Source organism: Canis lupus, chromosome 25, assembly GCF_011100685.1.
Source record: "Canis lupus familiaris isolate Mischka breed German Shepherd chromosome 25, alternate assembly UU_Cfam_GSD_1.0, whole genome shotgun sequence".
Taxonomy (NCBI): domain Eukaryota; kingdom Metazoa; phylum Chordata; class Mammalia; order Carnivora; family Canidae; genus Canis; species Canis lupus.
The window spans coordinates 37,845,515-38,133,872 of record NC_049246.1 but is presented as its reverse complement, the minus strand read 5'-3'; the positions used below and the strand labels follow the sequence as shown (position 1 = coordinate 38,133,872).

Sequence of the window (288,358 nt, the reverse complement as noted above, 5' to 3'; positions counted from 1 at the left end):
TATTCTACAGTATGAGCCCATGGAATGTGACCCTTTGGGAGAAAGAATGAACATCTTTTCAAAGGTAAGTGGGCCTTGATGCAGACATTTTAGTCTGTTTAATGCTGTTAGAATAAATGAGGTCAAAGCAGAAATATCATGCTATGCAAGACTCTTAAGTGAAATCGGAAATTTTTCAAAGTCCCATCTCATTAATAATTAATAGTAACCAAGGTTCAGCAAAGCCACAAGACACAGATTTCTTTTTTTTTAATTTATTTTTTATTGGTGTTCAATTTACTGACATACAGAATAACCCCCAGTGCCCGTCACCCATTCACTCCCACCCCCCCGCCCTTCTCCCCTTCCACCACCCCTAGTTCGTTTCCCAGAGTTAGCAGTCTTTACGTTCTGTCTCTCTTTCTGATATTTCCCACACATTTCTTCTCCCTTCCCTTATATTCCCTTTCACTATTATTTATATTCCCCAAATGAATGAGAACATATAATGTTTGTCCTTCTCCGACTGACTTACTTCACTCAGCATAATACCCTCCAGGTCCATCCACGTTGAAGCAAATGGTGGGTATTTGTCATTTCTAATAGCTGAGTAATATTCCATTGTATACATAGACCACATCTTCTTTATCCATTCATCTTTCGATGGACACCGAGGCTCCTTCCACAGTTTGGCTATCGTGGCCATTGCTGCTATAAACATCGGGGTGCAGGTGTCCCGGCGTTTCATTGCATTTGTATCTTTGGGGTAAATCCCCAACAGTGCAGTTGCTGGGTCGTAGGGCAGGTATATTTTTAACTCTTTGAGGAACCTCCACACAGTTTTCCAGAGTGGCTGCACCAGTTCACATTCCCACCAACAGTGTAAGAGGGTTCCCTTTTCTCCGCATCCTCTCCAACATTTGTTGTTTCCTGCCTTGTTAATTTTCCCCATTCTCCCTGGTGTGAGGTGGTATCTCATTGTGGTTTTGATTTGTATTTCCCTGATGGCAAGTGATGCGGAGCATTTTCTCATATGCATGTTGGCCATGTCTATGTCTTCCTCGGTGAGATTTCTCTTCATGTCTTTTGCCCATTTCATGATGGGATTGTTTGTTTCTTTGGTGTTGAGTTTGATAAGTTCTTTATAGATCTTGGAAACTAGCCCTTTATCTGATATGTCATTTGCAAATATCTTCTCCCATTCTGTAGGTTGTCTTTGAGTTTTGTTGACTGTATCCTTTGCTGTGCAAAAGCTTCTTATCTTGATGAAGTCCCAATAGTTCATTTTTGCTTTTGTTTCTTTTGCCTTCGTGGATGTATCTTGCAAGAAGTTACTGTGGCCGAGTTCAAAAAGGGTGTTGCCTGTGTTCTTCTCTAGGATTTTGATGGAATCTTGTCTCACATTTAGATCTTTCATCCATTTTGAGTTTATCTTTGTGTGTGGTGAAAGAGAGTGGTCTAGTTTCATTCTTCTGCATGTGGATGTCCAATTTTCCCAGCACTATTTATTGAAGAGACTGTCTTTCTTCCAATGGATAGTCTTTCCTCCTTTATCGAATATTAGTTGACCATAAAGTTCAGGGTCCACTTCTGGATTCTCTATTCTGTTCCATTGATCTATGTGTCTGTTTTTGTGCCAGTACCACACTGTCTTGATGACCACAGCTTTGTAGTACAACCAAGACACAGATTTCTCTTCATCTGTAAAATAAGATAGGCAATATAACACCAGACACATTTCTGGCAAATTGGCTTCCCAAAGCAGATGTGTTTCTAAACGGGTCACTTTTTTGTTATTTGCATAACTATATTCCTCTCAGGGATAGAAGTTATGAGTAATGGCCTCCTGGAAAGACAGAGCTTTCTGCTGTGTGAATCATCTGACAGAGCTGTACATGATGTTCATATAATCATCATCATGTGACCTTAAGGAAGCATACCAATGCTCACAGACTGTTTTCAGGATTTTTCTAGCCCAACATACCTGAAAGACCAAATGAGACAGTCCCCATGGGTCACATCAACTCCTTGTGACAACAACTTTTAGAAAAGAGAGTTTGAATATGCAAGCTCACAGAAGCACAGAGGTGGCCTACGCTGAGAATCACTGTCTAAAGAATGTTCTCTTCAAAAATAAAAGACATTGAAATCAGTCAGGGAATTCAAGAGTTAGCAAGAGATATGTCTTTCTTTATTGAACTGTTTGATCTTCCCACAGGATTTTGAGGGAGTAGAAGAGGTGAGAGAAAGGAAGAAAGGAAAGGAAGAAAGCCGAACAGGTTGGGAGAGAAAGGACATGCCTGCAGAGAGACGAGCCTAGCCGGGCCTGTGCTGAGGACTGCTGCTGGGTGCAGTAATTTTACATTTTCAGATATTCCTTCAGTAAGATTTTAGGTGTTGTGTTCCTATGAGGGTGTAAATACACATACACGCACATACACACACACACACACACACACACACTTACATATCACATTGCCTGGTATAAACAACATGATCAAGAGCAGCAGCGGTGAAAGATATTCAGGACGATGGAAATGTTCTGGGTCTTCACTGTCCAGTCTCATGAAGCTGTTGATCTCATCTCAAGATCCTATGTGTCTTAATTATATCAGCAAAGACCCTTTCTCCACAGAAGGTCACATTCACAGGGTCTAAGCATTGAGATAAAGACATTTATTTGGGGAGCCACCATTCAATCCATTCCAGACCACACCAGCCTCGAGTCCATTGAAAGACCCAGAACTCCCTCAAGAGAACTTTTGTGGGGAGCAGTGCTGCCTGGCATGCCCAGATAAAGTGCCACAGCTCAGATCTGCTGTAGCAACATGTCCAAGCCCCACTTCTCTGGACTGTTCCAGGTCAATGCTGAGCCCAGCGGGGCAGGTGACAGGAGGGCGGTGACCAGTGCAGGAGATTCTTGCCCAACACAGGATTTCTCTAAAGAGCAACTTCTGCTTGGGGACCCCACACTGACCTGGCCAAGATTTTCTCAAAATTGTACTACAGGCTGACTTCCTCTTCAACCCTTCCTTCCCCCTCTCCCTGACTCTCCCTACCCATTTCTGCCTACCCCTCTCCTCTTTCTCCTTCATAGCATTTCACCTAAGGAATCTCTTGCATGTCTAACCCTGTCTTGAGATCCACACAAGAATGGCACAGTCAGGCACTGGGGATGCTGGGCCTAACCCTTGTCTCCATGGAGTTTCAAATATAGAGGCAGATATGTGAGGAATTATTTTTTCTTACTATTTTGAGAAAAGCTACGAGTGAAGTATATGGGGTTCCCTGAGAAAATGTGCTGTGGTCTCTAAGCTGGTCAGGGGGTTCAGAGTAGACATCCCCAAGGAAGGGCTACTTAAGATGGGACCTGAAGGATAAATAGGAGGTTTCAGGGGAAGATGTAGAAGGGTTTTCAGGCCCAAAGCAATAAGGTGTGTCAAGACCCTAAGACAGGAGGCCCTTTGGACATCTAAGAAAGGTGGTGACTAAGGGAATGGTGACATGATGATAGACAGTGAGAGGTAAGCAAGGGTCTGGTTATTTTATTTACTCCTAACAACAGATCATAAGTCATTATAAATAATGAGGATAGGATAAATAGTGGCCAAATCATATCTGAATGAAACATAGAAAATCAAGAATTACAAAGACCACCTAAACATTGTCAGAGAAAATGGAAAAATTACTTACAGAGGAATTAGAATTAAATTTACAGAGTATCTAACTAGCAACAGAGGTCAAAAGGCAATCAAACAATGTAGTAGAGATCCTATTTTTTCTTATAAACAAATAAATTCCTTTTATTCAGAGTCCATACAAATATAGGTTATCTTCAAATGTGCGATATTACCTGAGAAATAAAAGTTGAATAAATACAGAGTCAATACTGCCCATATCCCTTCATAGGATGAGGGTGTTATCCAAGTTACACTGTTTACACTACCTGATTCCATCAACAACAACCAAGATAGAAATGAAGTGGAAGCAAACTGAGAGAAATCCAGGGTATTGAAATATTTATGTCTACCTCTCTCCATTTTGTAGTGCTCAAAACCATTTTGTGATCTTGTAGTTGATAGATAGCATTTTAGAAAAAAGTCAGTGATGTCCAGTGAGGACTGGGAACTTCCAGGAAGCCTTATAGATATTATAGAATTTTATATCCTACTGAACCCTTATTCGCAAGTTAGAACAAAATGAAAGCCTCTCTAGTTATAAAAGCATAGTTCAGACGTCCAAAGACCCTAATTAAAAAAAAAAAAAAAAAAAACTGGGCAGCCCCGGTGGCTCAGCGGTTTAACACCACCTTCAGCTTGGGGTGTGATCCTGGAGACCCGGGATCGAGTCCCACATCGGGCTCCCTGCATGGGGCCTGCTTCTCCCTCTGCCTGTGTCTCTGCCTCTCTCTCTCTCTCTCTGTCATGAATAGATAAATAAAATTTAAAAAAATAAAAATAATAAATAAATAAATAAATACTGATTAAAAAATGCACTAAAGCAAGAAGAAAGATGAACCCAGGAAAAAAAAAGACAGGGAAAGTCCAGAAAGAGTCACAATATATTCTTTCTTTTTTTTTTTTATTTTACAATATATTCTTAAGCTTAGTCATCTGATGATGGCAAAAAAAAAAAAAAGCATGTTTTTTAAAAAGCAAATTCTAAATAATAATCACAAATAAAAATGGTTAAGGGAAAGGTAAAGAATGTTAGATTTTGTAGTGGTCAAGAGGAGGAAGAAATATTGAATAACTTCTCATTAAAAAATGCATTTAAAATTTTAAAAAAATATATATATATACATATATATATATTTGTTAAAGGAATAGAAATACAATCAATACACAGCTTTAAAACCAGCAGAAGAATAACAAGCACGTTTTGAGGACTTTCTGTATGCTAGCCACTATTGAAGTGCTCCATGCCACCCTTAGAACCATCTCATGAAAGAACTGCTTCTAGTCACTATTTCTCACAGGTGGGCAGCGAGGGTACAGACAAGTGAATGATCCAAGGTCACATTGCTAAAAAGTGGAAGCCAGAACTCAAAGCCAGAGAGAGTGCTTTCAGAGGCTATGTTCTTTTTTTATCTGTGCTATACAAAGGCAATTTTATTAAGCCATCTGATGACAGAGGTAAGGGAAGAAAAGGAAGTCGAGAGAAAAAGAATTGCAGATAGAGAATTATGTGGAAATAAGTCCAAATATATCCATAAGGAGCGTAAATGGGTTTCATAAATTCATTATTTGGGAAAATAATCTGAAGTCCACACAGTAGCTTGCAGAGCCCACCTGCTCTGTCTGCCCCTATACCTGCCTGACTCTTTCTCGTACTTTCTCCCATTTCCCATCCTGTTCAGATGGCTCTGGCCTCTGTGATGCCAGCACACATGACCAGAATACAGTTGCCTGTGTTCTTTCCATTCACTATGCCAGACATGTTGTGTTCCCATCGGTTTTCTCCCTCCCTTCCCCGGGTCACCTTCACAGTGACACCTTTCCTTGCTGCCCTGTTTTTAAAATGAATTTAAAATCGAACTCTCACTGCCCTCACCTGGCATTCTCTGTGTCTTCTCCCTGCCTTATTTTTCTCCATAGCCATATCCCTTCTAGTGTGCTTTACATTTTGCTTATTTATTGTGTTTCTTTGCTGTCTTCCTGACTAGACTATAAATTCCCCCAGGTAGGGAGTTCTGTGCGTCTTGCTTTTCAGTGAACATCCAGTGCTTGGCACATGATGAGGAGTAAATAAATATTTCTAGAGTGAGTGCATGTGATGATAACAATAGAAATGACAAAATATTTAGGGCTACATGATAAGACAAGTATTGCATAATAAAATACATGCAAGACTCTACTGGATAGAACTACGAAACCCCATGAAAGTACTTAAAAGTAGACCTGAATAAATGTCCTAATAAAGACTTAATACAGTAAAGATGTTGACTCTTCCCAGTTGACCCATAAATTACAAGAGGGATTTTTCAGAAAGTAAAAATATCGTGGCTCAGCAGAAAGGAATAACTTGCTTACAAAGACACAGCTAGTAAGTGCCAAAGCTTGCATTGGACCAAGCTCTCTTCCCCTTCGATCCTCTGCCTTCCTGTCCCCCTCCTGGCCTCCAAAGCCCCCCTCCCTGCAGGGCTGAGGCTGGGTGGCAGAAAGAACCATCAACCAGCAATCTTCAATTTTAACATTTGATGTTATTCGACTAACACTTACTGAAAACTGACTCATTTCAACGTACTTATGGTAAAGTCATTTACTCTTCACCGTTATCCGTGGAGATAACTATCCTTCTGTTTTATATACAGGCTCAGGAAAAAAAGAAAAAGAAAAAAAAAAAAAGGAATGGCTTGGTCTTACAGTGTAGGTTTATCCAGTAAAGGTTCTTCACAGGTTGTCTTGCCTGGAGGCTTAAACCTGGTGCTCAGTAAACGTTCATTAAAGCAGGTTGATCTTGGAGAACTATATTACTTTTCTGGTCCATGGGACCAGAGAAACTTCTCTGGTTTCTCATGGGAAAAAGGAAGGACTCTGTTTCCTAGAACCCACACACATTGGAGACCGAGAGAATCTATTCATTCCTTCTAATATGTTTTGTTGGGTCTGCACAGTATATCTGAATGGTTGAATTAGTTGCCCAGCTTTAAAAATGTGGAGTTCTCATATAAAATCTGGATTCCCAGCTTTTGGGGGAAGAATCTAAAGGACTAGAGCCTGCATTCCATCATGGCAACAAATGTCGGGAGGTGAGTAGTTGCTGAACTTGGCATCATCGTTCATTTACTGTACCTGCCTCTCTGTGTAAGACATTTGATGTATAATTTCCGCAATGCCCAGATTCTCTGAAGATTTAATTATGAGTTAGGGTCAGAACAGAAGTTAGAACCCATGATTTGGCCCTGTCGATCCTATCAGTGCAAATTCTTTGTACACATGCCAGTCTCAAGAAGGCCTTGAAATTCTTGGACTCATTAGAGACCCACCACAGGTCAGCAGTAGCCTATCAGATGGGGGACATTCCTTCCCATCTGTGTCTCCATGGAAGTCTCCTCATGCTCACACAGTCAGCCAAGGCAAGATCATCTCGCATCAGGCTGCAAAGGGAAGCAGCTAATCTCTTTCATGTGAGTTGACCCAGGGCATCCTTAAACATCCCTCTCACAGACTTATCAGCATTTCGTGGATGCTGCGCCCATCAGAAACTTCTCATCTCCTCCTTCCTTTCCACATGGCTGCTCTGCCACTGTGTGGTACTCAAATGTCAAAACAACAGCGAGATGGCACACTGTCAAATCTGCTCCAGAGTCTGGGCTCATTGCAGAGCCAGATGCTTCCAGTCACCTGGGAAATCACTCTGACAATAGCTACATATCGAGTTCAAGGTCAAAGTGAATTCTCAGCAGATCCTGCAAAAGTAGAATTTCTCAGCAGCTGTTTAAATAATTCATAACAGCAGAATGTATGCCTGCCTGAAAAGTGAGACATAAGATTTCACGTAAATGACATTTTTCTCTTATGTCTTAGAGGGGAAGGCAATTGGGTATCTCCACACAGGGCATGTGGTCTAGTGGTAATGATGCACTTAAATCCCCGAGTTCTAATCTGACCTGGTTCATCCTCTGTCACCGAATAAAACTGAAGTTTCTGACAGATTAAGGAAACCACATCAGACCTACACACCATAGTCTAGCAAGGCAAGATTTTATGTCCAGAAAAAAGACGTGCTGTGTCATCATTTAAAGGTAGATCGAAGGAAGGTACTTGAGTGACAAGTCTGTTTTCTGGAAAGCAGACATTCTAATGCAGCTCATCTCCTTTCTTAAACTTTGTCCTTGGATGTGGGAAAAAGCCAAAAATCTACTGCATTCCCACCAAGCAGGCTCATTCATGCTGGAGGCTTGAGGGGAGTGGTTGATTAGCTGATGTAGCAGATGAGGGAATTAGCTAAGTAGATGCCTAGGGAGAAGCACTCACAGTCACAGGGACGGCTGAGACCAGGGTCCTCAGGCAGGAATGTGTCTGGAGTGTTTATGAAACCAAGAAAGCCAACGCGACTGGGGTGGAGTAGAGTGTTGAGGGAGGGGAGGGGCAGATGACATCAGCGGAGCCAAAGAGCAGACGGCTAAGACCTGAGGAGTCACTGTGGGAACCTGCCTTTTACTCCCACTGCACTGGAAAGATCAGTAGAGGCTACTATGCAGAGGGCAGACTGATCCAAGTGCATTTAAGTATGTTTGGACCTACTCGGGTGTGCAAATCCACTTTGTCAAATGTCAATTTTATAAACCTGAATGCAGATCAATTCTTTCCAATGAAAATGTAGTGTCTGAATTACGATGGGCTGTAAGTGTAAAATACACATTGCATTTGAAAGACTTAGTGAGAGAAAAGCCCTGTAAAGTATCTCAGAGGCAATTTTAATATTTATTTGCATGTTGAAATGGTAATATTCTGGATCTATTGTGTTAAATAAAACATGCTAGAATTAATTCAACTTTTTTTTTTCACTTTTTAAATATGGCTACCAGAAAACTTATAATTGCTCCCAGGAAGCTTCTTCTTATAACACAATTTACCAAATCTGCTGCAGGAGAATCTACAACACATGTAGGGTTGGACCTATAGACAAGCATTTTAAGCAAGCGCTCCCAAGTGATGCTGATGCCCAAGTAAGGGCTCCTGCTCTAGAAACAAGCCCCAGAGTCTTTATTTTGCTAGTTCAAGATAAAGTTCCAAAGCTCCATCCAGTCATGGTGGCAGTGACCATAGCTCTTTTTCTCTTTTCTTTTTAAGATTTTATTTATTTATTTATTTATTTATTTATTTATTTATTTATTTGAGAAAGAGAGTGAGCAGAGGGGAGCCACAGAGGCAGAGGGAGAAGCAGACTCCCAGCTGAGCAGGGAGCCCAATGTGAGAGGGCAAGGGGGCTCGATCCCAGGACCCAAGATCAGGATCTGAGCTGAAGGCAGATACTTAACTGACCGAGCTACCCAGGCACCCTGGCCATAGAGCTCTTCTACATGTCAATAATCACCTGCTCTGCCATTCATCAGACTGGATCCCCATGCCAGTTTATTGCCTGGAATATTCGTTGAAAATACATCACAAATAATTATAGAACCACCAGTCCTAGCATTTATATAAGATTTTACCAATTCTAAATAGCTTTCACTCAAATGTAAATTTCAAAATTACTATGACAACTATTAAAGACCAAAACTAGTTTCATAAGGAAAAACTCCAGTTCTCACAGCCATCTGACTTAATCACCAGCTGACTTAATCAAAAGTAAAAAAAAAATCCAGGAAAATTAATACTGATTCATTTTATTAAATTTCTTTTCAATTATCTATTTTCATTACTTAATTTTTTCCTTATGGAAGTCTTTCATGTAACTATGTATTTTTAATTCAGATAGCATAGAGAGATAAATAAAAATTATCCCAAATCTTACCAGAAATAGGAATTGTTTTCTTTTTGGGGTGTTTCCAATCCATTTTACATGCTTTTAATCTTACTCCATTTACAGTTGGATATATTGTATTTTCACTTAACATTTTCAGGTTCAGAATACTATTTGTTTTATAACTATTCCATATTTTATTTATTTATTCTCCTTTTTTGAACATTTAGATATTTCCAAGATTTTGCTATTAATGTGCAATGAGCATACTTTTGCAAAAATCTTTTTTTTTTTTTGCAAAAATCTTTTTTTTTTTTTACAAAAATCTTTAAATGTAATTATTGTCTTAGGTAGAGTGAGTCTAGAAAGTAGAATGTAAAAGGCGAGAGTTAAAAACTTTTTAAATATCATTAATACTTACTGTTAAATTGCTTCTCAAAAAATCCTATCAATCAATAAGTATTGTCAGTTGATGTGTCAATAAACAATTATTAATAGTTTTGTATTAACTTTATTCACTTTTCAAAATCTTTGCTAACTTGTTAGGCCCGTCCAAAAAGAAAAAAGTATTTCATTTTTTTAATTTTCAGAATTAATTAGTGATGTTGGGCCTTTTTCATGTTTTTTATCTTTTGAGTTTCTTCTAGGAATTGTCTGTAACTTCTTATCTACAAATTCACTAATGTTTGCAGTTTTCACTTTTAGAGCTACACATTATATTGAAAATTTTAATAAAGTGAAAACCCAACAAATACTCTTTATTTTCACATACTTCAAACTGTTGTCTCCAGATGATCCCTAGAATGGGTTCATCAATTTTTTTTAAATCCCATAGAGATTTCGATTGGGGTTCCATTAAATCTATATCTTAAAAATAAATTGACTTCTTTAAAATATATAATCCCCTCACTATGGATTTTTTAAATAAATAAATGATTACTATCTTGTCATTTCCAGCAGTTTCACAAGTTATTTTTATTTCCTGCTCTGTTGTGCTGGACATAATTTCAAAAATGATTCTTACTGCCCACCTTCTTGGAATATTTTCTTAAAAATATTCTGATATTCTATTCCACTCTATAGAAGTTAGAACAGTGTCCTCTAGGTTATTCTAATCCTTTGGGAGAATCCATTTAGGCCTGACATCCTAATTCAAGAGGCTTATAAATAAACGGAAACATGTTTGAGGGAGAGTGTCCATGATGGACTTAAGACCTTTGATCCCACATTAGATCGCAAACAATTGAAAGAATTGAGGATGTTCATTCTGGAAAACAGACACTCATTAGAACATGATGGAACAAGAATTTTCATTAAAACAAGGATTGGTTGTGTTATGTAACCTCTCCAAAGAGAAGAATGAGAAATAAACTACATAGAGGCCAGTTTGTGGTCATTGTGGATAATCTTAATTAAAAAGTAAAGAGCATACCTTGGTAGGAAGGAGATCCTCCTACATGGGAAATACCCAAATATAGGGTCAATAATGAATTACAGAGATGCTTTGAAAAGATTTGAACATCTGATAAGCGGTTTGATTAATAACCTTTAAAATCTAAATTCCAGGGACCCCTGGGTGGCTCAGTGGTTGAGCATCTGCCTTGGGCTCAGGGCGTGATCCTGGGGTCCTGGGATGGAGTCCCGCATCAGACTCCTGGCAGGGAGCCTGCTTCTCCCTCGCCTGTGTCTCTGCCTCTCTGTGTGTGTCTCTCATGAATAAACACATACAAATCTTTATTAAAAAATAAAATAAACCCAAATTCCATATTTCCACAACCCACTTCTATGGCCTATAGAGTGCCTTGCACAGAAATGTTTACTGAAATTCATTTAAACACAAATAGAAGTAGTATAAACAGCCATATTATTTTTAGACTTATTTTTAAAATAAGCACATCTTAGATTTAAATATATATAAAAATGTGTATGCATAAAAAAGGAGGGGCAGAGCCTGTGGTTCAGTGGTTTAGTGCCACCTTCGGCTGGGGGCCTGATCCTGGAGACTCAGGATCGAGTCCCACGTCAGGCTCCCTGCATGGAGCCTGCTTCTCCCTCTGCCTGTGTCTCTGCCTCTCTCTCTCTCTCTCTCTCTGTGTGTGTGTGTCTCTCATGAATAAGTAAATAAATAAAATCTTTAGAAAAAAAAAAGGAGTAAGACTTTCTCCAATCACTCCTTCAAACTGCAGCCTTGGATCAATCAACAAATATTTATTAAGGTAGGCCAAAAAAAAATCAATATATACAGAAAACAAGGAAATGAATGTGCAAGGAAAACTATCACCATGAAAAATTTTCCAATCATTTTTACCCTATTGCAGAAGTGCATATGTTTAAACATTAATTGAATTTCCAAATAGATACTGCTATCAGAGCATATGCTATTTAAGATTCATACTTTGCATTCCCAACAAAGAAACCTTGTCAGGAAATAGGTAACAAAAGCTGTCAATCGTTGCATGTCCTTCTCATTCAAGATTAATGTTCAACCTATATCTTCTTACATTTCCAAAATATCCCTCGGCAACCTTTGCCCAAGCAAATATTCTAAAACCAAATAATAGCAAAAATGCTTACAAGATAGAAACCTACTAAAAGTGATTGTCTGGGTCCTTGACCTTATCTTGAGAGATTTAGGTACAATTAACTTTTATAGTAATCTCACTGCAATCATATGTCCCCTATGATTAATTTTATCCTCAATCAACAAGTGTCAAAATTAACAATTTACCCCCAAAGTACAGAATTATGACATATTTTATAGAAAAGACAAGGCATAATTCTTATGCACCAGTTTTCATGTCCTAATGACAGTTGATGATTCTATAAAACATTTGATACCAGAAGTAGTAACAGAGAGAAACTGAGTAGCTGGTAGGATGGTGAGTTCATGACAGAAATAAGAAACTACATTCCTCCCTGGAAATTTTTGGCATGCTCTCTTCTCTTCGGGCACAAAGCAATATTCTAGAACTGTGGATTGATATGAAATTAAAGATACAAAGGAAAGCTCTATCTGAAAAGCAAAACCCAGAATGAATAAGTCATGGAGATCCTTTTCCTCCCTGACAGTCTAACTCCCCAGGTGCTGAAAGACGGTCCAGAGAAGAGTGACATCTATTGTCCAGGAAGGTTTACTGGTGGGATCAACCAGTCCCACTGAGTAGACTGTGCATTTGGTTCATGAGCAAAAGGTGACCAGAGCCACCCAAGAAGGGGCAAATGGAAGCTAACATCCAGTTTGTGAGAATTATCCAGGAAATGCGAGCAGAGATCAACAAGCTGGAGAAAGAGAATCATGTCCTTCGGATGAAGCTGACTTCAAGTAGTCAGAGAACCCCGGGCCCCAGCAGAGAATCAGGAGATGAAAGGGAAGAGGAAGTCACATACCTTGGTAACCTTGAAAAAGCATCTGAAAAATCTCCTGCAACTCTTCACGGTGGTGCTTCCACTGGGGCAGCTCCAGCTGTGCACGAACACCAAGGTACCAAATGTCCATAGCTCTTCTGGGCTGTGCCCGTCTTTGCAAAGCTCTCCTAAATTCAGGTTTATTGTGCCTCTCACATAACTGCATAAGTTGGTATTTGCAACAGTGAGTTCCATCCTTTTTCTCCTGGTCGATTACCTTTAAATCCCTAGGGGAATAAATCGTTAGCATCTTCAAGCAACATATTTTAGCAACATCAAAACTATTTCTAGATATTCCTGGAAAGGTAAGAATGACAGGTTGATGAAAACCAGTCACATTATAACAACAACGTGGGGGTTTTTTTTCCCCCTTCTTGACCTCAAGTATTTAAATGTCACATAATAGCACACTAAATGGGTATATGTCAAATGCCATGTTCACTTATTAAGCCACAATATTGCACAGTAGTTAAGTGTATGGATATTACAGTCAGATAAATATGGTTGCAAGTGATTTGTCATTCATTATCCACTTGACTCAGAGATACTTACGAGAAATCTCTAACCTTTGTTTTCTACATTAGGAAGCCTTAGAGTACTTACCTCACATGGTTGCAGTACCTATCTCACAGCAATAATAGACTAAGTGCTTAACATAGCATCTAGCCAACACACAACAAATGGCAGATGTTGTTTCTTATCCATGTTTTACAAAAAACCTTACTGCCCTATAAGAATGTGTGTTGCATGTAAGTCAACCTCTTATACAGGTTGAAGATTTCAAGATGCAGGGTCAGTGTCTGATATATTTTGAAAATCAAATCTCCCTCACTTTTTATGGGAAAGTATTTTGACTGCGAAGACTACACACACGAAGTCGGAAATCAGCAGAGTGAAAAATACATTCTACATTTAAATTATCAGTGCTTGCCTACACACAGCATATTCAAATAAAATTGATGTACATAATTAAATAGTCAAATCTTTTAATATTATCTGTCAAAGGCTTCAGGCAATGCCATTTAGAGGTTCTAAACAGCTTGGCAAGGGAACACGTCATGTTTGCCAGCTGGTTTTCTCTGTTGGAGAGGTCTCTCTCTCTAGCATGGGGCCCTACATTTCAAAACTGGAACAGATTCCAATCAGGGCCTTTTCCCTTTTTGCCAAGTGCAACTCTGGATCTGAGTAGTTCTGTCTGCTGGTTATTTAATAAAATTAAAGAATAACTGATAAAGAGGTTAGACTTCTTCCTGGTTAAAGAAAAGAAAAAAAGAAGAGAAAGATAGGGATATTTATAATACACACTTACCCCATAGTTCCTCAACCTCTGCAATCTTGGACATTTTGTACTAAATAGCTCTGTGTTTAATGGATCTGTCTTGGATACTGTACACTGTCTAGCAGCTTTTCTGGCTTCTAAATACTAGATGCCAGTAGTACCTGCCTCTTACCCTCCAGTCGTAACCAACAAAAATGTCTTCAGACATTCCAGATGTTGCCTGAAGAACAAAATTCCCTCCATTTGAAAACCACGGCCTTACTCCAAAGGTAGATGACATTCCTTGAAATCTATTCTCTATAAGCTTATCATTAGCTTAACCTAATGAAAAAGTATGTTGAATCTTAGTACATCTGTGGCTATTTTACAACAAGAATTACACCATTCAAAGGACAAAGAGTATTACCCTTTAAACTCTCAGGGCCTGAATGCTATCAAGCTTTGGGGAGTTTAGACTATTAATTAGAGCTAAACACACAATTGATATCATACTTCTTCAGCATATGGATGGTAACTGCCAACAAGAATGCTAGCATTAAGTTTAAAAGGACTGGTGAAAAACTGGTAACATTTGGGGAACCCTCGTCAGTTGCATTAACAAAACAAAGAAAGAAATATGATTTAAATTTGTGCTTGGAAGCCCCGTTGAGCTACTCTGCATGTCTTTATCTGTGTCTTATATTTTATGTGCTATTACAAAAGTAAGTGACATAAGCAGGAAGAACATTGGTCTGAGCATGAGGACACTGTATTGTAGTCTCAATTTTGTAATAGTAGGACACATAAAACTCCTGACCTCAGCATCCTCATGTAAAAATGAATGGAATAGATTAAACGCCTTCCCAAGCCTCTCCTAACTGTAAAGTTCTGTGATCCTATGAATGTAACATGCTTTTATGATCACTCACCTCATCTGTGAAATGGACATAGTGATCGAATCTATCTCTTATGGCTGCTGAGAACATTAAAAGAGATAGCACAGGTAAGATTCAACATGAGTTACTTGGTGGTAGTTATCTTCATATCATTGGATATGCCAAATAAAATGCTATTTGACTTTGGCATAAGTTTTTTATCAGCAATTTTACTTTTAAGACATTGCCAGTATCTTAACTTCAAACTGAAGTTGCATTCATACTTAAAACTGAATCATAGACCTTTGCTACTAGAAAGGAATTTTCAAGATCATCCCCTTATTTTACAGTTGAGGATATAAGACCTAGAGGTTAAGCAACCTGTCCAATTCTTTAAAAACAGAATAATATAAACCTATTCTTTGAGAAGGAACAATATGAAATCAGAAATGTGAATCTCTTTAAGAAAGGGAATAATTAAAGAGAACCTGGAAGAGAATCACTTGGAACTAAAAGTTCTTTTGTTGGTTGTGCAATATGTGTAGTGAGACAAAAATGAGATTTTATGAATAGAGAAGCCTACTTCCCCATCATTCACCTGAGGGCACAGAGCTATGCTACATCCCAGGGACACAGCTGCTTGGGAATATATATAATATATATATATAATGAAGAAGAATGCAGAAGAGCACCTGATTAGAATGAATCTTTGTTGAATAAACTCTCATGGAAGCATCTGTAATAGGGGATAAGCATTTGGTAGATATGAAATGCAACCAGCACTTTCCGGGATGCTGCCCTTACCCTCCAGCTCTGCGCAATGTCACCTTGGGACCATCAGGAGAGAAATACTTTGCTGCAAGGAAGATAAAAGAAATGATTCTTTATAGGGATCCCCCAGCATTGCTGGACCTTTGATTCTCTGCAATGTATTCATATCCTTTGCTGGCAAATACACTGCATTTGGCAGCGATCTCTGAAATTGTGCTAATGACCCCATGATGTTGTGTTGAATATCCTTTCCCTTTTATTGATAAGAAGTGAAAGGATAACAGACTATTTGTGACCCAGAGAGATGAAAAAAGAGCAAAGTTGATAATCGGTCAAGTTGGAGAAGTTGGAGCATAGGTTTCCAAATAAGAATAAACTTCCCCTGGCCATCATCAGCACAATTTCCTCTATTGTGATTTCCTACCATTCACTATAAAAAGATTGTTTCATAATCCTTTCAAACAAAAATTTTTATGATTGTCAATAGCCATAAACTTGTTTTTAGACAATTATAGAAGTTATAGATCATGGCCAAAGTAGTGTTTAGAAATAATTTAGAAAACAGTATTTGCATACAATTATTAACTTCAGATAGATTTGAACTTAAACCACCTCCCCCCACCCCAAACTCTTGCTTAAAAGTTAATCTTCTGCTCTTCCAAACCGTAAAAGCCAGGGCAGCCTCCACTTTTTGCAATGGCCTTAATAATCATCTGCATTCTGCCAATGTAGGCAGCAAACCTAAGTAAGAAACAATTGTGCTTCTAGCACTCTTAAAACTGAAACACGATGCAGGCCTTTCTTAACTATCCATGCTAGTTCATGCCAGAACTGTAACAAGAAAGAAAAAAGATTTGACAAACATTCCTTAAGTGCTCCAGAAAATGAAAACCAACCCATGAGGTCAGAGTTCTTAGCCCCCTGGGTAATAACTGGATGTCTGGTCAGCATTAGTACAGTGTCATGAGGATTCAGACGAACTAAACTCCCTAAAATAAAGCTCTTTTAATCAAGTGCCTAAGTTACAAGGAACAGAGAACCTTGATTCACATCAAGAAAAGAACTTATTGAAAGTCCTTGGAAACTAAGGCCATAAATCTCTCCATCTCTCTCTCAGGAACACTCCAGTTTTCTATGCAAGGCACCTCTGCTTCTTTCCATATATGGTCCTGTGCTTTTATCTCTCAATCAACAGGCTTCCTCATAATGACAATCCCAACTAAAGTCAAGACACACCAAGTATAGGCCAGTTAACAGCAACCAGCTCAATTATTTGTGGCCGTTCAGGTGGTGAGGGTCTATGATGAACAAGTTCTTCTACAATCTTCTAGAAGGAGAGAAAAAAGCTGTCCAGAGTTGGCGTCTCCAGAATATCCATGGTCATCCCATTGTAAAGTCTTGTTTTATTATTTCTACACGTCCAGGTCTCTTTTCTAATGCATCTTCACAAAGGTCTTCCTGACCACACTATTTATACAGTTGTCAGAGCCCCTACCTCATCTGTCTCTATCCTTTTGCCTTTATCAGCCTAACTTGACTTCTTAGGACCTATCACTACCTGAATTTTATCACATGATGTTTGTTTATCATCTGCCTGCATGCAAGAAGGTAAGCTCGTGTGGGCAAGAGTTTTGTGTGAGTCACTACCATATCCCCATCTCTATCTCATAAAAAAGTGCCTGGCATGTGACTGGCACTCAATTATTTGTGAAATAAATCAGGGAACAGATGTAGTTTATGTGAGGAAAAAATGAATCAAAAGCAATAGATATATTTAGTTCATTTTGATGAAGTACTATTAATATAATTTGCCATTTGTGGATGTCATTCAAGGTAAAATTTTCATGAACTTAAATTTTGTGTCTCCTACACAGACAATGTCATGATTGTTAGACGCTATTCCATTTCTTCACCTATTCATTCATTTACTGCAAAGGATCCTCGGAAAGGTGGGGAAAGACACCCCAAGAGTGGGATTCTAGAAGCTCAGAGAAGAGTTAAATCACTGGCATGTTCTTCAGTTAAGAAGCAAGACAATGAAGAAGAGATGTTTGTAGCAGATTCTTTGACCAGCACGAGTTCCAACCAAAGAGCTTCTCCTGAGCATGTTTTTGGTCAGGTAACCAGGTAAGATACAATCTGCTTCAATCCAGGTGATTGGCACATGCTGTGATGGGTGCTGAGACATTCCTCTGGATAAACAAGGTCTTAATCTAGTGGAAGAAACAAAACCAAGTAGGCTCTTAGGCCTAAATAATTTCCATCTCACTTATGTGCATTTAGGGATCAAAAGAAAGAAAAAACTTTTTTGAGGTCAAATGGCACTCTAACAAACTCCTCTGTGAGCAGAACACCTAATCAGTGTGCTGTTCCTCATCGAACACCAATGACTGTACTCTGAGCTGGCCGCTGTTGATAAAATATTCAGCAAAAGCAAAATGTTATGTTTGAAACTTTCATTCAGTGGCAAAGATACACAAGTGAACAATCACTCTAATAAAGTGCTTCTCAGGGAAAAGACACACTTCTTTTAGGAACACAAAATTCCTCTCTGAGAGAGGACTGTTCTTGTGCAGGAAGTGACCCAATGGGTTTTGAGGGGTATAAAAAAGGCATAACTGAAAAGGGCCAAGAGACAAAGACAAAAGGAATTTGTTCTGCCAACTAGAGGAGCTGGTGTGTAGGGAGGTAGGCGCAGCCTGAGGAAAAAAGAGATTTGAGGAAATATTTGAGAGATAGGCAGGGAGTCTTTAAGAGGAACGTTGGACAGTGACACCAGAAGTGTGTAGAGCCAATGGCCTTTTCAGAACAAAATTGTCACTATCAAGTCTAATTTATTCCCTCTGCAAGGCTAGAGCATGATCTCCCCTCCCCCACCCCTGCCTTCTGATTCCCAGTTAGGCCTTGACTCTCTACTGAGAGTCTCTATACATTTGTCTCCCTCAAGGAGAAAAAGAGGCCTGGGTTCACATGGAGAAGAGAAATTGGAACAAATGTGGTTGTGGGAAGAATAAAAGAGTCATCAAACTCAGCAGTGGCAAGAAACCAAATCGAGGGGTAATACCAGTGATAGGCCTGCTAGGACTCTCATCAATATTGGAAAGAGCATGGACCTCCCACAGGATGCAGGACGCAAAGGCTGAGCCAGTTTCATTTGAATTTTACAAGACACGATGAAAATCGTGTTTCACTTATAGAAAGTTCTATTATAGGAATAGAGTAGCCTGAGTCATGAAAGACAGCTGCATGTAGCCAGGCAAAGGAAAATGGAAAGATCACCCCAGGTAGAGCAGAAAAGGCAAGGAGATAGAAGAAAACATGACTGTGGGGAAAACTAGAGTAGTCAAGTGAATGAGGGTGAAGGAGGGAGCAAGATCCATATGAGAGGCCTTGCGTGCAATGCTCACAAGGGTGTGCTTTGTCCTGTAATTATTGGAAAGCTAGTAAAAGATGTCTTTCTGAAAAGTTTTAAAAGGCAAAAATTTAAAAGGCTAATGTTACAAATACCACTGTTTTCATCTGCAACAATTTTGTCACATTTTCTTCAGATGTTTTTTATATATAAAAGGAAAAAAATGTTACTAACAGAGAGAAAGATCCTATATCTCTCTTCTCTGGTCCTGTCAATGGGCATGTGTTATCCTAAGTTTCATTTCTATCCTATTGATCTATTTTTTTCATACCTTCATTACATTCATTTATTCATTCATTCATTCAATAAATAATCCTGGAGGCATGTCACATGCTGGACAGGATTCTACACCATGAGGATACAGTAAAAAATGACATTGTCCAAAGTCCCTGCCCATGGGGAGCATGTTCCTTTGTAACACTGATCATCCATAAACAAGAAAATACATAAAAGTGTATAATTTGTGTTAGATGGTGATACATATGAAAGATAACATTAAACCAATTAAAAGGAGGAAAAGAAGGGTTGAAGGAGCAAGCATTGTTGAAATTGTACATATCATGGCTAGAAAATACCTCGCCATCTGAGTAAAAAGGGAAAGTGTCCTGATGATTGCTGGGTGGGAAAAACTTTCCAAGAATGGAGGACAACAAATACAAGAGATGCTGGGGGGCGCATGACCAGTGTTTGAGGAAAGGAAAGGAGGCTGGTGTGACTGGAACAGAGTGAGCAAGCAAGAGAGAGGGAGGAGATGAAAGCAAAGCATGAGGGGATGACCTGCTACTCCCCTGCAATGATTCTGGATTTATTCCAAGTGAACTAGGTGCATAACATACTCCTTTCATTAAAATAAATAAATAAATAAATAAATAAATAAATAAATAAATAAATAAATAAATATAAAAGACCATGTTGGGAGTTCTGCTTGAAAAAAGACTGTAGGAAAATGATACAGAAAATAAAAAGACCAGGTTTAAGGCTAAAAAAATAATAATAATTGAGGTTAAGACACCTGGGTGGCTCAGCGGTTGAGCCTCTGCTTTCGGCTCAGGGCATGATCCCAGAATCCGGGATCGAGTCCCACATCAGGGTCCTAGAAGGGAGCCTGCTTCTCCCTCCACCTATGTCTCTGCCTCTCTTTCTGTGTTTCTCATAAATAAATCTTTTTAAAAAATATTCGAGGCAAAAGATGATTATTTCTTGGCCAAGGGCAGTAATAGAGGATGTGGTTTCTGGATATACCTTGAAGATGAATCTCATAAGATTCATTGGCAGAGCAGATGTGGGATACAGAAGCAAGAAGTGGACACCCAATCGTTGTGTTCCAATGGCCATGTGTTTTCCAAGAGGAGAGAAGGAAGAAAGGCAGAGAGGTGCCTTTTGCTTAAAAAAATCGTGTGTGTTTATGTATATAAAAGCACTAAATGTTCATCGTAAAAAAGAATGTCCATTGTTTTAAAAAATTATATATATACACATATACTTACATATATATACATATGTATGCATGCATATATATATATATACAGTTTATAAAGGCACTAAATATTAATTATAAAATGAAAATTACAAAATATAAATGCATTCAAAGTAAAAAAGTATAAAAAGGAAAATCTTCTATAACTTCAGTCTATGACCACCATTTAGATTTTGATGGACATCTATCTTTCCAGTCTGTGTCTGCATATTTTGAAATTGTGCCGTGCACATATCATAATGTTTTATTTTTTGCACTTAAACCATTACATTCTCGCAGACCTATAATGCTGAGAAATATGGTATTATTAATTTTCCCACTTCAATTCATGTTATTTTCTGTGATCATTTGGCAGCCTAACCAACATTTATAGTGTATTATTTTTCTGAAGTAAAATGTTTTCCAAATTCCAAGCTGCCAAAGAATAAACTATTTAGAACACAATCCATTGGTAATTTAGAATCTACTTTAATGGGAAAGACTGAGCCAATTGCAGGTTTGTGTTAAAACAAGAAAATCAGTAATGGCTTGAAATCAACAGCTGGGTTGGCATAAAATCCAATTGATGCAGATAACTGTTGAGAAGAATAAAGCATGTATTTTTTTGTTATAGTGCTTTTTAATTTTGTCTTTTACTTCCTCAGTAATTAACTAGTAAAGTAATGTGTCATCACATTAGTCCTCTAATTTTTTTTTTTGTAAATCCATTTACTTTCTAATAGCTCTCAAAGAATTTACAAAGATTTATCAAGAACCAATTTGCTTGGCTTTTGAAGCAGGCAGACATCATACCTAATTTGCTTGTGAGCTTTTTCATTATTATACCAAGAAAGTGTTTTACAAAATAATGCCAATGTCAATATTTCTAATAACAAACACTCTCCAAAAACCAGATAGAGAACTTTAATTTTTCCTTAGTTTTCATAGAAACTACAAACCTAGAAATCTAATGTTCTCTTGTGTTTAAGAAAAAAAAAATCTCTGGCTGTCAAAAAAATTAGGGGGAAAGGTCCATATAGAACATAGCATGAAGCATAGAAATGTGTAATCACTATGTTGTAGACCTGAAACTAATCTAACATTGTGTGTCAACTGTACTCAAATTAATATTTTTTTATTTTAAAGATTTTTATTTATTTATTCACAAGAGACACACAGAGAGAGAGAGAGAGAGAGAGAGAGGCAGAGACATAGGCAGAGGAAGGAGAAGCAGATTCCATGCAGAGAGCCGGATGTGGGACTCGACCCCTGGATTCCAGGATCACGCCCTGAGCCAAAGGCAGACGCTCAACCACTGAGCCACCCAGGCGTTCCTCAAATTAATATTTTTAATAAAAGTTAATTAATTAATTATGAATTTAATTAGAAATACTATATTATTCATTTTGCTGGTAAGAGAAACCAGACACATTAAATAAATACACAGTTGACTCTTGAACAACCCAGGTCTGAACTGCACCTCTCCCCTTATACGTAGAATCTTTTCAGTAAGTACAATACCTTCTGATTTTCTTAAGGAACATTTTCTTAACAATTGCCTTTATTTTCTCTAGTTTGCTTTATTATAAGAATACTGTATATAATACATACAATATGCTAAATATGTACTAATAGAGTATTCATGTTATTGGTAAGGCTCCCAGTCAACAGTAGCCTAGTAGTAGTCAAGTTTGGGGAGGAATCAAAAGTTATGTGCAGATTTTCCACTGCCCCAGGGCTGAGAGCCCCTAACCCCTGTGTTGCTCAAGAGTCCACTGTATCCTTTCCTTTTCTTATAGCAAAATGGTTAAGAAAGCAGCCTCTGGAATCAGATGGATAAAATCTCAACTCCATCATTGGCCTTAGAAAAGTTATAACTCTATTTTATACCATAGTTTATTCTTTTTAAAAAAAATGAGAGAGAATCATAATAGCAGTTATCTCATAGTTTTTGTAAAGAACAAATGAGATAGTCAAGTGAGTGCTTATAAGTGGCAGAGCAGTTATTATTTTTATTGATCCCAACATATGGAACCACTAGCCTTCCTCCCAAGGGAGGGAGCAGATGTGTTCCCCTGGATACAGGCCACTATATGCCACTCAGTGAAATGATAGCCTTATCTACTACAAAGAGAGAGAGAGAGAGACAGAGAGAGGATGAAATTGGAGAAAAGACAGTGATTTCATACACCATTCTTTTGACTTTTTCCTGAGAGTTGCATATCCTAATTTATGTCAAAATTCTATATAACACTGTTGGAGGTGAAAGGAGTGAGCACAATGGAACGATTTAATCCTTCAGATGACAGGTGTCCCTGACATCTCTCCTTTCTTCCCTTTGTTGTTCAGGTGTGATGGATATTCCGTTAATTCGAAGTCTATAATTGCAGGTTGATCTGGATTATAAAATAATGGTCTCAAATTTCTGCTTCATTTCACCTGAAGAGCTTCAATGTGAAAGACTCTTCGCCTGAGACAATATGATATTCTTTAACTTTAAACATTAAGAAAATAATCTTCCCTCAATTGTTTAAAGTTTAGTTTTATCAGCACTCTACATTGGGCTTAATGAAAAGTCCAATTCCAATACATTTTTGGCATTATTGTTAAATAACTAAACAAAATATATTATGATGTATTTCAAATGAGCTTTAATGCTTTAGGTAGTATTTGGTGGCTTAGAAAAATAATTAATATTCTATATAAAGGCTCACTAAGAAGTCTTATTTACCTTCTCTTTATTCTGCTTTCTTTAGGGACAACATAAAGACAGTCAGTTTCCTGTTACCCATGGATGTGTCTTCATATTCCAGAAATTCAAGTTCTGTGAAATGTTCACCAAATCAAACCACAAACCAGCTAAGTACCATCGCAGAATAGGCTGTGTGAGGTGATGAAATTTAAGAAACAGCTAATTCTCAAGACATGGAAACACTGAGGCCACTCTGGGTCAGTGTTCTCTCCTATAAAGAGCTCTGGAAAGATGCCCAGTAAGACATACAAAATGCTTGGAATCAGGTCAATGGACTTGTCAATGGACTTGGCCAAGAAATAGAAGTGATTACTTTCTGTTGTTGTTGAATACTAATGTTGATGGCTGTACAGTGACTATTGTAGTCTCTCTATGCAGCATGTGAGCAATTAAATGTAATTAAATTAAATTGCATGGTAGTGTTCAGTAGCTGCCTTATGCCATCAGGAAATGCTGCTGTTTACGTTATAAGTGTCACTTCCCAGATGAACCTGTAACAAATTTAGGGGGGAAAAAAAGTACTATTTTTGATTAATGTTATAGAAGCAATAGTGATTATCCTTATAGTTAATTGTTTGTTGATATTTCACTGATACTAACTCATTTGGTCTTTTAATATTCTGTGTCACAGGCATGGGAGCACAAATACAGCAGACTCCCATATGGTGGGCTCAGAGCAATTGTGGGCTGGCTAATGACAAAGCCACTAAACTTGCTTAGAAGGAAAGAAAAAAAAGATTCAGACGATCATTACTTAGGGATTGGAAATGTCAGAATTCCATCAATTCCTGAACTTCTTTTCAGGAAAACATCTCCCCCTCCTGGTTTACAGCAATCACGTTCAAATACCAACACCCTTTTAAAACTAATATATTAAAATATTCAGAGCTGGCAGCCCAGGTGGCTCAGCAGTTTAGCGGCTCCTTCAGCCCAGGGCCTGATCCTGGAGACCCGGGATCAAGTCCCACGTCGGGCTCCCTGCATGGAGCCTACTTTTCCCTCTGCCTCTCTCTCCTCTCTCTCTCTCTCCTCTCTCTCTCTCTGTCTTAAATAAATAACAATCTTAAAAAATAAAATACTCAGAGTATTAAAATGCAGATTCCTGGTGCATCTGAGTAGCTTAGCTGAGTAAGCATCCAACTCTTGATTTCTGCTTAGGTCGTGATCTCAGAGTCATGAGATCGAGCCCCCTGTTTGGCTCTGAGCCCAGCAGGGAATCTGCATGAGATTCTCTCTCTCCCTCTCTCTCTGCCCTTCCCCTTCATGTTCTCTCTCTCTCTCTCTCTCTCTCTAATAAATAATAAAGATCTAATAAGTAGATCTTTAAAAAAATGCAGATTCCTTGTTTCCGCCCCAATACCAACACTCTTTTTAAACAAATATTTTAAAGTCATCAGAATGTTAAAATACAAATTCTTTGGTCTCACCCCAGACAAATTGAATTGGCTAAAGAAGTAGGGGGACAGACAGGGAACAAACAAGAAATTCTCATTTTAAATAAACTTTCTCAGCTGATTTCTGCTAGTGTCAGCTATGCTTACAAATCACTGTTGTAAATACTAAAAAGCATAGTCCAGGGCTTTCAAATCTGATGCCAAGTTGAAGTGGAAGCAGTGAAGCAAGGAAAGGATAAGAATGGTCCAATCTGTTTCTAAGAAAGGATTTTAATAGTCACACACAAGCTCTTAGAAGGGAGATGGATGAATCAATGAAAACCCTGAGGTAAAAGCTACATAATGGGTCAAATGCTTCTTTTATTTATGATATTCATTTAAGATTAACAATATTCTCAACATTATAAAAGATGTACAATAGGGTAAACTTACAACCAGAGGGGAAAGATACAAATGAGATTTAAAAACACATTCAGCTGGGAATAAAGACACAATTCAGTGGATAATTAGATAGTAACCTATGAGATTCTTGGTATTTTTAGTCATGCACAATTATATTTTCTGCCTACTTACAAAATAAAGACTTTTGTGTTAACATCAGTTAAAAGAAACATTTCCTAAACAGTAAAAAAAAAAAAAAAAGCAATAACTGACAACCACCCAAATTACAATGTTATAACTGGCAGAGATATAATGACAAATTATCCCCAATACCAAGTTTGATGACTAGTATGTGATTGGCATTTCACACATGTTCTGTGAGCTGAACTGAATTAATATTAACAACTACATCATTCTAACACTGCCCGGTAAAAAACACGGCACCATCAAATGTTAAACTTTAATATTAAAGCATTTAATATTATGATTAAAGAAACAAAGCCTCATTTCTGGTCCCTGACTCACTATACTGTTTTTTTTAATAATATATTTATTTTTTATTGGTGTTCAATTTGCCAACATACAGAATAACACCCAGTGCTCATCCCATCAAGTGCCCCCCTCAGTGCCCAACACCCATTCACCCCAACCCCCTCCCTCCTCCCCTTTTACCACCCCTAGTTTGTTTCCCAGAGTTAGGAGTCTTCATGTTCTGTCTCCCTTTCTGATATTTCCTACCCATTTCTTCTCTCTTCCCTTCAATTCCCTTTCACTATTATTTATATTCCCCAAATGAAAGAGACCATATAATGTTTGTCCTTCTCCGATTGACTTATTTCACTCAGCATAATACCTTCCAGTTCCATCCACGTTGAAGCAAATGGTGGGTATTTGTCATTTCTAATGGCTGAGGAATATTCCATTGTATACATAAACCACATCTTCTTTATCCATTCATCTTTCGATGGACACCGAGGCTCCTTCCACAGTTTGGCTATTGTGGCCATTGCTGCTAGAAACATCGGGGTGCAGGTGTCCCGGCGTTTTACTGCATCTGTATCTTTGGGGTAAATCCCCAACAGTGCAATTGCTGGGTCGTAGGGCAGGTCTATTTTTAACTCTTTGAGGAACCTGCACACAGTTTTCCAGAGTGGCTGCACCAGTTCACATTCCCACCAACAGTGTAAGAGGGTTCCCTTTTCTCTGCATCCTCTCCAACATTTGTGGTTTCCTGCCTTGTTAATTTTTCCCATTCTCACTGGTGTGAGGTGGTATCTCATTGTGGTTTTGATTTGTATTTCCCTGATGGCAAGTGATGCAGAGCATTTTCTCATGTGCATGTTGGCCATGTCTATGTCTTCCTCTGTGAGATTTCTCTTCATGTCTTTTGCCCATTTCATGATTGGATTGTTTGTTTCTTTGCTGTTGAGTTTGATAAGTTCTTTATAGATCTTGGAAACTAGCCCTTTATCTGATATGTCCTTTGCAAATATCTTCTCCCATTCTGTAGGTTGTCTTTGAGTTTTGTTGACTGTATCCTTTGCTGTGCAAAAGCTTCTTATCTTGATGAAGTCCCAATAGTTCATTTTTGCTTTTGTTTCTTTTGCCTTCATGGATGTATCTTGCAAGAAGTTACTGTGGCTGAGTTCAAAAAGGGTGTTGCCTGTATTCTCCTCTAGGATTTTGATGGAATCTTGTCTCACATTTAGATCTTTCATCCATTTTGAGTTTATCTTTGTGTATGGTGAAAGAGAGTGGTCTAGTTTCATTCTTCTGCATGTTGATGTCCAATTTTCCCAGCACCATTTATTGAAGAGACTGTCTTTCTTCCAGTGGATAGTCTTTCCTCCTTTATCGAATATTAGTTGACCATAAAGTTGAGAGTCCACCTCTGGATTCTCTATTCTGTTCCATTGATCAATGTGTCTGTTTTTGTGCCAGTACCACACTGTTTTGATGACCACAGCTTTGTAGTACAGCCTGAAATCCGGCATTGTGATGCCCCCAGCTATGGTTTTCTTTTTTAAAATTCCCCTGCCTATTCGGAGTCTTTTCTGATTCCACACAAATCTTAAAATAATTTGTTCTAACTCTCTGAAGAAAGTTCATGGTATATACTGTTTGATAGTAAATCTCCTGAGAAGATTTTTAAATATAACGAGCTACAAAGAATATGAAGTGTATTTCAGTCATGCTCTGACCAATATATTTGTCTTCTTCTATGCCCCAAACTTAGTCAGGAACTCAAATGGCTACTAGGAACTGCAAGAAACAGAAATGAGTAGAGGCTCTGGGGAAAAGACCTGTGCATGCCCCATCCAAAAAGAGCTGCAGTCAACATTTGGATTCAAGATGACGACATAGGAAGACACTGAACTCACCTCATCCATGGAACACACCAAATTATAGCTATTGATAGAATAATTCCTCCTGAAGAAGAATTGAGGGCTGACTGAATAGATACTGAACAGGCAAAGACAGAGAGAATGGCAAGAGAACAATGAGAGAGATGGAGAAACAGTAACAGAGGGAACTCCCAACACAATGGGAGCAGATCCTTCTGTCCTTAGGCACAGAAATACAAACAAACAAACAAAAAAAAAAAACCCACAAAGCTAGTATGTTAAACACACACACACACACACACACACACACACACACACACCAGAACTCTGTCAAACAGTGAAGGAGCTACAGAAAAGCTCTCAAGTCAAACGGACTGGGGAACATCACAGTTGACATTCCCAACCCCACCCTAAAAGCCTAGACTGAATCAGGGTCTGCACACCATAATAGCCCAGTCCAAGAGTCTTAGGGAGCTCATGACTTCCAAGAGCCCAGAGTCCAGAATCACACACCAGCTGCTCTGCAGTGCTAGGGCTCAGAAAACAAGCTGTAGTTTGGGGGCAGAGAGGGTGTGGGTTGTTTTTTTTTTTTTTTTTTTTTTTTACTATTTTATCCTGTTTTATTTACTTTTGAATATTTGTTGTCTTGCTTTGTTTTCATTTTTGGTTTTGTTCTTTTCTTTCATGTTCTCTTCATTTCTTTATTTCTTCTTTTTTCTTTTCTTTTTTCTTTCCTTTTATAATGTTCTTTTATTATTTTTTTCATTACTCACTATGTAAAAAGCCATGATCTAAAAGAGCAACTAGCACATACAAAGATCCACCAAAAGGCACCAAGCTCATACAGTCTGCATAGGGGTCACCATGCAGACCACTCCTTCAACTTTAGAAGTAACCATTTAACCTAATCCATAGAAACAAACACAGAAGGTCAAGGAAAATGGGGAGACAGAAGAATATGCTCTAAAAAAAGAGGAAGAAAAAAAAAACCTCAGTAAAAGAATGAAATGAAAGAGACTTAAGCAATATGTCTGATAAAGAATTTAAAGTTATAATCACAATGATATTCATCAGGCTGGAGAAAAGAGTGGAAGAAATCAGTGAGATCTTCAATAAAGAGATGGAAAATATTAAAAAGAACCAATCAGGGTTGAAGAATACAATAACTGAAATTTTAAAAAACACTCAAGAGAGAATCAGCATGCATTAGAGGACACAGAAGAACATACCAACAATCTGGAAGATGGTGTAATAGAAAGCACATGAGCTTAATAGCTAAAAGAGAAAAGAATTTTTTTAATGAGGGTAGATTAAGAGATATCTTGGACAACATCAAGAGATTGTTGTTAAGGCTCCCAGAAGAAGAAGAGAGAGAGAAAGGTAGAAAACTTACTTGAAGATATAATAATTACAGACTTCCCTAACCTGAGGAGAATAGATATTCAAGTCCATGAAGCACAGAGAATTCCAAATAAAATGAACCCAAACAGGACCATATGACAGAACATAATAATTAAAATGTCAAAGATTAAAGATAAAGAGAGAATCCTAAAAGCAATAAGAGAGAAACAAAAAGTTACCTACAAGAGAAACCCTATACTGATTTCTCAGTAGAAACTTTGCAAGCCAGAAGAAAGAAGCATGATATATTCAAAGTGCTGAAAGGAAAAGAACCTATAACCAAGAATATTCTACCCAGCAAAGTTATCACTCAGATTTGAAGGAGAGATAAGAGTTTCCCAGATAAACAAAAAATAAAGAAGTTTATCACCACTAAACCAGCATTACAAGAAATGTGAAAGAGGGATCACTGGGTGGCGCAGCGGTTTGGCACCTGCCTTTGGCCCAGGGCGCTATCCTGGAGACCCGGGATCGAATCCCATGTCGGGCTCCCGGTGCATGGAGCCTGCTTCTCCCTCTGCCTGTGTCTCTGCCTCTCTCTCTCTCTCTCTCTCTCTCTCTGTGAGACTATCATAATAAATAAAAATAAAAAAAAAAAGAAATGTGAAAGAGACTAAGTGGAAAAGAAATGGCCATAATTAGACATAAGAAAAATATGAATAAAAAGATGTAAAATGCAACAACATATATATAAACTGTGGAGAAGGGAGTAAAAAGGGAATAGAAGGGGAAAAAGAAGAAGAAAAAAGATTTTTTTTCATTCTGTTTTTCTTTTTTTTAAGAATGTGTTTGAATTTAAATGACCATCATATTAATATGGATTGTTATTTACTTAGGATGTTATATATGAACCTTGTGGTAACCACAAACCCAAAACCTATGATAGATACACAAAAAATAAAGAGAAAAAAGCCAAACAAAACACTAACAGTATTCATTGTTCAAAAAGAAAGAGAGCAAGAGAAAAAAAAAAACACAGAAGAGCTACAAAACAAGAAAACAAATGTTTGAAATGACAATAAATACATACCTACGAATAATTACTTTACTTGTAAGTGGCCTAAATTCTCCAATCAAAAATACAGAGTGGCAGAATGGAAAACAAGCAAAGAAACATGGAGAGGCTACACATCATACTAAATAGTCAGTGGGTTGATAAAGTAATCTAAGAGGAGCTCAAAAAAAAAAAAACATGGAAACAAATGAAAATGAAAACACAATGTTTCAAAACCTCTTGGAAATAACAAAAGCAGTTCTAACTGGGATGTTTATAGCAGTACAGCCTTACTTCAAGAAACTAAAAAACTCAAATAAACCATCTAACCTTATTCCTGAAGGAACTAGAAAAAGAAGAACAAACAAACCCAAAGTGAGTAGAATAAAGGAAACATAAAGATCACAGCAGAAATAAATGATGTAGAAACTTAAAAAAGTAATAGAAAAAAAATCAATTAAACCAAGAGCTGGTTCTTTAAAAAGATAAACAAAATTGCAAACCCTTAGCCAGACTCAGCAAGAAAGAAAAGAACAGACCCAAATAAAATGAGAAAACAGAAATAACTACTGATACCACAGAAATATAAAGGATTACAAAAGAATACTATGAAAAATTATATGCCAACAAACTGTACAACCCAGAAAAAAAGGATAAATTCCTTGAAACATGCAGTCTTCTAGAACTGAACCAAGAAGAAATAGAAAATCTGAATAGATTGATTACAAGTAACTAAATTGATTGGTAATAAAAAAAAAAAAACTACCAAAAAATAAAAGTCCAGAACTAGATGGATTTGCAAGTGAATTCTTTCAGCCATTTTTTTTTAATTTTTATTTATTTATGATAGTCACAGAGAGAGAAAGAGAGAGAGGCAGAGACATAGGCAGAAGGAGAGGGAGAAGCAGGCTCCATGCACCGGAAGCCCGATGTGGGATTCGATCCCGGGTCTCCAGGATCGTGCCCTGGGCCAAAGGCAGGCGCCAAACCGCTGCGCCACCCAGGGATCCCTCTTTCAGACATTTAAAGAAGAGTTGATACCTATTCTCAAACTGTTTCAAAAAATAGAAGAAGGAAGGCTTACAAATAGATTCTATCAGGCTAACTTTACCTTGATACCAAAATCAGACAAAGACATCACAAAAAAGAAAACTACAGGTCACTATCCTTGATTAACATAGATGCAAAAATTCTCAGCAAAATATCAGCAAACCTCATAAAGCAACACATTAGAAAGATCATTCATCGCAATCAAGTGGGATTTATTCCTGGGATGCAAGGATGGTTCAATATTCACAAATCAATAAGCATGATACACCACATCAACAGAATGAAGGATAAAAATGATATGATTTTCCCAAAAGATGCAGAAAAAGCATTTGACAAGAATCAACATCCATTCATGATAAAAATTCTCAATAAAGTGGTGTTAGAGGGAACATACCTCAACATAATAAAGGCTATATATGAAAAACCCACAGCTAACATCATCCTGGTGAGAACTTTTCTTCTTTAAAAAAAAATTATTTATTTGAGAGAGAGAGAGAGAGCACATGAGCAGGGGGAGGGACAGAGGAGAGGGAGAGAGAAAATCTCAAGCAGACTTCATCTGAGTGCAGAGCCGGATATTGGGCTCAATCTCACGACCCTGAGATCACAACCTGAGCCAAAATCAAGAGTCAGACTCTCAATGGCTGAGCCACTCAGGCCCCCTGAGAGCTCTTCTTCTAAGGTCAGGAACAAGACACCCTTGCTATTTGTATTCAACATAGTACTAGAAGTCCTAGCCACAATAATTGGACAAGAAAAAGAAAAAGAAGCATCCATATTGGCAAATAAATTAATCTGTCACTATTTGCAGATGACATGATACTATACATAGAAACTCCTAAAGATTCCACCAAAAACTACTAGAAGTAACAAGTTCAGTAAAGTAGCATGATACAAAATTAATACCCAGAAATCAATAGTGTATCTATGTACTAATAATAAAGTCACAGAAAGAAATTTTTTTAGAACACCATTTACAATTGCACCAAAAAGGATAAAATAGTAGGAATAATCTTAACAAAGAGATGAAAACCTATACTCTGAAAACTATAAAATACTGATGAAAGGAACTGAAGAGGACACAAACAAATGGAAAGATATTCCATGCTCATAGATCGGAAGAATTAATACTGTTGAGGGGGGAGGAGCAAGATGGCGGAAGAGCAGGGTCTCCAAATCACCTGTCTCCACCAAACTACCTAGAAAACCTTCAAATTATCCTGAAAATCTATGAATTCGGCCTGAGATTTAAAGAGAGACCAGCTGGAATGCAACAGTGAGGAGAGTTCGCGCTTCTATCAAGGTAGGAAGACGGGGAAAAAGAAATAAAGACACAAAGGCCTCCGAGGGGGAGGGGCCCCGCGAGGAGCCGGGCTGAGGCCGGGGCGAGTGTCCCCAGGACAGGAGAGCCCCGTCCCGGAGGAGCAGGAGCTGCACCGACCTTCCCGGGCGGAAAGGGGCTCGCGGGGAGTTGGAGCAGGACCCAGGAGGGCGGGGATGCCCTCGGGTTCCCTGGGACAGTAACAGACACCTGCGCGCCCAGGAGAGTGCGCCGAGCTCCCTAAGGGCTGCAGCGCGCACGGCGGGACCCGGCGGGACCCGGAGCAGCTGAAGGGGCTCGGGCGGCGGCTCCGCGGAGGGGGCTGCGCGGCCCCGGGAGCAGCTCGGAGGGGCTCGGGCAGAGGAAGAGGCTCCGTGCGGAGGGGGCTGCGCGGTTCCAGGAGCAGCTCGGGGGGGCTCGGGCGGCGGCTCCACGGAGGGGGCTGCGCGGCCCGGGAGCGCGAATCCACCAGCGCAGGCTCCGGAGCACAGGGCGCCGGGACACAGCCCAGGATCCCGCCTCCCCCGGGACAGGCAGAGGCCGGGAGGGCCCAGGACAGCAAGGACGCTCCTGCCCCAGCTGAGCACATCAGCGGCCCCACCCCGGAGCCTCCAGGCCCTGCAGACGGAGTTCCTGCCGGAGCTGAATCCAGGTTTCCAGAGCTGCCCCGCCACTGGGGCTGTTCCTCCTGCGGCCTCACGGGGTAAACAACCCCCACCGAGCCCTGCACCAGGCAGGGGCACAGCAGCTCCCCCAACTGCTAACACCTGAAAATCACAACAGGCCCCTCCCCCAGAACACCAGCTAGACGGACAACTTCCAGGAGAAGCCAAGGGACTTAAAGAACACAGAATCAGAAGATACACCCCGGTGGTTCTTTTTTTGTTTGTTTGTTTTTGTTTTTGTTTTGTTTTGCTTTTTGATTTGTTTCCTTCCCCCACCCCCTTTTTTTCTCCTTTCTTTTTCTTTCTCTTTTTCTTCTTTTTTTTTTTTTTTTTCGTTTTTTTTTTCTTTTTCTTCCCTTTTTTTTTCTCTTTCTCTTTTCTTTCCTTCTTTCTCTCCTCTCTTTTTCTCTTTTTCCCAATACAACTTGCTTTTGGCCACTCTGCACTGAGCAAAATGACTAGAAGGAAAACCTCACCTCAAAAGAAAGAATCAGAAACAGTCCTCTCTCCCACAGAGTTACAAAATCTGGATTACAATTCAATGTCAGAAAGCCAATTCAGAAGCACTATTATACAGCTACTGGTGGCTCTAGAAAAAAGTATAAAGGACTCAAGAGACTTCATGACTGCAGAATTTAGAGCTAATCAGGCAGAAATTAAAAACCAATTGAATGAGATGCAATCCAAACTAGAAGTCCTAACGACGAGGGTTAACGAGGTGGAAGAACGAGTGAGTGACCTAGAAGACAAGTTGACAGCAAAGAGGGAAACTGAGGAAAAAAGAGACAAACAATTAAAAGACCATGAAGATAGATTAAGGGAAATAAACGACAGCCTGAGGAAGAAAAACCTACGTTTAATTGGGGTTCCCGAGGGCGCCGAAAGGGACAGAGGGCCAGAATATGTATTTGAACAAATTCTAGCTGAAAACTTTCCTAATCTGGGAAGGGAAACAGGCATTCAGATCCAGGAAATAGAGAGATCCCCCCCTAAAATCAATAAAAACCGTTCAACACCTCGACATTTAATTGTGAAGCTTGCAAATTCCAAAGATAAAGAGAAGATCCTTAAAGCAGCAAGAGACAAGAAATCCCTGACTTTTATGGGGAGGAGTATTAGGGTAACAGCAGACCTCTCCACAGAGACCTGGCAGGCCAGAAAGGGCTGGCAGGATATATTCAGGGTCCTAAATGAAAAGAACATGCAACCAAGAATACTTTATCCAGCAAGGCTCTCATTCAAAATGGAAGGAGAGATAAAGAGCTTCCAAGACAGGCAGCAACTAAAAGAATATGTGACCTCCAAACCAGCTCTGCAAGAAATTTTAAGGGGGCCTCTTAAAATTCCCCTTTAAGAAGAAGTTCAGTGGAACAGTCCACAAAAACAAAGACTGAATAGATATCATGATGACACTAAACTCATATCTCTCAATAGTAACTCTGAATGTGAACGGGCTTAATGACCCCATCAAAAGGCGCAGGGTTTCAGACTGGATAAAAAAGCAGGACCCATCTATTTGCTGTCTACAAGAGACTCATTTTAGACAGAAGGACACCTACAGCCTGAAAATAAAAGGTTGGAGAACCATTTACCATTCGAATGGTCCTCAAAAGAAAGCAGGGGTAGCCATCCTTATATCAGATAAACTAAAATTTACCCCAAAGACTGTAGTGAGAGATGAAGAGGGACACTATATCATACTTAAAGGATCTATTCAACAAGAGGACTTAACAATCCTCAATATATATGCTCCAAATGTGGGAGCTGCCAAATATATAAATCAATTATTAACCAAAGTGAAGAAATACTTAGATAATAATACACTTATACTTGGTGACTTCAATCTAGCTCTTTCTATACTCGATAGGTCTTCTAAGCAAAACATCTCCAAAGAAACGAGAGCTTTAAATGATACACTGGACCAGATGGATTTCACAGATATCTACAGAACTTTACATCCAAACTCAACTGAATACACATTCTTCTCAAGCGCACATGGAACTTTCTCCAGAATAGACCACATATTGGGTCACAAATCGGGTCTGAACCGATACCAAAAGATTGGGATTGTCCCCTGCATATTCTCGGACCATAATGCCTTGAAATTAGAACTAAATCACAACAAGAAGTTTGGAAGGACCTCAAACACATGGAGGTTAAGGACCATCCTGCTAAAAGATAAAAGGGTCAACCAGGAAATTAAGGAAGAATTAAAAAGATTCATGGAAACTAATGAGAATGAAGATACAACCGTTCAAAATCTTTGGGATGCAGCAAAAGCAGTCCTAAGGGGGAAATACATCGCAATACAAGCATCCATTCAAAAACTGGAAAGAACTCAAATACAAAAGCTAACCTTACACATAAAGGAGCTAGAGAAAAAACAGCAAATAGATCCTACACCCAAGAGAAGAAGGGAGCTAATAAAGATTCGAGCAGAACTCAACGAAATCGAGACCAGAAGAACTGTGGAACAGATCAACAGAACCAGGAGTTGGTTCTTTGAAAGAATTAATAAGATAGATAAACCATTAGCCAGCCTTATTAAAAAGAAGAGAGAGAAGACTCAAATTAATAAAATCATGAATGAGAAAGGAGAGATCACTACCAACACCAAGGAAATACAAACGATTTTAAAAACCTATTATGAACAGCTATACGCCAATAAATTAGGCAATCTAGAAGAAATGGACGCATTCCTGGAAAGCCACAAACTACCAAAACTGGAACAGGAAGAAATAGAAAACCTGAACAGGCCAATAACCAGGGAGGAAATTGAAGCAGTCATCAAAAACCTCCCAAGACACAAGAGTCCAGGGCCAGATGGCTTCCCAGGAGAATTTTATCAAACATTTAAAGAAGAAATCATACCTATTCTCCTAAAGCTGTTTGGAAAGATAGAAAGAGATGGAGTACTTCCAAATTCGTTCTATGAAGCCAGCATCACCTTAATTCCAAAGCCAGACAAAGACCCCGCCAAAAAGGAGAATTACAGACCAATATCCCTGATGAACATGGATGCAAAAATTCTCAACAAGATACTGGCCAATAGGATCCAACAGTACATTAAGAAAATTATTCACCATGACCAAGTAGGATTTATCCCTGGGACACAAGGCTGGTTCAACACCCGTAAAACAATCAATGTGATTCATCATATCAGCAAGAGAAAAACCAAGAACCATATGATCCTCTCATTGGATGCAGAGAAAGCATTCGACAAAATACAGCATCCATTCCTGATCAAAACTCTTCAGAGTGTAGGGATAGAGGGAACATTCCTCGACATCTTAAAAGCCATCTATGAAAAGCCCACAGCAAATATCATTCTCAATGGGGAAGCACTGGGAGCCTTTCCCCTAAGATCAGGAACAAGACAGGGATGTCCACTCTCACCACTGCTATTCAACATAGTACTGGAAGTCCTAGCCTCAGCAATCAGACAACAAAAAGACATTAAAGGCATTCAAATTGGCAAAGAAGAAGTCAAACTTTCCCTCTTCGCCGATGACATGATACTCTACATAGAAAACCCAAAAGTCTCCACCCCAAGATTGCTAGAACTCATACAGCAATTCGGTAGCGTGGCAGGATACAAAATCAATGCCCAGAAGTCAGTGGCATTTCTATACACTAACAATGAGACTGAAGAAAGAGAAATTAAGGAGTCAATCCCATTTACAATTGCACCCAAAAGCATAAGATACCTAGGAATAAACCTCACCAAAGATGTAAAGGATCTATACCCTCAAAACTATAGAACACTTCTGAAAGAAATTGAGGAAGACACAAAGAGATGGAAAAATATTCCATGCTCATGGATTGGCAGAATTAATATTGTGAAAATGTCAATGTTACCCAGGGCAATATACACGTTTAATGCAATCCCTATCAAAATACCATGGACTTTCTTCAGAGAGTTAGAACAAATTATTTTAAGATTTGTGTGGAATCAGAAAAGACCCCGAATAGCCAGGGGAATTTTAAAAAAGAAAACCATAGCTGGGGGCATCACAATGCCAGATTTCAGGTTGTACTACAAAGCTGTGGTCATCAAGACAGTGTGGTACTGGCACAAAAACAGACACATAGATCAGTGGAACAGAACAGAGAATCCAGAAGTGGACCCTGAACTTTATGGGCAACTAATATTCGATAAAGGAGGAAAGACTATCCATTGGAAGAAAGACAGTCTCTTCAATAAATGGTGCTGGGAAAATTGGACATCCACATGCAGAAGAATGAAACTAGACCACTCTCTTTCACCATACACAAAGATAAACTCAAAATGGATGAAAGATCTAAATGTGAGACAAGATTCCATCAAAATCCTAGAGAAGAACACAGGCAACACCCTTTTTGAACTCGGCCACAGTAACTTCTTGCAAGATACATCCACGAAGGCAAAAGAAACAAAAGCAAAAATGAACTATTGGGACTTCATCAAGATAAGAAGCTTTTGCACAGCAAAGGATACAGTCAACAAAACTCAAAGACAACCTACAGAATGGGAGAAGATATTTGCAAATGACATATCAGATAAAGGGCTAGTTTCCAAGATCTATAAAGAACTTCTTAAACTCAACACCAAAGAAACAAACAATCCAATCATGAAATGGGCAAAAGAGATGAACAGAAATCTCACAGAAGAAGACATAGACATGGCCAACATGCACATGAGAAAATGCTCTGCATCACTTGCCATCAGGGAAATACAAATCAAAACCACAATGAGATACCACCTCACACCAGTGAGAATGGGAAAAATTAACAAGGCAGGAAACAACAAATGTTGGAGAGGATGTGGAGAAAAGGGAACCCTCTTACACTGTTGGTGGGAATGTGAACTGGTGCAGCCACTCTGGAAAACTGTGTGGAGGTTCCTCAAACAGTTAAAAATATACCTGCCCTACGACCCAGCAATTGCACTGTTGGGGATTTACCCCAAAGATACAAATGCAATGAAACGCCGGGACACCTGCACCCCGATGTTTCTAACAGCAATGGCCACGATAGCCAAACTGTGGAAGGAGCCTCGGTGTCCAACGAAAGATGAATGGATAAAGAAGATGTGGTTTATGTATACAATGGAATATTACTCAGCTATTAGAAATGACAAATACCCACCATTTGCTTCAACGTGGATGGAACTGGAGGGTATTATGCTGAGTGAAGTAAGTCAGTCGGAGAAGGACAAACATTATATGTTCTCATTCATTTGGGGAATATAAATAATAGTGAAAGGGAAAATAAGGGAAGGGAGAAGAAATGTGTGGGAAATATCAGAAAGGGAGACAGAACATAAAGACTGCTAACTCTGGGAAACGAACTAGGGGTGGTAGAAGGGGAGGAGGGCGGGGGGTGGGAGTGAATGGGTGACGGGCACTGGGTGTTATTCTGTATGTTAGTAAATTGAACACCAATAAAAAAAATAAAAAAAAAATAAAAAAATAAAAAATAAAAAATAAAAAAATAAAAAAAAAAAAAAGAATTAATACTGTTGAAATGTCCATACTACTCAAAGCAAACTACCAATTCAATGCAAACCCCATCAAAATACCAACAGCATTTTTCACAAAACTAGAACAAATAATATTAAAATATGTATAGAAGCATAGAAGAGTCCAAGTAGCCAAAGCCATCCTAAGAAAGAACAAAGCCAGGGATATCATAGTTCCAAATTTCAAGACATACTACAAAGTTGTAGTAATCAAAACAGTCTGGCACTAGCACAAAAATAGAAACAGAAATCAATAGAACAGGAAAGAGACCCCAGAAATAAATGCACACTTATAGGGTCAATTAATCTATGACAAATGAGGCAATAATAGTCAATAGGAAAAAGACAGTCTTTTCAATAAATGGTGCTGTCTGGGAAAACTGGATAGCTACATGCAAAAAAATGAAATGGACTACTTTCTAATACTTTACATAAAAATAAACCTAAAATGGATTAGAAACCTAAATATGAGACCTGAAACCATAAAAAATCCTAGAAGAGAGCACAGGCAGTAATTTCTCTGACACCAATCATAGCAACATTTTTCTAGATATGTCTTTCTAAAGCAAGGGAAACAAAAGCAAGAATAAACTATTGAGACTATTTCAAAATAAAAATTGTTTGCACAGCAAAAGGGGCATGTGGCTGACTCAGAGCAGTATGTGACTCTTGATGTCAGGGTCATGAGTTAGAGCTCCATGTTGGGTAGAGAGATTACTTAAATTTAAAAAAATTAAGATTTGGGGGGTACCTAGGTGGCTCAGGTGGTTAAGCATCTGACTCTTGGTTTCAGCTTAGGTCATGACCTCATGATGGTGAGATTGAGCTCTTTGTCAGGCTCTATGCTGAGCATGGAGTCTGCTTAATATTCTCTCTCTCCTCTCTCTCTCTCTCTCTACCCCTCCCTGCCCTCTAAAAAAAATGATTTAAAAAAAGCTTTGCCAAGCAAGGCAAAACAAAACACAAAGGTAAGTCATTGAATGGGGGAAGATATTTGCAAATGATACATCCAGTGAGGGATTAGTATAGAAAATACATAAAGAATTCATACTACTTAACACCAAAAGCACAATCCAAGTTTTAAAATGGGCAGAAAAATAAATAAATAAATAATAAAAATGGGCAGAAGGGGCACCAGGTGGCTCAGAGTTTAAATGTCTGCCTTTGGCTCAGGTTGTGATCTCAGGGTCCTGGGATCGGGTCCTGCATCAGGCTCCCCACAGGGAGCCTGTTTTTCTTTCTGCCTATGTCTCTGCCTCTGTCTGTGTCTCTCATGAATAAATAAATAAAATCTTTAAAAAATGGGCAGAAGAGCTGAATATCCATTTTTCCAAAAAAGACATCCAGATGGCCAAAAGACACACAAGATGAAACTCAAATCACTCATCATTAGGTTAATGTAAATCAAAATCACGAGATAACATGTCTAATCTGATAAAATGGCTAGAAGAAAGAAACAACAAATGTTGGTGAGAATGTGGAGAAGGAATCCTCGTGTACTGTTGGTGGGAATGTAAACAGGTGCAGTTACTGTGAAAGGCAATATGTAATTTCCTTAAAAAATTAAAAATGGTAATAACATATGATCCAATAATTCCACTCTTGGATATTTACCCAAGGAAAGTGAAAAACTAATTCAAAAAAAAATAGGGCAGCCTGGGTGACTCAGTGGTTTAGCACCACCTTCAGCCCAGGACCTGATTCTGGAGACCTGGGATCGAGTCCCACATTGGGCTCCCTGCATGGAGCCTGCTTCTCCCTCTACCTGTGTCTCTGCCTCTCTCTCTCTCTGTGTCTCTCATGAGTAAATAAATAAAATCTTTAAAGAATGCATATATATATATATATATATATGAATGTGTATATATATATATACATTCCTATGTTTATTGCAGCATTATTTACGACAGCCAAAACATAAAAGTAGTCTAAGTGTTCATCAATAGATGAATGAATAAGGAAAATGTGATGTATATATACACAGTGGAATATTACACAGCCACAAAGAAGGATGAAATCACACCTTTTGAGACAACATGGATGGGCCTAGAGGGTAATATACTAAATGAAATAAATCAGACTGAGAAAGACAAATGCTATATGATCTCACTCATATAGCAACAAACTGTTGTTGTTTAAATAAACAACAACAAAAAAGCAGAATAAGAACTATAAATACAGAGAACAAACTGATGATGGCCAGAAGGGAGAGGAGTAAGAGGTTGGGGAAAATGGGTGAAGGGGAGAAGGAGATACAGGCCTCCAGTTATGGAATGAAAAAGTCATGGGAATAAAAGGCATAAAGACACATGAACACAGTTGATGATATTAATAGCAATGTGCTGAGATATATGGCAGCTCCACCTATGATCAGTATAGCATGATGTATAAACTTGTCAAATCACTAAGTTGTACACCTGAAACTAATGTAACATTGTATATTAACAATACTCAAATTAAAAAAAAAATACTTACAAATACTTACAAAAAAAAAAAAGCCAAAGGAACTGCAGCTACACACCTTCAGGAAGCTCTGTGGAAAAGCAGACACTGTACTGCCACATGCCCTATATTCCAAAGATGTTAAAAATCTGGATTTTTATGCAAAATCTCTTGGTTCATAAATACTAGCAATTTGTTCTATTTTTAAAACATTGTGAAAATAGGGGCACCTGTGTGGCTCAGTCAGTTGGGCAGCCAACTCTTGATTTCAGTTTGGGTCATAGTCTTGGGATCCACATGGGGCTCCACATTCAACAGGCAGTTTCTTGAATATTCTCTTTCTCCCTCTCCCTCCATCCCTCCCCTTGTTTGTGTGCTCGCTCGCTCTCTCTCTTTCTCTCTGTCTCTCTCATAAATAAATAAATTTAACAAAAAACAAAAAAATAAAAATAAATACACAAAACATTGTGAAAACCAAACACAAAATATCTAGGGACCATCAAGGATGCCAGATTTCAACATCTGACTTAAATTCAATTTCTTAAACGTAGAGATCTAAACCAAGAAAGTGGATGTACAAGGGAAAAAAAAGAGAGAGAGAGAGACAAACCAAGAAACAGACTTTTAGCTCTGGAGAACAAACTGATATGTGTACCAGAGGGGAAGTGGGCAGGGGAATAGGAGAAACAGGTGATGAGCACTGGGTGATGCATGGAAGTGTTCAATCACTATGCTGTACACCTGAAACTAATCTTATAGTCTATGTTAACTCTACTAAAATTAAAATAAAAGCTTAAGAAACAAAAATCAAGAAAGTGGACCTGGAAAGCTACAGTTGAAAAACAGAAAGGGGAAAGAAGTTTAAGGTTGGGAAAAGAAGGTAAGATGGTATGAGTAAAATCTACTTAGATAAAAAGGCCAAAGTTCTGTTTCATCACAAAAATGTATCCTAATCCAGAGTCAATACATACTTGTTCACAGAACCAAAACACAATGCGAAATAGCATAAGCTGTGTTTTGTTTTGAAACTTTCTTCATTGTATATTTTTATTTTATATCTTTCACCTACATAGAACTCTTGGGGAATGGGGAATAATATATAAGCAAAAGCAAACGACCTGGTTGGTTTTTCTTCTTTTTGGTAAAGAAAGAAGCTTCTGAAGTCACAGGATCACAGAATTTTCCAGCACAATTGTAGTTTCAGGCCAGAATTTTGAAGAGTAAGTATATAGCTCAGGGAAGTTACTCCACCAATCTGAAAAGACAGAGTTTGTAGCAAAACCCGAACCAGACCTGGCATCCGATGATGCCTCCTGTAAGAATCCCATGCTGCAAGACATCCTGAATGTGTTGAGGTATTTTCAACAAGTGAAGATGACCTCCCTGTTGTCAACGTCCAGGGTACTGAAAGACCAAACAAGATCATGTATGGGGATATGTTGCATAAAGCACTAAACAAATAAAAGACACTGTTACTTTGTTCCCTTCAAAACATAGACTCCCAACATATGTCTAATTTTAATTTTAAATAGAAGGTATTAAATTGGTGAAAATTTATATGTGACATTTCTAGCCTTTGTGTTTTCTAGCTTTTGATTTGCTCTTGATTAAGTTGATGAGTCATCAGCGAATATGTGGACAGCAAGCCCCTACCTACAGTCATGTACTTTAACCTGTAAAGAAGAGGAAGAACAAGAGAAAGAAGAAGAAGGAAGAAGAAACTGCCCCATGATGGTCACCAACCTGCCAATAATGGCAAATTAATAACTGGCTGAGCAAAGCCAAAGGTTAACAACTGCATCAATCTGTCATCAGTGTATACCAGCCTCTGCCAGAGTTATTTGCCTTCATAAATGTGACCTTCTGCAAACTTCCTTTAAAAAATAAGCATGTTGAAGCAAAGGAAGACTTCAACAATGTTTTCAGAATCAAATGGAAAGCCCCAGACCCTGCATCTGCTGACAATTTTTCTAGCATCTCAGTTCAGTCTGCTCCCAATTTGTTGAGCTGCTTCTCCTTCCTAAGCTGTGAATCGGAAATAAACTTCATCAGAAAGATGGCTGTGTATGGGGACAATATGACCTTCATCTCATTCCTTGGTCCAAATTCTGATTTATCCTCCAGAAAACAGATCTTAGAAATCTCTAAGAATCTTGGCAGGTACAGCCATTGAGCCTGATGTTTTTGACACCAAAATAAGTTGCTTAAAGAGACTGAGTTCCGCCACTTGCAGCAATACTTAATTTTTAAATATGATGCTGGGAAATAGTCATTCATTCCAACTGTGTCTGAGAAAGCATGTGCATAGTTGGGGAATACTCTTTCTCACATAGGAACGAATAAAAGACCTGTTGGAGCTTTAGTTCTTTTTTCACTTCTGCCTTTATCGTTAGTGCCATGAGACAGTCAAAATATTTCATGACTTCTATAATCGGCTCACAGAGAGTTTTTGAAAAGGTAAGAAATGAAAGACTGAATTTATCCAATCTCATACATACATACTTAAATGTTTGACATTATTAAAACTACTTTGAAAGTTGAACTTGACACTCAATTCACCCTGAACGGAGACAGAGATTAAGCGTGTTTCCGGCCAGTTTTCACTAAAAGATAATTCTCTGTAGCACTCAGGTTTCCATTCGGGAAAAAGCTCATTTTTATTTTTCCTTTCACTAGAATTTCTCCTCCTGCAATGACCTCAAAATTCTTACACTTGAGATGTCTGAATCTGAGGACCGACACTAAAACCCTATTCTTACCAATGATTTAAAAAAAAAAACCCTCTTTCTGCTCTCTGCTCAATATCAATTTATGAAGATCATATATACACCCAACTTTTTAAAAAGCAGTCTAAGAAATACAACACCTCTCTTATCTGTCTTTATCCATTCATGAAAATTGTCCCTAATTCCATCCAACATTAACTCCCAAGCCTGTACCCTCTCTCCTCCCTTTCCCCCTTAGTCTGGAGGATGTATTAATTCATGCTAGGAATTCCCCTCTAACGGAAAGACAGGGGTGCAAGCAAGATTTTCCAAGCAGGGGAAAAATCTCACTCTCTAAAACACCCAGATTTTTTATTTTGAAATACCATGTCGTCCAACAAACCCCATTCTTTAAAACAAGAGAAGGATTTCTAGACCTGCAATGAAGCTAACCCCAGCCACAGGAATCTAGCATTTATAGATTATAGCCCAGCAGAACGAAGCATAGTCCCTCAAGAGGCCATTGCAAGAAAAGCCAGGTCTCTCAGAAAACAGGAACTCCAAAAATCAGAAAGTGCCTCAGTCTTTCCAGCCTTCTCTCCCCAATCCCTGCGATTTCATATCAAGCAATGTTTATCAAGCAGAGTTTCTCAATCCTGGCCGCAAAATGAAATAAATCCAGGGGCATTAAAAATCCCATTGCCCCGGCTGCATGCTAAATGGGTGACGTCAACATCCCTGGGGAGGACGTGGGCATCAGTATTTTTAGGGCTTTCCCAGCAATTCCAGGGAGCAAGCAAGATGGAGATGCACTTGCAAAGATGAGGGATTGCTCAGACCAACACTGCTTGCCATAGTTCTGGAAGAAGGAAGTGCACAGGTCTTGATATCAGACAGCCCTGAGCACACGACTAAGATCTGAGGCCTCCTTAAGCCTCAGTTCCCCCATCTGTAAAAGTAGAGATATACTAACATTCTCTGGCAGGTGGAGATTCAATGAGCTCAATCATGGAAAGTACCTACGACAGTACCTAGTACCCGGTTAGCACTCACAAGTAATAGTCATAGTAGTGGCAGTGGCCGTCGTATGTACGAGCCATGGTGTTTGCCTGCATGGAAGACTTAGGGGGAGAGTCATTCCCACCTCCTGCCTGCACAAGGAGCTAGGGGCACACCGAGAAACCCCGTGTGGCGAGTCATGGGCCAGTGGTACCTTTTCCTCCACAGCTCACTTTTGTCCTTGACGGGCTCAACCCTCCTGTAGAGGATTTTTGCGCCAAGACTGAAAGTGATCCCTATGTTCTTACCCATAAGAAATACTATGTTAAAAAAAAAAAGAAAAAGAAATACTATGTTTTGTTTTGCTTTTTTTTACCCTACTTCTTGAATGTATCCTTAGGGTTCCTGTCTTGTTTGAATGCTGGAGCAACTTCAAAAGGTTTCAATTAACTCTGAGCCACTTCTCATGAGTTGCAGTCCTTCTTCAAGGGACCTGCTCCCCACAGGGATGGTCATTTACAGAGCTGCTGAGCTGAGCTGCCGTAGAAACCTGATGAAGTTGCAACTACCCTGGTGAAGGTTCCCAACCACGTGTCTAGGCAGAAGACAGTATACCAATGAACCACAACATCATTCCCCTGCTCGGCAGGACCTCAGAACAAAACGGGGTGTATAATTAACTGAACAAGCTCCTAAATAGAATAGGTCAGTGAAATCTACTTATGGAGCAAAAATCACTTTGAGAGAGTATTAGTTAGAGGCAGATAAGTACATCTTGGTCGTTTTAAAAATAAGTTTGCATTCAGAGCTTTCAAAAGAAGATTACAAGCCTTTAAGGTAATGGGCACTTCCACAGCTACTCACTGAGAAGTGCTTACACTGAATTAAATTTTCTTTGATATCCCATGACACTCTATGCATGGTATTATATTAACGGTGTTTCCAAATATTCAGTAAACGCACATCTTCTTCACCTGGGTCAGAGTGCCCTGCGTGCCAACTCTCACTCTTTTCAAACATGACAAGAGCATGCAGAGATTCAAAGGTCACTCACCTACTCAGCAGCATATCTCAATATCCACACAATTCCTTGCAATGTTTCCTTTAGCTATCCCAACTTGAAGGTTATTACATAGAGTGGACAGATGGGTCAAAAACCATTCTGCTGGTATGAGAAGAAATAGGAAACCAAAAAACTAAGAAAGAAACACAAGATCATTTTCCCTTCTTGACTAGAGTGAGGTGGGGGATGAGATGCTTGGAATCAAAACAGCAATCTTGTCACCCAGAGGCTTTAGGCTCCATGAAGAGAGGAGCCTAAAATCAAAAGGGAAAACCACACTGAAGATGTCAAAGAGAAATTTCAGAAAGAATTTCGGTCCTTGAATATGTCATTAAGCTGCTAAATTCAGCAACCCCTGAAACCATTCTACTTCCTACCATCACTCTGGGAAATCCTTATTGATTTCCTGTTGTTGCCATAACAAATTACCACAAACTTAGTGACTTCAACTACACAAATAGAAGTCAGATGTGCTAAAAGGGCTGTGTTGCTCCTGGAGGCTCAAGGGGAGAATCCACTTCCTTGCCTTTTCTAGTTTCTGCTGCATTCCTTAGCACATGACCTCTAGCTCAGAGCTTCATGGCCAACAGAGCAGCATCTTCAAATTTCTGTCTTTTTCCACCTCTCTCCCACTCTTCTCCTCCTCCTTCCCTCCCTCCCATGTTTCTACCATTACATTGCCTTCTCTGACTCTGACTCTCCTGCTCCTTCGTGCTCTTATAGGACCCTTGTGATTACTTTTCCCTTTCACTCAAATAATCCAGGATAATTCTCCAATCTCATATCTTTCACTTAATCAGACCTGTGAAGTCCCATTTGCCATCTACTGTAACATATTCACAGATCTGGGGAGCAAGACACGGACATCTGGCAAAAGAGGGGCGTTATCCAGCTAACCACAGACGCAAGGAAAGGCAGATTTCTTCTGGCTATATTATGACAGAGAAAAAGAGGGTTGACATTGCCCTGGGGTAAAACTATAAGTGTGTTCTAATCTCTTCCATGTGAATGAAAATTGTTTCTCATCGTCTTTTCCAGTCGGCTTCCAAAAGAATGTGTTTGCAAAATCAATGGCCATACATCATATATCTGAGGTTGTATTAATCTGTTCTAGCAAAGATACCTTAACTTGCTTGCTTAAGTTTTGGGGGGCCTGTACTGGTGAATTAAATGGAGAGATGGTGAGGATCACCAATCCAGCATTCTTCACAATCTCTCTGGCACTGATCTCTCCAGGACCCTTTGATGCAATATTGTTTTTTATGTACTGTCTTGTCCTGGGATAGGTAGTTTCAAATAGTTTCAGAGGCTTCTGCTTGAATTTCCTCACCCTATAAAGATCTTACTCCATAAGCCAATGACTGAGTGTGAGGGGATAAAGAAAAGAAGAAAGGAATATGTGGGTAATACTAGCCTTCTCTTTGAGAAGAGGAAAAAAATATATAAAATCTTGATGATAAATGACTGTTTATATAATATATAGAAATCTCTCAAGGGAAAATAAGCAATCTCAATAGAGGTATTATTTTTAATCCTACAAGAGATAGTTCATATCTTAAAAAGTAGAACATAAGTGATTTTCAGAAGAAAAAAATAAGGTGGGGTAAGTTTATCATAACAAAGAAAACAATAGCTATTTTTAAATGCAAGTAAGTATAAAAAGAAAAAGGGGGGAGAAAAGCCACAAGTCTGGGGTATAAGAAGATAAAAAAATACCTTTTTTCCCGTCCTTTTATTTACCATGTTCTTTAATGTGTTCTGTTATTCTCCAGATTAAATAAAGCACCTGAGTTTTTATTGTCTGAGGTGTATTTTGAATCGCTCATGTTGATGAATGATAGCATCCATTATCTATCTGCCAAGCAGACACAATGAGAGTTATCTCAGAAAGGAAATAGAATGAGGAAGGAGATTCACTCAGCAATTTTCAACCCTATCTGTCCACAGAATCACAGGAAGAACATTTAGGAAATACATTCTGGAGGAAATCCTGAAAACAAGGAAGTACCTAGAGGTACCCAAGTGATGAACTGAGCCCCACACTTATTCCTTCCTGTCCCCACTTTCCCACAGCAACCTTGGTCCCCCTGAAGATCAGGGTCAGTTCCCTGCCATGTTGTGGACTCTTCTCAGCTGCTGATCCCTGGATGTAAGGAGCTCCAACTGCCGGGCTACAGCAATGGCTTTTAATCCAATGGAACTTTTGCTGCATTGCCTGGAAAGAGAGCACCCACTCTGAGAATCAGGACCTCTAACCCTATAGCCCAGAGGTGCAGGCATCCAAAGTGCCCCAGTCAGGGATCAACCTGGAGGCCACAGTACACCCCTCATACCTTAAGGAAGAGGCTCTCTGGAGAAGCAAGTTTAGAGCCTCTCTTGCTGGGGGAGAGAGTAAGTGGAGCTTAGTGGGATGAACTACAGCCTGAGTCACCCAGCCCTTCCTCCACTATCCATTCTTATTTATTTTTTTAAATTTTTTTATTATTATTTATGATAGTCATACAGAGAGAGAGAGAGAGAGGCAGAGACATAGGCAGAGGGAGAAGCAGGCTCCATGTACCGGAGACGTGGGATTCGATCCCGGGTCTCCAGGATCGCGCCCTGGGCCAAAGGCAGGCGCCAAACCACTGCACCACCCAGGGATCCCCACTATCCATTCTTAATCACTTGCTCTAAGGTATCAGCACTGCCAGTCCTGGTGGCCCCTGGTGGTGTGACCCAGCCCCTTCCTAAAGGTTCTCTGGCTCTGATAACTGACCCTGCTCAGCCCAGGAAGATGGCACTCACTATCCCCAGGCACAGGAGAGGGAGGAACAAACAGCCCACACCCCCAGTGCCCCTCAGTCACCATTCCTACCAGCTAGTTCCATCTCCTCTGATCCTTAGCAACTTTGTCCAGGCCACTGTTTGGCGTTTTTACTGCCCTGGTGGCAGGAATCATTTTTATACCATTATTACTACTTTGAAGCTTCTACCCCAACCAGCACCATGTTTTTCATAGAGCAGATGTTCAGTCAATAGTTGTTGATTGACAAGTTCACAATATGTAACCTAAGGATATTTTACAATCTATGAGTCCTTCATATGATTTATTGACTGATGATATTTATCATAAAACAACGTGTGTATTTTTGCTTCTAACAGAAACAAAAACCATTTGGCTACCTATAAATGACACATCACCTTTCTGAGAACATTCAAACTTGAATGAGTTGTAGGAGGGTGTGTGATGATACACAAGTGTGTGTGAGAACATGCAAGAATGCACTTGACTATGAGACCGTATTAGAGAAAGAGTTGGAAATTAGCAGAGGTAAACCTCAAGGTCACTAGCCCCACTGCTGAGGTCAGATACTCCGTAAGAGTTCACCACCCTTCTTTCCCATGCCTAACACAGTGCACTGTCCTGTGCATCTCCATGCCTTACCCCAAAGCCACAAAGATAGGGGCTATTTGGTCATTCTTCTATCCCTAGCGGCTTCAGGCACTTGCTCAATATGTGTGGATTGAATTAGTAAATTAATGACTAGAATAGCGTTGGGGATGCACAGAAATGACTTGATGTGATCTAAGCACCATGTTTGGAACCACAGGGAAAGGAGAGTATGATAGTAAATATAGACTTTGAAGAGATCTAGCTTTTCACATAATGTCAGATTTGAGGAAAGTCCTTTCTCTGAGGCTCCATTTCTTCATCTGTTAAATAAATACTGAATTAGGGGAGAAAAACTGTTTTGAAAAATAAAAAAGATATATAAAGAGCCTAGGGTGATACCCGGATCAAAGGTGATTTCCCACATTTGGTAATTGCTATTATTCTGTGGGCAGTGTGGGTATTTTAAAGCTTAAGACTATGGTTAGAAACATATGAAAGTTTTATGTGCTCCTTGCTCAGTGAGGAGCCTGCTTCTCCCTCTGCCTGTGTCTCTGCCCCTCTCTCTCTCTCTATGTCTATCACAAAAAACAGGTACCTTCTCTGATATAAGCCAAGTTATGGTGTCTACATAGGCAACTGCTGTAAGTGTAAGAAGGTACTAGATGGCTTACAGGAAAGTAAGAGTGGTTTTCCTTGGATAGGACAGTCCAAATTTATTTACCAGTCCCTTTTATTTTATTTTTTAAAAAGAGTTTATTTATTTATTCATGACACACACACACACACACACACACACACACACAGGCAGAGACACGGGCAGAGGGAGAAGCGGGCTCCATGCAGGGAACCCGCGATGTGGGACTCGATCCCCTGTCTCCAGGAACGGCCCTGGGCTGAAGGCGGTGCTGAACCCCTGAGCTACCTGGGCTGCCCTTACCAGTCCCTTTTAGAGTCTGTAAAAAATAAATAAATAAATAAATAAATAAATAAATAAATAAATAAATAAATAAATAAATAAAATAAAATTAAAAAAACACATGCAAAGAAAGAAATTCCAGATCTTTTCTTTACACAATGCTTATATGTATTCAGGGTTTCAGGTGGGAAGGGTTACCATGCTTAAAGGTCTTCCAAGGCCACTGTGCCCGACCTTGTAAATGTTGTTAAGAATGTCCTAACAGAAAAAAAAAAAGAATGTCCTAACAGGAGGGCCACCTGGGTGACTCAGTGAGTTAAGTGTCTAATTCTTGATTTCGACTCAGGTCATGATTTCAGAGTTGTGAGACTGTGCCACATGTGGGACTCTGCCCTGAACTTAGAGTCTGCTTAAGATTCTCTCATTCTAATTAAAAAAAAAAAAAAAAGATTCTCTTGTTCTCCTTCTTCTGCACCTCATCCCTCTTCTAAAAACAAAACAAAACAAAACAAAATATCCTAATAGGAAACTGTGTCAGGTCCTCTACAGACTGAGATTTTCTGGCTGCAAGAAAAATTCAAAAGAGGAACAACCTCAAATATGTATATTCTCCTTTCAGATTTTCAAACAGTTTTGGGGTCCACATTACCTTTTTTTCATCAACTTACCAGCCTTAGTCATAAAAAGTCATTCTTTGCAGGTTCAAATTAAACAGCGAAATTTTTAACCACAAGTACTCCCCTTCCAGGAAAATGGTTAAAAGAGAAGCTATTCTATCAAAACAGAATATTAGGCTGAAGCCCAGAAATATATTCAGAGGGGTAGCTCCCCACCCCTAACAAGGAGGACAACCACCTTCCCCTCTAATCATCTGCATCAAAAGGCCCTACCACTGGAATGTGGCCAGAAAACACTGAGCCAATATGAGGAAAATTTCCAGATTGCTTGACCCAGTAACTATGGGTCTAGGAATTTACCCTGAGGAAGCACTCAAAACAATGCGAAATATATGCAAAGACACTCATTGTGATGTTATTTTAAAGAGCAAAAAATAGCTTTCATATCCAAAAATTGAGGATTGCTTGAATAAATTGAGGGACATAGGGATTTTATAGTTTCGGGAGAATATTTCCCGACATAGGAATATACACATGATAAATGTTACAAAATAGAGCATATAATCCCATTTTGTTATTTTAAAAAGGAATATTACACAGGATAAAATACACCTCAACCCTAATGTGCTCATCTCTGAGTGACAGAATGATGAGTAAATAGTTTGCTTCTTCACTCTTTTATTTTCCAATTTTCTACAGCGAAATTTTATGGTGTGGGGAAATGTTATTGATCACACAGAAAAACAAGTCAGATCTATCATGTGGACAGGGTGAGCTGATAGCATCACCTTCATGCATGAATAACAGCATAGTTGAAACATTCTGGAACCTTGCATTTTTGGCATGGTTGCTTCTCTCCAGATTGTAGCACCATCCTTTTCCTGGTACAAAAAAAATTATACATAATTTTACTATATATGTATATATATACACACATATATAATAATAATAATACACAATTAAAATTTAATATTAGCTAGCAATAGACATCGAAATAAGATATTTTGAAAATTACTTGAGGTTGTACAATGTAAAATTAACGGTCAAATTGAATGTCTGTGTTCTGAAGATCCGGAACAACTTTTCGAAGTTCATGCCAGTCTGCATCCCTCTGAACAGGTGAAAAAAGAATGCTTTATGTTCATGAAGTCAATAAACCAGGCTTCTCCCAAGTGTAACTTTAGCTAACCTGTTTCCCACAACCCATCAAAAATGCAGAACATTCCTTCACACTGAGACAGAGTAAGTTGGCGATTTCTAGTCAAAAGATGTCCCCGCAGTGCAACCTGTCAGTTGAAAACTGGACTTAGAATGATGGAATTCTACATTATCTGAGAAACTAATACCTTTCTTTGTGCTATTGCCCAAGTCCACATGATGCTAATAATACAGAATTTGCTCTTACTATATTGGTTTTTTAAGATATATTTATTTATTTGAGACAGAGAGAAAGAGCAGAGCGGGGGCAGGAGCGGTGCAGAGGGAAAAAATCCCAAGCAGACTCCCCACTGAGTGGGGAGCCCCACATAGGGCTTCATCTCATGACCCTGAGATCATGACCCAAGCTGAAACCAAGAATCAGAGGCTCAACCGACTATACCACCCAGGCGCCCAACTATACTGATTTTTTTTAACATGAGTTTCATATATTGCTCTTGTCATGTGCTCTTCCCAATTTGATTCATATTTATTTATTAAATAAGCAGTGAAATGAATGGAATTCTAGATCATGGCAATCCCTCTGCCTAGCTAGACCTCAAATTTCTTATCTGTAAAAAAGGACGTTGGATGGATAGATTTAGTGTCTTGCCACTACTATCATTCTATGATTTTATGACCACTGCCACAAGCTTATCTATTTTAACAAGGAATCATAGACCTGAGCACATATGAAGCCATGTGCCCAGCACCTAAAGGAGATCAAGAGGGGCTCCTATGAGATTTGGCTATGAACCCAAATAAATCCCATCAGTAGGTCAACACAAACTGAATGCATCCCCTTATTGCTCTGTTAGTTTGATATGTTTTATCATTGGGAGTTTTTCAGGGCTATCTCACTGGGCTAAAATCAAAGTATTGGCGGGTTTGTACTGCTTTCTGGAGGCTTTAGGGGAGAATATATTTTCTTGTCCACTGCTGCTTCTAGACACCACACACATTTTTTAGCTCATGATCCCCATCCTCCATCTTCAAAGCCAGTAATGGGGGTAGAGTGGAGTCCTTCTCACAGTGCACTGTTCTGACCTCCAGTTCTGTCTTCCTCTTCTGCTGTTAAGAATTCTTCTGATTTCATTGTCCCCACCCAGATAATCTAGAGTATCTCAAGTTTTATGAAGTAATTCATCAGATTTAGGACAGATGCCAACAGAATCCAAACTACTAAAAGTTAATTCATATTTCACTATTCTAACATAAATAATCAGTCCAATTTAGCAGTAAATCAACTATCCAAGCTTATGCTTTGATTTAGCTGAAGGACATATGCAAAATCTACATAAAATATAACAGAGCATGCAAAAATGTTATGCAGCTTAAAAATCAATTCATCTGTTTGTCTCGTGCCCCCCAAACTAACTCACTCAAGAGATTATTAACTGTTATTTGATATTATGGATCATTTAATTTGCAGTTAACTTTGGCTTTTAACTGGATAAACAAGCCAAGAGCTAAATCATTATCCCGATCTTGAAGGTTTTTATTCTGAGCTTCCTACTTAAATTTGCAATTGACTGAGAAGTTGAATAAAACTGAAAAAACTTTCAGTTTTATTCAATTGCACAAACATTAGCTGGTGGCAAAATGATAAAAATAGATGCAAAAGAATGGTACCAGCCTTATTTTAAAAGGTATTTTAGCTATTGCTTTGTTCTCCTTAAAAAAAATATATTCACAACAGATACTTGCTATTTAAATTAAAGTATTTGTCTAAATACTCCACCATATGGTCTCAGTTACATTTGCACTATTTTGCCAATATGTATTATCACATTCGCTTGAGGAAAAAGAACTCGGTGAATTAAGTAAGAAAATAACATAAAATGAAAAGCCATACTTCTGTGCCAGCCTAATCCTGCTTACCTGTGCACCTGCTGCTCTGTTAGAGATCTGGGCCATCTTGCTTCTAGTATACCCTCTAAGCCTGGATATTGTGCCAAATATATTTCACTAGAAGCTGTATTGCTTCTCCACTGAATATAAATAATACTGTACCTGAACACTGGAGTTTTCCAGGTAATGAGGATAGTCATGTATTTATTTGCCAAGTGACTTCTCACCACATGTGAGATTGGAAGTGCCTTTTGGTCTCAAGAGTTCCAGGGGAAAGGAACTTTAAATTGGGAATTTAGCCCTCAAAGGGAAAAATCCAGGCATCAACACTGATAGGCAGTGGTTCAGATAATACAAGTCACTCTCCCGAAGCCATACTGCCACTAAGTGATTAATGCCTACTCATACCATTCATTGCACTGTTCTGTGGCCTCCCAAGCCACAGAAATCATGGTCATGTGTTCATACACCCTAAAAGAAGTCCACCTCTATTCTCTATGCACTAGCTGGTCAGAGAGGAAGAACACAGTGTTCCCTGTTTTTGATGATATTTTGAAATGCCATGGAGAGTCCAATTCCAGACTGACTCCAGCTCAAAGGATCTCAAAGAGTTGCATATGTCCCCAGAATTTCCAAGCCACACTTAGGTATACTGGCCAGGGAGGCAGCTCCAGAGGCATCTCAGATTCATTAGGATGATCTAGGAAATGAAAGCAAGATGCCACTTCAGATGCCACTTCAGATGCCTGAGTGTGAACTCACTCAGGAAAATATCCTAGATGCTGAGCACATCAGGATAGCCAATATCGTTTTGTACTGGGCAGTCTTCAAGGAGGCCACAATAAGAGACTCAAGATGGGTCATCTTCTGCAGCTTTTCTCACCTTCCAAGCTGAGGGGCTGTAAACACACAGTTAGCGTTACCAGGAATACTCACACTTGCTCGTAGAAACATGGCTTTCAAATTCCTAAAGATATAGTATAGCTTTATATCAACAGCGATGTGCCTCCATGAAAGCCTGCCATTCAAGGACACATGGTTGCCACATAGTCCTTCCCAGAAAGTCCATTCCTTTTGTCTTCAAGCAATCTTAATTTAGCACCCACTAAATAGTGTGTCCATGCTGGGATTGCTGCCATGAACTGTACAGGCTGGTCCCTGCTGGGCTAGCATTTACATTATGGTTGGGGAAGTAGACAAAGAGATTTACCAAGCAAGCAAGCAATGAAAAAACTACATAGAATAAATACTTATTTTTAAAAGATTTCATTTATTCATGAGAGGCAGACAGAGAGAGGCAGAGACACAGGCAGAGGGAGAAGCAGGCTCCCTGTGGGGAACCTGATGTGGGACTCGATCCCAGGACCCCAGGATCACAACCTGAGCCAAAGCAGATGCTCAACCACTGAGCCACCCAGATGCCCCAATAAATACTTATTTTAATTAGTGTTGAGAAGAAAATCCACTGAATGCTGAATAGAGAATAATTAGGTCCCACTTTTATGAACTAAGGTTGAAGGGTGAGGTAGAGCCAGCTTTTGAAGAAATGGGAAAAGAGCATCCAGGGAGAGGGAAGAATAAATTATATTCCTAGCTCAAGTGGGTGCAGTCACCCCCAGTCGCAAACTCCCAGGAACCACTTTCCACTACCAGTGTCTCCATGGTCTTTCATGAGGGAAGAATGAACATTATGCAAAATGGCCCTTGAATATGATCTTTTTGAGATCTCAGACCACAATCTTCATATATACATCTCAACCCTGTGAGGAAGACAGCTCAGTAGAGTGTGAAGACTTGAATGTCTTCAAAACTCAGGCCCTGGCCCCAGCACTGCCCTTCTCCAGGTGTGCCCTAGTTAACTGTGCTTCCAATCATTTAACCAGTCTGGGCTTCTATAAACTGGAGGCGTCAGATCATAAAGTCCCTTTCATCGCTCATGCAGCTTATAATTAACTGGCAATTGCAAAGTTGTACCATCCCTTAATCTTTTTTATTATATCACATAAAACATACTATATTATATAGTTTTATTCCATATTATTGGCTTTTAGAAGCTTACCCTTGTGGTTTTTCAAATGGATACAATACGGGGCCATTCCAAATGTCCTCTCACCCCAAACATCCGAACGAAGAAAATGAATTTTCCATAAATGTCCTACCTTACACTTGCCCGTTATAATTTGTCCTTAATAGTGAGTTGACCTCCCATTTCCCACATTTTTAATTCCATGTGGCGTTTTGTATCTTTTATCTTTAGTTCTGTTTGTGCGTGCTCAAAATGTCTCCTTTAGAATTTCCTTTTTACATAATTTTCCTTTCTCTCCAGGTAGACCGCACCACCTGTTACTAGAGGACTCCGGGAAAGTTGATTCCAAACCTGGCCCAGCAGCACACTGCATGGGCACAGGGGTTTCTCCGCAAAATTTAAAGGCAAATTCCACTAAGATATCATAATTCCCACTGAATGACTCAAGCATTCCAAACTAGGGCAGATTTTTGTCCTAAAAAAAAAAAAACCAATCCTGTAATTCCATTTATATTAAGTCCAAAACAAGCAAAATATAGCTGTAGCGTTGGAAGTCAAGAGAGCAATTACCTCTGTGGAGGCAGACAGGGTAGCGATTGGGATGGGGGACATGCTGGGCTTCTGGGCACCAGTAATGGTCCACTGCTTAACCTGAGGGGTGTTTACTGGCATGTCTGTTTTGATAACTCACCCAGTGCACATTGGTGATTTTTATACTTTCTTGTCTGTGTGTTATATTTTAATTTAAGGTTCATTAACAAAGAAGCCCAAACCGCTGGCTTAGCATCATATCCTAGGGTAGGTAATTTAGTGGTTAAGCGTGTAACTTATGGAGCTCTGGGTTCCCTCATTTTATTGCTACACACCTTTCCTTGTCTGTAAAATGGTAACGATGATTGGACCTACCTTGTTGCCCTAAGTACAGGAAGTGCCCTTAAATAATGCCAGGGCCATTGAGGGCCGTATTTTTTTTTTTTAATTTTGAAAAGCACTTGATAGCATTTACCATGTAATCAACCTCCTTCCAGGTGGCTTCCAGCCACCAGGACACAGCACCCCCACCCCCAATATACAAACACACACCCCAATCTTCTCCTCAGCTCTTGTACTGGAGAAGTTGGCCTTCAAGATGACAGCCTGTTCCGGAAGCTTTCCTTTTCCCAAAACTTTGTAGTAGACCGACTGCACCACATCGATGACAGGAGCAGCTCCTGTCTCGTTTCTGGGAACATTTGCCCATGTCTGCTCCCTGGCCAAAGGCCACAGTTTATCAAAGTTTAACAATCAGACAGAGGCTCTGATTCCTCTCTAAGTGGTGTTGCCTCATACCAGCCTTTCCAAAGTACCCTGGGTAATATTTGTTGAAGTGGACCCTGTGGTGATGCATGCCACCAGCATTACCTGGGCCTCCTGGGTGCTTTTGATGCCTGCCCGTGAGGCCATGGCCATGGCTCACGTGGCCCAGAAATTTCCAGGTTCCTCCATCTGGATGGCATGTTGGCAGCCCAGACAAAAGAGAGGGAGGGCAGTATTTACATATTATTTCTCCTATAAACAAAATATGACTAGAGTCCTGAATAGACTTTCAGAATGCAACCTTCCCAAAGCTCAGAGCCTAAGATATCCTGAGGGCCCAGATCCAGCCTACATGGCCCTGTGATCCCCAACCCAGGTAAATCTCACCATTATTCACCCAGTCACTAAAGCCCAAAACCTAAGGCTCATTTGGGAAGCCTCATTGTGCTTTGATGGAAGAGGAAGGAATCCCCAAATCCCTTGCCTTGCCCTACAAAGTCCTGTGTGTGCTATCACCTTGGTCTGCTCTCAACTTCTTGGAGCCCCAAATTTTACAGATAAAGACAGCAGGGCACAAAGGGGCTGAGAAACTCGCTGCCAGGGCTACAGGGCTAGTGAGCAGCAGAGGCAGGATTGGAACAGACTCCAGGCAGCACTCTTCATCCTCAAGCTAAGAACCCCCTGTTCTTCCTGCCCCACCCCCGCCCTGCCCCTGGTCTTCCCCTGGACTTCTTGTGTAGTTCCTTTATTCTTTTTTTTTTTAGTTCCTTTATTCTTACCCCTAAGATCCCAGTTGAAATGTCATTCTGTCAGCCAGGTTTGCCCCCGGACCTCCCACCATTATTCTCAGCCCTTTCTTCGTTTCCTTTGCGATCTTTATGCTGATATGCAATCATTTGGTCAGTCCAGTTGTTTTTCCCTGTTTTCCTCATTAGTTCCTAAGCCCCATGAGGGCAGGCAGTGTGTCTGCCTTGTTCTCTACCATTTCTCTGTTTCCTGGGACAGAGTGGTGTTCAAAAAAGACTAGATAAATAAAGGGTGAGCGATTTCCACACTGGATGATTGTTACTCTCTACAAGGGGGGGTTAGCCCAATATTTAACTCATTGGTTTTTATATACTTTGAGGTATTACTAGTTAATGTTCAGGATGCCTGGGTGGCTCAGAGGTTGAGCGCCTCCCTTCAGCCCAGGGTGTGATCCTAGAGTCCCAGGATCGAGTCCCATGTCAGGCTCCCTGCATGGAGCCTGCTTCTCCCTCTGCCTCTGTCTCTGCCTCTCTGCGTGTGTGTGTCTCTCATGAATAAATAAATAAAATCTTTTAAAAAAAATAGTAAGAGTTCTAAGTGGTGAGCGGATTTTTTTCATTCCTATTTTATAATCTTTTTGAATGTGCACTCATTCAAAACACTCAAGAAAACGAAGTTCCATGGCCTCATGAAATTTACATTCTAATGAAGAGAATCAGACAACGGACATTTTCTTAACAGCAGGAGTCTTCTTTACAATCTGCCTTCAAAGATGAAATCATTTGAGGTCAAAGATATTTGAAAACATTATAGGTTTTCCTCCATTAGCTCCCAGGAAGGGAGTTGAATCTCACCAGAATTAACACAGGATACCAGATGAAAACTTAAGAGAACTAGGCTGAAGGAAAGGAGAGAAAGCAGAAATCATTATTCAAGGAAGGAATGAACGAACCATCATAAATTAATCCAACCAGAGCCATTGTAATCCCGTTCAAAATTCCTTTTGAACTCCACATCCAGTGAGAATCTGATGGTAAGACATAAAGGAAGTGAGACTTGAGAAGTGTCTCCAGGATAGGTCATTCAGGGGAGATGGGGGGAGTGCTACTGGGAAACTGGATGGGAAATGAGAAATGCAGAGTCCTGAGAAAGGTGAAGAAATGCCAGCTGGGATAACAAATAGTGTTGTCTGCTCTCAGGCATGTTTGGGTAGGAAGGAGAGTGGAGAGGTGATAGTAGCATCCAAGATTCTGTCTAAGTCAGCTATGGCTGAATAATAAGTCATCCCAAAATTGTGTGGCTTGAAATAGCAGTAATGTGTTACTTTTTACAATACTGTGAGATGGCTGGGTTGTTCTTTTTTTTTAAGATTTATTTATTTGAAAGAGAAAGAGAGCACACGAGCTGAGGATAGGGACAGAGAGAGAGAGAGAATCCCAAGCAGACTCCCCACTGCACATGGAGCCCTACACAAGGCTCAATTCCACGACCCTGAGATCATAACCTGAGCTGAAATCAAGAGTCAGACATTTAACCAACTGAGCCACCCAGGCATCCCAAAGCTGGGCAATTCTTCTGATGTCTTGCCAGGGCTTTCTCATGCTCTGCACTCGGCTGAAAGGCATTCTGGGCTAGAAGGTCCAAGATGACTTTACTCAAATGCCAGGCAGTTGGTATAGCTGTCCAGTAGGGTGCCTTACTTTCCCTCTCTGTGGCATCTTGTCCTCCAACACGGAGACAACTGCTTCCCTAGCTGGTGGTCTTAGGGTGTATCCTGAAAGAACACAGAGGAAGCTAAGATTTAGGCAATAGAACTCTCACTGTGTCATTTCTGCCACATTCCTTTGGTCAAGGCAAGTCTCAAGGCCAGCCTAGAATCAAGGGGAGGGCAGATCAATCTCACCTCTTGAGAGGAGCTACAAATCTGGAGACTAGGCTTTTCAGTTTATCATACCATTTGTCAAAATTAACAATTATCTTCAAACTCTACTAGATTGCTGAGTGAAAGTTAACTCTGCACTACTTGGTACAATCTTCCATGATTCCAAGTTTGAGTAGAGGCAGCCTGCGAATAGTTGGACAATCGGTGAACAATAACGAGGTCATGGTAATGTTGGGGCTGAAACTTATGAACATCAGAGGAACTTACCATGATTCCTGAGAAACTAAGCATACATCTGAGAAAACTGCCTCATTTAAAATAGGGATACTCATCCCTTAATTAACAAAAATCCTTTCAAGAATGCTCTGGTTTTTTTTAATTCTCTAACTATGTACGGCGATAAATGTTAACTAGACTTACTGTGGTGATCATTTTGCAACAAATACAAATATCAAATTACTGTATCATACACCTGAAGCTAATATAATGTTGTAGGTCAATCATACTTCAAGGACATCTGGGTGGCTCAGTGGTTGAGCATCTGCCTTTGGCTCAGGGTGTGATCCCAATCTCGGAATCGAGTCCCACACTGGGCTCCTTGCGAGAGGCCTGCTCCTCCCTCTGCTGTGTCTCTGCCTCTTTCTGTGTGTCTCTCATGAATAAATAAATAAAATCTTTTTTAAAAATCATACTTCAATGAAAAAATAAAAATAAATGTTTTAAAAAGAATGTAACAGTAGCTATTGTTATTAATGCTATGTATAATCACCTTTCTTTAAAGTGATTTTTCTAGAAACATTATTGGCTGTGATGTGCTTCTCCTACTTCAATAACTGAACTCTTCATAACTTAAAAGAAAAAGCAAAGACTCTGAATAATAATATCATGTTTACTTTTGTGAGTAAGCCTAAATCCCTCCTTTATAAAATGAATACAAACAGCTGTCTGCCATTTAAGTTCCTTTCGAAAGCATAATGCTATTTGGTTGGGCCTTGCCAGGTTATATTTGTTTTGCCTTTAAGCAAAATGAGCTCTGCATATGTTCCCAAAGCTCAATGTGCTCAGTTGTTTATAAAGTGCCCTCTTGGAACAATCCTGTGCAATGCCTCTCATCCCGAATCAGTACAAACAATATGCCATCTCTGATTACTGATTTCTCAAATATATATATAGAAGCAGAAAAATATTAATTAAGAATCATTTCCAATGGTTCCTTGGATTCAAACCTTTCGAGAGACTAGATGATTTTGTTAAATTAATTCATTCCTATAGGTCACTGGATTAACTCTGAATCTATGGAAAAGGGAACAGATTTGAGAAAAGTATCACTAATCTAGTGCTTTTATCTAAGAAGAGGTCTGATCTTAGATCTGTACTTCTCAATTTTAGCGAGCATCAGAATCACCGAAGAGTTTGTTAAAAGTCCAGATTCCTGGGCCCCACCCTAGAGATTCTAATTCAGTAGGTCTTGGGTAGAGCCTAAAAATGTACACTTCTAGCAATTTCTCAAGTGACACTGATGCTTCTAGTACATAGGCCACATATTGAGTAGGACTTTCCTAAATTACATCAGGTATGAAGAGTCTGCAAAAGAAAGTACACCTTTTTTTTAAGATTTTATTTTTATTCGAGAGAGAGAAAGAGCACAAGCAGGGGAGAGGAACAGAGGGAGAGGGAGAAGCAGACACCCTGCTGAGCAGGGAGCTGGACCCGGGACTCCATTCCAGGAGCCTGAGACCATGACCTGAGCCGAAGGCCGATGTTTAACTGAAAGTACACTTTTATCTTTCACCTCTGCCTAAAGGTGATACGCAACATGTTCTTTCAATCCAATAATCTGTGAATGCTCTTTAACTTGCTCTATGAAGAAGCTTAACTAGTTATTGCTAAAAGTAGATTCCACTGAAATTTGAATTTTGTTGTTGTTGTTACAAGTAGACCTTTCACACAGTTCTAGCAATGGTCTTTGGAATTGAAGTACCCAAATCACCTAAACAATAAAGGCAACCTCTTATATTGTCATTGTGGTAGACCGTTTAAAGGCCAGAAATTCCTCCCATCCCACACTGATTCTCACCCAGAACTGGAGTCTATCTTTCCACCTCCTGAGCTGAAGCTGGTCTTGTGATTTGCTTTAACCAATGGAATTTGCTGACGGTGACTTTATGCAAGTCCCAGCCCCTAGACGTCGAAAGGCTTTGCAGTTTCCACATTTGGCCTTTTGGAAAACTCTCCTGAAATTGCCACATGAGGAAGCTAGTGTAGCTTTAGTGGAGGATGAGAGACCATGGAGGAGAATCAAGGCACCGCAGCCCATGGCCAGATCCAAATGCCAGGTATGTGAGTAAGGCCATCTTGGACTTTGAGCCCAGTTCCCTTCTAGCTGAATGCCATCGCATGAATGAGCTCAGACAAAACCAACAGAGGATCTGCACAGCCAGCCCCTAGAAACCTAAAAAAAATAAGAGGTCATTGCTTTTAAGCAACTAAATTTTGTTGTTTTTTTTTTAATTTTTATTTATTTATGATAGTCACAGACAGAGAGAGAGAGAGGCAGAGACACAGGCAGAGGGAGAAGCAGGCTCCATGCACCAGGAGCCCGACGTGGGGTTCGATCCCGGGTCTCCAGGATCGCACCCTGGGCCAAAGGCAGGCGCTAAACCGCTGCACCACCCAGGGATCCCTTGTTGTGTTTTGTTAAGCAGCAATAATGAACTGACACAACCAACGTACATGTGTCAGTGAATCTGGGTAAGGAAGGATCCTGAGACTCTCTAGGACAGAAATAATAATATAATAATATAACCTCACCATCTACAGTGCCTGCAACAATATGAGAGTCCACATCAATGACTGGCAGCCCCCCACTCCTGGAGGCCTTGGCCTACCCTCATTCTTCTCTACGCAAAGAGAAAGTGCATTCATCTAAAAAAAAAAAAAAAAAAAAAAAGAAGCATTAATTATTCTATGTATGAAGGAGTAAATAACAATATAATCAAGCAAATGACCCTCTGCTTTTCCAGGTTCACCTTAAACTCAGACAATCTGAACAACTTGCTGAGAAGCACAGTACCTGATGGTGTGCAAAGAGAAGAGGAATTTCTCACCATGCAGTGAGGCAAAGCATTGACTTTGATAAAACAGAACCAAATTGTTCTGAAGTATAACCACTGATAACTCAGCTTTAACTCTTTCGAGACAAATGAGGAGGATTTGCACTGAAGTAACATCGTCCTCCATGTCCCTCACTCAGATGACCTGAATGAAGACACCCTGTAACATTAGCTTACCTTTCTAAAAACCCTTTACGATTCTTTAACTTTCCTTTTCAAGGGACTTTGTATTGTCCTCATTAAAAAAAAAAAAAAAAACTGAATCTTACGTCCAGGTAAAAACTTGCCCAACATTTAATTGACAAACAAATCAGCATCCCTCAGGACTTCCATCACCCCAATTCAGTAGATCATAGCGAAGAGGTTGGAGGATTCTAATTGCAGAAGCAAAATCAGTAAGAAGGGTGTTTATTTAGATTTCATATTGCCCCATTTCCTCCAGTTTCATATCAGTGAGTCTGGGGTAAAAACCCCCAATCTGCACTTTTAACAACCATCGCAAGTGGCCCTTGAACCAGTTTTTGGAAAACACTGGAGGAGTTTAAAAACACAGTATTGGAACAGCCTAGATCCAGCCCCTGCTCTGCCACTCGCTGGCTGTTGGACTTTGGGCACATTTATTCCTCTGAGCCCCAGAATCTTCATCTATAAAACGGGGAGCATAATTTACTGACTTAGTTTGTTGGGGCTGCTATAACAAAACACCACACACAGGGTGGCTTAGTGATAGGGATTTATTGTCTCACAGATCTGGGGGCCTCAAGTCCCTGATCGAGGTGTCAGCAGCATTGGTTCCTTCTGAGGCCTGTGAGGGACAGTCAGTTCCATGCCTGTCTCCTAGCTCCTGGTGGTTTGCCGTCAATCTTTGACATTCCTTGGCTTGTGGATCTCTGCCTTCATCTCCATCTCCCTCCACAGATGTCTGCATTTAAATTTTCCCCTTTTTATAAGCACACTAGTCATATTGGATTAGGGACCCACCCTACTCCAGCATGACCTCATCTTAACTAATGACATCTGCAATGACTTATTTCCGAATACAATCACAATCTTGGGCACTGCGTGTTAGGACTTCCACATAGGAATTTTAGAAGGACACAAATACCCATCTCTCAAGGTTGTACAGATTTTAAAGAGGAAAATGCAGGAAATGTCCTTAGCACACTGTCTGGCACTTATAAGCCCTAATAAATGATAGCCATTAACTCTGATTATATTCCACTGTCTCCCACAGCACTAGGAGTGTGTGTCTCCTTTCTACCTTCACTCTAGGTTGAGACATATAAATATCATTTTAAGAAAAGAATTGGCCTTTTCAAAATGTTTTTATATGTTAGAAAGAGAAATGATCTGCTATGTTTTCTGAATTTTACGGAGTGTAAGAAATAGAACAATTATGCAAATCCTGCTAATGCACTCAGGGTCTGAAAGTTTTGAGGAAACCAGGCCACTGCCTTGGTGCTTTCTTCTGCTGTAGAAGACAACTGCTTTTTTTTAAATGCTGCATTTAATTATATTACTTATGCTCCAGGGTACTAAGTCTTTTCTAATCTTTGCCTTTGTAGAAGTCTTTTCCAATTGTTCCAAGGTTTTATTTACTCATTTATACCTCGACTAATAGAATTGTTGAATCTCTTGGAAATTAAAAGTAATTTAAAGAGTTTATTGTTTAACTTAATTAAATTCTCCATGTCCTCCCATAATGTGGCGCTCCGTAGAAAGAAAAGACCCACTATTAAAAAGTAAGTCAATTCGTGCAAGAGCAATTCTCCAAGTAACAGTGTCTACTCTCATTATCTCCCAGCAAATTATCCACTCTGCAGATTATCTGCTGAAAATTAAACTCTTATCAAAGAGAGTAAGTGAGAGCTAAGGTACTTGCTCTGCCATGAACTCTTTGGTAACTTTTTGCCAAAGTCTGAAAGCTCTCAGATGCGGCATTCCTTGGCTGGTATGGTAGGGACTGATAACTGTCTAAAGCACTCAAGTTTTTCAAGAAGTTATAGAAACTTCCAGCGAGGGTCATCAGCATATGGTCAGAGCCTGACCTTTTGCAAGACTCAAAAAAATAGTCTCCAAACTCCTTGAAAATCATATTGGAGTTAATATCTGGTACGATAAAGAAAATTGGGTATGATTTATCTCCCTCCATAGTCCCTTAGTCACAGACCTGAGAAAGACAACTTAGAATCTTACCCCACCTTTGCAAATCCTTTATAGCTTTTAATGTTTATTCTAGGGATTGAATTGAATCCTGTATAGTAAAGTAAGGCACATTTTATTGTTCCCTCTTCCAAAAAAAACAGGTTCAAAAGCCCATTAGATTTTATCAGGTGGTAGGAGACATCTATTGTTTTAGCCTGGCTGACATCCAGCCCCATTTTGGAAGTCAGCACCTGGTCTTCTTTCAGGAACCTGTCCCTTCCCAACTCCTAGGCCACATGATTCGATGAGTTGATCCCATCCTCAACCATCCCCCAGGCTCTAGAAATGAACATGTGATTCAAATTAGCCAAAAGGTGCATTCCATTTTCTAGGCCACAACTACAGGTTCAGGGATGGGCCAGTGACCCAAGAAATTGCAAAGAACATCTTTATTAGAATGGTAGATTAGAACTGGGAAAGATGAAGTGTTTTCCCAGAAGGTGCTAAGCTGGCGTGATGCCATCTTTGTCACTACAAGGGAGAACCTGCCCAAGAATAAAGCAAACATGGAGAACCAGGAACTGAGACAAACATAATTAATGATGTTTAGCATCTGGATTTCACTGTCCCTAAAATGCCACTGCTTGACTTCTCAGATATGTGGGCAGATAATATATTCTCTTTTTGGCCAGGTTAAATAATATTTCTTTCATTTGACACTAAAATAGCCAAATTTCTCCACTATGTTTATTAACAATCATATATGTAAAGTTCCTAGTGATAACAAGCAGAGCCATAGATAGGAAACAGAGCCACTAAACTGTGATTTCCTTTTGAAACAATTTCCCTTGCTGCAGTCACATGATGACTTAATAAAATGTTAACAAATGTCCAAAACAAGCACACTCCGAGAAACCATGCAATTTTGTAAATCCGTTCATCTCTTTCCCTTTGTTCCTTCATGGTCTCAGCTCTGGTTCCCAGAAGCTGACCTTGAAACAAGGATTCATGTGCAAGGAATTGATTGAGGATGTGGGGAATGTGGTTAAGAGAAAGGAGGAAGCCCAGCCAGGTACAATCCCAGGCAGAGTCCAGAGACATGGGATCAGCCTGACCCTGCTGGCTTGCTCTGGAGGGTCATCTGCACCTCAGAGTGGTTCCCATTTGAAGCGGGAGTTGGGACCTCCGTACTCCTGCACCTGTCAGTCAGAGAGTAGAAATTCTGTGCACAGGCAAAGGCATCCGGTAGCCCAAGGGCAGACCTCTGAAAGAATCATAGACTGTTGGAGAACAAGCAGAGTGACAAAGAAGTGGATTCAAAGCAGTAAAAAGGAATGCAAAAATGTCTCAGCAGACCCCCAGTATGATCTATTATATTCACCCTACTTTTCTGCTACCAGTGGCTTTGGGCAGGTTTTTATACATTCCTACTTAAAATAACAGGGAGAAAGAATATGATGCAGGTTTTTCAATCACTGTTTTTAATTTTCTGTAATCAGTGTAATATCTAATCGTCATCAGGACTAAAAAGTCTGTCCCTAAACTAACTACAATAACCATTGTCAGTTGGGATTCAGAAATTCTATAGAACTCTCACAGCAAAAAGCCTGACTCTTCCATTCTCTGCTCCTCTGTCTAGGAACTTTAAACGCTATTTAAAAGTCCTTTAAATTCCTTGATTTTGATTCACAAAATGCTTTGGTGGCCTTAGAAGACTCAGACCTAATTTATGAACAGAGAATAGTTTTATGTTCTATTCTACTTTAACCTTTAATCCCTTTGCAGATTTGAAAAAGCATGTATTTTCATTCATCATAATACATTGTGCAGCCATGTATCAAAAAATATTAGCATATTTTATATCTACAGATATGCTTCACAATGGTCTGGAGGTAGACTATATAAACATGTATACAGAACTCCTGAACTTACGATGAGGTTAAGTCCAGATAAACCCATCATAAATGGAAACTGTCCTAAGTGGAAAATGCGTTTATACGCCTAACCTACCAAACATCATAACTTAGTGTAGATGATCTTAACGTGCGCAGAACACTCACATTAGCCTACACTTGGGCAAAATCATCTAACACAAAGGCTACTTTATAACAAAGGGTTGAATATCTCATGTAATTTATTGAACAAGTATTGAAAGTGAAAAACAGACTGGTGGTAGGGGTACAGAATGGCTGGAAGTGTTTTAGTTGCTGACCTTTGTGGTCATATGGCTGAGTGGGACCAGCAACTGGTAGCAACACAAGAATCATCACATATCAAAGATCAAAATTCAAAATATAAACTACACTTTCTAGTGAATGTGTACGGTTTCTATCATTGTAACTTTGAAAAAATTGTAAATCTGACCATCATAAGTCATGGAATGTCTACATATATATGTATATATTTATTCATACCCAAGCTTATCTTCTAAGAATAGCAGATAAGCACTAAAATCATATAACTGCCATGTTATATCCTTTTGTATCTATTGTTCATGGCATCTATTTATCAGTTCTTAACGTCATCCACATTCAATGAATTTGTGTTTACTGACTTAACTAATTCACTCTCAAAATACAAAGTTTGAAAGATTAGCCAATCTTTGCTAATTGCATCCTTGATTTACCAAAAAAATGTTCTGCGTATTTTCAGCCACTGAAATAATGCCTGAGTTCTTCCACCTTCTTTAAACGTGTTATAGAGCCTATGAATCATTTTGCTCTCAAGTTATAAATATCTGAAAATATGAGATAGTTGATAGGAATGCTAATAGATTTCTAGGAACATCTCTGACCACATCAGTAACCATTTCTTGCTGCTTTGCACTTCAGTTAGAAGGCAGCTTCCAATCATTATACTCTATTGCAAAAGGAGCCAGGCACAACCATGGGGGTCAGGATAACAAGAGAGTAAAGAGAGGGATTCATGTCTTCTTTTGAAAAGCTTCTCTCTAGATAAATCTTGCCCGAATGAAAAGAAGCAAGTAGACTTTGTTGATCTCTGATTCCTGAAAGCGGAGAGAGGGAGGAAAGACCTTTGCAAGGGTGTGAGATGGGTATCAAATTAGAGTCTCATTCTTTCGCCAAGTGATTAGCCTTAATACTCATGGAATACTGAAGTTAGGGTCTGAGTCTCACGTTGCCAACAGAAATGAACTCTTTTATAACCAACTAGAAGTTTTTTGAGAGAAAGCACGTGTGAGGGGTGGGGGATAGAGGGAGACATAGAGAGAACCTTAAGTAGGCTCTACACCTAGCACAGAGTCTGACACAGGGCTCAATCTCATGACTCATATCATGACCTGAGCCGAAATCAAGAGTCAGACTCTTAACCGACCAAGTCACCCAGGTGCCCATTAATGAACTAGAACCTATATAAAAACTTGAAACAAACAAAAGAATGAACTCTTTACTTGAAAACAAACAATTCACAATCAACTGACCATCTTTTCTAAAACTTACAGAGGATTTCTAAGGGGACTCTTTTCCAGAAAAAAAGAAAATTATGTCATTCTCCGAATACTAATACACTTTTTCTCTTTGTTACTTTCTTTTGTGCATGCACATTCACACTTGTTTATGTCAATATCATAGTACTATTAAAAGACAAATGTGCTGGCATAACACTTTAGCTTCAGGGCAATCAGTGGGCAATCCTCTTTTACTGGACCAATAAAAAAGTTTCTATAAAAAAAAGTCAGTACACTAGAAAACATTCATGCCAATTCTCCTCACTTCCATACAAAAGTTGAAGTTTTCCAGACTTCTTGATTCCTTAAGCCCACAATAACTGCTCCTTCTTAACCTTCTACCCTCACCCCACTGCCACTGAGCAAATACCAATAGGCTGTTAAGCACTCAGGAGAAATATAAAATGCTTTCCTCATTTCTCCGTTTTGCCAAAACTAAAATAAAGTAAAATAGAATTATATATACTGAATTATACATACCTATATAGCTATATATTTTTCTCTAGTTGCCGGTCAGGGCCAAATGCCATTGGGTTTCCACGTGTGTTCTTAGTCCGGCCTACCAAGTGACTATCAATTTGTGATCGGACCACCACATTTGACGAGCTGTTCTGGGCAAAGTTAACCCATTAACCCATACTGAGGCACCTGCATTCATTCCTCAGATCCTGAAGACAACCCCAGGTGCTTCTCAAGTCAAAACTGTCAGGTTATTCTTGTGGGCATCCTCCAAAAACACAGTCACAAGAAAATAATTTGCCAGCCAAATTGCAGTAGAAGGCAAATCTCAGGAAAATATGCAGCTAGTTGACAACTACATCGGATGCTAGAAGCCAGGAACTCAAACTTGATCAGACTGGGGTATGGCCCTGGTCTGCCCTGTGACATAAAGGTCTTTGCAACATGAAACATTCTGGATTGATGCAGATGCTACTGTCCATTAGGAGAGAGAATTACCTTAGTCATAAGAATGTACTCCACTCTAATTGAGTTCTGAACCTTACACTTCTGTGGGTAGAGCCTATATAATAAAATAAAAGATATTTTTTAAGTTTGGGGGTTGCATGTGTATGACATCATGCATTTTTTGTCTTAAACCATTATTTGATTGGTCAAGCGATGTTACCATGCTACCTAGGTTAGTTGAGTAGTCTTAGAGCAAAAATAGTGCCATGTGTCACATGCAGGGTGATGTGTATGTATGTATGTATTTGCTTGTTAGGCTCAATTTGTCAGTCCTTTCATAAGTACTAAATACTAAATTTATAACTATTTTCCTTTTTCTAAAAGACAACATCACAACACAACCAACCCATCATGTTTTTCATAACTTCAAATGCCTAGCAAATCCTAAGCGATTTCATCCCCAAAGGATAATGTTTGAAATTTCAGGTTGATAATCGTTCCATTCAACATTCTTTAAGATCAACAGAGACAAAAAAAAAAAAAAAAGATCAACAGAGACAATTTCAGATTATTTTTGAACGATACTTTCCTTTGTTTACCTGGCCTTATAAGGAATATAATGAGGGGGAAATATATGTCAACATGTTACTTCAGTTGCAATAATAATTAGTTCCTTAAAACTACACACAGTTCAGATCCTTGATGCAAAAAGTACTTCTCTGTGCATCTTGTTCAATGTAAGTCAGTGGTCCAGTATTTCTGTGTTTAGCCAGAGAATATTCTTTTCTTCCTGGTTATCTACATCTGTATCCTGAGTTTTAAAAGCTGTATCTTTCAAGTCAACCTCACATCCTGCTTTTAGAGTTTCAGAGTTGTACTTCACTCATGCTCTAACTCTTGCTTACTAATTTTATGCCTGACTCCTAAAATTGATGGTCTGGAAAGAGCAGCCAACTAAGATCCAATCAGCTTTCAGCTCACTTTCAATGAGGAACCAAAAAGCTATTCCAAAACATAACATCTTAAAAAGAAAGGTAATTTTTTTTCCTTTTCTTGAATCCATTTGTTTTCCATTCATTTCTTGAATGGCACTATTTTTTGCAGTTTTCTAAACATATTGACAGTAAATAGTAGAGAAGTGACACTAACTACAAAGCTTCATTACATATCTATTACAAATTTATTAAAGGTTCACATATATTAAAAGATTAAATGACTTCAACATTTGATTATTGGCTTGTTCACTAGATGTAAATTGTACTGCTCTGACTTTCCAGCTCTTAAAAGTTATTAATATTGAAATGAATGCATTGGATCGTCAGTGATCCAAGTGGATCGATTCAAGCATCTTCAGTGAGTGAGTGCCATCTTCACAAGGAAGCAAATTTTGAATGAAAATATTCTGCTTAAATTTGGATGCCAGTTTTAACTCCGTTCAAACATTCATAAATATATTTTATTAATTGTCACTGCAATTGTATTTTCAAAAGGATTCTTCCTGCGCTCCACCCAAGCACCCACAGCTGTGACCATGTTCTTCTCACCCTTAACTCTTTGCACTTCATTCATTTATTTCAGGACATTCATAAACTGACAATATTAAGAAGAGCACAAGCCAAAGTTAGTGGACCTGGCATTTTAATACCTTTTGTCCAGTCTTGACAAACTAACCAAATTATGAATCCATAGTTAAAGCAATCACTCTTGTGGGGGCAAATGAAGGGAAATGCGCCACCTGTTCGTTGCTGGTGAGCTGTCTGGGTTTTTATTAACTGCACTTGAACTTGCTGCTATAAGAGGGATTTGTCATTAAATATTTGTTGTTTTATTTAATTACTATAATGGGGAAGCATCAGAAGGGAAGTGAGCTGGATTACCTAATTACCTGCACCATGCTAATTAGTCCCATCGGTAAAATCCCTTGCCCTCTGCAAAATTTAAAAACATCTCCTCTCCTCCCAAATGAAGACTTCTTTTCAGTTCTCAAGTCCTCACCTGCAGAAATCAAATCCACTTTGCAGTCTGTCTTCAGTTTGACCTCTAGGGGGCGATCCTTCCTAATTTTAAAAGGATCTTATTCCGCGGGAAAGAGTGAGACTCCAACCAAATCCCAGAATTGGAAAGGACCCTAATCATCTTCTGTGAAGACTTTGCAAGGAGAAAACTATCACTGCTTTCAAGTTACCTGAGACACACCTTGCCACCCTAGTCTTCAGTTTTCACGCCATGCCTCATGCGTGAAATTTTGAACCACCTTTAACTATGTTGGTGTAAGAAGTAATCCCCCAAAGCCTCTTCCAGCTTTATAAATCCCATCATCTTCCTTGTGTAATTCTGTTTCTTGGCACCAAGATACCAAAAGCTGTTTGCCACCTATTGAAATATTGACACATTGGGTGTTTTACCTTTAGCTGATTCTTCCTGGGTTTTGTTTTGGCTAGTATTTTTTTTTTTTAAAGATTTATTTATTTATTTTAGAGAAAGAGGGCACGTGAGCAGGGGGAGGGGCAGAGAAAGAGAGAGAGAAGCAGACTCCCTGCTGAGGGCGAGCCCAATCTGGGGCTCCATCTCATGACCTGAGCCAAGATCAAAGGGGTGGCTTAACCAGCTGAGCCACCCAGGTGCCCCTCCCTTGACTAGTACTGTTTTTGTTTTTGTTTTTGTTTTTAAGTAGAAATGTGCCATCTAGTAAGTGGTAGAGATAGCCATATATTGTGGGTTCATACAATACTCAATACCTGTCCTTTATAAATTAAGGTTTCCAAAAAGTCAAATAATCATCCAAGGGTCATTGTATTTTTGGTAGTAGAGCCAGAATTTAATCTGACAGTTTTAAAATGTTCATCTGAGGTTTGCTTGCTAATCCACTCACATTCTATAATTCCGCCATTAGGCTCCCTGCAAAAACAAGAACTAACATTTATTAGGCGCTTTCTAGGTGCCAAGCACTGCCTTAGGCATTTACCTGAATTATATCATTTCATCCTTAGGACTCAAGTGTATCTTATTATCTACTTTACTAATGAGGAACCCAAGGCTCAGAGAAGGTAAGTAACTTATCCAGTGTCATTCAGCTTAAATAGAATTCAAACCATTCCTGTCTAACATAGTCTGTTTTCTTATCTATGGCCACCTAAAAAGCCTCTAAATCTGGAAACTATTAAGGACTCCATTCCTCCATGGACAGTAAAGAGAATTCAAAGACATCTCAGAAAAAAACAAGTTATCAATTTTCTCAAAAGTTCCCTGGCAAAACTGACTCCTGTGGCTTAGAAAAATTCTAAATCCTAATTTCAGACAAGTAACATTTATGTTCCAAATTCTGAAGCCAGACAACCTAGATTGAAATGTCAGTTTCTCATTATTAGCTAAATTATTTTTAACAAATTATTTAACTTCCCTGAGCCTCAGTTTCCTTATTTGGAAACTAGATAATAATATGTACTTCACAAGCGAGAGGTAAATCAGTAGTTCCTCATGAAGTGCTTTTAACAATATCTGGTAAATACTCAGTAAATGTAAACTCTGTATATTTTTGTCTAAGGCCAAAGGAAAGAGAAGCCTAACAATGGGAACTAGGAGAAAGGTTCATCAACCTGAAAAAATAAATAAATAAAAGGATGTGTACATCACTTAAGCGTAATTAATAAGACTTTTTAATGACCCCATGTAAACATGCCAGTTTGGTTTTGGTTTCTGTTTGGTTTGTCTGGGCGATAGGACTTCCAGGTTGCATAATGAGGTTGTTTCTAAAAGTCTACCTAGTTTAACAGGTCATGTGCACATTTCATTCCAAATGCCAGACCCCACCCCTGCCTCTGCGGTGAAACTGAGATGCTTTATTTCTTCAAGAATATTGCAGAAACCAAAGCTATCCTTGCAGAAGAAGAAAGAAATCAAACACACCAATCTCGATTCCAGTCTGTAGCAGACATTTCACAAAACTCAGCATTTCCTCTCAATGCCCCAGCCCTCCCTGGCCACCCTATGTTGCCCTCTGTCTTCAACAGCTCAGTCTGAACTTCAGGGTAGGGCCTCTCCTTTGGAAATGATAATTTGCATCTTTGATCCAGGGGTGCCACCTAGTAAACACTGTGCTTGACGTGGGTGATGAGTCCATGGCATGTTCATTGTGTAAACGTCTCAGCCTCTATTTACCTGCCTTTGAGTCTCCTTTACATTGAAAGCATCTGTCAGTAGAGCAAGATGTCAAAGTGGATCGGGAGCCCCTGGGTGGCTCAGCGGTTTAGCGCCTGCCTTTGGCTTTAGCGCCTGCCTTTGGCCCAAGGCAAGATCCTGGAGTCCCAGGATCGAGTCCTGAGTCGGGCTTCCTGCATGGAGCTTGCTTCTCCCTCCTCCTATCTCACTCTCTCTCTCTCTCATGAATAAATAAATAAATCTTTAAAAAAAAAAAAAAAGTGGATCAACTCTATCACCTCCTGGGAGCAGTTGGTGGAGAAGACACAACCAGTACGTCCATTTGGAAGGATGAAGGACCCTAGATTTTGTTCTTCAGGCTGCACCTTCAGGCTGTTTGTATGGTTATTGCCCTGGATATCATCACATCTGTCTATGGGGAGCTTCCATGTACAGATTTAAATTCCTTTATAGTGAAAAGTTTCTTGTTACAAGAGAAGGCAGGTTGCTTCATATATATACGTACATAATCAGTTTGATTGATCTAGCTAAGAGTTCAGGAAGAAAGCAATGTGCTGTGATCACACATATGCATGCCTATAACCCAGTGCATGGCAGCCTTTAATTCAGGCTCCTAATTTCATGTCTAGAGTTACTTTCTTACATTAATACTCCTATGAACTGTTTTCGTTCGAACTATTGCAGATTTCTCAGCCTGGACACTATTGACATGTTGGGCTCTACAATTCTTTGGTGTGGGTGGACTATTCTGCGCACAGTAGGATGTTCTGAAGCATCCCTAGCCTCAATCCACTAGATACTAGCAAATGCCACCCTCACTTGTGACAACCAAAAATGTTTCCAGTGGGATGCCTGGGTGGCTCAGTCGATTGAGCTTCTGACTCTTGGTTTCGGCCCAGGTCATGATCTCATGGGTCATTATAGATCGAGCCCCGGGTCAGGCTCCATGCTTAGCAAGGAGTCTACTTGATGATTCTCTCTCTGTGTCCCTCCCCAGCCCTGCTGTCTCTTGCTCTCATTCTTGTGCGAGAAAAAAAAAAAATGTCTCCAGCTATTGTTAAATGTTCTTTGGGGAGCAAAGTTGCCCCTGTTAGGAACCACTGGTGAACCAATATTGTCCTGTAACCTTTAAATGACATTAAGTGCTGGAGTCTCATTTTGTAAATGAGTAGTAATTATTAAGGTTTTATTTTTCCCCCCAATTATGTCCTTTGCTTTTCTCTGCCTGTGGATGGAAAAGCATTCCTTACATACCATAAAGCCTCAGGACACCTGGGTGGTTCAGTAGGTTGAGCGTCTGCCTTCAGCTCAGAGCATGGTCTCCGGGTCCCGGGATTGAGTCCCCCATCAGGCTTCCCACAGGAAGCCTGCTTCTCCTTCTGCCTGTGTCTCTGCCTCTCTCTCTCTTTCTTTCATAAATAAATAAAATCTTTAAAAAATATATCATAAACCCTTAAGTCAGCATTTTTGAATTATAAAAACAATAACCAACTGTGTGATCGTCCCAGTCCCTGAAACTAAGCTCCACACCATCTCTGCACCTGTTCTATAGCTCAGTTGAGAATGCTGGCATACGTGACCTAAGGCTAGCAGTCTTCCTGTTCATGCTTTCCCCAAAATGCCAGCATCACAGAAGGTCCACAGGAGCCTCAAGACAAAGGCAAGCAGTTGCCTAACTGTGGATGATGCCATATCCAAGCACAGCAGGTGCAGCTCGGGTCCAGGAAACAGTGGGAATTGAACAATACCACCTCTGTGTAACCTGACTGCCAAGGAAGTAAAAACAACCTGTATATTCAAAGCACAGACATCTGTGGCATTGAGACCAGCCCTACCTTAGGTTCTGGAGTATGCCCAGGTCACCTTGGGTCACGTGCTTCATCTCTTCAGCATCCTCTTCCATCACTCACCCAACCTGTCTCCTAGGCCCACGGGAGCTTCTGAGCATCGTTCACCTGGCTGACCCTGGCCTCTCATGCTTCCAACGTCCCCTCATAAATGTACCTTTCCTGGATCCCATTTGTAGCTGAGATCACAACTAATCTGCAGTAACCTGGATCAAAGTCTCTAAACTCGTGGCCCATGGGCCAAATCTACTCCCCCCCTCCCACCCCCCCCCCCACACACACACACAAAACATGTATTCTTTTAGCCGGCAAGGCAGTTGGAAAATCTTCAGTTTCACTGCCAATATTTATAAGCCCAGAAATATTATCTAAGAAGTCCGGCTTTCCAGCTTCGCTTGAAGAATTTGCATGTGACACCACTGGCATGGAAGTAGTCGCTGTGGCCAAGCCGTGGCAACCTGTTTGGGCAGATCAGACTGCATGCTCTCTGGCTCCTCCCCGGCCCGCTCCCCTCATCTGTGTTACCTGCCTCACCCCTGTGGGCATCTGAGTAGGTGATCCTCTCATCTGAATCCCAGAGAGTCACATGCTAACACTGTAATTACTTTGGAAAACAGAATCAACAAGGCTAATGGAAGATGCAATAAAATTAGAAACAATAGCTAACTTTTTAATGCTCTTAATGCACTTTTCCTAGACATCATTTTTTCACCATCAAGTGCCTCTTATCAAGTGCTATTTTTAGGTCCCGTCATCAAATGCCAGTCACACTTGGAAGCACTTTTCATGCAATATTTCATCGACTTCTCACCATAACCATTTGAAATAAGCACCATCACTATCCTCTTCCTGGAGATAAGGAAACTGAGGCACAGAGAAGTGAGGAAACTTGTTCCAATGTCAGAATCCAGGTGGGAAAGAACTTGGGTGGCTGGACTCTAGATTCCAGGTCGAGTTTGCCTTGGCTCTTTGCTGCCTCTCACATGAAGTCAGTTCTGACAATCGCGCAGGAAGCAAGAAGCCAGGAAGGCATTTTCAATTCACCCAGCCAGGAGGCCACGCGTGAAGGGCGGGACCCATCCAGCAGGGTCCAAGCCAAGTCTGCTAAGCTTGCCCTGCCCTGAATGGGGGTCCCTGTTCTGCCCAGGGACACAGGAAGTCACAAAGTGGGAGCCAGGGAGGTGGGGGCATAGCTGCAGGATAACTGAGGCAAAAGATACCAAGTAACCCACCACCTGTACACAGAAAGGACACCACCTAAAGGATTCAGGAAGTGATCAACGTGTCTTTCTAGTTCTGCATGTACCAAATCTACAGCCCAGCCTCGTTCCTCATTGAAAATCCCATGTCCAGACCCAAATGAGCTCAGCTTATGCGAGACAAGAGGCTACTCCCTCCCGAAACACACTGGGGAGCAGTGGAGAGAGCCCTGGACGTCCCACAAAACAGACGAAAGCCTAGGAGTCATCCCTGATTCATCCCTTCTTTCACTGTCCATGCTCTGGACAAGTCAGTCTTACCAGCTCTTCTCCAAAACCTATCCCAACTCCCTCCTCTTTTCTCTGTCTCAACCACGAAAACCCTCGGCCTCTCTCACCAGGACTCCTGTAACAGACTCTTCACTCACTCCTCCGTGTGCACCCCTCTGAGCCACTTTGCAAACACCAGAATACATAGTCCTTATGAAGTATAAATCAGCTTACGCCATTGCAACATTCAAAACCCTTCCATCACATTTAGGATGAAGTCCCAACTTCCTGACTGGTCCTAGGAAGCCCAGTCTATTCGTCTTCATCTCCTGCACTCCACTTGCTCAATGCTGGGAATCCTGACCTTCTTTGCTCCTCAGGCACATCCCATTCATTGCACTTATATACACTCTGCCCCCAACTCTTTTCCCACATTTTGCCATTGCTACTTCCTTCATGTTTCTCCCCATCCCCTTTGTGGCTATCTCTGTGTCTCTATACTGCCTCGTTGTTGTTATTCTTACTATTTTATTATTTTAATTTTTACTTCAAACCATCTGAAATTATCTAATAAATGTATTTGCCTACCTGTGTCTTCTTAGCGTCCCTTCACTAGAATGTAATCTCCATGAGAACATAGATTTTGTCTTGTTCAGGGTTGTGTCTTCAGAACCTAGAACCATGCCTGGCACGTGGTAGCTACTCAATACTTACTGGATGAAAGAATGAAGTTATAGGCTCATCATAATATTTCCAGCTTTGGAGAGAAAAAAACGGTAGAGTGGGGAGTAAGAAGACAAAGAGAAATTAGAAAGAGGCAGGGGAACACAGTTGTGTTTCTTTCTTTTTTAAAAAAAAAAAATTTATTTATTCATGAGAAACACAGAGAGGAGAGAGAGAGAGGCAGAGACACAGGCAGAGGGAGAAGCAGGCTCCATGCAGGGAGCCCGACGTGGGACTCGATCCCGGGGTCCCAGGATCAAGCCCTGGGCCGAAGGCGGCACTAAACTGTTGAGCCACCTGGGCTGCCCCACAGTCGAGTTTCTTAAGCACCTACAAGGACTAAGTACAGTGCCTCAAATTTAATAAATTCCCCCCCTGAATGGTAGCTGTGTTTGGTGGGACTTTATGCCCACTGATTTACCTGCACAATTGCACTTAATATTTTCATGGATCCTATGAGGTAGACATTAGTGTGGCCATTATATAGAGAAGAAAGCTGAGGCTGAGAGGTGTCAAGTAACATGGGCCAGTTAAACAGCTAAAAAGTGATGGAACTGACCTGAAACCAGAAATCTTTTCCATCCCATCACTTTGTGACTTTGACTGCTGTCTTTGAGGTTCATTGCCGTGACCTTGCATCCTTGTACTTTCTCCTTCAAAAAACTGGCTGAAAGAACCTGCCTCCTACATCTTAGGGATGTGGCCGAAGCAAGAAGATAAAACTCAAAAATTGTTTCAGCATCTTGAAAGAACACCCGTTGATGGCCAAGTGCCTCTTGATTATCTGGAATGCCAGCACAAATTGTGTCCACGTTGACAGAGTGAGATCAGCAACTGAGGTCAGCTTTGCCCACTTCTGCCCAGTCCATCCAACTTAGCCTCTGTCTGCTGGTCTTCAGTAAGACATATACTAGGATTCCAGTTTTCCCCATCAATTATGAAGTCTTACCTCGCAAGAAGAACATAATTTGGTGAGACAGAATGATCACAAACCTATTGACATACTAGCTTTTCTCGTTTGAAGAATCTTTATCAAGAATCAGTTTCCTAAAGAATCGATGCTCTATTTTTTTCCTAGCATGTTGTTAGGAGAGCAAACTGGCACAGCCGCTCAGCAAAACAGTTGGGTGGTTTCTCTAAAAAAAAAAAAACTAAACATATACTTAGCATATGACCCAGCAATTGCATTTATCCCAAAGAAATTAGGATATATGTGCACACAAACCTGTACAGGATTGTTCCTAGCAACTTTAATTGAAATGGCCAATAAACATGGTGCATTCATAGGTGGGATACTACTCAGTGAGTGATACAAAGTAATGAGCTATCGATACACCAACAGCTTGGCCCCAGCTCAAGGGCATTTTGATGAGTCCCAGAAGCCAATCTCAAAAGTTCACACTTATCTAAGTCTTCAAAATGGCAAAATGATAGAAACAGAAAACCGATTAATGGTTGCAGGGTTTATTATGGTGGGAGGAGGAACAGGTAGCCAGAGGGAAATCTCTGTGGTTTTGGAATACTTCTGCCTCTGAACCCCAATGGTGATTTCACAAACCTACACATGAAAGGACATAAAAATATACACACACACTGTACTAGCTATGTACTATATGTACTATAATTGCATAAAATGTAACATGAAGGGAAAGCAGATGATCCCATACAAAGGAATTCTCTGTACTGTCTTTGCAACTTCCTATGAATCTATAATAATTTAAAAACAAATTTTAAGTGCATATTTAAGTCGCTCTGAATAGCTAACATGTCATATATGTATAAGGATTTGTGATATATCTCTTAAAATGTTCTATCTTCGCAAATAACCTGAATGAAGTTTCCCTTAAATCACTGACTTACCATAACTGTTCTCATTTTTCAGAGCTTCTCATGCAAAGTTAGCTTCCATCTGTTAGGCAAGGGTTGTTGGTAGACCCTGGTTCCGGGAGTGCCCAGTACATAGTAGTTGCTCAACAAACGTTGGTTGAGTGGATGCATAAATATAATATAGATAGTAGGAATAGATGTGGAGGACTATTAGAAGGCAAATCAGTAGAGCAACCCACATGGAAAATATGGAAAGAAAATTAATAATTGAAACAACTTACAATTGAGCAAAGGGGCTGCTTCTTACACTTCATGCCATGGTGCTTTGTGCACATAAAGAAAACACTATTCTTCTCTTCCAAATTAAGCCATCTAATAGAAACTATTAAGATGAAACAGTTTTATGGGGCGCCTGGGTGGCACAGTTGGTTAAGCATGTGACTCTTGGTTTCAGCTATTGTGATCTCTGGGTCATGAGATCAAGCCCCACGTCAGGCTCCACATGCAGTGTGAAGTCTGCTTGAGATTCCCTCTCCCTCTCCCTCTGCTTCTCCCCTCCCCACCATGCTCACTCGCTCTCTCTTTTTCTCTAAAATTAATAAATATTTTTTTTAAAAAGATGAACCATGGCTTTAGAGAAGTTCTAGGAAACTCCTTGGAGTTCCAAGTCAATCCAAAGTCACAGTTCTTTCTAGATGGGTAAAGGATAACCAAGCTCTGAAGGTCGTTCCAATCCTGGTTTCAAGCTGGTTCTGGAATGAACCAGAATGTGATAATTGAAAATGGTAAAGATCATATTTATTCTTGGGTGATGGAAAGTCTCTGTTTTTCTTTGTGTTTTTGCTACTCAACCTGAATAAACTTAGCCTCTATGTCTATTTCCTTCTGGGGCTTAGTTTGGGGTGGCAAAGTCAATGCTTACAGGGGCCCAAGCAGGTAATGTAAATGCATGAAGTCAAATAGGAGGTGATGAGGATTATAGTGAACAAAAGAACCTGCCTCACCTAAAGTCATTCAACTCTAAATATTATAAAAAGAAAGAAAACCACACAGCTTGTGCCAGCTCAACAAATTTGCAACCTCTGGGCTCAGCTCAGAAGGGTGGCTCAATCGGTAAACAATCTTGCAGGTGTGCAGTCCCTGAGGTGGAGGCCAGGCTTGTTTGTTTTCTTTTGAATCTGGATGAAGAAGTAGCCATAATGAGGAAGTGCTCACTTTGTTACCATGGACCGCCCAGGGCTCCTCCCACAGACACCCACCTGTTGAATTGTTTACTTTTTAAGAGTTTGGCATGAGATTTCAAGGTATCCCCAATGCCCTGACAGAGGCTATAACCCTAAAAAACAGCAGTTGGGTGGACATATTAGGGACCAAAAGGTTGTTACAAAGCATGGGTGGAGAGCCTGTGCCCTGTCACTCCCAGTTCTCCAACTCTGGGAATTTGTAACATTTTATTGTTCTGGGTAAACTGCTAGGGAAGCAGAAGAAAATTCACATCAACAGAGAAGTTCCCAAAAGCTGGTGCCAGTTGTTCTCTGCTGAACTTCTGTTGAGCACTATAGCTGTAAGTCCCAGCAATCACAAAATCTGTTAGCAATACCTGCAAATTGCCAACCCATGAGTCCATCCCTCCTCATCTTCAAGCAAAATAATTCTAACTCTATTAATGCAGCCTAGAGGTCTGGAAGCTTCCATTGCGTGAAATTCAGAAGCTAATTTGATTCAGGACACAAACCGTTCATTAAAAGAAAATGTAACACTTAACGTCTGTTTACAGCTAAATGTCATTCAAATGGTTGACATCTGGTCTACTATAAAATCCTATGCAATTTGAGTCCTGGTTTATGATTGTGTCTTCCTCTGTCCCCTCCAAATGGAATGTTCCTACAAAAACCTTAGCTTTTAATTTCAGAAAACCAGGGATTATTTAGACTTTATTTTTTTAACTACCAGACAAAAATAGTACCTTCTAGGTACTAATTTGATTTACTTATTCAATGGCATCTATTGAACTGCTACTATTTACTAGCCACTATAATAGATGCCAGAAATAAAGAATGGGTAAAATATGGTACTCACCCTCAGCAAAATTCAACAGATAAAAATTGAGTTGGTGGACATTGGCAATTGTCTATCTAGCATGCCTTCCAAATAGAGCTTAGGCCTTCCAAACAGAGCTCCGGCTGGAGGGTAAATCCATTCCTCTTGTCAGTGATAAGGCAAATGAAAATTCTTGCCTATGAATCATGAGAATAGATATCCCCACGCTCTTCAGAATGAGCTTCTGGAAGCATTTTATTGTCATCCAATGGTGATGTTCTTCGTGGATCGTATGTCTGGCACTTCTGCATCCAGTTCACTACCGGCCCGATGGTGCCACTGACCCATGGGGAGATCCAGAGCTAAGAAAGGAAATGAAGCAAAAGTCAATGGATTAAGACCACAAAATATGTCATATGTCTTGGCTTCCAGTTAATGGGAGTCAATGAATTTCTTTGTCAGTAAGCCAATTTGAGCTGGATTTCCTTGTACTTTACTTGTAAACAAGATTGTTTGATAAGTTTTCTAATTTGTTATAGAGGACGAGAGAAAAAGAAAGAGAATCTTAAGCAGGCTCCATGCTCAGTGTGGAGCCTGATTCATGCTCAAGTTCACAACCCTGAGATCATGATCTGAGCCCAAATCAAGAATCAAACATGTAACCGACTCAGCCATGCAGGCGCCCCAGTTTGATAAGCTTCTACAAACAGCTCATCCCATTAGATGATCCATGGTTTGTACCATTTTTTCTCAATGGTGAGAGTGACACTTCATGGCATATTTAACTGTGCCTCTGCTTCTTAGTTAAGACACTTGGGGTTATTGGACACTTTATCCTTTTTCTTTGCCCTTATATTTGCAGCATCCCTTCCCTTATTTCCTGCTAATTTAACCTAAAGGAGAACATGAGAAATAGAATATAGGCATTGGAAAGTTTCTCAAAATATGCTTGTTTCTGTAGCTATATACTAAGTCATAAACATTTTTCCCAGTGAAAATGTATTTAAAATTAGAGCTCAGTTGCCTTCATCTGGCATGGCTTAAGGATAATTCAACTGAAACAAGGCCCTAAAGAGTGGATGCAGATAGAGTAGACAATCTCTCAAGAGTGGTTCCAGATGGTAACTACACTTACTGTGGGGAGCATTGTGTAATGCATAGAATAGTCAAATCACTCTGTTGTACACCTGAAACTAATATAATCTTGTATGTCAACTATACTTCAATAAAATAAAGAAAAGGAGAACGACTGGTTCCAGCCCCAGGAACCTATGCATCATGGCACTTTGTGCAGCAGGCGGAATAGAAATGTTAAGTGAAACCACTTTTTTCTATCCTCTGTTGAAAAGAGCCACAAGTGAGAAAAGCAGCATATTTGGGGGGCTCAACTGTAGAACAGGGGCCCATCACCTATATGGTTAATTCTAACTCTGTATATCTGCTCATCTTGAATTAGTTGTGGCTTTGGGTTCTTCACCTATCAGTATTTTTATCTCAAATGTAAAGGATACCATTCTGTGCTTAAATTATAATAGATTCAAAACTGGGAGAGACTGGTAACAGGGAGAATATTCCAGAACTGACTTTGAGAAAATTGTGTTTGATTGCTGGCCCATACGGGGATTAACTGGGGATTATAGTCAGATCCCATCCTACCCACCATCTGTAGCCTCGCTTGCCCTTCATTCTGAGCAGCCAAATAAGTTCCTGTACTAAAAAACAGAATAGAACCCCTGGGTGCTCACTGCCACATCCACCATCCGTTTGGAGTAGTGACTGCAGGTGATCATTTATTTAATGACCAAATCCTATCATTTAACATTAGGGAAGAAGAGCAGTATATAAAGGGGAACAACAAAATGTTAAAATTTAAAAAAAAAAAAAGAACCAACCTTTTTATATCAGAAGTGCTTAACTAAAATACATTAAGAATAAAATCTTGTAATGTTTATCATTTTCCTTTGAGAAGAAAATACATCACAGTAATTTCTAATGTATACAAAAATATTAAAATTGTCTCACTGTATAGTCTACATTGCTAAATAAAGCAAATGATGACAATTCTATTTTGAATATTTTTTTCTTTTTCTTTATTCTATTAAATCCAAGAAGAGATCACCATTTTCAAAGTACCATTGCTGGTTCCTCAAGCTCCTGGATGGGGCGCAGGGTCTGCTGAGTATTTTAAAGTGTGTTTTCAGGCAGCTCTGGTGGCTCAGCGGTTTAGCGCCGCTTTCAGCCAGGGCATGATCCTGGAGACTTGGGATCAAGTCCCACATCAGGCTCCTTGCATGGAGCCTGCTTCTCCCTCTGCCTATGTCTCTGCCTCTCTCTCTGTGTCTCTCATGGGTAAATAAATAAAATCTTTTAAAAAAATTAAAAAAATAAAAAAATAAAGTGTGCTTTCGAGGCTCTCCTGGCGCTCACAGATTAAATATACAGAAAAACATTAAACATTTCTCACCATGATAATAACACTTTATATGTCCATGTACCTTTGGGTTCTTTGTAACACTTCTTTACATGCAATTATTATATTTTATTTTTCATTTGTCTGTGAGGAAGATTTCATTATGCCACTACCAACAGATATTAAAAGTGAATATATAAAGAGCATGAAATTCACAATTAGTAAACTAAAAAGGGAAACTTCAACTTGAGGGACACCTTGGTGGCTCAGTCGGTTAAGTGTCTTTCTTTGGCTCAGGTCATGATGCCAGGGTTTTAAGATAGAGCCCCACATCAGGCTCCCTGCTCAGTGGGGAGCTGCTTCTCTCTCTCTCTCTTCCTCCACTACTCCCCCTGTTTATGCTCTCTCTGTCAAATAAATAAATAAATAAATAAATAAATAAATAAATAAATAAATAAAATCTTTAAAAAAAAAAAAAACTTGAACTTGAATTTTCTGACTGCCAATTAGTGCCTTTAAAAATAATGTTCTGGGGCACCTGAGTGGCTCAGTGGTTGAGTGTCTGCCTTTGGCTCAAGGCATGATCCCGGGGTCCTGGGATCAAGTCCCACATCAGGCTCCCCACAGGGAGCCTGCTTCTCCCTCTGCCTATGTCTCTGCCTCTCTCTGTGTCTCTCATGAATAAACAAATAGTTTTTTAAAAATTAAAATAAAAATAATGTTCTCATAAGAACACTAGCCATTTTGAAGACTATCACGGGACAAAATGCCCTCTCCGAGGGATTCTTCCGAGATATATGAGAGTGACACAGACTGCTACTATGCTAGACTATGATGAAACTATTATTTCAATTTTAATATAATCATCACAAATAGTTTAAGGGCAACACCCACATGACTTCTCTGTGCCCCACATTGCTTAGCCTAGTGCTTTAAATGTAATACCATCTCAAATATCCCATGCCTTCTACCTACATAAACAGGACTCAATAGAGGGCACCTGCCAGGGCAACTTCTATCTTCCCCAGAGGCTCTTAAACACATCAGCCAGGTCAGAGGAAAGCATCTTGCTTTGATCACCTCTAACAGGGTCAAAAGAAAGCCCTGGATACCCGCCTTTGGCCAGCCCCTGACATTCAAAGCCTCAGCACCACTGCCTTGAATCCGCCAGGACAAATCTCATTATGTCCCATATACTTGTGCCTGTCAATCATCTTAATAAGGCCCAGACTTTCAGGTCATCTGGAATCTTCCTCACTGTACCCCCCAAGGCTTGGCTTGGCCCCTATCTGACCCCATCTTCCATTCCCCCTCAACTCTCTGAAACCTTCCCACACTGCCCTCTGTGAGGCACAGTTCATCCTTTGTACAATCCCAACATGCACAAGCCTCTCTGAATGGTCCCTCCTTTTTCTCACTAGAACTGTAACTCAGCTCTTCCCTGAGGACACTGTGTCCCCTGCAGCCTCTCGCCAATGGACTTTCCTTCTCTCATACTGTTTACATCACCTGGATGTCTGAAAGGCATCTCAGGCTGGCATACAAAACAACTCCTCTGTAGAACTCCTCTTCTCCAGAGTCCCCTGTTTCACTGATGGCAACTTCACCCTTCCGGTCCTTCGGGTCAAAAACCTTTCAGTCATCCTGATTCCCTTTTCTGTCATACCCTACATTCAATCTATAGGGAAATCCTGTTGGCTGTCCTCTCAAAATATATCCAGAATCCACCATCTTCTTGTCTAGGTTACTATAATAGCATCTTTAAAAGTGTCCCTGCTTCCACCTGAATATATTCCACCTTCCTAGAGTCTCTTCTCAACCCAGCAGCCAGAGCAATCCCCTAGGTCAGATCATGCCACCGCTCTGTAGGAAAGCCACTAAAGATTCCTTGTTTGGACTGTAGTAGTACAAACCAAAGTCCTGACAACAATCCATCAGGCCCTACGGGACAACAATCCATCAGGCCCTGCCCCTTAGCCCATCAGTTTCTCCTCCTCTCCTAGAGCTACTCTGTTCTACACACTTCATGCCGCTGTGTTGCCAGGAGGAGCAAGCAGGCACTGTGTGTCTTGTGCCCTTGAGCTATTTCTTCTGCTTGAAATGCTCTTCCTCCAGATACCTTCCCCCATCCCCACACCAACACCCTTGATCCCCATTCCTTGCTTTATACTTTCTCCTATCTCTCATCCCTTCTAACATCTATAGAATTTTCTTATGGATCATGTTTCTGTCCCTTATCCTCCATGAGAATGTCATGGCAGATGCTGGGATCTTGCTTCTTTTGTTCACTGAGATGTGCCCACTGCCTGCCTAGAGCATAGGACTGATTCCTGGTCATCTCTCACAAACCTGCTCCACCACAGAACCACCACCACCACCCCCATTCTCAATTGATGGCAACTCCATCCTCATGTGGCCCAGGTCAGAAACATTGTCTTGAAACATCCTTGACTGTTTTATCTGTTATACCCACATCCAATCAGTCTCGGAGGACTTTAGACTCCACCTTCAAAATGATTGCTCAAGAGTTTCATGTTGAAAGAAGACCTATCGACCCTTACAAAATGAGCTAATAATATGATCCAGTCCCACTAAAAGACCATGAGCTAATCCCAATATCTAAACTTTTTACATATCCCACACACTTTTACCCTACCAATTACCTGCATGGAGATGGGTAGTCATTCTAAATGTTAATTTTGATTCTACTTCTATCTGGCTTAACTTCTACTTTGTATCCACTTCACTAACTGCCTAAATGTTGGTAATGTGTGCAGGATGTGTTATAAATCTTATAGGTCCAGCTCAGTCCTTCTAGCTCTGACTGTAATGCAGATAGTGATTTCACACACCGCACTCAAAGTCAGAACTCAGATTTCTTAAGAGTCTATTAAAAAGTCAATCCAATTCGACAAACCTTTATTGCATGGCTGTGCTAGGAATTCTACTGGATGTGGAAGAGAACAAAATTCACAACTCTCAAGACACACATTGTCTGATATAGAACAGAGTCATTTAAACCAATAAGGTCAATAGAGTGCGATAAACCGAATACAAGTTTCGATGCAAGGTAAGAGAAATTAACCCCCAGCAAGCCAGAGAAAGACAAGAGCAAGTCAAAGTTCAGAAGGAATACTGGGGAGCGGGAGATGGAAACAACCCAAGCAAGAAAAATTGAACAGAATTTTTTGTTGTTAAGCTCCTGTTCTTTATCATTAGTGATGCTGCTTTTGGCCCTAAGAGGGCAGATTGGGAAGCAGAACTGAATTCATAGACCAGAATATGTGCATTGGGTAAAAAATTGGAATTAAACTGTTTGTAAAGTCCCTTGCAAAACTTCAATATTTGATGACCCAAATGATCAAAAAGGACAGCATTAATCTAGTCAAGTTTTGACTCATAGAATGCTTTTGGCAAGGTTTGCATGAATAATACTATCTCATGGGTCTGATGCCAAATCTGAAATATTAATAGACTGTGTTAAGATTTAAATCGAGTCATAAACATGTCTCCAAGAGAAGATGCATGACAATTAGGAGAAAAAATAATCTGGAGCTGTTTCTTTCCGCGAACCATTAGAACTGCGAACAGCTACAATCTGTCTTTGAAATTTTCCTTGAAAGTAAAATCACGAAATAACAAAGGACAAAACTGCAAAACTGCTTGTACCTATAAGCAGCCTGAGTATAATTTTGTTTTAATTCTGTTTTAAGAAATTTTGACCACTTGTTAGGGAAACATTTTCTTCTGGAATCTGTAAATTAGTCTTGGCATTGCTTTTCCAACAGGCAGGGGTAAACACATTCCCATCTTCATCAGACTAAAAACAGACAACAAATTTCATCTTTCTTTGGAATAGTGTGCTTCTTTTGACATTCTTTCAGTGATTCTTAAAAATAGAACTAGATTTGGGACGCCTGGGTGGCTCAGCAGTTGAGCATGTGCCTTCGACTCAGGGTGTGATCCTGGAGTCACGGAATCAAATCCCACATGGGGCTCCCTGTGAGGAGCCTGCCTCTCACTCTGCCTATGTCTCTTCCTCTCTCTCTGTCTCTCATGAATAAATAAATAAAATCTTTTAAAAAAATTAGAACTGGATTTGAATGCTGACTCCAGCTTGTATAAGGCAGTTTTATCTAGGATCCTTTGTCTTCCCTATGACATTGAAATAGCAAGACCTGCCTTATCTCATAAAGCATTTATGAGGTCCACATCAGATCTGAAAACACAGCAGAGGTATAAAACATCACATACAAATGAAACCTTGTGCGTGAATATTCATAGTAGAGCTATTCATAAAAGCCAAAAAGTGAAAATAACTAATTCAAAGATCCAATGACTGATGAATGGATAAACAAAAATAGCATAGGTATATGATGGAATATTATTTGGTCATATAAAGGAAGGAAATACTGAAGCATGTTACAACATAGATGAATCTTCAAAACATTATACTAAATGATAGAAGTCAAACATAAGGGGCCCCTGGGTGGCTCAGTGGTTGAGCATCTATCTGCCTGTGGCTCGGGTCATGATCCCAGGGTCCTGGAATCAAGTCCCACATCGAGCTCCCAGCAGGGAGCCTGCTTCTCCCTTTGCCTATGTCTCTCTCTCACTCTCTGTGTGTGTGTCTCATGAATAAATAAACAAAATCTTAAAAAAAAAAGAAGTCAGACACAAAAAGCTACATGATATGACTCCACTTAAATGAAATGTCCAGAGTAAGTGTATCCACAAAGAAAGTAGATTAGTGTTTGCAAAGTGGGGGGAGGGGAGGTAGGGATGACTATGGAGTCACTGCTAATGGGGACTGATGAAAATGTTTTGAAATTAAGATCATGGCGATGGCTACATGATTCTATGAATTTACCAGAAACCATTGAATTTGTACACTTTCAAGGGGTCAATTTATGGTACATGAACTATATTTTAATTTTATAAATTATATAATAAAACTACAGTATACAAATATTTCATTATTTAGGAGTCCCTTTATTTCCAAATTAGGGATGCTTCCTATCCTGTAGCTCCTATTTCCCCCTCCCTCAAAATCTCTCTCTAAAGTACCAAAGCTACCCTACTAGGCTTCTGAACAATAACTAGTAAGCAATTGGTAATTTAAAAAAAGCAGCTGGGCAGCCCGGGTGGCTCAGCGGTTTAGTGCCGCTTTCAGCCCAGGGATTGAGTCCCACGTCAGGCTCCCTGCATGGAGCCTGCTTCTCCCTCTGCCTATGTCTGTGCCTCTCTCTTTCTGTGTCTCTCATGAATAAATAAATAAAATCTTTTTTAAAAAAGAAAGGAAGAAGAAAGAAAGAAAGAAAGAAAGAAAGAAAGAAAGAAAGAAAGAAAGAGAAAGAAAGCAAGCAGCTGTGGAGGGGCACCTGGCTGACTCAGAACAGCACACAACTCTGGATCTAGGGTCATGGATTTGAGCCCCATGTTGGGTGTAGAGATTACTAGAAATAAATAAATAAACTTTAAACGTATTTTTAAAATAAATAAATAACTTTAAAAAGCAGGTGTGGGGCAGCTCAGGTGGCTCAGCAGTTTAGCGCGGCCTTCAGCCCAGGGCTTAACCCTGGGGACCCAGGATCGAGTCCCACGTCAGGCTCCCTGCATGGAGCCTGCTTCTCCTTCTGCCCGTGTCTCTGCCTGTCTCTCTCTCTCTGTCTCTCATGAATAAATAAATAAATAAAATCTTTTTAAAAAAAGAATAAAAAGCAGGTGTGGAGAAAGAGTTGGTATTTATAAGCATGATCGCATAACAAGAACTCCTTTTTCCTCGTAAGTTGAACATCATGAAGAAAAGAGTTAGAATCTTCTTTTACTTATACAGTGCCCTCTGGGGATACATGTGTTGTGACATCATTTTTTTACTCCATCACTTAGGGCTTCTTTTGCGCTTATAATTTCATCTGAGTAAAAACGTGTGCATGAGTGCACACATGCACGTTTGTGTGTATGAGGAGAAAATGTAAAGGCACAGCACAATTTGACCAGTTCACCTAATTCTTACCATTTCACACATTTCTGAAGAATGTTTTCTTACTTCCTACAAATTCTGAATAACTGGTTTAAAAAACGGTCAATAGCAAATGAATGATCAAAAATATGACATTAAAACTTTTTCTAAAATCATATAACATCATTACCCCAAATGTGGCATATTTATTTCCTATCCACAAGCTATTTTCAAACAAAAAGAAATGCAATTGTACTTAGTTTGGTCATTTTGTAAGAACGACTAAGGACTATACAACATGAGTTTTCACAAAGAATTAACTTGTAATTGTACTGATTATTATTTTTACCACCCAAAGAAATAGCATGGAGCAATAAACGCAAAGAGACTTTTTAAATTAATTTCTTTAACAGTATAGATATGACACAAAAGTGAACACCTTAAAAAGTAGCAGAGTAATATGCTCCCATCTTCACTGTTGTTACTGTATAAACTTGAAAAGAGGAGGTTGTGGAGGGATATTAATAGCCATTGTCTCTGAGCGGTGGATGGTGCATGGTCTTAGCTTCTTCGTGCTCATCTATATTCGCTTTTCTGCAGTAAAGACATAAAAAAAAAAAGGTGGAGAATCATTATAACAAAAGAGAAGAAGGTATTTATGAGTAGAAACACTGTCATTGTTTTAGCTTTATTTTACCAAAAGATGCCCTCCAAAATAAGGCCAGCTTCTCTATGATTTTAGGAAGATTGATTTAAAACTCCAAATAAAACAAAGGAAATTTGCTCAAGACTGAGCAAGGTACATACAAAGCAAGTCCTTTTAAGGAGGGAAACTTGTTAAGTCATTTATATTGTTTTACTAGATTTTTTCCTTTTTCAGCTTTTTGGTAGTTGCTGGGGTCTCAGCCTAAATTATAGAATGCTTTCAGAGAAATGCCTTTTTTTCTCATTTTAAAAAGATATTTTAAGAATAATTTGAAACTAAAACACAGTATGCAAACAGATGATCCTAAGTTTATTCTTAAGTAGGTAGAGTATTTTTGTTTATGTAATTTTTTGCATCAGTAAAATCTATCTTCATAGAAAGCACAAAAGCAAGGTCCAGTCCATCATGTATATAACTATAGGACTTTCACCTGATTCTTTTTTTTCTTTTTTTTTTTTTTTACTTTCACCTGATTCTTAACATGATCATTAATGCATAAAGAAGTCCATCCAATACACATAGACTTAGAGTTCTGTCTTCCCTGACATCACTCACTCGCCAGAAATTCATCTTTTAAAAATTTGGGACTTATTATGCCTGTATAATAAAGTTCCTATTTATTTGTCATCAGACGAAAAAAAAATTTAAACAACCAAATATTTTTCTCAGATAAATAACAACCAAATAAAACTGATATGGAGAATTTATTCAGAAATTTATCCTATTTACACACTTACACAGGTACATACACTTATATTTATAATTGTGTTAATTGCAGCATTACTGGAAACAACCAATATATTAATCAATTCTCAACTGGTTAAGTTAAATCAAGGTGCAACCAAATGATAGAGTATTGTGCTTTCCTTAAAAAGACACAAGTACATCTCCAAGATATATCATTAAGTGAAAAGTATAAAGTATAACCCAGTAGGTATTATAGGATCCCATCTATGTAAAACACAAAAGGGTATACCTATAGGTGTATCTATGCATAAAAAATATCTGTAAAAATACCTCCTGGGATAGCTCAGCCCTTTTGTTTCATCAGGCCTTCAACTAATTGGATGAGGTCCACTTATATTAGGAAGTGTAATCTTTCTCATCTTCTACTCAGGCTACTGATTTAAATGTTAATCTCAGCCCCAAATACCCTCACAGAAATACCCAGAATGTTTGATTAAATATCTGGACACCTGAGTAAAAGAGATTTTCTCCTGTCTGACTGCCTTCAAATTGGGCCACTGTTTTATTGAAACTCAAACATCGGTTCTTTCTGGGTCCAGACTTCAGATTGGAACTCCATCACCAGCCCTCCTAGGTCTCCAGCTTGCTGACCACAGAGCTTAGGACTTGTCAGCCTCCATAACCACATTAGCCAATTCTTTCGAAAAATCTTTTATTATTTATTTATTATTTACAATAAGTCCTCTTTTGAGAATCTATCTGTATATATATATATAGAGAGAGAGAGAGAGAGAGAGAGAGAGAGAGAGAGAGACATTTTTAAGGAGATACATAGATATATAGACATGTTGGTGCCATTTCTTCAGAGAACTCTAACACATACCAGATTCAAAGAAACATAATCCCAGAGAAACTGAGAACCCCAACTCGTGCAATTTCTCAACTCTTAGAAGTGGCCCCTCCTGATAGAAAAGTATAGCAAGGTTTGGAAAAGGGTTTGGACACATGCTCCTAGCACTTTTACTAGAAATATTACTAAGAAATCTGTTTATATGCTAGCTTCTTTTTTTCTAATTTGTTTCACATATTCTTAAAACAAACCTCAAATTTGTCCTATAAAATAGCAGCTACTGTTTGCTCCCGCTCACCCAGTGTCTATGGGCATAAGCGAATTGTGTATAAAGGATTGCTTATAAATAAACGGATTTGCTAAACCCTGAGAAGACGCTGATTTTCAACACTCATTCTTCCAGGCATTGCATGTAACTGCAACCGCAACAGACAACACATGCATTTTTGCAGGTGAGTTGTAGATCAACAAAGTAGCCAAGCAGCAGTTGGGATAGATATGCCAGGACTGGGAATTGTCTTTGTTCAATCCAATTGCAATCGACAGAGGAAGGTTTTTTTAATAAAATCTCAGAATTTATGGATACTCCTGACATTAGAATTGTGGAACATAAGGATATTTTCAAAAGGAATATATTTTATCACTCACAAGGGAAGCCAAAGACAAATGAAAATATCAAGGAAACATACAATTTTTAAGGGGAGATTAAGAGCTGAACTCAAACTTTCAGAAAAAGGAACAATTGGATGATAAAGTCCAGTGGAAATATATGCAGACAGTAAGAACATATGCAAGTAAATGGGCAGTGGAAATTGTAACATAGCAATGCTTTCCTAAGGCTTAATTTGACACGTCTGTCTCCATGAAGTAATAGTAGGATCCTGTTTCACAAATAAGAACTGTGAGGCTTGGAGGCTCTGGTAATTTCAGAATCCTAGACTCTGAATCAGGGTAACGCACCTCTTTCCACCCATGTCTCCCCACTGTGCTGCTTTTCCTGACAGTTTCATTGTGCTCATTACTTTCCCTGCAGTTCCAAGCCAATACTAATTGTATTCTTCCCAAAGTGCACTGTTACATAACCCATGGGGTAGACTTTTCCTCTCTCTTTGTCCCTTTGTAGTATTCACTGTCTGGAAGACGATTCTTCTGGACCTAGAAGGCCCTGGTGACGGCTCTGGGAAACAAGGGAGTGACTGGGGAGAGAAAAGAGAGCCATACCTCTCCCTCTTACAGATGCTGCTTCATGAACCTTTGTCCAAAGCCACCTTGCTCAGGACTACTTGAAGAGTTAAGTAAATCTCAGAAAGACCAAAGACATGCAGAGCCATTTGGTACAGAGGGCGATTTTTGTTTTAAATATTTGAATCTGAAGGTCTTTAAGTGAGACATACACTCACCACAATCCCCAGCTGTCTTACACTTGGCTGCCTCAGACATTCGAGACACATCTGTGGCCCCTAAAGGCATATGAATTTGTAGTTTCTGAGGCAGTTCTTTCATGCCAAGTCACTGGTGTTTATTCCAAAGCTGCACTGAATAAGGAGTGTAGAGAATGGGTGTGGGATCAAAGATTGCACCCCTGGTCTAGATGCTCAGTTCTCTTAAGCTTCACTGCAGTTAAGATTTCATGTCTCACCTCCTGGGCAGGGGGATGAACCCCATGAGGAAGCATCTCAAAGCTTTCAGAGAGTACCATACCTGGGTCTCCTTGCTTCCACCTACAAGCTTTCACTCTAACACCATCCCCTCTAATATCCTCTCCCTTATCTTTTCCCAGTTCTTTTCACCCCTTCCTAGAGAAATAACCGGGTAAATCATAAACCCAGGCACTGAGTGCCAATGATAACAATCACGATAAGAGGCAACGTGCATGGAATTTATACTATATGCCAGGCACTATGCACTTTAGTATTTTAATATAATGCTCAAGGGAATTACCTTTTTAAAAGATTTTTATCTCATGAGAGACAAAGAGAGGAGAGGCAGAGACATAGGCAAAGGGAGAAGCAGGCTACCCACAGGGAATCTGATGTGGGACTCAATCCCAGGACCCAAGATCATGCCCTGAGCTGAAGACAGACGCTCAACCACTGAGCCACCCAGGCACCCTTGCTCAGTGGAATTATTAACTCTATTTTACATATGAAGAAGGTGAAGCTCCAGGCATAGAACGACATTCTGATTGGCTATGGGATTCCAATCCAGATGGTCAGTCCTGGGCGCTCTTCTGCTTTCTACCCTAGCCATCCAGTGTCTTCTGGCTTTAAAGAGGAAAGAACTGTGTTCCAACTCAGGCTACGAATGTCTGCCCCAATAAGGAGAAGCAACTGGGGGTTGGGGCCGGGCAGAAGGGAGGGAAAGTGGGAGTTTTCTTGGCCCCCACCTACCCCCTCTCTACAGAGAAGCGAAACCAAACATCTACCAACACAAAGATTCATTTAGTTTTGAACATTGGCCTGGGAATATAGAATAAAAATTTATATTCTTCCCATTAATGTAACTTTGACTTTATTTCCCACAAATTAATATCCTCATCTTACTAGGACTAGAATGCATTCTCTCTTTTCTCTAGACAGATCACATCATAGAGCATCCCACACTGAATCAGACAGTAACACAAGGCCCGAATACCCTTTCCAAGAGAGGAGGCAGGGGACAGGAAGGGAGAAGAAGGTAAGAAAGAGTCTCAATGAACCTTTTCATAGTTTAATATATGGTACATTCTCATTGAACGTTGATACCTCTTTAATATTAGGTCTTTAAAACTCTACATAGAAGAAGAAACAAGACACCCAGAAAATGTATCCTATTAGAAGGCTCCAGGGATCCAGGAACACCTACAGATCTCAAACCTGGCTCTTTTCCCTGGATGTCGCAAGAGGCTAGCTTCCTTTATTGAGGCAGGGGCTTTGTGAGCCCCTGAGAGAGGCTGCTAAGTGACCAGAGCCTACTGTGATCTAGGACTCACCCCTGATGGTCAACTACAGAGGTTTATAGAAGTTAAATAAATGACTAAGAAAAATAAATAAGGCATAGATGCGTTCCTACATTTGTGATGTACTCAGAGTAGAAAGCCATTCAGAGCTAATTGCAAAGCAAATTAACAGACGAACCGAATTGCCCAGAAATTGTCATTTGGTTTGGGTAACATAATGCAGTGTATTAAGCACAAACTATCATTGACCCTAGAGGGACTTTTATTTAAGAAGGGGGAGAGATTATGCCTTAGAGCATTCATTTTTTAAGCTCTTTACCATCTGTTTGGGTGAAAGACTATAAAGGCCGGTAATCACCATTATCACCAATTATCTGTCACTAGAAATTTTTTTTCAGTTTATCATTAGCATTGAATTTGAAGCAAGAAGCAGGCTTATTAAATCCTAGAATAGATTTTTATTCTCTTTGGAGACATGTAGTTCACAAAACACTTTTGATATTCTAACTCTAAGTCCTAAAATAATAGGATCTAAGCCTCACCAGTCCTCATAGTCAGAGGTATAGCCTGAGCTGAACTAAGGTGGGTTCCGGCTGGATATTACCAGGTAGACTCTGACAAGGCAGGAGTAACAGGTAAGTATCAGAGGAGACCACCTCTGGCATGGATTTCGAAGGCCCTCTAAGATTCGGTGAGTCTAGGCCCTGAAAGAGGAAGGTAGTGTGTGTTTACTAGACAGTGAATAAAACTCTTATTTCCTTACCCTCTTGCATTAACATAAATGCTTAACACAATGTCAGTCCATAGAGGAAGCTTGATAAACATTAATTGTTGTCAGTAGTTGTAGGAGAATGGCTCTTGGTTTCTTCGCTTGACTTAATCAAATTACATCTAATAATCTAACTCTATTTTAAGAGTTGGGGTATCAGGTAGTCTATCTTTCTCACAAGATTACTATGCAAACTCCTATTCCAGTTGCCTTATATCTAGATTGTTTCATTTCATGGCTTGATTTCCCTCTCAACACACAGTAAAATCAAATTACTCTGCTCCTTGACTCCAGAGTCAAGGATTTACCCAAGAATGAAAAAATATTTTCTGGAAGAAACGTGGCAGTCTCTCTCCACAATGTGTCTTCAGAGGTGATGAACACCCTGAAAAATCTAAATGCTTCAGCCAAATACTGCTTAATGCCCTTGACAACCTGATACCATCTGATATTTCCATCCTCATTACCTGATTGCTCCCTTCATGAACCTTGGGCTACAGTGAATCCAGACCACACAATGATCCCAGAACCTCAGAGTTTAATTAATCATTGAGTTTTGCTTTTAAAAAGCATCCTTGGGATACCAGGGTGGTCAGTTAAGTGTCCGACTCTTGGTTTTGGCTCAGATGGTGATCTCAGGATCACAAGGTAGAGCGCCACTGCTCTCTCTCTTTTATCCAGTCATCTCATCCCTCTGACCCTCCCTGCTAATGCTCTCTCTCTGTAAAATAAATTTAAAAAAAATTTAAAACAAAACACCCTCCCTCAGAGGACAACTCTTCCACAATACTTTTCTAAATTGTCCGAACTGGAACGATTTTCGCCTTTCTATGCTACCTTGTCGTGACCTGCCTGCTTGTCTATTCTCACTGCCTCCTAGTCACTGTATCTCCAGCTGGAGGCTTAACGATCATTAAAACCAGAGTGTGGATCGTGTTTATTATCTGAAGAAACTGTCCTAGTTCAATCTCCTAGTCCTTCTCTGATGGGAGTAAGAGTGGTCAGACTTGAGCTTGTTTCTATGACCAACCTTCTATCTTTGTCCTCATTTAGATAATTCAGTGTATGAGAGGCTATCAAATTGACCTTATCTTGCCCTGATCAGCCATTTTCTGAAACCACCATTCTAAGGCACGCGCTCAGCCAGACCTCCCTAACCTTGATGACCTTGTGGTGTTAGAGCAGTGGTTTCTAACTGGACATGTTTGGCAATGTCTGTTATCACAACCTGATAGGAGAGGGGTGCCACTATTATCTAGTGGGTAGAGCCCAGAGATGCTGGTAAACATCCTACCATGGACAGGACAGCCCCCCTCAACAAAGAATCATTTAACCCAAAATGTGAATGATGTTGAAGCTGAGAAACCCTACTTTAGACTACTGGGCAAATGGCCTTGAACAAATTACTGAATACCTCAATGCTTCAGAATTTTCCTCCATAAACATACAGATATATTTCCTGTATGATTATCACATTACCTAACGCATTTCCTTTGGAACCTTTAGTACTTTGTCATAATTTGTGCAATGGAAAAAAACGTAAATAATTATGCAATTATCTAACTATTCCTTCTTTATTCTATCTATATACCTTGAGGTTGGAAAAATTCTTGACAGTAGTGAATTCCATGTGTATTCATCAAAACTTGGGGGATTCTAAAGGCTTTGATCACATTTTTCTCTTGATTTTTTAATTTTAATTTTTATTTATTTATTTGTTTATTTATTTTTTGCTCTCTTGATTTTTTAAATAAGATTTTTCAATAAAACTTTGTTTTATGGTGGTAAACTAAAATTAACATAAAATTAACCACCTTAACCATTTTTAAGTGTGCACTTTAGTCATATTAAGTACTTCCACATTCTTGTGCAACCATTCTTGCTATCCATCTCCAGAACTCTTTTCATCTTGCAAAATTGAAAAATCTAGATATACTGATTAAACCAAAACTCTTCAATTTCTTCTCCCCCTAAGCGCTGGCAATCAGCATTTTACTTTGTATGTCTATGAATTTAACTACTCTAGGTACTCATATAAGTGGAATCATACAGTATTTGTCTTTTTGTGACTAGCTTATTACACTTAGCATAATATCCTCAAGGTTCATCCATGTTCAGTTCATCCATGCATCAGAATTCCATTTTTTTAAGACTAAATAATGTATTACATTTTATCCAGTCATCTGTCAATAGATACTTGAGTTGCTTCCACCTTTTAGCTACTGTGAATAATGTTGCTGTGAATATGGTGGTACAAACATCTCTTTAAGGCCCTGCTCTCAATTCTTTGGTGCATACACCCAGAAGTGGAATTGCTGAATCATATGGTAATCGAATTTTTAATTTTTTAAGGAACAGCCATATTGTTTTCCTCAAGGCTATCCTATTTTACATTCCTACCAACAGTGCACCAAAGTTCCAGTTTCTCCACATCCTCACTAACCCTTGTTATTTTCTGGTGGTTTTTTTTTTTTTTATAGTAGCCATTCTTGCAGGTATGAGGGAGCATCTCACTGCAACTTTGATCTGTATTTACCACATGATTAGTGATGTTGAGCATCTTTGCATGTGTTTATCAGCCATTTGAATACCTTCTTTAGAGAAATGTCTATTCAAGCTCATTTTTTAATTAGGGTGTTTGGTTTTGTTGTTGAGTTTTAGGTGCTCTTTATATAATATTAATATTAATCCCTTAGGGTGCCTGGCTGGTTCAGTCAGCTGATTCTGCTTTTGGCTCAGGTCATGATCTCAGGGTCCTGGGATTGAGCCCCACATCCGGCTCCCTGCTCAGAGGGGAGTCTGCTCCTCCATCTCTCTCTGCCTCCCGCCCCTCCTTGTGCTCTGTCTCTGTCTCTCTCTCAAATAAATAAAATCTTTAAAAAATATATTAATCCCTCATCAGATATATAATTTGCCAATATTCTCTCCCATTCTGTGCATTACCTTTTGATTCTGTTAATACGGTCTATTGGTGCATATAAGTTTTTATTTTATGAAGTATGATTTGTCAATTTTTTTCTTTTATTGCCTGTGCCTTTGGTGTCACATCTAAAAAATCATTGCCAAATCCAACATGAAGCTTTTGTCTTATGTTTTCTTCTGAGAGTTTTATAACTTATCCATGTCCTCCTCTCGTCTGTTTTCAGTGCTTTATTTTTCCAGATAAAGTCTGCAAACTAAAAATGTCCTGGATAAAATACACACAGACGAATCACTTATCTCCAAAGCCTTGCCTACCCAAATATTCACATACATGTGTTAGGGTGTCACTTGCTGCAAGAAATAGAAAAACAATTTCACAAAAGTATAGGAAAATGTGGGTATATTATATAGGCTACATTAATAGCTAAACAAATAAATCTCAAAATGTGAAGCCATTCAAATGAACAAACAAGTTTATGCTTTGCTTATTCAACATCCAAAACAAATATTTCCAATTGCTGGCAGGCTCTCTTCAAAGTAATGATTTAAAGACCAAAACTTCATCATTGTGCCATCTTTAATAGGCTCCATGGCCATTTGCAATCAGCTGTGAGAGGGGACAGAAAGAAAGGACAAACCACATTTTCTTCTTAACCCCTGTGGTTTATAAGTGACATACATAACTTCTATTTCCAAGCCTTTGGCAATACCTAGTTACTTGGCCCTTCCTAGATGCCGATAGCCAGGAAATGAAATCTCTGATAGCAGAGCTGCTTGCCAGTCACTGCTCTATCCCTGCACTGTCCAATATGGTGGCCACCTGCCACAGGAAGCTCTTGAGCACTTGGAATGTGGCTCATTCAAGTCGAGCTGTGCTCAAGTATAAAGTGCATGACAGATTTTGCTATGACTTAGTACGAAAAGAAGGATGTAAATATCCTATTGATAATTTTTATATTGATTATGTATTGAAATGGCAATACCAGGGATACATTGGGTTAAATAAAATAAAAGATTAAAATCAATTTCATCAATTTCTTTTTATTCTTTTACCATAGTTCCTAGAAAATTTTAAATCACATACATGGTTGACATTCTATTTTTATTGGATAGTGCTGCTATGGAAATTAGCCTCTTCTGTTACACAGATTATCTCATAGCATCAAGATACAGAGTAAATCTGGACTGCCCACAGAACTGGAAGAAGAAATCTAAAGCTCTGTGGAATTAGGATGTGTGCTCCCTTTTTTCCTTTCTACCTCGTTTTCCCTCACTGTAGCCACAAGGTCATTGGCTTCTGTCTGGATACCTTCTGATTTTACTCTTTTTTCTCTCTGCCTCTCTCTGTCTTTGTCTCTCTTTCTCTAGCTGTCTCTTTCATCTCTGCTCCAATCAGCTGCTGTCAGGAGGGTGAGGCCAAATGGCTTGCATCCCATTTGCTAGAAGCAATAGGAACAGGTTCTCAGGAAGGGGGCACAGGTAGGTCAGACAAACAGATTGACTTGTTTGCTCACATCATTTACAATGTGTAAATGCTACATGAGCTTGGCAGCTGTCAACATTCCCCAATTTTTACACTTAATAGACTATATTTGCTTGAAGGCCTTTTGTAAGAATTCCGTGTTGAATAGATGACAAATTTAATCTGAGTATATGCTATTTAACTCATGTCATCAACAACAACAACAAAAAAGTAACTAATCTTTCTTTCTGGGGCTTGTCCCAGTGCCCAGAAAGTCAACCCCTCTGACAAGCCTTGAATTTTCAACAGTGTACCTTGGACTCCAGGTATATTCACATAACATCAGATTCACCTCATAGGATTAAGTTTGTCAAACCATAAGCAGAAATTATCTGAGGGTACACAGTTAATAAATGGAGAATATACCCCTAAATATAATCTCCTAGAGGGCTACAACTTTTAAATTTTAGTGCCATTCTCTGGAGTTTAAGAAATGTCTCCAAGGAGCCCCTGTTAGAATATATATACATACAGATGACCTAGAGAGATTATCATATATTTTTATATTCTTGGGAAGCATCTTATGCCAGATATTGCCCTAACGTTATTATCACTTAGTAATTTATCAGAAATGGATGTTTCAGATTACTGACTTCCACCCTGCAAAACAAAAATAAAAACAAAACAAAACAAAAATGGGTCTGGAGGCAATAAAATACAGGGTAGTAACAATTGTTCACAAGAGATTTGGTTAGCTTCAGAGTGTGTCCAGGAAAGACAAACTTCAGTGGGGCTCCTGTAGAGGAATAAGGGACAGTCAAAGGGCAGGCTAGGATTCTGTACATCTGGGAAGGCAGGGAAAGAGGGAAAGAAGGAGATGTTGCAGAAACAGGAGGCAACTGTGTCACAGACACATATTTGCCTCTATCTTCCTGATGAAACTTGAGCTTAGACAATGATATTCTTCTTGCTAAAGGCTATGGGCTTCAAAGTTAGTAGGACTCTCCAAGTCCCTGGGGTTCTTTTGGATTCACCTCAATAAGCAGATGACCTACCAGCAATGAGCTGATGCTTCCTGGGGCATTTTTAGGATATTGGACAGGGCTGACTGTAAGGTGATTTGTTGAGGATGCATGCTTTGCTTTTCTGCCTCCTACAAAACCAGCTCAGAATCCAATGGGTGCAGAGGTCTGCCAGGAGAGATGACCTCCCCTCCAGTACATTTTGTCCGGCCTACCATTTCCCACTAAAATGGAAGATCTACCTCCAAAGAAGTCTAGCCTTTTCCCGAGGGGCATTCTCTTTCCCTGTTCCTGGGTAGAGATGGGGTGAGCAAGCTTCTGCTAGCTATACTTCTCTCTCGGCTTGGAATCCAGACAAATGCCAGAGGGGCATTTGCCAGGGATGGGGAATGAAGTAATATAATCAGCTTAGGTATCTTCCACAATTCATCAATGACTTTGAGGTCTATGCATAAATCTTTACTGAATCATTGGCTTTGTAATTTCTGTAACAAATAGTACTTCTTGGCTCATGTTCCTTCTAGTACATGTTTTAGAAATTAAACGTGTATCTTGCACATATTCACAACATTTGATTAAAACCAGATTATTGGCATTATGAGGAGAGCGATCACTTTTTAGTGTCTTGTATTTGCTAGGATCCTTAGAGCTAAAAACTGAATGAATGAATAAATGAACAAATGAATTTACCTATCTTCTTGGTGTTGTGTTGTTTATGTTGATTGCGCATCTTTGTTACAGTCATTCTTTCAAGGAAGAATAAAGTCTGTTTTACTTCATTCTGTCTAGTAGAAAGCTGTATCAGGGAACCATTTACTAAAAATTATTTGTTAATAAGCAACCGGGTAAAACCACTTAGAAATTTTAGTTGTAGGTGACAAATAACCATTTCCTCTAAAGCACCAACTCCTTTTGTTCTCCTGCTTTATGAAAATAAGTAAAAGGGAGATCACATAGAGATAATAAGTAGTGTTTGCACATAATTATGCCATGTTAAAAAAAAAGAACCCTTTCTCATAACCTATTCATTTTATTTTTAGAGGAACTTCTGAGAAAGAGCTAGCATTATCAGTTGTCTTATTACTAAAAGAGTAACATGGGTCAGAGAGTTGTAGTGTAGTCAAGGGAGCATATCTCTGATGAAACCAGTGGGGTAGGGCTCACTAATTATGATGCGCTACTTCCTTTAACTGTGAAATCTGAATAGAGAATTCTGCATATTGACTCTCAAGTTACAGACTTCAGATTGCAGCCAAAACCACATTTGTCTGACTCCTACACATCCCTCAGATCTCAGTTCAAATGTCTCTTCCTCAAAAAAGCCCTCCCTTTATTCAACAGGCTGGGTCAGTCTTCTTAGGACATGTCCTCATAGCGTTAGACAGCTTTCCTACGCAGTACTTACCACAGTTGCCTCTCATGAGCTTTGCTTGTGGCACTCTTTGATTATTGTCCTGTCTTCTTGGCTAGAGAGCTTGCTGTTTACCAAGGTATTCCTGGAGCTTAGCACACAGTAAGCACTTAATAAATACCATAGCATTAGTGAATAAAGGAACAAATAAGTGTTGAATTTTCAAAATGGAGTCTTAGGAGGTATTCAAAGAAAAGTCCAAACTCTCTGAAAACAAATTTCTATTTTTACTTTTTCTTTGAATTAATGAAATTCAGCATTTAACCTGTGACTTTATAAAGGAAGCATAAAATTAAGTTTTTGGAAAATAAGCTTGAATTATATTATTGATTTATGGTTGTTAAGAAGTGTTTTAACCATCTTTATTTTTATTTATTTTTTAAAAGAGCTATTTATTTTAGAGAGAAAGAGGGAGCATGAGTGGGGGGAAGGGCAAATATAGATGGAGAGAGAGAATCCTCAAGTGGATTCCTCGCTGAGCGAGGAGCCCAACAGAGGACACAGTCCCAGGACTCTGAGATCATGACCTGAGCCGAATTCAAGAGTCAGCCACTTATTGACTGAGCCACCCAGGTGTCCCTTAAATGTTTTTAAATATTTTAAGTAGTCTTTTTGTGTACCTGTATAATTATAGAAATAATGTTACTTAGATTTAACTGAATTCTACTTCTTTGCTACCTTTATTTAAATTTTAAAAATTCTTTATACTTTCTTTATAAAGGCACAGGTTAGGTGCTGAATTTCATTAATGTCTCCTCCTTAATAGCCTGAGTATCCTATGCTTAAGAAAAAAATATTTCACTCATATTATCTATAGCAATTTATTTTATTAAACTGATACTGAGCAAGGAAGAAAGTGGCTGGGAAATTTCAAGAAATAAAAACTCTGTCCTAGAATATATGGATTAAATTTACTGGAAACTTTATCCTACCTCCTACTTGAAAAAGTTTTATAAGGCCAGTAAGACATCTACAATTAAAAAAGAAAAAAAACAGTTGACCAATGAAAGAAAGAAAGCCTACAGGTTTTTCTTACTCTGCTTGGTCCATAATAAAAACTAAACATAGAAGTGAAGTATAAGTCATTTAGGTGTGGAGAAAAACAGAAGCTAAAAACAAAACGTGTCTTATTAAAACTCAACATTTTAATGTGGAAGATTATGGTTCATTTTCTTTCATCTTAAATGCTGATAAAATATTTATAGAAAAATGATCATTTTCTTAATTTTTTCATATGCATATGTGTGTTGCTAAGATATCCTTAGACAAAAGAATACCTACATGACCAAGTGCAAAAATTAAAATAAAAAGGATTCTTTTTTTTCAAAGGGAAATTCTTGAGACAATTTTCTTAATATAAAGACTCTGGTAATAGGTAAAAAGTGGCTGGGATCTTTAAATAAGAGATTCAGAGCAAGCCCAGCAGATTGTTTGGGGAGAATAAAAAAGGATGGAGACCAGGAATGTAACTAGACTAAGAAATAAGCAAATCTATGGATTTATAGACAGAAGAATTGGCTTCCCTAAATAGGAGTCTCTTCCCTGGTAAGCTGTAATTTCCTACTCGTGTTATTTAGCTTAACAGTAGAATTTTACCTTAATCAAAATTTAAGTAGGCTTACTAAAATTCTTGAGTGCTTTGTTTTGGTGAATTCCACAGTTACTATGATGCTGATTCACAGGAGTATGACATAAATGATACATAATGCTAGAAAATTGAGTTTAAAACACACACTTCTCTTTTATATTCTCATTCCCATAATAGAATAGAAAATCCAGTCTGATGCTGCTGTGTTACTGACACTTCAAATAAGATTTAATTAGTTTCTCTGACAAAGCAGTAAATCTTTAAATTAAAGAGTTCAGGAATGCTTAGCCCCATAAATTCTCTAAGGAAATTTAAATAGGAATAATAAGTTTTAAACACATCTTTCTTGGTGCTTTCCATGAGGCAGCCGATGTTGGTCCTTGACAAATGGTGAGCATAAATATACCTTGAATCTGTAAGAATCCAATTTCAGGCACTCAGTAAAATAAAGCTCCAGTGTTAAGGAATTAGAAGTCAACTTACAAAAAATGATATAGATAAAATACCGATGAATAAATGTCATAGTCTTCTCTAACAATAGCCAATATTTACTAAGTGCTTACAAAACACTGTGGCCTGTTTTAAGTGCTTTACATAGATTATTTCTTTAATCCTTCTATAAACACTATGTAGTTGGTGCTATTATAATTTCCATTTTGGAGATGAGGAAACAGCAGCATAACCAGGTTGAGTGACTCCCCAAAAATACAGTGCTAGAGGATGTCTATAGCAAAGGCTGTGGATATGCCAACTATATCCCCTTGGGCCTTATCAATGTAATGTACACTGAGGCCTCACTTCTGCCAGGGCCTGCTGCAGCCCACTCTGTGCTATACGCAAGACAGGCCAGAAAATCCAGAGGTAGAATTTGCACTGACCTCCACCCAGGAGCTCTCAATCAATGATGGGTTGGTGTTTGGTATATGATATCCCAGGCAGGTCCCTCACTCCTCAGGCAGGATAACTCAGAAACAAAAGTACTCTATTGGCTACAGGAGTTCCCAAGGAAAAGTAACTTTTTTGCTATACACAGCCATAACTTGCTTGAAAAATTCATTACTTACTGGCTGTTTCTCCTTCCCTTTCTTATTTCCTCAATCCTTACTAATGATTACTGGGATTACCTCCCAAATATACTATTTTTACTCATATCCTTATCAGAGAGTCTGTTTCTGGGGAATTCAAAATAAAAGAGAGGATTTGAAGCCAGACACTCTGCCACAGTGTGTGTTTAATCACTATAATACACTACTCATTCTCCCCCCAAATGGCATATGTTTTGTAAAAAATGGTCTCAAGACATGATAGGAGGAAAAATCTTTGTTTCCATTTTGCATCTCAACTTCTTGTCAAGAACTGTGAAGGGTCTGAGATTTTACTTTCCTTGCCAGCAAACAAACTGGCATGCTGTTGTTTGATGAAGGCTGGGAGAAAACACAAGACTCCTGGGTCAGAGACAAGAGACTGTGCTACACATAGCAAGAGCCAGAGAATTCACATTTGCACCTCAGGTTCCTGAGGTTCACTTCCCACAGGCAACATGGACAAGACCGTATAGATAATTGTACGTGCAATGGACTATGTTATGGGAGAAAACCACTGGGGTTAGAAACCCAAATTTTTTATGGTAGACAATAGGCAGGCCTGCTCTTTGCTCCAGAGACACTGTCTGTCTTTCAAGGCTGTTAACTGTACAAAAATCTTTTGAAAAGATAGTCCATAGTAAAGGTAATCAATACCTCACTTGAAAGGTATGCCAGTATACAAGAGACCCATGGAGAATTGTCTTCTATGTTTTGAAAATAAAAGTTCATGGTTTCATCATACAATGGAAACATAATTATGCCTTACAGAAAATGGCAAAACCAAACAAATGACAAAAGTTTAAAAATTGTTTACTATCTTGTTCTTAGTTTTTATGTCTTTGTTGTTTTGCTGTCAAGTCCTAAATACATTTTCCTTTGATGCCCACAATAATCCTGTCAGATAAGTATTTTATAGCTGGTGAGGAAATGGCTCAGAAGATCAGGAGCTTCACTGACACTCATCTAGTTACACACGCAAAAAGAGATAAACCGGGCAGCCTGGGTGGCTCAGTGGTTTAGTGCCGCCTTCGGCCCAGGGTGTAATCCTAGAGACCCAGGATCGAGTCCCACGTCAGGCTCCCTGCATGGAGCCTGTTTCTCTCTCTCTCTCTCTCATGAATAAATAGATAAAATCTTAAAAAAAAAAAGATAAACCGAAGACTTCTAACTCCAAAGTTGCCAAATATTAGACTAGTAGCACTAGGGTAGATGGACAGCTGCCTGGAACTTAAAACCTAAAAGATTTTGTGGATCCCTTCATTTTTTTTCATGCCACACATGTCCTTGCCAGAATTTTGGGAAATAGTGTTAGAGATGAGTTCGGGTAAAGAGAGAGATGCAAGCAGAGGAAAGGATGTACACATGTCTTTTTTCTTGTTTAATGGTCAAGTTCCCTCATCTATGTTCATTTTTTTTTTCAAGTGGTTTGCATGGTGTAAATCAGTCACTGCTTAAACTAAAATAAAAATAAAAAGGTTTCAGAAAAGTCGTGGGTTTGGAATTGAGCTATGAAAAACAAAATTCCAGAATTATCAGAAGGGGTAGCACTTTCACTCAAATGGATGCAATCCATATGATTTCAGAATTTCATGCATTTTTTCCACCAGGGGGACATGCATAATTTAAGTACATTCAAAAGCCCAAGATGCATTGTTGGACATACTGTTTACAGCATCAGGGTGCCATTGATTATGACACATATGATACTCACAAAAAGCATATAGATGAAATTCTACTACCAATTATATTAAAGTGCATTATGGAAATTTGTTACTTAAAGGAATCCTATAGTAAATCCATTTTGTAAAAAAAAACAAAAAACAAAACCCAACAGCCCTTAGAGACACATTATGATTAGTGACAAAAGCCTTGGCCAAAGAGTAGAAATTCTGGGATTTTAGCACTACTGATTCTTTGTGTCTTGCACATGGGGTAGGAAACTAAACTGGATAATCTCTAAATGTCCCCAAATCAGATTTCCCTTTCCTGGAGCTCAGTGATTCAGACAGATGTGGTTTGACTCTCAGTTGTGGTTGTTTACCAGATACACAGTCTCCAAAGTTAGGGAAACTTCTACACTTTTTCTTAACCTGTAAAATAAAGATAGCAATACATACTCTAAACAATACTAATTAAATTAGATAACACTTACTAAACACTTTGTCCACTGCCAGGCACATACTAAGCACTTAATAATTTGCAATCAATATCATCGTTAATTCTATATTTTCACGTATCGAATTCATTTCCTGTGAGACCATTCTTTTCAATAAAGTCTGACTATAAGTAATTTAATCCAACGTATTCATGTTTTTCCAAAACTTTATTGAAATTTTTCAAAGCTGCGATAAAGTTGAAAAAACTATGCAGTGAATATCTGTATACCTACCACCTAGATCCTAGAATTAACATTGCACTAAGAGTGTTCTCACATATCTGTCTACCTGTTCCTGTAGCCATCCAACAAACTTGTTTTTTTAAGATTTTATTTATTTATTCATGAGAGACACAAAGAGAGAGAGAGAGGCAGAGACACAGGCAGAGGGAGAAGCAGGCTCCATGCAGCGAGCCCGACATGGGAATCGATCCTGGGTCTCCAGGATCACGCCATGGGCTGAAGGCGGCGCTAAACCACTGAGCCACCTGGGCTGCCCCCGACAAACTTTTTTTAATGCATTTCAAATGCAGTGGGAAATATCAGTGCACCTCTTTCCTAAATATATCAGCCTGCATATGTTAAACAGAGTCCAGGATTTGTTTGTGGCTCTTTTTTTTTTTTTTTTTTTTTTCTGTTTGAGGTAAAACTCAACATATAATGAAAATATACATTTATTTTTTATATTTTAGGGTGATTTAAATATTCCAAATTCAGATGAATAGATAAAGATATTATACACACACACACATACACACACACACAATGGAATATTACTCAGCCATCAGAAGAGACAAATACCCACCATTTGCTTTTATGTGGATGGAACTGAAGGTTATTATGCTGAGTGAAATAAGTCAATCGGAGAAAGACAATTATCATATGACTTCACTCATACGTGGAATATAAGAAATAGTGAAAGGGATGATAAGGGAAAGGAGAGGAACTGAGTGGGAAAAATTAGAAAGGGTGACAAACCACGAGAGACTCCCTAACTCTGGAAAACAAATAAAGGGTTGCGGAAGGGGAGGTGGGTAGGGAAATGGAGTAACTGGGTGACAGGCAATGAGGAGGCACTTGATGGGATGAGTATTGTGTGATATACTATATGTTGGCAAATTGAATTTAAATTTTTAAAAATGTAAAATAATAATAATAAATATTCCAAATTGACTCTTGTGATGACTTCAATATTCAAAATCAAATCACCAATTATATTTGCTATAACCTGTAACATGCATTGGAATGCCTTACAGAGAGCAATCTTACCTTCTAGGCACCCTGAACCATAACAAGTTTCCCTTTGATGTGGGTGGGCATCACCCAATTGATGAGGGCCAGAATAAGCAAAGATAGAGGAAGAATGAATTTATTCTCTTTTTCTGCTGGGACGTTCATTTGCTCCTGTTCTTGGACATCAGCACTCCTGGTTCTTGGGCCTTTGGACTCAAAATGAATTATACCACTGGCTTTCCTGGTTCTCTAGCTTACAGATGGCACATCAAGGGACTTCTCGGCCTCCATTAATAATGAGCCAACTGCTTATAATAAATCTATCTACCTACCAACTAACCTACCTACTTTTCTCCTATTGGTCCTGTTTCTCTGGAGAACCCTGATTAATATCACCTCATTCCCAAGTTCTATTTATTTATGCATTCATTCATTCATTCATTCATTTTTATTAATGAGAGACACAGAGAGGCAGAGGGAGAAGCAGGCTCTCCTGTGGGGAGCCTGATGTGGGACTCATCCCAGGACCCCAGGATCATGACCTGAGCCAAAGGCAGACACTCAGCCACTGGGCCATGCAGATGGCCCAGGTTCTTGTCATTTAGAGTTTAATTGTATATTGTACTAAACACATTAGCACACATTGAGAGCTTTTTCAAAGCAGAAGGTGGTCCAGCAGGTGGTCAGGAGCATGGGTAATGCAGCCACACACACTTCCCACCAGGGTTCTGTTGCCTACTAGTTACATACATGACCCTGGGCAAACCACATTACACCCACCCCTACCCCACTCCCCGCCCCATGCACCAGAGTGTTGGGCCTAGACATGTGTTGGTCTCTCCAAGTGCAGAGAACTCAGAGTAATACCAAAAAAGTACTACTTTTTAATTCTTCAACTTTTAGGAGCTTTGTCCTGCTCCCCCATGTGGAATAGAGCATGTGAAATAGGCGATTCAACAGAAAAATAACAGAGTTGTGAAATGTGCAGACCCTAGAACTAGACAAACTTGGAACTAAGGGCTTGAATCCCTCTCTCATGATTTACATATGTGGCACCCTTAGGCAAATTACTTAATTTTTCTCAGATATGACAAGTTACTTTGGTTCACTCAGATAGGACTCTGATCTGTAAGATGAGAAAAACAGTGAAATGAGAGCAGACATTTACTAAGTGCTTGTTATTTGCAAGGTGCTAAGGGCAAGTGATAATTTTCTTTTAAGATTGTATTTATTTATTAGAGAGAGCACAAGCAGGGAGAGCCAGAGGGAGAATCAGGCTCCCCGCTGGGCAGAGTCTGTGGGATTCTGTTCTGGGACCCTGGGATCATGACCTGAGCCAAAGGCAGATACTAACCAACTGAGCCACCCAGGCGGCCAACAACTAAGGCTTCTTACTTCATTTAATTCTGCCAACAGTCTAATGAGGTAGGTACTGTTATTATACCCTCTTCATATAGGAGTACCCAGATCATTCAGCTAATTAGTATGGAGCCTGGGGTCAAATCCAGAGCTCTTTGTCTCTGCATGGGACAAGATTGCCAGGAAAACAAAGTGAGAAAAATTGAGTAGTGAAACAGGCATACATGTAGTAAATGTTTAGCATTAGCCCTCCTTTCCTCTGCAAAAGTGTAATCAAATAAGAACTCCCAGAAAATGTACTTTAGAATTTTTTTTACTTGTAGGAACTTAGTGAATGTAAAAAAAGGGGTGGAGGGTAATAAATTAAGAATAGATCTGACCTAAAGTATGAACTCCTGTTCCCAAGGAGAAGTCTCCTTGTTAAACCAGCTCTTTACATCTTTGGGAGACACATACACCTTTACTATCAATCAGTGAAGATGGGATCATGAGTTTGAAATATTCCAGAATGATCAACAAACATTTCCACATCAAGTAGTAACATTTGAGCTAAAAATCCCAATACAAAGTTCTCACATATCCACTCATTTCCTTGAGGAGGGGCTAAAATGAACCCAAGGTTATAGTTCATTCTTAAGAGATGTCTTTATTAACTTCCATTGGAATGTGGAGAGGAGCCAATCTCTTGTTCACAAAAAGGCAGTGAAAAAAAGAATCTCAGGATCCCCCTCACAAAGTAGACTGGCAGAAGAGGAGCTCCCAGGAGGACACAGACTCTTCTCCTGAGAGTTTTAATTTGATGCCCATCAATTGGCTCAAATAGGGCCCGTATGTGATTCCATTGATCACATTATCTTCCCATGTGCTTTACATAGAAACCCATGTATTGCTGGGAATACAGGCAAAATGGTAAAGAAGTTGCTTTCCCCTTTTTAAAGATCCTATCTAGGGAATTTGCTGGTCTCCAGGTACACTTAGTGTCTATGATGTAATAATTAATGCTAAGGTGTTGGAGGCTTACTGTAGTCTTCTTCCCACAGCATTTACATCTGAAAAGACATAATGCTTTATCTGGTAGTGCAACTGTTGACTTTGGGCCTAAAAGTGGAGTGTTACTTGGTTGAGACAGCACAGTGCTTTTCACAACCTATCTCATATCTTACTATCTTGCTCACTTAAGCAGATGGCTAGTTTAATCTCTGTTTTCGTGCATTTGGCTTGTTTCATTTTGTTTTTAGAGGGGAGAATTTGGAGGGTCAAGGGGCCTCTTCAGCACCTGTCACATTGCCTTATATGAGCAACCACCTGTCCTCATCTGCTATGGCTACCCTTGTCTCGAGATCTCATGAAAGCAGGGAGCAAAGAATAAGTTATCTCCAGCACCTCTGAAAGAGAAGCTAACACTACCAGAAAGGAGGGTGTAGGTGTCTATGTAAATGTGCATGTCTATGCTACCTTTTTGAAACAAACTGTACCTTTCTGTGGGTCCTTCATTCTTCTCTTTGATCTCCTTATTACGTTTAAGAAATATTCTTTCAGTGTGTTTTGGGGACTGAGATCATGCTCCCTTTATTAACAAAACACCCTATTATTCACACAGACACACACACACTTCCCACCATACTTCTCAAACTCATTAATTCCCATATAAAGTCTCTTCAGAGATAAATGAAAGTGCGCTGTACTAACAGTGGTAGTAGTAGACTCTCAAGATCTATTCTACCCCAGTGATTAGTATAAACTCCGCCCATTTGCCCTTGCCACTGTGTGGGTTAAAAAAGACATATAACTTAGTCTTGGCCAGCGAGCCATGAGAGAGTCTCCTGAGTTGCTTCTGGGAATAGTTTCCTAGCTGGTAACACAAAGCCCTAAAGAAGAGATAGTCAGTCTCTCTTGTCTTCTAGTCTGGACTTTGCTGTGTCTGGTGAAGCAATACCCATAATGGGCTACCGCTGCTTTCGCCTGTCCTAGGGCAGGGCCGTGAGAATTGCCACAGAGCTGGGCCAGAGCCCTGGTGGACCATGCCTGGAACCCATACTAATTCTGGACTGCTTTCACATGAGATAATAGATTCGATTACTGCGTATGCCAATGAGTTAGGTTTTCTGTTACTGGAAGCAAAAAATAATTTAGCTAATTCAGATGCACTATTTTTATGAATAATTTTAGTTGTTAATAGTCATCTAATTTCATAGATTTCCTCAGATGCTCATCTACTTGATTGCTTTGATATAACCATCTGATAACTGCTAATCTTCTTTGAGTTCAAACTACATGCCAGGTATTGATATAGAGGACGGTCTGCTGGCTTGTTTTAAAAAGTGATGTTGTTATATTCAGTTAATGTGTAATCCTTCCCTCTTCCTTCCCACAGTCACTTGCTGTCGTATATCACTGGTTAGTGTCACTTTAGGTGCTATTTGTGTTAATTCACCAAAAGCTGAGGGTGAATGAGTTGATCCAATAAGAGACACGTGGACCATTTCTTTGGCTTCTAAAAGTCTGGATACAATTATGGAAAGAACTGCCTTCTTATCAGTAGACAAAAATTTTTCAGCTAATATAGCATCATACATTGATCAAAATCTTAATGATGAATTTAATTTGCCATGTGTTTATTTTTCAGTCACCGTCATGATGTAAGGCCCAACTTAGCTGTCCTCTTGTATATGACAAAAGCAACATGGCAGTGGGAAAGGGAATGCAGAGGCAAAATGAAAAATTGAACCATATGTTATTTATACATTCAAAGTTTATCATTTGTGTATTTTAGTAAGAAAGAAGGCGGTGTAAGAAAGATCATGAGAAATGATAGGATCCATTGCTTTGTGTGTTTATTTTTAAAAGTCCCTTATTAAACCTTAAAATAAGCATAATAGATTGAAAGTTTTCATTCTAGAGTTGTGGTGAAATCAAATATCAAAGTACAGAGAGGGTGTCTGAGTAATTTAAAGCTTGTTAGAGATGTTGACCTAATTTGAAAGCCAAAGCAGAATTCCCATCATTGCTGCTTCATTTCATTTGGTTTTAGGGGGCTTGCTGCTCCTCAGTCTATGAGGATAGATGACTCAGGAACTTCCTCCACAGAGAAGAGAAATCTAGTGAATTGGCCCTATAGAAGCAAAAGTTGCAGGTAAGATGAATGGGATTGGAAAATGACATAATTGAGAGGATGGAAGTCCCTGTACCAGGTACAGATGATAGGGAAGTAGCCATATAGGGGGCATGGGTCTGGGCACTGGAAATTAGATGGAGCAAACTGAGTGTTGTGGTGACTGCATGAATGCAGAAACTAGTAAACACTTGTTTGACATTTATCAAACCTAAGGAGTCAAAATGGTATTAGCGGGGTGCCTGGATGGCACAGTCGGCTGAGCGTCAACCCTTGGTTTGAGCTCAGGTCATGATCTAGGGGTCATGAGATCAAGCCCCATATCGGGATCCGTGCTCAGCCCTATGTCTGCTTGGTATTCTTTCTCCCTCTGCTCCTCCACTCATGCTCTATCTCAAATAAATAAATATTTTTTGAAAATGGTATTAGCAATTAACCATAAAATAATCACTAATATTTCTTGGATTCAAACTATGTGGCTGGAGTTATACAAAGTACTTTATCTACATTATTTAATTTGATTCTCACACTAGCCTCATGAAGTTGGCACTACTATTCACCTAATTTTACTGATGAGAATAAATGATTCACTCTAGAACTCGAATTAGAATCCAGGTAGTTTGATTTCAGAGCTGGCACTGGAATCAGCTACCTATGGAGCTGTATTATTTCACAGTTTAAAATATTGGCAATGCACAGACACTGCTAGTGTATATGATGGTTTTCATGTGAATTAGAAAAGGCCCAAAGAGCCTTGGCTACCACCCAGAGAAATCCAACCCCATTCCTTCACAACTTAGAGGGCAGTTGGCAACTTTGATCAAGGAAACAGGTGCGCTTTCCATCAGGTAATGACAGCACTTGCCAGGACACCTGCTTTGGATATCAGCCTCCATTTATTTCCTCAACCAGTAAACTTCCTACATTGCACAGATTCTACAACTATATGAGGGGATTTCAAAAAATTAATGTACAGGTCTACTTTACTTCATCAACCAAAAGTCTGCTTGCAAGCACTCTACATGGACATTCCTTGTTTGTCTCTCCAGATCTATTCTCCACCCTTCTTTATTCAGTTTTGTGTCTGGGAAGATTGACCTTTATGGGCTCCATCAATGGGCTCCCTTGCCTTCTGGCTTCTGGTTAAGTTCATCCAATGGAAGCCACCAGCCAGAAGTCCAGGGGAAAGAGGGGAGTGAGGCTAGGGTATTTTCTCTCTTGGCTGTCTCCCTACTTTGCCTAGCTTGGGTTCTCCCCTAAGCCTCAGCCTGTTAGGCAGTCCCAAACCACAACTACAGAGAGAATTCTCTCTCCAAATCTGATGGCCACTTCTCTTAGCCCTTTTAGCCTAGAAGTGCTGCAAGGTTCTTGACTGCTACTAGTCCTGAGGTGCTTCATCATCCCTTGATCACGCCCTAACTCTGCCTGCACTTCTGTAAATAGTCCCTGAATTAAACTCGCCTCAATTTCCCTGTTTGAGGGAGCCATCTGTTTCCTGTCAGGACCCTGACTGATACACAACGGAAACAAATTTTGACTATTTTAAGAAAAAATGGAATTTGGGGAAGGCATGTTTGCACAGAAATGAGGGAAGGTGGTAAAAAAAAAAAAAAAAACAAATGAATAAACAAACAAAAAACAGAAACAGACCCACGAATACAGAGAACAAACTGATGGTAGCCAGAGGGGAGGATGGTAAGGGATGGGCAAAGTGGGTGAAGGGGTGTGGGAAATACAGGCTTCCAGGTGTGGAATAAGTAAGTCATGGGGATAAAAGGCACAGCTTATGGAATATGGTCAATGATATTGAAATTGCATTGTATAGTGACAGATGATAGCACACTTGTATGGAGCACAGCATAATGTGTAGACTTGTTGAATCACTACATTGTACACTCGGAACTAACGTAATGTTGTGTGTCAACTATACTTACATTAAAAAAATGCATAATAATGATAATAAAGAAATGAGAGAAGATGGGAAGACCAGGGTTGGAGAACAAACAGGAACCATGGCCCGCTGGAAAGCTGAAGAGCAGGTCATGCTGAATGATAGCTAGTCATTCAGGAAGAGGAGGCTACACCACCCACTGCCACTGTCCACATGCTCACAAACTGTCCGTGTCCTAAGGTCACCTACTAAGAGTTGCTGGGAGAGAGGGTCTCATTGCCTGGGGTCTACGTTACACATTCACAGGCTAAGCTAGGAAGTAGGGAGGAGTGGCTACTGTAGTATGAAGTGAACACCACCACCCACTAAGTCCATCCCCAATGGATGAATCCTTTAAAGCAAGAAATCAGGGTGGTAATAAAAGTGCATCCCCCCCTCGAAAAAGGACAAATGCAATTAATAATAATTTTTATTATTATTATTATTTATTTATATAATTATTATTTATTATAATAATAATAAATATATATAAAATTTTATATAATAAATTATATTAATCATTAATATAATTAATTATAATAATTAATTATAATAATTAATTTATATAGTAAATTATAATAATAATTTATTGTTATTATTTATATAATTATTTATTATTATTATTATTATTATTATTATAAAATGCGAAAGTGTCTTAACAATCCAAGTACCTAAAGCAACTTTTTCCCAAAAGATAAAGGTTCATGGAAAGACAGGCACTCCTCAACAAGGATTTCAGTAGTAGAGAAGTACTATTTCTAAAGGTCTCATAAATGAAAATGCTTTAAAAGATTTTCAACCAGGGATGCCTGGGTGGCTCAGTGGTTGAGCGTCTTCCTTCGGCTCAGGGCCTGATCCTGGGGTCCTGGGATCGAGTTCCACATCAGGTTCCCTGCAAGGAGCCTGCTTCTCCCTCTGTCTATGTCTGCGCTTTCTCTCTCTGTGTCTCTCATGAATAAATACAATCTTAAAAAAAAAAAAAGTTTTCAACTGGATTAGATTTAAGTTGCTGGTTTCATTTTAAAAAGGTGTCCATGTTGCCCCTTTCTCAAAACTACCCATTCAATGGGTCTTCTGCCCAATAACCAGCCATTCAAAAACTAGAAGATTCAGAAATCAACCTCTCTTTAGGACTTAATTAATTATATTAATATACAGCTAGAAATTGGCCCAAATAATTTTTTTCTTGTTTTTTAGTCTCTTAAAGTTTATTCTTCACCTCTGCCAGATTTTGATTTTTACTAGTTCAAGATACAGTAAAGAATACCATTTAACTATGAACTAAAGATAAATAGCTTATTGAGCAAGTTTGAAGATAATGCTATTTTATTACATTTGGTGACTGTTAACTGTTGTATTTATAATTCACACAATTACTATATCTAGCATAAAATTTAAACTATTTACTTTCATAGCTTTTTGGAACCGTGCTTTATCTCAACTCCAAAATTAACTTACTTCACAAAGAAGAGCTGATGAGTTATAAAATTCAACATATACTTCATTCATCATGAAGGAAAGCAATACATATTCATAATTGTCCCCTAGAGGTTTCTTGACACAGTTACTGCTATCGGTAAGAGGAAATTCTTTTTCCTCAAAATAAATTCTTTTTCCTCAAAATAAAATTACAAAATTGCATGAAATACCTATAATTTTAGAGAATTTATATTCTGTTAAATTCAGTTAGCTGTATAGATATTTTTATTCCAAAATATTAACTTTCGTGATAAATGTAGAAGACAGAACACTGTCCAGGCTAACTACAAAGCTTCCAAAGCTGCCAGTGAGATGACTTTATTTAGCATGACAATGTGATGAAAAATGGAGATGAGTTTTTATGATATAACAGACATTTAAGATTTTTCTTTAGGGATGCCTGGGTGGCTCAGCGGTTTGGTGCCTGCCTTCAGCCCGGGGCATGATCCTGGAGTCCTGGGATCAAGTCCCGCATCAGACTCCCTGCATGGAGCCTGCTTCTTCCTCTGCCTATGTCTCTGCCTCTCTTTGTGTGTGTCTCTCATGAATAAATAAATAAAATCTTAAAAATTTTTTTTCTTTAATACAAGACGTAACTTTTCTCATATGCTCTCACATCTTATATACTTCCTGCTTTGATAATGGATATATATGTGTGCATATATATGTATGGAAAATAGTAAGGACACAGTAGAAAAAGTACATGGAAATCTACAGTTTTCATATATGTAAGTGTACATGAAAATCTACAGTTTTCATATATGTAAGTGTCTGTGGTTATACTCTCAATGGGATAGTCCTATAACATGTCCTCTTATAAGACACATATGAATGCTACTACTCTAAACACATGCAAATCTAATAACCTACAATACTTACTGGTCACCTACTGGAAACAAGAAAGAAAGTAGAAGACCTAGCCTTTATTTTCAAAGAAGTGATAATATCTATAAATCTTCTCCTTCCAATCTGAAGAACATACGTTTCCCTAACAGTTTTTGTCCAGTCAAAACCATCGAACGGGTCTTTCTAATTGAATTGGTAGGCTGTCAGCTGTTTTAATAACCAGTATCTACACAATCAAATCAGGTCTGAAACAGTGATTAAAGTGGGTTGGTATCCTGGATACCTAGAAACTCATGGTCAAGAAGAAGCTATTCTCTTTCGCTGGCTTCTCACAGCCTGTGCTGTCCATTTCAGATTGGGATGTAGAGAAGGTACTGGCCTACCCAGCCTCCTGGCTTCTCTGACTGCACGTGTTCCATACAAATAAATGGAAATGGGGCCACTGTTCTCCTGTGTCAGGACATGGTCAGCATAAGTAAGAATACCAACCGGCAGGCACGCAGCGTCTAGTGAGTTCCTATTTCAGCACTGCTTTCTTTGCTAGATCAGGTGGCAGTTGGCAGAAAAACTAGTATTTTGAAAATTCACTTGCTACTTTGCTTCCTTGCAAGTCAAGGAATACCACCCAGTACAGAAGGATAGCTCATGCTTATGAGAATATTTCATATATGTTTTGAGATTGCTGATTTTCTAGGAAGGAAAATCTCTGATTTCTGGACTGCAGTGTATAGGAAGTTGTTGCCAAATCCAACTTGGGTCTGTGGTTTCCAAATTTTGAGATGTGAAAAGGACTATATACTCAGTGATGGCAGGTCTCGTCTGTCTTATTCACCCTAGTGAATGACATATAGCAGCCGTAAATAAACAGATCTTGAATAAATGAATTCATAAATGAACAAATAAGTTGGTAGATTTCTTGATGTCAGTGGCAAATTCATTTTGAAGAGTTTTTCTTGGTCTGTTGTGGTTAAAAGCCTAACAAAAGATGCAACTGACGGTGATTCTTTGAAGATGCAGCCAAATTTTGCTTGAGCAAAACAGGCGTGTGAAAAAAGTCTGGGTTCACAAAACAAATACTGTAAATTTAAAAAGTTATTATATGATTCACAATTACGTGGAAATATGCTTTAATTCAGAAGGTTCCTAAATGCTGGCCCATGATATTTTCTCAGGTTCACGATGAAATAAGAAAAATAAACTAACTGTATTATTCTTCGTAAGGCAAAATTAATGAATTTAAAGAACTGGCCTTTATTCAAAAATTACCTTCTCTTGTTTCTATAGTAAAAATATATATATAAGATAATGAGGCTAGTCTATGCTAGTTATTCCTTTCTAATGCCCTCACTTGTCAAACTAAAGTCATCAACCCTATATTAGTTCCCCAGCTTTTTGAGGAGTATTTTATTGGCTTGTGAAATCCAAGTGTTGGAGACCAGCTTCGTTTTAAAACAAGATTCATTTTAAAAGCATACAAGTATTTTTCAAAAAAAAAAATTGAATGAAGGAAGATAGCACGCCCTTGGTCTTAATTACCCATGATAACAATAGCTAAGAGGTATTGAGTGGCTTACTCTGTGCTGAGCGCTGCTCTCAGGGCTTTTAAAAATCTGTTAATCATCTAAATTTCATAGTAGCCCAAGAAGGAAATACTACTTTTCCCCCCATTTTACAGATGAAGACTCTTTCCCACAAAGACGCAAAATACAGCTAGTAAACTGACAGAGCTGGCTCTAGAACTTATGGTCTTCTATCCAAAGAAATTGGGCCACAGGCAGTGCAACCAATAGAAAAACATCCGTTGTTATTATATCCTAATGATTATGGAAATGAAGGTCCAATCTGCATATAGATTATACCCTCCTATCCAAGACTCCTACCATCTTATATTAAATCAGCGCCCTTCCCAATCTTATCAACCCAGTTCTTGATGACCTATTTTTAGCTTCAGTATTTACAGGGGTATTGCTTCAAGCAATATCCTTATTTCTTAAACTCAAGTTTCCACTAGCAAATACCAGAAAACAAAGCAAGAAAATACATTTACAAAGGGGCATTCCACAAAATAGGGGATGAAAGCACAACATTCCTAAATTTAGTCATCATGATTAAGTTAACTTAGGGCAAATCACACAACAAAGTAGATTTCTGTTGACTTAAAGAGTATAAAACCGCAGCTTTCAAATGCTATAAAAAAAGTATTAACATCCTTGCTTTAAGAAAGGTATTGAAAAAAATTAAAAAATAAAAAATAAAGAGGTATTGAAAAGTATCACAATAAGTAAGCAAACTATCAAAACCTCAGTTTCCACATGTAGGTGCCCATCCCAACAGTAGGTTCTCACCTAAAAGGACATTATAAATTTTAGTGGGAACTCCCATAATTCTTTGCAGTGTCAGAAGTCCAGATAGAATACCAATTGGGCAAAGAGGTAAATCAGGAAGTAAAATTCACAATCAATAAAAAGATAAAGAGCAAAACGGATGAATCCAACTAGACCCCTTGACCACAGTGACAAAAACAACTTCCAAAATCACAACAACCTGGGATCAAAGACAGTAATTTCGGCTTCCAAAATCGACAATACTCTTGGTTAATGGCAGAAATGATTCGGCAGGTCAAGGGCAGGTTCCTATCATCCTACCGCTCTATTCTTCACCACCTGCCAAAATACTACATGAAGGGAGTTGTCATTTTATTTCAAGGATGAGAAAGAGGTTTTAACGCTCTGGAGTCCCGGGTTCCCCCAGGAAGGGGCCTGGATGAGCGGCACCCCTCAATCCCGAGGGCGGGGGCGCGCACCCCGTTGGAGCCCCTCGTAGGGCACACAGCACTCACGGCCGCAGGTGACTCCTGCACAAACTCTTCCTTGGACTTTCTGGCTTCCACTCAAACACCCCCCCCAACCCCCCCAGCTCACATGCCCTAGAAACTCGCACAGGAACCAGTTCTAAGACTGCAGCCAACCACCTGGCACCCCTACGCCCCCGCCCCCCCCCGACCCCGGCCCAACCCCGCCCAGCCCACTACCGTCCGGCTCCGGCTCTCAGGACTCGCCCCGCCCCCTCCGCCCACGTGACCGGGACCCCTCCCACCCCGCGCCGCGCTCCACCAATCAGCAACCACCTCCGCGCCGCCGTCGCTCCCCTTTCAAAAAGGCAGCTTTCTCCTCCCGCCTTCAGCCCCGCCCCTCACCCAACCTCCCCGCCCCGCTGGCCACGCCCACTCCCCCAACTCCCCGCTCCCCTCCTCCCCTCCCGCGGACCCCGCCCGCTCTCAGGCTTCGCCCCGCCCCACCCGGGGCAGCGCGCTCGCCCTCGTCTCGCGAGATCTCGGCGTCCCCGCCCCGCCCCGCCGCCGCGGCCGCCCGCCTCCCCCTCCCGTCCTCCCACCCCCTCCCCCCGATCTCTCCACTCTCCGGCTCTCCTCCCTCCCTCCTCCCCCCTCCACCCTCTGGGCCGGATCTCGTCTCGTCGAGGCGGAGGAGGAGAAGGAGGAGGAGGACGTTCGGCCTGCGCAGTGAGATGTTTGTCCGTCGCCGCCGCCGCCGCCATCGCGGAGGAGCGCGATAAAGGGAGCCGAGCCGGGCGTGAGGGGGACCCCGCGGAGGCGCCGCGCCAGCGCAGCCCCCCCAGCCCAGCCCCGCCGCAGCCCGAGCCCGAGCCCGAGCCCGAGCCCGAGCCCGAGCCCGAGCCGCCGGAGCCCGAGCCGCCGCGGCCGCCCAGGGGCCGGCCCGCTCCCCAGCCCAGCCCGGGGGCCGCGCCGCCGCCGCCGCCGCCGCCGCCGCCCCCCAGCGCAGCCCCTCGCCGGCCCGCCCGCCTTAAATGTGACACCGGCGCCTCGGAGTGCGACCCGAAGCCGCCGCCGGGGAGGGGACGAGCACCATGTCGAATCTGAGCAAAGGCACGGGCAGCCGGAAGGACACCAAGATGCGGATCCGGGCCTTTCCGGTGAGTCTCTCCTCGGCGCCTGGGACCCCGGGGCCGGGGGGCCCGGCGGAGAGCCGCACGCGAGGCCCGGGCTGAACTCCCCCAACAGGCCGCAGGCCCGGCCTCCCCTCCCCCACGCCGCCGGCCGCGGGGCGCGAGCCTTCCCGGCCACGGGGCGGGCGGCTCGGGGGCCCCGGCGCCTCAGGCCGGCGCCGCGCACCCGCCCGGGAGCCTCGGGCCGGCGGCGGCGGGCGGGCGGGCGGCGGCTGCTGCGGCTGCGGCGGGGGCCCCTGGGCCGGCCCCTTCCCACGTTCCCGGGGGGTAGGCCCGGCCCCCGGTGCTCCCCTCCCTGCCGGCGCCCCGGGACCACCACACCCGCGGGGACGGGGACTGTGGAAGTCTTCCGTGTGTGGGGGGGCGTGTGTGGAACTTTTCACGTGCGGTCTCAAAAATAACCCGGCCTCAACCAGGGCCCGCCAGACCTTTCGGGGGGTGGAGGGGGCTGTCCTGTGCCTCCGCAGGAAGGGGGCTGGCCGCCCACCTACCCGCCCCCCGACGCAGTGACCGTGGCTCCTTGCACTGCTCGGTAGTAACGCACGCACCTAACCTCGTCAGCTGTATTTATAGCCTCTTTCATCCACAGGCGTCCAAAAGCACTTTACAAACTCTTCTTGTGCAGGAATTGGCCTCGCCACTTGTAGGAGGGTCAAGGGGAAGCCAGAGAACACACGCTGGACAATGGCCTCTCCAGATCTTAGCCGTGGAAGCCCAGCAGGAGGGGGTCGTCACTGCCCCGAGTTGCTCTACGCTGTGGGTTTCAGCGACAGCAAAGGCTGCTCTGTTTAGAAACTTTCTTTTTTAGCGTTACGTTGAGTCATACGCTGGCATTATTTAGTGTAGAGAGTGTAACTTGGGATGCCATACCTGATTCAGATAGCCCATGGCAAGCAATTAAAGTGTACTGTTGTAACAGAAACTGGACGTTCTTGCCTCACGTCGCTACGGTAACAGGTATATGTCAAGAAAGGCAAACCAGCAGTCGAACGGAAGGTTTTGTTTTTTTTGTTTTTTTAAAAAAAAAAAACAACAGTAAAACTGGGGAAAGATCTTGAATGTCTTAGAATCCTACACACGTCATATTTTGGGAAGGGGGAAAAGGTGGGGTTTGTATTCACTGTGGGAAGGCTTGCTTTTTTCTGAAGTGTGATTTGCAGTGAGGGAAGACACTAATGCAGAAGAGAACTAATGAAGTCTGTCAGCATGTTTTCTCTTAACAGTGAAGTGAGCTGGGCTTAGGAATTTTTGAGTAATGTTAGTTTTGCTACTAAAGCAGTTGTGAACATGTTTAGCAGGATTTCGAATTATTAAGAGTTTCAAATAGTTTTCTGTATAACAAGTTTTCTAGGAAAAATTTGCTATTCTTGAAGTCTGAGTTCTTCTAACTCAAACTTACTACTATAATGCGGCATAGCTCACATTTGACATGAACTCACTTTTGTTAATATTGCGATTAACCAGTTGTACCTTTAAGCGTGATTAGCTTTTTCGTCCATTTAGGTTTACCTCTTCCTACCTGGTCTTCATTCCCTCATTCGTTTAATGAAGACTGAGTACTGTGTGCCAGGCACTGTTCTAGGAGCTTGGAGTAAGTCAATACAGCTTGAAGACTAAAGATCCCTTCTTTCTGGATGTTGTATTTATTATTGGGAGAGGCAGGAAAGAATTTCATGATTCCTTTAGCAAAAGAGTATAGTATATGATAGGTTAGCACATAGTCCTGAAACTGATTTTTTTTTTTGTGTGTGTGTGTTAATGATTGTGAGCTAATTTGGATCTTTTCTGTCCACAACTTGTTGCCATCTAAGATTTTCTAATATTCTTTATTGAAGTTTATAAATGACTACTGTTTGATACTCAGTAGTTTAGTACCTGCTAATTTTTAAAAGCATAGTTTTTCAATGTTTCATGATTTATAATATTCGTAACAACTTTCTACTGAAAAGAACCTAGATTTTTTTTTGATTTATAAACTTCTAAGTTACAGTTTCTTGGATAAATGCCTCAGTGGTATGATATTTCACCGACTTACCCTTTGGTAAATGAGTCCTTATAGACCTTCAAAATTTCTCTTTTCTTACAGGTTAGCAGTCTTCTAGTAGTAAATGCATACTGTTCCATAAAGAAAAAATAGCGTTTGTATGTGGTACAGATGTACAATATTTATAGCTATATAGTATTTTGTATTAATCTTTGGACATGCATTGTAGGTACTGTAGTTTAAGAAAATTATAGTTTAACCAAAGGTCTCAGGTGCTCATTTCAGGATTCTGTTTTATAAAATCGACGTGTAAAAAGTGTAAAAATATGTTTTGAGATTGTTTTGTTTTCATTGCAAAACAGAGTGGTAAGTGAACTCACAGGCTATTCTATAAGATGTGTAAGCATATTCCAGATACAGACCCATCAGTAAAATCAGGTTCTTTTAGTGTTTTGAGTACATATTTTAAGTGTTCCTTCATTATTGTTCCCAAGAGTAAGTTATGCCATACCACAGTTTTATCTACAATTTGCATTTTAAGTAGAACTTTTCGTAAGATTTTAAGAGAAATTAGTTCTTTTTTAAGATGGAAAACAGTGAGGACTTTATGGATTCATAAATTGTTGATGGAGTTAAAGTTTATCCCAGCCTGAAAGCTTTCCTACACTGCACAAAATATGTCATTTCACTTTTTTTTTTTGGTACCCAAAATTAACAGCAAGGGGCAAAATTTTTTTTTTAAGGAAGGAAGCTGTAGTTGCGAAACTCTTGGAAGCTATATGGATTTGGATCAGAGTGCTGCCCCAAGAAGTTTCTGCTCTTCTTTCCTTGCTGTTGTTGAATGTCTCACTCCTGAGCTTTTCTTTTGTTCTGCTATGTAGAATTAGTTGCTGTCAGGTGAACCTTTTGTCCTTTATCTTCGAAAAGCCATTCCTCTCCATCTGTACTTTCCACATGGGTTTTGTCCACATGGGCTTGAAAAAACTTGATTGGATTGGAGGGGATATATTTGAATGAAAATGCTCCTCTCTCTTCTGATAGTCCCTTCTTGACTTAGCCTTCAGAGTTTAGAAGTCATATTATGAAAGTGATGGTCTTTAGAAGTGTGTGATCTGGAAGTGGTTTCAGTTATTATAGAGCATAGTCATGATGAAGAATCTCTGGTTGTGATGTCCACTCCATAATCCTAGATTGGCTTCTTGGAGCTCTACCTGTGTAGCATGGACAGTGAGTCATGTAGAGGTTATTGTTAGAGGGAAACCACAGAGTGGATGACAATAGAAGGAGATGAATTTTAAGATCATTTGTGATGTACTTAAGAACACAAGAGTTTAATGGTAATTGGGGACACTTAATTTTGTTTTTCCTAGCTGTGGTAAAATTTGCTAGATTTGGGAAAAAACAGCTTTGATCTTCATAATAGATTTCCTTAGAGAAAGTAACAGTTGCCTAGGATTACCTGGACTATATACAGGAAAGCTGAATAATAGTCTGAATAATAGTCCTGGAAATCAAACAGGGTGGGGAATTAACTATATTTACTTACCATTCTCTAGCATACAGAAACTATGGAGTAAGTTATAAAAGATTCGTTAAAGCGTTGTTTACACTTAGACTGATTTGTTTAGTAGTTTCAGGACATCCAGTTATGTTGTAGCTGTTAGTATGTTTTCAGCTTTAGAAGTTAAAAAACAAAAGCGTAAAGTAGTTACCTATAAGGCATTTGTATTTTGCATTATCTTCCTAGATACTTCAGAGGAGCCTGGAAAATGATTAGTTCCAGTATTGAATTTGAAACTATTTTAAAGTATAGGGTATATTGTAGAATTTGGCCTTTTAAATAAGATTAGTTCATTGAGACAAGATGGAGAAAGCTTTATTTGTACATCATTCATTCATTAAATTTAGCTAAGTAATAACAGCATTTCTCTAATTCATGAAGATAATATAATTAAGACTTTGTATTTTAAATTGCTCCCATCAGATAATTTTTTGCTGTTATTTTCATTGAAAAGTATCTGATATTTGTTAGCAGTTTTGTTAAATTTTTGTAAAAGTTACTGGACAGTTCGTTGTTTCAAATGCAACTCTGAAAATAGATCTCGTTTATTCAAAAATACAGTAAAAAAGTAAAGGTGTTACTAGTAAGCACAAATCACTGAGGTATAATAGGACTTGCAATTAATGTCTGTCAGTGTATTGTGAAAACTATTAAGTTATAATCTGTCAAAGCAATGAATTCATTTTAGTAGATTTTCTAATTATAAAAGTGATGGATATTCATGGTAAAAAACTTAAGTATCTAAATTTATAAATAAAGAAATAAAAATCACCTCTTAACCCTACTGCTTGGGAATAAGCAACATTTACATTTTGATGTGTTTTCTTTTAATCTTTGTATTGTATACTTGTGAGCACCCAATAAAATTGAGGTACTACATTATTTTAAAAACTATTTTTTAAAAATATGGTATTCTCATGTTAAATGTATGAAGAATATGATTTGTAAAGACTAGTACTTTATGGTACCTCAGTTTGCTTAACCATTTCCCTGTTGCCAAGTGTTTTGGTTGATTCCAGTTAATTCATATTTATAGATAATAAAATTGTGATTATTTAGGCACATAAATATTTGAGTCTATCCATGATTATGGAGTTACTATGCCAAACAAAATTGATATATATTGCCAAACTGACCTTCAGAAAGGTAGTAATAATAATAGCTAACACTCAGTGAATGCTTATCTTGTGCCACACACACTGTTCTTTGTGTTTTGCATGTATAAATTCAATTCATTTGCACAACTCTAGTACTGCCACTAACATCTATTTTACAGAGGAAGCCTTGAGAACCTAAGAAATTTGCTTCAGGACACTACTTGTAAGTGGCAGGACTAGGATCCTAATCTGGCTCTAAAGTGAATGTTCCTCAGAATTAATTATACCTGTCAAGGTTGTATCGCTGTGTTTCTATTATATAGCAGTATTTTAGCCAACATTTTATATCTTTATTTTTCATAGGTGAAAAAAATAGTACTTTAATGCTTTAGTTTGCATTTCTTTGACTACTCATTAGAATAAAACTATGGATAGTCTGTAGGGGAATTTTCCTTTAATTTTCCTTTAGCGTATTCAACGTCTGTGTTAGGAGTATGACTAAAAAATAGACTGAGAGTGTAATAGAGTGTGGGCTTTGGACTGCCAGATTTTGAATGTCATTTCCACCTTTTTTTTTCACTGCATCATTTTTAACAAGTTACTTAACCCCTTCTAGCTTCATTTTCATCCTCTGAAATGAAACTACTAGTAGGATGTACCTTATAGGGTTGTTGTGAGATAAAGCATTAGAACACTACCTAGCACATGGCTATGGTTAATAACCACTATTTAGCCATTATGCCACGATGTAAATGTTAAAATTGAGTCTTATTTTTGCAGGTAGTTGTATTGTAATACCGTATGCTTGTTTTAGTGATGCTGCCATTTTTTGGTACTGTTTTTCATTTTGAAAAGCCTGCCGGTCCAATTTGAACCACACTAAGTCTCAAAGGATGCAGGTTTGGTGCCACTGGGGCACTTGAGAAGAATGCTGCTGGCTCTTGGGGGTAGATTTAAAAAAAGTTCCAAGTAATGATTCTCACTTAATCGTCGGAGTAGGTATGTTACTTCTTGGGTAACTTTACTGAAGAAATAAGCCTTCATTTGATGTGTTCTTCACATCCTCCCTTTCTCATCCATTCCCTTGGTTTGTTTCACTCTTGGACGAGAATGTGGTCCCTGCCCAAAGCTTATAACAGACACCCTTTTGAACTACAAAACACCGTAGTGTCAGACACAGTGTAGGTGGTTAGTGAATGATTAAATGAGAAACTAGTCCCTTAAGCCAAACCATAGTAATTGATTAATTGGGTAAGTCAATGCAAGTACTAGTCTGAAATGTTTGAACTGTTGTAAGTAAAGTCTTAAGATGTAGTCAGTCATTAATTATTTGAAGTTGGCCTAGTCCCCTGAAACAATAACGACTTGAAAGTAAAGATAGTATGATACATTGGCAATAATCTTGGCTTGAGTTTCAGACTAAACCTGTGGCCCAGTCTTCTCTGTTAACTAGCTCTGCTCCATGTTTTACTCCCTCCACCATAATTCGTTCTTCCTAGCCTATTCAACTGTTCATTCTGATCTACTTTCATTGTGGATCTACTCTTCTGTCTCTTCAGGCTATTCTCAAAATTCTTTGCCTTTTCATCTGAAATCTGGCTGTGTCTGAGAATACAGGCTTATCTTCTTAAATTGAGGTGTCTATTTCCTTGTAATCTTGAATCATTGGGCCCAGCTACCATTTATTACCACATCCATCATCCTCTTTTGTGGCTCAGGCCCTTGCGAAGTACTCCTTTGTGCACTCCCTGTGATTGTTTCCTAACTTCTGGTACATGTTCCTTCGATCAGTGAAGACTTTAATAACTTCCTCACAGACATTCTTTCCAGTTCAGATCTTAATTTTATTCACTATGTGTGGCATAATCGTTCATTTATTCAATTTAAAATCCGTTTATTACGTGTTCTACTGGAGGTTAGGCACTAGATAAATGAGGATGATCAAACAGACCTGGCCTCTTCCTATTACAGTGGTCTTCACTGTCTTAGAACTTGTCATTCCATCGCTTCAGAAACCTTAAACTCCCCGTATTGCATTCTGTCCTAGCTTCTCCATTTATTAGATATAATAAGTGAGCAAATCATTTGACCTGTTTCTTTTGTAAGAAGGAGAAAACCATAGCACCTACTTCATAAAAATAGTTAATACCTGTAAAGGTCTTAGAATGGTGCCTGGTGGAAAGTAGGTGTTGTAAATAAATTGCAGTTAACTATTTAATTATTCTATCCTACTTGTTGCTTGTTTCCTTCTTATATTAATGTGCTCTTAGATCTCAAGAAGACCCCTTTCATTCTTTCCAGCCATGGTGCCTGTTACTAGTTGCCTCTTTTTTCTTACTACTTCCCCAGAGCAGGGCCAGAAATAGTGCAAAGTATCTTGGATCATTCCACCCATCTGCCTTCACTGCTTATACTTTTTAGGCTGTTGTGCACTCCTGGGGAAAATTGGAAGATAGTGGTTATCTAAGCTGGACTCCCGGGCCTCTGGGCAGTTTTGTGTGTGTGTGTCCCTGGTAAGCTCCCTCTCCCTTTTCCTGTGTGAGCTATTCCAAACTTTAATCATTGCCCTTAAGCTCTTTATTGAGAATTCTCTTATCTGTCTTCTTCCAGAAACTTAACTACTCCTTCACTGTGAAAACTAATGTTATCTTGTATAAGTTCCTTCAGCTTTCTTTCCTTTCAATTATAGCCTTTAACCTGTATCTTTACTCATTCTCACTGCCTTCCCTCAGGTCTCAGAGAAGGAAGACATTCTTTTCCTGTCTTCCTTGTCATAGTAACTACCATATTATATTTTTTCATATCCAAAAGTCTGCATCTCCTTTATTAAAATGTGATTTTCTTTAGAGGAAGCATCAAGTCTTTTTGTATTGGTTTTTTTTTTTTTTTTTCAGTGCAGCACAGTAGTATCCAACAATGTTGAATGAGTGGACTAATAAATTATTTTGTTTTCTCATCTTTAAGATGAGAACTGTAGCAATATTTCTCAGAGATTAGTTGTGGCAGTTAAAAGAAATGTCATAAAGTGCTTTCTAATGAATGGGCATCACAGATACTTGAAAAAATTTTCTGATTGTAAAGTCAGAATTTTCAACTAAAAGCGTGATGCTTTTCATGTGGGCCAGTCCTTCCCAAACTCATAATCTCCAGGACCCAGGAGGCATAGGAGGAGTGGAGTAGGTGTATCTTCAAAAATCTCCTCTTGTTATTTAAAGCTGTCTGTAAATTGCCATTTGTATAAAAGACTTCAATTTGGAAAAGTTCTATTAACCACTGCTTTAAAAATCACTAATCATTAATCCAGTCCTTTTAAAGTCAAGGAGAGTCCTACTTGCCCAAGTTGAGATAATTAATATAAATTGAGAACGGATCCTTTAGCTGACTTAACCCGTAATTCAGAGCTTTTGCTACTAGAAGGCATTCCTTTATTTTTTTAAGTCAGTTTGAGGTTGAAAATGTAGTGGAAGTAAAACTTCCTAATTTGACTTTTCATTCTTTCACTACTTGTAATCATTGAGGAAAGGGATGGACCTAAATTTACTCTTTAAATGAGAAAAGGTTACTGCTAAACAAAAGAATAAAGACCTCAAAGGAATATCTTTGCCTACTTTAAGAAAATACAAGCTTCTTTAGAGTTATTTTTTCTATAAAAGTAAGGCCTCATTGCTAGGAGGTATTCTTTAACATGATTGCATGTCATTCTTATCTGAAGCAACTCTTAACTGAGCAACCCCTTAGCCTCATCTGTTTTCCCTATCCTCTTGAAAGTAATCATGATACATTCTTTTTCCTTCTTCCTTTACAATTTTTAGATAGTATGAGAAATTGCTTTATGAGATTAGTAACCTACAACTTGTTGAATGTCTACCTTATGTTAGGTTGTGTTTTAGGTGCTTGGAAATATAATTATCTCAAATCCTTAGAACCTTTAGATGTTGTTACTGTTTTAAATCTAAGGCTCAGAGAGACCTAGTAAGGTGTGTATAATATTACATGTCTACCTAAGAAAGGGCAAAGCTGGAATTTAGATCCCAGGTGGTTTGATTCAAAAATTCATGTTCTTTCCACTACACCACACTACACTGCCTAGTTGTATTCTGTTAAGCATTTGCTAGATTCTGAAACATTTACTTTCTTAAGAGGAATATATTAGAAAATTAATTCTAAGATTGCTGTTCAAATTATTAGCCACAGGCAGATCCAGGCTTATACAATGCAGTACTCTTTATACAAAGAATTGAAAATTAGTTTTTGGCCCTTGGAAGAAGCTTTTGCAAGTGCAAGTCTCGCTAGATTCAAGTAAATGCACCTCTCATAAGAGAATAAAAGTAAGAACTTCGAATCAATAAAAGTATATATTCAGTAAAATTTGAGTATATAAATTGCTCTATGCTAGTGTGAATTGGCTTGAATAAAGCAAAGTCAAAACCTATGAGAAAGGCAGTAGCTGACATATTTGTGAGTTAACGCTTTTCTTTTTAAGCTATAAGGCTGATAGCACATTTCTAACTTTTTCAGTTAATAGAAATTTATCTTTTTTTTTTTTGATAGAGCACAACAGGAGGTGGGGGAGGGGCAGCTAGAGAAGTAGACTTCTACTGAACAGGGATCCTCATGTGAGGCTTCATTCATCCCAGGACCCTGGGGATCAGGACCTGAGCTGAAGGCAGATGCTTAACCCCCTGAGCCACCAAGGTGCCCCAGAAATTTATTTTTTTAAGTATATGTTTTTAAAGTATGTGAAGTTAAAATACTTTAATCTTTAATTTTTGCCTTTGAGAACATATTAAGAAATACATTAAACAGTAAAACAAATTTTGAAGCACAAAGATCAGATACTTTAATTCACTTTTCCTTATGGCATATGCAAATGAGACATGAAAGAAGTGGGTTTTTTTTAACACTATCCCTAGCCAAATAAACAATTTATTTGCTCCTGTTTGTATTCATATTTTAATTTTTAAAAGCTAAAAGGGATTTTAGAGAGAAGCTGTTCCAGTCCTAATAGATGAAGAAAGGGAGGACTAGAGAGGATGATTTACTCACGACTTGAATTTATGGAAGAACCATGACTAGAAACCTGATTTAAGTTAAAGGCTCTTTTCTCTAGTCCGAACTGAAACAAGCATCTAGCCATAATAATTCAGTGTTAACATCGATCTATTCAATTATAAAAAGATGCCTTAATACTAAGCACCCAGGTGATTTGGGGTTAGTGGGAGGACTCCTAGTTTAGGACACTTGGATTTCTTCATTGCTCTAATTAGCTATATGATCCTGTTAAGCCACTTAGCCTCAGTTTCCTCATTAGTAAAATGAGATTTTAATTTTTATCTTAGGCTCATTCTAACTCTAAAAATTTCAGTTACGTAGGTGTATGTATGTATACATAAGTCTAGGAATGGAATGTTGGTATGTTCTTTTGTGGCAAAATATTTTGTGTGGTGTTGCAAAAGTCACCTACCTCTCTTTTGGATTTAGGACTTTGTTTAAAATAAGAATGGTTGATTTCAGTGATGATGGTCAAATAGTACAAGTAGTGGGAAATTAGCTATGTTTTTGTATACTTTTGTATGAGTTGGTAGTTTTAGAGAAATTTTGAGATTTGATACCAGCTTTTTGCAATTTCGTATCCTGGGCTTTTGCTATCACATCACATTTGGTTACAGTTAGTCACTCAAAGACAAAGCTAACTGGTAGTTTATACTTTTTCACATGTTTTTTTTCCTCTTTGGATTGTGTGTAGCTGATTCCAGTGTAATTTACAATTTGTAGAGCTTTTTACACACATTACCATAGTTTTAGAAAAACAGGGCTTACCCATTTCACAAAAAAAACACATTACCTAAACTAAAGAGAAGAAAATACTGTCACTTTTCATTAGAATTAATAATTTTAGATTGTAGGATGGAAACCTGGAACTCAAACATGCACTTAGATATAAAGTATAAGCAATTTTCTTTATAGTGAATGTCTCTAATTATAATGTTTGAAGATTTCTGGTCAAGATGAATTTTGTATTCTCCAGATAAATGTGTTTCACGGTGCCTAGATGGTAGTCTCTCTTTTCTCATTAGTGAAAACAACATCAGTAGTAGAACAGTGACAAACTTCTTGTTTCAGTGGGAATACTTAAAATTGCATCTTATGGTGATTACCAGACCATGAAATGTCACACATATCTTTTGTCATATACGCAAAAGTCATTCATAGAGGTATATTTGAAATACATTGTCTGTACTCAAGTGAGTTGTGACTTCCATGGACTTTAATAGGCTAATCTGTAAGTTTGATCTTTGGTATTTGAAAAAATAAATTGTTCCAAATTTTCAAATTGATTTTCAATCAGCCTACTCATGCTGAGGACTAAAATGCAGATTATAATTGAACCCTCCATTGATGATTTAGCTTTCTCATTATAAACATTTCTGATCCCTAGTGATACTAAGAGCCCAAATAAACATAGATCAGACTTGGTTTGTGATTTCACAGAATTGTCTCAGGCTCTTGTGCTTTTCTAATTGATAATCTTTTTCTCTGCTCCCTTGACATCAGTTTTATTACTTTTGGCAGCACAGTTCTGTGCCCATCTGATGTCAACTGTAACCACAGAGTAACCATTTGAACAAACATCAGTCTCAACTTTACATTCCGGTTAAGTCATTAAGTAAGGCTCTATGTCAATTTTGTATAGTAAAGAAACGAACTTACTGAACAAGCGCTGTGTGCCAGATGTTTTCACAAACTTTGTTAATTACCACACAGTACATCATCTTCCAATTCTACTGCCATGAGCATGTGAGGAAAATAAATTCTGGAAAATTAAATAACTTGTCCAAAGTTTGAATGTATCCCATTGTACTGTTTTCCTTAGCACTTGGGTCTTTGGTTATATTTTTGATGGTTGAGGCTGGTTAAAGATTGATGGATAAATGGGATGCTTGCAGGTGTCATACATCATTATGTAGTTGTTGGTCATCAAATAAGATTCATCATCATAATTAATTGTAACTGGACCACATTCAAATCATATTTTTTTGAAAGGCATTGTGCCATGTATTATAAAGGGTACAATAAAATAAAGGAAGAGAAGAGAGACTTTATATTACTCTGAGGTGTGTGTAATCTGGGAGGGAGCGTCCTTACATAATTTATGATTTAGTGTGTCTGACTAGAAAACTGCCATTCCTCAGATATTTGTACCAGAGCAACTTTCTTTTGAGGCTAAAGCTCAAAATTAAAATCAAGCATTTTTCCTTGTTTATTTTTTTTCTAGCTGTGTCATTCTGAATTGCTTGGAATTTCAAATTCTCACCCTTTTTCCCCACCCACCCTGTTCTAAATTTCTTGTTGCGAAAATTATTCACAGGAGACTAAAGACTTCTTGTGCTTTGTATATAGTGAATGTGAAGAATACAGTTCTCTTCATTTTAGTTTTAATTACTTCAACTCTTGATTATTACAGATCCTTCAAGATGTGTAAGTATAGACTGTCATCCTTTCAAATTCAGGCATTTTAAAGGTGGTTTTTATATCGTTTGAAATAGTGTAGATGAATAATCAAAGATGTTTGTGAAAGAAAATTAAGACTGTAGGGTTATTTTTGTTATTGATACTTACTAGTGAGGAAATTGTAACCCTGGATTAGGAAGAGGCAAGAGAGTGGAGGTCAGTTTTAAAAATAAAGTCTCGATTTGGTTTTTAAAAGTCTCATTAAACCATAAGCATTTAAGAATGTTTAATTATACCTTTCCTTTAAAAAGAGTTTTTGTTTCTTTTCTTACTAAATGAGTTTACTGTCCTTGCTGATCACTTTATAACTTGAACTTGGAGCAGAATACCTCTTATGCCTAATAATTAGCAAACATTAAATGTTTGTATGTGTGCATTTTATTATGTTCTTGTTCTGCAGCATTATAAACAAATTCCTTCCTGAGTGTATTTGCAGTTAATGGAACCTAAGGAAATCTGGTTCATCAATGAGTTTAAAATCCTGTGTGAATAATTTAGAATATTACTTTTAAAGAATGTTATCGGTTTTTTTTTTTTTTTTAAAGACACAGTCTTAAAGGCCTATAAGTTTTATGGCTCTAGAGAAGTATAGACTGATGTTTTTGCGGTTAGCATATTGATGAGATTAAGGCTTAACATTTAGTTCTTTTTTTAAATTTATTTACAGATTTTATTTATTTATTCATGAGAAACAGAGAGGCAGAGACACAGGCTCCATGCAGGAGCCTAACGTGGGACTTGATCCCGGGTCTCCAGGATCATACCCTAGGCTGAAGGTGGCGCTAAACCGCTGAGCCACCGGGGCTGCCCATCTTTTAATTTTCATTGACAGTTAATGGTTATATTCTGTACCAAAGATGAGTGAGAAATTAAAGTTCATCAGTAACATAACTATTTTGCCACTGTTACTGACACGTTCACTTGATACCAAAACATGCATATGTAAGAATCTGCACTTGAAGCCCATTTCCTTTGGCATATTGTTTTTGGACTTGCTTGATTTAGGGAAAGATTGTAGCTTGTGAATCCTCTCCTGAAGGACCTTTTTTATTATGATTTTTCCTCCTAGTTAACATTTACTAATACAATTAATGAATAAGCAGTTAAGTGAATGTGAAAAACTGAAAATACTCCATGATAAGTGAAATTTAGGAGTCTTTTGTTCGCACATTATATTTTATTTGAAAAGGACATTTGATTATTTTAAAATTACATTAATCGCTGTGGATAATAAGCACATTGAAATATTTTTCCATATCTTTGTGCTTACTAATTCAAAGGTTCAAAATTGCATTAGTATAATATAGGTAAAACAGTATTCACCAGACATTTGTTTATGGCTATCTAAATAGCATTGAAGGAAAATGCATAACCCCTTAAGTAGCTCATAATCTAGTGGAGGAAAAACATGCACAGATAATTATGAATCAACATGAAGTATAGTGATAGATATGTCTTGGGTATTATCAAAGAACTAAGAAGGAGTGGGATCTCCGGGTGGCTCCATGGTTTAGTGCCTGCCTCTGGCCCAGTGAGTGATCTTGGAGTCCCGGGATCGGGTCTCACGTCGGGCTCCCTGAATGGAGCCTGCTTCTCCCTCTGCCTGTGTCTCTGCCTCTCTCTGTGTGTGTCTCTCATGAATAAGTAAAATAAAATCTCTTTTAAAAAAAAGAACTAAGAAGGAGTTCACTTTGCTTGAGGAGGTCAGGGAAGGATTCCTGGGAGATAGGACATCTGAGTTGTGTTCAGAGGTTATGTAAAGAATTGAATAAAGAAGAGCAGAGGCAGGGGGTGGGGAGGCTTTAAGATGATGTGGGAGGGTGGTGAATGAGGGGGAGGTATGTCACTGGATTGAGAATAACCATTGATTTAATGTTATCAAGGAATAAATGTAAGGTAGTAGTGAGTAAAGCGAGAGAAGTAGGCATAGACTAGATTTTAAATAGTATTAGAGTACACTTTTTTAAAGTACATCCTTCCACCCCTGTTCTTAATGAGAGCTAGATTTTAAACATGCCTGTGATGCTTGAGTTTGTTTTTTAAATGGTGATTCTGAGAAAGATAGATTCATAGAGGTTATTGGAGTTCATGATAGTTGGAAGGCTGTCATGGTGATCTTGATGCAAGTTTTAGGACAAGAGTATGTAAGGTGAAAGAATGGGAGCATATTTGAGAACTATTTTGGGCTTATGTTAGCACTTGATGATTGAATGAAAAGGGGACGAGAGATGAAAAGTTAGAGCATATGATTCTAGCATGTATAACTAGGTGGCTTGTGAATTAGAGAATACAGAAGCAAGTTATGTGTGTGTTTTGAGGATCACTTTAGTGGGGATTTTGGACTTGATAAATTTGATCTGTATCTAGAGCATTTTGAGATGTGTCCAGCAGGCAGTTGAATAAAGTAGTTTTAGACTTTGGGGGAATATCTGGGCAGGCCATACAGATTTGGGAGCAATTAGCATATAAGTCAATAATTTATTCTTAGAGATGTGGGCCAAAGTTCTTGGGAAATCTGATAAAAGCACAGGAATCCTCATCCAGGAAAAAAAAAATGCACACATTATATTTGCAAAATTTTGTGTACAGTTTTAGAGGCTCCAGAATCTCTTGCTAATCTGGTGTCTTGTAAATTTTAGAACTTCAGATGTGTGGGTAGTAATTGTAACCATGACAATGATGGAAATGCATAGTGACCCAGTGTAAAGTGAAAAGAGCCAAGGACGGGACTCTGGGGATTAAAATGTTTTAAATGGCACTGGAAGAATACGAGATAGGAAGTAGGGAATTGTGTTTCTAAAAGAAGGCTACATTATACTGACTTGCATTTAGCCTACTTGTACTCTTTCGTACTCTTGTTTTTATCTCGCATCTGTTTGTTTATTAAGCTTGAAAAGTTATTTTTTTCCTTCTGACAGTTGATGCCCATTGATGACAGTTTAAGAGAGTCTTTCATTGGACACTTTTCATTAGTCGGCATGTGAAGGATTGTACTGTGCCCTGGGCTGGGCTAAATTCTGACATTCTTACTTAATCTTCGTGATAGTCCTTTGAGATAGATACTGTTATTAAACCTACTTTACAAGAGAGGAAATGAAGATTTTGAAGAGTTAAATTTGCCCAAGGTCACATGGCCTTTTAAATTAGCAAAGCCATGACACAAACCCATGCCTTCTGGACAGCAAAACTTATATTCTCTACTAGTATATACCACATGATAATCAGAGACTCACACTGTGATATTACTATACCGTATTAGCAGAATGTAATGTGAGTCCAGCAGTTTGGACTAGATTTGGGGATGTATAAATTCTAGTCTCTGCTCTGAGATTTGGGGTAAATCATTTAATGTCTCTGGGTCTATTTTTTCATTTACTTGAAAATTTTTATGCCTAAACATTGCTGTCCTGTGGCTCCATATCTGCCCTGCCCTATATAGCATGAGTACTGAGGAAAATACTCCGTAGAATCTTGGATTATAAAACAACTCTTGATTTATATATGTGAGAAATGATTTATTATAATGTTAAGGTTATTTCTACAGTATTCGAAATCTCTTGGTTTATGTTTTTAAAATTCTTTAGTTTCTATTAAGTAATTCGTGATGGGTAGGGATCTTATTGTACATTTTCCAGCTTTCATGGGATCTTATTTTATAGAGCCTGAAGAGATCATTTGAAGTTTTGCTCAACTATTAGTAATATAGTTACTCTGGAGTTGATAGTCCACATTAACTTTGGTCTTTCTCTGGAATTGTTTTGAATGTTCTGCTTTATATGTTCATTGTTTAATGTCAAGAGATGGTGTCTTAGTCTGCTTTTTTATAACCCCTGCATGTGCTGCCAGCAGACTAAAACCATATTGCACGTATATGAAGTACTTGAGACCATCATTATCCTATGGACCTGAATCTTTTATTTGTGAAAACTTAGGAACAGCTACATCTTATTTAAAATATCTTATATGAATGGCATCCTACATATCAGGGTATCTGATAAAAATAAGATAGTAGTTTGGACGTAGAGATAAATTCTCTTAAGGCCGTTTCAGAAAACTCTTTAGTAGATTTGGGATTTGAGTAAGATGTAAGTAATAAAAAAGAAGTAGTTATTTTATAGAATTCCTTCTAAGCACTCCAGAAAAGATTAGAATAATAAGACTATTTGAGTCATCTGCTTAAGAATCTTCTATGACTGAAATTTGAGCTTATATATTATTGCTAGGGTAACTGAAAGAACTATTTTGCCTATGTATATTCTATATTCCTTACTCTTTCACATTCATACCCATTGGACATTGCTTGGAAGGAGTGTGGTATTTTTCATAAACCACTTTATTGAGACTTGATGGACATAAAAAAGCTGTACGTATTTAACATATGCAACTTGACGAATTTAGAGGTAAGTATTCACCTGTGAAGCCATCACCATCATCTATGCGATAAACATATTCATCACCTCCAAAAGTTTCTCCTACTCTTCTTTGGAGAGGATTCCACTAGCTCAGTAATTGATGTCCAGTCCAGGTCAGAAATATTTGTGAAGCTGATGAACAATTATTGCGATGTTTCCCAGGTTGTGAATGCAGATCATGTGGCAAAAAAGCAGCTCTTTAGTCATAAGGAATTAGCAGGAAATCATTCCATCAACAAGTATGACTGTCTGTTATATGCCACGTGTTACTTCAGTAGCTGAGGGATTCTGCAGTGAAAAAAAATCCCTGCCTTCATGGAGCTGACATTTGGATGGGAGGAGAAAGGCCAGGAAATGAAATAAGGGAGGGGAGAAAAAGCAATCTGAGATTGGAATTTGGGGGTGAATTTGTAGGAGGAGACTGCTATTTTAAATGGAGTGGGCAGTTAAAGCTTCATTTTATGGTGATGACTGAACAGTTTTGAGGTTGATAAGGTGAATGAGCCATGCAGATACCTGAGGGAAGAACATTTGAGAGACAGAATAGCAAATGAACAGATACCTTGAAACAAACCTGTTTGGCATACTCCAAAGAATAGCAAGGAGCCTGGTGTGGCTGGACCAGAGTGAGCAAGGAGGAAGAATAGGTGAAGTCAGATTATCAGATCAAATAATGTTTTGTAGTTTATAGAAGGACCTTAACTCCAAGAGAAATGAAAAGTCATTTGAGGGTTGAGAGCAGAAGAGTGACATGATTTATGTTTTTAGAAGGTCACCGGTTGCTCTATAATAGGGGGACAAAAGCAGTAACAGACCAGTTAGAGGCTGTTGGAATACTCTGAGAGATGATGATAGTTTGGACGAGGCTAGTAGTAGTGGAAGAGGTGAGTAGGAGTTGGATTCTGGGTACATTTAGGAGGTAGAGACAACAGAATTTCCTGTTGAATTAGAATCAAGGTGAGGGAATAAAGGAAATTACAAACTTTTTGGCCTTAGCAACTGGAAAGATGGAGTTGACATTTGCTTACTTGGAGGACTGCAGGGGAAGCGGACTTAGGGGCAAAGATAAAGATTTCTGTTTTGCACTTGGTATGTTTGCGATGCCTAATAGGTATTCAAGTCAAAATATTGAAAACATGGCTGAATATAGGACTCTGTATCAAGGAGAGAGGACCAGAGTATATAAATTTTGAGGTTAACTTAAGCTATGAGCATAGATGAAATCGCCTTCACCTGAAAACAGTTGTGGCTACACAAAAAAGTTCAGGTTTGGAGGTTGCTGTGAGGAGAAAGAACTGGTAAGCGGACTGAAATAGGAACTAGAGGAATAAGAATAAAAACAAGAGAATTGTAGTCCTTGGAAGGCAAGTGAGGAATCTGAAGGAGGAGTGATCAGCTCTTCAGTTGCTGCCAGATAGGTCGAGAGTGATAAGAACTAAGACTGACCATCTAGATTTAGCAGGATGGAAGTCACTGGTGACCTTGAGTCATTTAAATGAAATGGTAGCATTGATGAAAGCTTTATTGGAGTAGATGCAAGAGATAATGCAAAAAATGAGACTTGGAGACAGTGAATATAGAAATGTCTCAAGGCCTGTGATTTTTGCTGTAAGTGGAAAAAGACAAATTGGATAGTATTGGAGAAATAGTGGGTTTGTGAGGATTTGTTTTTAGGATGGGAAACTGATGATTTTGAATGTGGGTGGAAATTGTCTAGCAGAGAGGAAAGAATGTGATGATGCTGAGAAGGGAAATTGATAGGAAGGTCCTTGAAAAGGCGAGTTGGGATGGAACTAAACATTCTGTATACATATCATCTGGAGTCACCGCAGATTATGGTTCTGTAGGTTTGTGGTAGAGCCTGAAATTCTGCATTTTTAATAAATCCTTGATGATGCCTGTGTTTCTACTCCCTGTCTAGTTTGAGTATAAGACCTTAGTACTTTGAGCACGAATACAGTAGAGGTAGTATACTACGTAATGAAATTGGTCAACATGGTCGGGGTTTGTGCGTTTTCAGATTGTTTCTGTTTTCTGTAGAACAGGAAGCAAGTCATTATCCTAGAGTGAGGACAAAGGAGATGGTATAAAATCATCTAGGAAGGTAGAATCATTAGTCTTGTAGGATTATTGGGTTATACTCAGAACCCATTGTGGTTAGTGGTAATGAATTTAAACTGAGGTGTATTGAATATGAGTGTGGCTACACATGTTGGTGCGTGTGATGAGTAGGTGTGTAGATGGGGTTTAGAATGACAAATATTTTGGAGGGGTGGGGGGCAAGTGTTTCATGGGTGTATGCGAGGTAGCTACAAATAATGAACTGTGGAATCTAAATTGGGAAAGGAAGAAAATAAGAATGCTAGGTTAAACAGAAAATGTGGGCTTTTTTTGTTTTGTTTTTAATGGCAGGTCTTCTTCCAATCTTTAATTTGCTAGGGAGCTCTATAAATCTTCAAGAGAGGAAAATAGTGTTCATGTCCTCATTTTTTTTTTTTTTTTGGTAAAGATTTATTTATTTTAGAAAGAGTGCTGGGGAGGGCAGGGAGAGAGGGGGCAGAGGGAGCTGGAGAGAGAAACCTAAGCAGACTCTGTGCTGAGTGTGGAGCCAACATGGGGCTCAGACTCACTATCCTGAGATCATGACCTGAGCCGAAACCAAGAATCGGAGGCTTAAACCACTGTGACACCCAGCCACCCCCTAAATATTTTTTTAAATCAAGGAACTCTTTCTGTCTCAGTATCTCTCTGAGCCTGTATTCTACTAAATAAACTAAGGAAAAGATGTCTTACACTTTCGGCTAAAGCAAGTATTAACATCGGTGATTATGATTTCATTTAAGTTGGAGGGCATATGAGAAAGGAGGGAGGTCTTAAATGATTTCTTAAAAATTGCTCTGTCAGCTCTAAAAACTATTTTTATATGTATCCCTTTATTTTTGTTAAAGTAGACTGTTAACATCCGTATAAGTCATGCAGATTTATAATCATAGCCATATAACAAAATAGTTACTATATGGACAAATACAAGAAAGATTTTCAACCATTGGTGTTTTTTTTTTTGTCTCTTTTTCTCTCGGATATTACAGATGACCATGGATGAAAAATATGTAAACAGCATATGGGACCTTCTGAAAAATGCAATTCAAGAAATCCAGCGTAAGAATAACAGTGGTCTTAGTTTTGAGGAGCTCTATAGAAATGCTTATACAATGGTTTTGCATAAACATGGAGAAAAGCTCTACACTGGACTAAGAGAAGTTGTTACCGAACATCTCATAAATAAGGTATCCAACTTTAAAGGACTATTGCTAATTATATGGAATCTAGGAAATCCTTTATATACTATGTTGTACTTTGACTAGAAGTATTAGTTTTAAAGGCTTCAGGAAACCTATAGAAATAGTAATCAACTAATGGCTGTATTATAAAACCTACTTAAAACTTAAATCAGCTAAATCAGAATTTTTTATAATTGAGGGAAAATGAAGTTTGTGATTTATGATAAATAATTATCTGTAATCATAATTAAGGAAACAAACTTTGACTAATTTTTACAAATAGTTGTTTATTAATATATGAATTAGAGATCATTTTTTCCTTAAAATGCTTGACCAGTCAGTCCATTTTATCTTTCTTTACTTTCTATGTATATACGAAAATAAAGTAAAACTACATTGTTTAAAAAATACCATCTTAAGACTTTTCACCAGTTGAAATTGACTTACTTTAACTGAGTTCTATAGTAAATGTGAATTAAAAACAAAAAGATTACTCTTGGGCTATTAAAATTATAAAATGTTTCTTAGGTTCTAAAGAGATGTTTTTGCTATTTTAAATAAATGCTTAGATAGCGCAAACTCTTCTCTTGCAAGTATGTCTTGCTTTAAGATTGTCAGATAAAATGTAAAATACCACAGATGGATAAAAACTCAGAGTTTTTGTGTGGTATTAGGGTGCTTGTTTTTTAAATTTTTATTTTGAAAAAAATGGAAAAGTTGTACCAGAATAGTACAATGATCTTTCGTATTATAGATATACCACTTGTTAACATTTTGTCACATTTTTCCTAATGTTTCTATTGATAACTTGTAATTATTACTATTATTGGTATTACGATTATTGCTGAAGAATTAGAGAATAAGTTTTAAATTCATTTCCCCTGAAACACTTAGGGATGTTTCCAAGAACCAGGAAATTCTGTCACCTAACCAAAGAATAATGTTCAAAATCAGGCAGTTTAACATTAGTATAATACCGTTATCTAATACAGTCCACATTCAAATTCATCAGTTGTTCTGTGTAGCAGTGATGTCCTTTATAGCAGTTTGTTTTCTGATCCAGGATCCAATCCAGGATCACACACTCAGCTCCTCAGCTTTTGGTCTTTCAGCACATTGACATTTTTGAAGAGTATAGGTCAGTTGTTTTGTAGATTGTCCCTCGGTTTTTGGTTTGTCTGATTGTTTCCTCATGACTAGTTTCAGGTTATGCATTTTTGGCAGGAATAATACATAAGTGATGTTGTGTCCTCAGTGCATCACATCAGGAGGCACATGATGTCAGTTTATCCCATTATTGGTGATGTTAACTTTGATCACTTGGTGTCCGCCAGATTTCTCCACTGTGAAGGTACCTTTTTTCCCTTTGTAATTCATAAGTAATTTGTTCAGATATATTTTGAGACTGTATAAATATCCTGTTCCCCAAGGATGTTTCATGTGATGTGCTAGCATCCATTGATGATTCTTGCATGAATCATTATTATTAAGGTGGTTACAAAGTAGTTACTTTCTATTTCTACTATTCCTTCCGTAATTTCTTTCTCTTACATGGGATTACATAAGCAGGTAGCTAGTATCTCATGAAGCAAGGTGATTGTGTTGTCCTGCAATCAACAGTTTCTTTAGTACTTACTCTGCACAGCGTTATAGGAAAATGCAGTGGATGCAAAGAGATAAGATATCCCTTGTTTATACTGTGATGTGAAAGATGTTGTAGACATTTAGATAACAGTGTGAGGCATTATATAATTAAGTGGCAAATGAATCGAATAGGCAATAAATGGATTGTAATGAGGGAGAGATTACCCTGGGCTGTAAGATTTCATGGGAAAGTATCAAATTGAACTGAGCCATGAAAAATTTGGGATATAAGTGAACAATGTGGAAGGCATTCCAGGATGGCAGATGTCATGTGATTATACAGAAATATATTGGGTACATTTAGGTGGTAAATAGAGTGTGATTGAGGTATATAGTAATTTATGGGGATTAGTGGATTCTAATATAAGGATGGCTTGGGAACAGATTGGGGAAAAACTTGAATGCCAAGCTAAGGAATTTGGACTTAACAGAGGAGGTTTTTAAGTGGATGATAATGTGATAGAATATTTTAAGAAGATTAAGATGAAAATGATACAAATGTAGAATTGGGGAGATGTTTGCTAGCAGCTGGGGAGGACCTGGAAACATTTGAGTAAAGTGACAGTCTATAAATGAATGGCTAGAGGAGATAACAAATTTTGTTTTAGGTAATATTGGAGATTTTTATAGTTGGAAGGTACCTTAGAAATCATTTTGTAGTGGGGAAATTGAGTGTGAGATCATCATAAAATGCTCAGCTGGAAATATCCTGTGTTTAGAGATATACAGATTTAGAGCCTGAGCAGGAACTCAAACTGAAGATCAGGATTGGATGTGTGGTAGCATGTATTCTGAGGAAGAAGTATTGGAGTTCAGAGAACAAAAATCCTAGAGCCAAAGGATGAATCTTCAAAAGCAAACTATGGTATGTAGGTGGGAAATGAAGAAGACTAATTTAAGAAACATGGCATCAAAAGAAAGAGGAAATGTGGAGTGGGAGAGTTTTGCTTAAAGCTATTGAAGGGGTGAAGATTATAGCAACTGTTTTCTTGGATATGGAGAGAGTATGGAATTGAGAACAGTAAAGTAAAAGTAGAATAGAAGCATTTGCCAGAGGTTCCATAGTGAATATGGTAGAGGTCACAACTAACTCTTACTTAGCATTTCGATGTGCTAGGTTCAGTTTCAGTGCTTTTACATGTGTTAATGGTCACAACCAAGTGAGCTGGAGAGCACTATTCTGTTTTACAAGTGGAGAAACCAAGGCACAAAGAATTAGTGATTTGTCCAGATTGACCTAGCTAGTAAGTGGCCTAACTGGAACAGTATTCGGGCAGCGTGGTTTCAGGCTGAGTCCCTGACTCCTCTTTAGATCTGCTCCTGAGGCATAATGAATGGATCAAAATGAAAAAAACATGCTGAAATTGAGGATGCAGGAGGGACTTCACATCAGTTGGATCAGTGTTTGTAAAGTTGTAGTCTTTTAAATTCTAGTTCTTGGTTTACTTATAATTAAAATGAAGGAGCTAGCAGTAATATCTCCTGAGATTCTTTAGTTCTAAAACTATTACAAATCTAATAATTAAGCCATGCATCTTCTGAAAATGAGATGAAGAGATTTGGAGTAGCCTTTTTTGGGAATATACTAAGGAATTGGCAAGTGAGGAAAAAAGATAGCTCAGTAGGAATTGGCCTGAATGTGTGATTCGCCTTTTTTGTTTGTTTTGAAGCATTGCTTTGCACCTTGGGCACAGTTGCAGAAAAAACATCTGTACTTACACGCTGTGTTGAAAATTGGCTCATTCAAAAAGTAAGGAGAGGAGGGGATACCAGAGTGGGAAGTCCGTGTTTAAGTGATTTTTGGACTCAGAAACATGGTTAGGTAGAAATTGAAGTCATGTGAACAATAATTCTATGGTAACTGTAAGAGCTTCAGTATATTTGTGAGTTGCTAAAGTGGTCCCATATCTAAGGTTAACTATAGGCAGTTCCTATAATATGTTCCAAAGAACATGAATTCAAGTTAATGGTGCTGAAGAAATTATATACACTAAATTCTTTTTATTTTTCTTATATAGGCATTAGTGATACATGAGCAGCATCTGAAAATGTTAATTTTTTTTTCCACGAATGCTCATTTGACCAGTTTTAACTAGGAAATGTACCAATATCAGTATATCTAATGATTGGTTTCTTTATTTCAGTTGAATTAAGTCTTTTAACCTCAGGTAGTGTCTATGCTTTCATTTTTGTGTCTTTCATTTATCTTCATTCTTACGAAAACTTTTAATAATTGTACAAATATGGTACTACCCCCCCCCCAAAAAATACAATACTACTCTATGAAGGGGGGACACAGCCCAAAGAAATTTGTTAACTGACAGGCAGAGCCATCATATAGTAGCCTAAATGTGCTCTGATGTAGGAAATCTCCCGTTTTTTCCTACCAGATGTACAGAAGTGTGGTTTGCATGAAAATTGATATTGGTATTGACTTGTTTGTATATTGTACTTTCTGATTGGAAGGTGAGAGAATGGGTTAGGGTTCTGGGGTATGAAAGTAGCCATCTTCAGTTCACAAAACGTTTTCCTTTTTGTGGTTCTGAAAGCTTTACTGTGTGGTCTAGTCATCAGGCTTTTTTGTTGTTCACTGTGCTTTTAGCACTTTGCTGAACTATGTAAGCAATGATACTTCTTTTAAATCAGTTATTTTCTACTAAAGTGTACATTTTAGTGCTATGGTTTATAGGTAGCCAGAACCTATTTTTTTCACGTTGAGGATTCAAATGAAATACAATTTTTATGCAGAATCAGTTGCTAGTACCCTGGTTGTAGTATGAGAATAGTAAACATCTGAGCAACACCTTTGGTGTAAAACAGAGTGGCACAGACTATCAGGGCAGATGAATGGAGGAACTTCTCTGAGATGAAAGTAATTGATTGTTGGCTTTATTTATTTATTTTTAAAGATTTTATTTATTTTATTCATGAAAGACACAGAGAGAGGCAGAGACACAGGCAGAGGAAGAAGCAGGCTCCATGCAGAGAGCCTGATGTAGGACTTGATCCCAGACTCTGAGATCACGCTATGGGCCCAAGGCAGGCACTAAACTGCTGAGCCACCCAGGGATCCCCAGATTGTTGGCTTTAGAAGTGAGTTCACAAAATTGAAGAAGACCTAGAAAAGCCAAATGTTTTTCTCTTACTTGATGGTAGTATATTCTTCCTACCTCTAGAAGAATGTTCCCTTTGAGGAAACTGAGACCCAAAGGAACTCAGTGAATTTCTCTAGACCACACAGCAAAACTTAGATAGTGATATGGGTAGCGTTTGTGCCTTGCTATAGGAAAAAAAAAAATCTCATTTTAGTAAATATGAAAACATTTCAGAATTCACAGGGATTACCTTTTCTTTAACATTTGTTCCTAAATAAAATAACTTTAAAAGTGTGGTTATAGGGGATCCCTGGGTGGCGCAGCGGTTTGGCGCCTGCCTTTGGCCCAGGGTGCGATCCTGGAGACCTAGGATCGAATCCCACATCGGGCTCCTGGTGCATGGAGCCTGCTTCTCCCTCTGCCTATGTCTCTGCCTCTCTCTCTCTCTCTGTGACTATCATAAATAAATAAAAATTAAAAAAAAAAAAAAGAAAAAGAAAAGTGTGGTTATACTAGAGAAAAAAAATCTTTCTAGTTTTAAGGATTTTAAATTTTTTTAAGATATTATTTATTTGAGAGAGAGAGCGTAAGTGGGGTGAGGGATGGAGGGAGAGGCAGATTCCCCACTGATCAGGGAGCCAGATGTGGGGCTTGATCCCAGGACTCCGGAATCGTGACCTGAGCTGAAAGCAGACGCTTAACCTACTGAGCCACCCAGGTGCCCTGAGGATTTTAATATTACAGATAATTTTCTCAAAAATAACCATATAAGACTTATTATTACCTTATTCCACATTCAGAAGTATGTATTATTTGCCAGCGTCTGACTTAAGTATATTCATTTGATCCCTGTACTCAGAGAACAGCTAAACAAGTAAACAAATGTTTAGTTATTATGAATCATGAACAGGACACAGTGATAGAGAAAAATGATGTGGGCAACTACATAGGGCAAGAAAGGGCTTTTTGAGTAAAAGGAGACTTGAAGAATAAGAAGGTGCTCATGAGAAAAGTGGGTTGCAGAGCATTCCAGGAAAGGGGGGATGGCTATAGAACATTTTTCTTTACAGGACCAGGTAGTCAATATTTTCAGCTTCTTAAGCCATATATTTTCGGTCATCAGTTCCTCAACTCTTCTATTGTAGCATCAGAGGAGCAATAGACCATATGTAATGAATGAATGTGGCAGTTTTCCAATACAACTTTATTTTAAAAAGACAGCAGGCCATCCTTTGCCCAGTCCCTGGAATAGAGAAATTGAAAACAAAGCCTGTTGTGAATGGGGAATTAAATATTGAGAGTGGGGAAGAATGGGACAAAGATGAGGTTTGAAGAGAGACATTGAAGGCCATAGTATAAGGGTTTCATAATTATATGTACGTTAGGAAGCCATTCAAGAATTTTAAGCAAGACAGTGACATGATCTGATACAGATTTTTAAAATATTACTCCAGTTGCTGTGTGATGAATAAATTAGAGGGCCCAAGAATGGAAGTGAGGGGAGTAGGAAGGAATAATCCAGTAATTCAGGAGAGAGATAATGGTGATTTATACCAGTGTAGTGACAGTGGGAATAGAAGATTTCAGAGTCAGGATACTTTGAATGTAGAAAGATTGTTACTTCTGAATAGATTGATTGGGGAATGAGGAAGAGAAAATCCAAGATGACTTCTAGGTTTTTGGCTCTCTGACAACAAGGTGTTTCCATTTTTTAAATTTAGGTTTGGGGTAGAAAAAGGAACTCAGTTTAAACAGGTTAATTTTAAGATGCCAATGAAATTGGATATGCAAATCTAGTTCTGAGAAATTTGGACTGGAAATATAAATTTGGGGATCGTGAGCATATAGATGGTGCTCAAAGCTTTGGAAGTAGTTGAAATCACACAGAAAAGAGAAATGAGGAATTTAATCGTGAGAAATTAAAACATTTCAGGTAGATTTGAGGATTGCAGTGGAAACCAGAAAATGGCCAGATTCAGCTCTGACTTTGTTATAAAATACTTTAATGTCAGCATTTATTTAGCAGAGTTGTGGTTTTCATAACCATTTTGTTTATCTGTGTTTGTGTATGTGTTTAATGGCTCTCTAAAGGCCATTTTAAACTTCAACATAGTAGTGCTAATCAGTTTTGTTTCTTGTGTGTAGGGTTAGGTAAGGATGGAGCTTTTTTTTTTTTTTCCTCCTTCAGCTTTATTGAGGTTTACCTGACAAAATTATAAGATATTTAAAGTGTCTTGTTCTATTTTTTGGAGTCTTTACAAAGATTCCTTTTTGGGATTTAAACTTGACAAGATGTTTAAGTTCATAGTAAGGTAACTGAGGACTTGCTTTTGCATCTTCTGTCTACTACTGAATACTTCATATTTAATGAAAATATCTCTTTGGGAGGAAGGCAGAATAAGGGAGCTTGATCTGCTCACTTTTCATTCATTTACATAACTTCCTATCGAGGACTTCTTATGTGGTAGGCACTGGTCTAATAATTTAGAAGTTACTGCAGTAGAAAAAATACTGGGTAAAAAGTAGGGAGAACTGGGCTTTAGACCTAATTCTGCCACTAACAGTCTTGAACAAATTACTAGACTTTTCTGGATTTAAGATTATTAATTTATAAAATGAGATTGGCATTGGTTTTGTTCACTTAAATCAGCTTTAAAATTATATAATGATTATGTGTCTTGATAATTTTGGTTTTTTAAGACTGAGGAAGATTATAGTTTTCAAGTTTACTGTTGTCCTTTCCTGTGCCACGATACATATTTAGAATAAAAACAATTTTTATTGGTTTGTTAAAATCAGAGGAGAAACTTTCTTTGGTTTTAATGTGGCAGGAACTTTATTCCAATTTTGCGATGCTTAATAGGTTTCTTAGATTTGCCTTGTGCTTAATTTTGTCTTCTCTCTCAAATTCTGACTCTATAGTAATAATTGAATAATAACATGGTAGCCTCATAAAGGAGCTAAATCTTGTGCTTTGAAAGTTTAAACAGAAAAGATGTTGACTTTTAGCTCTACTAGAAACAACTTCTTACTGCTAGGAAAGAACATTTATTTCAGTGGTTTTAAAAGTCTTTTTCTGAGCACTGGGTATTACATGTAAGTGATGAATCACTAAATTCTACTCCTGAAACTAATATTACACTATACTGTTAACTCACTGGAATTGAAGTAAAAACTTGAGATTAAAAGAAAAAAGAGAATTCATCCTATAGATATATTTAAATATGTACATAAAGAGTACTTACACTAATATTTATTGTAGCATTGTTATTTAAATGCTGAAAACTAAATGTTCACTAATAGACTATTGAATAAGTGGAATTATATCTGCACAATGAAAAAAAATGAAATCATCCATATATTTTCTTCTTCAAATAATCTCTTTGGGCGGAAGGCAGAATAAGGGAGCTTGATCCTGCTCACTTTTCATTCATTTAGAGAACTTCCTATCAAGGACTTCTTATGTAGTAGGCACTGGTCTAATAAGTATTTGCATTAGATCAAATGTCTTTGCCTTTGGGGAGCTTATGTTTTGGACTTAAGCATTTGAATCTGTGCCTAGTAATCTGGTCAGTTCTAAGCACTTTGTTTTACAGGTAGAGAAACTGAAGTTTTGAGGGAGAATAGTTTGACTTTTTAAATGACTTTCTTGTTTTAGGGTGTGTGTGTGTTAAACTGAAAAATCTTTTTTGTGAAATAACACCCTATTTTTTTGTGTGTAGGCTTTCATTTGCTGAAAATGATGTCTCTGTACAAGCTGTTTTTTCAACATGTTGATTTTTCTCCATTTTTGAAGGGAGAATGAGAAGAGCCAGAATTTTAAATATTATATTTATTCACCAGTAAATTAAAGTGTTTCTATGAGGGTACTAATTGCATGTGGAAATGAAGATGGTATTTCTTGGTAAGCTTTGGACTATTTTGTAAGCCAGTTACTTAATAGACAGCTTTTTTTTTTTTTAATATTTTATTTATTCATGAGAGGCAGGGACATAGGCAGGAGGAGGAGAAGCAGGCTCCATGCAGGGAGCCTGATGCGGGACTCGATCCCGGAACTCCAGGATCACACCCTGAGCTGAAGGCAGATGCTCAACCAGTGAGCCATCCAGGCGTCCCAAGACTTAGCTTTTTTTAATAAAGCTTTTCTTTATTGCTTTTCCTTTCTTTTTAGGCAAATGTGAATGAACGTAGAGGGTTTTTTTTTATGGCATTTATGTACAGAATATATTATAATGTTTGCAGTGAATTACAAAAGGATATTGATAGAAACAGGATAAGATTTTTGTTAGCAAAGACAGATTCGGTACAGAGGCCCACAAATATTGAATCTCCTGTGTTTCATCTACCAAAAAATAATTAAGACACTATGCTTGTCAGCAAGAATCTCCCAATTTTAGTGAGGTAATCAGTTTTGAAGGGGAATTATTTTGCTGAGGAATTCAGGGCAAAGTATAAAGAGGAGGTCACTTTTTTGTATATTTTTTTATTGGAGTTCGATTTGTCATCATATGGCATAACACCCAGTGCTCATCCTGTCAAGTGCCCCCCTCAGTTCCCGTCACCCAGTCACCCCAAACCCCTGCCCACCTCCCTTTCCACCACCCCTTGTTCGTTTCCCAGAGTTAGGAGTCTCTACTGTTCTGTCACCCTCACTGATATTTCCCACTCACTTTCTCGAGGAGGTCACTTTTGATGACCCTTAAAGAATTATTAAAGATTCATCATGTGATCAAAGGCAAAAGATAATCAAGAAAATGGCATGAATAAAAAAGGCAGGTAGGTGTGAGCATTGCCAGGTAAGATCATTGTAGATGGAATATAAAAGGCCTTAGATATGTTTGTTGGGAATGAGAGTGGTAAATTTGGTTGGACTAGGTTTTGAAAAACATTGTAGGGGATTTGGGTTTTATTCTGTGGTTGATGGAAGCCATTGGTTTTTAGTCTCCCAAAAGAGACTAGTGAAGATGGAATGAAAGATTTGGTAAGTATGCCATCCTCAGTGCTTCGTTGTTGCATATCTTTTGTTCTCCTGACATCCCTTTTCTCTAACTTAAGTTGTTGAAGGAAACAGGACCTATTACGAACCTATTACGTTGAATATTGGAGTTGTTGAGGGTGATGACAGGAAGAAGGCTGTCTGAGCTAGCAGTACAAGCCTTTTAATGAATATGATTTGGAAGAGTGACTTGAATATGAATAGAGTAATCCCAAAGAGGAAGAGAGATTGGGGATAAATGTAGGGAATAGAGTTTATTAGAGAGTTAGGAAGATAGCAGCCATAAGACAGGAGGGGCATAAGAAGTTGAGAAGTTGAAAGGATTCTACTTTGAAAGGACTGGTAAGAGAAATGATGTTGGGGAGAGCCAAGCGTAAGGTGTTAACTTTATTTGGTAAATTCACTCATGTTAAATATCAGCTATTCCCACTTAAATTGTTGCCTAAGACTATAAGCACTGTAAGAGCAAGTACCCCTTTCTGTCTTGTTTTCTGTTGTATTTTCTAGTGATGTTCTTTTAATATTTATTTTTTAAAAATATTGTGCAACCTAGGACCTGTTTTATTCATCTTTTTGTCTCCTTCATATAGTTGGCACTCAATAATTATCTATTGAAATGAATCTCTGAGAATACTACTAGTCAAATGGGAACCATGGTTTATATCTACCAGCTGCCAGATTCTATTAATTGCTGAATAGTTTAAGCAGAGTTATATCACCATTTTAAAGCACAGTAAAATTTGGGGGCTATATATCTCTCATTTTTTGAGATGAGTGGGCTGGGAGCTAGATCATGTGATCCTGTGGAACCATGGGGTTTTTCTTCCTCCATATTACTCAAGAGAACAAAAAGACTAGTTGCTGAATTGCTATGCTGTGTTCATGTTTTACTACTTATTCTGTCAGTGGCTTTGTTTAAAGTTTAATTACGGTACTACCACTATAATGGTTTTTAAAGTATATCTTTTGTCTTAACCATTGTGAACGTAATATTTTACAAGTGGTAGATAATTCCTGTCCTTCATTGGTATACTACTTTATCTTTCAGTATTCCTTTCCAGCCATTACGGTTTTCATGGCACTACTTTATACGCATCAGGAAATCCTGATTTTTCTGATGTTTATTTTTTTTAAAGTTAATATTTGAACTAAGAACGTATTTTTGTAAAATGATACCAAATCTAGGTGATTTCTTATTTCAACATGTAGCAAATATTCTTTATGTATGAAATTATAAAAATATGTTGTCCTAATTCCCACTGAGTGCCCCTGCTTTCAGCCTTATGATTCTATAGTGCTATTCATTGTACTCTACTTTGTATTAAAGTTGTATGACTGTGGGGATCCCTGAGTGGCTCAGCGGTTTAGCTCCTGCCTTTGGCCCAGGATGTGATCCTGGAGTCCTGGGGTCAAGTCCCACGTCAGGCTCCCTGCATGGAGCCTGCTTCTCCCTCTGCCTGTGTCTCTGCCTCTCTGCTCACCACCCCCTCCCCCCCCCCCCGTGTCTCTCATGAATAAATAAATAAATAAAATCTTTAAAAAAAAAAGGTATGAATGCTGATATTAGGCTCCTTTTCTCCCTTCCCCCATAAAGATTGTAAAGTGGCTGAATACATTTTGTATCCCCCCCCCATAGTGGCTAGCACCCTGCTTTGCTTTTTAGAAGTAATCATTAAATATCTGAATTGACAGTTTGAAGATTTTTATGTATTCTTTGGAATTGAGAGCTTCGTTTTGGTTGCTTAAAGAGTGAGTGGGGAAATACTGCCACTAGAAATTAATTTTATGTTGAGATTACAAGTGGTGTGCTCTTTGTAACATTCTTAAACTTGTATTACTAACTATATAACTCAATGTGTTAGTAAAATTGCAGAAGAATCTTCTGACAGCAATCAAGAAACAAGCTTTCCCTGTAATAGCTATATTACTGTTTTGTCAGTGGTACTTGTAGGATTCCTCTCATCAAGACTGCCACCTTTATTCTGAAAGTTAGTGAAAATAATGGGAACCAATACTGTCCGTCTAGAAAATATCAAGAGGGTAGTGAATTTTTTTAAAAAGATTATTTTATTTATTCATGAGAGACAGAGAGAGAGGCAGAGACACAGGCAGAGGGAGAAGCAGGCTCCATGCAGGGAGCCTGACGTGGGACTTGATCCTGGGTCTCCAGGATCACGCCCTGGGCTGAAGGCGGCGCTAAACTGCTGAGCCACCCGGGCTGCTCAAGGGCAGTGAATTTTCATCATTGAGGGAATCTATTAAGTGAATTCTTGGAAAGTTTAAGATGTCTACAAAAGTTAAGATTAATGCTCCTGAACTTAGCAGAATTTGTTTTGAAATACAGAAATCTTACGGTTGTTATATATTGAGAGAGAGCAACATCTATTTACCAGGCTTATATTAAATATACATATAATAGGATATTAACTGCTTTACAAACTCCTCAACTTATAGAGTAAAAGGATTCCTTCCAGTTAATGGAGAAATTTCTGTTTTTTAGCAGAAAGGAAAGCAAGAATCAAGTGGAAATTGGGAGTTTAGGAAATAAACTGTATAAAGTATGCAACCACGTGTGGTATATGTATGTATGTATGTTTTATGTCATGTTTATTAAAATCTAAGATACTTAATGTAGATACCTAGGATCCAAGATTGTGCATTTCTAAAAAGCTTCAGGGTGGTGGTGATAATGATGATAATGATGATGGTGGCAACAGTTTTGACCAGGATCCTGTTCTATGGACCACACTTTGTATAGTAGCAAGATCAGATATTTATGTGATAAGATTATGGTTGTAGTAAATGCTTATATGGCATTTACTGTGGGCTGGGCCTTTTTGTGAGCATTATTTATATACACGTTTTATCCACACAACAGCTCCTTAAAATAGGTGCTCTTATTATTCCTCTTTCATAAAAACTTGCGACACAAAAAAACTAAGTTACTAGCGGTTACATATCTACTAAATGTTGGGTCTGTGATTTGCATCAGGCAGGCAAACTTTCAGCATCTGTACTCCTTTCTTTGCTGCCACTATTCACTCTATGTGACTGTTACATAAAAATAGCAAAATGTTACACTATTTCTTTTTATAATCTTTGAAATCAGAGCTTTCAGGAGAAAGGGAAGAGCTATAAAGCTTTTAAAAAACTGTGTCAGATTAGGAGAGATACCTTCTATGCTCCATGGTTCCTAGGACTGTAGAGATTGACTTCTGTAGGTAGCCACTTTTATTGTAGGTAGCCACTTTTATTGATAGCTTTATGTCACATCATTCTGGGGTGATGAAAGGTTTTTGAGATCTTCAAGAATGACTCTTCAATGATATTCCTTGGAAGAATAAAGTTTATGTAACTGGTAAAATTTGTGAAGTGACAAGCCCCCAGATCATATGTACAGGACCCTGAAAAAATTCTGATATAAGTGGGAACTTAAATGCTATTTTTGATGTTGTAAATGTTGCATATTTATGTAAATAGTTTACTCAAGTGAAGTAATCAATATTTGCTTTAGAATTCAGAGCCAGATAGGTACTTAGCAGACATCCTGTGGCTCTCAATTTTTATTCAAACAATGGAAAATACCACTTTTAAAATCAAACAAAACCAATATAAGTCACCATTTACTCAGGGAAAATGGAGCCTGCCCTGCAGTGGTAGTAAGACATCTTGTGGCTCTAGTCCACCCCAGTGATACTATGAGTGAGACGAGTTACAGACCAGCTAGGTTAAGTAACTTACTCAAAGTCCTAATTAGTGGCTGCCCTGGAAAGTCTCAGATACTAATTTGATTGTTTTAACTTGTGAGTGATTGTTAAATACTACGTATTTCTAAGAGATTACATCTTTTAAAGTTTTAGTTTCTCTGTGATATTTTTTAAATGTTTTTTTTGTATAATTAGTGTGTGCTCCGTGTTATTCATGACCCACTTTGTGTTTTTAATACATGGTGTGTATTTCAATGCAAAATAATGCTACATGCAATTTTCTGTACTTGAGAGATTTGTCTATATTTGAATTAAATACTGTCCTGGGTTTTAAGACTTTTTAAGAAGGAAGGCCTTAATTTTCAGTAGTCCATATCATCATTAATTATATGGCTCATATCTAGTTTCAGTGGACTTTAGAGCTAACATCTTTATAATTAGTTTTAGCTGATGAATTTCTTTGTATTACCTAAACATTTAATTAGGATTGGCTGGCTGGGATTTTGCCCAGGCATTGAAACTTACAGGGTGAAAAAAACCTTTTAATTAATGATTTAATTGTGTGTGTTGGGGGCAAGGGTGGGGCGGGGGGAGACTGTGCAGATTATTAATGTCTTTTGACTCTCCAACCAGCCAAGAGCTCCTGGCCCAGTTTTGGCCTCCTTGTCAATCCATGAAGATACTTCGATAAGAAGACTCAAGGGCAAAGCCTGGGAGCTTGTAGGTCTTAGGCCTGCTTAGGGCTCTACTGTCATCCTCCTTTCCATCCTCCTCTTCCTTTGCCAGTATTTTGATTGATTTGAGGATGTGTTTCTTGCAGCTTCGACATTATCAGTGAATAGATTTTATCACAATGTTGAAAAATAAACATTTTTTTGACTTAGTAATTCCACTTTAATCTTTGCCTGGACGTAATTAAAAGGACAGGAAAAGCTATGTTACAGAAATGAAAAATGTAGTATTCTGCTAATTTGAATTATTCCAGAGTCATTCAGAAGTTGACACTCTTGAAGTAATTAACAATTCTTTCGTTGTTTGGCTTTCAGGTTGCTTTAAAAAAATTTAAAAAGATTTTATTTATTTATTTGAGAGAGAGAGAAAACATGTGAGCCGAGAGAGCACAAGCTGGGAGGTGGCGCAGAGGGAGAGGGAGAAGCAAAATCACTGCTGAGCAGGGAGCCTGATGCTGTACTCTATCCCAAGACCCAGGATCATGACTTGAGTGGAAGGCAGAAGATTGACTGAGCCACAGGGCACCCCTCAGGTTGCTTTTAAGAATAAACATGATGGCATCCTAGTTTATGCTTATGATATATAATAATAATAAAATGGCCCAACCTGAGAGTCATAATTGTTGCAAGTTTTAAAAAGTCAGTATCCATAAAATTAGCCTTTTATTTTCATGTACAGTTCAATGAATTTTAGCCCATGCATATAGATTGATAGAACTGCTGTCATGATCAATACAGAACATGTCTTCACCCCAGAACATTCCTTGTTTTTCCTTTATAGTCATATCCTCCTCCTGCCCCTATACCTGGCAGCCACTGATCTGTTCTCTCACTATAGTTTTGTTTTCTCAAGAATGTCATGTAAATGGAATAATACAGTCTGTAACCTTTTGAGACAAATATCTTTCATTCATCATAATTATTTTGAGGTTGAACCAAAATGCTGTATGTGTCTGTAGTTTGTTCCTTTTTATTGCTGAATGATAAATTCTGTTGTATGAATGTACCACAGTTTACATATCCATTTACCTATTTACTTGTTGAATGACTTTTGGCTTGTATGTAGTTTTTGTGATTATGAAGAGAGCTACTGTGAACATTCATGTGTAGATTTTATGTGAATATAAGTTTTCATTTCTCTAGGATAAATACCTAGGAGTGGGATTTCTGGGTCATATGCCAAACTTTTTCTACAGGTCTGCAATATTTTGCATTCCTATTAGCAGTGTATAAGAAGAGTTCTGGTTGCTTGGCACTTGGTATTGTCAGTATATTTTATTTTAGCTACTAAAGTGGATTTGTAATTGTATCTCATTTTTTAAATTTTTCGTTTTCTTAATGGCCAGTGCTGAGCATCTTTTTATGTGCAGAATTGCCTTTATATAACCTCTTTGGTTGGTGAAGTGTCTGTTCAAGTTTTTTTGCCCCTTTCTTAAATACTTTCTTTACTGAGTTGTAAGAGTTTTTATGTCTCTATATATGGCGATATATTTAGAGATTCTGGATACAGATCATGTGATATTTTCTCCCAGTCAGTAGCTTATTTATTGTTTTAGCAGTGTCTGTAAAATAGTTTTTAATTTTGATGAGGTCCAGTTTATCATTTTTTTCTTTTACAGATCTTGCTTTTTGGTGTTTTGTTGGCAGTTGCTTAAAATCTCAGATGAAGCCTTTTTCTTTGAATTACTATCATGCTTTGAAAATGATATAACTAGACATTTTTCTCCTAAAACAAAGGTTAATGTTGAATGTTAATTGTTCTTTAAAAAATCAGGACTCCAAATTGTATCAATATTATTAAAACTATACAAAAACATACTTGTGTTGAAGAAATCCTGCAAAGGCAAGGAACAGAAATGGCTAGTGTGTGGCTCTTAAATCAGTGGTTTCCTAATCCTGACTGTTGTATGAGAATCACCTGGGTAGCTTTAAAAAAGAGAGAGAGATTGTCTTTTCTTGGTCTTGGGTTTTTTAAGTCAGTTTTAGATTGATAGCAGAATTGAGGAGAAGGTGCAGACATTTCCCATATTTCCACTGCCTCCCCCACTATCAGCATCCCATGCCAGAGTGGTACGTTTGTTACAGTGACATATCATTATCCCCCAAAGTTCATAGTTTATATTACATTCTTGGTGTGTTGTACATAATGTGTTGTACATTCTGTGGACTTTAATGAATGCATAATGAAATGTATCTACCATATGCAATAGTTTCACTACCCTAAAAATCCTCTCTGCTCTGCCTATTCATCTCTCCTTCCACCCTAATGCCTGCCACCTGATCTTTTTCTTCTTTTAATTTTTTTATGATCTCTTTAGTTTTGACTTTTCCAGAATGTCATGGAGTTGGAATGATATGGTATGTAGTAGCATTTTCAGATTGTGTTCTTTTACTTGGTAATATGTGCTTAAGGTGCCTTTATCTATTTTCATGGCTTAATGGATCATTTCTTTTTAGTGCTGAATAATATTCTATTGTCAGAATATACCAGTTTATTGTTTCACCTACTGAAGGACATTTTGGTTGCTTCCACATGTCGGCAATTATAAATTAAACTGCTGTAAACATCTGAGTTTGGGGTTTTGTTTGGACGTAAGTTGTCAACTCCTTTGGTATTTATAGCAAGGAGCATAATTGCTGGATTGTACAGTAGGTGTACATGCAGTTTTGTAAGAAACTGCCAAACTGTCTTCCAAAGTGGCTGTGTACCATTTTCCATTCCTACCAGAAATGAGCAAAAGTGCTTGTTCCCTATATCCTCAGCAGTATTTGGTGGAGTCTGTGTTTTGGATTTTGGCCATTCTAATAAATGTGTAAGGGTATCCCATTGTTGTTTTAAACTGCAGTTTACTTTTCTTTTTAGATTTTAAGTAATCTCTACACCCAATATAGGGCTCAAACACACAACCCTAAGATCAAGAATCACACACTCCACCAGGCATCCTTCAGTTTGCAATTTCTTGATCAGATATAGAACATCTTTCATTATGCAAATTTGCCACCTGGTTATCTTTTTGGTGAGGTGGCCATATCTTTTGCCAATATTTTAGGTTGGGTTTTCTTGGTGAATTTTATTAATTCTTTGTATATATTGGGTAGCAGTCCTTTACCAGGTATCCCTTTTGCAAATATTTTCTCCCAGTCTGTGTTTTGTCATCTCATTCTCTTGAGCAAAATCTGTTGCTTTTCAAGTGATTCTGCTTCTCTGCCAGGTTCGTGATCTACTTCTTTCCACTACTGTCTGTGTCTTGCTTTTTGCAAGGCTAGGTGACATTAACAGTCATCAGTTTTCCACTACTCATTTCTTCAGCCTCCTTGTCACAGCTGGTCCCATCCTACTGTCAGTTTCCATGGCTTTGTTGATTGTTTTTACTTGTCTCATGAGCCCTTCAAACTCTGACTCTTCACCTGGATAACCTTCATGTAGCTTTTCTTATATAATAATGCTGGACATACCTGATCTGCAGGCCCCGTTTGATACTGGTACCACTTCTATAGCAGGGTTCCTTCCTGTTTGCCTTTGTTGATGCAAAAACTGATGGTAGTTGTTAGGGTGTGAGATTAACAATGTTATTCACACACACAAACTGACCCCACTTCCTATTTTGCAAATTTTCTGTATTCGGTCAACAACTTGTAAAGGTTAAATCCTTTTATTCATCACTTAATGTGTTTTTTAGTTTATATGCAAACTTCCCTTCTTTTAAAAAGCCCATTTTAATCTTCATAAAGTTTGAATTTTCATCTCATTCCTACAATTTATTATGTATATTTAAACGAATATTTGTTCTCCTTTTGTGTATTCGAATAGAAGAACATTTTTCTGAGGCAGCATGAGAGGAAGAATTTTTTTGTTCGTAGAGTGATCAGGATAATTAGAATGCAATTGTATCTAAAGCATTTATTATGTCTTATATTCGTATATCTATGTGTGTGTGCCTAATCATTCAAAAATAAATACAACAGAGTATGAGATCTTCTGGAGCACCTCTTAGAATTCCCATGTCCTGTGATAGAAATTAATTGTTGTGAGTGTATTTTAATACCATTGAATTTTACACTTAAAAATTAGTAAGATGGTAAAGTTTATATTATATAAAAATGATGCGTCATTTCTTTGTGTCATTGGCGAAAGCAGATCCATCTAACTTCAGCAGTAAAATACAAACTAACTAAATTTAACAAAATTAATAGCAGTTATTTTCTAAGTAAAATTCATTGTTATTGATTTGTCAGGATAAGTTTTTGAAATTTGTAAATAAAGCAGTTTTATCATTTATGACACATTGCACTAGTTGATCACATTTTTATTTTGTGAAAAGCAACTCTACAAATATTACATAAATACTTGACATGTTTTATTTTAAAGTGTATATAAACATAATCAGTGATTTTAGGACACGTGTCTTATTTTATAACTTAAAAATTTAAGTGGTCAGTTTTTCATTCATCTCACAGATATACCAAGCACATATTTGCTTTCCAAAATTAGGGTGACTTTAATAGTTACCATGTAATTTGATTTTATAACAAAGGGTTACACAGAAGTTCACTTAAGTCCTTAAGAATAATTAATTGCTAGATATCTGATGTTCAGAATATATACATTTTTTGTCATATAGTACAGTTTCTCTAGTATTGTCATTATCTTAATTGCTACTCAAAATTTACTGGTTCACTGAATATGAAGATTGGTGAAGAATTCTGTAAATAGGCGTATTTTCAGTTTGTAGGTTTTCTTAGTGTTAGCAGTCATGGGAATCTGCATCTGACCAGTGCTAGACTTAACGAGTTGAAATAAGTGATTTATTGTTTAACACAGTACTATATACAAACCTACATGTTTATCAGTTTTGATACAGTTGCCATATTTATGGGTGATGTATTTTGAAGCCAAGGAGCTTAGTCTCTCTTTTTTTTTTTTTTTTTTAGGAGCTTAGTCTCTTAGAACAAAATATATACAATAAAATTCTAATTTATGTGTATGTATAGGCTAGTGATTTTCATACTGCATGTTAGAACAGACATTGTTTCATCACTAAAATCTCTTAGTGGCCATTTTTTCTTTGATATAAAAAAATCAGGTAGTTTTCTTAATTTGAATTTATTCTCATTTGTTGGGAATAGTGTGTTAGGTATATTTTGTTTTCAGTCTTTGGCACTTGCAACCACTTATTTAGACTCATTTATACTGGTGCTAATATGTAGTAACATCTACTGTTTATAATTCAAGTTTATAGATATCTATATATCTCAACACACATATTAATTTGTTTCTCACCAAACACCATGACTTCAGATTCTCCCCAACCTAAAAATGTTTAACCACTGCACTAGAACATGTCTGCTTAGGTAGGCTGGAGTTACAAGTTGAGCTAGACCATAGTGGATTAGGTAGGTTAGAATAATTAAAGAGGTTGGCAGTATTGTCCTAAAGTGTTACAGGAACTTAGAGGACAAACTGCTTCTTTGTGATAGAGCTGGTTCTAGCTTTAAATTCTGTTTTCTCATCGATAATCTTATATTGGACTACTGATAGCATAGCAGGAAGTAGTAGTAGTCAGGAACTTCTTACTGGAGAAGGTGGCAGTATCCTTGTAGACTATGGAAAGGAATTCTTGAAGTCTGAGTAGTCTTAACAGGATTGCATTAGGAAGGCATTTCAGGCTCAGGCCAACTTGATGTGCAAAAACAGGTATCACCCACCGTGTTGGTGGTAGATCATAGTATTGCAGGGTAGGATGAATGAAGTAAAGGGTCTTAGAGATGCCAGGCACTGTTCTAGGTGTGGGAAGCACACATGGAAAAGACCGAATCCCTCCTGCCATGGATCTTGTATTTTAGTGAGAGGAACAGCAAATGGATAAATTTGTAATACAGTAGGTAGTGACAAGCAAGTACTGTGAGGAAAATTTAGTGTAGGTTAAAGAGTGGATATAGTCATTGTTTGAGATAGGGTGGTCAGGAAGACCCTGAGCAGAAGTGAAACTTGAGCAGAAAAAAATGAGGGGGTAGTAGGCTGTGTGAAACTTGCAGAAAAGGGTGGAACCCAGTTGCAACAGTCAGCTCCATTGTAGCCGAGCACACTGAATTAATAGTTTATGCTCCTTAAGTGTTTACTGAGTGCCAGCCACTGTTTTGAGTGTGTCACTAGTGTTAGTTTAGTCCTTAGAACAGTTCTACAAAAATGGTTACTATTTCATATGTAAGGAAACTGAGGCACAGAGATGAAAATAATTAACCAAGGTAACGCAGCTAGTCAGGGAGCTGGATTTGAGCCCAGTAGTTTAACTCTAAAATCAACATTTTCAACCATTATATGAAGATGGGGAAGGGGAGGTATAGTAGGAAATTTGATTGGAGCAGTATCCTGGGACCGCGAGTTCTATGGGGCACTGTAGTTCCTTATAAGTATTTAGAATTTTATTTTGGCTGTCATGTTAGGTTGTTGGAGGGTTGAGAAATGCCCAGAAGGTTGCTTTATGATTCTGAAGATCAGGAGATGGGTCAGGACTATACAACACATTTGTTAGTAATCTGTATTTAGGTTATAGCTTAAAATATTTCTACTGGCCTATATTTCTTTGATGTAAAATTGAAGATTCCACACCATTAGTTTATTAAACAGATATGTGCATGTATACATATAAGAGAGTGTGTGGGTGTAAAAAACTAACAAACTCTTCTGTTAATAGGTGCGAGAAGATGTACTAAATTCATTGAATAACAACTTTCTTCAAACGCTAAATCAAGCTTGGAATGATCATCAAACAGCTATGGTGATGATTAGAGACATACTAATGTATATGGTAAGTAGAACTTTTCTGTTTATCCTTTAAGAAGTTAGACATTTCAAAATGTCTATGTCACATTTAGTTGGATGGTACAGGTCAGTGTGGAAAGTGTTATTTTTAAAAAAATAAAACAATATTTCCTTTGCAAGGACCAACCTTAGCTTATATGAAGTAAAATCTTATTCATATATTTAATGATTAGAACGGAAGACTGAAAGAGAAAGGTCTAATATTTTTCTCAGTATTCAGCACTTCAAATTGGAAAATGATGAAAAACCTTACATCTCTTTGAGTAACAGTGGTTGAATGACACCATGAGAGAGGAAAGCTTAGTATTCTCTCACAAGTTTTTAAAACCTAATGTCCTTATACCTTTAGTGATGGGGGTGTCATTTTATATAAATATGTGTATAATAAGTATACTCTAACAGCTTCTGTCTAAATAGTAAGTCATTGCAGTATGTATGTTATTCAGATACATATTCTGTTTTTTACCTGTTATTACTGTTCTTTGTTTTTGTCAGTCAAGAAAAATATCTTATTCAGCAAGACAATTTGAAAAACATTGACATGAGCTAAGCTGTTCAATAACTTTTGAGAAGATTAAACTCTTGAGTTTTTTCTTACCTTTGTGTGATTGTAGAATGAAGCTAGGTTCATCAAACTTAATTACTGTGTCAGTGCAAAATTAATAGGTCTAATAACTTTCCTTGTTACTTCAATGTTTAATATTTGGGAATTTGGACATATGATTTTCTTCTAAAGTTTTACTCTCTGCTTTTCAAATTTTTATTTTCAGTTTCTTTAGTTTGATTTTATCTATTGTGGTGAGAGCATGTCCTAGTTTCTTTCACTTGATTGAATAAAGCAATGGTTGGAAAGGATTTCCAATGAGAGCAAACAGCTGTGGAGCTTTTTGTTCTGCTCAGAGAATTCAGTCAGGCCTATTACCCCTGGTTTTATAGGGTCAGGGAGAGGCTACTTCATTTTTCAGGGATTGATAAAAGGTATAACAGTATTTAGCCTTTTTGAGCCTTATTTTCCTCTTCAGGATATAGATTGATCCTATACTGACATTTTAAGGTAAATGAGATAGCACGTGAAAACATACAGTGCCTGAGATACAAATGTGAAATAAGTTAGCTTATACTCTTCTCATTAAGTTTTGGATTTGATGAGTCTTTAAATTTTAACACTAACAAACGCTAAGAAAACCATTTTTAATTTCATGATCTAGTACTCTATTGATAAAATAAGTATTTTTAAATTAGGCACACCCTCATTCTTAAATAATTTTTCTTTTATTTCAATTCCATTTTGTCCACCAGGGTGGGGAGGAAGGGGAGGGAGAGGGTTCCCAAATGAAATGTCAAACCTTGAATCCTGACTGTTATGTGACCATGGTTAAGAAACTAATTAGTTTATTCCTCAGCTTTCTCATTTATAAAATAAAAATAATATTGTACTGACTGGGTAAGGTAGCTATAAGGCTTGAGGGAGCCATTCATGTACAGCACTTAACAACACCTGGACCATAGCAGTGTATCAGTAAAAATTTACTAGGTTTAATATTTCTTGTCCCTTCATCCTTTCATCAAACCTGTCTAGTTGCACCACAGCCCCGGGTACACCCAGCAGCTTAGCTTTCCTGCGCCTCTGCTGGAGGAAGCTCCACACAGAGTAGATCAGTGCCACTTTTTATCCTTTGTCACAAACTTCCAGTTGACCCATCACACTGTCCAGTGGTCTCGTTTTCCCTCCAGTTGTAAACTTCGTACCTTCAGCTCCCCTGCTGGCCTCACTCTTAAATGATCTTGCCTTCCACCTCTTAGAGAAAAGAGCAAGCATCAGCTATGTTTGTTTCTTACTACTATATCTACAGTTTTACCTGTATTTTCTCCCTTTTGTGTTTTTCCTTTTCCCTTTTGTTTTAATGGGACATTGTCTCCCCTTGTGTTAAATAAAGGCTAATTTTCCTTCCATGCTAAGCAAGATCACATCCCTTTCTGCCTTGTCAAAAACCTGAAATATTTTCAGGTTCTACCTTTTTACTGAGTCTTACTCATCAGCATGAGACATGTTCAGGCCAGTCAGATCCTCAAAATAAAATTGAACTAAATTTTCTGTTGAACCCCTGCACTGCCTCCCAGCATCTCTCATTGCCATTCACAGGCAAATGTCTTGTGAGAAATAGTGAACCTTGCTGGCTCCCTTTTCTCATCTTTCTTTCACTTTGACTATGTTCTAGTTAAGCTTCTTCCTCAGTTATGCTGTTCAGTCTTGCTCTTAGAGGGATCACTGTGTCTACATCTCTGAAGGCAGAGATCACTGTGAATCCTCAGACTCCTTGATTTTTTTTCTGCAGCATTGGGCACAGTTGACCACTCATTTCTTCTCACTTGCTGGGTCCTCAGTTTCAGTGACATAGCACTCCCTTGGTACACTTCATCCCTTTCCCACGGGTCCTTCCCAGTTACTCCTCCTCTGCCCTTTAAATAGAGGCATTCTTGGGCTTTAGTAACCTAGATTTCCTCCTCCTGGTTCACCTCAGTTACTACTATATCTGTAGCATTTATCACAATTGTTATTAACAACTGTCTCAGGCCTTGTTTCTCAGGCTGAACTTCTTGAGGAGAGGCCAGTGTCTTGTCACAACTGTGTCCCCAACACCTGGCACAGCTCCTTGCACAAACTATGTAATTGAATAAATAAATGCACACGGAATCTTTTTCTTAAATAGATCATAGATTAAGCTTTTGCAAAATGCATTTTAAAAATATGCTGTTGTTGGGGGGATCCCTGGGTGGCTCAGCGGTTTAGCGCCTGCCTTTGGCCCATGGGTGTGATCCTGGGGTCCCGGGATCAAGTCCCACATCAGGCTCCCTGCACAGAGCCTGCTTCTCCCTCTGCCTGTCTCTCTCTCTCTCTCTCTCTCTCTCTCTCTTTCTATGTCTCTCATGAATAAATAAATAAAATCTTTTTTAAAAAATGCTATTGTTGGGGCACCTTGGTGGCTCAGTCAATTGTCCAACTCTTGATTTCGGCTCACATCATGAGGGTCCTGGGATCTTGACCACAATGGGACCACCACCACACCTGGCTCCATCCTCAGCAGGCAGTCTCCCTGTCCCTCTGCCCCTCCTCATTTGTGCGTGTGCTCTCTCTCTCAGATAAATAAATAAAATCTTTGAAAATATATATATACTATTGAGGATTTGGAGGGAAATTAAAGTGTTGATATCTTCACCTTCCACAAGATAGAATTCTTTCATTTTCATAGTCTTTGTTCTTTTTGCCTTTTTATATTTAGTATTCTGGGCTCAATTAAATAAGTGCTTTTTAAAATTAAGGTAAAGTTGAAATATGCAGAACTAGTTTTGACAAACTAGTTAGGAAAAATAGTCTTTGGTCAAGAAATATAAATGCTTTTAATTTTTCAGAAATCAAAAGACTTTTCCTGTTGACATCTGCATTTCCTTTGAAGAGTATTACCCTCATTTTAGACTTCTCAGGTGATGTAACCTGCTAGATAGGGGATATACCTGAAGCATACTGATTGTACCATCATGGATCTTAGACACATACCTTCTTATGAATATAGGCTCTATTGGAATTCTAGATCTCAGACTCAGAGAGGGAGGAGAGAAGATGCTTCACTGTCTACCCACCTGCCACCTACTCAGCTAGCTGACTTTGGCTCTTAACAAGGAGGTGTCTGTGTATAAAATGTCATGTATCAGCCTCAATATATAGATACCGTGGGGCACACTGACTTTTGGAAATGAAAATAGGATCATTGGTTACATGGAGGCAGCCACTGGTCACACCACTGATTCGTTGTTTGGCATGTGCCAAAAAGAAATGTGTTTCAAAAAGAAAAGTGTACATGTCTCTAGATGGAACATGTGACCTCTAGTTTCTGCCACTACACCCCTTCCTAATGTTCGAAACTTGGATGTTGAATTTTTAAGATTGGTTTGGGGCTACTTAGGAAACTGTTTTGTTTTCAACTTTAATTGCTTAAAAGATTAATGATTGGGAAAGAGTTGAGCATTTTATAAGAATCTTTGTCCTGGTTCTATAATATGTTTAATTGTCAATATAACTCATAAGTGTATGTTACTATTCAGTTAATTTTTCTTTTATAACTATAAAAATGAATATGAGAGGAAATTAAGTTTATGGATGGTATTCTATAAGCTACTTTTGAACAGCTTAGAATTAATGACAAAGGAAATAGAAAAGCATTTCCTACTGTGATATATAAGGTTACCTGAAGGTTTGTAGAGAAATTTTCTGCATAAAACTACAGCGAATTTATTTTTAAGCTTTTACTTGAATTTGTCCATATTTTCAGTCATTTTAACAAATAGCAGAGCTTTAGTGGTATTGCAGGTTTTCCTTAAAGGTTGGAGGCTGTCAATTCATAGGGACAGGGAGAGAGAGTGAACCCAGGAAAGGAGGACCACTGCTTCTTTGAGCTCTTTATTTGGAAAGTCATTAAGAATGAGAAAAGAGGTCAAGCAGAATGGCAACAGCTTTATGAAGAGGAGAGAAGCTGAGGAACTTTAATGTGGCAGGCTGAATAATGACCCCCCCCCCACCACCACCACCACCACCAATGACTATCTAGAAACTCAGGATTGTTACCTTATGGGTCAAAAGGAACTGTGCAGGTGTGATTGGGTCAAGGATGTTGAGAAGAGGAGATTGTCCTAGATTATCCTAGTTCAGGGTCAGTCCTAAAGGAGGGGCAGTAGGAGATGGCGATGATGTGACGACAGAGGCAAAGATTGAACGATAGACTCTGCAGGTAGAGGAAGGGCTACAGCTAAGGAATACAGGTAACCACCAGAGGCTGAAAAAGGCAAGAAAGTGGGCTTCCCCTCAGATCCTCTAAAAGGAATCAGCCCTACTGACATCTTGACTTGAGTCCAGGAAAACTTGATTTTAGTCTTCCAAATTGTGGAACTGTGAAAAAGTAAGAAAGTTACCGAATTTGTGGTCATGTATTCAGTAACAATAGGAATTGGAATATCCCCTGTCCTGGGGTCAGCTATCTGTAAATAAATGGATCATCTATAGTTGTGAAGAGATCATTTAAGTGAGTTGGCACAAAGTTTATATAGTAGAGGTGATCAGAGTTTGTACTTTTTCCAGGTGTACTAGGCAGTCTCAGACAAGAATGTTCAGATAGAATTAGTCTTACTGGTTATGGGGAGAATTCTAAGGTAGTAGCATTATTGAAATGGTTGATTGTGGGTCTGTGCTCTTCAATAAGTAGGCAGCTGAGTCCTAAAATCCCAGGAAATAGAGGTATTAGGGATCAGTAAACCTGGAGACCCCAGTGAGAGTGAGAAGAGGTTCATTTCAGTGTAAGAAAAAAGGGAAAGGTAGGAGGAAAGAAGATCTCTAGTGCCAGAGATACTTGCTGTCTTCTAAAGATGAGGTTCAAGGTTTACCCATATCAATATGTGGGTGAAGGGAATCCTGATAAAAATGTAGGCATCTGTAAACAGTGTGTCAGATTAGTCATTCTTCTCATTGGTAAGTTTCCAATGAGAATAGGTGGCATAAAGCAGAGTTGACAGAAATAAAACTGTTTGCTGAAGCTACCAAGGATTTGTGTGTTTGGGGAGGTCAGAAGATAGGATGAGAACATGGAGATGGTGGAATTCATGTCCAAGTTTTCTCCTGTAGATTTTGAGGCTTTAGGTCCAAAAAACATTTCTTCTTTATGATATTCTAGATTGCGCATTTAGAGAAGTTTGAAAATAGCTATATTCTGGAAGAGCACAGATAAGTTGTTTAAGAGTCTTTTTGGCACTTTCTCTGCTTTTAAAATGACATCTTAAATACAAAATAATAGAAAATAGGATCCAGTGGCTTTGAGATTATTAAGCTTCACACCTGTTCAGTGTTTTTCCTGACTCTGGAAAGACATGCTTTCCCCATCTGTGCTGTAGTTTTTGTATTGTGACTGACAATATAAATACCTTGGCATCTTTTTGTGGCTAGATCGCAGGCCAAGTACCAGGCCTTTATGTAAAATAAAACTAGGGCATCCTCATAAATACTGTAAAGGTCAAGAGTGTTGAGCTTGATAATTAGGATTTCTTCCTTGCCTTCCATCTCAGTTCCTGTTTCTAACAAATTGATAGACCCATAAACCCCTTGATTACCATGCCCTATTAACTGTTTCTGTGTGTGTGCAGTGATGATGTAGCAGTCTGTGACATTGACTTTAGGGAGGCAAGTATTTATTCAGCATGAAGTAGGCCCTGTGGTGCAGTCAGAAATAGAGCACATATTTCCTGAGGTAGTAAAAGAAATGAAACTTCTGTTCATAAAGGGGACTGTTCCCATATTGTGTGTGTGTTTCCTGGAAATTTGGGGTAGTGGAGAAAAAATACATGATGAAATTAAGAGACCCTTTAATTCCTACATTGTCATTAATTTGCTTGTTATTGAACTTCTCTAGGTAAAACTCCTGTGTTTCCTTTTTAATAAGGGAAATAGATTTATTGGGTAAGAGCTCTGGTTTTTATCTTTTTGGGGTTTTAGACCCTTGGAAGAATGGTCAAAATTCATGGACCCTCTACTAAAAGTAGACATCTGTGCATCTACACACCACAGAGCATATACTTAAATATGCAATTTCAAGTGGTTTATGGGATCTTGTTGGGTCTATGGGATGTGTGGGTTAGATCATTTTAAATTTTCAAGTTCTAAAAAAAAAAAAAAATTTTTTTTCAAGTTCTTTCAACTCTGAAGTTTTACACCAATTTAAAATTGAAGTGAACAGCTACCTGTGTTGTTTATAATGGAAAAAAAAAAAACAGGTGAGAATAGATAAGTATTAAGTTGATGGCAGTTTCTTTAAAAACATTTAAAGTGGGTTGGTAGAGCCTCGGTTGGCTAGGAGTCTACCTAATACTATTTCTGATAATAGCACATAACACTTTCAAAGTCCTTAGCGTGTGCCTGGCATTGTTTTAAGCATACTTAAGGATATTTTGTTTAATCCTTAATATCTTTTTACTGTTGTTATTTTTAAGCAGTAGTTTGGGAAAGCAATAAAATTTTTATTTTTTATTAATAAAATTTATTATTGTATTCTCTAAAAAAATCCTGAATACATGACAACAGTTACTGTTTATTACATGGCTATATCCCTGTGCTAAATGTTTTAAGTATCTGACCTTCCAGATCGGTATTGTACTGTTTCACAAATGAATAAATTGAGGTTAGAGAGATGAACTAACCTGTGTGAGAGATCACACAGTTACTATATTACTGGAGTATGAATCCAAGTCTTTTTTGAATCCAGAACCCATGGTCTTCACCACTTTGCCTGTAACCACCTCGGTACAGAAGAATTATGTATATTGACTGCTTAACAGAATGTATGATAATTTTTTTAAGATTTTATTTATCTTAAAAAAAAAGATTTATTTTAGAGAAAGAGAAAGAGGGAGCACACTCAGGAGTAGGGGGAGATGGAGAGAGAGATCATTTCCAGCAGACTCCACACTTAAGAATAGAGCCAATGTGGTGCTCATGTGATCCCATGACCCTGAGAGTTCATGACCTGAGCCACAACTGACTGAGCTACCCAGGTGCTCCCAGAATTTATGATAATTTACCTAGAGTTGAGCTAACATTAATTTACCTTTTTGCTTATGAGAATAAATTCACTCATTCAGTAAGTATACACAGTGAGTATGTATATGTATCAAACTTGCTCTAAACAACTGTGGTTACCTTTTCCAAGTTCTGTCATTGGGTGGTTTTATGATGTAAATAACTGTTTGGGCAGATAATCCTGGTTCCCCAAGTGTAATTGAAGAACAGTGACTTTTCTATGGTCCCAAGTGTAAGCTGTTGAAGCATATTAGAATAATATTCTTTGTTTCTTTTCTTATTATTTCTTCTTGTTCTGTTTGAATCTAGTATTAAATTCTCCTTAAAGAAGTGACTTGGTAAGACTTTAGACTCCTAATTGTCATCCCAAGTAACTTAACACCATCATTACTGGAGTATTTAGAAATTCACCAAAAATATTAGATACCTTAGTGGTTATTCTACCATTCTTCTGGTTCTTTTTGACATTTTTGCTGATGTGTAACATAAAAATGGACAAGTCTTTTTTTGTCCTTTTTAAAGTCTGCGTTTTCTAGGATTTTTTTGTTGTTAGTGATTTGTGGGAGTTTTTTATGTATCCTATGTAAAAGTCCTTTGTAGATGCATGATTTTTTTTGTCTGTTTTTTTCAACTAGGCTCCGTGCCCTGTGTGGAGCCCAATTTCAGGGCTTAAACTCAAAACCCAAGATAAAGACCTGAGCTGAAATCAAGGGTTGAATGTTTAACTGACTGAGCACCCAGACGCCCCTATAGATAATGTTTTAAGAGATACTGTCTTCCATTCTGTGCTTGCCTTTTCTCTCTTTTAATAGTGTCTCTGAAGAGTTTTATATTAATTAGTTTTTCAATCTGCAATTATTGAATAAAGTGTTATATATATATCTGTTTGGCCAAATTTATTAACCATGTTCAGGTTGTCCACATCTTTACTAAATATTTTTGTCTGCTTGTCCTGTCAGCTCCTGAGAAATTTTAAAATCTTTAGATTTAATTATTGATTTGTCTTTTTCTCCTTTTAGTTGATATATTTTGAGGTTTTACAAAATGAACGTATATAAATTTAGGGCTGTTTGATCTTCTCTTGAATTGACTCTTATTTTTATGAAATATCTTTCTTTATTTCCTGTATATTGCCTTAAAGTCTACTTTGTGTGGTATTACAATATGAGTTTCCTTTTGGTTGATGTTTGTATGGCAGATTTCTCCCCATCCTTTCCTTTCCACCTTTTTGTGTCCTTATCACTTATAAGCACCATACAGTAACACGCTTTTTAATCCCATCTGATAATCTTTGTTTTTAAATTGGAGCATATGGCTTATTTCTGTTTATTTATAATTATTGATACATTTGAGTTTAAGTTTACCATTATATTGGGTCTTTTTTCTGTTTGTCTCACCTATTCTTTATTGATTATCCCAGCTTTCTTGCCTTTTTTAGGTGAATGGAGTATGTTTTATTATCCATTCCCTTGCCCCGTTATGTTATTTATATACTTATCTATTCTTTTATTATTTTTATTATTTTAGTGGTTACCTTGGAGATTACAACATAGATCCTTGACTTAAAGTTTATCATATATGTGTGTGTGGTTTTTTGTTTGTTTGTTTTTTTGTTTTTTTTTTTTATGTGTGTGTATTTTTTTTTTTTTAAATTTATTTATGATAGTCACAGAGAGAGAGAGAGAGAGAGAGAGAGAGAGAGAGAGAGAGAGAGGCAGAGACATAGGCAGAGGAAGAAGCAGGCTCCATGCACCGGGAGCCGGATGTGGGATTCGATCCCGGGTCTCCAGGATCACGCCCCGGGCCAAAGGCAGGCGCTAAACCGCTGCGCCATCCAGGGATCCCTATGTGTGTGTATTTTTAACTACGTTTTGGGAGGCCCTGGATGGTAGTATCTTCCTTCAAAGCAAAAATAATTTTCTTCTGGCAGGCAGGCACAGTATGGGTAGATCACCATGATCTCGTTGAAGCTGGCTTTTAGGCTCTCTTAAGGTTGATCTGTTTTCAGTTTGCCATTATTTCTGGGACATATCTTTACTCACGGAGAATAGCCATCTGGGGTCTAGAAGCCTGAAGTATTTACCAATTTGCTTTCCATGTTACTGTGTTATGAATTCTAGCTTTTGCCTCCTCACCACCGTAAGTCTACCACTGGTCTATGTTTGGCTCTTTAGCCTTCCAGTGAGGCTTTGTCTTTGGCGTTTTGGTGTCTTGACCACACTTAGGTGGAGTGTCAGTAAGGATCTTGATGAAAATTGCTTGCAGAATTTCTGGCTCTTCTTCTCATTGCTTTCCTTTTCAGACTTTGCCTTCATAAGTCCTAGCTCCTTCATACCCACATACCTGTGACTTTCTGCTGACTCTCCCATTTCCAGTCCTCCAAATAAAACGAATGACCCAAGGCATCCGAGTGAAGGTGAATGTCAGGCTCCTGTCAGTGTACTTCCTTGAATTTTCTCCAGAATCTTGGCCCCACAAGTCCAGGTTGCCTTTGTTACTCCTTGATGCTTTTAAACAGTTAGTATTTGTTTGCTTATATTGTTGTAAAATGCACTTAGCATACAATTTATTATCTTAACCAATTTTAAGTGTACAGTTCAGTGATAATTAATACATTCATACTGTTGTATAACCATCACCTCCATCCACCTCCAGAACTTTTCATCTTGTAAAACTAAAACTCTGTCCATTAAACAGCAACTTCCCATTCCCCTCTCCCTTGAGCCCATGGTCACCATCATTGTACTCTGTTTATATGAATTGGACCACTCTAGATACCTTATACAAATGGAATCACAGAGTATTTGTCCTTTTATGACTCAGGGTTCATCTGTGTTGTAGCATGTTCCTTTCTTTATTTTAAGGCTGAATAATATCCCGCTGTATGTGTGTATCTCGTTTTGCTTATCCATTCATCTGTCAGTGAACACTTGGGTTATTTCAACCTTTTGGCTATTTTGAATAATGCTGCTATAAACATGGGTATACAAATGTTTCATTAAGACTCTGTTTCCAATTATTTTGAGTGTATAGCCGGATGGTAGAATTGCTAGGTCATATGGCAATTCCATTTTTAATTTTTGAGAACCACCATGCTATTTTCCGTAGCAATGACACCATTTTGCATTTCCATCAGCAATGCTCAAGAGTTCCAGTTTCTTCATATCCTTGCCTGTCGGCACTTGTAATTTTCTGGGTTTTTGTTTTACTTTATTTTCTGATAGTAGCTATTTTGATGGGTGTGAAGAGATGGTAGCTTTTTATTTTCATCCAGCTAATATAGTTGTTCTTGCCGAAAAATTGGTCTTGTAAAACCTATTCTTTCAATATTAGGAGTGGAAGTGAGTAGCATAGCATTTTAAGGTAGGTTACTTTGAAAATGAGAAAACAGGCACAGATGTTAAAGTCACACCTAGTAAATGGCACAGATAGGATTGAAATAACCTATCTGGCTCTTAAATCTGAGTTCTTCACCCCTGAATTATATTGCTTCTCTAATACAGGTCTTCCTTTCTAAAGTCTTAGAATATCATTGTTCCAACACTTTGCTTTCTGTTACGTGAATATTACTCCTATGGTTCTAATAGGTACTGTTTTCTAGCGTTGATGGTCCCGTCGTCGTCCCCCCCACCCCCCACCCCCGTTAGATCTTTGAATTTTAGTGTAGGGAACAGTGCTTTTATTTTAGTATTTGGTTCGATTTAAACAGCTTTAGAGAAATACGACTAGGGTTTTGATTTGTCAGATATCCTAGGATACAATTCTTAAAACAAATGAAAGTTATTTTTAAATAGAATTTCTTACAACTACATTGTTTTAAAAACTTTGACAGCCTTGAGAGATTTGGGACCCATTTTACAGTGGTGGAAACTATGACTTTGAGCTTTAGTCATGGAGCTTTCAAGCCAACTGTATTCTGTGCTTTTCCATGTACTTTACCCAGTAACATTGTTAAGTCCCGAAATGTTATTCTGTCTGGCAGTTTACTATTAAATCTCTTACTGGTGCCCTTTTTATAGTGTAGTCAGTCACTGGCATTTTGGAAAATACTGGGATGGTTTTTTAAAATTTTGCTCTAAAGAGACTTTTTTTTTTCTTTTTTAATATAACTACACTAGAAACTTCTTGTTACTTTTCCCAGGTTTTTTTTTTTTTTTTAATTTTCTATTTCTATCTTCATAATGTTAAGCCTTCTTAACTTGTATATATTTCATGGCTTGAAAGTGAACCTGTTTTAAAACACTTATATTTATTACTTGTTGATAGAAGATTGCCTAGTGATTAAGCTTGGGAAAGCAGGTTCAAACATGTTCTAACAGTAGCTACTTACAGCGTTATTTGCTTTGTTTTTTTCTTTTAAAAAATGAGCTAAACTTTTCAGGATGTATCTCTAGTTTATGAGCAGGACAAATATTTACTATTTGTAAAAGATTTTAACCCTTGTTTATATTCATCTTTTATCCTCTTTTTAAAAAATAAAACTTGGTTAAAAAATTTGCTGAACTATTTCTTGCAAGTAAATTAAGTAGTAAGAGTTAATGTTATTTTTTGAATTTCATTATAATTTCTTTCTTTTATTTTGATTTTTTAAATATCAATTCCTGAGAAATGAAGTTCTTAAACTCATAAAGTTACTTCTTGACTTTGCGTAGGTTTAGCTTTCATAAGCTCTGTGTGTCTGCATTGCATGCTAAGTTTGATCTCATAGTTAAAATATTTAGTATCTTGGTAAAGCCATCAGTTAAGGGGGAAAGCAGAAATTTCCCGAGTTGGTGGGATTTGTAATATCTGTGGCCTTATAGGACCAAGTACCATGTAGGCTGATGTCCTCTTGTCGACAGGTAATGTGAAGAGCCGTAGGCCACGAGTAGGCATTTGCTGAAGGAGTTTTACATGGATATCAGTTGATTGAGGTCGCCTTTGTGTGTGTGTGTGTGTGTGGCAGGGAAAGAGGGACTCCAGTCTGTCTCTATCTCAAGTCCTAGAGACCTGCCTGCCCTAGCTGATGCTTTTAAGTGGCACTTTTAAATTTCTTATCTAGCATTTATAGTTGTTCTTGGCAGGGAAGTTGGCCTTTCAAAAGCTATTCTTTCAAGACTAGAAGTGGAAATAAGTGGGATAGCATTGTGAGGTAGGGTGTTGGGGCAGTCTGGCTTTTCCTCATGTCTATGAAAGCAGATGGCAATGAGATGGCCCCATCATTAGTTACTCCTCCTCACTCCTGGGTTCATCTAGTTTGTGAAGAGGCATGCTTGTTGTAGTTTTGCTTGGCCTAGGAATAGCAATCCCTAAGAGAGAACCATAAATAGAGATTGAGAATCTCTATTCATGTAGCGATGAAACTCCCATCTCTTTAGTAGATCTAATGTTTGACTCAGACATTAAGCTTTCATACATGTTTTTCAGAACATTTTATATTTAAAATGCTGTATTTTGGCTTAAAAAGCCATATAGAAGCAGCCACCAACTTCTGTCTCTGCTTAGCTTTCTTCAATAGATAAATGACTAATGGGCTCATACAAACTATATTTTGGTCATAAAGCCTGAGATTTAAATACTATTTTAGATTATTCTTTAATATTTTTTCTTTCTTTTGGGGTGAGTTCATCTTGTCCTTACTTTGAAGTTGTATTCTTTTAGCTAGTTAGAGGTTAACTAGATGTGAGATTTTAGATTTTTTTTTAATTAAATATTCACCTAGAAACATACACAAAATAAAAGTCCTCCAGTGATATAATTAGAACCTCATTAATATTGTATTACATAAATTCAGCTGTTAATTTTTTAAAAAATGTTTTTTAAGTAATCTGTACACCCAATGTGAGGCTCAAACCTATAACCCTGAGATCAAGAGTTGCATATTCCACTGCCTGAGCCAACTAGGTGCTCCCCAGCCACTTATTTTTTTAACAAAGAGATTCCTGTTAGAATCCATTAGTAAAATGCTGTTGTGTACCCACAGGCTGTATTCCTTCTGATAGTGCTAGTAGGCAGGAAACAGAAGGTTAAGCATGCTTAGTTAGCAAATATTTTAATATATATTGTGCAGATCACAAGTTTATGTGAACGTGTGCAAGCATTTCTGTTTAACATATACACCTATAAACACTTGAGTATATACAGGTAGATCTTTTATTGTGCTTGATGGTAATCAATCATATATACCAAATGTGTAATATAAGTAACTTGTATTATTAATTTAAACAGCCACACTCAATTTTGTGTTTTCTCTTGTACATTTATTAGCACTTTCTTATGTATAATCAAATTTCAGGGTTAACAGATTTTCTTAATATTATAGTTCATTTAATTGCAATCATTATACACACCTTGTAAGTCGCATATTAAAAGACAAAAGTTTAGGTCTTATACTAAATATGACGTTTGTATTTCGTCTCCAGTCATCTTCATGGACTTGAATGTTCTGTTCCCTACTCATTCTAACCATGTATTCCCATCACACCTGAATTCCTTTACTAAACCATTGTTTCTCCCCATACAGAATATACCTGAAGAATTCATCAGTTGTACCTGACCCTTTTTCTGCCTTTTTGCTGGGCAACATTATTGGCCAAAACCCAGGTTATAGATTGACCCACATCATTGTGCTTAGGGTTGGGAGAAGGGAAACCCAGCCAGGGAGACTGGTAACAAATAGAAAGGGAAGAAATAATAGTGAAGTATATCTTGATCCTTCATATACATTAATTTTTTATCAGAGTTAAGCTTTATAGGAAATCATACTAGAATTTTAGAGATTACCTTTACATTGCCCAGGACCAGAGAAGATAATGACTTACTCAGAGTCACACAGACAGCTAATGGTACAGCCAGAGTTCATACGAAGAATTCCTTACTCCACATCTATTATTTTTGCATTTAGAAATTCACTGTTGGCATTCCTGGGTGGCTTAGTGGTTAAGCGTTTGCCTTAGGCTCAGAGCGTGATCCTGGAGTCCTGAGATCCAGTCCCACATCAGTCTTCCTGCGAGGAGCCTGCTTCCCCCTCTGCCTGTGTCTCTCCCTCTCTCTCTCTGTCTCCCATGAATAAATAAATAAAATCTTTAAAAAACAAAACAAAAATCCACTGTAAGTGGTAAATTCACTTGAAAAAACAGTTTAGCAGTTTCCATATGATCTAGTACTTTCATTTCTAGAAATATGTTCCAAGAAAAATGAAAGCATATGTCTACCCGAACATTCATAGCATTACTCATAGTAGACAAAAACTGGAAAAAGCCCCAAATATCCATCAGCTAATGAACTAAATGTGACATATCCATATAGTGGAGTACTATTCAGCCCTGCAAAGGAATGAAATAATGATAAATGTTAACACCATTAATGAATCTTAGCAACTTTATGCTTGGTAAAAAATCAGATATGAAAGATTACATTTGATTTAATTATATTAAATGACAGAAAAGGGAACTTGTAGAGAGAGAGAGAGCAGGAGTGCTGGAAGTGGGATTGACTACAAACAAGCTCATGGGGTTTTTTGTGGTGACGGAAATAGTCTAGAACTGGATTGTGGCCATGGTTAGACAACCATAGAAATAAATGTACTGTTAGTTACTGGATTGTACTCTTAAAATGAGTGTATTTTATGGCATATAAATTATACTGCAGGAAAGCCAAAAAAGGAGAATATTAAAAAAATTTTCACTCTAAAATTCATAATTTACTTTGAAGATTACATTATATGTGTCTTTTGTTCTGTAATTCTTAGAGGTAGTGCACTTTCACCAAAATCAATAAAGTCTGATTCATTCTTTTGGCATTTCTTTTAATTAAGAACATTTGGTTTCTTAAGTTAAACTTGCTAGTGCCATATATACATCATGTATGATAGGTATCTGACCCCCATACACCCTGCAAGTCCCATAGGCATGTAGAGTTGGAACTTGTAGTGCTTGCCAGAATTACCGGTATTTTCTAGTCTAGCTATAAAACAGCCTGATGCAAAATCTCTTGCTGCTTTCACTACTTTCAGTATCTCTTTTCTATTTTGCTTGTACCAGTTGAGCTTTATGTTTACTTTATGCTTTATGTTTACTGAGTGTATTTATTTTCAATCCTGTTTATGCCACTTGTCCTTGTTATTAATACATCATTTAATACCATGTAAATCAATAAAATGGTGTTAAAAACAATAGAATTTGTTCTTTGGTAAACTAGATTGTTTTAGACTTGACAAAGGCAACACAAACACTGGTTCAAATTAGGTGTGGATAATTTAAAAGAAAGGAACAGAATTGTAAAAATCTAGAAGGACTTTTTTACATTCAGATTGCTTCACAAATGTCTCTAGTTCATGCTCCATCCTAATGAAACAGAGTATGTGAGAGTGGATGGAAGAAAGAACACTGAACTCCAATCACAAGATTCATGTTCAAAGACAAAAGTCTTCATATCTCATTGAACATGTATTATATTTTAATATACAGACAAGTTGGTCTGGGTGTTAAGTGGTATGAGGAGGTAGCCACTGCCATCCAGGAAGGAGGCCATCACCCTGGCTCAACCTTTCCAAAATCCCCATGTGGTAAGGTTGCTGGGGGGAACAAGATCGACAGGCCCCACACTGTCCCATGCAAGGTGACCGGTCACTGTGGCTTTCTGCTGGTGTGCCTCATCCCTGCCCCCTTGCCCCCGCCCAAGACACTGGCACTGTCTCAATCTCTGTGCCAAGAAGTTACTGAAAATGGCTGGTATTGATGATTGCTACATCTCCGCTAGGGCCTGCACTGCCACCCTGGGCAGCTTCTCCAAGGCCACTTTTGATGCCATTTCCAAGACCTACAGCTATCTTGCCCTCGACCTTTGGAAAGACTGTGTTCATCAAGTCTCCCTATCAGGAACTCACCGGTATCTTGTAAAGACCCAACACCAGAGTCTCCGTGCAGGGTACCCAGGCTCCAGCTGTGGCCACCACATAGTTTTGTACAAGGGGAAAAAAGTGAAAGCCTATTTAAAAAAGAAGAAAAAATAATTTTAAAAAATTTACGGGAGAGTCATCGGTGAAAAATTTGAACTTACCTAAGGGTTATGCACGATTTTAAAAATGTGAGCTTGTGCCAAGATTATATAGAATGTAGAAATGTGAGCAGCGAAGATACTAATCAAAGAGCGGCTTTCTTTGTAGCCATTAAGGTTATGCCCTGGATGAACTGAATGGAGGAAGGTTGCAGGAGTGACGTCACATGAAGAGAATGCTACTCGTGGAGAATTTAGTCAGCAATTGTTCAGAGAGTTGGTCGGTGCCATTTTAGTTGCATCACTGATGTGGTTGAGCTTCTGTCTATGTTCACCTGGTAGTTTTGCTTGGTTTTGCTTGTAATGACAGTGTTCCTTTTAAAAATTCCAGGATCACAGTGTGCAGTGGTTCTTAACTGGTTTGGGATTATAAATGCCTTTAAGAATCTGGTGAAAGCTATGGGCTCTGTTTCCAAAGTACTTACATACTAGCAAACACATAATAATTCTATAATTTTTGGAAGTTCACAGATCCACTGAGGCCCACAGAGATCCTGGTTAAGAACAGAAAGGAATTCTGTTGTTAATTCTTTTGTGAATTAAAAACTTGGTAGTTTTATTCCAGTGTATTTTGCTATAAATGTGGATTTTCAAGTAATACACAAAATAGGGCTTGTATAGCCAATAATTCTGGATTATATGTGCTCTGTAAAGTGAGACACACCTGTAATCAAGTTGGCAGGAACTTGAAAATAAGATGACAAGTAATCTGTTTGAAATGACAAGAGGTTTTTATTAATGCTGCTATATTCTAGGCATTAAAGCCTTTTAATATTTACCAGTAAGCAATCGGCTTAAGTTACATGGATCTGTATTTCATTTGGCTCTTAATTTTACTTCAAAGACTATGATCTTCAAGTATAATATTTGAGAAAGTAAGAACCATGGTCAGACATGATATGGCTCTAGAGAGAAAGGAGGATGTGTCTACCTTGCTATCTACCTTTCTCCTCTGCTCTTTACTCACCTGCCTTTCCCTGGGAATGGTGCTTGCGTCCCCACCCCCTTTTTTCTTCAGGTTAAATGGGTGACCACATATATTCAATTGTTTGTAAATTGTACATTTGTAAATTGTAAAGACTAACTTTAATATAACTTGGGAGGTGCTAGAAAATTCCATGGTGCTTAAGATAGTTTGAAGTGGATAAAAAAAAGATAGTTTGAAGTGTTTCTCATCTGAAAAATTGCTTTTGGATTTTATTTCCTGTATTATTGTAGCTCAAGTGATTATATTTGCAGGAGTTGTGCTCACGTTTTATGGTATTGTTTCACTGCAGGACCGTGTATATGTACAACAAAATAATGTGGAGAATGTCTACAATTTGGGATTAATTATTTTTCGAGATCAAGTTGTACGTTATGGGTGTATTAGGGATCATCTACGACAAACGCTATTGGACATGATCGCAAGAGAGCGAAAAGGAGAAGTTGTAGATCGGTATAATCATCTTTTTTATATTTCAGTGTTTGGTTTTTTAATGGTTTTTTAATATCCTGAGAACCAATTTAGTGTCATAATCTTATTAAAATAAATAAAAGTTTTATTGCCCAGCACATTATGAAAATCCTCAAAACAATTAAGAAAGTTACCTGGATTTTAACTTAAAAGCACACATGTGTTGTTAGAAGAGACCCTTCTGAGCTTCTATTTAATGTACTTTTTAAAAACAAATCAGCCATTAGTCTTCCCTTTTGGTTTTTCATGTATTTTTTATGCTGGCATTTTGATCCTTTTTTGCTGTGTGATAACATTTTTTGGTTCTCTTTGTCTCTTTAAAAGGCTCTGGCCTAGCCTTCATTCTTAGCATATTTGAAGAAAACTGTTGAACATAGTCTCCAATGACTAAGAACTACTACCCGTTCTGTTAAGTCACGTTGCCTCCCCTTACATGACTGCAGTACCATTTTTGTGACACGCAGCTAAAGAGGCTTAAAGCACGAAAGACTGCTTTCTCTGTGTGTCTGTACACAGAGCAGCTAATAGAAGACTACTTGTAAAGTTTTTGTTTCAGCTTTGGTGCTTGGTCTGGGTTGCCCCAAAGCCATTCAGTACCAAAAAAAAAAAAAAAAGATAAAAATCATATCTAGGAGTAGCTGTGTGTTGTACTCATTTCAAGCAATATAGCCTCCCTCTCTCCTTACTGCTTTCTGATATTTTTATATTCTATGTTTTTATGTACACAGAGATATTTAGACAAGCTAATTTTCTTTCGGATTTTAAAGTTATAACAGTATGAGAACAACTTGACAAATAGCATTATAGTCAAGATATGTCATCCATTTAAAATTACTCTAAATACTTATTTTATAAGTGAGTTGCTTATGGGAGATGGATCACTCTGATTTTAAAAAAAATGTTCTAAAAGTCTTTCTAAAGCTACTTCTGCTGCATTTTTTAAAGTGAGACTTTAACGTAATTTGATTATCAAGTGGTTTAACTTCTTTTGACAGAGGCGCAATAAGAAATGCTTGCCAGATGTTAATGATTTTAGGTCTCGAAGGACGATCTGTCTATGAAGAAGATTTTGAGGCTCCTTTTTTGGAAATGTCTGCAGAATTTTTTCAGGTAATCAGTGAAAGATATAAATAAATCCTCTCAAGATATTCTGAAAGTTACTAAATGTAGTTACTGATTGAACACTTGGCCTTTTTCTGTTGAGGCCCTTTGGGAAGGAGGGCACAAAAAATACCCGTTAGATACCTACTCCCTCTTCTCACATTCCAGGGAAGGAACCCATTTAAAAAAAAAATAGAGTTTGGACTTTTTACACACATGATTTTTTAAACTATGTGTTATAAAACCTACAAACCTAGAAATAACTTTAATATTTTGTTATATTCACATGTTACAAATTATTTACCATAAATTCACAGGCAGTGCATCACTAATGAAGTCTCACTATTCAGGCTTATGGTAATATAAATTACTAGTAAAGTAAGTATAGAAATAAACATGATCTTATAGCATGTGTATATACTTTAAAGACTATTGGTGAGGAAATTAGAGGTCAATAAGTATAATTGGTAGAATTTTGCAACAGTATAACAAACCCAGAACCAACTAAATTGCTAAAAGTAAAGTTAAACTAGTCCTAATTTGTAATGAAGTTACAAAATATAAGACAGTATTTATAAGATAATGAGGCATATTCCTGAAAACATCAATTATAGTAGGAGCTCTGTAGTGTAATCAAAATAGATTGAATTGAATCCTAAAAGTTTTTACTCCAATAATAGGGTTTTTAAAAAAATAAATGAATACAAAGTTCTAGTAATTTGTAACAGTTCAGTAAGTCATTAATAAGACTGATTGGATGTATATAGGGATGGATCTCTATGCATTTCGAATCATTTACACAAAGAAACAAAGAATGAACTTGCAATTTTTTATTTATTTATTTTTTAAAATTTTTTTATTTATTTATTTTTTAGTTTGTAACCAATCAGGAAGACCTTTGTGGCTTGCACTGGTGAACCTAGATCATGTTTTATGAGCTATTAATTTTATAATGTAGGAGGCAGACTCCATTTTCCAGTAATACAGCAACTAATACTAGATATTTTTGCAACATTTTTGACCTTCACATTCATTTAATTTTCCTTCATTTCATTGTAGATAAACCAGTGGAAGATTAATTGTCAGGATTCCAAAGTGTAGGGTGCCTAGGTGGCTCGTCAGTTAAGCAGCTGCCTTCAGCTCAGGTCATGATCTCAGGGTCCTGGGATCAAGCTCTGTACCTGGCTCCCTGCTTGGTGGGGAGTCTGCTTCTCCCTCTCCCTCTGTCCCCCCTCCATACACACCCTGTTCTCTATCAAATAAAAAAATCTTAAAAAAAAATAAATTCTAAAAAAAATTCCAAAATGTGCTACAGTGACATGTGCATGCATGTGTATATATACATAATACATGCTGTTTTTAACAGGAGTGAGAGATGGTCTCACCAAGAGTTTTGTTTGGTGTGTTAATGTCTGTTCTTAGAAACTTGATTATTTTCAGGGACTAAAACTACTTTTTGTTAAAGTAGGAAATGTTATTAAATTTTGTACATAGTTTATATCAACATGTCTTCCTTTTTGTAACTCTTAGATATATATTCATTAATCCTATCAAATAGGTTAAAGTCATTTGGATTAACATAGTTTAGTGGAATTTCTGTAAGGCTGGTGTTAGACAAGATTAAGAGTTATTTAAAGTTCTATTTCTAAAACTTTGTGTGTGTGTGTGTGTCTGTATACACATGCATACATACTCTTTTGAGACTGGGAGTGGGGTGGCAGTTGGACTTCAGTAACTGGCAGTACGTCAGCAAAACTATGATAAGCATGATGAGTCTTTCTAGACATCATCACACATTAAATCAAAAAAGAATTTCCGACTCTGAGTGGGTCAGATGCTTCATTTTATACTTTTGACCCTTACTGGCAAGTGCTTATTTTTTCTACTATTTGAAGTACATTGGAAAAGTTTGAAAAACACTGCTTAAGAATAATGTATTGATAACTTCTTATGTAATCAGTGCTTTAAAGGATATAATTAAGACTATGTAGATATGTGTGATAAACTATATAAAATGTTAATAGTACTTATGATATTTAGTTTGGCTTATGATGAACATTATAGATACTCAGTTAAAAGCAGAAACACATTTTGCTTCTATGTTTAAAAAAAAAATCATGCTTTTTTATTTGCAGATGGAAAGCCAGAAATTTTTAGCAGAAAACAGTGCTTCAGTATATATAAAGAAAGTAGAAGCTAGAATTAATGAAGAAATAGAACGGGTGATGCACTGCCTTGACAAATCAACCGAAGAGCCAATAGTAAAAGTGGTCGAGAGGGAACTCATTTCCAAGCACATGAAAACCATAGTAGAAATGGAGAATTCGGGCCTAGTACATATGTTGAAAAATGGAAAGACAGAAGGTAAGTGTCAGCAATTGAAATATAATTAAATCTTTATAATTCTAGCAGGTTCTTAGTTAATTTTTTTATTTTCCTATAATTAAAATAGATTATAAATGAGTCTTAGTTATATGTGTCATTAATTTATTAACTTTGATAGAATTTAAGAGTAAAGTTTTACATTTTTATTAATGAGGATTTTTGGTATTTCTTGTTAATTGAGTGGCTCTATTTACCTGTCTTTCATTTTAGTCTCCTCACTTTTTGTGTTTTTCTTAGTCCAGAAGACTAATATTTCTGTCCTTTTTGTGTACAAGAGAGTTAGACTCTCCATTTCCACATACTATGTGATTTTTTTGTGATTCTTTTAAAATCTGACATTCCAATCATAAAATTTCTATAGGCTTTTTTTGGGAATTAGTTGTGATAAGGGTGTTAAAAATGCAAAAATAGTATCTTTCATATAACATTTTAGATAAATTAGTAGATTGATTCTGGGAACTGTGAAGTTATAGGTTTCAGAAAAGGAGAATTGCTTTATAAAAGTACACAGTTTTGAGATAATGGTAGCATTTATTCTTGTTAGCTGTTTACCCTTTTCTCTCCTGAAAACAATACTTTGTGATTTTCCTATGAGAAGTTATAAATAAAAGAGTAAACAGTTAGGTTGTCCTTATTTTTAATTTCTGAAGTTTTACTTTAAAACTATGACTTTAGAAATCACTGATATGCTATTAAAAAAAACAAATAAACATGGTACTCTAGCTGTTTTCCTGGTTCTTAGATGATGTCTTAGCAGTGTTTTAGCTTCTTGCTTCTTATAAAAGAAACATATTGCCTGTTAAGAGTTTGATGGGGAATGAAAAACAATTTTTAAGTGAATAACAAAGGAGAGGAGGGATATGTAAGAGGAGATAAAAAGTAAGATGGTTGGGGATCCCTGGGTGGCGCAGCGGTTTGGCGCCTGCCTTTGGCCCAGGGCGCGATTCTGGAGACCCAGGATCGAATCCCACGTCGGGCTCCCGGTGCATGGAGCCTGCTTCTCCGTCTGCCTGTGTCTCAGCCTCTCTCTCTCTCTCTCTCTCTCTCTCTCTGTGACTATCATAAATAAATTTAAAAAAATTAAAAAAAAAAAAAGGTAAGATGGTTGGAAAAGAGGTTTTCTGTGCTTCCTCTTGTGTAATCCTTGCTATGTGTTTTGAAATAGCTTATATTTCTATATATTTCTTCCTTTAAAGTTGTATGTAAATTTGTTTTTATTAAACCAGAGAAAGTTACTTTTTAAAAAAGACTCTTCTTGGAGCATCTGAGTGGCTCAGTCAAACATCTGACTTGGTATTGGCTCAGGTAGTGTGATCTTAGGATCCTGGGATCAGCCTAGCTTCGGCTCAGGGTGGAGTCTGCTTGAAGTTCTCTCCCTCTGCCCCCCTCACTTCATTCACTCACTCTCTCAAAATAAATAAATGTTTAAAAAAAATTTTTTTTTGTTATAATTTATGCCAAATGTGAGAAACTGTAAGATTTGCTGTAACATTGATTACTTTGGACACATATTATTGGTGAAAACTTACTTTTTAATACAATTTGATTTTGAAAGTCACTAAAACTAATTTTAGAAGCTCTTTTGTAAAACTTCTAAGTATTTTTAAACCACAACTTTAGTTTTAGGATCTAAATAGTTGTTAAAATGAAGACTGAGGTGGGTAAATTATAGCCTATCTGTGAAATCTGGACCACCAGCAGTTTGGTTAGGGGAAAAAAAATCAAAAGAAGAATATTTCATTGCATATGAAAATTATATAAATTTTTAGTGTCCATAAATAGAGTTTTATGGGAACACAGTCATGCCCATTCATTTATGTGTTATCTGTGGCTTCTTTCTTATTACAATGGCAAAACTGAAGTAGTTGCAACAGAGACCATATGGCCCATAAGCCCATAAAATACTTACTATGCATTTTAGAGAAAAAAATTTCCCAGCCTCCCATCTAGAAACTGCTGTTCTAATTCCATTGTCAAAAGTTCTTGATTATAAAGCTTTTTTTATATCATTGCACAGTTCTGACACTTAGAGTCTCCCAGTAAGTTCTTATTTCAAAGAAATACTAGACATATGGGAAAGCAGTGTTCTGTTACCACATTTTAATCTTGTGAAAAATGATATAAAAAATGGACAGAATCCAGGATTTTCATTCTAAGTAAGAACAGTATAGTGTGGTAAAACAATTTTTAAAATATACGTATTGGCCTAGGACATCACCTGGGAAGTATTAGGGATTCCTCCAAGGAAAATACTAAGGACTGGGAATACATGCTATGAATTTCATATGAACTTTGTCACAGCATGTCATGGATTTTAATTTCATATAAAACTTTATTTAAGATAAAATAAATCCTAGTATATTTTATTTTTACTTACTGTCATGTTGTTGTTTGAACTTTGTGATAGACATACCTAAAAATACCTGTAAGACTTTTAATTGATTTTTATATTTTCCTTATTATGTTGACTACTAATTACACAATAATTCAAGTTATCCTTTTGATAGACATTTTGTAGTATTACTGGGTTTTAGATTAGAATCGTGTAGGAACTCAAAGCTGCAGTTTCCTTTTCTTTTGTGGCTTTTTTATGCTGTATGGGTATCTTCCGTGTAAACTAAAATCTACTGAGAGATTTTATTGGTGGTCTTATCTGAAAGTTGTATTTCATAAGTTGCAATAATAACCATTAAGTAGCCTAATTTTTTTCCTTTTGTTTGTTTTGTTGAGTGTTTTTTTAGTCATTTGTCACATGATCAACAAGTGCCAGTGATGGAAAAATAAGCTTTGAGTTCACAAATTAGAATAAACAGATTCACATTTTTTCTCTTAATTTTTAATGTAGTCGATTTGTATGTTCTTTCTGATTGCAGACCTTGCTTGCATGTACAAGTTATTTAGTCGTGTGCCAAATGGCTTGAAAACAATGTGTGAGTGTATGAGTTCCTATTTGAGGGAGCAAGGGAAAGCCCTTGTTTCTGAGGAAGGAGAAGGAAAGAATCCTGTTGACTATATCCAGGTAAGTGAATACAGAAAATTCTCTTTAAGTTTGTGATAAAGTAATTTTGACACATGCTGGTAAAAAGAACACTTTTACTAAGCTGTATGTATTTTGTATTTTTTACTTTAATTTTCCCAAAGGAAAGCTAATACGTGTGATTATCCTAGGTATTTTAGAATTTTCCGAAGTATGTGTATTTATATTGGAACCACACTCAGCTGCTTCTTTTCATTTATTAACCTGATGAAGACCTTGTTTAAATGGTTTTCAAGAATGAAAGTAACTACTTTTTTTATGCTTTAGTGTTCATATACTTAGAGGTATTAGAAAAAATAACTTTTCAGCTAAATATTTTTGTTCTAAAATGCTGCTCTTTCAGGCAATTTTATGAATAAATTAGGCCCCAAATTTTTCATGTTTCAGTATAAATACTTTTTGGGTACATTTTTAAAAGCTGGTTTTCTGGGCATCCCCGGTGGCACAGCAGTTTAGTGCTGCCCGCAACCCAGGGTGTGATCCTGGAGATAGGGGATTGAGTCCCGTGTCAGGCTCCCTGCATGGAGCCTGCTTCTCCCTCTGCCTGTGTCTGCCTCTCTCTCTCTGTGTCTCTCATGAATAAATAAAATCTTTAAAAAATAATAATAATAAAAGCTGCTTTTCTTGGGCTTTACCTTCAGTCAAGATAGAGAAGGGTGTGGAGAAATAGTGCAAATGTTCTTTAGTTCGTCTTCAATCCCTCATTGCTGACATGTTTTAATACAGACTTATATAATGACTTGAAAAAAATAATAGAGAACCTGTAAGTTTAACACCAAATGCAGCCATTTATTACCAGCAAAGTTAAGATAAACATAACTGATTGTAAGTGTATTGTTTATAGAAAAAAAATTATTATAATGTACCCTAAATTTCTTTATTTCTATTTGGAAGGGCTTATTGGATCTGAAGAGTAGGTTCGATCGCTTCCTCCAGGAATCATTTAATAATGACCGGCTCTTTAAACAAACTATTGCGGGTGACTTTGAGTATTTTCTCAACCTCAACTCCAGGTCCCCTGAATACCTCTCATTATTTATTGACGATAAGCTGAAAAAAGGAGTCAAAGGGGTAAGTATTAACGCATTGGAGAAACACAATCATTACACTTTATTTGTAGATTTAAAATTTTATATAAAATTAGAAATATAAAAATAAGGAATTTTGTTGATATAAAATTAAGCCTATTTCTTTGCTGTGCTTAAATGTGTGCTGTGATCTCTGAAAAGGATTGTTTAATATCTGAAATGGTCAAAAGTACTTTGACATTTCATTTAATATATAATTTATATCAGAACCAAACAACTACACAGCCACAATGTTCGACAGTCTTTATGGACTTTGAGGTTTTGATATGCTATGTAGATAATAGGGATCTAGAAGACAACTGTCTGTGGTCTGGAATTTTGCTTGCTGTCATCTGGTTATGGGAGGTCGGTATCAAACAATACTTGGATGCCAAGAACTTGAAGGAGTAGATTAGAATTGCTATGAGAAAGTAGTTTGAAAGCCTTTGATATGTATCTGGGATGTTGGAGCTTACTACAGTGTAGAAAATCAAATATTGTGATCATACATACGGTGGTCTTTTTAACTTATCTTGGAATTTGAGAGAAAAGGGAAAAACAGCAAAGGCCACAGGTTTTCCAGGCAGCTATAACAATGAAGAAACAAACGAGAAAGATCACGATAAAAAGACAACATCCATTTAGTCTTCTTATTTTTAAATATATGCTTAGTAAAATCTGCTACAGTATCATCTTGCCCTTATTTAAAAGATGAGGACAGGGGGCCCTTTTAGTCTTGGAATTAAAACCAATTATTACTCTTCTATTTGCATAACATAGATTTTGAATGAGCTTGCGTGAAAATACCTATCTTTTGCTTATATAAGTGTCTGCCTAAATACTATGGAATAGCATTGGAAGATTCTTTTTTGTGATTAAAATTTCATTTCATTTGTTCTCAGTCATCCTTTAATCTAGCCATTATCCCCTCATTTGCTCCATTCACTTGGTAGCCCTCTAGGGAAGGGAGGAACTCCACTACAGCCCCTGATCCCTGCTGTGCTAGATGAGAATATAAGAATGAGAGTGTGCTACTCTGTGAAGTAGAAGACATGTTCTCAGACTAGATCCCGCCTGCTGATACCTCTCAACCAAACTTTTTATGTTTATTGTCCAAGTCTTATTTTCTATTTTTTTGAGGGGGTAGGGGGCAGAGGAAGAGGGAGGAGGAGAATCCCAAGCAGGCTCCGAGACCAGCATGGAGCCCCACACAGAGCTTGATCTCACAACCATGAGACCATGACCTGAGAAATCAAAGAGTCAGATGCTCCATTCACTGAGCCACCCAGGAGCCCCAGTCTTATTCTTAAATAGTAGATGAACTGTGGTGTTATTTCTTTGTAGAACTAAAGTTTTATAATTCTTAAATTGTCTTCTACTTCATTTTGCAGCTAACAGAACAAGAAGTAGAAACAATATTGGATAAGGCAATGGTCCTTTTTAGGTTTATGCAAGAAAAAGATGTATTTGAACGTTATTATAAACAACACTTGGCAAGGAGACTTCTCACAAATAAAAGTGTTTCTGATGACTCTGAAAAAAATATGATATCTAAGTTAAAGGTAAGATGTATATGAGCTGGAGTGACGTACCTAACCAGTGTTTATCAAATGATTGAACACCAAAATGTGATTAGGAAATATGTAGTTGATTTTAAATACATATTTTTATAAGTTAATAAAGCTAGATTTTTTGAGCAGGTTGCACTTAGATTTGTTTAGGTCCTGGAACATTCAGAGTTTGCTGGAATTTCTCATGGTGTGGCAGGATACATTCATGGAGATCTGGGGGAGGATTAGTGCAAGAGAAATGGTGAAGGGAGTATCACCATTTAGTTTTATTTCACAAAATGTGGTCTATAGACTACTATACTCCTATCACCTGAGTTGCCTATTAAAAACCTAGAGCATTGGTCTATACCTTTAGTGAGGTGTATTAGAATTTCCAAAAGAGTCTGAGAACCTGCATTTTAAAATAAAATCCTTGGAGTATTCTTAAACACACTGAAGTTTGGTAGCCACAGGCATAGGACAACTAACTATTGGAAAGATTTAGGATGTCAGTTACATGGAAGCGTATTTCTTTGTACATTTGCTCATAGAAAAATACATACACAATTGGTTGTGTATGTATGCATTTTTCTTCCACAGACTGAATGTGGCTGTCAGTTTACATCAAAACTGGAAGGAATGTTTAGGGATATGAGCATCTCAAACACAACTATGGATGAATTCAGGCAGCATCTACAGGCAACTGGGGTAAGATTCTCCCATTAATTTGTACTTAATATGTATGTATCTATGTGAAGTCTTTTGTAATGGGCATTTTTATCCATGTTAAACTAAACTGCTGGTGTCATTCCTTTAAATGTTATTAGGGGCAACATTTTTATTATCTGTATGTACTTGAAAAATTATTCTCCCTCATGTAAGCCCTTTTTTTAAACTATTAATGTTAAAATATTTTTTTCTTATTCTCCTAAAACTTAGTTTATCCTCTCCACTTGAGGGAATATGCTGAAAATTTAATAGAATGATTCCACTGTTAAAATCATTATAGATTGTGGAAGGAAGACAGGGCTTAGGCAAGCTTGCTGAGTCTTAGTACTCTTGCTCTCACTTTACACCCCAGGATTGTGCTATCTTAGAATCATTTCCTGACCTTCCTCTGTATAACCTCAGTATTCTCATCAGTAAGCAGAGGAGCATAAAGGGATCTGACATTTTCAGAGCCTGTGGGAGCTGACATTAGTGTGTTATAAATAGGATTTTGTATTGTGATTCCCAGAAGACAGTAAAGCTATAGCTTGCACAGCTTTGGAGTTCGATGAGGTTTTTGGGAGGGTTTAATGAAGTTTAGAAAGTTTTGCTTCTCAAGTGACCGTATACAACTTCATAATTAAGACATGTAACAGCCACTTAAAAAAATTGGAAGTTAAATCCTCTGTCCTCTGATTTTTTTTCCTCCTCCTCCCTTTTTTTTTTTTAATTTTTTTTTATTTTTTTATTTTTTATTTTTTATTTTTTATTTTTTTTTGAGAGAGAAAGCATAGGGGTGGGAATGGCTGAGGGACAGAAAGAATCTTAAGCAGGCTCTGTGCCCAGCATGGAGTTGGATCCAGCATGGAGTTGGGCTGGATCTCAGCAACCATGAGATCATCATGACCTGAGCCTAAACCAAGAGTCAGACACTTTAACCAACTGAGCCATCATTCCTCTGATATTTAGATATAAGACTATCACTTAAACTGTTCCCAGTCTCATTTCACAAACAAATTATATGAAAACACCTAATTCTATAGAAATGGACATTTATCTATATTAAGGCATTCTGACTCAGAAGGACTTCCAAGTCTCTCCCCATCTCCTAAAGCTTATTGTGGAGAAGGCCTGAGAGCAGGAAAGATACAGCAACAAGTCTGTGACAAATAGAAATCTGGTTGGGCAAGAATTGAATAATGTGAATATCCAGGATACTTTTTTTTTTTTTAGATTGTTTAGAAATTTATACTTGATTCTATTTAATACATTAATATATATTAATGTGATACAATTATTTTTCCTGTTTATTTTTTTTCTTCCACTAATCTTACACATATTGAATGCAATAGGTATATAACCTGGTGTGGATAAATATTCTGTTGAAAGAAACCATCTGTAAGAGAAATGTTCCTGGATGGGTTCAACACTGTGTCTAATTACCTTGCCTATGATCGGTGAAGGTCTTGTGATAAGAAAATTATGATCTTTATTCTTGACCACTTTGTTGCCATTGTTTCATTTTTAAAAAGGGGCTAGGGCTAGTTCAACAGAATTTTATCAAATCCTGTTTGCCTTTATTATTTTCTGTTACAAAGTTTGTGAGTCTTTCATTTATCTTAATATATCAAGTATATCTTGCACTCTGGTAGAATATTTGTTTAATAATTAATTACAGTAAGTAGAGTACTTAAAATCACGATGCTCAGAGTTACATATCTGCTAATCTGTTGTGGTTTCCACTTATTCTAAGGCCATTATTTGCCTACAGTTACTGGTTTTTTTTATAATTGTTTATGCTAAGGATCTTAAGCTTTAAGTCTTCTAATTTGAAGTCTTAATATACATTAGAAAGAATTGATGAAAAGTGGCAAAATCAGAAGAAATACTGAGCTTTCTGAAATCTTTGAGCCCTTTTAAAGTATCTCCCAATTGTCAACAGACCTTTCTCTGTAACTTTATTAAGTTCTCTTGGCCTGTTGAAATGCAGAGTGGCTCTTGCATTTGCTTTCAGAAGTTATATATAACAGGTGCATTCTTAAAATTCAAATAATACTTGTGGTATATTTTATTTAGATAAATTTTAATTATTATGCTGAAGGAAATTTTAGGTATTTGTCCATTTTTTCCTGTGTTTTTATTTTAAGAACTGTGACGGGCAGGAAAACTAAGCTTGCTATTATAGTTCTCTTTATTTATATCAGCAAGTCATATCATATCCCGACTGAATTTTCTGGTACCCCAGACTCTATACTTCACCCTGTCATGTGCTATCTTTGAATATAAGCTGAATGTCTTCAAAATGTTACTAAGAAAGCTAGAAAGAAGAGATAGAAACCACTAAAGCAATAGTTGTCTGAGATTCTTCTTTTTTTTCCCCTCCATTTAACAAATAATTCATTAAGTGCCTTCTGTGCCAACCATTGTTTGGGCACTGGATATACAAGAGAGAATGGAACAAATAAAATTCCCTTCCATGATGGAAGGGCAACAGATGAGAAGTAAGATAAGCAAGCCCATAGCATCATAGCTGGTGATAGATGATAGGAAATTTGTATCAGCAGAGTGAACAGGGAAGGCTTCCTTTAAGAAATGACATTTTGAGTAAAGATTTAAAGATTAGGGCGCAAGATATGTGGGTACATGGGAGAAAGAAGAAAGGACTTCATTGTCTTGGGTGGATTAAACAAAGTCCTGAAGCCATTAACTACCACTTGCAAATGCACCATTCTGTAGCACTGCCAACCTCTGTTCATCATCTAGGAGTCTTTCTGTGGCCATCTCTCCTCTGTGTCATCTAGGATTACTAGTTCAACTTCTTTAGAATTGAGTAGTCATTTAGTAGATACTTGTGAGGAAATCTGAGCGTGGTATACTACTTGATATTTATGAAGTTTCTTCCTTTAAAAAATATCCATATCACTAATCAGGTTAGATAGATACAGAATAATGCTTTACAACAAGCTGTGAATATCAATAACAATATAGATAATATTTCACTCTTAAGAATTCTTATTAATATACTTTCTTGTTTTCTTTAAAAATATACTTACAAGGAAGAAAATATCTGACTATGACCATAATGCTAGCATATATTTTGTAGAGGTAGTTACCTATTAAATAGTATTTGTAAAGCACACTGTGTAGAATTGGATCTACAGTAACCTGTGCAAAGGTTGTTAAAATAAGAACTTAATGTGAAAACAAGGTTCTGATAAATGTAGTTGAAATGTGAATGGGATACTAGAAATAGGTTTTTTGTTAAGATGGTAAAAATACTTAAAAACTGAGATGAAAGATTAATATCCTTAAGATGAAAGATTAGAATGCTTTCTAAAATGATACTGATATGGCCCCTTGACATTTTATCTAAAAAAGCATAAGGGAAAAAAAATAAAAATTAAAAATAAAAAAGCATAAGGGCCAAAACTTCACTCTTCTCAGTGACACCAGTAAGACTTCGTTCATATACTAAGAACTGTCCCATGGTCATTATTTTAAAGTAGATATCTTAAGCAATAATTAAAAATATTTGCCAGGTTAGTTAAAATTTAGAAAACACTGATCTAATCTTTAAGAAGATACATTTCATTTGCTTGATGTTGGACACAGTTAACTACTTGGATAATTCTAATGCAGTGTCTATATGGAATGGAAAACAATTCCTGGTTCATTTGAGGGGGGCATCTTTTTGTCTTTACACAGGTGTCTCTAGGTGGTGTTGATCTCACGGTCCGGGTGCTCACAACAGGATATTGGCCCACGCAGTCAGCCACACCAAAGTGCAACATCCCACCAGCACCAAGACATGCTTTTGAGATATTCAGAAGGTAAACCTAGATGAGACTTTGCAAGTACAGATAACTGTCCACAGTTGAAATAAACTTGAGCGTTAGTGCTGTCACTGATTGAGGATGAATTTACTTCATTTTTTACCTCATGGTCAAAAGGAGAATTTGTCCTTTATGCTTTTTAATATGTAAAAATGAGTTGCGCAAACTCTTTGGAGAGGACTGTTTTACTAGTGTCCTTTCTTCAGCATGAGTGTGTGGTTAGAAGTGTAGTTTGTGTTGTTGATGTCTGCCCCTGGCTTGGAGCAAATTGACGACTGTTACTTTGGAGAAAAGTGATGTTTGGAATAGTAGTAGCAGGTGAGCAGTGGGCAAAGCGACATGGTATACTAATAGAAATTAACATTGTCCTTATTACATAGATGCTTATTAAGTGTCGTTATCCTGTAGTTTATAATTCCAAATATGTAAATCATATGATTCTCTAAAACTTGATTTGATTTGCTAAAGGTTTTACTTAGCCAAACACAGTGGTCGACAGCTCACACTCCAGCATCACATGGGTTCTGCAGATCTCAATGCCACATTTTATGGACCAGTTAAAAAGGTAAATATTGTATGTTTGAACATACTTACATTAAGTAATTTAAAAATAAGATTAAATTTGAGACAATATTGCATAAGATAATAAGATGTAAATTGATTTGAGAGTGTACAAAGCTTTGAGTCCCTTTTCAAAATTCTGTCTCCTAAAATCCTTATTTCCAATAGATCAAAATGAGGAAAATTAACACGAGATTTGTGAGATGTACAAAATACTACTAAAGTGATTATTATAAAAATTAGCAAGACACTAGTGAATTGCCTTCATGTAAAAAATGTAATTGCTTTTTTATATAAAAAATTATGAGGTTTAGATGAGTAATTTCATTGCTTTGGGTGTACATCAAATCAGAATCAGTTGCCTTCAAATAGAAAAATAATAAAAAATGTTTTTAGAAAAATATTAAGAAAAAATATCCAAGTTGCCATTTAGGCAGCAAATAACAGTTTTATTCTAAATTCTCATAGTAGTGCTACTGGTTTCATATGTCACAGTAACACTCTTTTTTTAATGTTGTCAGTGTCTACACATTATAATTTTTGTATTTAATTGAAATGGGAAGTATTCTTTACAATTCATTTACTTGAATAATATTTGACACTATTATATATTTGAGTGTAAATTGGAAAGTTAAGGATACTAAAAGAACTCAACTTTTACAATTATTGCTTGCTTTTGTTTTAAAGGAAAGGGTTTTTCCCCTAAATAATCATGTTTTCTTTTGAAGTTTTGTTAAACAGATAAGGGGTTTTTTAAAACAGTTCATATGTTAATTACTGAAGACTTAAAATTTCTATTTTTGTACTTAAATCATAGAGCAGGAAAAGGCTTAAGGACGGCAGAGACACCCCCCATTCCCCAATCCTGTGCTGTTGCATGCTCTCTTACTGTGATCAGACCACACTGAAGAAAACCCCCACTACTTTTGATAGCAGTATAATGGCAGTGTTGTCTTTTAAGTCCATTATGATCCCATTGTGTCGTATTAAAATGATTTTAGCTATAATTTTAAGGATTTGTTAACTCATTACTTGCTCAGATACATTAAAATGTTCATGATGGGGAAAAAAAGGACAGTACTTGAAGACTTAGTATGTGTCAGCACATACCTATGCATTTACCCACATTTACCCATTTTTTGAAGTAACATTTCCTTTTTATGTAGGAATAAGTTATGTAGTTTTGCTAAGGGGAGAGTTGGATATTACAGTGTTTGTGTTTGAAATGTACGGTTAGAGTTATCAGGAGATAATTATATCTTGTTTATATTTTTTAAAAAAACAAAACAGGAAGATGGATCCGAAGTTGGTGTTGGAGGGGCACAAGTGACTGGCTCTAATACACGGAAGCACATATTGCAGGTCTCCACTTTCCAGATGACCATATTAATGCTCTTTAATAATAGAGAAAAATACACGTTTGAGGTATGGGTTGGTTATGTACATTTTAAGCATCTGTATTGTTTCTGTTACTGGAATCTTTCTTATTTGAGTAACCTTTAAAGTAATTGAGTATTATTGTTACTATTAAGTAACGTTTGAGTACCATTAAAGAAAACAGCATAAAACTGGGCTATGGAATTTTATGAACATCATACACTTACTGGGTCCCATTTCATTTAGTTTGCTAAAAATCAACTTTATTGAAGTGTAAGTTTCAGATGACAAAACATATCCCATCTAAGTGTGTAATTTGATGAGTTTTAACAGATGTCTTACCTGTGTACGTGCCATCACAATCAAGATACAGAATATATACCCCTTACATTTTTATATTTCTTTGCAATCAAATCAGTTCCCTCCCCCTGTCCTCAGACTGCTGGCGGTCTGCTTTATCTTGTAGATTACTTTTGCCTTCCTAGAATTTCATATAAATGGAATAATAGAATGTGTGTTACTGTTGTCCAGTTTCTCTCACATCACATATTTTTGAGATTCACCTATGTTAGCGTGTTCATTCCTTTTTTTATTGTTGAGTGATATTCTAATATACGAATTTACTACATTTTCTTTACTTTTCTTTACCTGTTGATAGACTTTTGGGTTTTTCCCAGATTTAGACTGTTAGGAATAGAGAGAGATGTTGAACTTTTTAGGAGACCCAAACTGTGTCCCAAAATGTTGTGGTGCTATTTTACATTCCTGCTAGCAGTATAGGAGGGTTCCAGTTGCCCTACATCCTCTACAAAATTTAATAGTCTTTCAATTTTAACTGTTTAACTTGGTTTGTAATTGTATCTCGTGGACTTAATTTGCCTTTCATTGATGATTATAAAGAAGTTGAGCATCCTTTGTGTATTCCTGTGCTACTTCCATGTCTTGTTTGATGAAGTGTCTGTTCCTGTTTTTATTGGGTTGTTACAAAAGGTGTTTATAAATTTGGATACAAATCCTTTGTCAAATCTACGTACTGAGAATATTTTCAGTCTGTCGCATTTTCATTTTCTTTAAATGATACTTTTTGAAGAGCAGAGTTTTTAATATGAAAAAGTCCAGATGCCACTTCTTTCCTTTTGTAGTTCACACTTTTGATATCCTAGCTAAGAAATATTGACTATCCTGAGGTTGCAAAGATTTTCTTCTGTATTTTTTTCTGAGTGACTTTAGTTTTAACTTTGTCATTTAGGTCTATGATCAGTTTCAAGTTAATTTTTTTTTATATAGTTAAGATTAAGGATTAAGAATTCTTCCCCCCCTTGGTGTGGCTGGCTGGCTCAGTCAGAACATACAGCTGGATCTCAGAATTGAGAGTTCGAGCCCCATGTTGAGAGTAGAGATACCTTGAAAATACATATAAAAATAAAGAATTGTTTCTCTTTACACACAGATATTCAGTTGTTCACACACAGATATTCAGTTATTTGCCGAAAGCGTTGTTTTTCCTTTGAATTACCTTGGCATCTCTATGAAAAAATTAGTTGACTATATATGTGTGGGTCTGTTTCTGCACTCTGATCTGTTTCATTGATTTCTGTGTCTATCCCTAGGCTATTTTTACATTACCTTGATAATGTAAATTTCTTTTTTATACCCATCTTTTTTTTGTTTTTTCCTCCATTAAGTAACTTGATTACATTAAATTCAGTTGGTCTTTTCCCATACCTTTAATGAGTATGTTGAAATAAAGATCATGTGAACCTTAAGTTTAAATTTAAAATGAAGAATAAATATTTGGAAAAGCTGTAAAATTACTGCCCTATTTATACTTAATTGAAAGCCAATTTGCAAATTTGGATGAACGTAGACATGTTAGAGTCTGAAATTTAGAGCAAAATTAAATTGTAGGCCTATTTTAATGCCTACCTCCATACTTCCATTTATGTAATAGATATACATAAGAGATGATCATTTTTATGTGGTAGACCTCAAGGAAGTGTTTTGAAACCCAAATATTTTAGGTCAGTGGCAAAGTCCAGAGGTTTTGTTCTTACATATTTCTGGATGTGTCTTACCTAGGGAGTAACCTTAAATGTCAAGCACAAGTTACATGTGATTTAGTACCAAGGATATTGATTAAGCGCAAGTATTGAGTACCTTACTCAAGTCATAAGCCTCTTCAGAGGTGGAGTTAGATTATCTCTAACAGCTTGGATGTTTTAATCTGCAGCTGCCCTGGGTCATATATTTTAAGCAAAATAAACTGGTAATGCTAATATTGGTTTTCAGAGTCCTAGTTTGTAAAGAGTTGGGGAAAATAATGAGAGAAACAAGAATATAAACTCATTTTCTAAAGGCATTATTAGAATTACTAGTAATTTTAGTGGTTCAGACTTACTCTTCCCTTTCCCAAACTGGCTTGGGATCACTGATGCCGATGAGCATCATTAAGTAGAAGGTAAAATTAAGCAGAAAATTCCTCTAATGTTTCACAGTTTAGCCACGTCACAAACCCAGATGCCTGAGCATAAATGGCATATGTAGAATGCCATTCCTGTGGCTCCCAAAGCCTTCTGGGTGCTTGCATCTTGAACAGGAGGCATTGTGAGAAGGCACTTAAAGTTTGTACTCTTACTGTATGTTTCATTAAAGTGTGCTGCATAAGTTATTATTAGCCGGCTCTTTGACAAATTTCCACAAATTAGAGAAGATAGTTATAAAAGTATTTAATACTTTTTTAGTAGTACATCTTAAAACTTAGTGGTTTAAAACAACTCCTGACCATTATCTTTCCTGGTTTCTGTGGGTTAAAAATTTAGGAGGGGCTTGGTAGTGTATTTTTGGCTCAGAGTTTCTCGTGAGGTTGTGAAGATGTCAGGTGGGGCATCAGGCATCTAATGTTTGTCTGGGGCTGGAAAATACACTTCCAAGCTATTAGTATACTCTTCCTTCCACAAGGCTGGCAAATTCATTTCAGCTGTTGATAAAGAGGACTTAGCTTCTCTCCACATGGGTCTTACCAAGGACATGACTCACCTTGCATCCTGGTGGCTAACTCTACTCCCTAAGCCATCCAAGAGACCCAGGCAGAACCTGAAGTGACATATTGTCGCTTTCTGATTTTCTTGATCACCCAAGTCAGCCCTGATACAGGGAGGAGATTGCACAGGGTTAAAACATATCAGGATCATTACAGGCCTTCTTGGAAGCTGCCTGTAAAACTTGGCATTTATTCATAGTGTCACATTTAATCCACAGTAGTCAAGCTGCTGAGACTTTTTTCTCTTTTTCTGTATTTCTTTAATGAATAGAAGTTGTATTATGATTTAAAACAACTGAAATCAGGAAATGCATAAAGCAGTAGTCTATACCTTGAATTACAGTAACTAGCATTTGGTTTTTGAAAGAGATAGGAGTATTAGTACATATTTTTCTGAATGTTCTGTAATACACGTTTTAAATTTTTCTAAGAATGAGTATGAAATGTAAAAACTAATTATGGATAATAGTGAAATTAATGTCAGGCAGTAGAATATAAATAGAAAACAAACTACAGTGACAATTGATACTTCATTAAGAATTTGTAATAATCACTAATGATACAATTTCACATCATATAAAGGAAAATGGTTGAAAGTACAAGGTGAAATATTTCACAATCACAGAAGTCCCTCAAATGTACTGAATGACCAGACAATAAAAAAGAAGATGCAGAAGATTTCATTATTAGCATATTAAAATTGAAAGCTTCACAAAGAACTTTAAACTCAGAAACAGAATACACATACTGCTCTTGGGAAATATCTGAGGCTAGCATAACCTTATTACTAAAAGTGAACAAAGAAAATGCACAAACAGCGCTATAGGCTATTCAACTTTAAATGTACAAATCTTAAATAAAATACTAGCAAGTCATATTCAGTGTATTGAAAGAATGATTCATTGTGTACAAATAGGATTTATTCCTAGAATATAAAAAAGGAATTTGTAAAAAAGGGGGGGGGGATTTGTTAGTATAGTTAAGGTTTTATTATAATAATGATTAAGTTAACTGAGTACTTGCTGTATTGCCAGACATTTCAAGGAGAAAATCAATGATTTCTACAGATGTACAAAAAACATTTGTAGAAGTCCATCTCCATTTCATACTTTCTAGACATGGGGGACTCTTAGCCACCTAAGAATAGAATGAGATGCCTTTAATATCATAAGGATATATCTAATGAGAGATCTAAGCAAGCAGTAGTTAGTGGTAAAATATTAGACCCCTTCCCATTAAAGTTAGGAATAAGTTTTAGATACCTGCTTTTATTATTGTTACTCAGCATTGTTCTACAGGTCCTAACACACGAAGAAAAGAAAAAAGGAGTTTTATAAAATACCCGGAGGTGACAAAATTTGTAGACAATGTGATTGTCAATTATGATTATCAACTGAGAACATTTCTCTGAAAAGAGTTCAGTTGAAGAATTAACTTTTCTATAAATCAGAGTTAATAAGAAAATGACATGAGGAAAGTGATATTTTAGTAAGAACCATAATCTTCCTAGGAATCATTCTAACAAATTTAGAAGACTTCTACCAAAAGGGCAATAAAAGCAAAAGAATATGAAAGGGTAGAAATGCCCAAATGGGAAAAAATCACGTGTATCCCATTGATGTTTAACATTTATGCCATTATAAATGGGCATGTTCACGTCCATACATGTGTGTTTGTCTTCCTGTGTGTGTGTATATAGATGTATAGGAAATGTCATGATGGATGCACACTGAATTGCAATAGTCCCTTCTGGGAATGCTCTGTAATTGTAAAATATCATCTGAGAAGGTATTTCTATTTCTTTGAGTATGATTAAACAATAGAATAAAAAATAATAGAATATGTAAATAAGTCACTTTTAGCATGTACATAATAATTATAATCAACATTCTGATAACAGCACCTATTTAATTTGCTGGAATTAACATTTATAGCATTTGAAGTGGCTAACATAGGTAGACATAGATCATTTGAGGCCTCATCATCACTAAATTGACATTTCTCTCAATCCTCCCTCACCTGACAGTCCTTTAGAGCAACCTGAGCTGTTGTTCAGACTTGTAAAAGAGAGAGTGACTGCAGGTGAGTTACATACTCAGTGTCTCCATCTTCATGTCCATTCTTCCTGAACTGCTTTTGAGAAAGAAATAACTCTCTACAGTAAATTAGAGCTGTATATCCTAATGGGAAAACTTGGTCTCCTCACCTACCAAGTGTAGGAACTAAGTCCTATATGTGTACAGTTCTCTTACTGTCTGTCCCCTGGATCTAAGAGGAGTATAATGAACTAAAAAACTACACATTCATTCTTTCCCATGCTGGTTTTTTCCCACTATTACACTTTGTTCATACATAGTATGTTGCAAAAATTATCACTTGCACCTCAAAACAGATTTCTTACTATTTTTCATATTTAGAATTAATTACCAGGTATTTTTTTTAATGTGGTCATACAGACAGTAAATATGGTCAACTTAGATTATAAATTTTGATTTTATAGTAGAAGGCCTTAGCCCAGGCTCAGTTTGCTGCTTTCTATGAAGGAAGTTGCTGAGCAGAATCAACTCGGAAGGAAGAGTGTAGAGTATTTTTAAAATTAGCAGTCGTAAGTTGGTTAACACTTTATTTTTACCTAAATATTAAAGCACGTCAGTAATCATCTCTGCTGGATGTGACATTTTTAGACCAGGCCTTGTATTTCCTGAAACAAAGTACGTATTGTTTTAGTATCTTATGATTTGAATCACCTTTTTCTCTAGATTCTTCAAATAAGTGAGATTTTTTTAGCCACGTGTCCTGATTCTTTGTCATAAACTCTTTATTGTGAATGATCTCTTTAATGGAATTACCTCTGACTACTACTGCTTGGTCAATTTTACTTACTAATTTAACTAATCTATAACCTTTCAAAAAGTCTAATTATGTCAATCTGATGAAATTTCAGGAAATTCAACAAGAAACAGATATCCCTGAAAGAGAACTTGTTAGAGCCCTGCAGTCCCTCGCCTGTGGTAAACCAACACAGCGGGTTCTTACAAAAGAACCCAAGTCCAAGGAAATAGAAAATGGCCACATATTCACAGTTAATGATCAGTTCACATCCAAACTACACAGAGTCAAGATTCAAACAGGTATCTAGAATTATATTTTCCTCTTACAAACATGATACTTTTTCCTTTAAAGAACTTATCATCTGTTCAATTTCTGTCTTTTAGAAAAGTAATGCTTTTCTGGCGCTGCATGACACATAGGCTTAAGAAATAAAGTAGTTTTTATGCATATGTGTTTCTGTCAAAATACAGTTGAATCCAAGTATAGTAAGCATTTTCAAAAGTAATTGGTAGTATGAACAAGGTACTTCTTTCCATATGATTTTCAACAAGGAAATATAGTTTTCTTAATATATTAGTACTTAAAAAATAATTGTTCTTAACTGGCTGAGTTAACTAATAAAAAACATCTATTTTTAAAACTGTTTACAGAGTTTTCAAAGTTGGGGATTATCTAGTGTGATTCTTAGAAGCAGCTTATTTATGTTTTGATAGATAATTGTTGAAGTTTCAAAACCTTAAAACCTGTATTATCTCTCTAATTTAAAAACAGAAATGATCCTATTATAAACAATTTTTAGTATGTTTTTATTTTTAGTTAATAATGAACATCCTATTTATTATATATTTAATATCATGTAAGATGTGTGTTTTCTATGTATTTAAGGGGGGAAAAGGCACTTTACCTTTGCTAATGTTTAAAATTCTAACAGAGTTTGCTCCCTGATTTCAAATTTAGTGTTAGATATGCTTCCCAGGGCTGCCTTCATCCATTGCAGCTATGTATGTAGTCTATGTAGTAAAACAGTACTTCAAAATAAGTTTTTAAAATGGCTTCTTTTGATTTTAAAAAATTGTATGTACATTATACATTAATAAAAAGATAAAGTCTTCAAAAATTATGTCAAATATGTAATTGATTGCCAGATTACACTCATTCAGAAGCATTTTGTAAAAACTTTGACCTTTTTGACTCTGATTGGATTTGTATGCCTTCTGGAGCAGAGTGGTATCTCTCTTCTGCAGCATTGCTTAGTTTGCCCTATAGTTGCAGACCTTATCATAGTCTTTCGTCACCAAAATGGCCCCATGTTTGGACACAGATGTAAATTGAAAATAAAGTAAAACTATACTAGAGAGTCATGTAATAAAATAACCTTGTTTTCCCCAGTTCAAGACATAGACTTTATAGTTTGGGGCAGATACAGGTTTTACATTTCAAGACTTATTTGTGGGCAGCCCCAGTGGCCCAGCGGTTTAGCGCCGTCTTTAGCCTGGGGTGTGATCCTGGAGACCCAGGATCGAGTCCCACATCGGGCTCCCTGCATGGAGCCTGTTTTTTCCGACTCTGCCCCTCTCTCTCTCTCACTCTCTGTCGTGAATAAATAAAATCTTAAAAAAAAAATTTTTTTTTAATTATTTGTATCCTGGATTTAGTGGAAGATGTGTGGTGATATACATATATCTGAATTACCAGACCTCACCCTGCTTTACCCTAAATAAGTATCTCTTTGTAATTCCAGATTCCATTAGCAAACATCACATTTCTCCCCACCTCAAATACATCAGCATATATTTATTTCCTTAGACTAAGTTATTTTCCAAAATAATTTTAATGCCATATCACACTCAAGAAAAATAATAACTCTATGCATGTTTATTTGTCCATAGTTGTTTCAGAAATGCCTTTCAGGGGTGCCTGGGCAGCTCAGTTGGTAAAGCATCTGACTCGATCTCTCCCTCTTTCTCTCCCCCTCCCTCTTTCTCCACTCCCCTTCCTCCCCCCCCCATCTCCTCCCTCTGCCCCTTCCCCATACCCGCCACTTGCTCACACTTTCTCTTTAAAATAAATAAATCAAGGGATGCCCAGGTGGCTCAGTGGTTGAGCATCTATCTTTGGCTCAGGGTATGATCCTGGGATTCCAGGATCGAGTCCTGCATCAGGCTCCCTGTGAGGATCCTACTTCTCCCTCTGCCTATGTCTCTGCCTCTCTATCTCTCATGAATAAATAAATAAAATCTTTAAATAAATAAATGAAATCTTTTAAAAATGCCTTTCATATCTTACTTTTTAGATCCAGGATTCAATCAGGGATTCCCTGTTACATTGACTTTTTTTCTTTTTTAAGGTTTTTTTTATTTATTCATGAGAGATACAGAGAGAGAGGCAGAGACCTAGGCAGAGGGAAAAGCAGGCTCCCTGCAAGAAGCCTGATGTGGGACTCTATCCCAGGACCCCAAGATCATGCTGCAAGCCGCAAGCAGATGCTCGACCACTGAGCCACTCCAGCATCCCCCCGTTACATTGATTTTTATGTCTTTTTAGTTTCTATTTATTTTAAACTAGTACCTCTGTAAAAAAAAAATAAAAAATAAAATAAAAAATAAACTAATACTTCTGTTATATATATATATATAAACATTGACTTTTTTGAAGAAAAGCATTTTTTCTTAGTCATCTTAATATCTAATATTACTCTTTTTGTTAAGGTGTTGGTTGTCTTTTTAACTTGGGGAAAACTACTGAATGTCAAATTCTTAACTACGGGGCTCTAATTAGACACAGCTGAATGGATATACACACCAGAATGATCCTGTAAATTATACAGAGCATTGCCATGCCTAGGTCAGCAATGTCTTATGTGCCTCTGTAGTTTTTCGATTTCTGCCTGAAGAAACTTCATATCTATCTCCCCTTGATGACCAAATAAATGAAAAAATGAGTTGCCACTCTTCTTTCTCTGTTACTTCAATTAGAGCAGAGTTGTAAGAGAAAAGGGCTTCTATATTTAATCCCTGAGCAATTGCATTGAAGACAGTAGGGAATAAAAGAGTAAGACTTATCTTCACCAGAAGATTGGAATAGAGTATGCATTAGTGATAATGAGATTGTGACATAAAAGTTAATGATATAGGAAATTGTTAGGTAATCTGTGAGAGGTACAAATAAATTACTTGTTATGGAGTTCCGTTAACTGACATCCAGTGATACTTCTATTTCTTGAGGAAACTGCATCTTGGCAACACATAACTCTTTCCTCCTCTTACAATATCTTCTCATCATGTTGGTAAAATACTAGTTGGCCTTCAATGAAAATTGTCGATAATTTTTCTACTAAATATATCCAACTACCACTTTTCTTCTAGGAGAGGAATCATTATATTTTATAAAAATAAAATTGTTTTTATTAGCTCTATAAAATTAATTCCTAATATTTAATAATATTCAATAAAAAGTAAAAGTTAAAATTGCAAGATTTCTATTTCAGTGATTGTTATTTAAATATTTGTTAAAATGTTTGAATTAAATCTTTTGAATGTATACTTGAATTAGTGTGTATACTCAGGTTGCAATTGGTTTTTCTACGTAGATACTACCAAATTATAATCTTTGTTTATAAAACTGCATTTTTCATTACATAGTAATTACATGGTGTCTTTTTCTTTCAGTTGCTGCCAAACAAGGTGAATCTGACCCAGAAAGGAAAGAAACGAGGCAGAAAGTAGATGACGACAGAAAACATGAGATCGAAGCTGCTATCGTGCGGATAATGAAATCCAGAAAGAAGATGCAGCACAACGTGTTAGTAGCAGAGGTGAGAGCGCTTCAACACTAGATTAATATAAGAAAAACAATAATATAAACAGTACAAATTTAGCAAAGTACTGTATTCAAGTTGTTAAAAATACAATTTTAAAATTAGGAAGCCAGAGTCAGGTAACATTTATCATTAAAAGTATGGCACTTACTTGATTATTAAACACACTAAATGCACACTTTAAAAACTAATATATTTGTAATAAAAATCATAGAATATTATCACACAATAAAAATTTTTCACTGCTACTTAATACTTTTGTGTTAAGCTACCTTTATTGCTAAAAATAATTGTTACCATTTGTTGAGTGCTTACATATTATAAATTCCAAAACTAAGGAGGGAAAGCCCCACTGACAAACCATGGAAATAGGTAAGAAATAATTAGGGCAGAAGAAAGTATTGGTAGAGAATAGAGAGCTGAGTGAAGATGAATGGGAAATAGAATTGACAGGACTTCTTGACTGGCCATGAGAAATGAGGGGAGTCCAGGATGTGTAGGTTTCTGGCTTAAACGCTAAATAGAGGGGGAGGCATTGTGCTGCTTTTTGTACAAGCTAACTTTATATCACATGGAAGAGGAAGAGATTACATGAGTGATTGGTCAGTAATTTCAGAAATCATGACATGTCGGTAATTAGGCAACTCATTTCATTTTCCCCAGCAATTTTCACTCCTCTGGTAGAGTGACATTTCTGGTAGTGTGACATCAATGGTAGTGCTTCGAGAAGGACATGGAGCTGAAAGCACCAAGTAAGGGCCTCATCCCTTGAGATGCTAGCTTGTGGGAAGGGGCAGAGAGCAATAAAAGAGGACTCAGTGTTCAGTTGAGGTGTCCTGGATTTTGTTGTTCTGATGGAAAGATACTTAGCATGTTTATATCCTAAGAATAAAACAGGAATACTTGAAAGAAAATGGGCTTGCAGGACAGTTGATGATTCCAAGTCTAGGGAAGGAAAGATGAGAGGACTGTGTAGGGAACACAGGTGTGTGGTGGATGTGTTGAGAGAGATATTGCTGACCATGCCTCTGGAGAACCCAGGGCAGGGTGCAGGGAATGTGCTGACCAAGGGTGGATACAAGTGTGAATAAATGTGTATGTGGAAGGTGGTGGGAGTTTGAGGAATTGCAAGCTGAAACTGGATGTGAAGTGATGGTGCTCAGAAACTGGCTGAACATGAACACATTAAGTATGTGTTATCAGTGTCTACCAGAGAAGTGGCAGCCTTTTTTCCTAATGGCCAGTTGTGCGAAAGCAGCCACTGATAACAAATGAGTGTGGCTGTGTTCCAGTAAGGATTTACAAAAATAGGCAGCAGGGCTGTGTTTGGCCTGTAGGCTGCATCTTTTAGGCTCCCGATCTACCCCACAGTTGTAAAAACAATGACCTTACTCCGCAACGACCCGACTAGTAGATTCTGAATGATGTAGTAACTGTGGAGTGGGTGTTTAATGGGAAAGAACCAAAGGAATACAAGAGTTGGAGTGTGCTGTTGACAGTATAGCTGAAGGGATCTTGCAAGCAGGCAAGACCCTGTCAAGGAGGTGAGGTCAAAGAAGTTGTTAGTAGCTTTAGAAGAAAGGATCAGAGAATGAGGGATCTCACTGGGGTTGAGAACAAGTTTGTTGATACTGGAGTGATAAAGGAGATAGATTTTAGTTGGAGACGGAAGTACTGAAGTTCGGACTTCAGAGAATTGTCATCCCTTATGGCCTTGGGAAATGAACTCTCCAACTGGAATAAAAGGAAAGAAAGCTGGCTTGTGGATGGATGAGTGCTCTGTAAGAAAGGCAGGGTAGGTCATTAGGGAAAGCATGAACATTGGGGGCAGAAAGGTTTAGAGTCTCATCTCTAACAATTGGTTCTTCTAGTGTCTGTCAGTCTTCCTATCTATTTTCCTCATTTGTAAAAGGATACACAGCCTACTTTGCTCCAGGGGTAAGAGCATTAAATAAGTTAATATATACAGTGATTGATTGGTAGAGCACAGTGAGACTTCAGCTGCTACTGTAGCTACTTTGTTATTATTACCAATGTCACAGTACCTGGAATCCCAACAGCAGCTGGAGAAAAGAATGACAACGGTAGCAATTACAGTGGACCAGGTGGCACTGTTAACTCTTTAGCATGTGCAACGACTTCATGACCTTCAGTTACTTTTTGCAGGGTCCCAGCATCCCAGTACCCCGTAAGTGGGAGAGCTAGGATTTGAATTTAGGAGTCCAGTCGGCTTCCCAAATCTATGAATTGGGAGAATAACCCAGAAGTTATAGATGATAGCACCAAAATGGTTAAACCATGGTGTGCTATTCATTTCATGCTAATACATTCCAACTAACTCCACTACTAACCCATTTCTGTGTTCACCTTCTAATGTTCTAATCCATATGTTAACATTTTCGAATAAAACCGTTTTTAATTTTAGGTTAAATTTTTTACTTTGGTAATCAAATTACTAAAGTTTGATCTGAATTTTAAAATGAAAAATGACATGTCAGTTGTATTCAGAGATAGGAATTTGGATGTGTTTAAATGGAAATGTTACACATTTTTAAATTTTTCTGGTAGGAATTAGTTTTTTTTTTTTTACTTTCTCTTTTAGGTAACTCAGCAGTTGAAGGCTCGATTCTTACCAAGTCCAGTTGTTATTAAGAAACGTATTGAAGGACTTATTGAAAGAGAATATTTGGCACGAACACCTGAGGATCGCAAAGTATACACATATGTAGCATAAAATGCGTTCAGAAATTTGATTTATCCTTGGACTGTACTCTTCGCATGGACTGAGAAGTTCTTTTAAATCATTAAATATTAAGACGACCATCTCTTCTATTAAATTACAGTACATGTTCTAGACCATTCAGATCAAGCCTTTACTCCCTTTGAGAGTTTTCAACATCAATTGATTGAGCTTCAGGCTTTACAGCGTTTATCCCTGTAGAGATCATCTTTACAGTTCCTCGGGAAAATGTGAATGTGCCGCGTTTTGTTTTCAATACTGTATGGAAACAGGAAAAAATAAAACAAAAATTTAGAAAATACAGCTCATAAAAATAAAATTGTTGGATTTCATTTCCCCAGGTCTTCAGTGTTGATGTAAATGTGTTTTTGTAGTGTTGCTTAGCACTTTGCGCATTGTATAAGTTGGGTAACAAAAATGGTAAAAGAAATGACACAGTTCCCAGTTATCTTGCTCTGCTTAAGACACTTCTTTAGCTAGTCTTGTTTAATTTAAAGGTTTGATAAATATACAAAGACCCAAGCATACATTTGAGCATGCTTTATTCTACCACTTGCACTTACTAATCTTCTAGCCTTATGACCAGGAACCTTTATTTTGGGCTTTATACACTCCCTGATTTGGTTTTCCCCTCTTGTATTTTGAGATTTCCCAAATGAAGTCATAACATTTAGGTTTTGTTCTACGTTATCTCTAGAGAGAGAAAATATTTTAGTATGTATAAATTGTACAATAATTTTTTGCTGTTGTACTCACTGCTAATAGTGGATTGTATAGGGCAGTGTTTTTATTTCATTTATTGTAGACAAAAAGAAATGACTTAGTATACACACACCCACTAATTCAAGTATGTCAGAGCACAAAGTTGGCAGCTGGTTGTATTTAATTCAGATCCTTTGAAAAGCACATACAGCTGATACTTTGTTTATAAATATCTTAGGTTGCCCCTCTCTTAAATATATATTTTGGTGAAGCTGGGGTGCACTGTTACTTTTCTGTTTGAAATGCATTCTAAAGATGCAATAAATATGATTACCTTGATATTTTTTAACGAGATCTTCAGTTCTTGCAGCTAACTGTGTTTTGGGAAGTGATTAAGCAATATTTTTCAAACCTGATGATTCTTGGGTATTTAGCTATTGTCCTCCAAAGAGTCATCGTTTCATGTTTTCAAAGATGTACTTTGTGCTGAAGATTCATGTCAGTTATCCTGTGCTTCCAACTCTCACCAATGTTTTTTACCTGATTGATCCGCCAAGGATTGTAGTTTGCTTAAACTTCAGAGTATTTTTATCTTCAATTTTATTTAATTTTGTTTCATTTTGTTTTCATGAGACAGTGTTTCAGCTATGTAATTGGGGCAAACCACTATAGGCTTATGTTGGATAGAAAAGTGAAATGTTACTAATGAGTTGAAAAATAACCGACTTTTGGTTGCCTATCAGTACTGTTGATACATATATTAGAATGTATGTCTCAGAAGATGGTTTCTGTTTAAATTTATGGTCAAGTTACAACAACTGAATTCTAATATGGATTAAAAGCTCCACATAAATATTTTTTCCCATGCGTCTCTTGGGTTATAATTTTCCTTTTAGACTTGGCAAATATGCTCTCGCATTTAATTTTGTCTCCATTTGTACTGTAGAATTATAAGCCTTATGCTCTTAATCTCTACATTTTCCACTTTTACATGATGCAATTAAGATGCAGATGAAAACTATCATGAACATTATTCTCAGGATATTTTTACCATACTTGAGCGATAATAGGACAGGTGTAGAATGGAAAGCTGAAGGGTTCCACTTTCTGATTTTTACATAATTGGATTTCTGTAACGGGAAGATGTTTGTCTACAGGAAGATACTGGTAGTTTAGGTGGCACAGTTTTTTTGTTGCTCTCAATGCCCAATTAAATAATGATGACACCTTGGGAAATAGAACAACTCAGATTGTCAAGTTAATAAATATGAAAGGTGTAAAAGCTTCATAGGAAAGCTCAGTAAACACAAATTTAAGTGCTATTTTAAGCCACTAAAAATCCGTAAAGTTAAATTAGTTTTGTCTCGAGTGTGGATGTACAAATCATATCTCGAGCTTAGAGATGCTTGTTTGGGAGCACAGGTTTGCTATTTATGCTTCTAAATATATTGAAACATATTTCTGAACTGCAGTTGAGTTGAATGGCCAGAGAATGAATGATACTGCGTTAAAAAACAAAATTGGGTCACCTAACACAATTACATGTCTTAGCTCTTAAGTATTGTTTTAGCTCATAAAGCTCATAATGGTACACGTCGACATTGCTTTTTTTTTTTTTTTCAGCTAGAGATCATTCATGCTGTTTCAGTTTTTTAATGTCTTAATTTCAAAGAATAATACATCCTAATCATTTAATCCTGTTGATGTGAATAAATTTTGATGACTTACTTGAAGAATTTTGAGGGTGGATACATAGTTTTCTAACTGCAAAAATGATGTAATCTTTGTTCACTTGTTAAGTTGTAATTCTCTGCTATCATTTTCAAATCCAGGACAGTGTTTATTTTGAATTGTTATATAGTTATATTATTTAAAGATTGAAAATTCATTGCAATTAGGGAACACAGCCTCACAAAATAAAATGTGGTTGTGAATACAAGGATTCTTTATGTCAGTGAATTTTAAAAGGGGATGGGGGAAGGGCTGCATGTCTCTCTAAAGGATGTATTAGAATCACCTGTGTAGCATTGTACACATAGACATGTACCACTCCCAAACCCCATGATGCTGATAGACCTCGGTAAGAATCCTTGTCATCCATAGTAAAGCACTGTTGATGTTCCCTTCCCCACTGTGTTATGTTAGGTAACAAAGGCTTGGGGACAACCAGTGTTTTTAAGATTATGCCTACATCCCTAGAAAACTAGTACATTGGCATCATTTCAGGCTTCTAAGTGTTATTTAGTTCCTCAGTTTGGAAAATAATTTTAAAATGTTAAATCCAGATAATGCTTTTGTTACGGTTTTAAATACTTCTTTTGATTGACTAGCATTCAAGGCTTTATTTTTGCCTGTCTACTATAACTTTATAGCCAATTTTATGTAAGCTATCTGACATTTACTACTATTAGATTGTCTCCATTGGAGGAAAACCATTAGATAACAAAATTGAAGGTCATAAAATTTTACTATATGATGCATATAGTCATTCAATACGTATTTCGTACTCTATGGATATGAATGTTAAAACGTTCAGGTTAGCAAAATTACGAGTAATTTCTATTCCCCAAAGCAGGGACAATTAGATGTGTGAAGTAAACAGTTAATAACATTTAAGTCCTTATTGCCACTTGCCAGACACTGTTCCGAGTGCTTTATGTGCATTATTTAGCTTAGTTGTCAATGAGATGGGAATTGTTCGTTGTGTCATTGTTTCCCAAGGGTACTGCTACGAAATGGTAGTCTTGAAGTTGGACCTGGGTTTGATGCTGAGCCTATGTTCCATGGTGTTGTTTGACATGACTTCCTGTTTATATAAATTATTTTACTCCATACTTCATCCACAGGAAGGAAAGTTAAGGATATAGCAAAACAATTCTTACTTACAAACTAAACTACATACGTGAAGCATCTCAGTATTGAATTTGGGATATTTCGTCATCATATTTGGTGTTCATCAGTTTTGGGTAGGAAGGGAAATGGAAGGTAATGCTTGCTATTCCAGAACCTTAATGAAAGTTTTACATGTTTTAGTGGGTCACATGGATAGATGTTTAACTTAAATTCAAATCTTGAATTCTAAAAGACATTTTCTCCATTGCGTGCCTTCCTTGTACCAAAGCCACCCAGAGGTAAGAGGACACATAAGAAGATAGTGACTGCAGAGATTGATCATGAAGCTAGCTCAAGAGAAGGTGAACAGCCAGAAAGTCTTGGAAAGTCCTTGACAAATTTTAGAATGTTAGAAGTAGCACATTTGTGGTTGTGTCATTGTTTAATCCTCGTGTGAGAGTCTAAGTTGAACATCCAGTGAGCCATGCAAAAGTGGCCTTGGAATTCTATGGGAGGAGCTCAAAATAATCTTGCATACTTTTTAGTAAACTGTCAAATTTGAATAGTTGGATAACAAAGTACAGTTCAAATACATAAAACTATATAAGAATTCTTGCAGTGTTGGAAAATTAAAATTCTAAGTCTCAAAACTCTTTGTGCAGTTGTGCTTCTTCAATGCCTCAGCACAATGTCTGGCATGTGGTGGGTGTAGGCACTCTAAGTCAGATGAATGCGCTTAATGATCACCAAGTGTCTTAGAAGAAAGTTTTAAAAGAATTCACATTTAATTCATAAATTTAAAAATGTACTGCTTTATTGGAGGTATGACATGGTATAAGCATTATATTTTTTACTTTTATAAATGGAAACGATTTGGTCTTTGGTTTTCAATTAGGTAAAAAGTGGAAAATGTAGACCAACTGCTGGGTTGTTCAGATGGTATTTAATGCTGATTTTAAAGCCCTCTTGACTCTCACAACATCCTATGAAAAAACTCAGACTGGATGTAAAACCTCATTCAGGATCCTACTAATGGTTAATGGGGTGTAGGGATTTGGGCCCAAAGCTGTCTGATTCCAAAACCTACACTTGTAATGAGTGTTAATGTGTCCCCAGTAGCTGGTTGATTTGATAAACTGTGGACAGAACTTTATAAATTGAATTTGAATCTGAAACTAGATTTTTTTGTGTATTTTGGTGGAAGTTTGCATTGATTTATTAGTGTTCCTTGGAAAATTCGATATCGTGAAACTTAAGAGATTGTGCACAAGAGAAAAATTGGTAATACTAGCCATGTGTTTTGGTGTATATGGTATATGCAAATTATTGTGTTACAGTAAGTTTACATAACTGATGACATATCAATATCCGTAGAATTAATTCTAACCTTTATTCCCTATATGATGGTGTCCTCTGTATTAAAAAAAAATAAATAACCACTAGACTAATTTTTAAATGGAATGGGTTTATAGGCCAAAAGAGAAAAAATCTACCAAAAAGTCAGGGAATCCAGTGGGAAAAGGACAGAATCTGCATTTTGTCCCCATGCATGTAGCTGTAGCAATAGGCAACCAGTGTATGTAACCATAAAATTGTCGAAAACCTATTATAACTTAAACATCTAAATGAAGAAGGAAAACAGAGGAATGGCCTTCAAAGTAAGAAAATCTATGCACACTATGGTCATCACATTTTCATGTTTGCCCGCAAACCCATTTTGCAACATTCCTAAGAAAAGTATTCTTAATGATTGGTATTATCCAAATTTGTAATAAGGCATCCATATTCACCAAGCAGACTTGGGCTAATTTAAAAATAATTCAGTCCACTCTCAAAGAAATGAAGAGTTGCAGTCCTTAAGGTTATACGTATGTACTACAGAATTTTAAAAACTATTCCAAAAGTGGAGCAGTAAGTACACTGATGTTTTAAAACCTAACTACACCAGGATTTTCTAGAGAAGCTTTAAAACAAAACTAATGCCTCTTGTAGATTTTGACTTAGTAGGTCTGAGGTGATTTCTTTTTGTTTGGCTAAATTTGGGAAGTATTGCTTTTGATTATAGGTATTAAAGATTATAAATTACCGATTTGACTAAGAAGAGAATGTTCATTTGATATGCAATTTGTGAGATTTTCTTTTAACATTGTACATGTACTTACTACATCTCAGCTGGTTAAGCCAACATGTTGTGTTGAGAGGTTTGATTACAAAGTGGGCCAGTTAATTTCAAGTTCGTCGTGGCCACAGATAATAGGTAATAGTCACAACCCACTAGTGGATCCTCTTAAATGGGGGTCAGGATGACTCAGTAATCATGCCCTCATAGTCAAAGAGCAACCTGTGGTCTTAAAATTTTAATCAGGCATTCCCACTGGGAGAAATTGATCCAGAAACTCCATTATTCAAAGTTCAGTTACCTTCGTGCCACTAGACTTAACCATTGGTTGTGAAGCAGTTAACTGAGATCCAGGTAACAAGAATGGGTATGTTTATGCTGCCAGCTTTGTGAAATCCTAAAGTATAAGCCATAGTCTTGGCTATTATCAGTGTGATCCAAATGATGAGAAGTGTTTCCAGTGAAATTTAGTCTGGTTTAATGGTATTCCACTTAACCTGACATGAGGTGACTCCCTTCGGAGTGTGATACTCCCAATTCCCTAAAACCCACATCTGGGATTATTTCTCAGTAATGAGCTTTATAGAATCATCCATATTCCCTTCCCATACCAGTAATTTAGCAAAATACATGTTTTTAATTGTTTTTCTCATTCTGGAAAACAAAATTGAGACTCCTAAAAATTGTTCCATCAGCTTGGTGTGTAGATGAAGTAAGATTTAAGTGTATAACAAGGACACCCACAAGCTCCTCGAAAGGCAAATCCCATTCTCAAGGTTGGTAAGACAGGGAGGGCCCCCTTCCAGCCTTGTGCTTTGGTCTATTAATGTACTTTGGAGATTCCTCACTATTGCTACTGTGCTCCTGACCCTGGCCACAATTCTTGCTGCTACAACCCGAGTGTGGATACACAGCCTATCAATGTTCACTTGTCTTTATAACTTTTACTTCTCCATAGGCCTCAACTCTAAATCCAGTGGTAGATCTGGATGACAAACAGCATTACTGCTCCTGAGGGAGATTTGCCTCTGTAGCTTCTCTTTAGAAGATTTGGAGCTTGAATTTGCCAAAGGAGCAGCTGGTAGCATGCTCTCACTCAAGCAGTTCTTTCCTCCCAGTTACATAGTTCTCAATAAATGAACTTCATTCCAACCCACTAGTAACAGCATACCCCCTTCTGTATAGCTCATAGCCCTGCATTTTAACCCAAGCTGTTGCATTAGCCTTATTAAATACATCATGTTCTAATCAACTGGGTTTATGGCCTAGAAACTTGCATTTATAAATGAAACTAGTTCATACTATACCCCCTCTCCTTTGAGCTAGTGTAACTTCTTGAAATATGCTTATCTACTATGAACTTCCTGCAGCCCTTCCTTAAAAGGCCCATTTTTCCTACTTATTTTTTGCAACCAATATGACCAAAACAGCAACAATACAATCACATTGTTGAAATCCCATTTTGTGCAAATGATCTGCCCATGTATGTGTGCATATGGATACGGGTGTACATGTGCACATGGGTGTGCACATTTGTGTATGCATGATGAGTGACGTTAGATCTTAGAAGTAGTACATAGCTGATACATAGATTGATGATTTCTGTTATAAATTACTAGATACATAATTTATCAGATGGGAAACCACTTAATAAAATGAGTTAAACTTGTTTTATTTCACTATCTTTGTGAATAAACGGTGTATTATTAAATATTAATAAAATTCTATATTAGGCAAAAAATGTACAGGTACATGCAAGCCTACATAGATGGAACTCTTTAGGAAATTTGTTGACTAAGAAATAAAGTTGTATTTATAAGTTAATTCCCTATGGTTAAGTGTGTCATTGTCAGGTATAATGATGTAAATACCTCCCCTCTTTGGTAAAAAGTACAAGAAATATAAACATCTAAAGATGTCTACATTTATACAAAAGTGTGATATTTAGTGCAACCAGAGATGTACATAATTTACATTCTTTTTATAATTTCAGATGTCAGCTTTCTGCAACTGTTATACACATCTATAGCTTTTCTTTTTTTTTTTTTTTTTTTTCTCTTTTCGTCTACAGCTTTTTAAAAGGAGGTGGGTGTATGCATAACCTGATCTGTCTCTAAGGACTCTGAGTCCGTTGCATCAACTGAAGTAGTTCAAGGTCTGTGCCTTTTGGATCATCTATCTGGCCTCCCTCCCGGTCTGGCTGTAAGTTGCCTCCTTTTTCAGGGTACCTGATTCTAATAGCCCCTTAGTTCCCCCTGTATTAGAGAAGAAACAAAACAACTGTAGAGCACAATCACTATCTATGAGTGAATGAGGCAAAGACAAGAAACGAGGAGGAGAGGGCCTGCCTGGCTTTGTGAGAATTTGCCTAGATACTGAGCAGAATTTGGGTTTGGGTTCTGAAGTTAGGGGAAATCCAACATCCAAAATAACAACATGTAATGGTATAGTGCGAAATTGCCTCTCTATCCTGAATTTCAGTCATTCCAGGTTTACTAAGAAAAGAAACAGAAAACGAAAAAGAAGTGAAGACATTGAAAAGGGACCATGGAGGATAGGGTGACAAGACTAAATCCCACAAAAAAGTCTAATTATTCCTTAATTCACTCAAGACAAAGTGTATGCAAACAATTTCTAAGATACACATCTTTTCAGAAGCTACCAATGTTATTTTTTTTAAAGATTTTATTCATGAGAAACACCGTGAGAAAGAGGCAGAGACAGAGGCAGAGGGAGCAGCAGGCTCCATGCAGGGAGCCTGATGTGGGACTTGATCCCGGGAGTGTGGATCACGCTGTGGGCGGAAGGCAGACGCCCAACCACTGAGCCACCCAGGCGTCCCAAGAATCTACCAATATTAGTGATGGGATGTCTCATTCATCCCCAGGTGGAACTGGAATGCCACTGCTAACTGAACATTCCCCATCTGTTACATGTATATCATGTGTAAGCTACTGCATTTAAAGAATGTGAATGTCATGAAATATGTTTAAACTATATTTAATGACATTTTTTCATAGAATTCATTTGTGTAACTGTTTATTATGTATCTTTAAATATTTAACCATATTTGATGTGTATTTTCATATTTATCTATACATCTTCTATGTGCCAGATAGAGTTTTAGGCACTAGAGACTCAGCAGTGAACAAAACAGACCAAAGGCTTTGCCCTAAAAAAGAGTACATTGGGGGGAATTTCCAAATATGATAAATTATATAATGTGCGAAATGTAAGGACTATGAGGAAAAGTAAAGCAGCTCAAGGACATGAGGAGTGGCATGGTGGAGGGGAAATCACACTGTAATTGTAATTCAGCTCAGGCCTTCTTTAGAAAGTTATATCTGAGCTAGATAGGCCCAGAAGGAAGTAGAGGAACAAGCAAGCCATGCCACTGTCAGGGAAGAAAGTTCCAGGCAGGGAAGTAGGACAGTTGAAAGACCTGCCTAGAGTGTTCAAGCAACAGGGAAGAGGTTGACATCAGTGGTGCAGGGTGAAGGAGGGAGAGAGAAGTAGGAGTTGTTGGGAGCACAAAAGGGAGGAACCTGGGGGTTTTGCAGGCCTTTGAAGACTGGCATTAACTGGAGAGGATTGGAGAACTGTTGCAGGGGCATCAGCAGGGCCATGACAGAAATCTCACTCAGGCTTTAGAAAAATCACTCTAGCCACTATTTTATAGCTATTGTAACAGTCATAAGATAAAGACAATGAAAGCTTGGATCTGGTTGGTGGGCATGGCTGTGCTGACAGGTGATCAGATCTTGCATGTATTACATACATAAAATCTGAGGAATGGGATGTGGGCTCTGAGAGAGATGTCACCAAGGCTCTTAGTCTGAGGAACTAAGGACATAGTTTTGCCATTACCTAGCTGGGGAATAGAGAGTAATGATGAATGGGGTAGTTTTATTTCTTTTTTTTTTTTTCCTTTCCTTTTTTTTTTCTTACTTTATTATTATTTTTTTTGAATAGTTATTTTTAGGGCAGTTTTAAATTCATAGCAAAATTGATCATTTCACCCTGAAAAAGGGGAATAGGTAAGCTGAGGTCAGTTTAGAGCCTGTTAAGTTTCAGTGTCTGGTAGATAACCAAGTGTAGACATCAAATGGAAGCTGGATCTACTATCAGGGGTTTAGAGCAGATGTGTGGGGCTGGAAATATAAATTCCAGAGTCATCAATATGTAGATGGTATTTATAGCCATGAAACTAGAGAAACTCACCAAGAATGTGGTCTGTTATCACCCTCCCATCTGTGCCAGTGGATCCAAGTCCTTTAATGGTTTTCCTTTGCCAGGTGACACACTGTTAAGCTTTGCAGTAGAAGGTATGGAGACATCACAAGAGGAATGGTTCCCTGTCCTGAGTCTGGTGTTCACCAACCAGGTTTTGGGAGGGCACTCTTTCTTTTCTTCATACACTGCCCCACTTGTGTAGTTTCTCCAGCACCCAGTGTCCCAGGGCCTAGCTCTCTCTAGCATTTGACTGCCCTGCCCCTGTCCCAGTGCTTTCTTAAGCTCTTCACCCAGTCATGGCAGTTTGACTGTGACCACCAGGCAGTGTGGGTCTGCTCCCTCGCCCCCTCCTCAGCCTACCATCCCCAAGCACACATGCTGGGAGGCATGAACACCCTCCCATACAACTCTGGGGCACCTCACTGTTAAAAGGCTGGGAAGAGAGACGGGTGAGAAAGAGTAAGCAAGTGGCTGAGGAAGGAGAAAACTCAAAAGAACATGGCATTGTAACAATGGAGCCGAGCAAAAAACATGTTTACAAAGAAGGAAGTTATCAACTGTGTCAAAAACTGCTAGTCTCTCATGTATGATGAGAACTGAGCATGAAACTCAGGATGTAACAACATGAAGACCACCAGCAGTCTTCACAAGAGTAAAAACATTAGAAGGCACCTAAACAGTCATCTACCAACCTGCTACCCAAGGCAAGACTGATTTTCAGATGCTCTTGACAGATCTTCCATCCAAATATACACATCTGAATTTGCTTACAATGTTACTATTGAGATAATTCATTCTATTTATGAACTTTTGGGCTTTATATAGTTTTCAAATGATCAGAGGCAGCAGCTACTGTATGAAAGGCCATAGAATGATGAGATGTCCTCAATATTGTATATATTAATTTAACAAATATCTATTGAGCATCTATTGCATTGCAGGCGTTGGCCTAGGAACTAGGATATGATAATGAAATAGGAAAGTAAAGAGCTTGTCATCATGAAGCTTCTATTTTGGTGGGAGACACAAGTAATAAACTACTGAACAAATAGATAACCTAGGTGTTTTCACCTAGTTTATTTCAGAGTGACACGTACAATGAAGGAAATAGAGTGGGTGCCAGGAATAGTAGGGCGTTACACTGTAATTGTATATGGTTAGAAGTCCTGTCCAAAGAAGTAGCACTTGAACTAAGACCTAAATATGGAGAGTAGTTAGCTAAAATCCATGCAAAAAGCATTCTAGATAGAGCGTGTGACAAATAGAATAAGTTTTGTGGATTCAGGGAGCAAGAAGAGAGCAAGACCTCTCTTGACCTCAAGGCCTCTAATTCCTCAATTCCACAGTGTGGAATCTGGGAAAGAAGTAGAAGATAAGGTAAAAAGATACACAGGGGGAATTACAGTTTCTGTCATGATAGAGCGACAGGGGTGAGACTTACACTCCAGCCCTAAGCAATTAGAGAACTCGATAAATTATATATTAAACAGTGGTTTTCAGATTTTGGACAACCTGCAGTTATAACTAGGATCCTTGAGAAAAGGAGAAAATGAAGCTGATCCCTACAATTGGACTAGGTTATGACGGGGAGACCACTTCCAGGCTTGAGTGCAGGAAGGGAGGAACCTGGACCCTGGAAGTCTCTCTACCTTGAAGAGTATGAGATCAGAGTTTAAGGTGGTCAAAGAGTGGATGGAATCTGTGGGTCATAGTTCAGAGAAGAGAGGGGCGCACCTGGAGAGAGCCCAGGACACCTACAGAGGTGAAGGAAAGATCCACCAGAAAGGAGAAGACAGAAGAGTCTTAGAGCTTAAACAGGACTAGGAATCACTTGTGCCCCTATCAGCTGAGTGGAAAACTCTTACAAAACACAAGGCATTGGATAGAATCCTCAGAAGCGTGTCAACTTGGTAGTGAAGCAAAACTAGCAGCAGACTAAAGGCTGCTCTAGACCTACAGCAAAAAGGATCAAAAGCAAACCTCAAAAGAATCCAACTGAGTCCAAGTACTTTAACTGTGAACCAACAGGTAAAGGAATACAACAAAATCCTGTAATCAGTCAATACATAAAGTTCACAATATCTACCAGTCAATAAAAAAAGCTACTGGAAGACCACCTGGCTGGCTAATTAGGTGGACCATGTGACTCTTGATCTCAGGATTGTAAATCCAAGCCCCACATTGGGTGTAGAGATTACTTGAAAATAAAATCTTTACAAAAATTTACTAGACATGCAAATAAATGAAATATGACCCATAATCAGTAGAAAAATAAAAGAAATAGACCCCTAAAGTGGAGATGATGAAACTAGCAGATAAGCACTTTAAAACAGCTCTTATAAATACAGTCCACATATTCAGAAAGGAGAGAAACATAAGATCATAAAGAGGAGAGAAATACATGATGTAAAATAGACTAATGGAATTTTGAGAGATAAAAAATACAGCATTTGAAATGGAAAACATATTGGATGACATTAAAGCAGAAAAGCTCAACTTTGAAGATATTGCAGTAGAAGCTATCCAGGCAGTACAGAGATATCAAAAACAAAACAAGACAAAAACAGAAAAGGGCATCATTGACTTTCAGGATAATATTAAATGACTAAAATATGTGTAATTGAAGTCCCAGTAGGAGGACCAGGGAGACGGGGACTGAAAACATATCTAAGAAATAATCAAAAACATTTTTTTAAAAATCATGACTACAAGTCATTGGTTGAAAAACTATTACTTGTGGGCCAAATTGGCCTGATGCCTATTTTGTAAATAAAATTTTATTGGAGGGGTGCCTGGGTGGGTCAGTCTGTTAAGCATCCAACTGTTATTTTGTCTTAGGTCATGACCTCAGGGTCCTGGGACCCAGCCCCTAGTCAGGCTCCCCATTCAGTGGGGACTCTGCTTGAGATTCTCTCTCTTCCTTGCCCTCTGCCCTTCCCCAACATGCGCTTTTTCTTTCTCTCTCAAATAAATAAATCTTTAAAGAATTTTTATTGGAACACAGCTGTGCTCATTTATGTATTGCCATTTACCTATTATGGCTGCCTTTGGTAGTTGTAGAAACTGTATGGGGTGCAAAACCTAAATTATTTGCTATCTAGCCATTTCCAGAAAAAATTTCCAGAAAAAATTGGGGATTGCCGGTATTGTTTTGTATCATGAGCATATTTGTCAAAGCTCATTGAACTGTACCCTTAGGACTGGTAAATTTTATTGTATGTAAATTATGCTTCAATAAAGCTAATATCTCAAAATACAGTAAGTAAATGGCTAATTCAACATCTTGTGGCCTTTGATAGATCTTGGCTTATATTTTTTATGTAATCAGTGGGAAGCCAATGAAGAATTTTAATCAGAGGAGGGACAATTTGAACCATTATTTATTTTTTTAAAATATTTTATTTATTATGAATGAGAGACAGAGAGAGAGAGAGAGAGAGGCAGAGACACAGGCAGAGGGAGAAGCAAGCTCCATGCAAGGAGACCGATGTGGGACTTGATCCTGGATCCCGGGGATCATGCCTTGGACTGAAGGTGGCACTAAACTGCTGAGCCACCCAGGCTGCCCGACAATTTGAACCTTTAAATGGTCATTTAAACAATAGTATGGTGAATGAGGGACAAGAGCCTGATTTCAAGGGTTTTGTAGGATTCTCCTAAAAAGATGATAGTGGCTTTGAATTCTCACGATAAGGTGGATTGGTGATGTGATTTTGAGGTAGATCCAGCCATCTCGCTGATTGAATGTGGAAGCCAAGCCTAGAACCAGACAAACTTTAAGGGCTTGGACGTGGAGGTGGGTGGTGGTGCTCCTTACTGGGAAGGGAAACATGGCAGGGAGGGGGGGTCGGGGTGGTGGAGTTTGGGGGTCAGGCAAAGTCCAGAGTGTGAAAGTTAAGTCTTGTCTGACTCATCTTATGTATGCCAGGTAAGTTATAATGTTCAACCACATGATCCTTTTGTTATTGCAGTTGAATTTAGGCATTCCTAATTTGGCAATAAGTTCACTTCCACTATGATCTAATGCTTTTAGAGAGAAACCAGCATTTTGACAACCGACAGTTGTATAAAAAATGAAAGATTCCTGTTTTAGATCTAGTATAGATCTACAACATTGTGAACTCTTGCATAATTCCTCTTCCCAGAAGATATTTAAAATTACGTTGAAGCAAAATTAAAACAAAATCAGCGAGGAGGCATTTTGAATAGCAATTCTACTCACTATAAAAGTAATCACTAAGGAGATTAAGTAAGATAATTTTACATGATTAATCTTCAGCAAAGTCACTCTCCTTTCACACCTTGAGTTTTCATTTCCCAAACACCTTATTCCTTCCAAGATTCTAACATTCAGACTCTATCATTTGCATGCTCATTGTCTTTAATGGTGTGCTAAACAATTAACCCATGTGTTTCCTTTTAATTTTTATCACAAAAAGAATTTTCTGATGAACTTAACATACAGTATTGTGTCTATTAATCAGTTACGTGTTTAACTTTATTTTGTGAAAATCAATACCAGAAAATCAAATTCTTAATGTTTAGAGGGATCTCTCCTTTTTATATTTGCTCTTTGAAAATGAATCCTGCTTTTCTCTCCAACCTCCTCCCACCACTCCACTGCAGCAAAACCCTTCACCAATTATGTGTCTCTTCTCAGGGTGTGGCCAACAACATACCTGAAGCAAAGCAGAACCAAGAAAATTAGTTCCAAGTCTGCTGGTATCTGGAAGCACCTTGTCACCTGGAGGTAGGGCCCTAACTGAATGTATGTGTTGGGTTCACCCATCCTGGCTCCAGCTTGGATCCTTCAATTCCTTTTCTGAATCAGAGGTATCCCTTCATCTTATGAGTTCCCTGATTGCTCCTACTACTCATCTGGTTTACCCCTCCCAGTATATTTCCACACCTAAACTTACCCTTGCTGTTCCTCTCTTTCTGTTACTTGTTGAACTTGAGGTAATATATATATTTCTTTTGTCTCCAACTAGAAGAAGAAATTGGTGCTTCTTAAGGGAGTGAGCTCCCTTCAAAAGCATCTTCTGCAGGCTGGGATTCTCCTATTCAGAAATGAAATTGAGACTTTACTGTGATACAAAGGGGAAAAACTGCCAAATTTAATCTAGTCTCCAGCTCATGGGACTTGACATCCCAGTCACACTTAATTCTTCCACTAATTGGCATTTTCCTTTAAAAATTGTGATCTACAAAAAGTCACAATTTGCATTTTTTCTTCATCTGAGCTCTCTGTTCTGTTCCATTGATCTATTTGTCCATTCTTTCACCAATAGCAGGCTGTCTTGGTTATTATAGCTTTCTAGTAAGTCTCAAAGGCAGATAGTGTCAGGTCTTTAGCTAGAACATACAATTTTTGATACAGCCCACACATGCTTCCATGAAATATGACCATTTAGATGAAGTTCTTTCCTTGCAATTTTAAATCTTTTCTTTGTTCATGAACACCATCCTATTACATTTCACTATAGCTCCAACTTCTAGGAGACTTTACTTTCCAGCCTCTTTCATTTGCAGAACATTTTGCCGGTATTGATGGACTTGGAGTAGGAAATTATTATTGCCTCATAAGGGCATCAAAGATTTCCTCTTTCTAAACTATGAGTGCGCAAAATGGATTATATAATAATATCATACTACATACGACACTGGGGTTGATATGCCTCAGTTCCTCCCAACCCCAGTTGTTAATGATCAGGCCCTTGTGAGCAAGAGTGCAACCTGGACACACATTGTCTCAATCTTCGTCCCTCTCCTATCTCTTTACCCAGGAATCTCAGCTAACGTGGAAAGAGAATATCTCTCACCACTAAAACCAGAGATGGGTGCCATCTATAGCTCTGGTACCCCAGATGTCAACCAAGATGATACCAGTGAGATGGACACGTTTGCCATGTCTCTTGCGGAGGAAGCTTATGCACCCAGGAAATTCCCTGTGACACTGTGGGAAGAAAATAATCCCCATAGGGTTCCCAAAGCTCAGGAAGATCACCTTTAGCTTCCTTCGTGTACCTGAGCTAGGGCCTCCTGCAGTCAGACCCACATGGATATTAACTATGTCGGAGATACAGGCTTTCCGACAGAACAACAGGGCTGCAGCATCATAGGAGAAAATGGAGACAGAGAACAATATAGGACTTGAGCAGGATCAGCCACCTGAAAATATGATGCCACACTGAATAGTGGATAAATGGCTCTAAGAAGACAAAATTACTGCAGAAAGTGGAAAACATTTTAAGAGTATTTAAACATATGTCTTCTTGCTGATGTCAGGAATATTGCAGTAATAAATCAATCTTGTCATAAGAAAGGACTGTTTTCAAAAATAAGAAAGACGTCTTAAAAGTAAAAAAACAAACAAACAAAAAAGAACCATAATTGGCAACAATTTTTAACTTCTAAGAAGCACTGGTGGGGAAAACATTCCCCAAAATGGAAATAACCATTTAAAAGGGTAAATAATTCTTCCAGGTACAAAGGAAAAAGACCAAGGAAGAGACTTTCTCAAAGAAGAGACCAAAGAAACCCCATGTTCATGAATAGGAGTGCTAGGAAACCAGCAAGCAGATGGATGATAAGCAAAAACAAACAAATCGCAAAAGAAAATTTCTCCAGTTTAAGAATTCTGTGAATTTTGACTCAGAATGGCTCACAAATGTTTGGCAGGATTATTGAAAAAGTGGAAACAAATTGAAAAACATATATTTGATTTCTAAGGATAAAATAAGCATTTTCCAAAATAGACACAAAATACACTTTGCCTGCAAAGGAAAGAGAATCAGACTCACATCAGAATTCTCACTTGCAATACCAAATGCCAAATGCAGTGTAGAGCAATGTTGGCAAATTTCTGAAGGAGCGTTTTCTGTGAGTTCCATATCTGACAATTGGTGGACCCTTGTCCATTCCAGCTTAGCTCAGCAATCTACCCCACAGCCTACCTCTTGCCTGCTGCTTCTCAGCTCTGTATCCCCCACACCAACAAGGATGAAGGCCACAGACTTAGATCCTCCTCTTGTGTAACTACATGGCCCTCCTCCCTTAGAGCAGAGCCATCCTGCTCCTCAGGCTCCTTCCATGGCCCCACGGGGAAGAGAGGCCCCATCACCATCCTAGCATGTTTTCCTCACCAAGCCAAGGCTCCGAGCAAAATGGGGAAATACATTTGACTCCCTTCTCCTATGACGCAATCTCTCCTGAGCCCACCTAGGCCTCTTTGTCTTACTCTTCCAACTGTCCCTCCAGGACCAGAATAGACAATCTGTCTCTTTTGCTTCCTCTGCTTAACATCTGCCACCTTGCTGGTTCCAATTTCTTGGCTAATCCCTCCTGGTGGACAAAACTATTTTCTATGAACTTTGGGAGAATTACTGCTTTGTGGTCTGGGCCTAGCATTTGATATATTAAGTACAAGCAAAGGAATTTAGACAAGTCTTTGTTTTCAACAGACTTTCAAGCATATTTGCCTATTGTCTTTCTGCAAAATGCCATCTAAATGTCAGAAACTGAAAACTCTTTGTTCATCCTTACATTTCTTCTCCACAAATGAATCTTAATGGTTCTCATTTTCCAACATCTGTTGGTAGCAGATGAACACCTTACTTAGGCTTATATGTGTGGAAAGGCAGAAGAGAAAAGCATGTAAATATTTTTTAAAACATTGTCTCATTAGCTACACAAACTTTACAGTTAAATCCAAAGAGTTTTCTTAAGGGAATTATGAAGGTTAAAGGCAAAAAACAATTTTTTAAATAGGAGAGGCATAGTATAAAAAATAATTTTAGTAAAATGCTATAGTTCTACTTTATCTTCCATTCAGTGAAGCAAGGTCAAACATTGATAAATAAAAAGATAACAAAAATTAATCCCATTTGGCAATTTAAGACTGTTCATTTAAATAACTCCTGTCAGGGCAGCCTCAGTGGCCCAGTAGTTTAGCGCTGCCTGCAGCCCATGGCATGATACTGGAGACCCAGGATCAAGTCCCTCATTGGGCTCCCTGCATGGAGCCTGCTTCTCCCTCTGCCTGTGTCTCTGCCTCTCTCTCTCACTCTGTATCTCTGATGAGTAAATAAAATAAAGTCTTAAAAAAAATAATAACTCCTGTCAGCCAGAACTTCTGTCCTAAAAACTTAACTCCTACCCCCTCCCAAGAAAAGGCCCCACACATACACATTTCACATTCTAAAGAAGCGAAGAACACTTCCTCCCTTGTTCCCAATCTCCTGTGTCAAGACCATTCCTTGATGTGATTCATGCTAATACACTTTTATTTGGATGGAACGAACCTACTTTAATCTCTCCAGGCTGAGGGTAGAGGGAAGCAGAAGCAACGAGGGGGGCCTTGAATGTAGAAAGTAGGGTCAGGAGACCAAGAAAGGAAGATGAATGTATATCCAAGACACTCAGGAACTTCTATGCAGGTGCAAGAAACTTCTGTCAAAGTGGCCACAAGATTGTTTAATAGGACAGACGAATGTAACTCCATGTTTACTGCTAGAAACCAAAGCTTTGTGAAATCTTGAATTTATTGGGGCGGGGAGGGGGGTGGTAGTAGGAAAGCGATACCTATCTGTTCTTAACCTGATCCCTTCCCCTCATTTCTGAACTGCAGGAGACTGAGCCCTCTTGGGGTTTAGTGACTACATCTCTGGGGAGTGTTTATTTGATGGTTGATGTTGCTGTGCCAGGTACTTTCTTTCCCACTTGCTATTGTCTTGTAACACACATGCTGACCCTTTTCCCTTCTCTCTTTACCTTGGGAAAATGCAATGAATAAAAACTTCTTGGTACTGAAAAAAAATAAAAATTAAAAAAAATAATAAATAACTCCTGTCAGCAAGAAAATAAAAATTAAAGTTACAAGCTCCTTAAAATTGAACAGCAATGGGAATATTAGGTATTAACAGCCATAGAATTTGGTCACACTCATACACCAAAGAAGATTCAGGATTCAATGCTTCTATTATTTAGTAAGAGACAAAGCATTTAATTCAAACACATAATAAAAATAATCACAATATAAAGCAAAAGGAAGGAAAAGAAAATAATAAATATAAAGCTAGAAATAATTGATAAGCAAACTGAAGTAGAAGTAATGGATAAAACGAAGACTTCAACCTTTGGTGGAAGTGAGTAGATTAATGACAGATACATTTTTACAAAACAAAAAGGTTCTCAAAGTCATCTGAGAGGATAATTGAAGACCATCATTGAAGATAACCAGATTGGACACATATTTAACCTTCAGTCCCTCCTGAAATCCTACAAAAATGAGAGTAAAGGTGTATTTCTGTTTGATATTTGCAGAATTCCTCAAGATTAAAGGGGAGAAAAAGCAATAGCCAGTGCTAGGATCTACAAAGCAGGTGGATAATGGCAGCTGACTTAGCAGCTCCTTAAAATTCTAACCTAGCAGAGGAGAAATCAAGAAGTAATCCGATTTACAGTACAGACCTTTCAAAGTCTCAGGAACTGGACATATCGGGAACTTATAAAAGTAGATGAAAACGTGATGCTAAAAGCCAGAGAAGATTGGTTCCTAGTCTAAGAAATTAGAATTTCAACATGCCCTCCAGAGTCTACATGGAGCTTTTTTACTGGCTCTCTCCCACTCCCCAAATTGAACTGGAGTTGTTTGTTTTCCTGCAGAGAATAATACAGAAAGTACCAGATCAAGTTAGATGTGGGCATATTTTGCTGAGAAAAAGGGAGGTAAACACAAAGTTCAATGTGGGGATATTTTGCTGAGAACAGGGAGGGAAATACAAGTTGACACAATGGATGTGAGACTTTCAGCTTTCTTCCCCAAAGAAGCCCCCACAATACTGGCAGCCAGAAAGACATCCTGAAGGCAGGATAGACTGGACTCCTTCAGGGAGGGAAATGTAGACCAAAGATGTTGATGTGTCAGGGGTTTTCCTAAGGAAACAGTCCAGCCAGAGTTTCTTAAAGTGAAGATCACAGTCAACAAGTCTCACACGGGCATTCAGAGCTTCCAGTCTGCTTTTTGGTTTCATATTGTAACAGCCAAAGAGCAAAGCATATAATATGAGAAACCAAGACAAACAGGGAAAAGCTACTTGGAAGGCACAGGGAAAAGATAATTTCAAAACAGCCATCAGGATCTCTAGAGGGCTAAGAGAAGATTCAGTGTTAACAGAGTGAGAACATGTTGCTCTAAGAAAAAGAGCATTTAGACAGTAAAGATTTCTTATAAATTAAAAATACCATCACAGAGTTCAAAGACCCAATGGAAGAAGGATTAGAAGACACAGCTAAGATAAGAAATTTACCAGGAAATAGGGAGAAAACAGGAGAGAAAGATGATGAGTAGAATGATCCAGGTCAGGGATCTCAACAAAAGGGATTCCAGAATGAGAGACAGGAAGGAACAAAGATAAGGAAAGACTATCAAAGAAATAATTCAGAAAAACTTTCCTACAACTGACTGATACAGGTTTGCAGCTGGGATGGCCTTACCAATTGCTCAAAATAGAGCCTATGCAAAATACATAATAATAAAATGATATTTCAGAATGCTTGGCAATGAAGAAAAAAGCATACAAGTTTCCAAAGACAGAAAGACTTCACACAAAGATCAAACATTAGAATGAATAGAATTTCTTAATAGCAACACTGAAAGATCATAATAAAGAAGTACATTCTGAATTCACAGAAGAAAGACTGTTTCCTAATAAATACGAGAAAGTTGCTCAATATCAGTTATTAAAAAAGAAAAATCAAAACATCAATGCCTTTTGTCCATTTCTATAATGGAAGGAGTAAAAAATACTGATCTTGTTCAATGTTGCTAAAGACCATAGGAAAATAGAGGCAGTATGCATTTACTTGGAACAACTAAAATATCCCATGAGTCCACGCTTACCTGTCAGAAGGACCAGAGGTCATTCTTGTGTCAAATTCTTATTCTGGGTCTGATATTGGATATGGGAGCTAGAAAATCCAACAGCCATTTAATTCATCGATCATTCACCCCCAACAAACTTGATGCATTTAATATTTTTCATGTCTCAAGACTTCTTTCCAGGCCTGTAATGATAAAACTCAATCTTACCCTCAAGGTGATCTCGAGGTTCCTGTGCATTTGGGTTTCACTTACCTGATCTCTAAGATGAAGGCATTGGGGCTGTAGAGAATTAGATGGTTTCTGAAGTGTCTTACAGCCCTGCAGAATGACATTCTTCTCTTCAATAGCTAATGTATGTTTTGTGAGCACTATGACACCGAACAAACTTTGCATTGCTGTAGCATGAGGACATCATGTTTATAGTAGTCTTACTCCCAGTCAATAGGCTCCAGGTAGTACAGTGGAGTCCAAGTGATTCACAATATCCCATCTCTCTTTACTTTTCCAACAGAAAGTTGGCCTCATTAGCCTTCTGTGATTAGGAGATACTCCAAGGAGAGAAAGTTTGTTTCAAAATTCTGGTATCTGTTGTTTGAAGAAAAAGTCTTCCCTAACGTTCATAAAATACTGACCTCCAAAATATTATAGAATATATCCAATGAGAATTCCAGAATCAGGTGATTTCTGTATTTGATTATCTATCTTAAAACCAATAGAAATATACCCAGGAGGGTTCCTGGGTGGCTCAGCTAAGCATCTGCCTTTGGTTCAGGTCATGGTGTCAGGGATCTGGCCTAGTACAGCTCCTCGCTCAGCAGGGGGGTCTGCTTGTTCCTATCCTTGCCCCACTTGCACTCTCTCCTGAGTGTGGTCTCAAATGAATGAATGAATGAATGAATGAATGAATAAATAAATAAATAAATAAATATTTTAAAAATAAGCATATAATAAATAAAATCTAAAAAATAATAAACTCTTAAACAAAAATCAATGAAAATCTTACAAATAAAAAATAAAATATTAAATAAATAAATAAAATCTTTTTTTAAAAAAAGAAACATACCAAGGAAAATGAATAGTAAACTTTTTTCAAAAGTTCAAAAATGTTACTTGTTGGTATATTTTTTAAAAGATTTCTAGCATGCAGACTAAAATATTTCTGGTAATTCAATAAATGAAAAAAATCTGCTAGCTCTTTTAATAAATGAGAAGGCTATAAATGAAAACCTATTTAAGAGAATTTTAAGTGACATTTAAAAAATTGCAAACATTAAAAAATCCAAAACTTGGTAAGACTGAAGTTTTTAAAATTTATGTTTTAGATTTTCATAATTTAGGTTATGAAATAAGCACATTATTTTAAAAATATAGAAACAAGAAAGGTGTTGCTTTATTTAGGGAAAAAATATTTCTTCAGCAGTGTTTCTCAAAGTTTCTCAGAATTACCTTTTATGCTTGCTAAGGAGCTCTGTCCTCTGGACTTCTTCCCATCCCACTGAATCAGAGTCTCTGTAGGATGGGCCTGGGAATTTTCACGTTTAACAGTAGCCACAAAAATGTCTTCTACTATATACACAAATATAAAGACACTTTCTTGAAACACTGTTACAGTCTGTATGGAGATGCTCTAGGTGTCTGGCATTTGTACATATTAGAGTTTGTATGTATGTGTCATTTTTTTAAGTGGAGTCATCTCCATTTAAAATCTTTAGAATCACTGTATAAAATTTGCATATTTTATTTTACATTTAATAATTTCTCTTAGGCAATTATTTTAAGCCATCAAAAATATATGCATGTATTTGTATATATGTGTGCATGTGTGTATTTATGGCTGCACACATGTGTATACAAGTATGCATTATACAAATACACACACACACACACACATACAGAAACTATTGGTGAAATTTCTCATGCTGCCCTAATGTTTTGTCAGGAGCTTGAGTGGCTGTGAGTAGAGCAATGACATTTCGAGGGAGGAGTGTGTGAAGCAAGGATCTGAACCAAGAGCCCCATCTTGGCTGGCACTGAAGACTGGATTGGAGATTTGCCCCGGAGAGACTGTGCTCCCTTTCTTTACACTCATGTGAAGCATGTGGAAGGCTCAGGTTGAGAACATGAAACCCTGCATGAGAGCAGCAGGAAGATTTTCTTGAGTGACACAGTGAATATCAGAAATATGGTGGTTAAAACAGATCCCGGTGGGGCCTCTTAGGCTGAAAATGTGTCATTTTGCATGGTAGATAATAAGATACCACTGAAGTTTTAAAGTGGGACATGATAGAGGTCCTGGAAAAGAATTGGATAAGTAAGTTTAAATCAATTAGAAAAAAAACCAATTAGAATTAAAATTAATCAAAGTATAGAAATGTAATTAATCCTTTATAGAAATGTCATTTGGATTTTTCCAAAGTGTTTGGTTCTAGAACATCACTACTCTTACCACTCTTACATGATTCACTCTTACTCTCTCTAATTATGTTCTCCAGTTAAAAATGTGGCAACTGGAGACTAGTTTCTGATTTCAAATTCTTAAGCTTCAAGTTGACTGCATAAATAAAGCAGATAGAAAAATTTAAATTTGTAAAACATTTAATGTTATAAAATAACAAGTTTCTCTGTACAGTGTCTTAAATAATATATAGCACACATGTTTTTTTGCTTAAAACAAAGAAATGATACAGGAAATTCACAAAAGATGAATATTTTTCTCCTTTGGATCTTATCAACAAATGCCTAACTTGATTTAACAAAAATTGCCCATTAACACATTGCTGAGTATTTGTTACATTTATGAGAAGAGTGGATAATGGGAAGAGCATTCATTAATATTTTACAAACCAAGTTTTAATATGATTTCCTCTAAGACAGAGGGTTAACCTGTGTTAAATATGGAAAGTTGGGCCAACCTGTGGGTTTCTTTTGTGAGTGTGTGTGTTTGTGTGTGTGTGTGTGTGTACATGTGTTGCCGATATTTTTTTTTTAATTGAGTTTATATGCCTTTGGTGGAGTCTGCATTTTCCAATTTTACTGTACTTGGCGCCATGATCTACTATCATATACACGGTTACTTAATACATTTATATAACAGGTCTGACCACTGAAGGTGTTTGAGTCTGTGACTAAAATAAGATCTATTCCAACTCCAAAAATTGTAGTAAATAGGCACTTGCTGAATCCACCAGGGGTCAGCACACAGCATGATCACTCTAATATCAGTATGAGTTAAACCAAAAAAAAAAAAAGTTGGAAAATCCAAATACCTTTTGAGACTTGCATATGCCTGTAAGAAAAAAACAAGAAACATTCTTTTGAGACATTTCTTCATTGAGAACATTGAGAATATCATTTGAGACATTTCATCATTTTGAAACATTTCTTTTGAGGTAATTTGCCATAAATGCTTTTTTTGAGCTGCTTTGATCCTTCCCTCTGGGGACAAGGAACTCAGTAACCATTAACTCTGATCTCTAGTCAAGATGACTCCATAAATTAACCTCTTAACTCATCCCCCTTGCTCCAAACCTATAGCAAAGACAGGTTATAAAAAAGAAAAACCATTAAGATGGATCAAAAACAAAATACATAATTTCATAGACCAGAAATGGAAAATAGAATAGAAATGCAATGCTATGAATGGAGTGAAAGCCACAGAAAGACCTTCACTGAAATAATTATTAAAGAATATACTTCATTCATTAGGAAGATAAAAGAACCTAAAAGAAAGGAATGGAATACAAAAAAAAAAAAATCAAAAACAGGGGAAGCAGGGAAATTGATAAAGTGTAAGCAAATGTTTATTAACTATTAAAAAAAAAACTTTTGTTTGTTTTGTTTCAAAAATGCCAAACTAAAATTCTGGATAACTGTAAATTGAAGAGAAAATGTCCACAACAGTTTAAATGTGCTAAAGGCTTTTTCACTGTTGCTTTTCAGAAAAAAAAAATTGAGCATTTTGGATTATTAGGAAAAATGTATGGTCTAAAATGTATGTTTTTTAAAAAAAAAGATAAGCAGTCAAAAAATGAAAACACTGTCACTAGTTTCCTAACCATGAAGGGGAGAGTATGGAAAGTGTTCCTGATTCAAGAGAATGCAAGAAAGGGGGATGAAATGAAACAAAGACAAAGGAAAGTGAACAGAAAATCAAAAACCAAGAGTGTAGAATTTTAAATAAATCAGCAATCCAAAAATTTGAACATGGAATGAACTCACTGTAAAAAAATAAGAAAGTACATGATGAAATTAAAATGTAAAAATCTAGTCATAGTCTCATAGAATAAACACACAAAATTAACTACCCAGATAAGCTGAAACTAAGAAGATGGAAAAACTTGAGCCATACATATAATAAAAATAATATTTGGGGGGTCTGGCTGGCTCAGTCTATGGAGCATGAGATATTGGTCTTGGGGTTGTAGTTTGAGCCTCACATTGAGTGTAGAGATTAGTTAAAAATTAAATTTTTAAAAGAAATAATCCACATGGCCAACAAGCACATGAGAAAATGCTCCGCATCACTTGCCATCAGGGAAATACCAATCAAAACCATAATGAAATGTCACCTCAAACCATTGAGAATGGTGAAAATTAACAAGACAAGAAACAACAAATGTTGGAGAGGATGTGGAGAACGGGGAACCCTCTTGCACTGTTGGTGGGAATGTGAACTGGTGCAGCCACTCTGGAAAACTGTGTGGAGGTTCCTCAAAGAGTTAAAAATAGACCTGCCCTACGACCCAGCAATTGCACTGCTGGGTATTTATCCCAAAGATACAGATGCAGTGAAACGCTGGGACACCTGCACCCCGATGTTTATAGCAGCGATGTCCACAATAGCCAAATGGTGGAAGGAGCCATGATGTTCGACAGAAGAATGGATAAAGATGTGGTATATATACACAATGGAATATTACTCAGCCATCAGAAAGGACGAATACTTTTCCATCCATTCCATCCATTTACTTCGACGTGGATGGATGGAACTGGAGGGTATTATGCTGAGTGAAGTAAGTCAATTGGAGAAGGACAATCATATGGTTTCATTCGTATGAGGAATATAAGAAATAGTGAAAGGGATTATAAGGGAAAGGAGGGAAAATGAGTGGGAAAAATTAGGGTGACAAAACATGAGAGACTCCTAACTCTGGGAAACAAACAAAGGGTAGTGGAAGGGGAGGCAGGCAGGAGGATAGGGTGACTGGGTGATGGGCAATGAGGAGGGCACTTGATGGGATGAGCACTGGGTGTTATATACTGTATGTTGGCAGATCAAGCCTCAATAAAAAAAAAAAAATCCTAGGGATGGAAATAATCAATTTCATACAAAATGTAATTTATGTCAAAACATTATATGGATGAAGAAGAAAAGAACTCAGTAATAAGTGGAATAGATAGTACTTATGGGCTTATATGTACCTAAAAAAATAGCCTAGAAATCCAAGAGGCAAAAATTAACTGACATAAGGAACATGGACAAACTTATCATATTGGAGGATTTTAGCACAACCCTCTAAGATACTGATTGGTTATTTTGTTTTAAAGTGTCAGTATGTAGAAATAAAGAATAAAATTAATTAGTTTGATAGATTCTTTTCAAAAATGTCTTCAATAATCGACAATCCAATAGATAGTCAAGTCTAAATAAATCAAAAAATATATTATGTATAACACACACCACATTCAGTCTCTGGCTACACTGAAATTAGACAAGAACTCACATATAAAAGATAGCAAAAATAACTAAATAATAAATGGAAGTACAAATAATCTGCACACACACTTGGGAACTCTCCTGAATAATATGTGAATTAATTTAAAAATAGGTCATAATGAAAATTGCAGCATATTTAAAACCAGAATGATAATAAATTTGCTATGTATCAAAATTGGGGGCATGCCTCAAAAACCGTTTAGAAACACATTTTGTAGATGTATGTTAAATGTATCTTTTGGAGAAGAAGTTTTGAAAACACATGAGTAAAGCACTCAGTTCAAGAAGTTGGCAAAAGAACAGTAAATATAAAGAGAGTAGAGGCAGGAATTTTAAAGGACAAGAGCAGAAAGTAATAAAGTATAAATGAAAAAATGATTTCACCAAAAGTAAAGTCCAGTTTTTTCACTGAATTAAGACAATAGTAAATGATGAAAGAGTAAAAGCTTACAGACATGTAGACGCAAGGATTGTTAGGGATTAAAAGAAAAAACAGAGCTGTAGTTTAACTGGGAATTTCGAAAACCACACGTGAACATTTAGAACTTTGATAAAATATTATCTTTTGAAAAAAATATAAAGAAGGAATGAACCAATAGCTGACCCGGAGATTAGCAATCAAAAGTTTCTCCTGGCATTCTCCTTTACCCTTTCAAAAGACCCCCACCGGGTCAGATGATTTTCCAAAGGTGGGAGGAGTCTTACCAAACTTTCAAGGGGTATTTATGGTATCTTAAACTATTTCAGAAAAAAAATTCAGAGAGAGAATGAAGTTAACCAACTAATTTTATAAGGCTATATAAACTTGGATGCCAGACAGGATAAGGATAGTGGAAAAAAGAAAGTCAGGCAAATTGCATGTATGATTTAGATGCGAAAATCCTAATTAAAATACTAGCAAACCTAATTTAGAATTATGTATTTCTAAGAGGCCAAAGTAGAAACTGGAGAGGTTTTTTGTTTGTTTGTTTGTTTGTTTGTTTGTTTTTGACCTGGTGGCCTCAGAAGTCACACAGGGCAGTTTTCTCTCGGTTTTGTACCCCAGCCGTGATTTAGTGCAGGAGATGCCTGCACCAGGGTGTACCTTCTCCATTACCACCCAGGAAGCAGGACCCCTGGGGGCCACTTGGGGGACCCGCTGCCACAACCAGGTCCCCTCCCTCCTGTTAGACATTAAGGAACTGCATAGTGTATTAGCTTCTCTAAGAAGTGCAGTGTTTGATTTTTTTTTAAGTCCAGTATTTGTTTAATCCACGTCTGTTTGACCAAGGGATTCTTTTATATACCTGACACCTACTAATCCTGCACAGTGCACTTTGGAAAAGGCTGCTTTCGGCTGTGTGGTTAAAGGGAGTGTCATGGAGGATGCTCTGCAAAAACTTGTGAACTTTTTGAGTGTTCCACATGTAATAGATCATCTGACTTGTTTCTTGAGGCTCATTAGTGAAAGGCCAACAGTAACGACATGGCTTCTCTTTCTGTTCGGGTTGTAGGTGGTTCATCTCTGTTAAAGTCAAGGTTGGGTATGATTCTCTAGCTTCAGGGTCTGGAGGGATTGGTTGGGGGTCGGGGTTTGCTTCTGGAACTGGGTGGGAAGTAGAGTCAGAACCGCTAGGATTCCAGGATTCCAACCTAACTAATGCCTTTGGGTTCTCCCTTTGCATCCTCCTGTCTTGCATCTGCTTTGAAATGAATCAGCACTTTGAAGGACAAGCTGGGTGGTCCTCCCATTACCACATGATGTCACTCTAAGAGAATTAATAACCCCCAGTGAGGCTGGCGATGCCTTTCGTATGTGTAAGATACTCCTGAAACAAGTAACCCCTAAAGTTAGGGGGCTCCATTTTGCTGCACATTGGACTGGAGATCATCTCAGGGACCACACACCTCCCAGGCTCTGACAAGACCTCCCAGGGGAGATCCCCGGCAGGAGGGCGAGAAGAGCCTAAGGTTTAGGGGATATCTCTGGGTCACCCCTGCAAGACACCAAACGGAACCCAAAACTTCAAAAATGGATTTTTAAAACTTAAGTTTCATGATTTTAAAAAATAAAATAACTGTTTTTGGAATTTTTTTTTTTTTTTTTGTCTTGGACAACCCTAGCCTGCCTCAACTGCCAAGGGAAGACAGTGGGAATGCTGGCGTCGGACCAGACCCGGTGGGAAGGAAGGGCAGCAGGGGCCTGACGCGATGGTGTCTGCAGGACGGACTCTCACGGAGGGAAGCAGGGGAGAGACCAGCCCAACCAGAGCAAGTCTGCAACGTGGGGGGCTCCCTGCCGCGTGCTCGGTTCGTGCTGCGTGCAGAGAGCTGGAAGGCGGCAAGGACCTCACAGGCTGTGGATGCCGGGGGAGGGAGGGGAGGGAGGGGAAACCCCGAAACTGGAGCGCGCGCTCTCTCTCTCTTTTAAGATTGATTGATTGATTGATTGATTTTTCTTTTTTATGATAGTCACACACAGAGAGAGAGGCAGAGACACAGGCAGAGGGAGAAGCAGGCTCCATGCACCGGGAGCCCGACGTGGGACTCGATCCCGGGTCTCCAGGATCGCGCCCTGGGCCAAAAGCAGGCGCCAAACCGCTGCGCCACCCAGGGATCCCCAAGATTTATTTATTTATTCATGAGAGACACACACACACACAGAGAGGCAGAGGCACAGGCAGAGGGCGAAGCAGGCTCCATGCAGGGAGCCCGACGCGGGACTCGATCCCGGGTCTCCAGGATCTCGCCCTGGGCTGCAGGCGGCGCTCATCCGCGGCGCTGCCCAAGGCGCTCCTTCACAGCGCACTGGCTTCCGCTTTTTCAGGGAGGGGGAGATGCCGTGAACTGCGGGGAGCTGGGGCGGGGGTGCGTTGCGACGAGAGGGCGGTGCCGGGCTCCCCGCGCCCCTGGCGGGTGCAGGTGGCGCAGGACCCCGCGGAGCCCGCGCTCGCTGCGGGCGGCGGCAGGCGCCGGGCGGGCCCCGAGGGCTGGGGGCGCAGGGCGCGGGCTCCGGGAGCCCCGGGCTGCTCTGCAGCGGAGGAGGGTCACGGAGCGGCCCGGCAAGGGGAGGGGGACCCCGCGAGCAGTAGGCGGTCGAGGCGGGCGGCCGGTCCGAGGCGCTTCGGGCCCCGCGCGTCCGGGAAGCCTGGCGCGGAGCCCTGCGCGCGGGCGGGGCGGGGCCCAGGGCGGCCTGGGCTCGGCGGGGCCGCGGCTCTCGGTCGTGCCCGGGGCGGGGGGGGGGGGGGGGGGGGGGGCTCGGCAGCCGCGGGGGGCACTGCGGGGGCGCGGGGACCAGGGCGTGGGGACGCGCGTCCGCGGGGGACGGGCGGGGGCGGGCTGGGGCACCCGGGCCTCCGCTCCTTCCTCCTCCTCCTCTGTCGCGGGTGCTGCGTCCAGGGTCTCGGGCTTTGCCTCCGGGCCCGTTACCCGGTTCCTGGATCCCGACACCTTCTCTTTGGCCTCGCGTTGAATCCCCCTGAGATCCCCCCCCCCCCCCCCCCCGCCCATCTTTCGCTGCGCATAATGGTCACCTGGGCCTTCGGCAAACACTGACCCCTGCCCAGCCGCTGCCCTGGCCCCTCGCCACGTCCCTCTGGAAAAGATCCAGTAGCAGAGCCAGGTTCTCAAACTGGGTCCCATGGTCAACCGAGCCCCATCTTCTTCTTTGGACTGGAGTTGGTGCAAAGCCACCCGGGTGCATCCTGATTTTTCCCTCTTGCACTTAGGGCTTTTCTCATGGATATGAAAAGGTTTTCTTTCTTTGCTCTCTTTGTACTGAGAGGTGAGTGATGATAGCAGTGCTATTGTAGAGTAAAAGTTAGACAGTGAGAGTGGGTGACTGGGGTGCATCTGAACAGAGGGCCCGTGGCAGCAGGTGTACCACCTGGGCTGGACCTGAACCTGCCACTGGAGTAACTGCAGTATCCAGGGTGGCACTTCTCTTCCCTTCCTAACTGGGGTTGATCCCGGTTTGCTTTATAGAGGCCACGTTGTTACAGGTCCCTCCTGGACGCCGAGGCAATGAAACGCCAAAATCCAATGGTGACTTGGCCATTTGCTGCCCGAGGGACCCTCAGAGAATCCAGGCCAAATTAGAGGCCAATGGCCCCTAGATGCCCATGATGATGGCTTTTGGGATAGGAAGGAAACTGTAGGAGTGAGGAAGACCTTATCCTTTGACTCCTGGCACTAATCAACAACGATTAAGTTCAAATGAGTGGATTAAGTAGCTGGGGAATGTCAAGTGCAGTAGGCCCTCGACGAGCAAACACAGTGCAGAAGAGTCCTCCTGTCACAGCCTGAAGCTGGAGATTATTGGGCAAAAGAAAAAGAGAAATGGTGGTGGTGGAGGGAAGGCTCAAAAGCATCATGAGTTGAACAGAGAAGTGAAGAAAAGTAATTTGAGGTAAATCTAATTCAGGAACTATCACTTCAGTGGATTGGGTAGTTATGGGTAAACTAAAGATGGAAAATGTTTATGGCTTTACTACTGATCCATACAAAAATATTTTCTAGACTGAGGATATTGATTCTCTCTTCTCTCTTCTTTGGGATACAGCCTTCAGGGGAACATGATGGTTGGGGTAAAAAAACAAAAATCTCTTTGAATCCTAATCTCGCCTTTCCAAGCTGCAAGGAAGGGAGAGAAAACTATTGACCACGCAGGCTGTTTCTCTAAAAAATAGGATTGTAGGGCAGCCCAGGTGGCTCAGCGGTTTAGCACTGCCTTTGGCCCAGGGCATGATCCTCCAGACCTGGGATCAAGTCCCACATCGGGCTCCCTGCACAGAGCCTGCTTCTCCCTCTGCCTGTGTCTCTTCTTCTCTGTCTCTCTCTCCCTCTCTCTCTCTCTCTCTCTCTGTGGGTGTGTCTCTCATGAATAAATAAATAAAATCTTTAAAAAAATAGGATTGTAGAATTAAATGAGTCACAGTGCGTTGTACACCTGATGGGTGCTATTAATAAATAGAATTGTCATTACTCAAACTACCATTCATCACAAACTATCTTAGAAGAAATCATGCTATGGTTTTAATAGGCACTCTATAAATAATAATAAAAAAATAAATGACCCTAATTTGTAAGTAATACCATATCTTATAGTGAGTCCCAGACTTCTTGTATTATCCTAAAGACAATATTACACAGACTAAAATACAGGCATTTTCTTTGTTTTGACTTGTTCCACTGAAGAATAACAGAAAAGTGTACAGACCATGGCATACGTGAGCTGGTACGACTGCCGTCAAACGTATAATCAACTAAACCAAACCAAAGAATGAGAAGGGGGCATAGTCAGGGCTATGAAGAGCCACCAATTCTGGGGCAAGTCTGTTTGATTTTGGGTGCTTCCTAATTTTTCCTGTTGTTCTCAAGGTCAGCATGGAGCCTTCCCAGGATACAAAAGTGCTCTGGAATGTTAGCAAGAGTGGAAGACACTCTTCCTGTCCCTGGAAAGCCGACCTCCCAGGGGGTGTTGGGAGAAGAGAGAATAATTAAATAGTAAGTAAATTAATATTGCTCTCATTCTGCTTGCAGGGGCCAGACGGTGGGATTTACATTACAAAGGTTGAATTTACATTATAAAGAAGCCCTTCAGGTATTTTATAACTAAATTCTCTTAGTCAAAGACTTGTAGAAACTTGCCTTGACTAAATGTTCTTTATAAAGGCAACCCAGGGGAATCCCTGGGTGGCTCAGAGGTTTAGCACCTGCCTTCAGCCAAGGGTGTGGTCCTGGAGGCCCGGGATTGAACCCCACATCAGGCTCCCTGCGTGGAGCCTGCTTCTCCCTCTGCCTGGTCTCTGCCTCTCTCTCTCTCTCTCTCTCTCTCTCTCTCTCTCTCTCTGTCTCTCATGAATAAATAAAATCTTTAAAAAAAATAAAAATAAAAAAAAATAAAGGCAACCCAGTTCCACATAAAATGGCGTGAACAGTAATATGATGAATGCTGTTTTGAAGTGAATCTCCAAGGGTTTGGTAGAAGAAGGGGAGGCATGTGGAGAGGGTTGTGCTGTAGCAGCAGTGACTTCTATATCTGTGTGACTGCTCCTGTAGAGGTGGACAATGGGAGGGTCTGCCCTGGGGATCAAAATTAGCTCACAGATCAAAAGAGGGCAGGGGGAAAGGGGAAGTCTGCTGTGAATGAAACTTCAAGCCCTGGATAGGATTTTAGCATAATGCAAGGAGCAAAAGCCAAGGAAGAATGACCAGGTTCAAAAGAGAGTCCATGTCTCTCCTGGGACAGCCTCAGAATTTCCAGTGTGGGAGGCGATTTGGGGCAGACACCTCCTTCTACACCTAAGAGTATTTGTCTGGATGATCTCTGCAGGTCAGATGCTGCAGAGTTGGAGTTGGTTGGTCTAGATCGAAGAGATGGGAGTAACTAACACACACTCTCTCTCAACCACTGCTTGTACGCTTTATATTGTTTTCATGCCCAACAAATTGTTGTTGGGCAAAAATGGAGTCTTATTGTAAAGATATTAGGGAAATGAGGGCCCTGGTTGCCTCTCACAGAAACCCAGCAGCCTTCCACAGGGACCATAAGAGAATCAAGGGCACTGGCAGAGAACGAAAAGACCTAGGAACCAGGTTTCTGCAGTCTTGTCTTATCTTGCGTTGTGGTGACTTGGTGTCTTATTGCTCTGTTCCCCAGACTGCTGCTTACCAAGACCATCCAGCTTCTTTCTGGGGTCTCTTTGACATCAACTGTCCCTCCATTGGCCATTTACACCTCCCTAGAGAGAATACTCAACTGCCCCAACTTAGTCTCCATGAGGCCAGGAGAGGAGCTTTGTTCCTCAAAAGTTGCAGAAGAGGGAGACATTCTGGAAGAACTGACTGGGGCTGCTTCTCTATAGGTGGGTGTCTCTAGAAGACACCTCCATGGAAGGGGCTGTGACTTCCCAGGAAATGTGCTGTTTTCTACTCTAGGTGCACTCAGATCCAGAGCACAAAGCCCAGGGAATGTGCTCGGTTTACCTTCAGTACCTTCAGTACTCACTGAATATGTGGACAAGAAAAGCCCCTCAAAGGGGGTGTGAAACAAACTTTTCCTTAAGAACAATCTCCCCTTACAACATTATTGGCGGGTTGTACAGTGTCTCTTTGTCAATAGCTATGACATCCGCTCTGATGGAGTATTCAGTACCCGGCAGGTACAGGGACAGCACCACGCACTTTCCCTGCTCACGGAATCACGCGTATTCACTACACCTCACCAGTGTGAGCAGGTACGTGCCCTTGATAGAACTGGCCATGTGGTACGGATGAATCATCTATTTCTAGGTAACAGGCTAATCCGAAGCTTACTGGACTTAATCATCATTGTATTTATTCAGGTCTTGTGAGTCAGAGATTCAGGTTTGGTTCAGTAGCCAACACGTCTCTGCTCTGTGATGTTAGGGCCATCAGCCGAGTGGCTGGTAGGGCTGTGACTAGCTGGGAATCTCTCTTCTTATCACGATGAGGCCACTCACCTGTTGCTGGGAAACCCAAGATGGCTTCACTCACTGGTCTAGGGCCCTGGTGTGGGCTGTTGGCCTGGGGGATTTGGGTTCTCCTTTGGGTGATCTTCCTCTGTTTCTCTCTCTGTGTCTCTCTCCCCTTCCTTCCTTCCTTCCTTCCTTCCTTCCTTCCTTCCTTCCTTCCTTCCTTCCTCTCTCTCTCTCTCTCACTGTCTCTTTAACTCTGTCTCTCTGTCTCTCTCCATGGCCTCATCATTCGGTAGCCCAGCCTGACCTTCTATGCATGGTGGCTGGCCTCCAAAAGGGCAAAGATGCAAGCTGCAAAGCCTCCTAAGGGACAGGATTGAAACTCACATAGCGTCGCCTGTTCAGCATCCATTGGGCAAAACAAATCACGGAGACCCCCCAGATGCAAGAAGAGGGAGATGAGGCCACCTATGCATGCAGGGAGGGGAGGGATGTTGGTGGCCATCTTTGCAGATCATTATTTTTCCTTTTCAATGATTAGCTGAGGATGGTTCAGACAGGAGAGCTCAGGGGTAAAGGACTTACGTTTCTATTGTAAAGTGGTTCAGCCTAGTGTGGTCACAGGACAAAAGAGAATGTCACAAAGATTCCCAGTGAAAGCCCTTAGAATGCCCTGTCTCCATGGATCCATCTCACATAAAATGGCAATGCTCACAACACGAATTATTTTTCTTTCAAATAGGCCCCATTCCAACTATTTACCTTTTTCCTATCTGGTTTCAGTTGATGATGTATCACCCCAAAAAATAATTTTACAGAGTTAATGCTTTTCTCATTTTTGTAGAATATAAGCTGTGTACTGAGAAGCATCTGGAAAGTCTTGGGCCATTGGAATGCTTAGCTGTGGGTTCCTGGAGTTTTTGATTTTCTGGTTAACTGAATATTTAGCTTTAGTAAGCTCTTGTTGGAAGATCTTAGAAAATGTACTAATTCACTTTACCGCCTTTATAACTAGTATATGAAATACTATTGAATTTTTGGCTCACAAGCAAATACCTCTAGGCTCAGAGTCAGCTTCCTGAATCTTGTTTTCTGAGCTGCTGTAGCAGGATCAAGTGGCTGAGCTGGATATGGAGTTTCCGTGAAGTGAATGGTTACCAAGTTGGATCGTTTTATTAATATAACTTTATGCTTTCTGAAAAGAATGAAAGGCCACCCCTCTTTTCAAAAAATGCCATTTATGTGGAGGTTTTACCATAAACTTAAACACTTTTTCAACTGGATGAAGGGGAGCTATTTTGTTATTTAGTCATGGAAAGTGTTACTCTTGATTCGTAGGACTCTTTAAGAGGAAATCAGTAATTAGTATGGGATCGGCGGACGTCAGTGTGGGACCCAGTTCTTCCCCAGAGGAAGGCCTGAACAATAGGGGATGTGATGTTTCATTGGATTATCATTATAGAAATCAGGCATGTCTGTCTGGACATATTCTCTTTTGGGCTTTTGTTTCTATCAGACCTTTGGTCCTTCACACAGTTCCTAGTCACACTCTTGATGGCCTCTGCAGGGTAAGATTGGGCATTTAAACTCTGAAAGTGGTTCTAGGGCAGGGTGATATTTGTATCTGATCGAATAGAGCTTATCTTTGAAAAAGAGTTACTTGATTTTGATTTTAGAAAGGAACCCTTCCCAATGACATCATTTGCCCAAAGATGATTGAGAGAAGAAAGACTCCATGTACATATTCCAGCTTCAATATGTAATCAGGAAGTGTGATGAGCAGAGATGTTCTGTAGTTAAAAAGGTTAGAATTCTTTCTTTGTTAAAAAAATGTGTATATACAATGGATGTTACATCACATCGCTGCCCACGGCCATCTCTGTCGTTTCCTTTGTACTTGTCCTGTGCAAATTCCTTTATCTGATTTTCACTTATTTATGTATTCAGCAACTTTTGAAAAACCATGCAGGTATCAGGCGCCAGGGTCCTAAAAGATGATGGAGCTGTGGCCCTTCCCCCAAGAGACAGACACGTAAGGGGATGGTAGCAGCGCACCAGGTGCTGAGGTATGGACATGGGCCTGGACAAGCCTAGGGAGGTCAGCGAAGGCTTCTTGGAGGAAGAGAGGCTTATGCTGAAACTCTGAGAGCGGGAATTCATCAGGAACAATGTGGGGGCGAGGACTGGAGGTTATTTAAGATGGGGTTAGAGGTGAAGGGGCAGAAGAAGCCTCTAGCAGCCCTGCGGAGCTGGGGGCCCTTCCATTTGGGAAGAGTCACAGCCGCAGTGCAGAGGCTGTCAGGATGGGGTCCTGGAGACCCTAGCTGTCAAGGCCGGGAGTTGGGGCTCCATCCTGCAGGGTAGACACCCGGAACTGGGAAGAAGTTAAAGTCTCTGTCAGGAAAAGTGAAGAGGGGGTAAAGGTGGGAGAAGGTGGAACCGACGCAGAGGCCAATAATGCAGGGGCCCGAGGCTCGTTAATACTCTCTGGGTTCTTCCTGGCCGAGTGTACCTGCAACATGTCACTTATCCTCTGTATTTCCATTTGCTCATCTTAAAGTGAGGATTCATTACAGAGCAAATTATCAAAGTATTGGGACGTTTAAGTGATTTAGTATTTATAGAGCCCTTAGAACAATGACCAGCCCATCATAATAATCAGTAGCTGTTATTCATAGTGGTCAGTGATGTCATCAAATGTGGATGCAGAGGGATGCCTGGGTGGCTCAGTGGTCGAGTGCCTGAGTTTGGCTCAGGCCAAAGGATGGGGTCCTGCGATGGAGTCCTGCATCGGGCTCCCCACAGGGAGCCTGCTTCCTCCCTCTGCCTGTGTCTCTGCCTCTCTCTCTGTGTCTCTCATGAATAAATAAATAAAATCTTAAAAAAAAAATGGATGCAGAAAGCTGGTAATGGTGGCCCAATAAAGGAGCCAATGGGAGGTTGTTTGAGATTCACCAGAGGAGAAATCACGGGGCCCGCAGAGAAATAGGTTAGAAGACTGATTCACAAGACAATGCAAGATAAATTCTTCAGGACTTGGCACCTGGTAGGACGTGCAGGGCAGAGGGATGAGTCGTGGGTGACCCTCAGGGTGGCTGGCCTGGGAGTCTGGCTGAGGGGTGAGGTGCTCATAATAGGAATAGGAACCAGGGAGGTGGAGCCTGAGGACAGTTTTGACATGTTGTGTTTGAGGTGCTTGTGTGACATCAGAGTTGGGGGCTTGACTGAAGACATGGATCAGGCCTAGGAATCTGGATTTGGGATTCATCATGATGTAGGCAGTGGGAGCAGCCATGGTATGGGCAAGCTGGCACAGGCCACGTGTTCAGAGAGAGAAAGGGACACAGAATAGAGACCTGAGCAGGACCCATGGAGACCTAGGTCCAGACCATTCTAGACATTTCTCTTCCAGGGTGTGGGTAATGTCTTAATGAGTTCAACTTGTGCTGGAATGACCCGTTAGGAGGCCAGCATGTCTGAGGGATAGTGGCTCCTGGGGTCAGTGAGGAAGGAAGGAAGGAAGACCCTAGGAGTGACTGGAAGAGGTGGTTAAGGATGAAAATCAGTTTTGAGAAGTTAGGAGAGGAACCTGCATGTCAACATCTCAAAGGCGGCCAATGGCAGGATGGTGATTGGCTGGCAGGGTCGGACAGATGAGGATGAGTAACTGGTGAGGTCTAGGTCCAGGCTGGAGGGCTGCTGTGTCTAAAGAGAACTGCTCTTCGTTGAGCTGGCGCTGCCTGCTACCCCGCATGGAGCCTCTCAGATGGCTATATTTATCCCCACAGCAACCTTCAGTAGTGGGTACTAGTGTCCTCTTTATTTTACCAAGTAAGAAACAGTTTTTTGTTTTTTTTTAAGATTTTATTTATTTATTCATGAGAGACACAGAGAGAGAGAGAGGTGGAGACATAGGCAGAGAGGCAGAGGGAGAAGCAGGCTCCCTGCAGGGAGCCCGATGGGGGATGTGATTCCAGGACCTCGGGATCATGACCTGAGCCAAAGGCAGATGCTCAACCACTGAGCCACCCAGGTGCCCCCCAAGAAACAGTTTTAAAGAAACTAAATCACTTGTCCAGGGTCCCCCTGTAGTAAATGACGGTGACAGTCTGTGAAGAACCCAAGCGTGTCTGCCTCCTGAGGGTGCCGATGGGCCAGGGCCTTCCACATGGGTGCCCTTCCAAGCAAACAGATGGCAAACAGATGGCTTTCCAAGTGGGTGACCTGCAGTGAAACTAATAAAGGAACTATTTTATAGGTGTGAGCAGGGCTTCAGGAGACCACGGGGATCGTGCAGGACCTCAGGGTAAGGAAGAAGGAGGCTTGGAGGGGTGAGGGCGGAGGGCAGCGGCGGGCTCTGGGAAGGGGCTGTGAGTAGGAGCCAGTCCGAGGGGACCCTGTGGGGAGGACCCCGGCCAATACCACCCAGCTCTCATGGCCCCGCGTGCTCAGTCCCCCTCACTGGCCAATCACCCAGATGCCACAGGGCAAGAGGTCAGTCTCAGCACACAGAGCAGAGAGATCTGGAGAAACAAGTTCAAGCTTCCGGTACAGTCAGGCCATGGGAGCTGGAGAGAAGTGGAGGAGCAAGTCCAGCAAGCCTCGCTGTACCGCCAGGGCCAGCCACCTGGAATTGGTGACAGTAGGACCACCCCAGGAGGTCCACCAGGGGGCATCTTTGTGGCTCTTTTGGCATCACAGACCCCTTAGGCTTCTCCCCTGAATTCCAGGACTCAGGGGACTGACAGTGAAACAAAACCCACCCTTGGTGGATCCATGGGGTTCCCCTCTCCAAGAATCTCAGCCACCATTCCACTCTCCCTCCCCCTCCCCACCCCTTCCTGGGATCCTCTTCCCCCTACTTGCCCCACAGGACACTTCTTGACACTTGTTAGAGAAGTGCTGCCAGATTTCCCAGCTGCTCCCAGCAGTCAGGTGCACGCTGAGGAGGTGAACCTGGGTTATGACCTGTAGACCATTTAGAAAGGCCCCTGTCTTCTAACTTCAGAGTTAAGAGAGATGTGTATGTGCCTGTGTCTGAGTGTGTGTATGCAGGATGGGTGCATGGGTGCACGGGTGCACGGATGCACGGATGGATGGATGCATGGGCTGGAAGTGAGATAGGATAAACTGAGTCCAGAGGCAGACTGCACGCCTAAGCAAAGTGCCTGCACTGTGTGTTTCTTCTCAGCATCCCTGGCTCCTACACTGTGACCTGGTCCTAGATCCTTGGCTGAGGGCTGGACCGTTTGGTGGACATGCTGTGGAATAAAGTGGAGACAGTAGTGGGGATTCCAGATTCATCATGAGGATCTCATGATAGTGACAGTAGCAGTCTTTGGATACTGCAGATTTTGGGAGCCAGGTGAGATCTGTGGTGAAGAGTTTAGATTTGCTGACCGCCAGCCATGTCCTTGCTGACTCACTTGGAGCATAACTGGCATGTGGCATCGATGCCTCCACATTGGTTCTGGGATGGTAACCGGATTTTCAATTTCCTTGAGTTTTGCCCTGGACGCCAGGAGACTCAACACCAATTTCTATGTTAGTTCTTCCTCCTGGAATATATTTCTTTTTTTTCATATTGGTATCTCTCTCTCTCTCTCTCTTTTTAGAGAGAATACCTGCAAGGAGTGGTGCAGGGGGAGAGAGAGAGAGAGAATCTCAAGCAAGCTCCACGTCCAGCATGAACCTGAGGCTTCATCTCATGACCCTAAGATCATGACCTGAGCCGAAATCCAGAGTGGCAGCCCAACTAAACCAACTGAGCCAGCCAGATGCCCCAGGTGGTTTCTCCTTTGACTCCAATGTCATCATTTCAGTTTAGGCCTTTTATACTAAGGACATTCAAACGTGTGTGGTTGGAGGTGGAGGATAAACAAATATAATTGGAACAGGAAGAAGAATGGAATCTGAGATGCAAATAACATACAGAGTTTTTTTCCCCCAAAATTAGGCTTGATTGGTCTAATATTACCTGTCAAATAAAATTATAAAACGAAATCATCATGGGATCCCTGGGTGGCGCAGCGGTTTGGCGCCTGCCTTTGGCCCAGGGCACGATCCTGGAGACTCAGGATCAAATCCCACGTCGGGCTCCCGGTGCATGGAGCCTGCTTCTCCCTCTGCCTGTGTCTCTGCCTCTCTCTCCCTCTCTCTGTGTGACTATCATAAATAAATAAAAATTAAAAAAAAAAAAAACGAAATCATCAGAGATTACTTCTCAAGGATCCTTACAGCAGGGTGTGGTTTCAGCTTTGTCTGGCTTGCTGGACATACTGAGTTTGTGTTGGATCCCAGACCATGGGATGTGATTTGAGCCTGGTCTGTAGCACATCACAGCTATTGAACCCTTTTCTGCAGTCAGATTTCATTTTGGAATTCCTTCACGAGATGCATTCTGCTTATTTTCTGAGGACCTCCCTAGAATGGGTGAATGACAAGAATTTTTGTCTGTTTCATTCACAACCTATTTTTTCATCACCTAGAACAATACCTGGCACACAGTAGGAGCCCAATAAATAATCACTGAGTGAACGAATGATGGTATGGATTTTTAAGTGAAAAGGGGAAAATATTCTGAAATTTCTGGAGTGAGAATTTTCTGCAAAAGTGATTTTTCAGGTTCATAGCAAATAGCCATTCACACCACCCTCAAACTGCCTTACTGTGTATTCAGTTTCAAGCTACCCATCCAGCTGCGCACAAAGCCAGTAAAATCAGATGAAAGAGTCAAAGGGCGTTCTTTGGAATAGAAAATACGTTTTTCTTATTCTTGATATATCAGATGACTTCTCACTGTGGTGATGCTCGAGGCTCCCATAATAGCAATAGTTTCTATGACACTTGAAATAATCTATTAATTTACTACCTGTCCCTCCATTATCATTCAGGAATTTGTATAGCTTTGACAGCCTGTTTTTAATAGTTTCTAAAATTTCTCAAAAGTATCTCATAACCAGTAGTTATTTTGGCATACGATAATTCAAGGATGATATCCTTTTCGTGTGTGTTTGTTGGTGCTGGTATTGAGAAGAAAAACATGAAGCCTTGGTTCTAAATTAGCATCTTTTTTTTTTTTTTTTTTTTTTTTTTACAGTCAGATCCACATCATCATGCTGATACAGGTGGAAGTGGACAGTGGCCACCAAGCCAATGAAGCTGTGTTCTTTGTCTCCCTGGTGCTTGTCCAAATACCAGGCAAAAAAGTCATGATGACTAAAGGTTTACTGAACAGAACCAAATTCATTGAGCATTCCTAGTGTTCCTGCCACCACACCAGGTACTGTGAGGAGCAGAGCAAGATTTTAAGGCAGCGTCTTCTCCTGGGAGGAGAATGGGGGATGAGGGAAACGGGTGAAGGGGTTGAGGACTACACTTATCTTGATGAGCACTGAGTAATGTATGGAAGTGTGGAACCACTCTATTATACACCTGAAACTAATAGAACACAGCATGTTAAGTACCCTGGAATTAAAATTTCACAAAAAAGACAGCATCTCTGCCGCCTGCGCATTTGCAGTCTAAGGAGACATTACTCTGAACGAAATGACCAGGAAATGGAGTAGAGTTGAGTGTGAGTGGAGTAGACTGAGTGCGGACTAACTGGGGTATTGAGTAGTTAGAGCTCTGCTCCGGGCCACCTCGTTACACTCACTCTCTTGGTGATGTCATTCGGGGCTACTTTTCTTAAAATGATTTTATTTTATTATAATAATTAGTTATATTGTATATTTTTGTAACTGAAAAAACATCAAATTTCATGCAGGGTTTTGAATGGCTTTTGATGCTGTGTAAGTGCTGCTGACTCTCAAATGCGTGTCCTCTACCCAAAGCAGAGGTGGAATTCAGATGCTCAGAGCGGCTGTGACCCAACCTGCTCCTTGACTAAGCATCTTCCAATCCTGGGAAATGACATTGCTGACTGCCTGGCTGTTCGAGCCAGAAATCTGGAGTATTTTTTTTTCTCCCTTCCCTCCAGTTTACCCCAAGCCGGGTTGACTCCCCCACTTCTAGCTCCCAGGAATTTCATTGTCATGTCACTATCTCTGCTGTTTCCACACTGGTTGGAAACACCACTGGGCTCTCCCCTGAGTAGCAGACTCCTAACTGAGTGTGACCCAACTCATTTTTCTCCCAGCCACTGATGTCAAAAACAGAAATCAGTTTAGATCGCTCATTTAAAATCCTTCACTAGGGGCAGCCCCTGTGGCGCAGCGGTTTAGAGCCGCCTACAGCCTGGGGTGTGATCCTGGAGGCCCGGGATCGAGTCCCACGTCAGGCTCCCTGCATGGAGCCTGCTTCTCCCTCTACCTGTGTTCTGCCTCTCTCTCTCTCTGTCTCTATGAATAAATAAATAAAAATTCTTAAAAAAAAATCCTTCACTAGAATCTATACATGGGATAAAATTGCACAGAACTATACACACATACAGATGAAGCTATATACACACAAAATCTATAAAGCTGAATAAAATCTATGGTCTAGTGAACAGTGTTGTACCAAAGTCAATCACCTGATTTTGATTTAGTACCTCGCTCATATAAGATGCCACCACTGGAGGAAGCTGGGTGAGGTACAGGGAAATCGATGGGCTATTTTTGCAACTTCCCGTGAGTCTATTATTAGTTAAGAATGAGGTTAAAAAAGACCTGAGTAAGAATGCAGAAAATTACTGGCTTTCCACTGTAACCAATCCAACTCTTTACCACAGCCTGTGGAAATCATTGACTGTTGTCATTCTTGCCAACCCCCTTTCCAATCCTACCCAATGTCATGCTTCCCTTAGTTACTCTTCCTCAGCCACACTGGATTCCTGGTAGTTGCTTAAACATGCTAAACACCTTTCCGCCCCAGGACATTTGCTGTCCCATATGCCGAGAATGCTCTGTCCATGGTTCATTTTCCGTCATCAATAAGAGAAGTCTTTCCTGACACCTGACGCCTATATTGGATTCCCCTCTCCCCACTTGGCTCTTTGTTTTAAGAGAACTAGTTATCATCTGTTATGAATGTTTGCCTACTACTCAACAGAATGTAGAGCCTAGGGAGAGAACATGAACAGAACAATAAAACATGTCTGTTTTATTTACTTCGTCTCTCATGTCCCTAGCATGGTGCCTAGCCTGTAAGTGGTGGTTAGGTTCCCCCAAAATGAGGAAGCCAGTGTCAAAAGAAGCTTGAAGAAAAAGTTTCATACAAGAACTCATTAAAATTTGAATTAACAAAAAAAAAAAATTTGAATTAACAGAGAGTATCTGGTTTGATACATGTTGTTGGTGTGTGTGTGCACAATTAAGATTCGGTCCTCAAAATATAGATGTGCATCATGGATATGTACAATTCCATTTATTTACTCTGAACTTTTGCATTCTATTTTAAAGCCAACTGCAGAAACTACTCTAAGATCTAATATTTTAAGCCTCCCCGAATAACTTTAAATTTATTTTAACTCATTTTACCTGATATTTTTATGCAGGGTAATAAAGAAGGGAGATGCTGCATTTAAGTTGCTTTATTGAAAAATACATGTATTTATTGTTTTCTTCTTATTGAAGTTCTAAATGCACATTTCAGATAATTTGGAAAGATAAAAACGAAAAGAAATATCACAGTTAACCCATTATCTGGAGATCATTATTCACACTTGTACTTTCTTACTGTCATTTCGATGAATATTTCTTAACCATCAAGAAACACTACAAATGAAATATTTTACCTTGGCTTTGAAAATGTAACATTAACACAAGCAGTTAACATGGTGTTATCTGAAAGAAGCTTTTCAAATGATAGTGCCATGATTTATTTCACTCTGTTCCTATTGCATAGATACACTCCAGCTTATTAGTCTACTTGAAATTTAGGCTATTTTTCCCCTACTTTCACATATTTGCAATGTTGTGATTATCTCTGTCCACAAATGTGTGTCAAAGTTTCTTTTTTTTTTTAAGATTTTATTTATTTATTCACAAGAGACACACAGAGAGAAAGAGGCAGAGGGAGAAGCAGGCTCCAGGCAGGGAGCCTGATGTGGGACTCGATCCTGGATCTCTAGGATCACGCCCTGGGCTGAAGGCAACGCTAAACCACTGAGCCACCTGGGCTGCCCTGTGTCAAAGTTTCTAATATTTACTTAGAATGGATTTTTAGGAGAATTACTGAGTCAGAAGGTTTTTTGTTTTTTGCTTTTTTTAGAGAGAGAGAGAGAAAGAGAAACGTGCGCAGAGGGGAAGGCAGAGGGATCCCTGGGTGGCTCAGCAGTTTGGCGCCTTCCTTTGGCCTAGGGCGCGATCCTGGAGTCCTGGGATCGAGTCCCACATCGGGCTCCCTGCATGGAGCCTGCTTCTCCCTCTGCCTGTGTCTCTGCCTCTCTCTGTGTCTATGATGAATAAATAAAATCTTAAAAAAAAAAAAAAGAGGGGAAGGCAGAGGAAAGGGGAGAAAGAGAATCCTAGGCAGGCTCCATGCTCAGCATAGAGTCGGATTCTGGGCTGCATCTCGTGACCCTGAGATCATGACCTGAGCCAAATCTGAGAGTCATATGCTTAACCAACTGAGCGACATAGGCGCCCCAGTATTCACATTTTTAAAGCTCTTGATAATGTATGGCCCAATTGTTTTTCCGGGAAAAATGCATTCCTGTGGCTATGACTTTATTTCAGAGCCATCTTGGCATTCCACCTTACGTGGACCAAAGTGGGTATGACTCAGGCCCAGGTTGGATCCCTTCCAAGAGGTGTATTATAAGGTGCCAGCATGGCTTCCCTCCGGGGTGGTCTTGCATAAAATATAGTCCAATGCATGGAAATACCCAAAGACCCAAAGACTGTATTGAGCCTCCTGCATATTTACTTCCTCATTATTCTAGGGAGAAATGTTAGTATTCGGGTCTGGTTTCCTGAGCTTTAATTTGGAAAGAAAGTGGAGGAAGTGGGTTAGTTTAAATTCCCAGAGCATTCCTTTGCATCAGTGAAAAGTTACAATTTTTGAATAGATACCTGTATTCCAGCTGGTCCCATGGTGCCTGAAGAATTTAGGGCATGATTAAAAGAGTTGAAAGGAAGCAGTGTCAAAAGACCCAGAAAATCTAGTGTGTCGAGTCTGAAAACAGGATTTCAAGCTTTTGAATTTCACCAACTCATTCACAGCTGCACATCCTGTCAGATTTGGGCGACTGGGTAAACATCTTTGGAAGAGAGCCTTTGACATTTAAGATAAAAATATTTTGAACCTGAAGGAAAATGAACAATTGCAGTGACAAGGGGCTGACAAGTTTTCTGGAAAGTAGTTCTTTTTATTCTTAATGAGGTAGGAGATGATTGCTCTGAGTAAATTGAGTATTTCTGGCTCTTCCATCTGTGTCTCAAGTAGTTTCAAAATTATGTTGACTGAACACAGTGAGGATTTTTTTCACACCTCTGGTTGTGGTGATTAATGGCAAGTACACAACGTCTTTGTGTGTATGTGTGTGTGTCTTTGCGAGTGTGTCCACATGTATGTGTCTACAGAGAGAGAGAGCTGCTGATGTAGACTTGTATATTCTGTAGATCACAGAACCCAATATATCCATGTAGGTTGGAAGTTTCTGGTAGACCTCGCAGGAGCCCATGTGGTGACTGATAAGCCTCAGTAGCTCCAGAACAACAAAGCTTGGCATAAATATTCCTATCTTCAAAGCAGCAGTTCTAGTGGGTTAAAGTGCTTTAACTCTGAATTTCCTTTGTTCCGGAGCTTACTTTACTAACAGATAGAGATCACTGCGCATGCATGTGTCACACTTTCCTTTGAAGGTATGCTAGGGAGTTTACTAATTACTAGGCAAATGAACAATTACTTTAAAGAGGTTCTTTTTTTTGAGCATGTTTGTTGATACTCTGATGAGGATATTTATAGTAATCTTTTCACCAGTTTCTGAATCTCTGTAAAAGCAAAGAAATAAAAATCAATAGACATGGTAGACGGGGGAGCAGTGATGTTAGCTCTTTTTGTAACAGCGGGGTGCTAATGAGGGCATGATTTCCCAAACACCAGAAAAACAATTCCTCTGGTGCCAACAGAGACTTCTCACCTCCAGCTATCTCGACCTTGGGGGATTTATCATGAAAGGAAATGGGTCAATGTGAGAAGACGGTTCAGGGCCAACCTGTCACCAACCACCTCGGCTCCCCTCCCAGGCTGGCTCGTCATCATTCCCAGCCTTGAGTATGATGACTTTCTTCTTAGTTAACAGAGAATTAAAAATATGCCCCGTGATTTCTCTGGGGATTCCCCTTGCACACGCTGGACGTCAACTGCCAAAGCTCATACTTCAGGGCCATACAAAGAGGACATTGCCTGTGTTTGCAGGATGGAGGAAGTGCAAGGTGTCTAGAGGGCCCCAGGGAGGGCCTGAGTGCCAGCTTCACACACACACATCCTGTTCAGCAGTCAGGGGCCGGCTCTGGGCATGGCTCTCACCACACCACACGCAGTCAGTAAATATTCATTGATGAAATCAAGAATGATGAAGGCTGGGACGTCTGGGTGGCTCAGTTGGTTAAGTGTCTGCCTTCGGCTCAGGTCATGATCTCGAGTCCTGGGATTGAGCCCCAGATGGGCTCCCTTTCTTGTTCTCTCAAATAAGTAAATTAAAAAATCTTTTTAAAAAATGATGAAGGCTGTCCTTTCAAAACCACACCAGACCGTCCCTTACCTTCCAGCTCCCACAGTGTATAATCCATAACTGGCCTAATATAGGAACAGAATAAAGGAGGCTAACAAAGGATTTTTCTGATCATTTCTTTAACACTTGAGAAATATATTTTCTAATTTATTGGACTTTACTGCTGTGTTCCTCTACCCCTTTTCCATCGTGTGTTTCATTACTGCCTGAACTCTATTATCTCAGACTGTCACACAGCTAGAGCTAAGTGCTGCTAAAGACATTTTTTAAAATTAAGAATGATATATATATTATAAAGAAATAAGGGCTATAAAGTTTTATCTTTATAAAGTTAGTAGTCTTTACTTTCAAATGATCTTAATATCCAAATGTAACGGGTTCCATTTCTTTTAAGGAATATAAAAGAAATACAACTCCATGGTACTAGATAGAAATAGATGGACATGACCAGGGAGGTCATACAGGATGGCTATTATTACCCCCAAGGAAATCTCAAGGTCTCTCAGCTAATTTATTTCATCTATTGCTTTTATTTAAATATTTTAAAAACAATGATAGTATCATGGCATTTTTCCTGTAAATAAGGACTATGGATCTCTAAAAAGCAAGGACAACAACAGTCAACAAAACTCAATATAACTACAGTACCATTATCACACCTAACGAAATTATTAGTAATTCCCTAGTTGTATTTAATACTCACCTTCCCCCTCCCAATTTTCCCAATTGTCCCTAAATGTCATTTACCGTTGGTTTACCTGAATCAGGCAAGGTCCACACATTGCACTGCTTATGTTTCCTAAGTCTCTTTTAATCCAGAACAGTCCCTCCCACTCCCTCCACCTCATCGACTTGGTGAAGAAACAGTCCACTGTTTTGTAACGATTAGTCTCACTTCATTACTTGCTAAACAAGAAGCCAATCACAATGGGTTAAGAGTCTTGCCAACCTAATGAAGCCAGGTGTCTTCATTCCATAATTGATATTTTTGATCTGGTGTTCACTGACGTTCAACCTCAAGAGCAAAGAAAACAAAACCAAGACCAAAACCAAATGCTGACCGAGACTTGAATGTGACTGCACATACACGAGTCCTGCAGCAAAATCCGTGTCATCTAGTTTCAGTGGCTGCTTTTCACTGACTTGGTGCCTAGTTTCTGTGAACACCTGCTGTGATTTCTTTCTACCTCCCCTGATTCTCAGGTCAGTTTTCAGACAGCCAACAGTCTTTACCTGTGGGCCACCTTCTGTACGGTATGCCATCCCCTGGCACCTCTATGAAGTATCTCCTTGGTAAGGAGACTGTATGAAGGGGAAAGATGTTGACTGAATTTCCCTTTCACTTGGGTACCTCTGACTTTCTTCTTTACCTTTTGCCCATCTAGAGAAGAAAACCCCCATGACAGAATGGTAATCAGTACTAGCAATCTCTCCAGTGACTCGTAACCCTAAACCGTACAATCCACATGTATTAGGGGTGTGGGGAAAGTGTCTTTCATTCCCAATGAAAGGAAATTGCCATTTAAAAATTATGACTCCTATAGGAAGTATTGAGAAATGGTACCCACTGGTTAACCATTATATATTAGAGGTCATCCTTTCTTACACTTGTGAACCAAAGTGCATCCATCAGACCAGGTTCTAACTCCAGTCGAACCGTATTAAACTGGGTGACCTGGGACAACCCAGCCGTCTTCCTTAGCTGGATATTTTCAATCTAAAAAGTCAGAGGAGTGGACTAGACACCTAAGGTCCCATCCAGCAGTTGAGCCGGATGACTTAATTATGTTAATAGCTACCTCAGTGTTCTCATTTTGTCTCTCCTCTCCTCCCATAAAGAACCTCTCCTAACAGGCACCTGCCTTTGTGTGTGTTGGGAGCCTCTATAATGTTTGGCAGCCACTAGTCAAGAGGTTCCTGTTTTTAGTCTTTAAGTATGACTTTGTTAAACAGGTTATTTTATGTGCTGGAGGTTTCCCTCATACTGGACAGACTCACCTTTCAAATGAAGAGCAGTGAATCCAAATACATTTATGTTAAAATGTGTGTCATAAAAAAAAAATGTGTGTCATCAAAGGATTGCCAAGATCTGGTCAGATTAAGAAAACCTGGAGCGTGCAAATATGCTAGTACTGAATAGAATTGTTGAAAATGCCCTGCACTCTGTGCCTGCACTAAAAAATTTTTTTTAAATTTTAAAAAAAGCATTATTGGCATCGGCCCTGCTCTGGGCATATGCGGTGTCCTTATCTCAGTAATCCCCATGGGGACCAAAGACTGAGCCAGCCCATTTGGGGAATGAGCAAAGAAACGTATCCTTGCCCACCACAGAGTGAGAATTCACCTCAAATCTTCTCCCTCTTCTAACCGATTCTCTTGCTGGTGTTGCAACTCAACTTTTGAAGTCACGTTTTTGAGCAATATTATTGTTTATGCTTCGATTTCGTGTGCAATTCAAGAGCTGTCCTTATTTTTCTCTTGTGTCATCCCACGGAATAGATACCGCAGACAAATTTGGAAACCGTTTCAGAATGATTCATATTTGGGGAAAAATTCAGCCACAGGACATTTGTACCCGGGAGCCATAGAAACTGCAAGCTCAGTTTGGGTCTTATAAACAGTTCTTTTATGAGGTCGAATAGACCAAAAATCCTGCTTTGTGGTTTAAAAACAGATTTGTTATTAATGTGTATGGTTATTTCCCCATCTCTTCTATTTTTGCTGTCGGGTCGGTGCAGCTGTGGCCCTTTGCAGCAGCTGGGGTATAAATATAAAGTGGGAATCGAGGCACGTTAGAAGGGAGGGGGCAGCCGAGGAGCACAGCAAAGCCCCAAGCTCTGCAGGCCCGACGTCGGGTCCGGGCATGTTGGTTTCGGTCTGATTGCCTTGTCGGCTTTATGCTGAGCAAGCTTTAATGATTTACAGGTTGGCATGAGAAGCGGTGTTTCTTGTCATGAGCGTGAACATCCATCTCTGCTTGTATCCTACATAGTAATTAAGGCCAGACTTTTTTTTTTTTTTAACATTTGTTTTTATGTAAGTTCGATTTGCCAACATATAGTACAGCACCCAGTGCTCAGGCCATCAAGTACCCTCCTTAGTGCCCGTCACCCAGCCACCCCATCCCCCCGCCCACCTGCCCCCTCTGCAACCCTTTGTTTGTTTCCCAGAGTTAGAGTCTCTCATGGTTTGTCTCCCTCTCTAATCTTTCCCACTCAGTTCCTCTCCTTTCCCTTATCATCCCTTTCACTATTTCCTATATTCCACGTTTGGGTGAAACCATATGATGATTGTCTATCCTTCTCCGATTGACTTACTTCACTCAGCATAATACCCTCCAGTTCCATCCACATCAAAGCAAAAGGAGGATATTTGTCCTTTCTGGTGGCTGAGAAATATCCCATTGTTTATATATAGACCACATCTTCTTTATCCATTCATCTGTCAAAGAACATCATGGTTCCTTCCACCATTTGGCTATTGTGGACATTGCTGCTATGAACATGGGGGTGCAGGTGTCCAGCGTTTCACTGCATCTGTATCTTTGGGGTAAATCCCCAATAGTGCAATTGCTGGGTTATAGGGCAGGTCTATTTTTAACTCTTTGAATAACCTCCACACAGTTTTCCAGAGTGGCTGCACCAGTTCACATTCTCACCAACAGTGTAAGAGGGTTCCCCTTTCTCCACATCCTCTCCAACACTTGTTATTTCCTGTCTTGTTAATTTTAGCCATTCACACCAGTGTAAAGTGGTATCTCATTGTGATTTTGATTTGTACTTCCCAGATGGCGAATGATGCAGAGCATTTTCTCATGTGCTTGCTAGCCATTCTCTTACACCATCCACAAAGATAAATTCAAAATGGTTGAAAGATCTCAATGTGAGACAAGAATCCATCAAAATCCTAGAGGAGAACACAGGCAACCTTTTGAACTTGGCCACAGCAACTTCTTGCAAGATACATCTATGAAGGCAAGGGAAACAAAAGCAAAAATGCACTATTGGGACTTAAGATCAAAAGCTTCTGGACAACAGTAGAAACAGTCAACAAAACTCATAGACAACCTACAGAATGGGAGAAGATATTTGCAAATGACGTCAGATAAAGGCCTAGTATCCAAGGTCTATAAAGAACTTATTAAACTCAACACCCAAGAAACAAACAATCCAATCATGAAATGGGCAGAATACATGAACAGAAATTTCGCCAAAGAAGGCCAAACTTTTTGATGGAGCATGATCTCTGGGAGGATTTGAGGCAGTATCACATTATATGCTCCTTTCTAGGTTATCTTTGAAGGTGTACATTATATGTTAGTAAAACGTTTAAAAATGATTCATAGCTTAAAGTTTATACCAATGTATAGATGTGTCACTTCATGAATGGAAGTCCTTCTGGAAAGAGACTTGTCTAAAACCAAGGTGAGCATTTGTAATAACAGCAATGATCCCTTTTTGCAAATGCTGGCAGGGTTTCTGTTTTTGCTGTTTAGTTTTGTTTGTTTTGCTTTGTTTTGGAGTCATTTCTTAAACTTCTAGTGAGGAAAGACAGCTTTGGCTTATCAGTTACAGAAGTGAGCCTACCACCCAAATTGTTGACAAATGGCCAACATGTCTCTATGAGAGGAGTAGAGATGGTGTGCATGTATCAAGTAGAAACTTCTCTATATACCTTCAGCTAACAGCCTATGTTAGCAAGAATTTGTCAAGTGTCCACTAGGTGTCAGGCATTGTGCTGGGTGCAGCGGAGGGTCATACAGATGGGATCACAGCCCCTCGGGGCACATAACTCTTTTCTCCAGTTCAGTGAACCCCACATTTTCTGCAAAATTTTTATATGCATATAAAAATGTAGTTTTTTTTCTAGCACTATTGTAGCAACAACAACAACAAAAAAGACGCCAAATAATTAAAGGTTGATTTGGTTTTACATAGCTGGATGTCATGTGATAGAAAGTGCTCAGTAAGTATTAGCAGTTGTTGTCATCTGTCCGGTGACTGTCCGGATTTGCTTCTTCTCTGGTTGCTAAGATCATTCTGAGTCATATGACATTTTCCCAGAACCCATATCTCAAAAACCTTCTAGCTACAATCACAGCCAAACCTGCTCTTCTTCCAGAATTTTCTGTTAGCTCAAGGTACCTCCAGCCACATAAGCCAGTCCTTCAGTCCACCATGCTCCTGCCTACCACAGGGTCTTTGCATGTGCTGGTCCTTGCCCTAGAATGGCCTTCCCACTTCTCCTTTTCAAACATCAGAGCAACATTCTGCTGAGGTGTCCTGTCTGACCTCCTTGAGCACCAAATCCTCTGCACCGCTTGTCTGTAACATTTAGCACAGATGCCGCTTTATATTTCATTGAGTGATTATTTGATTAATGTCTGTCTCTCCCACCAGGATATAAGCTCCATGAGAACCAGGGCAGTATTAATTTTTGATAATCAACAGAATCATATGCTCATATGCTTCTGTTTTGTTGAAGCCTATACTTAAGCTACTTTTTGAGGCCAGTGTATAATTCAGCTGTCTCGTTAAGATAATATGAAATCCTTCAGAAAGTTCTAAAAACAGTACAATGAGCACTCATGCACCTACCACCCAGCCTATTAAATAAAGATTATGCGGACATTGGCCACATTCCTCTCCTTCCCCATCATAAGATGAGGCAACCACCATCTTGAATTTGCTGTTTCTCATTCCTGTGCATTTCTCTGTTGACTACCTATGTCTGTCTATAACTGTCAGAGAGTCTTTACGTATTTCCAAATTTTGTATAAATGGTATAATTCTGTGTGCATTTTCTTGCGACTTTATGAGATTCAAACTGAAATGGGTAGTTCAGGTTCATTCATTTTCCTTGATGTGGTATATTTCCACTGCAAGAATATGGCATAATTAATTACCATTCTTTTATCGATGTGCATTTAGGTGGTTCCCCACTTTTTTTTTTTTTGCTATTTCAAATGCAGCTACAAAACATTCTTGAATTTGCCTTCTTTTGTGCATACGTGAGACAGTTTTTCCAGAGAGTATACCTGAAAGAGGAAATGCTGAAGTGTAGGCTATGTTTTTCTTCAACCTTACTAGGTGGTGCCAATCTACTTCTCTAAAGCAGAGAACAGCTGCACAACATTCCATTAAAATAATGTACACTAATTGATTTCCCCATTCCCTACTACATTTGCTGGATACTATTGTGAGGGGGTGGGGCCGATTAAAACAATATTAGATATAAAATCTTTCACGTTGAGATGATTACTCTAATAGAGCACTCAAGACCTCTATACTCTCTGGGGTATTTGAGCTCATTTGGTCTGTGTTGAGAGTCAGGTCAATTACTACCATCGCTACTTTTTATTTCCATTGGAGATGATGAGACCAAACCTGAGAGATTAGGCATCTCAAGTCCTGGTGGGGCGAGCAGCAGAGCCAGGTGGAGTGGCCTGGTCTCTGGCACACAGCTTATTCCACTCAACTTCTCTCTCTCCTGACCCGGGAGTGAGTTGGTTCAGCCACAACTAATACCAGTCAGAGCACGGGAAATGATGTCACAGCCGCAGACCACAACAAAAACATGCCTTCTTTATTGCACCTGTGAAAATGCAGGGTATTAGCTCACAGGCAGCGGCTGGGCTGCATTGTCCTGGACCAGGGGGAAACAGATGGCAATTTAATAGGAACCTGATAGCATTGTTTTGGGTTGGACAGGGGGTAGCCTCTGGGGAACTAGGAGAGAGGCTCTCAGCTACCAGGCACAAGGGCTTGGAGAAGGAGCTTGCTGTGGCCACTTCCTCCCTCCCACCCCTACCCTAGGAGGGGCCCAGAGGGGGTAGGAGTGCAGAGGCCTCTATTGTTTGCCTGCCTGTGCGTGTGTACGTGTGTAGGTATATGTGAGTGCTCATAAGCACGCAAGCACATGTGCATATGCATATCCATCTCCGTGTGTGCATGTGCTTGTGTGTGTGAGCATATGTGTGTGCTCATGTTCATCTCTGTGTGCGCGTGTGTGCAAGCGCATATGCATGTCTATCTCTGTGTGTGCATGTGCTTGTGTGTAGGCTGTGTGTGTGTACATATGCATGTGTACGAGCGCATGTGCATACACATACACATCTCTGCATGTGCACACGCTTGTGTGTGTGCATGTGTGCACTCGCATGCAAAAGGGCCAGCGCCACCACGCCCGGCACCTGCCGCCTGGGGCTCGGCTGGCCCCGCTAGCCTCAGACCAGGAACCAGAGCTGAGGTGGCTCGAAGGTAGAGGGCCTCCAGCTGCAGCTTGTCTAGCTGGTGCGGCTCCTGACCCCGCGGCCCTGGGCACCCCCGCGGGGCTCAGCTCACCTGCTCCCTGGATGCCACGGACATGCCACCTTCCCTACGCCGGCCCCGGGGCCCCCTTACCTTCCCTCCCCTCACCGCAGGGGCCGCCTGGGCCGCCGCCTGCCCCCCGGTGCCCGCGGACCCTTGGCTCCCGACCCATCTCGGTCTGCTGCCCTGCAAGCCGTCTGGGCCGTGGCCGCCGCACAGCCCCCCCCATGGCCCCCCGTGTCCCATCTGCATGCCCCGTCCTCACCCGTGACTGCTCTCTCTCCGGGGCTCCTTACCTGGTGGCGAGTAGCCTCACCTGGGCACCTGGAGGCTGCCTGCAGTGTCACTGCGGCTTTGGGCCCATATCCAACCAAAGCTGTTCGTTGACTTTGACTTCCCCTTTTTTTTTTTTTAAGATTTTATTTATTTATTCATGAGAGACACAGAGAGAGAGAGAGAGAGAGAGAGAGAGAGGCAGAGACACAGGCAGAGGGAGAAGCAGGCTCCATGCAGGGAGCCAGATGCAGGACTCGAACCCCGGCCTCCAGGATCAGGCCCTGGGCCGAAGGCAGGCGCTAAACCACTGAGCCACCCAAGGATCCCCAGACTTTGACTTTCCATGTATCGCCCCTGTCTGTGTTTTTTCAAGCCAACTTTTCCGTCGTTCTGTTCCCATTAGAAAAAATCCTAAACCCTTTGGGGCGACCTGTGAGGCCTGGCTGCCTTTCCAGCCTCTTGCCACTTTCCCCCTTCGTTGTCCCCACCCTCCATCCGTCTCGAACTGCCTGCAGTTTGGCTAGTGGGTCACAACCCCTACCCTCTTGTCCAGGTCTGGCTGGTCCCCATCAGCATCCTCTCCTTGGAACCCCTCCCCCTTCCCCAACCAAGTCTCCTCACCTGCCTGGCTCCTTCCTTCCAGTAGCATCTCCTCCTCTCCCTGAAGATGAGGGAGACTCATCTCCTCCTCTCCCTCCCTATCCTTGGCCCTCTCATCTAGATTGGGGGCTCCTCCTAGGGGTTTCCATGGCATCCTGTGGTGACCTTTACTGAGGCACCGATGACATCATTTTGGGTGCTCCTCCAAAGTGGGACTTGGTGATTATCTCTTCTCGGCTCCTGGCGCAGTGCCTGGCTCTCTGTATGTGGGATGCATAAACACATTTTACAAGTTAAAGAGAGAGAAACTTTCTCAAAGTTGTCTTGGAGTGGCAGCAGGGTGTCAGAGTTTTAATGTATCCCGTTATACGTATGTGACTTGCAGCAGGGACAGATCCCGGTGGCTGTCCACGGGTTCTGACAAATCCTCATAACTAGCTGATTTCTTACCTTTCCTTGTAGTACCTGTCACCTGCTCCTCCACTTTGCCAGGAGGAGTTGACCCTCTGGCTGCCATCCAGGAGCTGATGACTGACAGACCTGGGCATCTTTGCCAAGTTTAAGAAAAATAAGGTAGATTGCTGAATGTCAGCTGTCCAGGCACTAGGAGTCAAAGCTCATCATTTCCCTTCGTACATTCATCTGCGCCTTCAGCAGCAGCAGCTTGCAAAAATAAAGAGCACAGTAGGAATCGAGCCCTGGCTGAGAATCTGGCCATTGTGGTGGGTGGTGGGCCGGAGGAGGAGGGAGGCAGTTACTCCCAGGGTCAACATTTCAGGTTGTTCCCGGAAAAATAATTGCAAAGGCAACCAGTCAGAAAGGAGATTGGTGGCCTCCCTCCCCCGCCCCCTGTATTTCTTGGCACTTTGGCTGCCATCAGATTAATGAAATCTTTCCAGTCCTGACAGAAATGACAACCTCAAGAGGAAGAAAAAGTATGTTTCCGCACTGGATAAAAGATTAAAACAACACGAAGGAGCAAACCCGTTCCTATATAAGGGCTTCAATACTTCCTTGTGCAAAATGATGTGAGTTAATACCTTTGTCTCAGGGGGATATTTTTTTCTCCTTGAATCTTTAGAGGTTATTTCCAGAGTTGCGAAGGATATTTCAAAAACCATGTCTGAAGTCGAAAGTGCCCAAGTACAGCCAGCTCTGAGCCGAAGGACAGAGAAAAGGGGAGAGTGTCCTATTGAGAGATGAGAGTTATTGCCTGCAAGTGCTAATGTGGGCCATGAATGAAGAGTTGTTGTTTTAAAGATTGAGAACTATAATGGCTTGAAAAAAAAGAACTAATGATTTTTGGAAAATTGAAGCACACTGAATTTAATTACTGTGATAGTTAAAAAACAATTTGTTTGTTATCAACTATATTTCTGTATTTTTCCAGTGGAAAAAGTATAGGAGTTTTGAACCTCAAATGATTGGAAGTGTAGGTTTGATTTAGAAAAGAAACCTGAAAAAAGAAAAAAAAGAAAAAAGAAAAGAAACCTGAGCAGAAATGATTTTTTTCCATAGATAACAATATTTGACTTTAAATTTGGTTATTAAACTATTAAAAGAATCAGCCTACATAAAGTTGTCATATTTAAAATCATAAAGTGCTTTTTATTTTTTTAAAGATTTTATTTATTTATTCATGAGAGACACAGAGAGAGGCAGAGATATAGGCTGAGGGAGAAGCAGGCTCCCCGTGGGGAGCCCAATGGGGAATTCGATCCCGGGACCTGGGGATCACACCCTGAGCCGAAGGCAGATGCTCAACTGCTGAGCCACCCACGTGTCCCACAAAAGTGCTTTTTAAATTATAAGACTGTCACAATGAGTTTCATTGATAAGTATTAATAAGCAGCTTACTTTAAGAATTCTGTTTAGAAAAATGTGCATATCCACACCTTTTTAGGAGCACAGCTCTCCGAATAGCCAGTGATTTTCCAATGGATATTCAGAACACGTTAGGGTGGGTGTTATGTTTAGAGCGTGAATATTCTAATTGAAGAAAATTCATTTTAAGATTCAACAGCCCCCGAGTGTCTAGGATAAATACATGTCGTCAATTAGAGTTTTCTTTGGTGTCCTCACCCTATCCTTAGGAAGAAAATCCAGGCCGGGCCTTGCAGGTCCGTGAGAGGCGCCTCGTCTTTACTCCTCTCAGTTCCTGGGTGCAAATCTTCCCTCAGCCACTTTTTAGCTGTGAAACCTTAGGCAAGTCGCTTAGCTTTTCTGTGGCTTAGCCCTGGGCCCTTTGCAAGTATTCTGGGGATAAATCGTCTTTTCTTCACAGGTTTGCTGCAGAATTAAATCCATTTATGTCAAGTTTTAGAACCGCTTATGACTGGTGCCTAGGAGATCCTCAATAGATCTGAGCAATCCTACTGTCCACGTTCGGAAGCTCTCACTCTTCCTGAAGAATCAGCATGAATAAAGGGGGAATTTTGTTTGTTTTGCGACTTTTTTTTTCTTTTTCTTTTTTTTTTTTTTTTTTTTGCAACATTTTAGTACATGCGCTCAGGCTTCGCATCACAGCAAATCATCTGCAGGGAACGCTCAGTATCATTTAGATACAGTGTCTTCTCTTCACTGCCAGCATCAGTTGTCCTGTAACAAAAAAAAAAGACAAAGGGGGAAAAAAAATCCTGGCCAGGGGACAAGTTTCGAGAATTGTTTTAAAGCGGTCATTGTGTTCAGGTGGCCTGGCAGGCTACTGTAAACACAGAGAGATGCAAGGAGGAAATCAGAGCCCATTGTGGGCTCATAAAATGGATGTCTTTTCAACCAAACAGATTGCAATCAGCCCCACCGAGCCCACGGCCTCGTGTTCCTTTCTGCTTGGTCATTTCCTTTACTGAGTGTCTGCAAGAACCACCCACTTGGGTGGTTCTCAGGATTATAGGTTTTTAGGTCAAACAGAAACCCAGGGCTGGGCCTGGACAAGCCAACCCGCAGTTACACGCCGGGCGAGCCCGATGACACGGGCCCCACGGCTGGCGGGCCCCAATCCGCGTGGACTCTGGCCGTGTGGCCCCCCGCAAGCGGGGCCCGGGCTCCGAGCTCTGCTCTGAAGGGGCCGCAGGTCTCCGGCCGGGTCACGGCTCCGCAGCGGGCCCCCCGCGCTTGCTTCCTTCGATCCCCCTCGTTCGCCTTCCAGAATGGACGGGGCCCCGGAGCCCCTGGCCATGACCATCCACCTCCTGGCCAGCTCTGGCCAAGGCTCGCTTCTGCAGCAAACCCTGGATCAGCTCCTGGCCTGCATTTGCCCAGACGTCCGACCCTTCCTGGTGTCAGAGCGGGGCAGTCCGGTGAAATACTACGACAAGTGCCACTCCAGGCGGTCACGGTTCCCGGGGATGTCTGTTTTGCTCTTCCTGCACGAGAGCCTCGGGGAGGAGCGGCTCTTTCGGGTTCTTGACTCCCTAGGGCGCTGGCCGTGGCAGTGCTACCCCGCCCCGAGCGCCCAGGGGAGGCCGTGTCCCTACATCCTTGCCAATCAGGAGTTCTACAGTCTGGACAGCCAGATGCCCGTGTGGGGCGTGAGGCAGGTGCACCGCGGCACCGAGATCCTGAGAGTCACCCTCTACTGCAGCTTTGACAACTACGAGGACGCCATCAGGCTCTATGAGCTGATCCTGCAGAAGGAAGCCACGTTGCAGAAGAGCAACTTCTGTTTCTTTGTGCTCTACGCCACCGAGAGCTTTGCTCTGCAGTTGTCGCTCAAGCAGCTGCCCCTTGGAGTGTCAGTGGACCCCAAAGAGTCTTCGGTGCTGCAGTTCAAGGTTCAAGAGATCGGCCAGCTGGTGCCTCTCCTACCTCATCCGTGCGTCCCCATCAGCCGCACCAGGTGGCAAACACAGGACTATGATGGCAACAAGATTCTGCTTCAGGTATTCATTCCTGTTTTGCCTCTGATCTTTATAGATGCGCATGGAGCTGTGTGGTTTGACCTCTGAGATGGGCCTTAGTGATGATCGAATGCAGCGGTTCTCAGCTTCGGTTGCACATCAGAATCCCTGGGGAGCTTGCAAAAATTCCCATGGGCCTGCACCCCAGGCCGGTGAGATCAGCATCTCTGGGGGCGCCTGGGGTGACTCAAATATGTAGTGTCAGGGCTGAGAGGCACTGATCTAATAAAATCCCCTCATCTGCCAGATAATGGAGTTCACGCCCCGTGAGCTCACGCAAGTGGTGCAAGTGGTTCGCAGGAGAATCAGAGGACATCCCATTTCTCAGCTTGTCCCTTTGAAACTGTATGCAAATACTTTGCCCACGGCTTTGGGTTCAGGAGTAGTGTAAGCTTTTCCATCCGACCTAAGGAAGCTGAAGTTGTTAACTGTGGTTGGAGATGTTAAGTTTGTAGTCCTGTTGACTTCATATTTTTCCCCTGGTGACTTAATGTTTAAGCAGCTTGTATCACTATCAATTTTATCCCCAATCTAATTTGATGATTAGAGCTCCTTAGTTTAAAAAGAAAATCTTGATTTTAAAGGTTTCTCCTGTAAGCATCCCATCTAAGCCAGGCACAATCATGATCGCTACCATGTGTCGTCCCTCGCCGAGTGTTTCGTGGCAGTTGGGCCTGGCACCTAGTAGCTGCCTGGCTAAGCCTCGATTCCTTCATTAGCACAATGGAGGGAGGAGTAGCATCTTCCTAGAGTGTGGGTGGTCAGCCGCACAGAACGACGTCATGCTTCAAGTGCTTAAGGTTATGCCCAGAATGCAATTTTAGCTATTGCTATCTGTTCTGACCTAGGCTAAGGGTTGTTACATGGATTGCTTTATTTAATTCTTATAACAACCTAGGGAGGCACTGTTCCTCCCATTTTGCAGATGAGAAAACTGAGCTACTCAGTTAATTGCCTAAGACACAAGACACAGGTAAGGAAGTATCTACTCAGCTCCAAAACCCAGACAGTTACCCATTATCGTCCAGTGCTTGGTGGGTGTGCAAGTGTGTGTAAGTGAGTGCAGGCAGGGCGGTGTACATGACACCACAGCAAAATGTTCTGTGGCTTCTGTCCTTAAGAAAAGGTCAGTAACCCCTTTAAGGCCTGTTGGGTCAAGTAATAATAACAGGATAGAAGATGAATAGTCTTTCCCTTTAATTTTATTATCTGCCTTGAGTTTGAATCAGATGGATTCCTTATGAAATGATTTCTCAATTATTTACCTGTCACCCAAGGTGGACAGGCACTGTTTCTCTTAGTTGCCTCTGATTTAACTCAGCAATTTCTAAGGCATCTAAGGTTTCTCCTTCAGCCTTGGTTAATCTCTAGCATTTAAAATCAAGCTCACTGTGGAACAAACATTTCATATGTGTGTGCAGCAGGGGGCACATTTTTAACTGTTCCTATTTTTCAGATCAAGCCTCCCAACTTGGATCAGATTCTCCTCTCCTCTAAACCAATTATTGCATCCAAGGGAATGGGGTTGTATGGTGTGGTGTAGTTCTGAGGCAGAGGCTCTGCTGGATTGCCTGTGGAGTCAGGCCCTCCTGGGACTCCCAGGGAAGAGTGAGGGCCGCCAGTGAAGATCAGTAGGGGAACAAATGCAGGGTGGCCCAGATGACTGATGTTGGCCAAAAGAAAGGAAATAATACCCATTCAAGGGAAAACCACTAATTAACCTCTCCACGAATAACCTTTCTTGAAGGCCAGAATGGACATGTGTGGGCATGCTAGACCCGCGGGGGGCGTGTCATGGGCAAAGCTTCCTGAGGAGTGATACCTGGGCCTGCCGAGGCTGGACAGCCCAGAAGGAAGTAGCCAGATGGAGAAGGGTCACCCACGGTCTCTTCCAAAGAGAAGCATGTGGTGGCATTTCCTTAACAGGGCATGTGCAGAACACTGCCTGAGGTTCTCTGTGGCTGGGGTAAAAAGAGGGGCTCAGGGGAAGATGAGCAGGTGGCTGGAGACTACATCATCAGGACTATGGTCAGCCACTGGAAGATAAGCTCCATGAGGGCAGGAAGCTCTTCATCCACTTTTGTACTCTCAGGACCTAGAACAGTGTCTGGCACACGGTAGGCCAACCACATTCTTGTGTGAATGAACCGGAGCCTGGCTAACTAGCTTCTGTTTTATCCTCACTGCAATCAGCAGTCACTGATGGAGGCTGTGAGTGACGCTGACACGTAGAATTTGTTCTGAGGATCAGAAAAGAGAATGTAAATGGAGGTGCTCTGTAAAGTAGAAACTGTAGGAGATGGCGCAGAAGCAATGCGATGATTGCGTGTGTAAGAAGGCCACTAGCCATCTCACCAGGTGCACACGGTGAACAATTCTTTTCTCCTGTCAGCGCAGATGGCCGGATGCTTCTCAGAGTCTAGAATGTTTATTTGTGATGAGAGTGACTTTAGGGTACATAGTGGATGCTCAGTAAATGAATGAATGTATCAATAAATGATCAAATATGTCCATGTTTCTTCATTCACCAAATACTCTTCCTGAGTGCCTATCCTGGGCCAGGCCCTGTTCTAGGCCCTGTCCTCCATTTGTCTTAGTTCTTAACGGCTGCAAATGTATGGTAGGCTAATTCCTCCCTTCCCTCTCTAGCAGTCCTCCTTTGTCCCTGTGTTTTTCCCACAGGTGCCCTTTGGCTAGGGGTTCTGTGTGATGTCACACTGCCTTTATAGGCTGATGGGAGGCCTGATTTCCCACAAGTGCCTGGGATGGCAAGTGGCCTATGGTAAATTCTCTGTCCCCACCTTGAGTGTAGGGACAGAAAGTGTTAATTTGACCAAGTTTGGAAAAGTTGTTTGAAGGATGTGCCACTTGGAGGGTGACCGAACTGGGGGTAGCAGGGTGAGCGGCTGGAGAGCTCAAAGGAGTTTAGGAGAATGCTTGTTGGCCCACTGAGTATGAGAACAGGAGGACATACAACAGGCATTAGAGAGGCATTTATTAATGTTTTTCAAGAAATGGCAGATAGTCTGTAGTATACAGTTTAGAATGATAACCCTGGTACCACCATGTAGAGTAGATCGGATGAGTGCTAGACTGACGCATCCAGAGTGACTTCAGTCATCCAATAGGAACCAGCAAAGTTTAGAGTAAGGGGACCCACAATAGAAGCGTGAGGTTAAATATGAACTATATTTCAGGGTTGGACTTAACAGATTTGGAAATGAATTAGATGTAGGGGTAGAAAAGAAGGAGGTGCTGATGAGTCTGGACGCACTGAGTTTAAGATGCTTGCAGGTCATTCAGGAAGATATACCCAGTCAGGTGGCCTCTGGGAGCTGGAACTTGGCCTGGGGACATAGATTGGGGGTGATGGTTGAAGCGCTGGGAAGAAGTGCTAGTATCAAGGAACAGAGGGTAGAATGAGAAGAGATGAAGGCAGAGCCTACAAAACATCCACACTCCAGGAGTGAGAAAGAGAAGAAGAATGAGTGAAGGAATGTGAGAAGGAGCAGCGAGAAAGGAGGTAAAGATTATGATGTCACAGAAGCCAGTATGTCACTTGGTGGTGTGCCATAGTCCCTAAGATGCAATTTCTCAGTTGCACTGAAAAAACCTTAGGTCTCTCCTCACCAGACCATCGTTCCCCGGTTGTGTTGCCAATAACCCCTAGAAGACTGGCACAGGCTGCAGGGCCAGCTCTCCTCCACTGGCAACTGCGGCCACCACCGCCCTGCACTTATGGGCATGTCCTTGCCAATGTCTCCACAACGCTATTGAAACCAGGCTGCAATTTTCAATAAGATCTTTCTGAAAGTTTTAGGATAAAAGGGGAAAACAACAAAAGATTCTGTACAGGGAAGGTGAATTACAAGCACCTCTGGGTGTCACCATTCAGAGCTCATTGGCCAAGATGTGACCTTGAGATCCTTTCCCAGGTCTCCTCTGTGTGTTCTCCACACCCGTCACCAGGAGAGGCTCCAGGCCAAGCACATAGCAAGAGAAGGGAGGTTGCCTCTTAGCCCCTTGAGGGCCCACCTTCCAAGTCTTTCTTAACAAGGGTAGACTGAGGGGAAGGGAGAAGAAAGGGGTAGGAAATATCAGAAAGGGAGACAGAACATAAAGACTCCTAACTCTGGGAAATGAACTAGGGGTGGTGGAAGGGGAGGAGGGTGGGGGGTGGGGGTGAATGGTGACGGGCACTGAGGGGGGCACTTGACGGGATGAGCACTGGGTGTTATTCTGTATGTTGGCAAATTGAACACAAGTAAAAAATAAGTTTATTATTAAAAAAAAAAAACAATGGTTGACTGCCTCCCAAGATGAACGAAGTGAGAAAGTTCACATTCACCTCCACTCCTGTTCCACAGTGGGGGCGTCTTGTTCATGGACCTAGACAGTTCAGTTATGCCAGTACATGACCCCGCATCAATACAACCCAGGATACTGAGTCTCAACAACAGACACTGGTCATCAGCCATCCTTCCGGGCAGCTCTTCCCAGTTTATTCTGCTGAAAGACTTAGAACTCATGCCTGCATATCCTTCCTCCAGTCCTTGGCCTCACCTCTGAATCCTCTACAACTGGTACCTGAGTTAGAATCCACACCTCTCCCCCAGAACAAGTTCTTCCTCCAAAAATCAATCTATTGATTTCCTGCTTTAAATTTCACTGGTTTCTGCTCTAATTCCCATTATCCCTTCTTCTGCTTACTTTGGACTTTTGGGGGCAGATTTTATTTATTTGTTCGTTTGCTTGAAAGAGAGCGAGAGAGAGTATGCGCAGAGAGAGAGGGACAAGCAGACTCTGTGCGGAGCCTGGAGCCTGGCACCGGAGCTCAATCTCACGACCCTGAGATCATGACCTGAGCTGAAAGCAAGAATCAGACACTCAACCGACTGGCTGTCACACAGGCCCCCCTGCTGACTTTGGATTTAATATGCTTTTCTTTTTCTAGTTTTCTAAGGTGGAAACTTAGATTATTGACTTGAGGTCTCTCCTCTTTTCTATGTACATCTGGTGCTAACATATGATATAAACATAAACCTACATAATTAAACACACTGTTGGTGTTATTTTTTTTATAAATTTATTTTTTATTGGTGTTCAATTTGCCAACATATAGAATATGGTGTTATTATTTTAAATAAACTTTTTCATTAGATCAATGAAGAATGAGAAAAATGGAAGTTTTGCATTTACCTTCACTTATTTCTTCTTCAGTGCTCTTCCTTTCAAGCTTCTGACCATATTATTTTGCTTCTCTCCAAAGACCTGTGATGTGTCTTGCAAGGCAGGCCTCCTGGCAAACAAATCCCTTCAATTTCTCTTTGTTTGAGGCCTTGAATCTCCTTCACTTTTGAAGGAGAATTTATAGGATGCGAAATTCTATGTTGGTATTTCCACTCCATTTTTTTCTTGCTTGCATAGTTGTTGAAAGGTGAGATGCGATTTGTGTCTTTTTTTTTTTTTTTTTACAATTTTTAAAATTTATTTGAGAGAGAGAGAGAGAGAGCACTCAAGTGGGAGGAGGGGCAGAGGGAGAGAATCTTCAAGCAGACTCCCTGCTGAGCACAGAGCCTGACACAGGGCTCGATCTAACCATCCATGAGATGGCGGCCTGAGCGGGGAAACAAGAGTTGGATGCTCAACTGATTGAGCCATGCAAACACCCCACTCTTGTCTTTTTTTTTTTTTTTCTGGTGTCTTAGGATTTTTTTCTTTATCTTTGATTTTTGTAGTCTGGAAAACAATGTGTCAAGGTGTAGCTTTTGCGGAATTTTTATCCTTGGTGTTCTCTGAGCTTCCTGGATTTGTGGTTTCGTTTCTGACATTAATTTGGGATAGATTTTCAGTTTTTGTTATTTCAAATACTGCTTCTGTTTCCTTTCTCTCTTTCCTGCCTTCTGGTCTTCCTATTATCCATCTGTTACACTTTTGGTGGTTGTCTCACTGTCCTTGGATATTCTGTTCTAGATTGTTGTCTTTGTTCTCTTTGATTTTTAGTTTTGAACGTTTCTTTTGAGGTCCCCTCAAGCTCAGGATTCCTTCCTCAGCCCTGTCCAGTCTACTAGTAAGCCCATCAAAGGCAGTTGTGGTCGTTGTTTTTTAATCTCCAGTGTTTCTTTCTATTCTTTCTTAGGGTTTCTATCTCTGTTAATATTGCCCATCTGTTCTTGCGTGCTGTCTACTTTATCAATTAGAGCTCCTAGTACATTAACCATAGCTGTTTCAAATTCCTGGCCTGATAATTCCTGCAATTCTGCTATGCCTGGTTCTGATGCTTAACCTGTCCCTTCAAATTGTATTTTTTACCTTTTAGTATGCCTTCTTTTTTTGTTTTGCTTTTGCTAGCCAGACATGATGTAGCAGGTAAAAGGAACTGCTGAAAATAGGCCTTTTGTAATGTGGTGGTGAACAGTTGGGGGAGGGACAGCATTCTATGATTACATTGCACACAGTCTTTTAGTGAGTCTGTGCCTGGGACTGTGAATTCACCAGTATTTTAAAAATTTTTTTCTTCCTCCTTTGGCAGGAGAGGGTGGCTAGAATCAGTTGGAATTGAGTATTTCCCTTCCCCTGGGTCAGTTAGGCTCCGATAGTACCTATCAGGGTTAACTTTTGCTTAACTAGTTTACTCTGAGAGCAGGACACAGTTTTCTGGTGGATTTAAAAGTGGTACTTTTTCTCCTTCCCTTCCAGAAAGACAAAGAGATTTTTCTCTGCTATTTATTGCGAGCATCTGGTCAAGCTCCTGGAGGGAAATCTCACAAGTTTGCAGGGCCCCTCTGTGACTGAGACCCCCTGGAGTTTTTAACTCACAGAGTTATCTACACTGAGCCTTCTAGCATTCCTCAGTGATAGTTGAGGTTTTCCTTGCTTGGCGCTGGTTCCTGCTGTGGCTTCCACTTATGAGTCTCTGCTCTGAGAAGCTGTGATTTTCTGTATTTGTCTGTCTGTCTCTCCTATCTTTGGGGGCTGCTTTTTGCCCTGCGTCCTCACCTCATGTACAGATGCTGGAAGTGTTTTTGCTCTAAGACCACCAGCATCAGTAAATGCTGACTGCTCCTGCCTCGAAAGTCTCTCCTCTGGAGGCTTCAATAACCCAGCTCTTTAACTCAGCATTTTCTCTTCTTTGTCTGGCTATCCCTTTGCTATTTCTTCCCAAACCCTCACCTTTTTCTTCCTGTCCCTGAATCAGGTTTTCTCATCTATAGTGGTATTGACATTTTGGACTAGATGATTCTTCATTGTGGAGGACTGTCCTGTGCATTGCTCATGTTAGCAGCATTGTTGGTTCTGCCACTAGATGCCAGTAACAACGACCCCTCAATACCCTGCATCCTAGTTTTGACAACCAAGATGCCTCCAGACCTTGTCAAATGCCTCTGGGGGGGAGGGGTGAAGTTTGAGAACTGCTGAGAAGTTTGAGAAGTTGAGAACTGCTGTCCTTGACTAAAAATTTCCCTAAGATTAAGAAATACAGAGCGTCCTGTGGATTTAATATCATCTGTCCTCCTTACTTCTGTGTTTGCATCTCTAGCTGTTGAGCTTTAGCTTATTTATTTGTTTATTTAGCTTATTTCTAGCCCCCTGTAAGATGATTTGAACGTAATGTCTCATCCTCACCTTACATTCAGTCCAAGCAAAATCTAAGTCAACTTCTCTCCCATGTTCTCCAGCTCTGGCCACTGTCTCTTCATTTTCTCTGGCTTTGAAACATCATCACTATTAAAGCCCCTTTTTCCAGAAGCCCCACATTCAGTCACACCCAACTATTGTAGTTTTCCTTTGGGGACATTCCTTTTCTGCCTTCCTTTGTTCAGCCCAAGTAGCTTTAAATGTGCATTATTATTACAACATTCTAACTCTTCATTCTAACTCTTCAGTCTTGCTCCAGGCATCCTCTTTTATCCAGCACATCACAGTTGAATATATCTTTAAATGATTGCTAAGTTTATGGCTATCCCAACTTTCTTTACAGAGCTCTAGGCTCACTCCTACACCCAGGTTTTTTTTTTTTTTTTTTTTTGTCATAAGATACACAGAGCATAAAATTTATCACTTGAACCACTTTTAAGTCTTGGATTCAATGCCATTAAGTACATTTACAATGTTGTGCAACCATTACCACGGTCTGTTTCCAGAACTTTTTTTATCACACCAAATAGAAACTCTGTACCTATTACACCATATAACCCACTATTCTCTCCTCCCTCTGTCCCTGGTAACCTCTATTCTTCTTTCTGTTCCTATAAATTTGCCTCTCCTAGGCCTTCCATATGTGGAATGATGTAACATTCACCCTTATGTCTGGCTTGGTTCACTCAGTATAATATTTTCAAGGTTTATCCGTGTAGCATGTGTCAGAGTTTCATTCTTGTTTAAGTTGAACATATTCCATTTTATGGATATCTGCATCTATGTTTTGCCTAAGCTGCCGCTTGTCCAGAGGTGTTTTTCTCTTACTTTTTACTTATCCATCCTTCAAGGCTCTGCTCAGATAGTAATTTCTCTGTGGAATCTGCCGTGAAGCTCAAGTGCACATTCACTCCCATTTGGTGTACATTTTACGTGGAAATTTTTGTAATACATAACTGATTACATATTTTTGTATTCTTGTACCATATAATTTGGGAGTTTATGACTCTCTTCATCTTTTTGGTATTTTGTTGTAAATGTCTATTTCCAGTAGACTAGTAAGTAGACAGCTGTTCTGAAACATGGGTTGATTGACTGCTTGTTTTCAGGAAATAAGTCTGTCTCTTCAGAAAAAGGTGTATATTCCAGAAGCTAGATTGGTGTAAGCAAGCATGTGATTCTTTTCATTTTATCAACAGACATTTAGCTAAGGTGTCCTTATGTTTTTCATTAGCTATTGAAAAATGAAAGAACATAGCCTCTCATGAAAAAAGTAATTCATTTTCTTCTGTTGAAATCTCTCAGCTGTACACACTCAGACTCTATTCCTCCCTTTGTTCCTCCTCTGTTTCTATTCCATTCTCTATCCACATCCCTAATGTACCCCATGCAGCAACACACGCACATACACGCGCGCACGCGCACACACACACACACACACACACACACACTCCCATCCCTGCTCTTCATCTCACTCAATACTCCCTGAAAGAACATTTGGAGGCTATGACTTAGAAGTTTTTCACTCTTATTGAAAAGCAGGTTAACACCAGTGGTTTTGGTTAATCAGTTAGAGTAAGTGATTTTAATCTAAAGATCAATTAATTATAAAGGAGTGGTTTCAACTCTTTGGTAGGCAAGTTTGGCCTGTTTTGATGTTTCTTATTATATGTATAATTTAGTTCCATTTAATTTTTTTCTCAATGTAGGAAAAATTCTCTTTTGCTATCTCTTACAGTCACTTCTAGTAAGAGACAATATTATTTTCCCTTCATGATGTGAATCTGTTCTTAAACAGCTTCATCATTTTTCAGTGATGTATATTCTCTTGTTTCTCAAGTGTTCAGAGTCAAATGGGTGACAAATGATCATTCTATTCATCAAGATAACTGCTAACATTCCCTGAAACTTGAAAATGCTAGCTCTCAATTTGTAATATTTTACAAATATTTCTTGGAAAGATGAGCTCTAAATGATCAGAATTCCTACAAATGAGTTTCAATTTATTTTTTTTGGCAAGAGGAGCTTTTCTTCTCCCTCAAGGGATCTCTCTCAATCACCCAGCATTATGTTTCTCCTAGAAATTCTTCACTCTATCTGCACACATCTGCATTTCTGCATTAATAATGTTATTTATATTCAGTTGTGCTATGTGGTCTAAGGATCTTAGACCTTTCTATAAGGAAGGAAAGTTGATATTTCTTTCTCTTTAAAAGTTTGCAGAAATGGCCAACCAAATGATGAAAGTCTTTTTGAATTTTCTAGATAAGACTTTATATCTACCTAATGTCAAATAATTAGGGGCCCAATTCATACATTCTACACTTCCATACATTTCTACGTGTAAAAATTTATATTTTCTTAGGTATTAAGCTTTACTTATATATCCAAAAGACATCTAGTGATTACCTACAACATGCTAGGTACTGGAGTTACAACAACGAAGAAGATGCATACAATCCTTCTTCCAGATGACAAGTTTAGAGGAAGATACAGAAAAGTAAGTGGGCAGATGCTTAACAGTGTGGTAACTACTATAATATGGTAAGGCTTCTAGAAGATCTAATAATAATACTAATTACTATGATAATGATCAACTTGTATTTAGCACTACTATGTCCTAGGCACTGTTATCATTTAATCCTTTTTACAACTCTCTGATGCTGGTATTTAGGATTATCTCCTTAGAAACAGGCCTAGGAAGATTAGGTAACTTGTCTAAAATCCAACAACTAATAAGTGACAGAGCCAATATTTAGGAGACCCACCCCAGATTTAGTGATATCAAGAAAGCTTCCAAGCAGAAATGATGTAGAAGCTGGCATTGGCCATGGGTTTTTAGGAAAAAGGGTTAGAGGAGACATATTTCAGACAAAGGAAATAATATACACAAACACTGGAACTAGGAAAGAGCAAATAATATCCAAGAAGTTCAATTTCGACAACTAGAGCCTAAAAGGGAGGAAGTGGTAAATGACCAGGCTGGAGGAAGAAGGGGCAGATTGTCGATGGTGTGATAGGACATTTTAAGGGCTTAGATTTTTATTTCAAGAAGAGTAGGGAGCCATCTGAAGCAGGAAGGTGACATGATGAAAACTGTTTTTGAAGCTCCTCTTGTAGTGGAGTGGAGAAGGGATTGGAGGGAGGTGAGAGCATGGGGGCCTTATCATATGACCATTGCAATAATTCAGACGAGAGATGTGAGAGCCTAACCTAGGGTTAATGGCCTTGTACATGGAGACACAGAAAGATCTGAGAGATCTCTGTGAGGCAGAGTCCACGCGAATGGATAACATGAAGATGAAGAAGAAAAAATGACGTTCTTGCTTGACTAACACGGAGCTGATGTATTCGAAGAAAGGGAAAAAGACTAAACAGAACAGAATTAGCACAGAGGGGAAATGAGTTCAATTTTGGACATGTTGAGTTTGAGTAGCTGGTGCCTGGAAGACAGTTGGATAGATAAGTATAAGCTTAAAAAACTGGTTTGAACTGTAGTTATGCTTTGGGGAGCTTTCATCATTTAAATAGTAATTGAAGGCATGGGTGCCCATGAGATTGCTCTGGGAGGGTATGCAAAGAGAAGAGGACTCAGGTCAGCACTGAAGAAACACAACGTATAATGAACTGACAGGGGAAGAGGCTCCTTCAATAGAAACCAAGAAGGGGTAGATGGAAAAGAAGCAGAAAATTTAGAAGAATGTGTTGACATAAAAGCTTAAAAAGAAGAAGACTTCAAATGTAAAGGAGAACAGTCAGCCTTGTAAAATTCTACCAAAGCTCCGGTAACAATGGATGACAAGGAAGTTGATTGTGGATGATCTTGGCAAGAGCAATTTCCATGTCTTGGTAGGAAGGAGAGTCAGTGGTGTGGGTAGGGGAAATGGGTGGGGGGTGGTTAACAGGATAAATGAGTGTGGATGAATTTTATAGAGAGGCTTGGCTGTGAGGGAGAGGAGAGACGGAGCTGGAGGGGATAGCGGGGGAAAGAATGCTTTATTCAAGAAAAACTTGAGTAGGTTTAATTGCTGTTGCAAAGGAGTGAGCAGAGCACCAGGAAGAGAAAAAGATTGGAGAAACAAGATAACAAAGTGGGAGAAAATGAATCATTGATAAGCTGGGGTGGCCAGGAATTCACAGTGCAGACAGACCGGTCCCTTTTCTTGTGGAGAGGATGGGAACGTTCCAGATGTGTTGGGCAGCAGGCAACAGAAAGTTGCTAGCTTGTGACTTTTGTTTTCTCTCTAATCTAGATGGTGAGACCTTCGGCTGGGAGGTTGTGGGGAGGTTGTACGACTGAAGGTTTGAGGACAGTTCTTGAGGTTTGAAACAACTGCCTATGGCGAAAGGACAGGTGGCTAAGGAGACAGGACTGGCGGGGAGGCAGGGCTAAGTGGAAAGCCACACCTTCACAGGGATGTCACTCTGAACAGCCATGTGCATTTCTTGGACAGCTTGAAGTTCAAAACACAAATTCAGAGAATGTGGGCATGCAGATGGACCTGGAGGTGAGAGGTCTGGAGGGAAGCTTTGATAGAAAGGGAGTGGCAGAGGGGAATTGGAGATATTGGCAAGGAAATGGATGAAGTGAGAGTCTTTGGACTCCAGTTGACATAGAAGGAGCTGTTGATGTCGAAGAGCTGATGTAGAGAACTGAGTGTTGGAGCAGAAAAGAGCATGCAGTTTGAGTCCCTCAGAGGTGGAAGGCCCCAAGAGCTAAGATTAGTTTTTCCATTTTTAAATGGTTGGGGGAAAAATGTCACGACACGTGAAAATTGCACAAGACTGAAACTCAGCTACACCCACTTACCACATTGTCCATGGGCTGCTCTGCAGCAGATTTTAGTCATGGCGAGAAAGGCCATAGGTCCACAGGGCCTCAGATACTGATTGTATGGCCATTTACAGAGAACATTTGTCAACCTCTGTGCTAAAGGAATTGATGGAAGCAGCTTTTTTGTTTTCTGCAGTTTGGAATGGTTACTCCATCATTTCTATCAGAGAAAAAATTGAGGGAGGCCATATAAACGTATCACGTACCATATGCACCTGTGTGGTGATTTATTCATTTCTAGACCTGCTTTCTTACTGTTCTGATTTCTCCCTTCTTGCCTGGTGAGATAAATAAATTCTTGCCTCCTTCCTTCTTTTTATTTTCTAGCAATAAATTAAAAAAAATATTTAGAGCAGTGCTAAGTTCACAGCAAAATGGAGCAGAAGGAACAGAGAGTCCCATATGTTCCCTCCCCTACCCCTCACAGGCACAGCCTCCCCCACTGTCAACATCCCACCAGGGTGGTGCCTTTGTTTCAATTGATGAACCTGCATAGAAACATCATTATTGCCCAGAGTCCATAGATTATATTAGAGTTCACTCTTGCTATTGTACATTTTAACAGTTTTGACAAGTGTGTAATGACATGTATCCCCCACTGAAGTATCATACAGAGTAGCTTCACTGGCCTAAAAATCCTCCATTCTCTGCCTGTTCATCCCTCCCTCCCCTCTAGCCCCTGGCGACCACTAACCTGTTTATGGTCTCCATAGTTTTGCCTTTTCCAGATGTCAAATAGTAGGAATCATACAGTATGTAGACTTTTCAGATGGGCTTCTTTCACTCAGTATATGCACTTAAGGTTCTTTTGTACCATCCTTTTTGATATTTGATTAAGGACTGGGCCAGGCAGGGGTGGATCCTGGATACCAATTTCTAAGAGCTACTGACAAGATAGAGAAAATTGTCTTTTCCAGAAATCTCCTGGGCAAGAGTTTTGCATAATGAGTAGGGGATGAGGCTCCCAAGAGGCCAAGGATGGAAGATGGGCCAGTGAAATCTAGTTTGTGGAGGGAAAGAGCACTTAACTCTAGAGTGGCAGTTCTGCTGAGTAAGATCTCTAAGTTTAAAACCAGAATGGAGGGACACCTGGGTAGCTCAGTGGTTCAGCATCAGCCTTTGGCTCAGGTCGTGATCCTGGAGTCCTGGGATCGAGTCCCACATCAGGCTCCTCACAGGAATCCTGCTTCTCCCTCTGCCTATGTCTCTGCCTTTCTCTCTGAATCTCTCATGAGTAAGTAAATAAAATCTTTAAAAAAGTAAAAATAAAACCAGAATGGAACGGCTAGGGATTAAGAAGACACCACTGCTCCTACATGGGCAGTCTCCCTCATTTCTTTGTTGTTTTCCCACATGCCACTGTATATAGCCTATACTAGAAATAAATGGTGCCCCTAAATTTAAAGAATATTGACTTAGAAGGTGTCTAATTATGAGTCTGCCTGGAGTGCCCACATGTCTCGCAATAGTTCAAGATCTATATCATTAGCATGATGTAAAAAGGACTTTGTAAGATTGAATTCTTATTCCAGTTTTTATCTTGACTATAACCACATGTTTTGGTGGCTTTTTATTTTTATTTTTGCATAGTTGGCAATAAGTTATTTGCAACCTCAAGTGAGGCCACCAAGTAACGTCTGTGAACATCTTGCATATTTTGAACAACATGACCTATGGGAACTATATTGTTGCATATGACTCTCAGATTCTTCGTCTTCTCAAATGTTAGTTTAGGGATTCTGAGAGAGAGATGTTTGGAGCTGATACTGATACCTCTCCTGATTACGTTGTACTTACTGCTTCGCTTCAACTGGCTTTATTGAAAGTCTGCTGTGGGCACAGGATGGCAGAGGATGAATGGGACATGGCCTGTTCTTGGCACTTAGTTAATGGAAAACATCTATTGAATTTGTTTCTTTTTCCCTCGTCCCTCAGGTCCAACTGAATCCAGGACTTGGGGTTAAGAATGGTGAACTTTCCTTCCTGAACGGCACCGTGGGAGCCAACACACTTCCCCAGGGCTCCAGGCTGATCCCTGTCTCCACAAGGAGGACCTTGGAGCCAAGATGCCGAAGGAGCCGGGCCCGGAAGCTCCAGGTGGGTTCCCTGCAGTGCCCAGAGTCTGGCGAGAGCCCTGTGTCAGACAGCTTTAGTGGCACTTCTGGGAAAAGCCCTGGCTGCTCACCCCAGGACAGGAGCTCAGTCCTGGGGGCCCAGATGCACCTGCCTTCTCCCCACCTCCAACCTGGGGCCAGAGAAAAGATCCTCAGCCCGCAAAACAGCTTTGAGGAGCTGGAGGCAGAAACGAATGTTGACACGGGACGCACTGTGGTCAATCCTGAACCCCGGCAGTCTTTTCTGAGCAGATTTTCCAGGGGTCTCCGGACCAGCCACCCACCATCCTGCCTGCCAGACTCCTCCGTAGGGCCAACCGCCTCCATGAACAATAGAACCCTTAAGGAAAGGATCCATTCTTTGTCACTTGCAGGCCAAAAGGATCTTGGGGCAAGGAAGATAATCTCAAAATGTCCCCTTCACCTGCCAGTCCAGGGTGAAGAAAAAGAAGAAGAAGAATTCTTTATATAGCATAAAGCAAATGCGATTTCCGAAAACACAAGATCAGATCCAGTGTTCTAGAAATGGAGCACTGACCTGGGACAGATGGTTACTTGTTCACGTGAGGGGGCCTGAACGTTAGCCACGCACAGATCCGTATTGCTTTTATTTGAGACGTGCATAGTCTAAGGTGCTGTGAAGGGTTGTTTATTTGCCTTCATGGTCATAAGGGAATACAGCCAACGCATAGGGAGAAAGCCCAAGGCCCTGGGTCCCTGGAGACACACTAACTCAGCTGGGTGCACCGAGTTCAGCACCTGTCAGGAGGGATTGGTTGTATGCGAGCGAGTCGGATGTGCTATGCAATGCTGATGAGTGTATGCAGTTTGGTTTTAATTTTTACTTGGGTTGCATTGCTCATCCCCCTGGACAACATGGACTATTTATTCTGTAGTGTTTTTTAATTTTTATGTGACCTCCTTTGGTAACTAGGCCCTGTACACCACATAACCTCTAGTGATTTTGCCTTTAAAGCTGTCTGTGTCTGGAATGAGTTCACATGCAAGTGTTTTGAAAATTACAAACAATTAATTTCTTTCCTGTTTAATAAGCAGAAACATTGGAAGTCAAGAAACTAGGTGAAAAATGAAAGCGAGGCTCTAGGATTTCCTTGCTCTTCCATTTCTCATCTGTTTCGGCACTACTCCAAAGGGGCCCGTGGTTCCTGTTTCTAACCAGAGAGGAACATGACATGAATGGATCTCTACTCGACATGGCAGGAAGATTGGATTGGATGAGTTGTTGGAGCAGGACTTGTGTTCTTCTGGCCATGTTCGAATTCCTAAATTTCTTTGCAATACGCATTCATCCATTTATACATTCACTCATTCATTCAGCAAATATTTAGTGAGCACCTACCTTTGAATAAGACATCGACGTATGGTTCACAAAGTTCTGTAGTCATCAAACCCGAAAGGTATATATGGTCTCACCGGTTTAATCCATTCTATCAACACTTGAGGATATGTCGAAGTCTTAATTCCTCTAGGACCCTTTCCCACAACTGATTTTTTCACTTGCTGCATAAGGCTGTGGTAAGCAGGTGGAGACTGAGCATATTATGAATTGTAATTAGAGCTGCAATGGACAAACTCTTGTTGCTCATGTGCTGTAGTTTTTGGTTGGATTTCTACACACATTTTTTAAAAATCTGAGGTCTGTGTGTTGTGGTTAATTTATAAAGTTATCTGATTCCATGAACTTTATTCTCCAGGACAGATGTTACATCAGATTATAAATGCTGATTTAGCTGGATCTTCTGGTGATCCTATTACTTACTATACCCACTTGGGGTGATGGATGAGTTCAGGCCCAAGGATGAGTCTTCAGGCAGGGACACCTCCTAGATTTGGGTGCTCTGCTGAGCTTAAAGAATAGAAATGAAGAAGAGTGGCAAATAGACAAAGACAAGATTTCCATGTCGATTTTACTTTTCTGGGCTCATGACATCAGTATATTCCCATTCTCATTTTCTTTCTCCCTTCCCCCCCCCACAGCCCCCCAATCAAGACTAAAGTTAGATTTTAGACAGTAGAATGAAGAACTTAGTTTTGGTCTAATTTTCTAGAATAAGAGTTTTAAAAAAATGAAAGTCTTATTTAAATTGAACTATTGAGCCGCCTTGAAAAGCACAGCAGGGGGGCAGTTCTGAAATATCTTTCCCACTTTTTTTGAGGTTACCTGAATTCTTTAACATAATATGTGGGTGAGACTATAAGTACAGGGAAATTATGAAGAATACTGGAAAACGTGAAGGAGTGCCTTACAAAATTGACTTGTAAAATAATACACTTTTGAAATGGCACCGACTATATTCTTCAACACAGAAATCCAATTTACAACATGGTAGGATGGTCATTCCTGTGGGCTAGGTAGGGTGCCAAAGGCCCCGCTTTAAGCCTCAGCTTTTAAATTTACTATTTATGGCACCTTGAACTGTCAGCCTCCTTGATCCTCTGTTGCTTTTCCTACTGTAACAAAAGGTTGTTAAGAGAATCAAGATGACCCACATGAAAGCTTGTTTTTTTTTAAATGTCATGGAAACAAGAGTTTTTTTCTTTTTTCTTTTTCTTTCTGGAAACAAGTTCTGGTAAAATCAATGATTCAATTAAAAAAAAAAAAAAAGAAACCCAGCTCTCTAAGAATCTTTGCTACTTGTGCCGCTTATTATGTTCCCATACCTAGGAGGGAGATTGTGGATGGAAAGAATCAAATATATCTTAAAGTTCAAAAGCAATTGTCTGTAACAGGAATAAACTCTGAACTAGTTTAACCCAATGTATTGAATTAGCCAGACTCTTGACTTACTTATGCTGTATCTTTTAAAATGTAGAACGTATCACTTTTCAAATCAGAGGGACTCTCAATAATCAAATTACTTTATATTTCTTTACAGGTACACTAAAAATCAGTTGCATTACAATTGTTTGGCTATTTTTAACCCTATTAATAGTATATCATACTTCTTTGCCAGTGTTATTTGGACATTGCTAAACAATAGAAATGGTAGCCTTTGGAGACTTTGGAATGTGTGTGTCCATTAGGGAAAGTAGGGCAGGGATTTGGGGCTGGGGTAGGGGAAGGCAGACACCCCTTGATTCACAAAGGGAGGTGGGGCAGGAGCCTCAGCTGCTCCCCAATCCACCCTCTGCTCTGATGGGACTTTGTAGAGGTGTGCCCGTCCTTCCATGGCCCCCAAACTCTGCTCACCCTTTTTCCTTCCTTCCAGAGAAAGCCAGGGAAAGGGGAAGGGAAGCCAAAGAGAAGAGAAATGGAGCTCACTCTCTGTTGATTAGAAACTCCTGAATTTCATCTCTGTGTTCTAAAAACTATTCAGAACTTCCTGAGGTAACTTGATACTGTCTGCCTTCCTTGACTCTTCTCATGCTCTTGGGCTTTCTCTCCATTTTCCTTCCTTCTTTCCTTCCCTCCCTCTCCCCCTCTTCTGTTCCTTCTCTCTTTCTTTCTTTCTTTCTTCTTTCTTTCTTTCTTTCTTTCTTTCTTTCTTTCTTTCTTTCTTTCTTTCTTTCTTTCTTCTTTCTCTTTCTTTCTTTTTCTTTCTTTCTTTCTCTCCTTCTTTCCCCTTCCTTGCTTCCCATCCTCTCTCCTGCCCCCTGCCCCCATCCTCCCCTGGGCCTCATGCATAGATCTGATCCTCTCTTCATTCTTTGTTCTGTTTTGAAATACTCTGTCTGGGAGGCATCTCTCAGGATTCCCGAAGAGGCTGTAAACAGATCTTTTGGCTCAGCTCTGGGAAAACGAGAAAGAAGAGGCCACCCCCACCCTGAGGAGGAAACGCTCCCCACTTTCCAACTCACGCTCAGGACTCTGCTCTGGGACTACGAGGCCCACACCACTTAGAAAACAGTTGGTCTCTCCACCCACAGCTCTCTCCTTTGACAACTCCTAGACCTTTCTCTGAGGTCTATTTCTGGGTCTGTTCTCACAATTAGCAACTTTAAAAATTGGCTGTAGTATGTGATAAGAAAACAACGAGTGCTGATGGCCCCAAAGAGCATGTATCTAGGACTTACGTCATCAAGAACTCAATCCTCATAAACTTCATTTTCAAATATGTCATTTAAAAGTCGAGTTATTCCAGAGAATCTACCTGAAAGACATGCTAAGGTCCTCGCTTAGCGTGAAAGGAAATGTATTGTTTTACAAGTCCTATTGACAAGCCAGAGATGTTTCTGAGGTGTTTCTTTTAAAGACAATCAATAAATACTTCGAAAGAGGGCTAATGACATCAAATGTGAAGATGATGACTGGCCTGTGCAGCCCTTCCTACCTGTTGGTGCTCTCCTGAGTATTTCCATCTTTACACCAATCCTTTGAGGTAGATGCTATAATTATTCCCATTTTACAGGTGAGTAAACCAAGGCACAGAGAGGTCAAAAGCCTAATCCAGAACTGAACAATGACTAAGCGGCATGGCTGGGATTAGAACACTGGCTGTCTGGCTGGAGTCTGTGCCCATAACCACTCCAGCAGCCTGTCCCTCACAGGGGGTGCAAGAACGGCAGACCCCAGCTTTCTGCCTGGTACCCTCAATGCCTCCACACTGTGAGTCGGACAATGGCATGTCACCTCAGTTTCCTTTCTGCTCCTCAAGCATGCCCCACTTGTGCAGTCTGCCCAGATCTGACCTACGGGAGCTCCTTCTCATCATTTAGGATCCAGGTTGAAATCCCCGCTGCAGGGCACCTGATCAGATAACACCTTATTGAAGCAGTTCTAGAACCCAGCCCCTAGCCCAGTGCCAGGACCAGAGCAGGTGCTTTTACAAATATTTTGCTCAATGAATGCGCAGCAAGAGGAGGAACACTGATGAGACCTCCACTCTCTGGATGCCAGAGGAGAGAGTTGTCCTAGGTAGCTAGGGTTGCTATGACCAAATATCATAGGCTGGGGAGCTTAATCATCAGAAATTTGTATCTCCCAACTCTGGAGGCTGGGAAGACCAAGACCATGATGCTAACAGGGTCGCGTTCTGGTGAAAGGTCTCTTCCTGTCTTGTAGCACGCCACCTTCTCGCTGTGTGCTCACATGGTGGAGGACAGGGGAGGTTTCTTGTGCCTCTTCTTTTTTCTTTTTTTTTTTTTAAGATTTTATTTATTCATGAGAGGCACACAGAGAGAGGCAGAGACCTAGGCAGAGGGAGAAGGAGGCTCCCTGCAGGGAGCCTGATGTGGGATTCGATCCCAGGACCTCAGGATCATGACCTGAGCCAAAGGCAGACGCTCAACCACTGAGCCGCCCAGGGGCCCCTCTTGTGCCTCTTCTAAGGGCACTAATCCTACTCATGAGGCCTCCTCCCTTACACCTAATTATCAAAGTCTCCAACCACCATCACAGTGGGGACTAGGTCTTCCATGTATGAATGTTGGGGGATACAATGCTTCAGTCCATCGTGGAGATGAATCATTTCATCCCTGGCTGTGTCCTAAGTGCCAGGTCTCCTCTGGACAGCCCCTTTTCCTCTGTGTTTTCTCCATTTCTCAGATGGAGAGGTTTTCCTCATTTTTTTTTTTTTTTGAGATTTTCCTCTTTTACCTGTTGGCAGCAGGTCCATTACAGCTGGCCTCATCTGGTGTGTCCCCTTCAGTGTAGGAGCGTCGCTGTGCTTTTCCATCCTTGTTTGTGCTGCTGAGCCCTACCTGAAACTCACTCTTCCATTCATTCTACAAACACACCCTGTCCCATGTGCCTGACTCCAGGGACGCGCTGACAGCTACCATCTGCCACCATCTGCCACCATCTGTGGGACCTTGTCCGTGCTCCCCATTCCTCGGCCAGTGAGTCTCACTTCAAAGGAGCAGGTTTTGTCTTTAAGAAATGAAGCCACCTTGGACAGTCCCAACAGAAATGATGCTGCTGCTCTCATCACAAGGCGTGAATTCCCACAGGCACACACTGGCTCATTCAAGCTAACCTCCATCATAGGTTATGGTCCATTTTATGTGTCTTCTCACAGGACAGCATTTGCATCTCTGAATTTTCTCTTGCTTTGCACAACAGTCTGATTCACTGAACTAAAGTGTGACTGAATTTCAGCAAGACTTCTTAACGAAGTGTGCAAGGAGTTACCTTGTTTCATCCCTAGCACGAGTCTGTCACTAGAGGCCACAATTGTGACAATCTAATAGCTGTGGGGACCCGCTCCAACCTCTTTTTCCCCCTCTACTTCACCCCAAGGGAGGGCATGCAGATACTTTTAAATTAATCTGTGTCCGGGAAATTTCCCTACAGGCATCTTGGTAGGAGGCAAAACTACCAGAAACACGACCCATGCTGTGGGGGGGAGGGGGGGGGTTGTTTTTGTGTTTCATTTTTTGTCTCCTTTTACTAAGAGAAACAAACCGTGTACTGCAGGGTGCTACCTCAAAGCATAGCAAGGTGGCCAATGGATTTCACATGACAGGTCGCCTGCAGGCCAGGAGTCCCATCACAGCAGGAGGACCAATACCACAAAGCTAGCAGGAGGTAGCAAGAGCTTGGCCAGGCCTTGTCAAAACAGGGTCCCTTCAGGCCTGAAAGAGCAAGGGGACCTGCAAAGTAGACGTGGCCAGTGCTCTCCTCTGGGATTCTGATGCTCCCAGCAGGGATGGGAAAGCTCCTTTAGGTGGGTGGTGGGGGCGGGTTGGGGCGGCGGCAGCATTCTGTCCCCGGTACATATGCTGTCGCCCTGCTGGCTGAGGCCTCACCCCAGGTTGGTTCGGGGGCCTGATTTTGGTTCGAGGCTGCCTGCCTACCTTCCTACTGTTCTTGTGCATTTTCCGAGCCCAGGTCCCCAGCCTTCTGATGAACTAATTCTCAGCTTAAATCAGCTAGGATCCGTTTTGTTTATGCACCAAATAACTGAGATCCATACAGAGCGAAGCGCTAACAGGGGCTAAGACCCAGTACAAAACTGGGGCACTGTATTAGGGAATTGGGTTTTCAAAGGGATAAACAAAGATGTGAAAAACTATTCATTTGGGAGTTCGGTGTCTCTTTGAAGTTTTCTTAGCTTTGATTCTTTGATT

At 39.2% G+C, this 288,358-nt stretch overlaps 3 protein-coding genes and 3 long non-coding RNA genes across 35 annotated transcripts; 3 read left to right on the top strand and 3 right to left on the bottom strand.

The window, feature by feature from the left end:
- Window positions 1-58,198: 58,198 nt before the first annotated feature.
- On the bottom strand, window positions 58,199-122,019 carry LOC102156170. 23 transcript variants are annotated; one of them, XR_005378722.1, is made up of 13 exons: window positions 120,142-120,164; window positions 102,318-102,414; window positions 101,603-101,708; window positions 98,450-98,779; window positions 95,280-95,441; window positions 89,996-90,150; window positions 81,224-81,546; window positions 79,178-80,322; window positions 77,877-78,261; window positions 77,183-77,351; window positions 62,299-62,412; window positions 61,565-61,939; window positions 58,199-59,379 (listed from the first exon to the last, which is right to left on the bottom strand). It is a non-coding gene; the product is annotated as an uncharacterized LOC102156170 (long non-coding RNA). The 23 variants fall into 23 exon arrangements; XR_005378732.1 differs by having other exon boundaries at window positions 101,603-101,658; XR_005378729.1 differs by having other exon boundaries at window positions 101,603-101,693; window positions 120,142-120,162.
- Window positions 120,913-210,733, top strand: CUL3 (cullin 3). 5 transcript variants are annotated; one of them, XM_038573952.1, is made up of 16 exons: window positions 120,913-121,061; window positions 140,750-140,947; window positions 161,810-161,923; window positions 179,866-180,026; window positions 181,040-181,154; window positions 183,281-183,509; window positions 186,404-186,549; window positions 187,462-187,638; window positions 189,026-189,196; window positions 189,785-189,892; window positions 193,598-193,722; window positions 194,194-194,290; window positions 195,577-195,711; window positions 201,648-201,834; window positions 205,204-205,349; window positions 207,955-210,733. In XM_038573952.1, the coding sequence occupies exons 1-16, from the start codon at window positions 120,996-120,998 to the stop codon at window positions 208,084-208,086; spliced, it is 2,307 nt and encodes a 768-aa protein (XP_038429880.1). In that variant the 5' UTR covers window positions 120,913-120,995; the 3' UTR covers window positions 208,087-210,733. The 5 variants fall into 5 exon arrangements, with proteins under 5 accessions (XP_038429880.1, XP_038429882.1, XP_038429879.1 ...); XM_038573951.1 differs by lacking the exon at window positions 120,913-121,061 and adding an exon at window positions 121,764-121,850; XM_038573953.1 differs by lacking the exon at window positions 120,913-121,061 and adding an exon at window positions 122,031-122,051.
- Window positions 210,734-237,381: 26,648 nt separating this feature from the next.
- LOC119877510 (vegetative cell wall protein gp1-like) lies at window positions 237,382-238,068 on the bottom strand. The gene has a single exon (XM_038573023.1). The coding sequence runs from the start codon at window positions 238,066-238,068 to the stop codon at window positions 237,382-237,384; it is 687 nt and encodes a 228-aa protein (XP_038428951.1).
- A 22-nt stretch (window positions 238,069-238,090) lies between these two features.
- LOC106557773 lies at window positions 238,091-250,262 on the top strand. 2 transcript variants are annotated; one of them, XR_005378269.1, is made up of 6 exons: window positions 238,091-238,966; window positions 239,938-240,063; window positions 246,256-246,303; window positions 247,189-247,362; window positions 249,097-249,279; window positions 249,766-250,262. It is a non-coding gene; the product is annotated as an uncharacterized LOC106557773 (long non-coding RNA). The 2 variants fall into 2 exon arrangements; XR_005378270.1 differs by lacking the exons at window positions 249,097-249,279; window positions 249,766-250,262 and adding an exon at window positions 247,613-247,972.
- An 8,302-nt stretch (window positions 250,263-258,564) lies between these two features.
- Window positions 258,565-263,578, bottom strand: LOC111092342. Of its 3 annotated transcripts, XR_005378267.1 has the most exons (4): window positions 263,295-263,578; window positions 262,866-263,104; window positions 261,045-261,252; window positions 258,565-258,624 (listed from the first exon to the last, which is right to left on the bottom strand). It is a non-coding gene; the product is annotated as an uncharacterized LOC111092342 (long non-coding RNA). The 3 variants fall into 3 exon arrangements; XR_005378266.1 differs by having other exon boundaries at window positions 262,866-263,575; XR_005378268.1 differs by lacking the exons at window positions 262,866-263,104; window positions 263,295-263,578 and adding an exon at window positions 262,265-262,362.
- Window positions 263,579-265,484: 1,906 nt separating this feature from the next.
- On the top strand, window positions 265,485-284,108 carry FAM124B (family with sequence similarity 124 member B). The gene is made up of 2 exons (XM_038573950.1): window positions 265,485-266,725; window positions 281,151-284,108. The coding sequence occupies exons 1-2, from the start codon at window positions 265,994-265,996 to the stop codon at window positions 281,799-281,801; spliced, it is 1,383 nt and encodes a 460-aa protein (XP_038429878.1). The 5' UTR covers window positions 265,485-265,993; the 3' UTR covers window positions 281,802-284,108.
- The last annotated feature ends 4,250 nt before the right edge of the window (window positions 284,109-288,358 follow it).

What these genes read in the sequence shown, in the direction of transcription:
- CUL3 (XM_038573951.1), top strand. Translation starts at nt 121,779, where the DNA reads ATGGCCTCTCCAGATCTTAGCCGTGGAAGCCCAGCAGGAGGGGGTCGT. An exon ending in GAGACATACTAATGTATATG is followed by an intron (nt 161,924 to 179,865) that starts GTAAGTAGAACT and finishes GTTTCACTGCAG; the next exon opens with GACCGTGTATATGTACAACA. An exon ending in TTTATGGACCAGTTAAAAAG is followed by an intron (nt 194,291 to 195,576) that starts GTAAATATTGTA and finishes AAAACAAAACAG; the next exon opens with GAAGATGGATCCGAAGTTGG.
- LOC119877510 (XM_038573023.1), bottom strand. Translation starts at nt 238,068, where the DNA reads ATGGGCGGGGGGGGGGGGGGGGGGGATCTCAGGGGGATTCAACGCGAG.
- FAM124B (XM_038573950.1), top strand. Translation starts at nt 265,994, where the DNA reads ATGGACGGGGCCCCGGAGCCCCTGGCCATGACCATCCACCTCCTGGCC. An exon ending in GCAACAAGATTCTGCTTCAG is followed by an intron (nt 266,726 to 281,150) that starts GTATTCATTCCT and finishes CTCGTCCCTCAG; the next exon opens with GTCCAACTGAATCCAGGACT.